At 38.4% G+C, this 288,358-nt stretch overlaps 1 protein-coding gene, 1 long non-coding RNA gene and 2 pseudogenes across 5 annotated transcripts; 3 read left to right on the top strand and 1 right to left on the bottom strand.

Moving 5' to 3' along the window:
• Positions 1-146,618: 146,618 nt before the first annotated feature.
• On the top strand, positions 146,619-147,207 carry LOC109437175 (nuclear transport factor 2 pseudogene; annotated as a pseudogene).
• Positions 147,208-166,719: 19,512 nt separating this feature from the next.
• Positions 166,720-260,676, bottom strand: CA8 (carbonic anhydrase 8 (inactive)). 3 transcript variants are annotated; one of them, XM_074318547.2, is made up of 9 exons: positions 260,175-260,676; positions 258,805-258,996; positions 246,125-246,249; positions 212,758-212,853; positions 201,118-201,180; positions 198,482-198,530; positions 197,020-197,132; positions 185,993-186,158; positions 166,720-167,150 (listed from the first exon to the last, which is right to left on the bottom strand). In XM_074318547.2, exons 1-8 carry the CDS (start codon positions 260,272-260,274, stop codon positions 186,024-186,026), a joined length of 873 nt encoding a protein of 290 aa, XP_074174648.1. In that variant the 5' UTR covers positions 260,275-260,676; the 3' UTR covers positions 166,720-167,150; positions 185,993-186,023. The 3 variants fall into 3 exon arrangements, with proteins under 3 accessions (XP_074174648.1, XP_074174649.2, XP_019571761.1); XM_074318548.2 differs by lacking the exon at positions 260,175-260,676 and adding an exon at positions 259,317-259,401; XM_019716202.3 differs by lacking the exon at positions 166,720-167,150 and adding an exon at positions 170,163-170,971.
• Positions 236,356-242,604, top strand: LOC141568643 (ubiquitin-conjugating enzyme E2 variant 2-like; annotated as a pseudogene).
• Positions 260,127-278,760, top strand: LOC109437174 (uncharacterized). Of its 2 annotated transcripts, XR_016021720.1 has the most exons (4): positions 260,127-260,265; positions 273,132-273,262; positions 275,204-275,260; positions 277,096-278,760. It is a non-coding gene; the product is annotated as an uncharacterized LOC109437174 (long non-coding RNA). The 2 variants fall into 2 exon arrangements; XR_012491602.2 differs by lacking the exon at positions 275,204-275,260.
• Positions 278,761-288,358: the final 9,598 nt, after the last annotated feature.

The following is a 288,358-nucleotide window of genomic DNA, read 5'->3' as shown; positions in this document are numbered from 1 at the left end:
CAATTTGGCAGAAGAATAAGGCGTATGGTGCAAGGATGGAAGAGGGAAGAGGGCCACCCCTGGCCTCACCACTGGACTGATGCCATTTATGGACAATGTGGAGACATCACACATTTTTACACAGAGTGTGTTATGTGTGTGGGTTTGGGAATAAAAAATTCAGGAGCAAATTGAAGGAGAACCTCAGGAGAAGGGATGAACAAGAGAGAAATCAGCGAGTCTGCTTGTATGTGCAATCCTTAGGGAACTGTGACTGATGTAAAAGTGGGGCTTCACACAAAACTTGGGCATTCTAAAATCTGCACCTCTGTAAAAAGGGACACATAAATTATGAGCCACATGTAGCACTCCTGTGTACGTTTATCAACAATACACAAACCTCCCCTTGTGCATATATGACAAGCCTTTGTTAATATAAACAGTGATATTATTTCTTAAAATTTTTATTAAAATATAGCAAACATACAAATATTATATTAGTTTCAGGTGTACATCTGAATGACCATAGCTATTCAACATTTATATACCTAAAGAAGTGATCACCATGATAAGTCCAGCAACCATCTGACACCGTACCGTGCTATCACAATATTATTGACTATATTCCCTATGCTGTACATTACATCCCCATGACTTACTTGTTTTATACCTGGAAATTTGAACCTCTTATTCCCCTTCACCTTTTCCCCCCTTTTTTGAATTTTTTCAATCACGGTTGACAATTAATATTATTTTATATTAATTTCAGGTGTACAGAAGAGTGGTTAGACATTTATATAATTAAAAGTGATCCCTCTAGTCTAGTATCCACCTGGCACTATACGTAGTTACTACCATATTATTGACTATATTTCCTATGCGTTACTTTACATCCCCATCACTATTTTGTGACTACCAATTTGTACTTTTAATCCCATCACATTTTTCACCCTGCCTCCCAACCCCCTCCCATTTATCACCCCAATACATCTAGTCTGGTTTGTGGACCATTTGCATCCTAGTCTGTGCATATTTAAAACTCAGACTTCTGGGCCCCTACTGAGGTGTAATGAACTAGGGTTTCTGGAGATGAGGCTGGGTATTTGCACTTCAGTCAGTTGCTCAAATGGTTGCTGTGCACCTCAAGTTTCAACGACTCAAAAAATATTTAGAAAGAAGGTTGATCAAGATGGCAATTATTTAGAGAAGTTCATTTCTTCTAAATATTTCTACAAAGACAGTCCTGAGGCAAACCTCTCTTGCGCCTCAACTATGAAAAATTATAGAAATTCTTTTATATACAGGCTTTCTTTCCATTTAGAGAAAATTTACACAAGGTTCTCATTTAATAGGTCATATAGTGCTCCTATTTTGCTTGAAAGTGGGTACATTGCCTATAAGAAAAGACAATGAGGAAACAAGGCTCTCTTTATTCTGCTAAAATCAATGTGCAGCTCTCGTTTGATAGTCTGACTGCATCTGTCCTTTCACAAAAATAAAAGCAAGCATGTTCACAAAGAAAGGGCAGCCCATTAGGGAAGAAATTGTATTTTCATAACCAAGAACAGTATTTCCTTTTGGAAGTGCAAGTGCAAATAAATAAGGTTGTAGTTGGTTTGAGTTTGTAGGAATTACAATTTGAAATCTCTAGAAACTTCCAAGGAGTTAGATGAAATTTATGATTTTTAAAATCAAATAGGCCAAAGCTTCTATTGTGACCTCCAGCTGACCTTCCATTGCATAGATTTTCCAGTGCAATTTTTCCCAGGTAGCTCAGCACCAACTCTAATATTCCCGAGGGACCAAATATGCTTTTCAGATTCTATAAAGTCATTTCTGTAGTTGCTTCTTGCTTATAGGGGCAGACTAACAAATCAAAGGTAAATGACTAAGAATGTATTTTATTAATATCATGTGAAAATGTGTATTTTATTTCAAGAGAGGATTTTCTCACCTGTCCCATAGTACTGTCAAGAGTAAATACCCACCCTACTCCTACATAGGCAATAAAAGTAGACTCAAAAAAACAAACAAAAATAATGTAAATGCCACCAGGTCTCAGTATGTAAAACTCACATAATGTCAACCACATACAATTAAATGCTTAATTAATGATTTAAAGTGAAATAATAAAAAATAATTAGTTATTTCTTTCCACTCCAACCTGCTCCACATCCCATAGTCTCTATCTCAAGTAATTGAATCCTCATTTTTAATTTCTCCCTTACCCCCAACATTTAAGCAGTCATTAGGTCCCGTCTATTGTGTCCTGTAGCTATTTCTCAGATCTGTCTATTTCTTTCCAACTCTTCTGTCATTTACCTAGTTTAGGCCACTACTCTGTCTTATCTAAATTACCACAAACACCCTGTCCCTGATAACCCTGCCTCTAATCTTTCTGTCGTCCTATCCATTCTCTGCTCTGCAGTTCACTTCTTATTCTGTATATCAGGACTGTATATCCATCCTGTTCTGTCAGCCCACTCTTTAGCAAACTCTGGCTTATCACTCCAGACCCAACAGAAAAAGTGACCTATCTAAACCACAAATGTGAAAATGTTCCACCCCCACTACTGCTTAAACTCTATAAGAATTTCCTCCACCTTTTGGACAAGGTCTGAGTTCTTTTTCAAGGGTTAAAAGGCCCTTTGTGAGCAAACTCTCAGTTACTTGTAAAGGCGGAGTTCTCTTGACCTCTGTAGTTCAACACCAAGTGCTCAGCTTTGCTGGATGCAGAAAGTTCTCTTTCCTCCCTGAAGATATTTGTGTATGTTGTTTCCTCTGCCTGAACCCTTAAAAATGACTTTCCCCACAAAGTTTTATCCTGAAATTTGGTTGGGTGTCTATGGTAGATTTTATTTTCCAAAGATGGCCACAACAATATCTTCCATGAAATATGATTTTTCTGCAATGCAATTTTGACACTCCTCTCAACTGACTCGCTTAGAACTGATACAACGTGGCAGAGTGAGTATGCACCACTTCTGAGGCCAGGTCAGAAAAGTCAATGCCACTTTTCTCATTGCATGTCGTTCTTGAAGCCTTGAGCTTCCAAGTAAGAAGTCCAAGTCCTCAGAGGTTTCTTTGCAGTGAGCAAGTCGAGGCACTAATGGAGGACATCCGTAGGTAGTCTTTGGGTCCTCCCAGGCCAGGGGCCAGATAGATGACTGAATAAGCTTTTGTATAATTGCAGCCCACAGCCAACGGGTCATCCACCTTTACATCTTCACGTCTTCCCAGCTGAGGGCCCTGATATCACAAAGAAGAGATCAAATTCTGAATTCCTGACTCAGAGAATCCATGAACACAATGAAACTGTTGTTGTTTCACACAGCTGCATGTAGGGTAGTTTGTTAGGCAACAATAGTAACCATAGTGTCCCTGACACTCTGTATTAACGCCTAATGCAGCACATGTCACACGGTGTTGTCATTTCCTGTGTAAACAAATACATGGCCTCACGACTGGAAACTCCACTACACCCCTACGTCTAGCATTGTACCTGGCTTAGAACAAATCCTCAATAATTATTTTCTCAATAAACACACTTCCACACTAGAAAGTTTGACATCATCTTCAACTCTTTTATTCTTACATTTCCTTTTTCTGTTTTGTTTTGTTTTTTTCTTTTTTTGCTTCCCAAATGTCTTTCAAATTTATCCATTCCCCTTCTTGTCAATCCTTCATTGAGCTCATCATCATTTCTTGATAGGAATCTTGACATTATTCTATCTGGTCTCACTGTCACAATTCTTCTTAAACTATATCCTAGAGAAAAATAAAGGAGGACTCTGTCACTTTCCATTGCTAGCTAACAGCAGGCACGTTTTCTCCCCTGACACAAGAGACCCACCCCAGTCTTGCCCTGTTCTGCATCCCTGACCTCATCTTCTGTCTTCCATCCCACATGTCCTGGGTCTGGGTACATTACATATATTCCCACCACGCCCAATATAACACTGTCTGTATTTCTCCTGCACAGTATGGCCTCTTTTAATTTCTAATCCCTTAACCTCTGCCTCAGGAATCTTTGAATCTGCCAATTCAAATAACTTCTCAACCTTCCCAAGAAAGTTAGTCACTCATCATGTATCCTCCCAATAATCCTCTGTCCGTCCCTTCACCTTTGTTATTTTCATAATGTGTCCTTATTTATTAGTGTATGTATTAGTCTTGTACTAATATGTAGTATTAGTGAGGGAAATATAATCCTACAAAGTGAGAGAAATATACTTACTCATCCTTTTATCACCCAACATCTACCAATGTGTGGGATGTAATCGATTTTCAGTTACTGTTTGTTGAATAAACAAGTAAATGAATGAAAATTTGAATATAGAAATTATCAAATAGCTTAAGCATGTAAGCCCAAAGCTGATCAATATTTTGAGGGAAGGGGTGAATGAGGGGACATATGGAAAATTCACTAGTGAGCCTCCTATAAATTCTACATTCTCCAGAGTATTGATTTATTTTTCATTAAGATGATTGACTTAGTTAACCATCTGGACTCATTAGAATAACATTTTGAAGATTTTATAGATGTGTTGAGTTTTACATAATTTGCATTTCCTTTTCAAGAAAAATAACAGGTCTCATTACTAAGACGGGACCCTTCTTATCATTAAGGAAGACTAAACAAGCTATGGGGGAATAGGGTTTGCACTGATACATGTTGGGAAGTCTTTCCCTGGCCTATCAAGTCTTTCTTCATAAAAAGTCAAATTGTAGGCTTTATTACTCTTAAGTGGTAAAATGTAGAATATTGAAGGAAATAGGTTCAAATGGAGGCAGCAGGAAATAGAAAGGTAAATGGTGAGGGGGGCAGAGAGAAAGAGCACTGTGTTTGCAGCACCTTTGAGGTGAGTGGTTATGGCTCCCTTCCTAAAGAATCATTCCAGAGTCAGTCTGTGGACCGGAAAGACTGTGAATGGGGAGACAGGGGGCACTTGATGGACTCAAGCACCAAGTGTGATGACTTTTCTGAGCTCCAAGGTCTCTCCTGCCAAATTTTTTGGGCTCCATATGAGAAAGCTTCCCCACAACATCCCAGGATACACTGGCTCCATAGGACCACTAGACCAGAGCTTTCCAGCATATAGCACAAAGGGGTTACAGGGGTACCTAAAACATGGATCCCCTCAGCCCTTGGAGAAGCTGGCGGAGGCTCAAGGTTGCTGGGCTGGTCTTCTTTGGTCCTGAGAGTTCACAGCCACAGTGAGTGTCAGGGATGCCAGCAGCCCTGGCCTTGACCATGAGCTGGCCAGTTAATGCCACTTGAGCACTGACTTCAGGATTCTGCGGGGCACACTGATGCCCATGTTGGACAACTTTCCAGAAAGACTTAGGGGCTCATAAATTATCATCTCATGTGACTTCTCAGGATTATAACCTTCACACTTATAAAGAGAGAATTACACGGTGCCTGATTTCCCAGACTCTACAGGCCTTGTAAACCCAGGCAGTCCCAATAGCCAGCTAACCAGCCAGGCTCACCCCAGGTCTCCATTAGACTCCAAATATCAGAAATCATGAGGCGATAACAATAATGACACAATTAGCATTTACTGAATGCTTACTACCTATCAGGTGGTATGTTAAGTTCTTAACATGTATTCACATCCAGTTCTTAACAAAAGCCCCTGAGATTGGTAGTATGAATACACCATTTTACAGATCAGGAAACTGAGAGACAGAGTTGTTCGGTTTTTTTGCCCAAGGTGACTCAATAAAAGGAACGCCAAGGCAACATGGCCCCAGACTCATTCTCTTAACCACATGCTGTACCTTCTTGGGATCCTCCAGTCAAATTAAAAATATGGCTCAGTGGGAAGAATTTCTCCATCTTTAGATCTCAGAGCAGGTTTTTACATCCTCTGAGAGGAGGACCGCCATTATGACCCCATTGAAAATAGCCCAGTACTGCCCCATGCCAGTCTCTCCCTGTCACATCCACCAGTTACGTTCCATCACTCTACACATCCTTGCATGAAAATATCTTATATATCAGGTACCTCTCTCTCCCATTAGCATATAAGTTCTGTGAAGACAGGAACTACCTGTGCTTGGTTTAACTCTGTAGCCAACAAGCTTAGAATAGAGGCAAGCACATATTTTATTGAAAGGAAGATGGAAGGACAGGTGGACAAGTGGATTGATAGCATTGGAGTACAACGACTGAATTTGATATTTTTCTCATTACTTACTAGTTTCACTTTGGAAAGTAATTTAGGCTCTGTGAGTACTTCACTGGGTAGATTTGAGAGATAAAAGGGATATGCAATTTTTTTCTTTTTAAAAAAGCATGTCTCAAACTGTTTTTCTCAAGAGTGCTCCTTAAGACATCAGAAGGTGGAATAAATAATTGAGAAATGCTGGGTTAAATGAAATTCAATATGGTTCTTCATTGCACTATTTCCCTGTGACTGCTATAGACCAGATATTTGTGTCCCCCCTAACTTCATAAGTTGAAACCTAACCCAGGCAGAGAGACACCGCAGGGCTGTCCTGCTGAACTATAGGGGTGACAACGCCACCCCAGTGGGCCTGGAAGGCAGAGAGTTCAGCTGAAGTGGATTATTCTTGAGCCGTTGGGTCTAACAGAATTTACCCCTTAGGGTTGGGACTTACTTGGGGCCTGGTCACTCCTTCTTTTTTTTTTTTTCTTTCTATTTCTTCCTTTTGAATTGGGAATGCTATCTTATGTCTGTCCTATGGAAGCACATAACATATTTGGTTTCACAGGTTCATAGCTGGAAAGGAATTGGTCTCAGGATGAATCAGACTTTGAGTCTCAGACCATATCTGATTTAGATGATATTTAGATGAGACATTGGACTTTAAAGTTGATGCTGAAATAAGTTAAGACTTTAGGGGCTACTGGGATGGAATGAATGTATTTTTCATGTGAGAAGGACATGACTTTTGGGGGCCGAAGGGTGGAATACTATAGACTGAATCTTTGTGTTCCCCGAGATTCGTATGTTGAAGCCTAAGCCCCAATGTGATGGTGTGAAGAAGTAGGACCTTTGGGGAAGTGATCAAGTCATGAAGATGGAGCCCTCATGAATGGGGTTAGTGTCCCTATAACAGACACCCCAGAGAGCTCCTTCACCCCTTCTATCATGTGGGGACACAACAAGAAGACCGCCATCTATGAAGTAGGAAGCAGGGCCTCACCAGACTCTGAACCCCCCAGCACCTTGATCTTGGATTTCCCAGTGTCCAGAACTATGAGAAATAAATGCATGTTGTTTATACGCACTCTCAGTCAAGAGTGTTCTGCTATAGCAGCCCTAAATGCTGAAGACAGACTCATTTGCTAAATGGACATGATGTCACTGCAACACTGTAAAATATTTCTCAAACTTTTTTGACATAAAATCTTTTTTGTCCTCCGCAGATCACTCTGTGATATATTAGATCTCCATGAGAAATGTTTTGGAGCACAAGGCATCTTAAAATTGTTAGGCATTTTTATTATTGTTCTACAATTACCTAAATGGATCATTAAGTTGGCATTGCCTAAAGCAGAACAAATGAAGCCATATTAGGCCCCCAAAATTGTACTGAACATTATGGCTGGCTTAGATTAAGGTGCAAAGCTTTCCTCTAACCTGGATAAATTTTAATAAATCTCCTATGTAGAATTCCATGATCACCAAGGAATACACTGCAACCTTTCGATAGCAAACAATTCATCATGACAAGAAACGCTTGCAGAGGAAACTCCCAGTTTACTGTCACTTATGGAGGATAGTAAATTAACGTTGTACTCTAATAAGGTGTCCCAAAAAATTCTGACTCATTAAAACATTCAAAGCATCAGGAACACGAGCAGCATAACTAGTGGCCATATCCTTCTGGTGTTTCAAACGGGAAATAGAATTGACTGTTAAAGGTAGTGATATCTTCTAAACTTTAACTATTTCAGAGTGCCTACTATGTGCAAGGTCCTCTGCTAACCAAAGTAGTTTACTCTTGGTGAACTACTGCTTGACCCAGAGGCTGGTTCCTCTCTATGCCTCCTTTCCAACTTGATGGTAGAGTTTCTCTGGGAATTACATAGTTCAATGGCAGCACCTGTTTCAGTGGGAACAGTACTGTCACCACATATATATATATGCCCCAAGATCATAGAGTTTTGTTTGTTTTAACCTGCATCTGCACAGAAACCCTCTATTTAAGGGGGGAAATCAAGCTGCAGAGGAACACCAGAAAATATTATAACATTCGCATATTTATAATTTTGTACCAAGGTACATATTTTAATGAAGAAATTAAATATGAGGCCAAGAGTCTTTGGATATTTGCATTTAAATGAATGTCTGGATTAGGTTTTTTTTTTTTCCTTCACCCAAATATTGTGCCATTATGTGGCCAAAGCCTGTAGAGAAATCCTTAGGAATCTGGACTCTGAAAATTGTAACTCAGATCCAATAGTCAATTAAATGAATGGTAACTGCAAGAAATAAACATGCAATTCTTTGTGCAAAGCTGGCCAGTTTTAATCAACAACTGACTGAAGATTATATTTCATGGGATCATGTGTTTTCATTTTTTCAGAGGTTAGTATCTATTCGTATTCATATTTTATATATGTGATAATTGACTAACTCTCAATAGGTTGCCTAATTAATATTTATGTTCTCTTCTGTGCCTTAGTACAAATTCAATTCTTCAGTCAACGTTATTGAGGTATAATTAATAGTATAATATAATAAAATACTCATATTTTATTTTAAAGGTACAGTTCAGTGAGGTTTAATAAATGTACACATCCATACAGCCACCAACCCAATCAATATATAAGTTTCTATCACTCTAGAAAGTTCTCTTGTGCCTGTTTTAGTTGTCTCCCCCTACCTCTTGCCACAGGCAATCACAGATCTGATTTTAATAGCCATAGGCTAACTTTGCCTGTTTTAACACTTCATATTAATGGAATCATTCTTTAAGTTTATCTTGCCCCACATTCCACCTCTGTGGTTAGAATAAGGATTTTTCATGACATGGAAGCTGTTAAATACAGATATATTTGATAATTCTTTCCTTTGATTTTTTACCTAAGAATCTAGTCCATTTGCTGCAAATGCCTTACTAAGAGAACATCATCTACCGAATTGAGCATGTGGCCAAGTTATTTATAGGCTTTAAATCATCTAAACATTTTTTATCTCCCTTCCTTTCTGAAATTTGATTAAAAAAAATTCCACTTCTCAGCCAGAAGAGATATTTACAGTAAGCATTTGCAATCTGTCTAAATATGTAATAATAGTGCTATGGTGGGTTTTTTTTTAATTATAATAGGTTTTTTTTAGTCTGACTTAACCCAAAAGCACATGAAAACACTCATACCATTTCCATTTTCATATTTATAATAATCCCTTATTTAAACTTTGAAATTTTTTCCCCTTTTGACTCATCCTATTAGCCTATTTTTCTCATTTAGCTGTGTTTTTTCTTTCTCAGCTTTACCAGTGGAAACAATAATGTGTTTCCCTTAAGATAGAAGATTCTGACACATCATCATCAAACCTGATACACACCTCAGTGATTTACCTACAAATATGAATAAGGAGCAAGTTGTGTTTGAAGAGGAAAGAAAAAAAAGAAAGAAAGAAAGAGAAAGATGCTTATTGCAATGTAGACAGAATCTCCCAGGCTTGAATTGTTTTAGAACTAGGGAGAAAAAGACACAAACAGCAATGTAAACACGACAGTTAACAGTACCATCCAAAATCGGTCCCATATGGCCAATGTGTGTCAACAAAGCAATCCCTGTTTAAGCAACACAACGTAAAATTACTAAGAGATCCTGCCAAAATCTTGCAGAATGCAGTCAGCCTCCACACTTCAGGAATCAGAGAGACTCCCTGAACACGTGAGAGGAAGGTTGGGCGCTGTGCCCCTGGTGACCTGCCTGGGCGCCAGACCACACTTGAGGCACAAACAAAAAGCTACTGTTCAGCAGCATACCGTTTCAAAGGTGCATCTCTGCCAGAAGGCAGAGATAAGAGTGTCAGGAAAGACAAGTGACAATATTCATTATGCCACAATGACCATATCTGCATATATTAATCATATTCTAGGCACTACCTAAGCAGCAATTCAGACAAATGAGTAGTGTTATAAAGTTAATGGATCAGCAAACTAAGGCTCAGAAAAATTAACTCACTTGCTCAGGATCAGTGGGATAGTGGACGACTAAGTTGGGATTCAACGTGTATCATCCCTTCTTTCAAACCAGTTATCATTTGTGAATGTTAATCATCTACCAAGCTCGGCACTAAGTGCTTTATATACATTAAACCACTAGCCACTCATAAGAGTAGATGCTATTGTCATTGTTCCACGTAGGAGGAAGTGGAAGCTTGGGGAAGTGAAATGATACTTGTGAAAATGGCAGAACAAGGATTCAGGTCCACGCCTATCTGGCAATAAAGCCCTTTGTTCTTTCAGAAATGTATGTTGTCACATAAAATGTGGGTCCACTCTTAAAATGGAGGATGAGTGATTATATCCCAATCTTCACCTGCATCATACCATAAATCTATAGATGAATTTACTCTACTAGTTTGTGACTACATGATTTATGTTCTACAGAAAAAGGGAAAATGATAGACGATTGTTGAGAAAGTTCTCTAACCTAGACTACAAACATCTGCTGCTACGTATTAAAAAAAAAAAAAAGGAAGTAGATAGATGTAATAATATGTCTCTAAGGAATTGCTCTTACACAACAGGAAATGCTCTCCAATTATGAACATAGTTAAGAAAACAAAGTTTTGCTTTTTCAAAATGAAGGCCTTTGAATCAAAATATTTAACTGACTTTCAAAGGAAAAATAGGAGAAAGTCATTCTCATTAGTGAACTATTCTTAAGTACTCGAGTACAGATTAGTTTGCTAATGTAACATTTTTATAACAACAATAAACAATAACCACTTTATGAAACGTTGGACTGGATTCAGGATATATTGCAATTATGTAGAGAATTTCAGAGGCCCTTAACTAATAAGAAAGGTAACTCAAGAAGTAGAACTTGAGCCTAATACCATAAATCTAAGTCCCTTGATGACATTGCTTTCATCAAAATAAAATGTTAAATATACATACAATTTCCTTAACAATATCCACTCTGGAGTGAGCTATGGAAAGAAAGCAATTGACCATGCTGAGAATTTGCAGTTGTACTGCATATCTTTGCATATGTTCAAAATCGCAGCCCTGAGCAGGGTCCATGCTCCCGTGTGATTTTCTGCAAGCCACCTTAGCTCAAGTTATCAAAAACAGATGACAAATGGCTAAAAATATTTCTAAATAATGCTAAACCAGCAACAGTCCAGCTGAAGACCAGCTGACTCATCAAATTTGGTAAATTCTGCCGAGAAATGCTAAAATAGTCTCACCTGCGGATCAACTGTCTTGTAATGCTGCTTCATCAGAAGCAACCTGTCCAAATAGGAGACAGAAGGACAACTCTTAGTATTGGAGAAGCTCAAGGACACGAGTTCATATCGACAGAGCTCAGGCTCTTTCTGTTTTCCAGGCACTAAGAAGGATGAAATGAGACCATTGAATAACCATCTCTTCATAAACAATACCATTTAAGTTTAGAATCTTAATTTTTTTTTAATTGTTCCTAGCTAAATTAGTCTCACATATTTTCAGGAAAACTAAAGAAGAGACAAAAGGGTCGTAGACTCCTGTGCATTCCTTCTGAAACTTTTGGCCTTGTTGTAAAAAGCATTAGCCCTACAATGAGCTCATTCCATCACTCCAAAATAGTGTTTAGTAGAAGATTGGAATAGGTTTTTCTTTTATTGCTCATCAGGTACTGAGAGATGGGAAGATAGTGCTGATCACAGATAGACAACAGCAAAGGACTGCAAGATATCAGACCAGATTCATAGTTGTACCAGCGGAATAGGCCGAGCAAAAGGGCTGTGTCCAAATAAACAAAGCAAAGTGAGAACTCCACTGAAAACTGGGGGAACGGAAAGGGCGAGAGAGGCAACTTCACTCCTTAATAATTTTCTCTAGCTGACAAGCCAAATTCCGTGCTGTGTGCTAGCCTTTTGTAGACTGAGGTCTCCACTTGCTGCTGCTAATATTGATACCTACAAGAAAGAAGCACAGAATCTTCCACCTTATCAAACCACAAATCTGAAACTGTCATGAAAAAGTGCTGAGCTAATAATATTTATTCTGGGTACTTTCAACAGTAATCACATGTGAATGTAGACACAACTTTACAAGGGAAAAAAAACTGCTTATATTAACATTTTAAACCAGCTGCAAATACTTGGTTTTTTAAATCAGTTTTAATCTTGTCTAAACCAACCTCTGGCCCTTCTGAGATTTACAGATTATTAATTTAATTTGGGTCACATCTAATGTTCTCTGAGAAATTTTCTTTCTGACCTTAAGCAAAGGACAATATTTTTTACTTATAGTCTCCCAATTTTTAATGATTAAATAATTCATTTTTATGTATCGATTTTACTGTTGATATCATTATTATCTTTGTAAAAATTGTCAGATTTTACTTTGTGCCACACATTTGCCAAATTTAACTATTTTTTTTCCTATTCTACAACTAACCTGTTCTATTTGAATGAAATAAATGTGATATTAGGTCTTGTGGATTCTCTCCACGTAAGACGAAATCTCCTATGAGAACAAAATGTTCTCCAATAAAATCTAACCTGAAAGATTTTTCTCATATCCAGATCACTGCTGGCTTCTATTGAGGCCTAAGCAATGATTTTCCTTTAGCTAACAAATCCAAACTTATTTAAAAAAAAAAAAAAAAGTAAAGATCCTTAAATCAAACAATAGCAGTGTCTCTTGATTCTGTCTTGTGTTGTAATGTACACTAAAGACTATGGGCTATAGGCTGGAACTTGTAGCATGTTTGTCAATAAAAAGATTATCTTGTCCAGAATAAATTAGCAACTGGGAAACAAAATCTCGCATTTATCCATTTGAACACCTCAGATTCAGTAGATACTTAAAAATAAATAGAAAGCAATTTATAAACCACATGCTAGTGTTCCTCAATAGTCAGGAGCAGTACCTGAGAAACTAAAGAAACAAAACACCATTGAGCTTAGTTTGCATGACACAGGGGTGGCACAGGGAGTACATAGTATGAATGGGTCATGGCCTCTACACCAAGATACAACGTCCAAAACTTGGCTCTCCTATTTGATTGCTGTGTGACCTTGGGTAGGCTACTTAATCTCTCTGAGTATCAACTTCTTCACTTATAAGCAGGAAGTACTTATTCCCACTCTTTGTGAGTCTATTATAAGGGACATGGTAGGTGTCTAGTAAGTGTCCTTTCTCTATCCTCCCACAAGAATCTAATGCATTTACCATGAGCTAAAATGAAGTGAACAGAACACAATCACCATGGATAAAAAACTTCATCTTCTACCACTCATTCTTCTCCCCCTACTTTAGTCACCTTGTTCTTTCCCACAGCTTTAGGCTGGGTCTTCCTCTTTCAGGAATGTGTTTTCCCCCCAGACATCCCAGACATAGCACCTCTTATAGGCCTTGGCTAAAATTCATCATCTCAGTGACGTAAACTTGTGTAAAATTGCAACCCACACTCTGATCCTCCCCTGGCATACACTCTTGATCTCTATCATCTAGCTCTGTTTTTTGTTTTTTTTGTTTTTCTATATCACTTACCATGTTCTAACTTCTTTCTTTCTCCTTTCCTTCTTTCTTTCCTTCCCTCTTTCCTTCCTTCCTCCCTCCCTCCCTTCCTTCCTTCCTTCCTTCCTTCCTTCCGTCCTTCCTTCCTTTCTTCTTACTCTTTATTGTCAAAAGGCAACATGCTACACTAATACAAGTGCCAAAAAGGCAAGGGTATTTGTGTGTTTTGTTTACTGATGTATCCCAAATACTTAGAACAGCACATTATAGGTGTTCAATAAATATTTTTCCTTGCTTTGTATTTTATAAGATTGCATAAAGCTATAAAAAAAAAAAAAACAAGGTTAAAACTAGATACCTCACTTTAACTGTGAATATTTTTATGTTTTATTAAATATTTTTAAGTTTCTTGAATAATTTTAGGCCCCCAAAAAGTTACAAAAATAATACAGTTTCCCCTAACAATAGCATTTTAAATAACCATAGTACATTGGTCAAAACTAAGAAATGATGTTCTATCAATAATTTTTTAAACAAATGAATTTTTATAAAGAACCAACACATTTATAAACTTTATGGGCTTATGTTCACGTTATTAATATAGAATAGATAGTGACAAGAACAGAGTGTCCTAAAATTATTACACTTCCTCTGTTTTCTTTCATATTTTGTCATCTTGGAAATACTTTCTATGCGAACAACATGTATAGTTAAGGACTCTGGTTACTTGATTTGCAAAAGAATTTACCACCGGAGATCTCTAGAATACCCCTAGAAATCCCTGGTAGGAAAGCCTTTAAAACACTGGTAAAAAATATACCCTGTGGTGGTCTACTAAGTTACCAGCTGCAAAGAAAAGCTCCTTCATTTCTAAAATAGCAAGATAAAAGCACACAGAGAACGTGTAACATTATTCTTAATAAGAAGCTTGTTGTGTCGCTAACATGTAAATGTTTACTCGGTGCCCTGGGAAATGGTTCTAGAATGCTGAGGTGTTGACAAACTGCTAAGGACTGTGCTAAACATCCTCATTAGGTTGAGCTTAGATAACGAATTCACAAAGCATCCCCTATGCTTCACAGTTTGTCAGCAGGGGATCTGTGTACAACAGCCATCACGTTTCCCAGGCCCTCACAAAAGCAGCTGGGGAGAAGCAAATGCATGATGGCGCTTGATCTGTAGCTAAATTAAGCTTGATGGTACAGCTGGGACTTTTACAATTGCAAGACAGTCAGCCTTTGCAATTGCTGGGACTCTTCTGTGAACCTCTCAGAATGTTTCTAATCATGCTTGGCTCTGGTCTACCTTACCGTGCCCCTCTTCACCCACCATCTTATATTGCATAGCCTCTAATCTTGTTTTGGTTCCACTCATTTTATTCACTATTTCAACAAACATTTAGACACCATTTGCCAAAGAGATTTACTCATGTTATTTCGCTTAATTCTCACCACGATCCTAGGACACATTACTATTCATTGAATAAATGAAAAACACTGAATTTCTAAGACGGGAAGAAACTTGTCCACATAAATAACATGTGATAATTAACCGTGTGGTTCCAAAGTCATTATCCTTTCTTTCTATGATGCTTTCCTGCATTTCAAGAAAAATTAAAATTATAAAGGAGTTTCTTTCTTTTGAAATGATCTCACGAAATCAAATAAATTTGATAATTGGACAAGGGAATCTTATGATTGATGTTAAGCCAAATTATTGGATTGTTGACATCATGAATTTGTCTTTATGTCATAACAAGATGTGGCGGTGAGAAGGGGGAGAGCTACAGAGAGACATTGGCTGTTTTTTCAGTGGAGAAGATACATGGAGAAAGTGGAATGAAAATATGGGCCCTGAATTTGAATTTCTACCTCACAAAGATGTTCTCTGTATCCCAGTTGCATAGAAAACCGTATGCCCACACCCACTGTGGACTTTCCCATCTCAAAGCCTTTGTACATGAGCTTCCTGCCCTTACATCTTCCCCACACCCTGGGCTTTGATTGGTGTTTCTCTGCCCTATCAGACTGTATTATTCCATGAGGGCATCTACCATGATGTCTGCATGTGCAATAAATTTTTAATTGAAAGAATGAGCTTCCCAATGGATGTCCTAAGGATAAGTTAGAAAAACATTAGATAAAGTGAGGATGTGTTGAGAGAGAAGGTAGTGCCATTTGAAAACAAAGAAGCACTTTCCTACTTTCTTGAATTATTTCTAATCACAGCAATTATTTATTCTGAATTTTAAATATTATAAAGGAGGTCATGAAATTTATACTTGCTTTATCAAACTGGGGTATGGAAATTACTTTACCTCTCTGTGCCTCAATTTTTTCACCTACAAAAAAGGAAAAATAATCTTACCTGTAAGGACTGAATAAAATTACCTATCAACACACGTGTGACATTACCCGGCCCATAGTAATCACCCAAAAGAAGTAATTATTAGCATTGTTATTAATATTGTAATATTGTTACTTTCTAAATTTTGACTACCTTGAACAGAACTCCAGATCTCAGTTTCTCACCTGTATGTAACAAGCATAACCTTTAATATGCCTTCCAGATATTAACTTTGAAGATTTTAAGCTTCTCAATATTTATATATTTCAGATTAATGTAGCATTATATAAGAATTTTAGGCCCCTAATGTTTTCTTCCATTACAACTTGTATATTTACATGGTAATTTTATGTACACGTGAGTGGTGCATAATAGAGTTTGAGCCAACTAAAACTTATATTTTTACAACATTCTTAAGCAATAATCCAAAACTGAAATATTAAAAATATTTTTGTATGGTTTTAAACTGACAGTGCATTAAGTTTGAGAGAAATTAGTTATTTCAGAGAAATTTAAGTAAGGTATGTTCTCACCAATATTTATTGCCTTCCTGAGATATTTTGAAGTTCTAACTTGTTATGATTCTTTAAAGTAAACAACACTAAATTTAACCCAAAATCCAATATTTTGATATGAAAAAGTAATTTTTGCTATACCATCACTTTTCTCTTCTTCTTAAAATAAGATATTTTCAGCTTATCTATTTTCAATAGTTCCTAAATAATAGTTTGCTTTGGATGATTGACTATAGGAATTTTGCTCATACAATACCTCCAAAGCATGACATTTTAAATCACATACTCCTTTCACTTGTAATGTTTAAAGTGAATTTCATATTGCTACACAATTTATCATTTGGAGATGGAACAAGATATTTACATGGATTCCATCTATACCTCCACAACTGAAAAAGTATGGCCACATCTTATTAAAACCGTGCATGCTTGGTTATCGCAGCTGAATAGCAATAGGGAGGAATAGTCCTGAATGTACATATTCAAGGACAAACACGTGGAAATCAAGACCCATGACACAGGGTGACATACAGAGCACTGATCTTCCTTACATATGACTCTTCAGAGATCTCTGTAAGAAAACACGCTATGAACTCCCCACTGAAACACAGCCCCACTCTCTTCTGCTTCTACCTCCCTGCCCACCTGCCTTCTCAGTCACCTTTACCGGCCCCTCTTCCTCCAGCTTCCCTAGAAACCTCTCAGTGATCCCCAACATCTAGTCCTTGTCCCTTTTTAAATTCTGAATATTCTCTGGGCCCTCTCACTGCTCTCCTGGCTTCTCCTGCTAATTCTACAGTACTGGACTCCAAAACAATATCTCTTGTCTACACATTTCTCATGAGCTTCAGATCTGTACAGAACCTATGACACATCTCAACTTAGGTTGCCCACAGTGAGCCAAGCTCCACCTGTCTGAAACCAACTCAGTGTCTTTCCTTCAAAGTTTTGCGTTGCTACTGTTTGCCTCACCTTGTTAGTGACACTAAATTCCTTGGTACTCAGTTCCTCACGTTTAAAAATTAAAAATCTGAATTTACTCTTCTGTAAATCTATTAATCTGTGAAGTAGGAATCAAAGAATAAAACGTTACTAGGAAACTCAGCAGGTCAATGAGCTGATGAATGAAGTAGAAGGTATCTAAAAACAAGCAAGCAAATCCTTGTCAGTTGAGGAATACGTGCGTGAATTAAACTCAGATGAGCAGAAGTATGTTTGGAGGACAAAGAGACAGACATCCTCAAGATGCATGCCGTGAAGGAAAAGAGCATGAAAGCTTCAGTTAGGTGTTCAGGCTCAAGGAAACAGAGGCTGCCCATTGGGAAGATTTAGGAAATAAATATTGATTATGTGGGAACAAACTGTGAAGGGTCTTAAAAATTCTGCACAGAAACTTGAACTTAATGGGATAGGCGGCCAGGTGATATTGCAACGTATCATGAGGTTTCACTGTGAATAAGGTGTAAGATGGCTGAGAAGGGAAGAAAACAGACAGGACATTTGGTAAAAGGGTTGGCTCTGCAGGCAGACGGTGCAGGCTTGAGTCCCAGGTCAGCCATTTACTACAGGTATGTCCTATGGTCCTCAATTCCTTCTCTGTGAAATGGAGCATAGTGAGGAGGGGGAGTGAAGCCTGTGGCGGTGAGTGTCAGCTCTTGTTGTGGTTTCTGATGCTATGACATGTGTGTTGTAGCCCCAAAATGGGTAGCAACGTGACTGAAAATAAATCATATCAAAGAGGTGCTTTGAAGGAGACAATATCAAGCCAGAGTGAAGGAAGAAAAATGTAAATCTCATGTTAATAGCTTGGACATTTGAAGAGTTACTGAACCTCAGAGAAAAACTGCAATAATTGGGAAGGGAGGTCTATCGAATGAAAGTTGCATGATCACTCTGTTGGTCACCCTAGTTTGCTAGGTCATTATATCATGGGTCATTTTATCATGTTTTGCAAACAGAGATATTTGGGAGAATGGAATACACCTATATAATCCTAAAATGAAGGAGAAAAGTGGAGAAAATGAATTATCTGCAAGTTTGCTAGCAATTTGGCATTTAATATTTCATTGACTACATATAACTCTAGATATGTCATGTCAAAAACTCTACACTTGACATGTATCACAAGTGAGAAACCTGAAGCTCAGATCATTTGAGTAGCATCAAAATCTTTCTTAGTAAGACAGAGGCATACTCAAGACCAGAATCCAAATCTTCTACAATCTATTATTCTATCAAAGATACCATTGTCATTTAACATGAAAACCAGTTAGAAGTCAGTCAACCCCTGACCCAAGCAACCTGTCCCCAAGGCCTCTATATTCAACCTCCAACTCCTTATACCCACCTTTTTCACATTTCCACCACTTTCACCTAATCCACCTCACCATGGTAGGTGTCTACACCACTGCCTCTTAACTGAATGTTTGTCATCTAATCTGTCCCCCCACCCACAGATAAATTTCTCTATAATGCAACCTGAGTGATCTTTCCAAAAAGAATATTCAGATTATATCACATACCCATCTCTCATTCCCATGACTAAAACAATATAACACCTGCACTGGGCTTTTAAGATAGAGACCCAACTTTTTCATACACTCAACAGGGCCTTCTGCCTCTCCTGGTCTGTCTTGTACATGCTTCCTTCCCCATTCCACAGCTGCTACGGTGACCTTCTAGCAGTTTCTCAGCATACCATTCTCACTTTCATTGAAGATTTTCGTTCTTTCGTCTCTTCCAGCAGCTCTTCTTCCATGTCTTCCTTCATTTTTGTAACTACTCCTTTGCTAGTTAGCAGCTCAAATATTACTCCCTTAGGGGACCCTTCCCTGATCTCCTAAACAAAGTCAAATCTTCTAGCATTCATTTATCATAGTTTTAATTTTATATATGTATGTGTGATTATTAATATCCATGCCCCTTGCAGGCTATGGAATGTTTGAATGTGGATATATCATGGGTAGCTAGAATGTTGCCTGGCATATAATAGAAATTCAATGATTTGAATCAAATTCAAAGGACTGTCTCTGTCTTTCCTCACTATTATGTCCCAGTGCCCCACACTCAGTACAAAATTTTTAAGTAAATAACTACATTTGACAAATACCGTTTGTAAGCATGGTAAGCAAGAAAAATATGTCTCCTGCCCGTTTCACTTGATCTTAGCCAAAGGCCGGGAAGCAATCTCTCCTGCCCATTTACATTTATAGAAATAGAAAATAACAATAGTCTATTTTATATGAAAATAAAAGCATTGTAAAAAACATATATGGCATGAAGCCATTATCTTTTAGAGCTCTGTATATGTCTGTATGAGATTAGAAACTATAGAAAGATATACTCCATCACACAGGAGACTTAGAGACATTTTGTATCTTTTCTTTTTAATTTTTTGGCATTGTTTGAAATTTTTAAAATTATAATGTATTAATTTTATATTCAGATGAAACAGTAACTATTTCTAGTTTTATAAGAAAAATAGAAATCAAATTTAAATGACAACAGAATATGAAAATACGTTCAGACATAATTATTCATTGGCAGATACTCAAAAAGAATTACTTACAGATATTCTTCAGCATAAAAGAAAAAAAATGGACTCGGAAGCACAATAAGCAAAACTATTGGTTATTTGTAAATGCAAATGTATTTGGTCTGTGAAAATATGTGAATAATTCTTGACAATTCTAACATGAAAATTGTAAGATGAAGGCAAGAAGGAGGGCTAAAGTATATTAAGTTTTTATTTGAAAAAGAAATTCTGATAGACTTTAAACTTTGAGAAGCATAAGTTTCTGTGTGTGTACTAAAAATGTTATGTGTATACTGTAACAGCAGCTCTAAAACTATGGTCTGGAGACTTGTAAGCGTCCCTGAAATCATTTCCAGAAGTCCACATTGTCCTGCCTTTTCCAGCCATAGATCTGCATGAGACTTGATTTTATCAATTGAATCAACATATTGGAACAGATTAAATGCAGAAACAGATATGAGAATCCACCTATCTTCTATTGAGTCAGATATTAAAGACATTTGTCAAAATGTAAAACAATGCTACCCTTCTCACTAAATGTTTTTGTTTGGGACAACATAGTTATTTTTTAAAAGAAATTCGTTACTTGTGTTTATGTAATAGGTTAAATTTTGTTTTTAACAAATTAATAAATATGTCTCTATGTAGTAAATGTTGAAAGATATAACCCACACAAACCAAAGCTCTTTGGAGTCTTGAATGAATATTAAGAATGTAAAGGGTTTCCAAAACCAAAATGCTTGAGAACTGCTGCACTAATATAACAGCTTTATAATGTGTAACTTCCAATAAGCTAAGAAAAAAACAGAAGAAAAAATTCAATTTTTTCGTGAAAGGATTTTCATCATCTAATTAATTAACACATCCATCACCTTACATATTTATCTTTTTTAATGAGAATATTAAATTTCTACTTTCTTAGCAAATTTTAACTATATAATACAATGTTATCAACTATAGTAATCATGTTTTCCATTAGATTCTCAAACTTTATTCATCTTATAGATGAAAGTTTGTTCAATCAACCCTTTAGAAAGCAAAAAAGGGTAAAAACCTGCCCTCTCCAAAAAACATGGTGAATAGAAAACAAAATAAAATGGCAAAAATATATCCAAATGTATTAATTAAAATATAAGTATTCGAGGGTTAAACTTTTAAAAATACAAAGTATGTTTACTAAAGTTCCACAAAAATAAAATTACCCAGAAAAGTTAAAAATAAAGGCAAAGAATGAAAGTCCAGGTTGACACAATAGAATTTAAGCCAAAAAAAAAATAACAAAAACTAAGAGGGACAATTTATGTTGAGAAAAAGGAAAAGTCCACCAAAACAATCATGAATTTTGGCTACAATTTACAAAATAAATAGAATACAAAATAACAGAATAGCATGGAAAAACCGATACCATAGTAATAGTGGGAAATTTTTGGCTTAATTCTCAAACTTATATATAAAGGAGATATAAATAACAAAGGAATTTTGAATAACAACTTTATCAAGCAAATATCAAGAAAGAGATAAATTCCAAACAGTTGGAATTAATTTTTACACTGTCTCTAACCACAAAGCAGTGAAATTAGGAATCAAACCCTAAAATATAGCTTCCTCCATCCCCATTCAAAAATATTGTATAAAAACTTTTTTTAAAAGCTTCTAAATGATTCATTAGGTACAAATAATAATAAAGAGCATATAATAATCAGAATGCTAAAATACTACATATGTAAAAGTGAATAATATGAATAAACATTTAGAAGCAAGTTTATACTTTTAAATTCCCATATTAGAATGTAATAACAATTGAAAATAAATAAGCCAAACATTGAACTCAAAAAGTAGAAAATAACAATGAGCAAACTCAAACAAAAAAAAGAAAACAAAAATTAAACCAAAATTGTGTCAAATAGAAAACACAAACATACACACATATGTACATAAATCAGAGGATATAAACAACAAAGAGCTAGATATTTGAACAAATAGAAGAGACAAACTTCTGGCAATACTCATCATGAAAAAAAATAATAACATTTGGAATGGAAAAGGGGATAACTACAGACTGATTTAATATTTTTATTCAAAGTACAATACAATGAATAAGAAGTAAATAAATATGAAGACAATTGAAAATGATAATTTCTTAGAAATTAAAAAAAAATCAAAAATTTAATCAAGAAATAATAAAACCCCCAAATACCTGAATAATCATTAAAGAAAAATATCCCTCTAAGAGAGTCACCGTGCTCAGGTGATTTTAAAATGTACTTATCTTTGAGTAACTCAAAACTTCTAACTATACAAAATATTTCAGAGAATAGAAATAGAAGGAAGGGATACAAGAAGGAAAAGAATTTTGTAAATCCCATCCAACAATTTATCAAAATATAAGATATTGCAACAAAGTAGCATATATCCCAGGAATTCAAGAATAGTTTAGCATCTGACAATTTCTTTGTGTTAACTGCCACATTGCCAGATTAAAAAAGAAAAAAACAAAAACAAAAAAGAGTCATTCAATAAAAATTAATATCCATGCATGATTAAAAAAATAAAAACTCTTAGGAAATAAGTTTTAGAAAGGAATTTCAATGGCTCCATAAAGAGGATTCACTTTACATCTAGCATCATGTTTAAAGGTAAAATTTTAGAAGCAGAAACATTAAAGTCAAGAATAGGACCAGGATACCCCCTACCATTTGTAACATTCAATGTTACACCAGAGGTACTAACCATTGTAATAAGACAAGACAAAAATAAAGAGGTAGAAAATTGAAAAGGAAAGGTCAAACTGCCATTATTTGCATATAATATGGTTGCACAAAACCCCAAAAAATTAACAGGCAACTCTTAAAACTAGTTTGAGAGTCCAGTAAGATTGCTAGACACAAGTCAATGTACAAAAATTAATAACATTTCTATATGCCAGCTGTATTCAAATAAAAAATATAATAAGATATGTCATTTAAAATAGCAATAAAATCTATAGCGCACCAAGGAAGCCATAAATTGCCTTTACATAATGATTAAAATTCATGGAGTCAGAGCAATTGGGTTTCAATGCAGCTACTTTAATTACTATCCTCATGGCATTGGTAAAGTTACTCAATCTCTCTAGACTTTGATTTTCAGATTTGAAAAATAAGAATAATAATTGGCACTTTTCTCAGAGGGTTAATGAGAAGATTAAATGAAATAATACATGCATATTACTTAAAATGATATCTAGCTCAATTTGTGTAGCAGTAGTAGTATTTGTAATACACATATGGATTTGTAATCCATATAGGCAAAACCTATACGGAAAAATTGTAAAATTTTTCCCTGGACATGGAAGAATTGACAAAATAGAAAAATATTTGGGTAGACATGGCCATTATCTTAAAGATACTGAGTTTCCCTGTTTTAGTCTATCAATTCAATACATTTCCAATCAAAATGCCAATAAGACTTCATGAAATTTGAAATACTAAACCTAAAATTGGTAAGGAAGTAAAAAGGCACAAGAATAACCAGTACAATTTTGGAATATAACAAGGAGGGCACTAGGAATTAAAATATATTCCAGAACTATAGCAATAATACACAGAGCACTGGACTGTGAAGATCAAAAGTAACTCGTTCCCGGTGTATATGTGAACTTGGAATATGATAACATTAAATAAGTGGGGATTATATCTTCAATATTAATGGTTTTCCTGTGAAACATTACAAAGGTAGATCTTTATTTCACACCAAACACATTTAAAATCTCAAGAACAAACGACAGATGAAAACATTAACATAATTAAAGGGAAAATATATCTTTATATTATCATGGTGAAGATTAAAAATATTTTGGATGAATTGATCTATTTGAAGAAAAATCTTTACAAAATAAAATTTATGCAGATTTTTGAAACACAAAAATCAATAGTACTTTCTATTTTTACATATTTGTACACAAATATGCTAAAATGAATATTAAGAGTACACATCAAATTCATAATTATGGATTCCAAACAAAAGATAGAGAGGTAGAAGTTAAAGGGAAATTTAGCTTTACATTTAGGTTATTTTTTAATAATGCCATCAGAAAAAGAATGAGAATCAAAACATATTTTTAAATGTTCACAATATTCAACAACAGAATCTCCAATGGTTGGAATCTGCCAGACAAACCTCAGATGGGAAGGGGCAGACAGACCGTGCAGCCCAGCTTTGCTCCCTAGAAATGTATTTTTCTTTTCAAGTTTACTTCAACCCCCACCCTGCTAGCCTCAGTGGAGGAGAGGAAGGATGTCATTTCTGCTTCACACTGGCTCAAACAAGCACACATGTTCTTTTCTTGACTCCCTGCGTCACAACTAATTTTTTAAATATTGGAGAAATCTTTGTTCTCAGAGATAGCAAAGAGGAAATAAGCCCAGTACGATGACTTTGAGCAAGCTGGCTCAGATTTCAGATGCCCTCGCAATCCCAACTACCAAACTGCCTACTCACTCTTTCTGCCTTCCCTCTGGTACAACAGGGAAAGAGTCACTGCCACAACAGTACCCATCCACCTGGGTTTGAATCCTACTTCCTCTCACTTTCCCAAAGATTTTCTTCTGCAGAAGAGTTAACCTTACTGTGTGGTTTGCTGTATTGGGAGGAAGGCGGTAGAGAGGGGGGACTGCTCTGTTCCTTATAGGATGACAACACATTACCTCCTTCAACATGTGCCACATGTACACAAGTAACTCCGGAGGACCAGGACCAGATTTTGTTGCTATTTCATTGTCACTAAAAAATGGAGTGAAATAATGTCTGTTTGTTTTTTAAACTTACATGATGAAAATTATTTTTCAAATCACCTCTTACTGGATAATAAAGGCAGGATCCTTCTAGAAAGCATACTTATTTCAAATTGATCTGTAAATATTGCTAACATAAACATATCCACTTGTAAGGATTAACAGCATCTTCTTTACTTGGGGGCCAGGTGCCACAAATAAAAGAATATGGATAGGCAGCAAACCTATTCTGTCTGAGCAAAGCACAAAGCATCCTTTAAACAACAAGTCACTGTACTTTAAAAAAAAGCTTTTCCTTTTTTATTCTGAAAGAGAAAACTAGTAGCATTTCTTACAGTTAATTATCCTTTTTTAAATTGGAAAGGGAATTTCAAACAATTCATAACAAAAATTCGACCTCAGTAAGAACAGAAAGCTTGGGCAATTGTTAAACAGTGAGGGTTTTTTGAACAGTTAATACTATTTTCATCCTCATAAAATTCCAATTCTGTCAAACAAGGAAGGTAGCACAAGCCAAGAAATACATATCCTACCACTTCTACATTTATGATTTTGGAAACCATTAAAAAATGGAAAAAAAATTGAAATGCAGCCAAGTAGGAAAGAAAATGGGACTCTGTGTCTTTAAGCTAGGGAGAAAAATAAAGCCCAATCATTCCAAATGTATCGCTTCAGTCATCTGGTTTCATTCTATTAATGACCTTTAACATCTGCAAAAATATTGTGAAAAGCTAATTTTGTTTGTACTGAGGTGGTGCAGAACAGTTTCTGGCTGTCACTCTAGGATATGCTATAAAATAAAATTGTCTTTCTGGGAGTCTGACAAAAACCTACTGTACAGATCCAGTTTATTTACAACATCTAAGAATGAAAAGAAAACAGAATTTTACAACATGCCAACATGTGAAAAATGAATAGTACTTATACATTTGTGTATGTGTTAGCAATACCACATACAGATATCTCCCAAGATTAAAGATTTTTTAATAATATTTTATGGCATTCAACAAAAATTCTAACCAGCAAAATTATTTTTCAATAAATGTTATGCTGCTAAAATATGAGAAAGAGTTATTCAATGGAGTATGTTTTGATTTACTGCAGGAGCTCTTTAGAAAGGCAAAATGGCCTCATTTCCTCATTTTGACAAGCTTTATGTTTCTATTAATTAAATAAGACTCTTTGGGAAAGAGGTAGGGACACTGGGGTTAATGTATTGACTTTACATCCTTAGAGGCCAAGGTTAAAAATATACCAAATAGCCATCAAAAAGAGTAAGTCTAGTCACGCTGGCCTTGTTCTTACATTCACTCATTCTCAACTGCACTATCCAGTTTTGTGAATGATTTGCGGCCCCTGCCATAGAAGTGCCTGGGCCTCAAGAACGCAGGCATTTCACAGTTCAGGAGTTTGATGAGCCCGATAGGCCCAGCTCGGAGATCATGGAATTGTGGATATCAAAGCTGGAAGAGGCCTTGCAGACAGGTAGTCAAGGTTCCCATCTGATAACTAAGTCCTCCTGACAACATACCTGCCATGAGGCCAAACACTGATGCTTGATAACTTCTAAAGAAAGGCAATTCACTACCATCTAAGGCAGCATGCTGTTCTGAGAAAGTTTTGAAGCCTTTTGAGAAAGCCTTACAGAAAGTTTTCCAAATATTGAGCTGAGACATTTCTTCCCTTGTGGGACCTCTGCATCATCATCCCTTCTATATATAAAAGCAGGTAAAATTCGTCTTATGCCATAAGCACATGGCTTATGGCATGACTTAAGATCCACTCATTATCAGGGGTTTTCAGTTATTTATACATCGATAGCAAAAATGAGGATGGACAAATAGATAGATGATCGATAAACAGGTGCATTTCTGCAAACATCCTGAAAAATGACCACTGAATCACATAAGTGATTACTTCCCTTGTCTAGATATCAAGGTTTTGGTAACAGACAGTATCATTCGGCAGTTATATCACAATGTTTACCCATACTGAGCTCACCAGCTTAGCCCAAATTGCTAAGCCTTTCACAATAGTTCCTCCTAAACTTGTTTTCTGAATCTGCAAGGAAGGTTTTAAGGCCCTAACTCAGAAATTCACATCACACGTTTGAAGTTTGATGTCACCCAATATGTTATGTCTTCAACAGACCTGCAAAGAAAAGTACCCAGCCTTTCCAGCCCACCGTCAAAATCACCAAAGGGCGGGTGAGGAAACAAAACCTTCCCATTTGTACTTACATAAGAGTTTTACCCTCTTGTCTTTAACCAGTTTCATTTTGGCCTCCTAAACTATAGTTGTAATGGAGGAAATTTCAAATTTGCATTAAAAGGTGCCAAGTAAATATTGTATGGGATAGAATCCTCTATCTGGGCGGGGAGAGACAGAGATCTATAAGCAGTCTTCAAGTCAATTGACAGGCTTTCAAGGTGGATGAAGTTTTGTTTTAACCATTCTTTTCTGGTTGCCCATTCACACCCCTCACCTGGTTATTCCCGCTCTTTTGCAAGAGCACAGTGACTGGACTTCAGAGTGATACAGTTTCTTTCCATCTCCAAATATGTAGAGTTTCATAATGAGCCATCTGTCATTTTGTGATTCCATGTAGACAACAATGCCCTAAAGTTTTGTTGTCATAGCAACCACACCAGAGTTTCCAAAGCAAACTCTGTAGTGATTCCTACTTTCAGATTCTATCCAAGATGGGCTGGGGTTGGAGGCTAGCATTTCAGAAAATTCAAGTTCCTAAGAGTTGCTATCTATTCACAATTAATGCTTAACATAGAACACCTCAAATTTCAATGAACAAGATTACAATTATAATATTATTTAAAATAAAGAGGAGTGAAAATGTCTTCGGTAAGCTGTGATTTATTTTATTTTAGATTAGTGTTATTATAGGGCAGTTATGTCTTGGTTTGAATTCTGGAGACAGACTCCAATGTAGCAATCATGACTTCCTTTTCAGTTTGCTGTAGACCAATTATAGAAGAGGCAAGAAAAAATTCAGCTCATTGTTCATATTCTTGCCTCCTATCTCATAGTATTTTAAAGCATCATGCCACATTATAGCAGAACAAAGGAACCAAGAGTGCATTCTGTGAGAAGAGGGAAAAAGCACGTGTTTTTTTTTATCTTGACATTATTTCTTTTCTCAGAGACTATCTGTTACTTATCTTTAACTTTCCTGTTCTATAGGTATGGGAATGATTTATTTTCTTTCCCTTTTATTTGCAATCTTTAAATAATAGTTTTCATAGAAAGTATGAGGTGTGATCAAAAAATATGGTGAATGTTTACATTTAAAAACATGTATTACAGTAAAAGACACATTGCCATTCATCTCCTTCAAAATACTCCCCCTCACTTCAAACACACTTATCCCATCATTCTTGCCACTTTCTGAAGCAGTTCTGGAAGTCCCCTTTCGTGAGTGTCTTTAGTTGAGCTGTCATGGCTGCCTTGATGTCCTGAATCGATTCAAAACGTTTACCTTTCTTGGTCATTTTGACTTTGGGAAAGAGCCAGAAGTCACACAGTGCCAGATCTGGTGAATAAGGTAGATGAGGATACATCGTAATGGTACCAGAGGTGATGTGTGACACAGAGCATTGTCATGATGGAGGACGAAGGGAAAGAGGAATTCCAGAACTGTTTCAGAAAGTGGCAAGAACGATGGGAAAAGTGTGTTCAAGGGTAGGGGGAGTGTTTTGAGGGGGATTAATAGCAATGTGTCTTTTTACTGTAACACTTTTTTTTATTTAAACATTCACCATGTCTTTTGACCACACCTCGTATGTACGAGTAAGCATGACCTGAGTGATATTGTTTCACAGAGAGATAGTCAAATCTCTTTGCTGTCCCTTCGACTGCCTTATGTCTTTCAAGTACCTTTATAACTTTTATGTTTTTGTTAAAAATTTTAGAAACTAACATTTGATTAATTTCAGTTACTTATTGAGGAAACAATGACAGTTGCCTGAGTAGGAGGAGGAAATAAAACAAGTTGTGAAAATATTAGTCAAGGGGCATTGCAAAAATCTGGTCAAGGAGCAGAAGTAGGTCAAGGGCAGTTGGAATGAAAAGAAAGATATTGTTTGCAGAAAACATCTTAGAGTATTCATTCATTCATTCAACAATATGGTGGGCACTGTCTAGTTTGGTGTAGGAAAAGAAATGCAAAAATTAGTGAAATATCCCTACAACTGAAGGTGTGGAAGATGGGCTCTCTCACACACATTTGGCAGGAATAAGATAGATACAACTATTTGATATGGTAATTTAGCAGCATATATTTTTGAAGTACAAATAATTTCATTGCATTTTTATTATACTTATACTACATGCTCATTATTCGCAATATTAAAAAATGCAATATTTAAAAAATATTCAGTCTTATCACCTGAAGATAATCATTCCTAAATTTTGACATATATTTTTCTAGCTCTTCTCATGCTATTTTTACACAACTGTATTTTATATATATATAAAGCATATATAGAGAGAGATTTCTCTATACGTGTATAACAGCTATGTTAAAGTATATATATTTACTTACTTATAAGTTTACATATTAATATATAATTATATACTTTACACATAATTTTATATGTAATTCTATATTAATTATATATTTATATAAATTTTATATATAAAACCAAAAATATGTAATATATACATTTTTTTAATTCTGGATTGCCTCCCTTAATATAGCAGCATAAGCACTTTGTACATTAACATAAATATTGTATGATCGTCATTTTTTAAGATTGTGTAATTGTTCATAATGTAGTTATACCCTAATTTTACTAAACCAAATGCTAAACACTAGAGAAATGGTACATGCTAGCTTTTCCATTTTTGAATTATTTTCTTAACATATATTCACCAAGTAGAGTTAATATTTCTAGGACATAAAAATTGTATCAAAAGCGGTAGGTACCAGTTGACATTTCAAACAAGCCTTTTATGATACTTTGGCATTCTTTGTTTCCATTCTCCTGTGGCCGATGTATGATTTACTGAGTATTAGAACCACGTGCCAACTAAATTCTTCTGGGGTCTTATGGGGTCTGCGTTTCCTTGTACTCTTTGTCATCAATCACATATACCTTAATTTTGTTCTTTCCTTACAATTTTCTCAATCAGCTCACTGAAAGAATGAAATTGTCTCAGTATTTCATCTTCTAGAGACTTCAGACATCCTGTGAAAGTTTCAAGCTTGGCTGAATAGGGTGGCTTTTCTGGTGAACTGATGGAGTTCCAAGTAGTATAAGTCCTATATTATTTTAGATCATTTTAATCTTCATACTTTCAACGTTCATTTCCAATCCATTTCCCTTGATGGTATGCTATATAACAATCCAATCTTAATAAAAAATATATCCTCTGCAGTAAGCCTGTGTTTAATAAAAAATAAAAATGATGTTATGGACAGAATATATCAACCCAAAATCCATATGTTGAAGCCCTAACTATATTTGTAACTATATTTGGAGATAGGATCTCTAAGGAGGTAATTAGGTTAAAGGAGGCCTTAATCCAATAGGATTGACATCCTTATAAGGAGAGGAAGATATACCAGGAGTGCACATGCATGGAGGAAAGGTCATGTGAGGACACAGTGGGAGGCACCTGTCCATAAACCAGGAATGAAGTCCTCAACAGATACCAACCCTGCCAGCACCTTGGTCTTGGACATCCAGCCTCCAGAACTGTGAAAAAATACGTTTCTACTGTTTAAACTACTAAGTCTGTGGCATTCTATTATGGGAATTCAGGTAGATTAATACAGATTTGGGTACCAAGAAGTGTTCCATGTTACTTAAAAACATGGAAGCAGCTTGGGAACTGGATAATGGGTAAGACCTGGAAGAGTTTTGAGGTGTATGTTGGAGAAAGCCTAAATTGCTTTAAAGAGACTGTTGATAGAAAAATTGACATTGAAGGTGCTTCTGGTGAGGTTTCAGAAGGAAATGAGACACCTGTTATTGGAAACTGGAGGGAAGGTGATCCTTGTCATAAACTGGTAAAGAACTTGGCTGAATTGTATGTACTTCAGTGTTTTGTGGAAAGTTGAATTTGTGACTAATACCTTGGATATTTAGCAAAGGAGATTTCTAAGCAAAGTACTGCAGCCTAGTTCCTCCTTATGGTTTATAGAAAAATGCAAGAGGAGGGAAATTAAATTGAAGAAATTGTTAAGCGAAAAGGAACCAAAAGAGAAATTTGGAAAATTCTCAGCCTATCTGTATTGCAAAAAATGAGAAAGTGTGCTCTGGAGAAAACACCAAGGGTGTAGCTAGACAATCACTACATAAAGAGATCACTCATTGATTTAATCAGCTATCTCAGCAGAAGCCAGGAATAGAGATGGAATTATCCCAGATTAGACATTGCCAGTTTGGACAAAAGGGCACAGGAAGGCTTTGGGACTTCTGGGATTCTAGAGGATGGACAATAGCGCTATCTAGCTGCAAACATGACTTATCGTTCCGAAAAGGGAATAATGACCCCAAGGGTGATTCTGAGGTTAGCAGGGCTGCTATTGCCACCACAGGCCCAGAGTACACAGGCCTAGGGGGGTCAAAACCATCTCAGTTTCAGAGGACGGGGCCACTTCTTCGCTTTCAGTGAACAGCACTACCCCCGCTCAGAGCCTCATGGGCAAAGCTGCTGCTATCCATGGCCAAAGGGGCAAGGCCACCACCCCGATGGGTCTGGAGGGCAAAGTCACCACCCTGGTGGGTCTGGAGGTAGAACATCAAGCCAAAGAAGATTATTCTTGAGCCTTAAGATATAACGAAATTTGCCTTGCTAGATTTTGGACTTGCTTGAGATTCATCCCCCCTTTCTTCTGTCCAATTTCTCCCTTTTGGAATGGGAATGTCTACCCTCTACCTGTCCCACCATGGTATTGTGGAAGCACCTAACTTGTCCACTGTCACAGGTTCATAGCTGGAGAGAAATTTTCCCTCAAGATGAATACATCTCAAGTCTCATTCAGACTTAATTTAGATGATATTTAGATAAGACTTTAAACTTTAAAATTAATGCTGGAACATGTTAAAACTTTGGGGGCTGTTGGGGTAGGTGAGTGCGTCATTAATGTGAGAAAGACATGAATTTTGGCAGACCAGAGGGCAGAATGCTATGGACTGAATTGTTACCCTCCCCCTCCCAATGTATATGTTGAAGCCCAAACCCCAAATGTGACTGTAATTGAAGATACATCCTTTAAGGTGATAATTAAGGTTAAATGAGGTCATAAGGATGGAGGCCTAATCCAATAGGACTGGCGTCCTTATAGGAAGAGAGACACGAGGAATGCATGAGCGCAGGGGAAAGGCAGTGTGAGCACACTGTGAGAAGGAGGCCATCTGCGAGCCTCAAAGAGAGATCTCACCCAAAACCAACCCTGCTGGCACCTTGCTCAGATTTCCAGCCTCCAGAACTGTGAGAAATAATCTTGTGTTTTTAAGTCATCCAACCTCCATCTGAGCAGACTCATGCAGATGGGTAAGGCTCTGCCCTCAAAGGATTTACAACCTAATTGTGAGGAAAATATTTAATTCCAGTTGTTTCACACTCATAAATTCTGGCCGTATAATAGCACCACAATAATAGTCCTTTACCAGATGAACTTTCTTCTGCAGAATATGGCAATCTTATACTACTTAAACTCATCCAACTACCTAAGGAAATCCTCAGGTTCTGCTATCATATCAAAATGTGCTAGAAAATCTATTTCTTCTGGATACCATGTGGTATGCTTCTCATTTGTACCCTATTGTGGCCATGTGAGTTCCATTCAATTCTCTAATGTTTGCTGATTCAACAGCATAAGAAGCGAGGTCCAGCACCCAGGTCCCTCGGTCCCAGAGATCACTGTGACCTTCCGCTTTTCTTATGGCTGACTATACGCCATGGCACCATATGCCACTCTTCCCTCTACTTGTGCCATGAAAAATTCAATAGTCACTTCACTAAAATAGATGGAAAAAACATTCTCACCCCAATAATATCAGAGTCTGCAGCTTAAGGCACAAAATTATGTTGACATTTGCCTTCAGTATATTTCAGAGATTGTCTTGACACACCCTTATTATTTTTATAAGCTATTCATTGGAACCCATTTATCTCAGGACTTAGATTAAACCCCTGAGGATCTGGACTGATAGATCATTTGGAAAAAGCCATACATAATATTGCCTCTTTCACCAAGTTTTCTCCCTTGACTTTCACCACCCATAGGTACATTCCTTCCCTTGAATCTGCGACGGGCCAGCCGTCACGAGTCGGTGGGTTCCCGAATGGGGGAGTGGGAATGAATAAAAGACACTCTCACATATGATGGCGATCACGGAACTTCAGTGATCCTGAAGACACTAAGTTTATTTTACTGCACCCATATAAGCAGTTTGAGCACGTGCAAGTATGTATTAACATAACAAATGTAAATTCTTTAGCTTTCACATAGAGGATACAAAATTCACCGAAACTCACAAGTAATTATCTTATCAATTGCCCTGATAGGCATCAGCCTTCTGTGTCTGGGAACCGGCTGCTCCCACCAAATTCCTCAGCAGCTTACAAGCTCAAGCTCCCCTCAGGTGCAGGCAGAGACAATTGCCTCAGGGGGAGGAAACAGGTAGCATAAACTGAGACATTCTGCAAAGCTCAGAGTTTCCTGTAACCATGGCTCCCCACAGAATCTCCTAGAATCCTCATGAAATTAAATGCTTGAGGTTTTGGCCCTACACCTTTCTAAATAATCCTGGTCATGTCTGACTCCAAAACGTCCACATTTGGGGTCCTGCTTGAGAACACCCATTATATAAAGCATATGTACATATGGAAAACTATGCAATACAGAAGTGCAATATATGTGTGGTAAAATTAAAGCTAATTTTTATGGAATACTTTCCATGTATCCTGACTTGAATGCTTCACCTGCATTTAATCACTAATCCTCACAACTTCCCTACATGAAAGATGATACGATTTCTCTGATGCAGCTTAGACGTGTTACACAACCTGTCCAAAGGGAATGGCAAAACTCAGATTCAAACTCAGGGCTGTTGACTACAGAGGCTATGCTATCAAACTCCACACTGTGCTTGACATGTGTTAAAGAATAATTACTATGAGACGCTCAAAGGAAGGAGAAATTGGTAATTCTCAGGGTAATGGTCTGTTGAGGAGGTACAAATTAAAATGGCCCTTGAAGCAGTAATAGAGTGCTAAGGTATGGAGACTTTAGTGGGTGTGGAGGCTTAGAGAGGATTCAGATTAAAATCTTGAAGAAGAAGAGGGATTCTAAGGCATTTTATAAAGGATGTTAAAGGAACTGAGAACTTTAGGTTTTGTGAACAGGAAGTTGAGGGAATCATATTGTAAAGTTCTTTCTTGACGTGTGCAAAACAACAAAAGGCATAAGCTAACACCTTACAGATTTCCAGCTTTCATAATGATGAAACAGAGTGATGAAGTAACAAAAGGTTTCATCAATGAAGATGACCATGTTGTCTTCAAAGGCTTAAGGGGAACAGACATTCTCTAATCCCTGTGGACACCTGGAAAAGTTCTTCATTATGGGGTTGTCCAGGCCCATTTTTCACCTCCGTGAGTGCAGTGCAAGTCTCCTTCTGTCCACATAGATCATGATTCCTCTCTACAGGTAGAGGTGTAAAACAGGAGAGTCTGTTCTGAAAGGGGCTGTTTGAAGTTTCCCGCAGCTGAAGTTCATGCACCTGATGATGACTCAAATGACAAAAATGGTGTGTGTTTGTGTGTATATAGTAAGTATGTCTATGTTTCTCACACAAACACATACACACACACGTATTTATGTATATGTGGGTACATGTGAACAATCATAAATGACTCTTTTTACATTCCTTTCCATTAATAGCGTGGTTTCAACATGATAGAAACCATGTAGGCATTCATCAGTCATTGGAAAATGTGTCTCTCCTTGGAAATCTATGACTGAAGTAGGGAGTGATGAGCTATAGAAGACAAGAGTTAACCTTTATACCTAGCTCTGCATTCTAAAAGAGAAAAATAGAGGTTGCTGAACACATTCATCTTACTGCCTCAATTACTTGAAGTGGATAATCAGCTTAACACTATAAGAACGACGTTGAATATGTGTTGATTTTTCTTTGGTATTGATTGCTGTGCTTTGACGTACTGTTCTCATTATTATGCACCAAGGCACCACCTGGCGTCATTGTCCAGCTTAACTACTCACACATCAGGTGATCGTCCTTTTTGCAGTTTCTCTTCCTTGTATATAGTTGCCAATGCATGCCTAGAACTGAAGACATGGGTTATTAGTTTAAGTAACATAGTTTATATTTTTAAATACTGTGTTTTGAAAACGACACACTTTTAGACAGAAATTGCCGAAATTCAATGGCAGATTTTTCTAGAGCGTATTTTTTTCTCAGATTTCTCTTAAGAAAGATGCTGTTTCTCATTTGAGGTAACACTTCAGTTCCTTAATAGATAAAGGTCCAAATGTAAGTTGCAGGCGCACCACAGCACACATCCTTTGCATAAATGTCCTAAATGTGAACAACCAAAATATGTGCCTATGTTTATTGAATAATGATTATAATGAGAATTATTATTGTCAGCTTCCACAAAGAAGCATATGCTTAAATAGGGCACTGTTTCTGCCTACCCACCTGTCTACCTGGCATCAGTCAGGCAACACGCGGCCCCCAGGTAATCAGCAAAGCTTGTTTCCTGCACTTGAGGCACCTGAGACCCAGACATCCCTTTTGTAGCTCCAGCACCTGAATCGCTAATGAAGGAAGCTGCCTACAGACTTTTGAGTTGTCCTCGTGAGCAGTGTTCATCAAGTTACAATCCTGCCAATAATCTGTGCCAACCGATTCCCTGCTTTCAGTGTGTAAGTGGGGAAAACACAACAGCCTTATGTTTCCATAGTTCTCATTTCATAAAAGGATCATCTGTGTTGACTGCTCATAGTCTATTCGTCTGAGGAAGTCCATCAGTGCACTCCACTGGGGGCCTGAAGCTTAGTATTCTTCTGACCAAGCGCCAATAAGAGTCAAGCCTCTAAGTGTCCTGAAAGCCCCTAAATCCAGACCCTCACTAAGGGCGAGGGTCTGGAGTTAGTCTGTGCCTCCTCAGCTGCTATATAACGTGCTTAGAACTGAGTTCCTGAAGACCACTATGGGCGCAGAACTTCCATCTCCCCTCTCCAACACATCCGTGCTAATGTGAAGTATCCAGGTTCCTGACCCTTGCAATTCTTTGTCATTTGCCATGTTAGCCCTCCCTGGGCAGCACCACTGCATGGCCCTGGCTTAATGCCCAGACCCCACAATGCCTTCTGTGCAAACTACTTATCCAATTGGCTAATGATAAGTCCCCAGCTGGCCCGAGAGGACCAGCCCTTCAGTTTATGGCAGATGCTCTTATATGGAAATAGGTCCTTAGAAGTTTCTCGGTCAGAAGATGTGGCAATTGCTTCTCCATAGGGAAATTTGAGCTTGCGTCTCTAGAGGGGTGAAATTTATCCGAGGATTGAAGGAATGTCCAATTTACAAACAGAATCTGCAGAGGTGAGTTACAGCTCAGGAAATAATGCTATGCCTTCTACACTAGGAGAAATACATGAGTTGTTGATATATTTTATCTAAAGTGGAGACATTTAAGAAAGGAATCTCACTAGCTGGTGTATACGGAGTACAGTGATGCTTCCTACTGTGTGCTCTCTTGCAACATGAACTGGCCTAATGACTGCTCTAAAAGAGTAAGTTTTCCATGCTAAGGAAGAAGCTAGTTTTAAAGAAAAACATTCATACTGTACATCCCTTCCCCCTAAATACACACACACACACACAAACACACACACACACACACACACACATATATATATATGTTTCAATTCTCTTAGGAATTGGCCAGGACAATAAGACTTGGAATTTCAAGTAAACTAATACTGTTGCCTCATTGCTTTATGTTTAAGACCAGTACAGTCAATGAATTGACTAATTTTTTCCTATAGAAAAAAAATATTTTGGCACCTTGGGTATTTGCACACATTTATCATTTTGGTTCTCTCAAATAACACAGAAATTGATTTTTTAGTATCTAGGCCTCTTATTTCTTCTACATAATTTATAGGCTTCCAACCAATCTATAATGACTAGACCAGCAATGAGGAGGGTGACTTGTCATTGAAGGCCCCTCTTGAGCAAAAGGACCAAGGGACATTCCAAATTATTGGTGTCCATGTGGTGCTTGCAGTGGCCCAAGAGCTAGAGACTTGGCTTGCAAGCTGCATCCCCAGAAAAAAGTATAGACTAGAGGTAGTGAAGATGGCGTTGCAATGGCCTGTCTCTCCTTTGCCTTCTCTCCTCAAAGCACATCATCGTTTTTTCTCTAACAGAAGTAGGTCTTTGGGTTTCCCTGTAGCTCTGACCTAGAATCTGCCTGGCCCTTTTCCATCCAATCACCAAGGCACAAGGGCAGAGATTCACTGAGGTCAGCTTTGGCTTTTGCCCATGGTGGGCAGTGTGTGTTATCACATCAGTACCGTTGGCTGCAGAGAAGGTGCCGGGGATGCAGGAAGCCAGACCTTGGTATTTTCTTCAGCTAGAACCTATCATCAGATATCAAGTCACTTATTATCTGGTTAATTTGTACTATTCATATTGCTGCAAACAAAAGCATCTTCAGGTTTTATCATTGTGATCTCTTACACCAACCTTGCTTCCATGCTCAAATCAGCATCAGCACACAGTCAAACCTGCCCAGCCCCAACTAAAAGCCTTCTTACACTTGGACTTGGAGCATTGATTTATTTCCCGTTTTCTCCCAATGCCACATTTTCCTCAAACAGATTCATAGACAAGTTCATTTCCTTGTTATGTCTCTCATTAGCACATGAGAAAAGTGAAGGAAAAGTGTTTGCTTCACAGAATTATTATGGGAATCAAGACATTTCTATCTTAAATCACTTCGATGAAGTATATAGACTAAGTATATGCCTCCCACAATTCGGACTGATTTCTCTGATGTGTACACTTCCTCTTTTCCCATCCTACATCAAAATGCTCATAATAAATCACATCTTTAATAGAATCCGTAGGACCTATATTTGTTTCCCAATAAATGAGCTGCCTATTAATAGGTACAAACAGGGTCCAAGTAGCTATTTTTCCTATGTTTAGATTTAAAAAAAAACACCTTTATTTATTTTCATAAAGCAAGTCTCTCTTCTAGAATCAAAATTCGAAAGCAGTCATTAGCCTTACACTTTGCTCCCGCAGTCAAAAGAGATCTGGGCTCCATCTTAACTAGCATAGGCCTTCGCTTGGATTACTAACAATTCAGTAGGAGATGTAAAAACATTCGAACCCAGGAATTTAAAGAGGAACATTGTTCTTGTGCTATATAAAATGAAAGAATGCATTTGGAGAGTAAAGAGTCAAATCCCTCCCCTGCCTGAGTTATCATGTCAGCCCATCGCTTCCTCTTGCTGCTATTAGCTTCTCATAATATAAAACATTTCTTCATTTCCAGCAGATAATACTTTCCGTGAAAAGGTAATTTTTGAAGTCTATTACTTGCATTCTTAGTGAAGAGCACAATGTAGCATTTTGTTCTAATATGCCATTGAAATTGTTTGAGTAGGTACACCATGGAATCAAATACAAAATGTCAAAATGGTTCCATTAACTATGCACATTTGCACTGCTTCCGTTAATGGCCATGTTTTTGTTCTTTTCCTTCATCTTTGCATCTATAAGATAAAATGATTCAGTTGATGTAACTGAAAAGTGCATTGAAAAGGTAGAGAGCAAATTACAAAAGCATCAAGCCACAATTCCACCCACATGCTTTATTTTATAATGAACTTTAATAATGATAGAAACTGTCACTAGATTTAAACATCTGTCATTTCAGCAATTGTAGTTAATGTGAATATCTCATACCAAGTAATGTTTTATAAAAACATGGCAGGGGTTGTGTATTATATTGAACTGAAATGTCATATTGAAATCTTAACTAGATGCTATTATTGTAATATATATTATGTTAAAAGAAATTTACTTCAACTTTAAAGGCTAAAATAAGCACTGTGTCTCCTTCGATATCATATGTTCAGATAAAATAATTTTACTTGGAAGAAAACTTTATTTTCTTTTCTAGACTTAGCATGAGCACAAATTAATACCCACTACTAATAATAAGAAATGTTGTGCTCATGTATCTTGGTCGTAAATACACAACCAAAATATAATTATTCCTTTCTCTTTGACCAAAAATTAACTCCAGAAAGAAATCTGTGGTTCTTAAACAGTAAACATTTACTAATCCCAAAGGTACTTGAGTTGTCCCTTCTATCTACCTTGCAAAAGAAAAGACATTCCCCATGGCAAAACCCCAGACTCAAACCTAAACAAGCTCAATTACAAGAGGGCAGAGCTCAGGGCAGCAAGAGGAAGCCTGGGCCAGGTGGCCTTGCTGCTGAGTCATTCAGCAGCAGCCTCCTTTGCTTTGCTTCCTGGTAGTTTGGGTTCCTGCTGATGACTGCAAAGCAGGCATGGTAATATCAAATGAAATCAGCACCTGACAACTCTCAGTTTCCACTGCCTACCCACTTTCCACACACTCACAGCAGTCTCTGCCCACATCAAAAAGGCTTAGCAAATCTCTGAGAGAGGTGAGGAACGTTTCTCAACTTCATACTCACATAATGAAGGAAGAAGTGTGAGGTATATTTTCATCTCTGAGTATCAGGTCCTCTCTCCCTTCGTCTGGCAGAGAGGATGAGAAGAAAGGTAGCCGGCTTTCCATAGCATGCTATTTCCTGGGTGTCCACAGCTGTTCACCAGTGGTTAGGAGCTTAAGAGCAACCGGGCACAGCATTCTTGTACTGTACATGTATTTGGGGCCGTTTCATCACTTTCACCTCATGAAATATTTTTCCCTGTTAGTTTTGGTTCCCTGGAGTTCTCTGTGCTTATATGTGCCTTTTTATATTTCGTAACAGTTTCACAAACGCTACTGAATAAATTTACCAATTCCACCAAAAATCTAGAACAGCTAGTCTTTGCCACCAGATGGCAGCGTAATACCATTCATGCATGCAACAAGAATAAAATGGGCTTATGGGACTTTGGATAAGTACTACTCACTAAGCTAGGCCCTGAAGTGAGATAACATTTTCTTCAATACTGATACTCGAAGATAAAGGGATCCATAGCGATGGGAAAAGAACCTTTCATTTATGTACTACTGTGCAACACACCCCAACAAAACTTACTGGTGTAAAAAGGTAATGTTTTATTATTTATCACAGTTCTATTGGTTGAATGTGTTTAGCTGGCCTGGCCCATTCTTCTGGATTTACCCTCTGCTTCACGGCATAATGCTGTCTTTCATGTAGCCACTTTCAGCTGGAACCTGGCAGGGACTGAAAAGCCTAAGATGGCCTCTCATCCTCCAGGGCCTCTCCCTACTTGGCTTATCACCAAATCTAGCACAAACTTCCCTAAAGCATGGCAGCTGACTTCCAAACAGTAGCTTTCAAAGTGAACACAACGCATTTTATAAGTGTCTATAAGGCTCTGCTCCTAACACACCTGCTACTGTTCTGTTGGCCCAAACAAGTCAAGTGGCCAAGCCCATGGTCCACACATGGGCGTAAACACAAGAAGGCAGGACCAGCAATGAGATGGTCCACCATAGATTCTTAAAAGGACCCACAGCTCAGCAAGCTCGAAGAATCAGAAAACTTTCCAATTCTGATTTACCTTAGAAATGTCATAAATCGCTATCTTCTTTTTTCAGGAAATCATAGATAAGACAAATGGGGCTGACAAGATTTTACAATGTCAGGAAGATAGACCATCTGGCTGCTCCCCACAGCACTTGACTCTATGGTAGAAGAGCCCAGTTGCAGGATATGGACTTAAGACTGCAGAACCCAAAACTCAACTTTTTGAAAACACCAATTATGGAACGATCTCAAAGGGAAAACTAGGACCAAGTCAACTTAAAGAACACAACCTCATCAACCAAATGTAAATTCCACAGTTTACAAAAACAGACCTCCCTGGCTTATCAATGCTTTGCAAAGGCTATTTGCAAACCCACTCCTTGTAGATAACCCCCTCCAGGAAAATACATTATAAAAGCAGAGGTTGCTTTATCAACACAAATTCGGAACAAGGGGAGCTGGATAATATCAAGGAATATTTCCATTAAGGCTGATGAATTGTCCTTCTCCATTCCATGAACATCTCTATTTTAAGAACTGACTCAGTTCCATTGAATTACAGCAACAGTGCATCTTAACAAGACTAGAAAAACACTGATACAACATTTTTTTCATTAGCAAAGATTACTTACAGGATTAAGAATGAAAGTCAAAACTTTTTCTCAGTATTACGTGTTGCATAAAGCCAGTGTTTTTTTTCATCTGAGATAATATTCATACTTATTATGCATGACCCAGAAAGCATTGTTGATGCATAATGTTGATTCAGTAACGAGTGCACTTTGATTTTTAATCTGATAATCCCCATGGCTAACAGGTTGCCATAGCTAAATGATGCTTTTGTAGTTTAGTTAACATCTGCCAATGACTGAACCTAAGGACAGTATCTATCCACAGTTCCAAATTAGCTTTCCAGCATCAAGATTAAAACTAAACAGCAAGGCCTTACATCTTTTAAGGCAGCCCGTTACATTTATTTACATATAAAATTTATATGCTCTGTAAATGTAACTGATATATGCTGTCATTATCTCTGAATTTTTAGTGAATTAGAAACAAAATGGGGGAAGGGGCATTTACTGAAACTCTTCAATAAGAGTTTATGTTTTTGTTTGGGCATTAAGATAACAAATACATAGTCTGACAAATGGAATATGTGAATTATAGAGATAGCGTTTCTTCATGTGAATCCTATAGGCCAAACTCTCAACATTCAGTGTTCATGAGAAAAATGCAATTTTCCTATGATGATGTTTCTTTTCCCATGGCAAAATATTCTTCATTATATTATAGCCTGGGATTAAGTGATTCATTAGGTGAGGATAGAGAAATATTCAACCCATTAACCATATCATTTGTAAAAGAGCTTTGTCTCTTTAAATATTCAGTATCTCATGTGTCACTATCAAAATGCCAGTTTCAAAAACATTACTACACAAGGCTCTCTTAAGAAATTTATTTATTTGAGCACTTGCTGAATGTTTTGTTCAATACTTAAAGAGTCAGTAAGTGGCTCTGCATCTGGAATCACATTAACTATTTCAGGCACCCAATTCTTGAATTTACAACTCACAACAAAAGAGCTCACATTGGAACAGTCTGCCATCACCTAAAACTCAACGTGTTGGTTGGAATTGATCAGTAATATTCATGATGTTTTCTGACACATGTCTGCGGTGAGGGTGGTCCTCGCAGCTAATCAAGAAACCATAAAGTCAAAAAGGAATCAGGTAGGACTAGAGATTCTGCCAACTTCTTTCAAGCAGAGAAATTCTTCTTTCATTTGCTGTATATAAAGGTTTCCCCTTCAGATCTTATCAATTTGAATAAAGGGGAGTAAGTGTTGAGTACTTGGTGAGTGTTCAATATACATTTATTCTTTGTTCCCTTCTCTCCTCACCTCACCCCAGTATCTGGTATAACTCTCCCAACTCCTACTTCTATCAACGTGAATATTTTTCTCCTAGGTTTACAGTCTTGAGACTCTGAATTCCTTCTAAGCTCATCCTTTCCCTTCATTCTCAATAGTGAATTTCACTATGTCCTATAGGTGATCTTTCACATTTCTCAAATTTATCCCTATCTCTCCATTCCCTCTAATACCATGCTTCAATGTTCTTGTGCTGGAAGTCCAGCAACAGCTTTAGATCTGAATTGCCCGCCCTCACCTCCTATTTTCATCCAGACAACGCTGCCACCTCCTGCGACATTCCTGCTGTGAAATACTTCCAGTGTTGTCCACGGTATGGGCTCCTTAGGCTGCTTAGGTGCACTCTTTTATGTAAAGTAACGTTTGTAAAAACCTAAAGCCATGCCTACTCCAATGCTGCTGTGAAACTAACCTTGGCCAGGGACCTGCTGGGGGTTATAGCTCAGGTAGGGGACCAGGGTTCTAGTTGATACTATGTGCTCAAATGGTCAATGCACACCTTAGTAGGACATGCCCTAAAGAATTTTCTAAGTGACTTCCCTCAGGAGATCTTCCTTTAAAAAGAAAGAAGGTAGAGGGAGAGAGAGAGAGAGAGAGAGAGAGAGAGAGAGAGAGAGAGAAATCTTCAACTTGTTAATAAGTTTGAGTACCCCACATAAAACATTATGCTCTCGAGTGCAAAAATGGATATTAACATATCATAGGCTCTGATAAGTACTGCCATAAAGAAACCTGCTTAACTTTTATTGACCTACTACTCAAGAAATTCATTTAAAGATTAATCTCTCCTATTATTATTTTTATTCTTATCTTTGCAAAAATTACTTAAATCCTGCAGAATTTGTGTTCTAAAACAGGTTGGGAAATGCTGCCTTGTACGCACTGTGGGTGACAGTGAAAGCCACTGGTTAGGTCTGAAGTTCAAATCCTAGGTCTGCCACTTACTAGCAATGAGGCCTTAGACAAATTGCTCACTCCTTCTACCTCAGTTTCCTCATTTGTAAAACATGAATAAAAACAGTATCTATATTCCTGAGTGGATAGATTTCTGGATTCTACATACTCGTATCTACCGACTCTAATACTCTGGAAGAACTGCCAACATTTTAATCTCCCCCAGTGAATCTCATTTAAATGAAGTTAGAGACAAACACTGATCCGGAGGGGCTAGAGGATAGTTAGTATATAAAAGAAGAACATCTCTGCTAGTATTAGTAGGGGTACTGTGCCAAATAAGAGGATATTATTTTGTCTGTGCCCAAAAGGCAGAACTAGGATCTTGGTAAAAGTGAGAAGAGGCAAATTTTAGCTCAGTATAAAGATGGACTTCACAACAACAATGGCTATGCAAAGATTATCTGGGCTTCTGTGAGAAATAGATGTCCGCCCCTTGTGCCTGGAATTATTTATTTAGTTGGAGACTTTTCCAGGATATTTTAGAGGGAATTGAGGCATCTTTTGGGGTTCTTAGACTACATGAATTCTAAGTTTACCTTCCAACGTTAGGTGTTACGATTGTGGACGTTACATCACACATGGGAGCAGACATTTACTAAGTAACATTCATGCCCAAAAGGACTTGGTTGTTCCTCACCTTCACTCTTAATACATCTGCCCCATGAAGACCCTTTTTCAAAGATTTTGGAGTGTTCTTTGGAAGACAGCTTCAGATATTCTCAGTTCAGGACACTAAATTGTGTGCTAAAAATGCTCTAAATGCATCAGTACCTGTCTTAGAAAAACACATAGGAAGCTCTCTCCCAGGGGACAAAACCTCCCAGGATACTATGGAAAAAAATTTAGCAGCTTCCACGGGAGGTCCAGGTCCACCCGCAACCATTTCTTAAACAGCTCGACCATGCTCACAGCGCTCTTGTAATTAATCTTTGAATCCTGAAGGAGCCATTATGCTACTTCTCACAGCTGCTGCCATGACTCACATTAAACATCACCTTGGTTATGAGACCAGAACTTTAATCATATATTAGGACTGAAAACACAGCCTAAAGAGGCATAAAATCCAACTTTTTTTTCCATGTCACTGTAGCAAGTATTTAAAAAAATACCTACATACCTTTATAATATAGATTTGTGAAATGATGAAACTGCTGCTATCATTTATAGTTTCCTTTCAGAATGGACACTTACTTATAAATGAATGGTTCTGTAATAACCCAATGGCACCTTCATAAATCTCCCCCATGTATGGGACTCTGTAACACATCTGATGAGAAATGTGTTTACTCTTTTAGGATTAAAAATAGAAGAACACAATAGAACAAGTTCATTGGCAGGTTCAGGTGGCCACTTAGTTTATAATAGAATCAGGAAATGAAAGTGCCCTGTGGTGTAGTAAAAAACTCCACTAAACCCTTTTTTTCAGCTAACACAAGCAAAGCACGTTAGTGAGTTTCCTCAGTTGTCAGCATGAAAAAAGAAATTAACTGTATACCTCCTTTCAATAAGCTAAATATTTATTCAAATCTTCAGCTTGTTATTTCTTCATTAACAAGGTTTCCCCTGCTGTTCAACAGAATATGGGAGGAATTTTGCAAATGTCAGAAGCACTCAAGATGAATCAACCGAGGGAAGTGAGAAAAAGGCTCGGTAATCAAGTGGAACTACAATAGTGGCACATTTCAAGCTGGGAAATAATAGATCAATACACAAGGCTCTTTCCCATGGGATAATACTGCTATTTGTTCTTATTTTGTGATTTGTTTTTACTCATCAAATCACAAGCACAATGCATTCCTGTGTTAACCTTCAATTTGTAAATGATCATTTGTATTCTAATCTTCAGAACAGTGCAACAGAGAAAAGAGGGTGCAATTTTTGAAAGAAAAGTGGAGTCTTGTGAACAAAGGAGAGCAAAATAAAATAAGCAAAACGTTTTAGGGAAAGAATTAGTGCTTTAGGAGCTCCTGGTTAGCATGTGAATATCTTCTTCTAATAGGTAAAGCAACACTAATGATGCCGAGTTTGTGAAACCCAGAGGACTACAGCAAAGGTCCTCATAGAAAAAAATGTAAAGTTCAGTTCCATCTGGCACTAGGAAAGTCAGACATGTTCATTTGCTTGTTTTGACAATGTTTATTTGTTTTGAAGTTACAGATGTTTTACATTTAATTTTGTGGTTTGGTACGGATCTGGGAGTGTGAACTCTCTCCTGCTATAATTGGTCTAACACAAAATCTTATCAACTCATTTTTTATGTAATTCTGTGTTGGTTTCAGCACCATTGTCAAATAATAAAACACGCCCTAGTCAATTTATCTTTAAACTAGGGTCCTTACATCATTTCAGGTGTATATTATAGTCTAACAGCTCTGAAGTATTAAAAACTTGGTTCATAAACATAAACTATAGATCCAACCATAGAAACACTTAATGACGATTGCTCTTTCTTCATAAAAGATAGTGATATATATCAAAACGGACCTGCAAAATATGTTTCCAAAATTACAGAGTAGAAAAAGTTTCAATGTGTAGGTAAATAGATGAATCCCAAAAATGTTACAGTGATAGCACACAACTTCCTTGGTTACAAAAACTCAGTACATATATTTCTCTTTTTCCCAATATAAACAGGCTTTTCTACAGTAGAAAGGTAACATTTAAAAAATAAGTATGTGACCCACCATGAAAAGGAGCAAGTGGCTGGTGACCCACACTCTCTTCCTTGCAAACTGATGATAGTGATTATCATGTGAGAACTTTAATAACCTTCTAATGGATCCCCAGGCAAGAGTAAGAGCTGAAGAACGGAGATGCTTAGCAGTGAACTACCTGGAAAATCCAGGACTCACCACCTCAATGTTTTAGCAGGGTTTTCAAGTTCTTTAAATACAGGAAGAAGAAAGAAGAGAGCACAGGCAAAGGTTACTTTTAATCCCTAGTGCCCATATGCATCCATAGCCCCTGCAGGAGTTGCCCACACTGGTGTGGGTGCCTTGCTCCTCTGGGAGGGGTTAGCACTCCCCAAACAGGCAAACTTTGAAGGATATAAAATGAGGGTAAGTTTTTATTGCTCCTACAACACTGCCATCTGAAGACCTTGTCTGCAAGGTTGGATACAGTCTTCACAGGCTAAGGTGACTGTTGATATGTTGTAATAAAGATTGGGAGGCCGGGTGAAGAGGGGGAGGAATGGCTTATTTAATGAAAAGAAAAAGGATAATTCAAAGAGCAGAGTTTGGTTACTCTTCCATAGTATCTGGATTGCTTTTACTGAATAAACAAATGAAATGTTAACACCATTTTTGAACAAAATGATTGCAAAGTTATCTTAGAACAAGGTCTGTGCATGAACCACTTGGGGCTTCAAGGAAAAATCAGGTAATGCTTTGTTTAAAGTCAACCTTTCCTTTCTATTCAAACTTTGCTCAGGACATTCCACAGCAAAGATCACTGGGTGTGTAGTTTTTGCCCAATATTTCCTTAGGAAAGCAAAGGTGCTTTACTGGACTCCAGCATCCAGGGAGATGTGCCTTCACGAGATGCTGTGAGTGGTTTTGTAATTGCTGAGAGTTTATTTTTTACTTTGTATGAAAACTCTACAGAGAGCCTAATAGCACAGAATGCAGTCCAGAAATCATTTGTAATACTCAACCGCAACATGGATTGTATTTTATGCCTCCATCTAAATAAGTCTTTTCTAAATATATGTTTGAGGACTGACAGCACATAAAAGGGAGCTATTAAGGAGAAGCACAGGGTGTCTGTGACAGGAAGGGCTGGTTGTGCCTGACAGCTTCCAGCTTTGGGATTCATGGAAAGGCAAACCACAAATATTTCAGTGACAGTAGCAGGCAGACAAAGTTTATGCCATATGCCCTTCTCCCCTTCTTCTCCTTTTTCTTCTCCCCTGCCTTCCCAGTTTCTTCTAAAACGGTGGGTCTGTTAGAAGGTGTACTTGGAAGCTTTATTATGTCATCCAAAGCAACATAGCATCAGACACATCTTTTTAAATGGTAAGCTTGCTTGGTCCTACAGGAACCTCTTAATTAGAATGCACTGTATTTATACACTCTGAATTGCACTGTGGAGTATTTCTACGTGATACGATGCTCTGGCTTAGAAAGCTCTGGCTTTCCAAATCCTGAATTTCAGGGAGGTCCTCAGCAAAACCTTGAAACGAATTGGAATCTCTTCTCCTTCGTTCAGGTTTCAGTCCGTGACCTCGCACCCAGATTCCATGAATAGAACATTGTCTTTACAGGGCAGAAGCTCAATAACTAGACATTTTCTGGGTCCCTGAATTTGTACAATGAGATATCAACTCTGATCTGTGAGCCCAGTGCTCCAGTGAGTGTCGGGAATGGCTGCAACATCGATGCCTTCCAGTGTGGACCACATCGTTCACCCAGCAGAGCTCAATAAAGTGATACTGTAGTTAACACGTTTTATAACACGAAGTTACTTTAAAACATGGAACTAATCAGAGGGAAGCCTGTTTATGCATGTCACCACCACATTTAATTGCCAATAAATAAACAAAGATTTGCTTCACCTATTGTCATGTATATCAAGTCATTAATCTAAACTAATGAAGCTTAAGATATATGACAGACAGTTTTTATGGAGCGCCTTCTTAATGATATGTTTGCTTTTCATTTCAATGCCAAGAGCCCATTATCAAGAAAGCAGCACATTATGGTCCAAACGCATTGAAATCCACAGCACTACTCTTTGTTCCGAGTTCACAATAAGCAGTGCTTGCACTTACATATTCATGGACTCTCCGAGATGAAAAGCATTCGTTAGAAATGAATACAGGGAGAGGGGACAATGCATCTAATGCTCCTGTTCTGGTGGGGGTTTTTCCCCCCTTAAGATTTTTAAGCTCACCTGGAAAGAAAAAGGAAACTAAATCCAGCCCGATTCATGCACACATCCATTTTGAAAAACGTGAGTGAATATGTATCATAAACACAATGAGTTCTAATCACTGAAGAACACCCTGAATCTCCCAAGAATATAAACCCAGGATGCCAAGCTGCAAACAAATGGCTACTGGATAATAAAAGCAAGCATTCCACAATTATTTCAATGTTCACATTAGTCCTAAAGCTTTGATGGCTTCCAAAGATGCAGGAATTATTTCTCATGCTGCTTCTAGTTTGGAGGAGAATAACGTGGGAAAATTAACATCTATCAAACCATAATGATTCCTATGCCCGGTGACATGACAGATTCAGAATAGTTGACCTTTCAGGCCGACGCCACCAAGAAACTGCTGCAGGCTCCAAAAACCAAATGAAAGATTTAGTCGTGTCACAGTTTGGTTTACTTAAATCTGGAGAAATATACCATAAATGGGATCAGATTATGAGAGGACACAATATGTCTGTGTGCAGGGCGGGACAAAGCACTCCTATGACATGTGGCCTTGGATCCTATCTCACTCCTTCGTGTATTTACAGCACTTCCGCAGTCGCTGGCCCATGGCAGAAACTTGCTCAATCTTTGCTAAGTCGATGAAAGCAACTGTGATACAAGGAACAGATGGATTTTTCTTAAGTTTTCCTAGAAATACCTCCTTCTTCTCTCCCATCCCATTCTACCACTTACTCTAGTAAAAAAAAAAAAAAAAACAGGAAGACTTCCATTGTCAAGTGCTTTTTCTTGTCTGTCTTCAGAGTCATGCAAGAAGGGCCTTTCTGAAGTCATGTGTTCATTCCTTCTTGAATTTTCCACTTGCTCAAACTAAAGCAAAATTCAATTCATTCCTTCAAGAAATACTCATGGAGCATACCATGAGTCATATCGGTATGTGGGACCCATGGAGCTCAGGGACACACAGCTAGAGAAAAGGAAAGTTGGTAAACAACATTTTAGAGCTTGCAAACAAAGGTTAAGTGCCGTAGGAGCACAGAGGACGTGGACTGAGTGGTTCCGCGGTGGCTTCCCAGGACACATGTCATCTGAACGAGGCCCTAGAGGGTGACTTACCCTCTAGGAGACAGACAAGAGAGTGTTCCATGCAGAAAGGTAGAATGAGCAAATTAACAGAGCATGATAAAGTACTGAGCGTTCAGGGATCAGCGTGTGGTCTCGTGTCCTGAACACTGAGTATCATGAAATGAAACTGAAAAAGGTCACCTGGGACAGATTCTGTTTGATGATCATAATCATAGCCTTTTTAGCATTTCTTTAGCATTTATTATTCCAGGCACACAGGCATTTACTTTTCACAATAAACCTCATTTTCCAAGTGAGAGAGTTGAGGCTTCCAGAGATAAGTGACTCGTTCAAGGTAGCATGGCTGAACGTAAGCCCCTGGACTCAAGCCCACGTCTCTCTGAGTTCAAAGCTCAGACTCTTACTCATCATTTTCTCCACAACTCCCTGGCCAGAGTAGCCTGAGTGATTGCAAGCCCTTTGGCCTTTTAATGAAGCTTCCATAAATTTCTACAGACCTTCTCAGGTCTGTGTGCAGAAAAAAAAATGGGGGAACGTTGAAAAGGGAGATAAAAACTAAGGAAGAGTTCATTTTTACACTCACTCTTGGGTTCTTATAAGAGAGGTGAAAATAGCAGGTGACCAAGTCAGCTATTTAAGGACAAGGCTGGTTTTAGAGAAACGCTATTTCCATGTTGTTTCCAGAACAACCATATATCTCCGAGGGTACCCAGTGCCACATCAGGTGCCCTGTATGAAACTAGAGACTGGAAGTAATAACAAAAAATAAAGATTAAAAACACGTGATAACCCCTTACTCCTAGCTTAGACTGGGGCACAGGCATTGTGGACAGAGAGAAGCAACCTCATTCATTAGAGTTCTGGAAGAAGTGTCCTTAGGCTTTCTTAATCATTTATTCCAGGACTTCTCAAACTTTGTGATCAAGAAGGTATTCCTGATGAGTAAGCCTCGATGATGTATCTTAAATTTGTTAGCCAGCAAGTTTGAAGACAGGGGTTTCTGGCTAATAAAGCACTGTGTTTGGTAAACAGTTTCTGGGTATAAAGAAAACTGGTTGTCATTACAAAAAAAAAAAATCATAATATATTAAAATACTCTAGAGCAGTCTTTCTCAACCTTAGCACTATTAACGTGTTAGGCTAGATTATTATTTGTCTTAGGGGAGTGTCCTGTGCATTGCACGATGTTTAGCAGCATCCCCAACCCCTACCGACTATAAGTCGGTAGAAATCCCCTGTTGTAACAACCTGAAGTATCTCCATATATTGTCAACTGTCCCCTGGGGTGGGAACCAGAATCACACTAGATGGAAAATCCCTCCTCTAAACATTCATATTTAATGAATGTAATGTAACCTGTTTTGAGTGATTCAGAAGTCACATTAGAATCCAGTTGTAACTTAGATAAATAAGAACGTAAAACCATGACGAAAACAGAGACAGCTACTGTTCTAATTAATGAAACATCTGACAACAGAGCTAACAGTAACACTAGATAGTATTTTGTCTATTAGATCACAATTAGATCCACCTATGAGGAATACATTCATCATTTACACCATTTTGCAAATGAGAAAACTCAAGGCTTAGACAGGTGACATGACTTGTCCATTGACATACTGTGAAGTCTTGGGCTAGTTCTGGGCTCCCCGCTGTAACCCTGATGGGTTACAGATCCTGCATCCCTATTTCAATAACACATGGCTCTTTGAACTGCATTTTCTTAGTGAGTCACTTGATGATAACCCCCCTTATATCGTCTGAAATTGTTTTTCAACTTTTCTTTTGGTATGTAGCATACAATGCCAGAATTTCATTGGATGTGAGAGAATAACTCCAATTCCCATGTATATGGATCCTTGAGTGCTTTGGGGCAGGTAAAGAAAATGAATATGTCAAGAGCCCACAAAGACAAGAAGGTCTTGACCTCCTTGGATAATGGGCAAATATGTCAGGAGTCACATGCAAACCAAAATGGAAGAAATATTTGATGAAGACTTAGCAGAGATATTGCTGCATTGTATTTGGCTTTAATATTGAAAGAGATATTCTATTATCTTCTTTTATCTCACAAGTATATGATGCAGTACAAATCTATTCTTTCTTGTCCTAACTAGTTGTCTTAAAGACAGCTATTTACAAATCTGTGTACTATCTACTACCATTCAGGCGCTCGAAGTCCAGAGTTTGTAATACTCATGGCTCTAGGATTAGCTGTGGTTCAAGAAAATGGATCAACTTCCACGACCATGAGTTGAGCGCAATGTCAGGGGTGCTTACAGGCGGACAGGTGCTGTGTTCCCTGGAAGCCTTTCCCCATGGATTCTTTTTTCCCCACAAAGAGAAGCCATTTAACCACTTAGCACTTCCAAACACCCTGATGTTCCCATTACTCAAAACCCACTTCTGAGTGATTAACATCTTAGATTAGTTTCTCCCAAGAGATCAGGGCCCAAGAAATAAAAGCTTCTTGTCTCTGCTTCTAGGAGAACTGGCAATGTCCCTCCTGCAGAACTGGCCAAAAACAGGGATGTGTCAGGGCCTTTTACTCCCGAGGAGGACCAGCATCACCAAGGTTAAAAAAATTCCTCCTTGGTTTTGAAATCTGAGGTGCTTTCACAACCATGTAAGCATTTCTCCTCCAGGTCTCCACCACCTTCACTCACACTGGGCACGGCCCTCTACTAAGATCTCCTGGCTTACAGCTTGTGGGAGGTGGGAAACGGAAGAGAAATCCCAGCCCCCACGTCCTCTCAGTACCTACCCTTTCAGGACCTCTCCCATCACAGCTATACTCAGGGGCTGGTCCCAAGTGCACCTTCTAGTTCTTTATCTGTCTTGATCAAGAGGAATGTTAAACCCTTCGCTGATAACTTCTATTATTTTGTATTAACATTTTTATATCTATTATTCTATGCTGGACACATTAAGTGCTTCATATGTATTAACTTATTAAATGCAGCAATATTACATGTAAGTTGTATTATTATTCTCACTTTACAGAGGAGAAAACTGGATCTGTGAGTTTTAACTATTCGATTACACAGCTAGCTAGTAACTGAGCTGGAAATCCAACCTACACTTTCTGGGCCCAGAGTCCACAATCACGTGACCAGTTCCCTTCTTTGTGTTCTGGACTTCTCAAAGGGAATCTCAATGCAACAGACTTCTCCTCCCCCTCGCCAGGAAGTGCATTATACACTGTCTCCGTAAGACTGCAGGAGGGAGAACATCATTACCATGGGCACATACCTGAGTCCAAAGGAGGTACAGAGGGCACACCTCAAAGGCTTCATGCTTCCTATTCCTTCCCCTTCATAGTGGATCAGGTCTGGGTTCTTGAAACTTGCCTAGGTTTCCTCCATGCATTCATCCAGTATGCACTAACTCTAAAGCATGGAATCACAAGCTTTTTCCCTGAAAAACTAATACAGTCATACTTTTTAGCCTTACATTAGTAAGTGCATCTTTGCCTCTTTCTTTTTCTGGAAAATAAAAGCACTGTCTCTGTACTGTGGCTCATGCTTGTTTCAGCTCTGAAAGCATTAGTGTACGTACCTCGTGAGCTCTGTGAGCTCCAGGCCTTCACTCAAGTCTCGGAAACACCGCTTTCTCCACTGAGTAAGTCTTAGTCCCCAGAACCAGTCAAGAGCTCTCTTCCCGGGAATCCCCATCACAGGCATGTTTTCCTAAGTCCTCACTCCAACTTACCTTTTGTCTAGTGTTTGACTTATTTGGCTGATCCCGCGGCTTGGGTTTCCAGAGGACAGGCTGTACATCTTGGCTAAGCTCTGGAACAAAAATGGGAGCTGACGTTTATGAAAAGCCTCCAGCGTGATGGACCTCCCACTCAGCGCTTTAGACAGTTTATCATACTTGATCTTCGTCATAAATCTATGAAGTTACTTTCACCATTATCTTATTTTTCCAAACAGATGGTTGAAGTTCAGAAGGGCTGAGAACTCAGCCCAAGTCCTCTTGGCTGGCAGCAGCAGATTTTGAGCACAGAGCTGTCCTCCTATTGGCTGTGCAATTCCACCCCTTTGTGGCCCCTTCTGTGTGTCCATAGGACTGTTTTCAGAGCAGTGTCTAAGGTCCTCAAAGGCTGAAAGTGCATGACAACTCTGTCATTTAGCAGAGTGACTGACTCTAAAGCAACCCCTAGATTTGAATCAGCCTCTACTCCACCTCTTACTGCGCAGCTCTAGGTGGGTCACAGAATCTCTCTATGCCTCCGGAGTTTACCTCATCTGTAAAATTTGTGTGATTATTATTATATATTAGTATTTATATTTTATAATGGCATCTATCTAATAGAGTTAATGTGAAGATTAAATGAGTTAGTTCATGCAAAGTGCTTAGAACATGGGCTAATATGGCATAGTAAAGAATAACTATTTTTCTTTAACTCTTATTCAATTTCCCAGTTATTACTCAAGTTGGCTAAATTTCCATGCATTATGTGTCTGTGAGTATGTATGAAATTAGATAATTAAAATGCCTTTTGATGGCAATGAAGGACACACAAAATCACCCACAAACAATTCAGTGAGAATTAATACACCAAGTTTTTATAGTTAATTTTATGATTCCTAGATTAAATTCAAGTTAACACACATTTTCAGAAGTTATGTTAGGCCAAGCTGCTTACACTTTTTGAAGAGCAAGAACTCCTTCTTTTGCTGCTGTTTGTCTTCAGGGTCATATGGAAATGAGTCAATTGAAATAAACAAACAAAAAAGATGACATTCTCTATTAGTCTATTAGCTTCCATGCCCCCTTTGAGCCCACATTCTCCTCACATCCCCACTCATTGACCAAACCAGAAGTTCTCTAAACCTATCCTTTTGGGTTTTTATGGAGGGATGATTGATTACATCATTGCCCATTGGTGATCAATTCAACCTCCCTCCCCTCTCCTCTCCCAGGAGATCTGGGGAGTGGGACTGAAAGTTCCAACGCTCTAATCACAAGGTTGGCTAGCCTGGCAACCAGCCCCCATTCTCAGGTTACCTAGGGGCTTTTCCAAAGTTGCCTCATTAACATAACAAAAGACACCTTTATTGTTCTCATTACTTAGGAAATTCCAAGGATTTTAAGAGCTCTGTGCCAGAAACAGACTGAAAACCAACTATATATATCTTATTATAAATCACAATATCACAGGCCTCTCATACACTATTGGTTATTTGTCAGTAAGTACCATGAAGTTCAAAGTCTCTCTATTTTTAAAACTTACAGTTCCTATTTTCAAAATAAAAAGTTGAGGAAAGAAATTGCAAAGCTATGCTTTTGCTTCTAGAAATAATCTTTTAAAATTAAATATATATATTTTTTATTATGTGTATATATATTTTTTAAATATATATATATTTTAGAAGAATTTCCAACTACATTTTAGTAGCTCTGTATAGAGAAAACATCTGGAGACTTAACTATGGTTTCCCTTAGGAAAAAACAGCACCTTAACTGTCATGAACAATACAAGAAGACATTTTTATACCTAGGCTAGGAAATAATAGAAAACCATAGGTTTATGTAAGAGGATATTCATCACAATATTTTCATAAAATAAGAAAACACCTCCTTTAATAGGTATTAAAATTTTGCTGTATTTTCTGAAGGTCTTTGTTTTATTTTTCATTTTTATAAGTAAAATATTACAGTTAGCTTTAGCTCCCAATGTTTTCCCTTTCTTGTCTCCTCAAAGCTACCACTATTCTAAAGTTGCGGATCACCACGTCCATGCATGTATGAGCCTTCTCAATATATATATGTGCTTAACGGTATTGATTCAGAGTCTACTGTTGAAGCTGGGGCTTGCTTTAAGTGTCTGAGATGCATCAGTGAACAAAGAGACCACAATCCCTGCTCTAATAGAGCTTACATTCTAGGTAGGGAGAAAACTGAAAATAAGTAATACACCTTAACAAATATATACTGCGGTATTTTAGAAGATAATGGACAAAACACAGCAGGAGGGAAGGGCTTTGATGGTTGCAGAACCGATTATAGAGAATAGTATGTTTAAAGTGGGCCTAATTGAGAGGATACTATTTGAACAAAGACTTAAAAGTGGTGAGCCTCGTGGACATAAAGGGAAAGACTGTTGTACAGAAAGAAAATAGCCCGAGCAAAGGCCCTAAGGCAGGAACATACCTGGTGTGTTCAGGAAAGCAGGGTTTAGTGCAGCTGCTGTCTAAGGAGCAATAGGTCAGAATGCAAGATGGTGACAGACTGGGGAAGGTGTTTAGCCTTTATAAGACACTTGTCTTTTATTCTTAGAGAAACAAGGAGCCATTAGGTTTTGAACTGAGGAGTGATGTGATCTTGTCTACACTTTCAAAGGATGCATCTGGCTTCTGTACTGACTCTAAAGAGGCAGCTTGCAAAGAAAGATGTTGGGTGGGAGGCCGGAGTAGTCATCCAAAGGAAAGATGGCAGTGGACAGAATAGGATGGTAAAAGTGAAGATGGGGCATATAGTCAGATACTGGATCTATTTTAAAGGTAGTGCCAAGAAGATTCTCTGTAAAAACTGAATATGGGTTATAAATAAATAACTGAGTGGAATTGTCATTAATTGGGACAGAAATACTGTGGGCAGAAGATATCTTGGGGAGAAGATAAGGAACATTTTTGACATGTTAGGTTTGAGATGTCTCTTAGACATCTGAAATGTCTAGTAGGAAGGGGGCATACAAGTCTGGAGTTCAGTAGAGATGCAGAGCTGGAAACACCCATTTGAGAGCCATCATCGCTGTAGAGATGGTATTGAAAGCCATGGAACATTGACGAGAAGGAAAGGAGCGAGGCAGACATAGCAAGGAAGAGAACCTAGGATTCAGACCTGAAGCACTCCAACATGGAGAAGCCACAGAGTGGAAGAGGAACTGCAAAGACAGAGGATGAGTAAGAGGAAAGACAAGAGAATGTGGTGTCTTGGAAGCCAAGTGAGGAAAATATACGAGGTGTGATCAAACAATATGATGAATGTTTAAATAAAAAATAAATTTATTACAGTAAAAGACACATTGCCATTCACCCCCTCAAAATACTCCCCCTTGCTTCAAACACACTTATCCCATAGTTCTTGCCATTTTCTGAAGCAGTTTTGGAAGTCCTCTTTCATGAGTGTCATTAGTTGCGCTGTCGTGGCTGCCTCCGTGTTCTGAATCATTTTGACTTTGGGGAAGAGCCAGAAGTCTCACCGTGTCAGATCTGGTGAATAAGGTGGATGATGACACACCGTAATGTTTTTATTTGACAGAAGTTGCCATATAACAGAAGTGATGTGTGACATAGAGCGTTGTCATGATGGAGGGTGACTTATGGCACATTTTAAAACACACCTTTTCTCAGCTATAGCTCACACCTGACTGACTGCATCTGAACAAGTTGAAACTTATCACACACTAAGGTTCGATGCGCCACTTCCCTGCCTTTCCATATTAAAGACCCCTGCCTTTCTGTTCGATGGTACTCAGCAGCATTCACTGTATTTTGTGATCACAACGCAAAGACTCCGTGTCACACATCACTTGTGGTATGGCAATTTCTGTCAAATAAAAACATTATGATGTGTCCTCATCCACTTTATTCACCAGATTTCCCCAAAGTCAAAATGGTTCAGCACATCGAGGCAGCCACGACAGTGCAACTAATGACACTCACGAAAGAGGACTTCCAGACCTGCTTCAGAAAGTAGCAAGAACTATGGGATAAGTGTGTTTGAAGCAAGAGGGAGTATTTTGAGGGGGATTAATAGCAAAGTGTCTTTTACTGTAACAATTTTTTTTTATTTAAACACTTACATATTTTGTGATCACACCTCATATGAAGGAGAAGGAATGATCACAAGAAGCTGATAAAACAGACCATCAGGTTTAGCAACTGGGAGGTAATCAGTTGCTGTGAAAAGAGCTGTTTAAGTGGGATGAGATGAGAAGGATGAAAACCTGATTGGAGAGAATGGGAGGAGAGAATTGGAGATGTCTGTGGACTTTTCTGACAGGGGGAACAGAGAAATGAGCTGTTAGATCACAGTGCCGGGAAAGTACAGTGAATAGATTTTTTTTTTTTTTTTTAATGATGGACGAGGTCCAGGAAAGCAGGAATAATTGATGATGCAGGGGTGGCTGGATGGCTCAGTTGGTTAGAGCGCCAGCTCTCAACAACATGGTTGCCGGTTCAATTCCCACATGGGATGGTGGGCTGCCCCCAGCTGCAACTAAAGATTGAAAATGGCAACTGGACTTGGAACTGAGCTGCACCCTTCACAGCTAGATTGAAGGACAATGACTTGGAGCTGATGGGCCCTGGAGAAACACACTGTTCCCCAATTAAAAAAAAAAAAAAAAAAAAAATATATATATATATATATATATATATATATATATATATATTTATTTATTTTTTTTTTTTTTTTTAATTGATGATGCAGAAGACAGAGGGGAGAATTACTGGAGAAAAACCCCTGAGTAGGGAAAAGGGCTAAAATTTTGTGTACAAATGGGAAGATTGACTTTAGATAAAACATGGATAGTTCATCTCTAGCATGAGTCCAGAAGGCTATTCAATGGGTAGCTGTGCTGCTACAATATTCATAAACAATATATAGTATACTCTTGGTTAAATTTTTTTTAATAAATGATATACTATGAATTCCTTTTATCCTTTCTTTTTGATCCTAACCTTAAGTTTTGGGGATTCATCCATATCGACTCTCTATAGACTTTGTTCGTTCAGTTTATATTCACTATACTGTACTACTGTGTGCTACATCCAATGTGCAAGTCTATGCATTAGTCCATGGCATAAATAATCCCCAATGTATTATACAATACCCTAGTGACAGAACAATTAGCTACTGTAAATAACACAACAATGTGCACTTCTCCTTCTACAACACATAGGAACAGCTTCTCTCAAGTATGTAAATAAATTACATTGCAAGGCTATAGGATATGCCCAGTTCCTACTCTATTAGATAGAGCCAAATTGCTACTAAAATATAAACTGGAGCATAATTGGATATAGGAAATCACTGTAAACTATTTAAGTTTTCCAAAATAACAAAATTAAATAAAGTTTTGTACATTCATAAATATGATATCATGTCACAATTATAAATCTTTTAGATAATAGTTAATTAGGAGATATGTTTATCATATAACTTTATATTTTAAAAGAAGGAAAAGAAATAACACCATAATTTACAAGTGTATATCAAAAGATAGCTTTTTAAAGGTGACTTTGCATAGAAAAATGAATGAAAGTAAACATTGAAAGTAAATATTTGACAGTCATTATTCTGGATGATGAGATAAAGAGCAGCAATTTTTTTCTTATTTTTACTTTTCTGTGTAATCTAAACTTTCTACACAAATGTGTATTCCTCAAAGTGAACTAACATATTTATATTGTTATTAGAAGAATTTCACCATAAACATTAAAATCTTTAAAAACAAAAAAATATAAAAATTAAGGCTAATGATCAGGAAAGTTTCAATAAAAGTTCTTTTCGAAAAGTCTCTTTGGTACCACCACCCAACTGCTTCCACCGCTTTAGGGCACCCTATTGTAATGTGTGGCTGTAACACAGTCTGTCAGCCTCGAAATTTTACAGTATTAGAGAATATCATCCACTTTATATCTAAGAATAAAATTCAGTTTCACTTTCAGGATATAAATACCATCTACCCAAGCCATAGTTGTACTATATTCAGCTACTAATTCTTTCTGTAGCAAATGACTCCCAACCATGACAAAATCCAGGTAATAAAAATTATGTCACCTTGTTTAACACTCCAGAACTTCACTAGAAAATGGAAACTGGTCAAAATATCCTGATCAAGTGGACTTTGTGAAAATTCTGGGTGCTAATGTCACGCCATTTAACATTATAGGGGCTCTTTCTTCAGAATCAAAGTAATGGGGTTTTTCTTTCTGTCCTTAACAAGAGAATAATACCTAAATATGAAATAATACTGGGAATAGGTATATTTCAGCTGTTTGAATATCTCTATTTGGAAGTATTCTATCTTTAGTTCTTTATGGAAATGTCATATAAACTCACCATCCATAAAAAAACAAGTATTACTACTAGTATCTCAATTCTGTTTTTGATATATAGAATTTAAACTATTTTTAAAATCACCTTTGGTTTGTCTGGCAATTTTCTCCCTTCATTTTTATTTTCCAACTTCCATGATAATCACAAAAAACCTCCCTTCTTTTATAGAAGCATTTACATATAATCTTGAAGTGAACAAGAAGGCCACAGAGTCTATTTCCATTACTGCAAGAAACAAAGAAGGGCTTTCAACCTAGAAATGTCAGGCACCATTACTTTCTGCATGGTATGAAAACGCTACATCTGTTGATGTCAAAGACAGCAATATGTCCATCTACATATGAACATTGATGATTGTGGCATGCTTCAACAGACTCCTGGCAGGCCAGAGATAGTAATTGTTTTCATAAATGACCAGCATAAAAGCCAGTGGAATATGGAGTTTTTGCAAAAAATCACCTAAACTGATTTTTAAAAATTTACCAGTGAGCTTGCATTTATCATTGGAATATTTTGCAGAAAGCCAATGATAAGTAGAGATTATCTTGATTTCAGTAATAGCAAATTGCATCATTATGGGTTCCATTGCAGGTGTGTGTGTGTGTGTGTGTGTGTGTGTGTGTGTGTGTGTGTGTGTGTGTTAAAATATATATTTTATGTTTCTACATGACAACAGATATATACAGCACAATAAAAATGGCCAGATATAAGTCTAAATCCTTGTTGGTTATCATAACAGGAATTCCCTTTTAAAAATAAAACTATACAGGATGAGAACCAGCAATATAAAAATTCACACTAAAAAATTTAAAGGTTATATTTTAAGCTCTCTTCCAAACAGCCTGTTTATTTATAATTCCAGCTTCTGCTTAAAATGTCTACTACATATGCAGCATTCTAGTTGCATGTGAATGTAGGCAAACATTAATAAGGTATTTTAAAGCACCATTAATGAACACAAATAAGCAGTTTAAGTACTGAACTCAACCTGAGAAGAGAAACTTAACTTTGCATTTTCTAAGATTTCTAAATGAGCATGAAAAAATGTTGCCCAGACTCTGTGCAAAGATACGATATGATCTTATCTCAAAGACCCAGATCTTAGGTTTTGGTCATTCCTAATCTCAGCCAAAAAGACAGTGCCATCTGCAACTACTTGAAAGAATGTGAATAGGATTGGGTCTCAAAGATAGCTGGAACCAGGATCTAGTTCAAGTTCAGGACTCTCACTCTGCTTTTTATCTCTGCTGACAATTCATTGTTTTTCATGCAGTCCTACCTCTTCTACAGAGGACACATGGCTTCCTATAACTCCTGGCCTCTAAGAGGGACTACCATTCTTTTATTAGCTTCAACTAAAAAACTGGGTGAAGACGTTGATTTGGGTCAGTTTGGGTCATACATGCCTACTCCAAAACTGATGGCTGGAGTTATGAGATTAGGTACCATGGCTGTCCCAACTTGGAACAGTCACCTACTCTTCACCTGGTCATTCGCAGGGAACAAAAAGTTCTGTATGAAGATAATGACATCCACTAAATCTCATAATAAATAATTAAGGGAAGGACACTGTCCCATGAGAGGGTGAGTGGGGTGTTGGCAAACCTAATAATACGTTTCAATAGACAAATATATTCCTGCCAACTTCAACTCATGAAAATAAGTGTCCACACAATTTGCTGAATTATATTTCCTTCCAATTAGTCAAGTTTTTACAAAAGTAAGGAAATTGATTATCTAGAGATCTAGTCAAGATGTCAGAGTAGGTAAACACTGTGCTCGCCTCCTCTCACAACCACATCAAAATTACAACTAAACTACAGAACAACCATCATTGAGAATCACATGACGTCTAGCTGAACCAAAGCCCTACAACTAAGGACATAGAGAAGAAGCCACCTTGAGACTCGTAAGAGGGGCAGAGACGTGGGACAGGCTGGTGCCACACCTGCATGTGTCCATTAAAAATCAGGAGAAATATCTCAGTTGCAGAGGTTCCTCCAAGAGGAGCAAGGGGTCCCAGCTTCACACTCAGCTCCCCAGCCCAGGGTTTCAGTACCAAGGAGAGAAGTCCCCAGAACTTCTGGCTGTGAAAACCAGCGAAGCTTGTGCTTGAGTGAGTGAGGGAGGTTGCAGTCCCAGGTGTTCCTGTTAAAGGGACCATGCACAGACTTACTTGCTGACAGAATCACTGGTTCTAAGTTCCAGCGCTGGGGCAGCTGCTTGAAAGACAACAGGGACATACAGGGACAAAGTGGATTGTCTGGCTTCACAGTGAGGGCTGGAGGGGCAGCATTCTCCCAGATGGAGGAGCTGGCAGAAGCCATTGTTTCTTTGTTGAGCCCTGTCCTCTCCTGTGTGCAGATGCAGGCAGACATCATATCTGAGTTTCCATCAACCTAGCTAACACCATTCTGATTCTCTGAAACCCGACTTTTGGGCACTTCCAAGCACCTTCCAGTGGTTTTTCTGTATAAACGACTTGTCTAGGCTCATGCTGCAGATTTTCCTAAAATCTCTCAAAGGTTTAAAAACCCCAAAGAAGCAGTATCTGTCTTTGGCATGTTGGGTACCTCAGGCTGAGCAGCTCCAAGCCTGGCACTAACGACAGCCCACCTTGGTTCGGGCTTGGCCATTTGAGGTACCTCCGAGCCCAGCGATGGCAGCAGCCATCTGCTGATTGCTTTGTGGCTCATGCCTCTGCAAGGCACAGGCTGCAGCTAAACTTGGCCTGTTGTGGGGCCTCTCTCAGGAGACTCTGGAACTGGCATGCCCAATGGCCAGTCTCAGACCCAGCTGAAGCAACACCCAGCTGCCTCTGGGGATGACATACCCCAAGGAAACACTGAGCAGGCACCAGAGCCCTGCTAAAACAAATCCTGCTTCATAGGGTCAGCTGCTGCACAACAGCTCCTCAACTGTAGTCATGTCGAGTCCTCATAAGCAATCAGCCCAAGGATCAATCTTTCCTATTGATGTGCAAGCAGCAACCAAGGCTCAACTACAACAAGAGGGCACACACAACACACACAAGGAACACACCTGCAGCATCTGGCTCAGGTGATCAGGGAGACTGTGCCACTGGGCCCCATAGGATACCAACATAAGGCCACTCTTTTAAGACCAGGAAGCATAGCAGCCCCACTGAATACATAGAAACAAACACAAGGAGGCAGCCAAAATGGGGAGATAAAAAAACATGTCAAAATAAAAGAACAGAACAAAGCTCCAGAAAAAGAACTAAACAAAATGGAGTCAAGGTTGGAAACACTAGTTATAAGGATGCTCAGTGACCTCAGGGAGAATTTCAACAAAGAGATAGGAAACATAAAAATGAGATAGAGGATATAGAAAAGAACCAGTCAGAAATAAAGACTACAATAAAACATTAGAGGGAATCAATAGTAAATTGGATGAAGCAGAGGATTGAATCAGCAATTTAGAAGATAAGGTAGCAGAAAACATCCAAACAGGAAAAGAAAAAGAAAAAAAAAAAAAAAAAATGAAGGTAGTTTAAGGGGCCTCTGGGACAAAATCAAGCATATCATTTGCATCATAGGGATGCCAGAAAGAGAAGAGAGAGAACAAGGAATTGAAAACCTATTTAAAGAAATAATGATGGAAAACTTCCCTAACCTGCTGAAGGAAGTAAATATACAAGCCTAGGAAGCACAGATTTCACAACCAAGAGGAACTCAAAGAGGCCAGCATCAAGACATATCATAATTAAAATGCCAAAGGTTAAAGACCAAGAAATAATCTTAAAAACATATAGAGAAAAACAGGTAGTTACCTAAAAGGGAGCTCCCATAAAACTGTCAGTTGATTTCTCAATAGAAACTTTGCAGGCCAGAAGGGATTGGCATAAAGTATTCAAAATTATGAAAACAAGGACTTACAACCAAGATTACTCTACCCAGCAAAGCTATCATTTAGTCAAAGGACAGATAAAGAGCTTCCCAAACAAGACAAATCTAAAGGAGTTCGTCACCACCAAACCAGAATTACAAGGAATCTTAGAGACTTCTTTAGGATGAAAAAAAAAGATCAAAAATATAAATAAAAAAATGGTGATAACTACATATCTATCAACAATTACTTTAAATGTATACGGATTAAATGCACCAAACAATAGAGTAGCTGAATGGATAAGAAAATAAGACCCTTATGTATGTTTCCTACAAGAGACTCACTTCAGATCAAAAGACACACACAAACTAACAGTAAAGGGATGGGGAAAAGATAATTCATGAAGATGGAAATGAAAAACAAAAACAAAAAACTGGGGGTTAGCAAAATTTATGCCAGACAAAATAGACTTTAAAGCAAAGGCTATAACAAGAGACAAAGAAGGATCTAGTAATCCCACTTCTGGGTGTTTATCCAAATAAACCCAAAATGCTACTTCAAGGAGACGTGTGCATCCATATGTTCATTGTATATGTTCATTGTTCATTGTTTACAATGGCCAAGATGTGGACGCAGCCTGGGTGTCCGTTGATGGATGAATGGGTAAAGAGGAGGTGTTCCATGTATACAATGGCATATTGCTCAACCACAGAAGGGAAAGGGTTCTTGGCAGAAGGAATGCCATCTTTGGCATCCTGGAGGGACCTGGAGGGTATTGTGCTGAGTGGAGTATGTCAGACAGAGAAACAGATGCAATGTGATTTTCTTACATGTAGAATCTGAAGAACAAAATAAACAAACAAAACAGAAACAAACTCATAGATATGGAGAACATTTTGGTGGTTGCTAGATGGGAGGGGGTTTAGGGGTGGGTTAAAAAGGGGGTGGGATTAAGAAATACAAATTAGTTGTTACAAAGTAGTCATGGGGATGTAGGAAACAGTATAAGGAATACAGTCCATAATAATTGTAATAACTATATATGATGTGAGATGGGTACTAGATTCTTTGGGATGATAGATGGGATGGGAGTTTGGGGGGCAGAGTAAAAAAGGTGAAGGCACTAAGAAGTACAAATTGGTAGTTACAAAATAGTCATAGGAATATAAAGTAAAGCATAGGAAATATAGTCAATAATATAGTAATAACTATGCCTAGTGCCATGTGGGTACTAGACTAGTCAGGGGGATCACTTCTTAAATTATATAAATGTCTAACCTCTATGCTGTAGACCTAAAATCAATACAAAATAATATTGAATGTCACTGTAATTGAAAAAATTTTTTAAAGGGGGGGGGAGGTGAAGGGGAATAAGAGGTTCAAATTTCCAGGTATAAAACAAATAAGTCATGGGGGTGTAATGTACAGCATGGGGAATATAGTCAATAATAATGTGATAGCACGGTACAGTGTTAGATGGTTGCTGGATTTATCATGCTGATCACTTCTTTAGGTATATAAATGTTGAATTACTAGGGTGTAAACCTGAAACTAACATAATGTTGTATGTTAGCTGTATTTTAATAAAAATCTTAGAACATAAAAAAAAATTTTTAAAGAAAAAAATATCTAAAATTCATTGAACACAAATTAGTCTTGCTAGGCAACTCATAAGACCCATTTTCATAGAGCCCAATTTAAACTGAGTCAGATCATAATTATCTGGTCTAGAAAAATATAAATCTCTTATCTTCCCTGCTCTTTAATCTTATTTACTTCAATTTTCTTCTTTGTCAATCTATTTCAACAAATCTCATTCTCACAGTTACCTTGAAAATGTAAAAATCATAGATGCATTAGATACTCTATAAGATGTTTCATAGACATTACTAATAAATGTATTTATTTTTTTAAAAATAAGCTCTCTATGAATTCGGGAATGTTTACTCCCATTTGTTGCAAACACATTTGATGAATATAATTGACACCATGACCATAAGTCATATCATAAAAAGATTGTTTATAGCTGTGAAATCCATCCTCTTCAACTAAATTGTAATTCTTCATTTTAAATATACTCTAGACTCTGAAAATCCTGTGACACAGTTGTGACTAAAAAGTCAATAGGTCTTATTGTTTTGCAGGTGAGAAAGATGGTGAGAAAAAAATAAGTGTGCTTTAAAAAAAGAAAGAAAAGAAATATGGTATTAATGGACATCGCTAAATCAAAGCGCTGACCTCAGTTTCCATTTAGGAGTTTGAACAGTCCTCAACCAGCAGACTCAGAACTAGCAAATGTTGGTAAAATAAAAGGGAAAACAAGAAAGCCACATTTTACTTTACAGCTGGTTTTGTTTGCTTACTATATCAAGGGAGTTCTTTACATTATTGTTTTCAATAGCAAATGCTCATTTGCACACATTTCTAACCTTAATTTTCTGATTTTCTTAGAGATGAGTAGAGCTAGTTAGGAACATCTGTGAACACAGAGGGAATAGTAACCTCACTTTCAACATCACGGGCCAACCTTTCTCCCATTACAATTCTATCTCAAAATCAAGGTCACACAGGAAACCCAGCAGGTGTGACTCTTCCTCCGTGATCAATTCACTTTGTTTTTCTATTTTTATGCTCTCCTGAACACTGTATAATTAACTTCCCTAATGGTTCTAAAACTGCTACGTAAATATATTTAATGATCTCCTACCCATGTTGATAGAGAGGAAATATGATGACTACCCGATTTGCTCCTAGGAAATGCACCAATACTCCCAGGTCATCGTTAAAAATATCAACCTACTGCATTGCAGATTCTAAGCCAGTTTTGACCATCCCCTCCAGTGATGAAGGAGCAGCACGCACGCTGCTGCAGGCATTCCTGAGAAGTTCAGAGGCATTTCTTATGTTGTGTGAAGTCTGTGACACACTGTGACCATGGCCCCAACCCTTCATGCCCCTACTGAAAGTGGAAGCAGACGGATGAGATCAAACCAAATCCTTGGTTCAACCAACAAGCATTTATTAAACACCTGCTATGCGCCAGAACTGGTCTAGGCATTTTCAAGGAAATTGGGAAAGTCTTCCATCTCATTCAAAGTGAAGGCCAAAATCATTACAGGGACCTAGAAGGACTTCCAGGACCTTTATTCCACCTCATTCCACTCCAGTGACAATGATGTCCTTCCTATTTGTCTGACACATTTTGCATGCTTCCTTCTTAGTATGTTGGCACCCATGGTTCTCTCTACTTGGAAAGCTCTTACCCCAGATATCTGCATGGCTTGGCCCTTCCTTCCTTCCTTCCATCCTTCCTTCCTTCCTTGCTTCCTTTCTCCCTTCCTTCCTTCCTTTTTTCCTTCCTTCCTTCCTTCCTTCCTTCCTTCCTTCCTTCCTTCCTTCCTTTCTTCCTTCCTTCCTTCTTTCTTTCTTTCCATCCCTCTTTCCTTCCAGTTTTTGCCCTAATAAAACCTCAGAGAGGACTTCCCTCACCCTATTTTCAAAGTTGCAGCACTCCTGTATACTTCCTTATTCTTTTCTACACTTTATTTTCTTCCGTACCACTGCTAAGTCATTGTCTTACATAGTGTATATTTCACCCATTATGGTCTGTTTCTGTCATTAGACAATAAGCTTTAGGCAGCTGGAGATTTTTGTTTTGTTCACTGCCAACTCCCCAATGAGTGCCTTGCAGATAATAGTCACTCAATAAATATTTTTTAGTGAATCAGCTAATTAATACATTTTATTATAATATATTTATACATTATTTATATTATAATACATTTATGTAATGCATTTATTATAATACATTTTATAATAATTCTATGAGGTTGGTATTATTTCTAAATAGCAGTGAATAAAAGAGGCTCATAGATGAATCTACCTAAGGTTCCAGAATATATCAATGGCAAAGACTCTTGTTATCTCCAGATTTCCATGCTGGGACTCATTTCTCTCAGCCACAGCTACCTGGGAAGTACAGCAAAAGTCAAGGTGGGGAGGGGGAAAGACAGATGTTCAAAATGGATACCATATGATAATATCCATATGATGGGCCCACCTACTCCATGTCCTAAGGAGTATGTGGGCCCAGGGGGGCCCACATCATATGATAAGAGGCTCTTGCACTTAAGATTCAGATACTGGGCTTACTTGCACGTGGCTAAAAAAGGCTTCAGATTGCATCTTTTAAAATATTTTGAAAATTATAACTATACCATTCTTTAATTGATTAGTAATTATCTGTGTGTAATCTAGGATCATTACCATGGAAAGGAAAACTGCATTGCCTCTCATGTTCTTGTGTAGTATGAAGTCCACTGTGGTATGAAGTGAATGAAGGCTTTTTGAGTGACACACTGGTTGCGTTAGCATTCCTCTGATTGCTGGCACATAACTCTTCTTCGAGTTTCATCCCAGTTGAATAGTTCCATGTGGCAGGATGGGGGAGAGAGAAATCTGAAATGAATAAAATATTAATCTCACACATATGGCAAGTTTTAAAATTTAATATTGTTTTCTAGATTCTACACAACAGATTCATGTAGACACTAAGCAGGTTTTAATCAGACTTTTACGGTGAATCTAACACACTTCACTCAAGCAGGTGGATCAGACCTTTTTAGTAAAGCAAGCTTATTTGGTTTAACAGAATCAACTTGCTTTTCCTCGCCCCTAAACACTTCTCCCTGGTTAATATTTTCAGGCTTCATAAGTCAAGACTCTTTTGCTTGAAAATGGCAGGAAATCTAATCAAACCTGCTTGAGCAAAAGAGGAATTTATTTATACATGTAGTATAAAAAGACCAAAGTATAGCTAGGCCATCAGTTCAACTGTAAAGAGAAATGTGTACCTTCTGAGGTTCTCCAGCTCTTGTCTGTGCTTCCCTCAACCTGGACGTGTTCTCTATAACCCACTTCTTCCATATATTGAAAACATACCTACCAGCTGCTTCTGCACCTAACATCTCACAGCTTTGCCACCATCAGGGGACTCTCTTTTTCCCTGTTTATGAAACTTCCAGGGGAGAATCCTGATTGGGCTGCGTTTGGAAGCCCACTGCTGGGTCTCAATCATCTGCGGCTAGATTGGAGTCAGTAATAAAATGACCACATCATTTAGACCCCACAATTGGGGTGTTTACACGAGCATTTCCTATAACAAGGAGTGGGGTTGTGGCCACAGACCTCAGGAGAGGGAAGAGAGCCAGGGACGCTTGCTGGGTGACAAAGCAATTGATATTACCCACACAGGCTTACCTTTCCAGGTCCCAGCATGTACTATGTACTCACTCATTAAACTTTTCCTCCAAATTTCCTGCATCCCATTTAGTTACATTTCCACTAAAGTACCAGAGAAAGGTTTTGTCAGGGTCTGAGACATAGCCTATTGCCATCAGTAAATTAAGGGAGTTACTGTGAAGATTTTCTGGTATTTAAATATGTCAATTTTACTTGAGCCCTTTAAGCCATTTTTGCCAACCTTAACAAACAAGTTGACTAGAATGTAATGTACATGACTGAGTCTAAACCTCCTACTAAAACAAGCTTTTGACAAAATCATTTCGCTGAGATGTTGAATACATGTACTCATTTATGCGCTGTGCTCCTCTACACTAAAACAGACCCAGCACATCCCCTGAAGTCTCACGGTGCAGGATGCCCGTATCTCTGGGGCATGCATTCATTTCTCTGGTGTACCTGCTGTAGGCTGTGACTCACCAAGGTGGAGCTTAATAATCATCATCTTTGGAACATCATCGACTTGTAAAGATTGGCCCTCACCATAGCATCACCTTCCTTTATGACTTATGTGGACAATATCTGATACAGGAAAATTGAAAAAGCATGCAGACTTGTATTTATTTTTCAACAGAAATAAGTCACAAAGTAAACTACATTCACACACACACACACACACATATACACCACACACACGCGCCCTTACCTCACTCTGTGCTTCACAATAACTACATAAGGAATTTCAGATTAGCTTAGAAGAAAATCATTATTTCTAAACAGAAGCTTTAAGAACTTTTCTGAGATTTAAAAAAAAAAGTCTGTGAACATTCTCAGCGTTTAATAAAGCTAGTGTTGATTCTATTCTATTCAATAACATGATTCACCTTATCCCATACATATGAGAAAAATCAGAGTCCAACAATAGCCAGAGGTTTATAGAAGATGGTATAACGCACCAACTGAAAAATTGCACTTGCTGTGCTACAAATGACTACTTTTCAGAATACAGTAACTTTCCAAATAATAGCTGCAGAACAAAGCAAGGAAAATTCCATCTGCTAATCAATATCCAAAGAATGCATTCCATTTCCATCTCAACCACAGAAATCCCTCTATTAAAAGGAAAACACAGGCACAGACAGAGTCATTGGTGAATCCATCATTATTCACCAGTATTCATTATTTGTCATTCATTAGCCTCCGGATGTGATACATTTGCTAGGAGTTGTACAAAAGAAAGTCTGACACAGTTCCCACACCGTGGATTTACAATAAAAAAGAAACGGTGAGGAGATATTCAGTGAGACAGGGGAAAAAAACAAAAAAGAGGTAAAGAAATGGTAGTGGGAGAAGAGAAATTCAAAAAGAAAATCTAAGCCATGGAGGAAAGGGACACTGAAATTTGAATTTCTATTTGGTGTTAAATTCACCATCAAATATTAGAAAATAGTTCAAATGCTTCGGGAAATATCATATTCCAGTGGACCAGAGGGAACAGGGGAAAAATAAAACGAACTATAAATCCCTTCAGTCAAAGGTAATGGTTGATTTGTATTTTTATTCTTCACAGTCCCTCACAGAAGAGGAGGAACAAAAAGCACATAGTAGGCTCACAATAATTATTAAATAAAAGAATTAATGAAATCATCCGTTGAAGCTGTGTGACTTAAAGATTTTTGTGAAGCACATTATGCCAGCCAGGTGGTCTGTACACAAAGTGTTTATTGGTCAATATGTTCACCTGGGCTGTACGGTATCACTTACAAGATGCATATGGCCCACAAGTAAAATTCCTAGAGTAAAACATCAGGAAACAGATCCTCAACATGGTATTGGCAATGATTTCCTGGGTAAGACACCAAAAGCTAAAACAAACAAATAAGACTACATCAAACTAGTGAGTTGCACAGCAAAGACAGCAATCAATAAATTGTAAAATAAATCTATTCAATGGGAAAAAGGTATTTGCAAACCATACCAAGTTGGACAATTAAATTCGTGAATTTGTTGCAACGATGTTGCTAACCTTTTTTTGATATCAGAGGGATTATTCATTATGAATTTGTACCAACTGAACAAAAAGTTAAGCAAGTTTACTATTGGGAAGTGCTGAAAAGACTGCGTGAAAAAGTTAGACAAAAATGACCTGAACGTTTTGCCAACAATTCATGGCTCTTGCATCACGACAATGCACCAGCTCACAGGGCACTGTGTGTGAGGGAGTTTTTAGCCAGTAAACAAATAACTGTATTGGAACACCCTCCCTACTCACCTGATCTGGTCCCCAGTGACTTCTTTCTTTACCCAAAGGTAACGGAAATATTGAAAGAAATTCAATTTTGATGACATCCAAGCCATCAAGGGTAATACGACAACAGCTCTGATGGCCATTCCAGAAAAAGAGTTCCAAAATTACTCTGAAGGGTGGACTAGGTGCTGGCGTCAGTGCATAACTTCCCAAGGGGGGGTACTTCAAAGGTGACGGTAATGATATTCAGCAATGTCACGTCCAGTGCAATATGGGCAGTGAGAGAACGATAAGGGGCAGCAAAGGGTTAAGAAAGAAACAGAAGTCAAGAGATTTATGCACTAGGGGCCAAAGGTCTCACAGCCTCAAAGGACTGAGAACCCTGAATCGGGCCACCTTGTGGCTTTTATTGATGTACACACAAGAAAGTAACATTGTTTTCTCCACGGTCTGTGAATGTCGTACATTATATTAGGAAACTGATTCAAACTAATCACCCTTGCCAGCAAGCAGCAGAACGGTAAGTCTCAGGATGTACCTCCCCAAGGAACAAAACCTTTATGCTAAAACTTACTGATGTGAATAGATGGAGAACTATTATCACATCATTCAATCTCTTCCCAAGCAGGTTGTGGGAAGGAATATAGCCACAGAGGCAGAAGCTCTCCTTAGCCGGGAGAAGGTAGGGGTCTATGCCTAGCTCTGTCAACCCCATGGGTTCTCCTGATGGTCCCCAAGCAACTGCACCTGGCTTAGGTTGTTCCCCCGTGGGGAATCTTACCCATCATTGGCTGACCAGCCATCCTTTGGGGCCAAACAGGGAGACATAAGGTGTAAGTGCAAAGGTGAAGCAAAGTCCCTGAAAGGATTAGTCTCACAGATTCTCCTTTCTTTAGGGGTAGGTACGAGGGGACAGGTGGGTAGGCTGCTGCGTGACAACACAGCAATGAGATATGTAGCACTTTTTCTAGGATGAGTTCGAGAACTTAACTGTCCGACTCTTTTGTGTGTGTGTGTGTGTGTGTGTGTGTGTGTGTGTGTGTGTTTATAATAGAATATTATCCAGCCATAAAAAAAGAAATACTGACAGTTGCAACAACTTGGATAGACCCTGAGGGCCTTATGCTAAGTGCAAAGAGCCAGACAGAGAAAAGACAATTACTGTATGGTATCATTTATATGTGGAATTTTCTTAAAAGTCAATATCATAGAAACAGAGAATAGAATGGCGGTGTTCAGGGGCTGGGGTAGGAACAAGTGGGTGACTTGGATTAAAACATATAAACAAGTTCTGAGGATTTGATGTACTATACTTAATGGTATTGTATATTAGAAACTTGCTGAGAGTAGATCTTAAGCATTCTCACCACCAAAAAAAAAAAAAAAAAAAAGTGAATTATGTGAGGTGATGGATGTGTTTATTATCTTGCTCTTGGTAATCATTCATATATTTATATATATATATATGTATATACATATATACACACATATATATGTCAGATCATCACATTGTACACTTTAAATGTATACAATTATATTTATCAATTATTCCTCAATAAAATTTAAAAAATAAAATAAAATATTAACAAATGTTTAGAGAAATCCAGCAATAAAGAGAACATTTAAATATTATTAATCTTATTTTTCTCAACTCCGATGAGCTCAGAATTGTCCTATTTTGTGTTGGCTTTGTTTTTATTCTTTTTATTTTTTTAATTTAATACCTATTGGTAACCCAAGATTATTCTTCTATTCTAAGGCAGACAATTTGGGAAATACTGACTTTAAAAGTCAAGAAAGAGAAATATAAGAATAGTGAAAAAAAGGCTATTAGCTCCAAGCGTTCAGGGATTGTGTCAGTTTGACTTAACAGGTGTATCTCCAGAGCTTAAGAGAATGACCTGACACAGAGAGTGCTCAGTATATATTTGATAAATGAATGAATGGAGAGAGAAGAAGATATTGAGATCATTTGTTTAACCTCATGAATCCTATTTTTGTCAGCTACGAAAAGGGAGATAGTTAAGTCCAGTATTTGACAGGTTGTAGTTGAGGCAACTGTGGGAAAATCCAGATGGAAATTTCCAGTTGGATGGATGGGATTCAATCAAACTCAAGATTTGGGATGGAGCTAATGTTTTAGGACTCATCAATGTAGGATTGGTGTCTGAAGCTTTAGGATAGGTGAGATCACCCAGGAGCAAAGAAAAATAAACCAAAGAGACATGCCTGTAGAAAACTTTTAGTTAGATGCTGAGGAATGCTTAATGTCATAGGATCCATTCACTGTCTTCCCATGTGTTGCACTCCTAGCCTCTGTATCTCCTTCTGCTCCTCATACTGTTTTCTCCAGCTCAGAAAATGACACAACCATCCTGTCCCGTAGTGCAGAAACCTGAGAATCATCCTCAGTTACAGTCTTCCTCATCAACACTCCAGACTCCAGCCAGAAATCTGCTTGACATTGAATGATTAGCATCAGTAGATAGAATAAGTAATACCAAGGACAAAATTATTCTGCCTTTACATAACACTCTATAGCACATTTTTAAAGATACTACTTCATTTAATTCTCACAACAACCCTGTAACTTACATCATTATCTCCCAAAGAAGAAAACTAGAGATAAGTAACTTTACTCAGATCACACACCAATGAGAAGATCTAGTAATGGAAACAAGACAATCTCTTTCAGAATTAATCAACAGATACCCGTTTAGCACTGACATCATAGAAAGCAAAGAAATGAAATAAATGTAATCAAATCAAAGAAATATAAATCAGACAAATGTAAGTCCTAATGTAACTTCAAATGCTGGACCCCTGAAAATATCAGCAAATCAACCTGAGATAAGACAAATAGAGATGGTCACTTACCATAATACAGCAGACCACTGCCTTGACAAAGTTTTAATAGTATCTTGGAGGGGACAGGCAAACTCAGGATGTTTATGAGGTTTTGGAATCCAGTGTAAGACAGGTCTTTCAGTGTGAGTCTAGGACCAGTGGACAAAGGAAGGAGAGGACGTTGATGCACAAGCAGAGGACTCTTGGGGAGTAAACAGTCGTTTAAGTCTATTCACTAGCCGAACAATGTGATTTTTATTTAAATGGAGATTACACAAAGGTCAGTACATAAACAATAAAATTATTTTTATCTTCCTGTGCAAGAATTTCCTAGGATATAAAGTCATGTTGCTGAAAACAGTGGAATAATAAAGTTCAGTTAGTGAAGAGAGCCAAATAGTACAATTGTGTCATATTGATGGTAAGCTGTATGAGTATAGATAGTTTGATTCTCACAACCAAAATTGTATTGTATTGTATGGCAGAAAACTAAACACTTGGGAGTGAGTCAGACTTAGGTTTGCCACCTAATAACTCTGTAGGCTCAGCCAATTTACTTAACCTCTTTGAATACCACCACACAATGAAATCTTATTTAAGATGCTGTGTAGAAAAATACAATCCATCAGAGCTTAGGAAAGGATGAAAATAGTGAAAACCAAGAGCATTTTGAGACAAAGGTGAAACACAGAAGTAGATTTAATTGTACATTTTGATGAAGAAAGCATGTTAAATGAAGATACCTTTATCAACAGGCTACAAATCTAGATATCCATGCCTTTAATTTTCATTCCCTGTGAGTACCATTTTTTGATGGAATGGGATGAGAAATAATCCTTTAACTACCATCAAAAGGAAGGAGGGAAAGGGTGAGACAATCCATCACAATTTATTGATAAACAATGTTTACTCTCCTTATCAAGAGTAATTTTAAAATCAAACATTGGAGTAATTATGATCATAATAAGCACCAGTTAAGTCCTATTAGTGTGGTGACCCTCTAAACTCTTGAAATATCAGCTAGTTCCAGGCATTAGAGAATATGCACTAACTCAGTCTTCTTTTAAGATGTTAATTTAGCTAAAGCAAAATTTCCTTATTCTTAAGTACAGATTTTCTTGTTGCTTTAAAAGGGGAAAATACATGGTAGATCAAATATAAATGTCATGATCACCAACTGAAATACAGGATGCTTAGAAATATAAAATGACCCACTCAGTGAAAAGTAGGCAAGAAAATAAATGAGAAATCATTTTCTTTTTAAGTGACAAAAACACTGTAAAGAAAAATATAAGGAAGCTAGTTGTTTGATCGTTGAAATGTATAACGTGTCATACACACACACAAAAAAAAATTTAAACAAAAATATCCTGTTATATTTGGAGAGGGGAGAAACAGCAATAAATAAAGCAGTTTTGCACTGTGTGGCAGCCTATCCCCAGATCAAAATCAGAAAGCAACTGGGAATAGGGACTTTAAAAAATAAAGGTCTACTACCATTGAGAAACCTCAAAGGTTAGACATACTCACCAGACTTACTGTGGCAAGACTCAGATACTTTCTCATGAAAATAAAGTTATTAAAGTTGAAACTGAAATTGGAATTGAAATAGTGCAGACACCAGAACCAGAAAAACACTACAGAACTAAGGAGCCAAACATTTCCCTAGAGGAATTGGAATTGAAAATCACTGTTATAATGGAACGCGAACGGATGATGTTTGGAAATATGTCAAGGAACATTTTTTATTTAGAAAAAATTTACGACCATTTAGTAGAACAAAACTATCAATTTGCTGGAAAGAGATATTCTCTGGGTAACTAAAACATGTTTTTCTTGGTAATCAAGTGTTGATTAAGCTTAAAGAGGAGAGGTGAATGTGTGAACTATCAATCTGAATAAAATGTTTTAAAATAAAAGTTTCAAGGGACCTGAGAATATGAAATCAATTCACACACTGGACTGTTTAAAAGAAAATAACAATCATTTTACCCCATAGAATTGGTGTTGTCCAGGGCCTGCTCTCTAGTAGCAGAACTACTGCCCATCCATGTGCTCTGAAACAAAAAAAGTATGAAAATCCACCTGACAAAATATAGGCCTACTAGTCTGCCATCACCTTACTCTCCCATTCTCTTTGGTCCACAATTATTTCCCTGAGGTTCACACTATAAATTCATTGATTTTATGGCTTTGGGGTGGGGGAGGGAGGGGGCCATCTGAGATCATCTTCTCTATGTAACTCCAGCAAAATCATTGAATACAGAAACTCAGGAATATTGAAAGTAAGACCAATTACCTCAATGTGTAGTTGCTTCATCTACAGTGGTTAAAAAATGAGTACTTTATGTCTTGGGATAAAATATTCTATCCTCCTCTGTCCTTCCCATGTTATTAGTCTCCCATGCTCTAGCAAGTTCTCCTCTCCTAGATGACCATGTCGCACTCTCTCCTCTTCCTCAAATCCCCAACACAGAACAGGATTCAGAGCATTTCTAGAGTTTTTAATTGGCCGTGGTCAGGTTCTAATGTAATGAAAAATATAATTCCAGACTTTTCTACCCAGGCAAATTTATGAAATTCTATTTGACTACCACCATTATGGCGTCAGACATTGGCAATGTTTTACAGTCCCCCCTGTAGGTGATTCGCAAGAACTCTGTCACTGTTATTTAGGAGGTACAGTCTTCACAGTGGTTTTTACAAAGAACCACTTTACTTACTTACGTACAAAAGGTTCAAAGGGCCAACTCCTCACAGGCTGACAGGGAACATGATGATAGTTACCTACAGTTCTCAGACATCGCTATTAACACACTTGAAAGTAATGGTCACCTCTTACGATATCATCATAACACATTTACTTCAACATAAAAGTTATCTGAGAATCCGTTGTAGTAAATCAAATCTGTAGCATCAAATTATAAGGACTCCTAATAGTAGATAAATCTCCAAACCTCTAATTAGAGCAAAGTAAGGATTAAAATTGCCATTTCTCTGGCAAGCTTTTTAAATTAAACACAGATGTAATATAATATATATTATATGTGTATATATATAATATATACATGAATATATATTATATTCATATTACATATATATATGAAATCGTAGATGGGCCAAGAGAAACTATTTTCTTGGCAATTGAACATTAAACATTCATTCTGAAAATTCTATCTGTAGAAAGTAAAAGTGTGTCTGATATACAAAGCATAAGTGAAATCTTGTGAATTGCTTCCTAAATTGTAACATAGAAAAATGAAGGAGATAGGCATAGGAATATTTCTTAGCAAGCTAAATGTACAAACATAAGGAATAAACGAGGATATGGGGAGAGACATCATCAAAATGGCAGTGTGAGGTGAGCCTCTGGAAATCTCCCCTGGAATTTACAACAAATTAAAAAATTACAACTCCACAAAGGACTCCAGAGCTGCACAGCAGACAGGCAAGAAGATTCTCACTACTGAATTCACCTAAAGGTGGGCAAATTGTGCAAGCAGAGTAGGAGGGAAGGGAGAAGTGTGGAACTACTGCAGCTATGGGAGAGGGAAGAACTTGGACTGCTAGGGCTCCACTTATGGCCCACAGGGCTGAGGGAACAGCATATAACACAGCTGAACCCAAAGCTCACGGCACAGACCTCGGAGCAAAGACTGAGGGAACAAGGCTGAAAATGGTGGTGTAAGCCCTCACTGCTGCAGAGAACAGAAGCCTTAGGCACTGAGACTAGCCACCCCAGCCCTCCCCTCCCAGAGCTTGCCCTGCCCCCACCTGCCCAGTGCTAGAAGCGGAACAGTAGCAGGGTCAGATCAAAATAACAGAATATTTGCAGTTCTGAGAACTGTGGCCAGCAGACACAGATTCACAGCCCAACTAGTTCCGGCAAAGGGGAGGGAGCTGTGGAAGCAGGACCGGCTGTGGTGGTGGTCGCCGCCATTGCTCTGGACCAATTCTGACAACTCACCCCGCCCCTGTCCCCACCTATGTGGGCGGATCCCTGCAGGAGTAAACAGAACTGCTGAAACATACGGGCTCTGAATCTGGTGCAGGAAGAGCTTTGGAACTTCAAAAGCTCTCTGTATCCCCACAGGGAAGCGGTGCCCTATGACCCAGGTGAACTGTTAACAGAGGAGAAGCCCGTCTCCCAGGGAATCCCCCCATTGTGTGAGAAGCTGGAATAGTGTAGAGAAAACATAACACAACAGTGTGAGAGAGAAAAAAAAGGCTGCAGTCAGAGAGAAAATAAAACATTCTACAAACACGTACTGGAAAACAAAAGAAAGACCTTTTTCTATCAACCTGTTGCAGAAACCACTACTCTAGATGTCTAGGAAGAGAAATAATACATCATTAATTGCCATGAATAACCAAGGCAACAAGACAGCTCAGAAACAAAGTGAAAAGTCTCCAGAAAATGAATTTAAAGATATGGAAATATGTGACTTCAATGAAAGAGATTTCAAGATTGAAGTTCTAAAAAAACTCGATGAGATGCAAGAAAACACAGAAAGGCAGCTTGATGAACTCAGAAACACAATTAAAGAACAACAAGAACATTTTACCAAAGATATTGAAAATTTTAAAAAGAACCAAATAGAATTTCTGAAAATTAAGAACTCAGTAGAAGAAATTAAGAATGAAATAGCCAGCTTAGGTAGTAGAATGAACAGATGGAGGAGAGAATCAGTGACATTGAAGATAGAAACCTGGAAATTACACAGATGGAAGAAGAAAGAGACTTGAGACTTAAAAGAAATGAAAGAACTCTACAAGAACTTTCTGACTCCATCAGAAAGAGCAATATAAGAATAATGGGCATACCAGAAGGAGAAGAAAGAGAGAAGGGAACAGAGAATATATTCAAACAAATTGTCAACGAGAACTTTCCAAACTTGTGGACAGAACTGGGTCCTCAAATCCAAGAAGCAAATAGAACACCTAATAACCTCAATCCCAACAGGCCTTCTCCAAGGCACATTGTATTGAAGCTGTCTAAAATCAACGACAAAGAAAGAATCCTCAAGGCAGCCAGGGAAAATAAGACTGTAACCTACAAAGGAAAGCCCATTAGATTATCATCCAATTTTTCAGCAGAAACTCTACAAGTCAGGAGGGAGTGGAACCAAATATTCAAACTATTGAAAGAGAGAAATTATGAGACAGGAATAATATATCCAGTAAAGATATCCTTTAGATATGAAGGAGGAATAAAGGCCTTTCCAGACATACAGAAGCTAAGGGAATTTTCTAATACACGACCTGCACTACAAGAAATATTAAAGGAGGCTATTCGACCACCATCAACAGGGACAATTAGTGACAATCAAAACATAAAAATGGGGAGAGTAAATTCCTGAACTGGAATGTGGGAATTGAGAAGGTAAGCGTGCTGAAGAAAATGGAATACTCTAAATATCAAACTTTCTTTTACATAAACTTAAGGGTAACCACTCAAAAAAAATCCAGAACTGAAATATATACTGCAATAAAGGAAGAAACAAAGGGAAACATCATAGAATACCACCACACAGAAATAATTGACAACAACAAAAAGGCAAAGAAACAATGGAGACACAGTCTTACCAGAAAACTAAAGATAGAATAACAGGAAACATATCAATAATCACCCTAAATGTAAATTGACTGAACTCACCAATAAAAAGGCACAGAGTAGCAGATTGGATCAAAAAACTAAACCCAACCATATGCTGTCTCCAAGAGACACATCTCAGCTATAAGAACAAGCATAGACTCAAAGGGAAAGGGTAGAAATTGACACTCCAAGCAAATGGTACCCAAAGAAAATCGGGTGTAGCCATAATGATATCAGAAGAAACAGACTTCAGGGTGAAAAAGGTAACAAGGGACAAAGACGGACATTTCATAATGGTAAAGGGGACTATACAACAAGAAGACATAACAGTCATCAATATTTATGCCCCTAATCAAGGAGCACCGAAATATACCAAGCAACTACTAACAGAACCAAAGGGAGAAATTGACCAAAACACAATTATACTAAGGGACCTAAATACATCATTGACAGCTATGGATAAGTCATCCAAACAGAAAATAAATAACGAAATATCAGGCCTAAATGACACATTAGATGAAATGGACATAATTGACATTTATAGAGCACTTCATTCTAAAACATCAGACTATACTTTTTTTCTAGTGTACATGGAACATTCTCTAAGATAAACCATATATTGGGGCATAAAACTAACCTCAGCAAATTTAAGAAGATTGAAATCATACCAAGCATATTCTCTGATCATAAGGCTTTGCAATATGATACCAACTGCGAAAAGAAAGCAGGAAAAGCCACAAATACATGGAGATTAAACAACATACTTTTAAAGAATGACTAGGTCAAAGAAGAAATTAGAGGAGAGATCGAAAGATACATAGAAACAAATGAGAATGAAAATACATGCTACCAAAATTTTTGGAATGCAGCGAAAGCAGTTTGAAGAGGGAAATTTATATCATTACAGGCCTATATCAAGAAACAAGAAAAATTCCAAATAAATAACCTCATGTTACACCTTAAAGAACCAGAAAAAGAAGAACAAATGAAACCCAAGGTCAGCAGAAGAAAGGAAATAATAAAAATCAGAGCAGAACTAAATGAAATAGAGAACAAAAAGACAATAGAAAAAATTAATGTGACAAAGAGCTGGTTCTTTGAAAGGATTAACAAAATTGACAAACCCTTGGCTAGGCTCACTAAGATAAAAAGAGAGAAGACACTAATAAACAAAATCAGAAATGAAAAAGGGGAAGTTATCACGGATGCCACAGAAATACAAAGGATCATCCAAGAATACTATGAAGGACTATGTGCCACTAAATTCAATACCCTAGAAGAAATGGACAAGTTCTTAGAAACATATAGCCTTCCTAGGCTGAACCATGAAGAACTGGAAAATCTAAACAGACTGATCACCAGTAAGGAAATTGAATCAGTCATTCAAAAACCTTCCCAAAAGCAAAAGTCCGGGACCAGATGGCTTCACTAGTGAATTCTACCTCTACCAAACCTTCAAAGAGGATCTAATACCAATCCTTCTCAAACTCTTCCAAAAAATTGAAGAAGAGACAGTACTCCCTAACTCATTTTATGAGGCCAACATTACCTTGATACCAAAACCTGGTAAGAACAACACAAAAAAAGAAAACTACAGACCAATATCTCTGATGAATACAGATACAAAAATCCTAAAAAAATTCTAGCAAATCGAATGCAACAATGCATTAAAAAGATTATTCATCACAACCAAGTGGGGTTCATCCGAGGGGCACAAGGATGGATCAACACACGCAAATCCATCAATATGATACATCACATAAACAAAATAAAGGACAAAAATCATATGATTATATCAATTGATGCAGAAAAAGCATTTGACAAGATACAACCTCCATTTATGATTAAAACACTTAATAAAATAGGTATACAAGAAAAATACCTTAACATAACAAAGGCCATATATGACAAGCCCTCAGCTAATCTCATAATTAATGGTGAAAAACTGAAGCCCTTTGCTTTACGTTCAGGGACACGACAGGGCTGTCCCCTATCACCTCTGCTTTTCAACATAGTGTTGGAAGTCCTCGCCAGAGCAATCAGGCAAGAGAAAGAAATAACAGACATCCAAATTGGGAATGAAGAAGTTAAATTAAAACTCTTTGCAGATGACATGATGCTATATATAGAAAACCCTAAAGACTCCACCAAAAAGTGATTAGAAACAATCAACGAATACAGTAAAATTGCTGGCTACAAAATCAACGTACAAAAGTCCATTGCATTCCTATACACTAACAATGAAATCTCAGTAATAGAAATAAAAAAAAAACAATTTTTTTTGCAATTGCAACAAAAAGAATAAAAGACCTAGGACTAAACTTAACCAAGGATGTGAAAGACCTATATGCTGAAAACTATAAGACATTTTTAAAAGAAATTGAAGAAGACACAAAGAAATGGAAGGACATTCCATGCTCATGGATTGGAAGAATCAACATAGTTAAAATGGCCATATTACCCAAAGCAATATACAGATTTAATGCAACCCCATCAAAATCCCAATGGCATTTTTTAAAAAAATAGAAGAAAAAAACTCACCAGATTTGTTTGGAACCACAAAAAAACCCGAGTAGCCAAAGCAATCCTAAGAAAAAAGAACAATGCTGGAGTTATCACACTTCCTGACTTTAGCTTGTACTACAGGGCAACAATAATCAAAACAGCATGGTTCTGGCAGATAAACAGACACATAGACCAATGGAATAGAATTGAGAACTCGGAAATAAAACCACATAAATATGGACAGATAATTTTTGACAAAGAAGCAAAATACATACAATGGAGAAAAGACAGCCTCTTCAATAAACTGTGCAGGGAGAATTGGAAAGCCACGTGAAAAGAATGAAACTGGACTGCTATCTATCACCATGTATCAAAATTAATTCAAAATGGATCAAAGACTTAAGCATAAGACCTGAAATAATAAACTGCATAGAAGGAAACATAAGTACTAAACTTATGGACCTTGGGTTCAAAGAGCATTTTATGAATTTGACTCCAAAGGCAAGGGAAGTAAAAGCTGAAATATATGAATGGGACTATATGAAATTTAAAAGCTTCTGCACAGCAAAAGAAACCATTGGCAAAATAAAGAGGCAACCAACTGAATGGGAGAAGATTTTTGCAAACAGTACCTCCGATAAGGGGCTAGTATCCAGAATATACAAGGAACTCATGCAACTCAACAACAAAAAAACAAACAGCCCAATTGAAAAATGGGCAGAGGACCTGAAGAGACATTTCTCCAAAGAGGACATACAAATGGCAAATAGACATATGAAAAAATGGTCAACATCACTAATCGTCAGAGAAATGGAAATCAAAACCACAATGAGATGTCACCTCAGCCCAGTGAGAATGGCTATCATCAACAAGACAAATAGTAACAAGTGTTGGAGAGGCTGTGGAGAAAAAGGAACCCTCATACAGTGTTGGTGGGAATGCAGACTGGTGCAGCCGTTATGGAAGGCAGTGTGGAGGTTCCTCAAAAAAATACGAATAGAATTGCCATATGACCCAGCAATCCCTCTCCTGGGTATCTACCCAAAAAATCTGAAAACATTTATCCATAAAGACACATGTGCTCCAATGTTCACTGCAGCTTTATTTACAGTGGCCAAGACATGGAGACAATCAAAATGCCCTGCGATAGATGAATGGATAAAGAAGTTGTGGTATATATACACAATGGAATACTATTCAGCGGTAAGAAAAGATGATATAGGAACATTTGTGACAACATGGATGGATCTTGAGAGTGTAATGCTGAGCGAAATAAGTCAGACAGAAAAAGCAGAGAACCATGTGATTTCACTGATATGTGGTATATAAACCAAAAACAACAAAAGAACAAGAGAAACAAATGAGAAACAAAAACTTATAGACACAGACAATAGTTTAGTGGTTACCGGAGGGTAAGGGGGTGGGGGTGGGAGATGAGGGTAAGGGGGATCAAGTATATGGTGATGGAAGGAGAACTGACTCTGGGTGATGAACACACAATGGGATTTATAGATGATGTAATACAGAATTGTACACCTGAAATGTATGTAACTTCACTAACAACTGTCATCCAAATAAAGTTTAATTTAAAAAAAAATGAGGATATGAATGGAAATATAGTATATAAATACATGAAATGAAGCCATACAAAAAATAGCTTTAGGTAGATAAAATTACATGGTTTTAAGGCAGATTTCTACTGTTAAGAAAAAGTTCTCTCCAAGATTGGCAACAACAAATTTAAGGAGAAGGAGAAGAAAGTCCTAGTAGAAGTACCTATAGCCAGGTTTTTGAGTAATGTAAGTGATCTAATTTTCAATTTAAAATATTTAATATTTATCAACTAGTCCTAATTTTTGGCACTTTGGACGAGAAAAAGGGACTTCATTTTCAAGTGCAGGTTTCCAGCCTTCCAGGACTTCACCCACATGGAAATACTTAAAAACTTAAAATCTCTGCATCAGGAGAGGGAATCAGCTTTACTTATTTTCACCTTTATTTCTAATGTATTCTCAAGCTGTTGTTTTCTCCCATATTGAGAAGAAATTTCTAAAAAGGAAAGAAAAAGAAAGAGAGAGAGAGAAGAGAGAGAGAGAGAGAGAGAGAGAGAGAGAGAGAGAGAGAGAGAGAGAGAGAGAGAAAGAAAGAAAGAAAGAAAGAAAGAAAGAAAGAAAGAAAGAAAGAAAGAAAGAAAGAAAGAAAGAAAGAAAAAAAAGAAAGAAAGATAGAAAGAAAAGAAACGACTCACAATGTTAGCAGGTCAGCATTGCAAGCATCTCCTCTCAATGCCTTTTATAGCGCATAGTCTGTCAGTGTGTACTGGCCAACAGTACTCATACCAGTACTTTTTATGTCACCATTTGAGAAACTGGGGCCATGTGCATGTTACAACAACAGAGCCAAAGTGAATGCACTTCACACTCCACAAAACCTATCACATACCTTTTCTTTAGAAATGTCAACTAATATTAGCAACTAATATGCACTAAGGGGTTTATTTACGCTGCGATGAAGGGAATGACTCTTTTTTCATTGCAAGTTTTGTGATTTTACTTATGCTTTGGTATTCTCTCCATGAGGTTGCAAGTCAGAGAAAAGTATCAAAGTTTCAGGCAAGAACAGCCGAGCTGGCACTGTGAAGCCAACAGCCCCGTTACTCTGATACTTGATGGAGGCAGGCTATTAATACAGAGCCCTCTGCACGATTGGGGTGAAAGAACAAATTAAAAGGAAAAAATAAACTGAGAAAACTTTCCATTGCTGTTCTCATTCACATCCACTAGGGTGAAAGCCTGTTAGGTACATGGACCATTTCTTCTCTCTGCTTCTGGAAACAACCTCCTGGGACTCCAAAGAGAGAAACCCAGAGAGCACCTGATGGGTGGTACGGCTCGTAGCAAGTGCCACCTCAGCCCAGACAGTGACTTCTCAGTCTTTGGGGATGAGCTTCACAGAGCAGGGAACCAATAGCAACAAACGAGAGCAACTTCAGCAAATGAGAGGGACCCAAAAGCTCAAATACCGAGCCTTAGCCCTTCATTAAAGGGATGCTGGAGCCACAACCAATGCAGATGGGAAGCAATTCATCCAACCAAGATGAAAACAAATGAGTAAACAACACACATGAAGGTCATTTTTGTAACAGATGGATAAGCACCCATGAGGCAATTTATACCTCCATGAGAAGCAGCAAAGGAATTCTTTCCATAAGCGAGTAAGAGACGTTAAAAGAAATAATACCCACAGCATTAGAAAGAGAAAACTAACATGTAACCAGATCAGATGCAATAGTGTATGAAAGCATTTGTTAATGTCACCTGGAGCCTAATAGATTATTAGCATATGTTGTTAACTCTCTCCACACCAAGATAAAAGATGCTCAGTCGTCCCCCCCAGTTCTTAGCCACAGGGATCCTTTCCAAGACCCCAGTGGATGCCTGAAACTGTGGACAGTGCTGAACTGTGTATATATATATATGTATTAATACTATGTCTTTCCCTATTAACTTATAAATTAGGCCCAGTAAGAGATTCACAACAATAACTACCTAGTAATAAAAGAAAAATTATAACAATATATTATAATAAAAGTTACGTGAATGTGCTTTCTCTCGCTGCTGCTCTTCAGTAATTTTCATATTTTTCACTCTGAACCTTTTCCTGATTCTGTGTAATCACCCCTCACTTGCAGTAATTGCCTTGGTGTGTCTTGTTTCAGAAAGTCCCTTGCTGAAGTCTTCCTACAGGCTCAACGCCTCATGGCGCAACCCATGCCATCAGTTGAAACACGTTTTCTGTTCATGTCTCCCACCCACAGATTTCATGCCTTTTCCACTTGGATTAAGCACTTAACTAACCCCTTATCATGTACTGTGGCCATAACATTTGCAGTGTGAGGTGCAACAGCAAGACTCACCCAAATTTCTTTTTCCTTCTTCACAATTTCATGGGTTGAAGGTTTGTTCTTACCATAGGCTTAGCAACTTCAGTGCACAATGTTTTTTCTTTCTTTATTAAGAAGAGAACTTTCACCTTCTCACTTAAAAGAAGCATTTTATGGTTTCTCTTTGGCATATCTGAATTACCAGCATCACTGCACTTGCATTTTGGGGCCATTATTAAGTAAAATAAGAGTGACTTGAACACAAGTACTGTGATAACACGACAATTAATCTGATACCCAAGATGGCTACTAAGTGACTAACAGGCAGGGAGAGGCTACAGGTGGAGATGCTGGGCAAAGGGAGTTTCACGACTGAGGTGGGATGAAGCTGGATGGCAGGGGATTTCATCACACTACTCAGAGCAGTGCACAATTTAAAACTTGTGATCGTTTATTTCTGGAATTGTCTATGTAATATTTTTGGACCATGATTAACCACAGGTAACTAAAACCATGGAAAATGAAGCCATGAATTAGCAGGGGACCACTGTAATTAAAAGTTGACATGCACTGCAGGACAGACAGTTTTTCAACACTTACTCATTTGTTATTACTGTGCTATCCATCGAAACCATGCTTTTTTAAACAAAATCCTGGAAGAAATACATGCTTCCCTCATAATCAGACTAAAATCCATTGTCAAGTCTGATGAAGTACTAGAAAATAAAGCAGCCCTAGACAAATACTACGGAAGATGACACAAGTCAACTGAGACTGGATTGTTGTGGATGTTTGATTATATGGGTGTATTATTATGATGACCATTCATTTGCTCACTTATTCATTTATTCAACAGCATAAAGGTATTGCAAACTCATGGCTGGCTAGGAAACTGAAAAGTAGGAACATGGAGCACATAAGGAAATAACATACGTAAAAATCCTTTGAAAAATATAAAGTGCCATAGAAATGAAAAGTTGATGACAATGACAATGTAATAATCATAGCCGGGGCGCGGGGGCAACATAGTCTCTTTAATAAAGGAAAATCATGTCTATTAAGTATAGAAAAGGGATCATTTATTCTCATTACTTATTTAAGTTTTCAAAGAGCTAGTGAAAAGTTTCTGTACAAAGTCAGTTTTTCCAGTTGAAATCAGTTAACATAGGATTATGGGGAATGCTTTGAGTGAGAACAAGGTACAAAAAAAAAAAAAGGACATTTCTTGATATAGAGGAGCATTAATTAGAGTCATCATATTTAACAGTTTTATAGATCACGCAGATGATTTCAGAATGAAGCTTTCCTGTCTGCAGACAACTCTCAACTTCCAGGCAACTAAATAACAAGCTGGCTGTCATCCATTAGATCCCTTGAGGCTGTGGCATGAACATTGACAAATCAATTTAATTATCAGGAATGAAAGGGGATATGTAAGGTGAAAATCATGGAACAATAGTTTTGAGAGAGTGGGTTCCAGTGAAAAAAAAAACAGAAAAGAACCTGTTGTGACATTATTGTCATTGCCCGTTTGTGCATGAACTTGGTCAGGGCTGTTCAGACAGTCCTTTCTTCAACTGAGTTATGGACATTGATGTTTTGACAAGTATTGTCAACATGTTTTAAAATGTTTTCAGGTTGCCATCAATATGAAAGATTATTGTGAACTCAGAAAGATATGGAAACAAAGGAGGAGTGCTGGGTTTGATATTAGTGAAGCAAATAGTTCTTGTTGGAGGGATAACTACAATGTTTTCTTTGAAAGGCAACAACTAAATGCATCTTGCAACAGAAGAAAGGGAGACGTTCACAACAGCAGAAGCTGGGATATGTTTTGTCACTGAGCAACATGCATAAAGCTGGCTTATCACCAAACCAAGATAGTAAGGGCAGCAAATATTACCCAATCCCATCAAATGCAAGAAAGAAGTTTGAATGCAAAAATAGGCTCAGGAGGCCTAATTTTGCATTCTCCAGAGTTATTAGTAAGACACTGAGTCATCTTTTAATTGCCAGCTTTTTTCCTCTCGGGAAAATCATGTGTTTCTTACAATCACTAGTGTATTAGATCTAATAAAATGCAGTCGGTAAATATTTGGGTGGGGGCAGCATGTGAAAGGTGTTGCAAATGTGCAGACAGAGGCCCCAGCAGATGGGGCAGAGGCTTCAGGGAATGAACCAGAAACGTGGGGACATATATCCAGCCATGCCAGGCCACACGGGAGTTCTGTTGTTGTTCTAAGCGCAATGGCTAACCATGAAATGTTTCCAGTGGGGATAGGGGGCAAGATAGAGAAGACTGGCTAGACCGACATTTTTGAAGCTACAATGTGTAGAACTGGCCCCAGCGGGACAGGAGTAAATGTCTCACACACGGGACAGAAGTCAGATACGAAGCTCCAAGCCAGAGATAAGAGCTGAGACATGGGAAGTGACAGTTAGCAGAGAAACAGAGATTTTCAGGAGGTATTTGAAAGTATTTTAATAAGAGTATGCAATAGAGTTTTTAAACTTCTGCCTTGAACCAGTTGTGAGGCCTTGACTAGAGGAGGGTCAGTTGTCCCTCCAGAGCAGCTGATTAAGCTGATGCATTCATAGGCCTGCCCTAATCACCCCGGGCCACGTACCAGACAACAAGGCACAGCCCCTGTGCCCCAGAGCTGGCTGAAATGACTCAAACTAGCCAACCCTCAGCCTGCTTACCCTGCCTCACCTGTTCATTCCAGCAGAAACCACAGTGAGACTCTCGCCCACATTTTTCCTCACTCTTTCTCCCTCCTGGCTGACCTCAGTCCTCCCCCTGTGTGGGCCCTGCGTGGTGTGCTATGTTCTCCCAGGTACTGTGAGTCTAACAACCTGTAAAACTCTTTCAAGGTTTTCTCCCGCAACCTGCATCTGGTCTCACCATATCTCACTCAAGGCAATATGGTTGAAACCCTGTTAAAATCGAAAATGTACATCTAAATTTAGGCAAATCTCAAATATTAGTCAAAATATTAGATACTAAGGGGGAAAGGATAATAGAAATCTACATGTTGCTTAAACATTTAGCAACTCAGAGACCAAACTTATTGAAAACTCATAAAAAGGAGAGAACCAAAAAATTTGTCCTTTTCCACCAAATTTTCAGAAAAGTAGAATTAACTTGATCTGAATTCTATTCTATTCTATTCTTCTATCCTATCCTATCCTATCCTATCCTATCCTATCCTATCCTATCCTATCCTATCCTATCCTATCCTATCCTATCCTATCCTATCCTACCCTATTGTATTCTACTCCTCCTAGCCATCATCTGGTAGAGATCCCAAAGAACAATGAACAATTACATGTTCAAAAAGCAAGTGGAGCGGCAAGGAGGAGGAATAAAAGGTCTGTGTAATCTTAAAATTACATAAGTAATATTTGAATAATTGTTCTTTACTAGAATAATAGCTTAGCTCCTGTCCATAACAGAACCTTGATAAATGTTTGCTTGAGTGAATAAAAGAACTGACAGGATTATTTAATTGCACAGTCATTAAATTAATATTAATTATAGGATGGAAAGTTCATATAAAATATATAACTCAAAAATATATTATACTGAAGAAAATAAGACCTATCCCTTTGACATTTGTTCATCTGTTAAGAGTCCTAGAGTTCTGTTCATGATTTAATCCAACTATCTTTATAGATATACATACTCATATGTTTGAATATTTTTGCACACACTCAGCCTGGGATATATTTATTCAGTCTGATCATAATGCAAAGTCTGAGTTATTTGATGAGTATAAACCCAACAACAGCACACGGAGGATAAAGCCCCTATTTCTAAATCTGTTTGCAATTCTAAGAAATTCTGGTTAGTTCAAAAGCATTACTTCTGTTGACAGGGATCCAATTGGGAATTCAGGTATTATGACATACACACTCTTAACAGATAAAAGCAGGAAGAAAGACACCAGAGCTAAACAAGAATGTCAGGATGAATTGCACACCATTCTTTAGGATAAAATTTGGTCTTGCCTCTGGGGAATCATCTCTAATATGCAAGACAAGAGAGATATAATTTAAGATTTTAAGCTAGGGTTTCTGTACATAGGAGAAAATAAAGTTAAAAGTGAAGTTCCTCCTGTTTAGAAAGGAACTCAAAAATGATACAATTAGCCAAATTTCTTTTTGCCAATTTTGGTATCAGATGGGACCCAGAGTGCTTGTGCAGCAGGCACTTGTGACCCTAGCCAGATCTGATTATAAAGCCTACTTTTCACTTTCTTGTAAAAGGTAAGATTGGGCACTCCTGTTAGCTGATATTGTAGGTGTCTGGGTAGCTCAAGTTGAATAGAATATGTGCGCTGTTAATTACCACCACATGGCAGGATCTATTCCTTGTAAGCCATTTTGCCTTGCTTTGTCCTTGGCACAAACTACAGCCACCCCATAACACCATGCCATTGGTCAGAAGCTAGACAGGCTACACAGTGGGTAACAACTCTACCAACCAATTATAAAAGCAACTCAGCATTTATCCTTACTGATAACAATGACGTCATCTAACATGTGGAAGTTCGACCTCGGCAACGTCAGCAACCTCTCTAGCCATCCATCTCCCCACCCCCATCCCCAAGAAACTTTTCAAAAGGTAATAAATCTGATCAACGTCTGCTTTAACCCTCCTAGAGATTTCCCGTTGCTCTTCAGACGAGAAGAACCAGGATTCTTCTCGCACCCCACGCGTCCTTGCACGTCGTGCCCAGGGCCTCAGTTTCTGCCATTTCGTCCTGATCCCATTGGACCCCAGTCTCCTTCCTCCCTTCCCGGCCCTGCTGGCCTCATGCCAGCCATCCCGGTCTCTCTATGCTGCTTAAACGCATGACACCCCACTCCTGGTCTTCCAATGTCCTTTCTCTTTCACGGACTTCAAGCACTGTATGATTTGGGGGTTAATGTTAGTTTTCCAGAGTGGCCTGTAACTTCATGAGCATACGGACAATGTCAATATCTGTCTCTGCTGATGCAGCACTATAATAATCTCAAAAGTATTATTAATAAAGACAGAATTATATTTATCTTGAGCGGTTGTGGGGGAAAGCTTTCATCTTGTAGGTCTCCTGGGTTATTTAGGTTAAAGTCTTTAGCATAAGAGGATTCAACATTGACAGGAGAGAGTTGTGGCATGTTGTAGAGAGTACAAATGACAGCTTAGGCCCAGTTCGTGGAAAAAACACCCTACTTCCCTGCTTAAAATTGTTCCTGTCTTAGATGTTCCCATTATTTCTGTCCTTCCTCACACTTACTAACCTGGAAAATAGAAACTTCATAACAAGTTTGAAAATATTATAAGCAATAATAATGTCTAAATAAATCTAAAGGCGATGGATGTTAACTAAACTTACTTTGGTAATCATTTTACAAGACATACATATATCAAATCATTGTGCCGTACACTTCAACCTTATACAATGTTACATATCAATGATATCTCAACAAAACTAGAGAAAAAATAAAACAATGAAGTAGTTAAAACAGTAAAATGAAAGTAAGATAAAGTAGTTCTTAAAAATAATGAAATATTTTTAAATAGTGAAACAAAATTTAAATGCTGATAAGTTTAAAATAAAGATTAATTTTTTTAAAAGTAGCATAAAATAAAACAATAAGTTGCAGATACTATTAGCTGCCGAGACCAGCATTCTTTGTCCCTTTTCTAGTCACAGAGTCCTGATTTTCACTAGGCACACTATCCGCCTAGAATATAACACTACACGTTCCAGCCAACCTTGCAGCCAGGTGCATCCAAGTAACAATGTCCTGACCAATAAAGGTAAGCGCTGGAGCTTTGTGCTTCAAATGGTTAACCTGCTTAATAAAAAAAAAGGGAGGGGGCCCTTGGAATCTTCTACTTTTATTCTTTTTCCAGGTTGGCGCTGCAGCAGCCATCTTGGACTAGCTGACCAGAAACGTGGAAAGCAAGCATTAGGATGTCCGTCAGAAAGACTGGACCCTGGTCTTCTGACAGTGGGTTACTCTGCAAGCCCTCAAATGCTGCCTGCGACCTCTTTTATGCAAGGGAGAAATCAGCGCAGCTTCTATCTTCTTTCAGTCACTATTGCTTAGGATTTCCTGTTTTGTGTCCTTGAACATAATCCTAACTAGAACAGATAGAAAGTTCACAGAAACTGTATGTAATCAGTAAAAATTAAACCTGGAAATGAGCAAAAATCTAAGCAATAAAACAATGATATGCATTAATGTAAGATTAAGAGTCATTAAGATGAAGATAATACAAAGACAAAACAAATTATGGTGTATGAACACTGTGGAATGTAAAATAAAATGTTAAAGTAAGATAAGACAAAATTTAACAAAAGGCAGTAGTTTAAAACAAATGTGCTAAGTAAACAGGATTGAAACCAACGCAGCTATCCAACAGGTATCACATTCCTACCACAAAAATTTTTTTTTAATTATTAAAGTATAATCAATATATAATATTATATTAGTTTCAGGCGCACCACATAATGATTTTACATTTATATACTTTACAATGTGATTATCACGATAAGTCTAGTAATCATCTCTCACCATACAAAGCTATGACAATATTATGACCATATTCCCTGGGCTGTACATTACATCCTTGTGTCTTACGAGGGCTGACAATTGAGTTCACGAACTTGTTGCTACGATGTTGCTAACCTTTTTTGATATCAGAGGGATTATTCATTATGAATTTGTACCAACTGGACAAACAGTTAACCAAGTTTACTATTTAGAAGTGCTGAAAAGACTGCATGAACTTTTTGCCAACGATTCATGGCTCTTGCATCACGACAATGCACCAGCTCACACGGCACTGTCTGTGAGGGGGTTTTTAGCCAGTAAACAAATAACTGTGTTGGAACACCTTCCCTTCTCACCTGATCTGGCCCCCCATGACTTCTTTCTTTACCCAAGGAAATATTGAAAGGAGACATTTTGATGACATTCAGGACATCAAAGTTACTATGACAACAGCTCTGATGGCCATTCCAGAAAGAGTTCCAAAATTTCTTTGAAGGGTGGACTAGGCGCTGGAATCAGTGTATAGCTTTCCAAGGGGAGTACTTCAAAGGTGACCATAGTGATATTGAGCAATGAGGTAGGTAGGACTTTTTCTAGGATGAGTTCACGAACTTAATTGTCATACCTTCATATTTTGTAACTAAAAGCTTGTATCTCTTATTCTACTTCACCCTTTCCACCTAAGATTGTTTTAAAGGATATCTGTTAATTGAGGTTCCCACAGATTAGCTCAAAGCAAAGGCCTGAAATATAACTCCATGCAACTGATGAGTAAGAATAGTTTTATTCCCCCTTTGGAACAAAGTCATCCCACTGTCTATGAGATAAAGGGATGTGGTCGTAAATACAACTGCTCCAACCAAGAATATATGAGTATCACAAACTGACATCTCTAGCCAACAGCCATGGGGCAAGAACAAGGAAAAACTTTCAGGCACATATTGAAAGTTATTCTCTCATATTTTCTTTCATGGATGCTAATGTTAATAGCTGTAATGTTTTAATATAACAAATAATACCTGTTAGCCTAAGAAACTCAAAATTCAATTTGTTCTTTATTTGGAAGCCAAATAATATATTTCTTAAGGGTCCCAGATAGCATAGTCTTGTTTTTTAACTTTAGTTTGTTTTGAAACTTGGGATTTAAGAAAATGCTTAAATAAAATGCATCTTTTTTTTCACGTGACTTTTTTTTAATTTTGAAGTCTATAGGCTCCAAGATTTTAGACAAAATTGCCTTTTCATGGGATAAGAACTGAATGGATTCTAAACTGTGCTTGAGATGGCAATGCTCAGAGAGAACTGATAAATGTATCTGGGGGCATCGGGCTCACAGCCCAGAAGGTCCAGCTTCCTTCCCCACCCCCATGGGATATGATGGGCAACATTTTCAAAAAATTCAAGCTCTATTAAATGATGTAATTTTTCTCCTCTAAGTGTCTCAGAGACACAATACAAAGAACAAATATATGACTAAATTTGGAAGGTTCTCTTATTTCAAATCAAGATGATCATTTGCAGAAAAATGTATAATAATTTCTGTGTAATGACTCTTTTAAGATTATCACAGCTATTTTCCCAGTAGTTCATTATTAAATGTGCATAACACCAGTGCTTGAAAAGAAAAATGTTCTTACCCGTCCTCCAACCTCTCAATTCAACCTGTACCTTACATAATATTAATAATGCTGAAGGCTTCTCCCACCTCGCATCACCAGCGTCATTTGAAGGTGACAGTGGCATGCATCTCATCCCATTGAATCAAGCCATCATAACACCGGGTCATGAATGGCTCCTTCCACTGACACATTTGTGCAGACAGCGTCCCAGGGCCCAGCAAGATGGGCTTCATGTGAGAATGGAGTAGAAAGGGCAAGGAAAGGGACTACCATAGCAAAAAGAAGTGGCAACGAGAAAAACAGAAATTCACCAGAAACCTTGTGAATTGAAAGTCAAAGTAGTTATTACCACCAAGATAAATGGAAAGATAAATGGAGCTGATCCAAATGGAATGCTAGAGTTCCAGCCATTGTATTTCAGTTGAGACCGATGTTGTACGTTGTATATGTGCAATTGCACACGCTGTGTTTTTTTTCACAGTAATCTCTCCCAAACAAGTAACTTTCCCAAATAACTCAAATACTACCTTTTAGCAGCAAATGTTTTTTTTTAAACTATGAACCACTTACAATTAAACCTTTTAAAAAAATGTATTATACTTTGTTGCCTTTTGAAAGAAAGCACATTGAAATACAACCCCATCTTTTTTGAGTATGTGGGGAAATCATTGTTAATATAATATATACACTGCCTATAATATTAATAGAACTGAGTGGCCATTGAAGTCTGCAATCTACATGCCGCACATGCAACGATCCCAGCCTGTCATGCCTCCTCCATCTCCCTGGCCTCCTGTCCACTTGGCTCTGCTCTTATTTTAGTTTGACAGCTGCTACTTGACTCTCTAATTAGATACCTGAATCTACATTCTGATTCTGAATGTGATTCCTCGCCTCATATAGAAGAAAGAATAGGGTGATTCTGACAGATTTGTCTCACTGTTGCTCAGCTTTCTCTCTTAGCTGTGGGATCACTGCTGTGTTCAAGAGACTTACCCTTTTTCCCCGAAAATAAGACCTAGCCGACAATCAGCTCTAATGCGTCTTTTGGAGCAAAAATTAATATAAGACCAGGTATTATATATTATATTATATTATATTATATTACATTATATTATATTATATTTATTATATTATATTATATTATTATTATATTATGCCTGGTCTTATACTAAAATAAAATCGGTTCTTATATTAATTTTTGCTCCAAGAGACGCATTAGAGCTGATTGTCCGGCTAGGTCTTATTTTCAGGGAAACATGGTAGAGCTAATGAAATTCCCGATGCTATAGGTAAGTGTCTGTAAGCTATGGTAGTTCTACTGTACAAAACCACTAACTTGGTTTTAATTCAGGAGAATAAAGGTAGCCTTTTGTCCAAAAATATTTTTCTAGTAGCCTAAAAATCCCATCCTTAGGGACATACATTTGGGTTAACGCATTATCTTGTGTCAGGTTATTAATTCAGAGGAATGCCCACCACCAGAGAATGAAGTTCTGAAGGAGAGGAAACAGGGTAGCTGAGTTACTTTGATGGAAGGGACAATGTGTTCTGGAAGAAAGAGGACTAAAAGGGGGAATCTGAATGGAAGCTTTTAGGGAGCCAAGGGTGAGGCTGGCAGGCACGAAGCCTCTTGGAGAAAGCTCACCAAGAGGTGAAAGACAACAACCAGTGTGGTTGCCTCTCCCAGTTTCCATGCACCCATGTGGGATTAGTCCTCGTTAGGGGCAGACACAGGGAGGGGACGTCAAAGAGAAAACTGCACCACACTTCACAGAGGCTCCAATACATGCAGAGAGATATTCTGTTGTGAAAAACAGGTAAACACACCCAAAAAGGTGTAAAATGATGAACTTGCTTAAGCCTATGCCTGTGTTATCCCTGTTGGACCACAGCGGCAGTTGCAATAACTTAATAGCTGGAAACATCACTATCTAATAGTCCTCTTTAGATAGGAATCATTGCTTAATTTCAACCACAGTTTATTATTAAAAAAAAAAAAAAAATCCAATTCACTCACAATATAAAAAGTCATAGCTTGGGCCTTGTAAACAGCCAGACTGGTGAATGGTGGGGGAGTGCTGGCAGCAAAAACCTACCTTCAATATTTTGATTAGTTCCACTTGGCTTGTGAAAAATTGCCCATGTTAAGTAGAGCAATGCCTTCACAGTGACTTAGCAATTATTCTGCCATTATATTGGGCCCCCAAACCTGCAGATTTTACCAAATAAATGTTTTAAAGAGATCATCATTAGATCTTAACAATTTTATTCCCAATAAATGCTGTGAAGGCACTCCTGTGAATATACCTCTAAGAACATCACATGGCTAGAATCCAAGAGCAATATAATTGTTCTTTGGCTTTCTGAGTAGAAATTTTCCCCTGAAGATCACATAGGAGAATTCATGCAGGCATGAAACTAATTCATTCTAGACTGAAAACTGGGGATTTATATGTTCAAAAATAAGTGCAGATATGGGAATAAACCAGTTAGAAGCAGAATACAATTAAAATCTGACAGATACACAAGTAGAATAATGATGACATTAGGGATATGAGAGAAAGCCTGTCCTCATAAAATTCAACACATAGTCTCTTATCTTTTCATGGTTTTTCGATGAAGAATATACAAACTACCTGAGTATTCTAGTATTCTAGCTCTGTAGCAAAACTCCCCAAAACTTAGAGACTTAAAACAATCAATAATGATGGAACTTGATTCTGTGGGAGGCCTGTGTTTCTTCTGCACCCTGTGATGTAGGCTGGTTTCACTACTGGGCTTGAAGGTCCGAGAAGACTGGGATCACCTCCATATGGTGTCTCTCCCTTCGTAGCTTCTTCAAGTGGCCTCTCTCCAGCAGGGTAGTCTGAGCTTCCTTACAGCGTGGCAGTGGGGTTCTTGAAGAACCAGAGCAGAAGTTTTCAGAGCTTGAACAGGCTAGGTCTGGAACTGCACAGCATCAATTTTGCCACCATATGGAATTTCCAGGTTAGAATGCAGACTCATTAACAAATCATAAAAATGCCTTATAAAACTTCCTTTTAGTATTCAAGGAAGCAGAAAATAGGAAATAAGAGTCTGTAACACCAAAAACTAAGGGCAAGCAATGAGCTTACCTCAGAAGCAAGGAATGATTGCAGAAGGTCAATGGGAAAAGATTAAAACATGTCATTAATGGCTGATGCACATTCTGCCTTCTGAGTCAAAATGATGAGAAAAGGGAAAGGAGAAATACCAACTCTAGAGACAATAAGTGCAATAACAAAAGAGACACAAAGAGAAATCTAGCAAAGTGGCATATTTAAATAATAAGAACTGAAGACTTCTCTTTGTTTTCTACTGTGTTTCTCTGTGCCAATTTTTTTATGATGTATTACTCCTTGCAAAGGGGGCATTTTCAAACTCTTTAGTATCAAATAACTCCTATAAAATATAAATTGTCCTTTTATGTTTTTAAAAGGGGTAAAAAGTTGGGGCAGACATCTTATTTGAAGAAATAATGGCTGAAATTTTCCCTACTTGGGAAAGGAAACAGACATCGAGATCCAGGAAGTCTAGAAATTTTCAAATAAGATGAACCCAAAAAGACCACACCAAGATACATTATAATTAAAATGTTAAATTTAAAGACCAGGAGAGAATATGAAAAGCAGTAAGAGAAAAACTACTCGTTATGTACAGGAACCTCCATACGACTATCAGCAGTTTTTTCAGCACAACCTTTGCAGGCCTCCAGAAGAGAAAGGCACAGCATATTCAGTGTTGAAAGAAAAATATAACTTCCAAGCAAGAATACTCTACCCAGCAAAGATATCATTCAGAATTTAAAGAGATAAAGACTTTTCCAAGCAAGCAAAAACTAAAGGAGTTTTCCACCACTGAGCTGGCCTTTCAAGAAATGGTAAAGGGACTTCTGTAGGCTGAAAAGAAAGGGTGCTGATTAGTAACAAGAACATATATGAAAGAACAAGTCTCACTGGAAATGCAAATATGTAGTAAATGTATTGGATTAATGAACTTATAAAACTAGTTTGAAAGTTAAAAGTTAAAAGTAGTAAAATAACTATGATCACAATAATTAGTTAAGGGACACACATGATAAAAAGATGTAAAATGTGACATCAAAAACATAATATATGGAAGTAAAAATGTTGAGCTTTAGAATGGGATCAAACTTAAGTTGTTATCAACTTAAAATAGACTGTTATAGGTTATTATATATAGGCCTCATGGTAACCAAAAAGCAAAAACCTATAGTAAATACACAAAACATATAGAAAAAATAATATAAGCATACCACTAAAGAAAGTTCAAATTACAAAGGAAGAGAAAAAGAGAGGAAGAGAGGAACTACAAAAACAGCTAGAAAACAATTAACAAACATCAATAAGCACCTACCTATCAAGAATTATTTTAAAGGTAAATGGACTAAATTCTCCAATCAAAAGACATAGAATGGCTGAATGGATGAAATAAAAAAGGGCCATCTGTGTGCTGCCTACAAAAGACACATTTTAGACATAATGACACACAGAGACTGAAAGTAAAAAGATGGAAAAAGATATTCCATGCAAATGGAAACCAAAAGAAAGCTGGAGTAGCTATATTTATATCAGACAAAATAAACTTTAAAACAAAAACTGTGATAAGAGACAAAGAAGGGCATTACACATTGATAAAGGAGTCAATCCAACGATAGGATTTAATGTTTGTAAATATCTATGCACCCAACATAGGAGAAACTAAATATATAAAGGAAGAATTAACAGACCTAAAGGGAGAAATAGACAGCACTGTCATCATAATAGGAACTTAAATACACCAATTATATCAATGGGTAGGCTATCCAGACAGAAAATCAATAAAGATACATTAGCCTTAAATGACATGTTATATCAGATAAACTTAACACATATTTATAGAATATGTCATCTAACAGCAACAGAACACACATTCTTCTGAAGTGCACATGGAACACTTTGCAAGATATATCATATGTTAGGCCACAAAACAAGTCTTAACCAATTTAAGAGGACTGAAATCATATCAAGCAACTTTACCAACCACAGTGGTGTGAAACTAAAAACTAATTACAAAAAGAAAACCAAAAGGTTTACAAATATGTGAAGATTAAATAACATCATACTGAACAACCAATGTGTCAAAAAAGAAATCAAAGAAGAAACCGAAAAATACCTTGAGACAAACAAAAATGGAAATATAACATACCAAAAATTATGGGATACAACAAAAGCTGTTCTAAGAGGGAATTTCAAACCAATAAATGCCTAACTCAACAAAACAAGACCAGTTTCAAATAAACAACCTAACATTACATCTTAAAGAACTAGAAAAAGGAGAACAAATCCCATGTAGGAGGATGGCACCTTCATGACCTAAGCACCATCCAAAGACCCCAACTCCTATTACTACCACATGTGGCATTAGGATTTCAACATATGAATTTTGGGAGAAGACAAATATTCAGACCATAGCAGCCACGGAATGTTAATTTTAAAATATCAAAAGTGGTGAACCACATATCTTAGACGTGAGAATGCAATGTGCCTAAATTTAGGTGGAGTTTAAAACAGAGAAAATTCCTAGATTTCTTATTATTGAAACTTCTTTAAGACAAATTGATAACACTTTATATTTTTGATCAGATACCAGTGTCATAGTATGGAAATTTTTTGTTAAAACTTGTTCATGTATTTTTTGATCCATTTCTTTGTGGCATTTGGTGCAATTAACCTTTTGAATTTATCCTGAACATTTAAAAAGAAAACCACCAGAGGGTAAAGGGGGTGGGGGGTGGTAGATGAGGATAAAGGGGATCAAATATATGGTGATGGAAGGAGAACTGACTCTGAGTGGTGAACACACAATGTGATTTATAGAGGATGTAATAAAGAATTGTATACCTGAAATTTATGAATTTATGTAACTTTACTAACAATTGTCACCCCAATAAACTTTAATTTTAAAAAAAAGAAAGAAAAGAAAACCTGAAAGTAAAGTCTTGTCATGTCAAATTATAACTTAAAATATAAAAAGCGTAGAAAGTTACCTGAGCAACATATTTTCAGCTAATATCACAGGCTCAGAAAAAATATATACACTATGTAAAGAATTCAAACAAAGGCCTGAAGTAATAGCATGGCTAGAATAGAATAAGTAAAGGCTTATACCTAACTACCACTCAAGGAAACAATCTCAAATATGGGGGGAAATTATGCATATAAAAATTAATAAAAATGTTATTTATAATACCAAAAATTGAAAAAAAGAGCCTAAATATTTAACAACAGAGTAATAGTTAAGGAAACCGTGTTATGTCCATTCAATGGACTGTTATGCTGATATAAGAAGGGATTAAAAATACATAAGCATTGAAAATTCTTACTGAGTTAAAAAAAAAAGCAACATAAAAATTCAGAGAATGTTTACAATGCACAATATAATGTATGTGTGGGAAAACACTGGAAAATGTTTACCTGAAAACCAGTAATTGTTTTAGAGTTTATTAAGGAGAATATGAATGATGTTTTTGGACTAAATTTCTCTACTATTCAAATTTATTGCATGAAACTTTCACTTTTATTAAAAGTATTTTTTAGGGCCTGCCCGGTGGCTCAGGCGGTTAGAGCTCCATGCTCCTAACTTCGAAGGCTGCCAGTTCGATTCCCACATGGGCCAGTGGGCTCTCAACGACAAGGTTGCCAGTTCAATTCCTGGAGTCCCACAAGGGATGGTGGGCTGTGCCCCCTGCAACTAGCAACGGCAACTGGACCTGGAGCTGAGCTGCGCCCTCCACAACTAAGACTGAAAGGACAACAACTTGACTTGAAAAAAAGAGTCCTGAAGTACACACTGTTCCCCAATAAAGTCCTGTTCCCCTTCCCCAATAAAATCTTAAAAAAAAAAAGTATTTTTTAAATACACATATATATACATCTTCAATGGTTTCAATTTTTATTACATTTAAGATGGGCCACAATATGTCAGAAGTCTCCTTTTCCAACCTTAGTATCAGCTATTTGCCAACAAGAATTCTCTGCTATGGAAAACCAAAACTTCCCGATTTTTCCTAAATCCAATTCTGGCTTTTCCTCTTTCCCCTTGCTCTGGTTGTTCTCCACTGTAAGAATCTTCATTGGCCTTGTCGTATCTTTGCTTATAAAAGCCTGCATGTGGTTGAAGTTTCAACTCAAAAGTCAGCCTCATTATAAAGCCTATCCTGATTTCCTGTGATCACCTTAGTTTTACTTACTTTTACCTTGGGAGAACCATTTGTGTGGTAGTGATGGCGAGACCCAAGATGAAGCTGGCCTTGAAGCAAATGGCATTCTTCAACGTCACTGGGTTTCTTGTTTGGTTGGTTGGAATTTTATTTTGAACCTCAATACGAATTCCTGCCTTTGCCATAATCTTCCCAGTCAACAATTTGTTTGCATTAGGGATAAATGTTTTGCATAATTTGCATCACTCTTTTTTCACAATTTGCTTTTTTATTGACCTCCTTTGTTTATAAGTGGCCATACCTGCTATTACTACATTCCATTACAGAGGTCATCAGAGGTCTACACCTGTAGTTCCTCATATGCATGCCAGATATCCCTCTTTGACTCTCCCTGAAATGCTTCCATGATGGATCATTGGTCATAGCATCTTGTGAAAACCTTATCACTTGTCTGCATCGTCCTCTAAACTTGGGAAATGGAATTTTCACATTCATTAAAGTATCCCCAGCATGTACACACAAGACAAATATTTGGTAAATGGAAAAATGTGTATGACAACAATGAAAGTGTAGCTGAATTCATATTATCTGAAGCAACTGGTCATCTGCTCAGTGTAACTCTTAATAATAGGTTTGCAAGAGTGCCGGTTGCAGGAGCTGCTCTTGCTGTGAAGTGATGCTCTAGCCAACTTACTTACTTCAGAATGGTTTTTAGTTTAAAAAACAAGCAAACGAAAAAAGCTAACAATGTCAATTTCAATACATTGTTTTAATAAAATGTCCCCAAGTACAAATTCTGACCCTAAAATTCATCACATGTACTGTATGGTTTTTATAAATTCCACCTGCTTAAATTAAACGCAAAGCAAGAACATGTTTATATGGAAAATCTAAGCACTCTGATTTCTCCAGTTACTCCAGGAGGGCACTGGCTCACCTTGGGAGGCCCGTGTCTTTTGTAGCACTTATGCACACAAGGAAATCCCTGAAGGCTGGTAGACCCAGCTGTATGGTGGGCAAAGCTGCCACTGTGTCTTGTGGCTTCACTCCTTCACCTACTGACCCCCTCCTCCATTTTCCCTTTTTATCCTCTCTTCATCTCTTATTACTGAGCACAGGGACTGTGTGTGAGTGTCTAGCATATGTTGCCTTACATATTCATTTTTAATCAACAAAACTGGGTCTAGCTCACTAGCGAATTCCAACTCCTAGCAAAGCAGAGCTTTTAAAATTAGGGATCTACTAAGACAGTGACTAAAATGCCTACACTGAAATTTTTAAAAGATTAATTTAAAATGTATTATTGTATATTTGCCTGAGACATCTCACAGACCTTTTTTAAAGCACACAATTCTAAATAAATACTTTTGTCAAAGATCTTTGATCAATTCCTTTAATTCTTTTTCTTTTTTTCTTTCTTTTTTTTTTTTTTTTTGCATGTTCAGTGAAATGAAAAGATTCTACAAATAATCAGGAGGCCCAGGAAAACCATCCTCTAAAAGTTGATTGGAGTAAAAGCCCCTATCTCTCTAACAGAGCCACACTGTGCAAGGGTAAAGGCTGTGTTTAAGCATCACCAAAAATCCAGCTCTCCCAACGCAATCAGTCCCTCTGCCTCATCCACATTCAGGATTTTCAAAAATGGCAGTTTTCAGTTTCTCAGTAATCTAAGTGTCTGTAATATACTTTGTGCAATAAAATAAAACATGTTTTTAATATTTGGCCAAGACTTAAATCCTCAAGAGCCAAGATTCAGAGCAAATATTTCCACATTAATTGAAAATTTTATTGTCAAATATATTTCATGGTTTATTCATGCAGAGTAGTGCTTCTTGTCTTCTACCATTCATGCCAATGATTTCACGGAGAAGCCAGAGGCTATTTTCAAAATTGGGGTGACATTTAAAATCAGGGTGACATTGTTCTTCTCACATGAAAAAATAATTATTTCTTCCTTTATGCTAAATATCTTCACAACTGAGTGATTTTGTTGGGAATAATATCTTTTCTGCCTCGCTCACAGCTTAGTTATGAGGATCCAAAAAGAAATAACATATGTGAATCTGCTACATAAACTGTAAAGTGTTTTTATAAATTTATAGATTATCATCATTGTTATTATTATTCATCCAAATAAGAATCAGGCATCAAGGACTCAAGTGGATATGGAACCCAACTGAGGAAATGAATTTTGAAATGTACACAAAATGGAGAAAGAGAAAGAGACAGTCTTCTGCTTAAGACCTCGTTCTGGGGTGAGACTCCTTATGTACAGTTCTGCCTCCACCCATTACTAGTGCTTTCATCTTGTGCAAGTTACATAACTGATCCAAGACCTGATATTTTAATTTGTAAAACAGATATGATAAGAGTATTTTCTCAGATTGCTTTATTAGTAAATTAGATAATTTATGTGAAGTGCCTACTACTTAGTAAATACTCACTTGTTAGCTATTGTTATTTCACTGGGCTATAAGCACCACAAAAGTTGAGCTGTATCTTTTTCATGCATTTGCTTATTCATTTTTTAAACAAATGTTTATTACCAAGTTCCACTCTAGGCACTGAGTATACAGCAGTGAAGACAGACAGGTCCTTGCTCACAAACAAAAAACAAGTAATTAAAGTCATTGCAGAGAGTGATAAGTACTGCAAAAGAGCTAGTACAGATTAATTACATAGGGCTACAGGAGCGCAGAGCTGGACACAGCTGCTTTAGGCTGGTGTCAAGAAGGCCATCCAAGAGCATCACATTTGACCTGACCCTTCTTCTCATTCAGGTGTTAGGTCACATGTGCCAGCTGTGCGAAGATCTGAGGGAAGAGAACTTCTGACTGAAGAGATAACACTTGCAACATGTCTGGGACAAAAAGTAGCTTGTTGTGTTCAGAAGCCAGAAGGGCCCCCAGTCTGCTGAGCTAACATGAATGAGAGGATGAGTTGATAAGAAGATGGAGAAACAGAGAGTGGCTACATCATGTGGGACACAGTCGGCCATATTTCAAAGCTGAATTGTGTTCCGCTTGCATTACAACTTGGAATCCCATAGCCCCTTGCATGTATTTCCTGAATAATGTAACTGATATATACACAAAATATTTTTTAAATAATTATACTGAAAAAGCATTTAGGCTACTAAGAGATTTTGAGACTCTTGAGAGGCCTTCTCTGGTGGAAAAATAAGAAATTAGCCATGCATTCCATTTTTAAAACAGTGATATCTATCCAATTTGGCAGTGACTCTTAATGCAGCATCTCTCCTTTGTTTATCACATTCAATAAAAATGACTATTCTGACCATACTTCATTGGGCAAAGGTGAGACTTTGTTTTTAACCTGGAGTGAAGATAGTCACATTTGAGATTATAATACAAATGGTTATATCTGTGATAATGTTCTTCTATGTCTGCACTGTCCAAAATGTGACTATTGAACCCTTAATAGGTAGCTACTGTGATTGACAAACTAAATCCTTAATTTTACTTAATTAATTCAAATTTATAGACCCTTGTGTGGCTTGTGGCAACCATATTGAGTAGTGCAGGTTGTATTTTTCTCTGCCTCTACCATTTACCTTCTTGAAGTGTTTCATCAGCCTCCAGCATCTCATCCTCACTGGCATTTCATTCCTCTGACTCCCTTCATGCACTGCGGCCCATTCATTGGTGGGGCTGTTTCAAACCCTAGTCATGGATAAAGTTCCTGTATGAGCCAGCTATACCCACTCAGCTCCTTGGTCCTGACTCTACCCCAACCCACAGCCATCTCTTGTATCTGTGGTGAGATGATGAGAAGAACCTCATGCAACACATAGATGCTGAAAACATGTCTAGCTCTGCTGTTCAATGAGTAGCCCTAAAATGATGAGCAAGAAGCATTTCCCTTGTTTGCCAAGGGCAGCTTCATACATCTTAAGTGAATTGCCTGTGCCATACCTTTGAAGGTGTAGACAGCACATCTGTTTCAGATCAAAAGATGAAAGATGTTCTAGAATCAGCCTAAACTTAGTTCTCCAACACTCAAGAAATTCTCATATTCTTTTCAATTAGTTAAAGCTTCCCAATTTATCATATTCTCCATATTGATAATAGTGATACTACTGGATAATTATTTTTTTCAAAGAAATGAAACAGCTGAATTTCACTGCAAATAAAACATTTCACTCTAAAATATAGCACTCACTGTATCTTCAGAGGGAATCCAGGAAGAGAATGCAGATTTTTTGCTTTTCTACTCAACTTTGCCTCTATCCAAGGAGTGAGTCACTCAGATATGATTACAATTAACCCGACAGCAGATTAGCAGAGCAATATTTATGGCAATTCAGACTGATTCATTCATGTTTTCTTTTGTATTGAAAACATGATTTCCAGACTTTTTTTTTTTTTAAATGCTATTTAGGTTCCTTAGACATCAAAGAACACTTTAAAAACAGATTTTGATGAGTTAGGGGTAAATAAATCAGAGACATGTAGATTAAATGTCTATGAGGGAAAAAATCTGGAAGAAACATGCTTGAGGAAATATTCATTTGAGGCCATCTTGACACTGACCATTTTTGAAAAGTTTATTTTTCAAAATTCACCTATTATAGGATCTAAATTTAAAATCTTCTTTAGGTACTCAGATAACAGATTCTATTGTTCCCTGGTATCTTAAACATAGTAACTTCAAGGCATCCTGTCAGGGCAAAGTTCTTTTGGATATGTAGAGAATCCCTAGTGACTGAGTCAATAGCACAATCTTCCAGGATTTCGGTGGCAGATGTGATCACTTCATTCAACAACACTAATGCCATCCTCATCCAGCTTATCTCAATAGCAGCATCTCACAGTATCTATGGTGGTAACAGTTTAAGTTTCTGTTCATTAATCCTTTCCCTAACAGAGTGAGGAGTGGATAGTTGTTCTCTGGACTAAGAGGATTGGAGGGTTCTTTGAAGGTTTTTCTATTCTAGAGTGATATTTTTCAAATCAGATATGTAGGATCCAGGAGTGTATGACTCTGGCTCCCCAGAAGGGCAAGGATATTTGTATGAAAAATTTGAAATTGTCTGAAAAGTAAATATAATCTCAGACACTGAAACTATATGGCTATGCTCAATCACAATGTGGTCATCTAGAATATCGAGTCTCCTTACATTGTTTTTGCTTATATTATAATTTTAGCATCTTCATAATACCAACACAATATAAGAAATATTCTTGGAGGAACAGTGGACCTTAGAAAAGAGAACCAAAATCTCCAGTTCAAGAAACAGTGATCCAGAAATCACACATTAGTCAATCACAATTTAGTGAAACTCTGCCTTATTTCAGGTGCATCCCTAGAACATAAACTCATCTCCTCCTTAGTTATCACAGAGACTGTTAAATAAATAGAAATAATTTTATGTCTACATAAACTAATAAGTTAGGGAGGGAATCAATTTTTAACTCGAGTTAGGAATAAATCCATTGAAGGTCTGTCCCTCATTCACCACCTTGCAATGCTACAATAATATCATGATCATTTATTCTTAACACTGAACATGATATACTCACTGAGTTTTCTAACATAAATGTGTCCATGATGTCTTTCTGTTGGCCAGTAAACAGAAGACAACATCAATCTATTACAAGATGTTTTGACCAAGAGTAGATCTTGTCGGAAATTGCAGGTCTTCATGGTTCAATTTAATTATCCACAATTTTCATCACTGAGATTAATACATTGACCCTGAGATCAACCAGAAAGCTGTTGACAGAATGAATAGGCTCAGATATTTGTGGAAACTTGCTTTTCAGCCAATCCTTCAAGGTAGGACAATGAATGCATTCAATAAACATTTGTAGAGTGACAATATAAATAGATACTTGAGGCATATAAATATATATGAGACAGCACATATCCACAGGAAACTTACTAAGTAATGATGGATAGATAGAATTTTAAGCTAAGAGATGGAAAAAATACCTTCAGAACATCTTCCAGATGCCTCTCAGTAAATTTGTGAACTTTGGAATAAGTAATTATATAACTATAAAGTTAATACTTGCTGAGCTCTTTCCAGAGGAAAAAAATAATTGTATCAAACACAGTCTCCAGGAAGTTTTCTTTCAACAGCATAATTTTCTTTTTGCTCGGTTCTGCAGTATACAACTCATATTAAGACAATTCAAAAGCTGCTAATACTGTACTTAATTTGGGGTAATTACTGTCAGCTTTATGCTATTGAATAATGCTGTTCCCTAATGACACAGATACTGTAAAATGATTAATAGCTATGCTGTAGTCTTGTAGAAGCTATTATACTTTATCCAGAAATATCTATTAACCAAAACCTGTATACATGTACAGTACAATAAAAATTAATGTTTACAATCATGTCCTAAAGACACCTGCACATCTCAAAATTCTTCAACAAAAGTCATCTAAAGCACAAAGCAATTAATGTCAATCAATCAGCAAACATGTATTAGTCTCTATTATTGTAGATAATGACAGTATAAAAATGTCTTGAGATGTGGTTTCTGAAGGTTACAACCATAGAGAGACTTATAACTCACCAACAAATTTTCAATAGAGATGATGTGAAATGTTGACAAGGGCAACTTTTCCTCCATCCCGATGTCCTTTACTAACCCTCCTGCCCTCAAATGAAAAGACATTACTATTGGTCAAAATATGGGACCTTTATTGGGCTTTGTTTTCCTAGTAGGAGGGGCCAGTACCCCTGCTCTGAGGCCATCCTTCACTTCCTGCTTCCACATGGTAAGCAAATTTCTCAGATCCATCTAGCCTAGAAGCAGAGGAGATTTCTCAAGTTTGAGTCATGTTCTCCTGTACAAATACAACCAAAGAAAACTGTATTAGAAGATATGGGATGACTGCCAGCTATTAATACGTTGGTATTTTATTAAGAATTGCTATAGATAAATCTTTTTGCATGAAGCCACGAAGGAAAGAAGAATGAGTAATAAGTTTACCAAAATCCCATTTTAAACTGCTGACATGGTATTTGACCAGAAAGTAAAACTAACTTTATAATTATTTGTGTTATCACAAAGTTACTGTTCAAAGATAAACTGAGGCATGTTAAAATTTTAAGAGTTTATTTGAGCAAAAAATTGATTGGAATCAGGCAGTGACAAACTGGAAGTTGTTAAAAGCATTCCACCAATAAGAGCCGGGGAAGACTTTTACAGAGAAGAGGCAGAAGCAAAGTAAAGAAGTGATTGATTGGCCATAGCGCAAAGCCTAGTTGGCTGTGATTGGTTGCCCTTAGGTTTCAATATCCTAACCTTGAGGTATTTACAGGCTTAGATTTTGGTTTGCTTAGGTAGCCCACCATGGCATTAGTGCCATCTCAGCCTAATGGCCTCCTTGTTAATTAACTTTTTTCTAACTTTATGCATTTAGCTTTTTTCTAACGTTATTGAGATATAATTGACCTATAACTTTGTATAAATTTAAGATGTACAACATTTTGATTTGGTACAACTATATACTGCAATATGATTACCACTGTAGCCTTAGCTAAGGTTTCCATGATGTTGCATAATTACCAGTTCTTTTTTGTGATGAGAACATTTAAGATTTACTCTCTTAGCAATTTTCACGTTTATAGTGCAATAGTGTTAACTATATTCACAATGCTGTGTATTAGATCCCCAGAATTTATTCACCTTGGAACTGGCTTTTGCACTTTGACCAACATCTCCCCTATATGCATTTAACTTTAACTTTATGTGAAAAATGTGTGTGCCTTCAATATGCATTGCTTTTATAAACAGTATTTACATTTGCCTCATATATGCCTTTTCTTAACTTATATGCTTAAGAGAAAATGCTAGAAAATGAAAAGAGGATTGCATGACACAACATGAATGGATGATTACATGACTAAGATTCTCAACTAACCCTGTCTCCCTCATTCTCTCTTTTGACTACAGGCACTTAAAGGGCAGACAGTGACACTTTAGAACTTAACTCAGTGGCTGGCCCTTAGTAGTGCTTAAAACTGCTTGTTGAACAAATGAATGAATTTCTAGCCAATGTTTGAAAAAAATTAGTTAAGGTGGTACCCAATATCCACTGTCTAGATAATCTAAATATCTTTCAGGACTTACCTGTGAACTAAGAAGTAACCATTGAGGAGCCTGGTCTGTGAAATCATCTGTTGTCTCTTTCCATCAATAAGTAGAAGGTGATGATACTGAATTGCAAGATGTTTCTGACTTAGAGTAGTCGTTCTGGTAGAAAGATGACCTAATACACATTCCCAATTCTATCTATCTATCTATCTATCTATCTATCTATCTATCTATCTATATCTATCTATCTATCTATCGATCGATCTATCATCTATCTAGCTCTCCCCCCATCCCACACATGTGTGTATCACAGTTATCAAAATCAAGACTTTTAGAATTGTTATTTCATTGTCAGTTGTGTTCACAGTTTACCAATCATGCTAAAAATGTCCCTTATAGATCTGTCTTCCTTGTCAATAACCACATATTACATTTAGTTGTCAGGTATCGCTGATCTACTGGAATCAGAAATAGTTCCTCAGTCTTACTTTGTGTTTCTTGTACTTGATATTTTTGAAGTGGAACAGTACATGCAGTTATTCTCTAGTATGTGTCTAAATTAGAGATATATACATATCACCAAAATCACACTAAAGATGATAGATGATAGATAGATAGATAGATAGATAGATAGATAGATAGATAGATGATAGATAGATAGATAGATTATAGATAGATAGATAGATAGATAGATAGATAGATAGATAGATAGATAGATAGATAGATGATAGATAGATAGAAAGAATTGGGGGTGTGTATTAAGTCATCTTTCTACCAGAAGGACTACTCTAAGTCAGAAACATTTTCAGTCCATGCTCAAACATCAGCCTGTAAATGCACCTCACAGGCATACCCAAATATGTGCATGCCATACATAGTCTTTCGTAAAAGATAAAAAGTGGCTTTGTTTTGCCAGCTTCTGAAACATGAGTTTATTCCACAATTATAATATTTTGACATATTTGCTTCAGGGAAAATTTGGAGCATTGGAAATAGGCCTAAAATAAAGGGTCTCATGTAAAAGCACCCAGACAAATGTTTTGCCAATAGCAACAATCTAATTGACAGCCATATTCAAATACAACTATGTGGCTACTGAGGCTATTGTTAATGGCTGAGAAAGAGAAAATTATACTCCTATCTCTTTTTCTTTGTAAGTTTTTATTTTGACAAAATTTTAAACTTACAGAAAAGTTGTTGGGATATGTATACTACCCTTTATCTCCATGACTCACCAGTTGTTTACATTGTACTCCATTTGCTTTATTATTCATTCTCTCTCTCTGTCTCTCTGTCTCTCTGTCTCTTTCTCTCTCTCTCTCTTTCTCTCTCTCTCTCTCTCTCTCTCTCTCTCTGCCCCCACTGCCCCTGTAGTGTATGTGTGTGTATGTGTATGTTTTCATATTTTTTCAGAATCATTTGAGAGTAAATTTCAGAGAATAAGTTGCAGACATCCTGACACTTTAAACTTAAATACCTCAGTGTTTATTTTCTAAGAATAAGGATATTTTCTTATATAAATACAACACAGTTATAAAAATCAAGAATTTTAGAATTGGTGGAGTGAAGGGCCTGTCCATGTTCAAAGTCTATCGATTGCTCCAACAATGCCCCTTACAGCTCTTTTTCCCTCGTCCACGACCACATATTGCACTTAGTGATCATGTCTCTTTAGTCTCCTTTAATCCAAAATAGTTCCTCAGCCTTGCTTTGTGTTTCTTGCCCTTGATATTTTTTAATGATACAGGCAGTTATTCTGTAAGATGTCCCTCAGATTGGGTTTGCTGTTTTTCAGATGTAATTTGAAAAGTACTACAGGACACCAGTCGCCTGAATGAATCGGTCCTATTAATACATCCATGTATCTGGGATGCCCAACATTGGGATAATTGTTTAAAATTGAGGCATTCTTTCTTGAACATCATATTAAGTCATTTATACTATCTTGAGTCAATGCTTTAAAACTACTCTGTAATTATATTAGTTACAAAATAGGCTACCCAGTTACAACAGAGACCCAAACATGGCTTAAACTGCATTTTATTTCCCTTTCATGTAAGAGGCTCAGGAAAAGTGTTCAAGAGCTGGTTGGGTGCCTCTGCCATGTTCGGGTTTCTATCTCTGGTCCAGAACAGCTGCTTTATGCCTTGCTATCACCCACTCAGTGTGAAGGGCAAGAGATGTACACACACATCCCTTTCTAGAGACATGAACTGGCGACATCACTTCTCCTTACACCCCACTGCGCAAAACTTAGTCACACAGAATACACCAACCTGCAAGACAGGCTGGGAAACGGGGTCTCTCACAGGTGGTCATGTAGCCTGCGATCCCATCACTGGAGACAGCGATCATAGTACTACTGGCCATCTGACAGTCTCCGCCCCACAAGCTACCCACATATTAACATGTCCTGATTAGCAGACTGGCACATAAGGAGTGCAGCATCCAAGGGTACAATGTACTGGGAAAAGGGCTTTAGTGAAAAGCTCAATTTATAGAAACCTGCCTAGGCAATATACCCCCGAATGGAAAAATGCAAAGGGAATTGATGAGACAGAAGGCATCTTGAAGATCCATTAGACGTCTGGGAAAGAGTGTTCAGTTTGTCATGCCACTCAAACTTATTTCTTACCAAGCACTGTCCCTTGTACATAATATTCCAGTGACACAGAATCATTTGTGGTTTTCCTACACACCTGTTGCTTCATATTCTTTCCAACTTAGGTCTTACTTGTACCTCGACATGGAATGTCCTTGTTCTCACTATTATCCAAGTGGAAAAACCAACTCGTCTGTTAGCAAGCATTCAGATCTCAGATCCTCTGAGAAAACTCTCTTGACTCCTGGAATATAACAGGTACTCCCAGACAGCTTAAACTTATAGCACTGAGCGTCCCTATGCATTTACATGTCTGTCTCACACTACAGGACTCTAAGCTTCTTGGGGCACAGACTGTCTTACAAGTTTTGGACCTTGCATTCTGTGGTTCTGAGATGTAGGCCCATGTTGTATACTTTTCCAATATGTTGGCAGGTGCCCTCAAGGAGAAACGTAGGCTGTCATAAGCTCAATGGAAGGCAATCAAGGACTTTGGCAGGTACGCTTGGGAATAATTGATGACTAAGGGAAAGAAGTCGGTGAAGTGGGAGAGACCACAGATGTACAAAGGAGAGAGGAGGCAGCAGAAATAAGGACGTGGGGCTTGTCAAAGAAGAATACCTAGACTTGGAATGAGAATGAAGGAAAAGACGTAAAGGGAGTTACAGAGAAATGTTGACGTAGACACAAGGCAAATTGAAGGTACTTATATAGAGACATATATAAATCAAGAAGCCATGAACTAAATTTCTTTCAAATTTATGTGTTCATGTCAAAACTTAGGTTTCAAGTTTGACTCCCTACCAAAATATACTTAAACAAAGTAATGTCTGTCCTTAATTTAAGACCCACATTCTGTCTACCGTAGCATTTTGATTGGAAGCTGGCCCGTCATATAGAGTTCTGGGAAAACCTAGCAACTCTTGGCTGCAGGGACTTTTAAGTAACTAACATAATTCTAGGAAATAAATTGAAAAGGGGTGTGAAATGAAAGACTTGATAAGTGCATTTGTTTCTAAGTAGTAACAAGGTTCCGATATTTTCCCCAGTTGGCTTTTTAAATTTTTTCTTTTTTTAAAGAAAATTGAACTGGTCAATAATAGTAAATACCAACACCACAGTCTAATTTGGATATCAGTCTCACACTGGGCAGAAGGTAAGTGTTTTTCTATTATCTCTCCCTTCCATTTGACCCCTCCCTTCACTCCATCAAGGGCTCTGTCACTTGACACGTTTTCCAGACACCCTTGCAGCTTGAATCCAGCACCTCCTAGGTGATCCCAGTGCAGGCCTATTTTGTCTTGGGCTGCCCTCACTTGCCCTACTAATCCAAGGTTTACTGCTGTTAATGTCACTTGTGATAAAGGGATAAGAGGGATGTTAATATCCCTTTGATAAAAATCAGCCTAACCTGAACCACCTGAGCGGTAACAATTAAATGATACCATCAGTGATTCTAGTGAGGTATGCTCCAGGAAGGAGAGTAGAGGGCCTCTTGTGGAACTTTCCAAATAATTCAGGTGATTCTTCAAACTTTCTGAAGATGAGAATTTCTGCTTTCCTTACGAATCCAACAGAGTTTGGCTCTACCTGTAGTCTTTTTAGGGTGCAACTATGGTTGACAAGAAATACAAATAAAGAAATAATAATAGTTGATATTTATTCAATGCCTACTATGGGCCAGCCATTGGCTACTGACATTACATCTGTTATTTCCTTTCATTCTTATAATAATCCTATGAGCCATGCTAGTCCCCTGTCGTCTAGACAGCCCTTGTTCACAGAATAGGCAGGAGGTAACTAGTGTGGGAGTGGAACTCCAGCAACTCTCTTGTTACATGTCCCCCCAGCATTTCTAGGAAGATGTTATTTGCATTCCCTTCAAGTCCTATAGGACTGCAGCCATGATCTTGACTTGCACAGGAAGTCTGCCTGCCTGCAGCAGTCCATGCCTTCAGGGGTCCAGTTGCTAATTCTTTTTTGTTACAAAAATTACAGCTGTAACTAAGATGGGAATCTTATAAAAAATAAATCTGAATCTTATAGTAATAAATACATTGTAGCTCTATTTAAAATAGCCAAGATGTGAAAATAACCTAAATGTCCATCAATAGATGAATGGATAAAGAAGATGTGGTGTATATATACACAATGGAATATTATTCAGCCACGAGAAAGAGGGAAATTCTCCTATTTGCAACAACATGGGTAGACCCTGCGGGCATTATGCTAAGTGAGATAAGGCAGACAGAGAAAGACAAATACTGTATAATCTCACATACAGGGAACCTGAAAAAATCAAACTTGTAAAAACAGAGAGTAGAATGGTGGTGACCAGGGACTGAGGGGTCGGGGGATTGGAGAGGTGTTTAGGGGTACAAACTTGCAACTAGTAGATAAATTAGTCCTGGAGATCTAATGCACAATACAGTGACCTTAGACAATAATACTGCTATTATACACTTGAAAGTTGCTAAAAGACTGGATCGTAATTGTTCCCACCACAAAAAAAAAAAAGATAATCATGTGACACCATCAAGGTGTTAGCTGACACTAGTGTGGCAATCATATTGCAATATATAAATGTATGAAATCAACATGTCGTACACCTTAAATTTACACAACGTTGTATGTCAATTGTGTAGATCTCAATTTAAAAATGCCCATAAACTTGAAAAACATTTTGTTCTTTTCAGTGTGTGTATGTACACACACACACACACACACACACACACACACACACTATTTACCTTTAACAACATATTACATTTATTCATTTTAATATGTACCACATATTCTCAAGCATTCTTGCAGCATGCAAAAAGGCTAGAATTTATATGAGGTAAACTGACGGGAAACAGGTTGCTTTTTAGCTTAACTATATATCCTTTTGAGCTGATACAAGATTCAACCTCTAAGTAGTTTTTGACATTTGACATTTGAAAGCAGGCCTTGATATAAAGTACTAGTTTTTAAAGCTCTTATCTACAACGGGCACTTTTCCTACTCTTTTCATAGTATTTTATAGCTTAGTTTTCAAGTGAATGTAAGGCATATTCCCCTGTCCTCCTTCTCTGTCAAAAGAACACTACACTAAAATTCCTCTAAAAACATTCCCTTTTCTCTTCCCTGTGTCTCTTTCTACTCAAGTCTCACCACAAGAATTACAGTAATTAAAAAAAAAAAAATCTAACAATCAAAATGGCTGCTGTCCCAAAACTCAAAAAATAATTATAATGTGGATAGCCCAGCTATTTTTCTCTATTTACCATGCAGTCAAGGACTAAATCTGACAGATTTTTCAGAAATATCTTTGCTTGTCAGTATCACGGTAATGATTCAAGAACAGTTAAGTTAAATGCCTCAGACTTTTCTAAACACATAGCCAATACCATGTTCTTTTCCATTTTATGAGCTGCTGTTGACATTGAGATTTTCCACATCCTCAGAGCAGATATCCTGTCTCTATTGGAAGGACTGGCTATTTCAGTCAACGGGAGCTGCTCTGACAAAACAACGTGCATAGAACATCCTCTGGTGGTGACAGTGAGAATCATCACTTTTGACGCAACTAAAGGTTCCTTGCCCAGCCCCATTCCTCACGACCGACACTTCCCAGGAAACATAAAAAACGATAGAGCAATGTGCTGCTTTCAAGACATTTCAACTACCCAGCCATATAGTAAGTCATTCTGCTGCCAACTTTCATAACACGTGGTGGCATCATAGGATTTACTCTCCATGTTTTTCTACCACAGGTATAAATCTGGAAGGGAAAGTAAAAGTAAAGGGACATTACAGGTCTGTTTTTAGAAAGGCAAAGTCTCATGTAATCTGTCTTTACAAATTTCCACAAAGATAAACAAATTAGTATTCCACAAAGATAAAAAATTTTAAAAATATCTCTCACACACACACAAAAGTGAAACTCATAGTAATAGAGAGTAGAACAATGGTTGTCAGGGAATAGGGAAAATGGAGAGATGCTGGAAAAGGGTACAAACTTTCAATTAAAAGATGAAAAAGTCCTACGGACCTTAATGTACAGCAATGGCAACTATAGTTAATGATATTGTATTGTCTACTTGAAATTTGCTTTTTTTTTTGCATTCTCACCACAAAAAAGGTACCTATGATAGATGTGTTAATTAATTTCATGGTGAAAATCGTTTCACAATGTATACATATAGCTCAAATGATCACATTGTACACTTTAAATACATACCATTTTGTCAATTATACCTCAATAAAACTGTAACAAATAAATTTTAAAAAATGAAAATTAAAAATTATTCCACATAAAAAGATAAGCAAAATGCACTTTTGGTATTTCTTTGTTATGAAAATGAAATTCAATAAACACTGTCCAATATGACAGTCTGAGATTCAGAAGCTGCGGTGACATCTCTCTACCTGATGGCTGTGTCTTCAGGGCTTTGTTTCAACACTGCAAACCCCACAGAGATTGTTTTGTTTTTGGTTTTTTTTCCCAACAGTAAATTATAGAAGTCAGTAAACAGTGACAGTCTTTCTTGGAATGGGAGGGCTAAGGCATCAATTATGAATTAATTAAGCTTATGTGGCAATCAAAACCTGTGAATTAGGTGAGAAGCAGCATTCATTTAAGCCAGTGAGGAAAGCTATTGAGAGCTATTGAGGCTCATACAAGCCACATGTTCTCTGTATTTTATTACACATCATAGAATGAATTAAAACTAATGAGGCTGGCTTGTGTTGCTAAGTTCATTAATGATTTTGATTAATGTAAAGTTTAAAGGATGTGGCACCTGACTACATGTTGAATGCAACAGAACTGACATTTCATAGCTCATGTGGCTCCCAGAGATGCTGCCATCTACAGGAATTACTACTTTGTAAATGTTTCCTTTGTAAATTCTTTTCTTTAGATGTAAAGAAGGTAAATATGAACGTGGTACTCTGATTCATAGGTTAGCACACTAAACTTAAGGTGATCATAGGTGGAAAACTAACAATACTATGATATTAAAGATGGAAATGTCCTTTGCCCAATTTGGAACAAAACAGATAACCAACAGTGCTTCTCAGACAATGCAACGCTCCTTACTACTTACCCGTAATTACTGGCTGGGGAGTCTTCCATTTCAAGCAACAAAAGCTGAGCTCTGGCTAGATGAAGCATAGGGTGTTTATTAGAAAAATCTAGGAAAGCTCCCAAGTCTAGAGAGAGGTCTGAAAATCTCAGTTTGAAAAAATCAAAAAAGGCGGTTCCTCAGAGCTTATAGTTTCACCTTTGCAATGTGCAAAATGATAATAGCAAGAATTGGACGAAGGAGATACAGAGATCCCTCTGGCTTCCCTGACATAAGGGCATGCACCTGAATTCATCATCCCACCCAAACCAGTTACAATGGGGGAGAAGCATTTCTCCAAAGAGAAACTGGGCAGAGAAGACGTAATGCATGCGGGGTGACCAGGGGAAAATGGCACCTACCCACCACCCAAACCATGGTCACCTGCCTTAACAAGTGCCTTACCACACATCAACTGGGCTTGGATTTGGATCATTGTGAATTATGAGCAATGTAATGTCACTTAATTTTTTTTTGGTCCACTTTAAATGTTTTGCCTTTTTTGTTGTAGATTTTCAAACTTTTAATTTTGTTTTTAATCTTAACATGGACAAGTTTTCTGAGAAATATATGCCTAAAATTATCAAACAAGGCTTGGTTCACAATCTAGGGAATCAGGCAAAAGTGGATAGGACAGAGATGACATCTCTCTTGCTTTAGAAAGACGGTCAAGTCCTCAGTCAAGTCCACAGCCAGTGTTAACCACTCCCTTGCTTAATCACTGCGATGACACACAATTTAAGTAAGGAGTTGAGCCTGGATAGTGGTAAGGCCTAGGGTCCCAACCAAGAAAGACAGCATTCATGGAAATGCTGCCAGCCCATCAGAAAGCCAAAGTATACACTCGAATGAAGTCTGGGGATTCAGAGAGCCAGGGAGAAAGGATATAACTTACACTGAAACCAAGACAGACCACTAATGCTAGAGCACCCATATTGGTGGGGATTGGATTTGAACACACTTCCCAGTGTGACCTGCACAGAACTGAGCTTGCAGAAGGCAATTCTTCAGTGACGAAACTCTTTAGTACAGGAAAAATACTAAATTTATAAAGTAATAATTGCCATGCGTGATGACAGCTCCAAAAGACAGGTGACCTGTAAAATGGTGTTCTTCTCTTGCCATTCACTAGATAGTTGTGTGGCCCAGATTAATGAAGTCAGAAAAAAACACAACCGTCATATCTCTTCAGTCTTGCTCTACCCTCCTCACCCCTCCCAAATCCAAGGAACAGGAAAAGCATTTTGAGTTCATTGAGGAATACCAGAGGGAAGGAGATCTCATCATTTTCTAGCAAGTAAGAGGTAGAAGCGGAAATCAACACCTACTCACCTGTTGTTACTAGGTTAGAATGAATTAAGTATCTTTAATATGTTTTTCTACATTATCTTTATTTTTATTACCTAAATAACCATAAATAATATTTATAAGAATCAGTCTATATTTAATCCAAACATTGGTTCTCTTATGACTAAGTAACATTACTACATGTGTCTCAGAGAAGTGTCTCTCATGGCTGGAGAGAAACTGCTGTATAAACATAAAGCAAAGTAATACGAGAGGTTTGCCCTGGAATATGCTAGGAAGATGTTAGGAAACAATCAGGAGAACTGATTGTATTAATTTCTGGTTGGGCAGAAACTAGACCTATTGTTTTCAGTGTTATTCATCATAATTTATCATTGGGCCTGACAATAATACAAATGTTGGGTAATTGCTATACTTTATCTCAGTTCAATTAGCTAATTGCTTTCCCAATTAAGATCACCAAATATTTATATGCTCCCAACAAATTAGGTGCTCTAAGAATGTAGAGATGATGTCACATGACTCCTGGCCTCAAGGAGGTTACAATATAGTACTATAGAGGTACATAATAACTACAAGGCCAAGTGTAAACAGTCAATAACCACAAAGTGTTAAAGGAACAAAGACCTGACCAACTATATGGAGTATGAAATCCTCAGAAACACAACACAGCTTGTCACAGATATTTTATTTGGTAGGAAGACCTTTCTAATCGAGAGCTTCATGTATTCATTCTTATTATCCCTCACATATTACAGATAAAACAGTACTCTTTATACCAGTGGACCTTGAACTTCTTTTTGCATAAAGATACCTTTAGAGGAGATGGTAAACTTGCAGATGCCTCCTCAACTCCTAAGCATCTGATTCAGTGGATCTACATTTGAATGTACACTCAAGGTGATTTTGATGTGGATCCTTTTCCCATAGTTTGAGAAACATTATTTAGACAGTAATATTTTGTTCAATGCCTTTCAATGTTTTTAGTCCTTTAACATTTGCTAAAGTGAGGTGAAGCTTCATAAGATACTTTATAAAGATACTGCTCTTCCTTCCAGATGACACCCATGCACTTTGGCACAACCATGTAACTTGGCCTAACCTTTGTGTTAGGTAAGAATGTGACTGCATTTTATTGGGGCTAATGAAGAATTCCAGCATGAGTTAAGCAAACTTCACACACCACAAGGTCTAGATATCGTGTCCACAAACCATTATTTGAAAACCAGTAGACATATTTGACATAATAATATTTAGGACAGACATAGACATTTTCACTTCTTTGCATTGCAAGTTTTATGTGTTACCTTGTCACTATATCAAAAAAGAAAAAGTTATGAGGTTTATATATCATTGATTTGGTCTTAATAAACCCATGTGCCTATGTCTCAATTCATTTGATTGTAGAATTGTGAATAGACTATAAAAACAAATTTCTAGAGTTAATGACCTAAAAAATTGCCATCAATTGAAGTACAAACATTTATTTCAATTAAAGAATGTCACAATATTTAGTTTACATCTCAAAGCTACCACCGTAAATCTAATCAATCGCATAATTTATACTGAAGAGCAATTTGAATAATTTAATATACTGTACTTAATGTTGGTCATTAGATGTAATTGCAAATTTATACCATTATAAATGCAATATGTGATGTACAATTCTTTATTCTGTTTATTTCCTGTCATATTACTTACTAATAATAAACAAAACATACAAAATCATCCTTTTTTACCAAATAGCCTCAAAGGAAGTTTAACCAATGTAATCCCATGGGCAAAATCCATCTTTCATAAATAAATTCATAAAAACAACAGACTTTATAAATATTTAATATGCAATTACTTGGGATTATTCAATAAACTAAATTATCTATATTGTGATTTCTCTTTTTGTATCAATTAGGTCTTATTAAGGCAATATTCAATTTCTATAGAAGAAACGTGAAAAGCAGACGTATGATTACAAGTCTATATTCACATAATACTTCCTGCTTCAAATACTCACCTCTCCAGATTAACGCCATCGGGAAGAAATTGTGAAGAGAGAGTGTAGCCTTGATATGATATGGTGAGATGACACTTCACCTCTGTGATCTTCTTCCTCAAACCACAATGCCAATTAAACCATAAAAAATATCAGACAAACCCAAGTTGAGAGACATGCTACAAAATACATGACCAATACTCCTCAAAACTGTCAAGGTCATTTGACAAAAAAGTGAATCTGAGAACACGTCACAAGCCGGAGAAGGCTAAGGAGATGGGACAGCTAATGGAACCTGGTATGCTGAATGAAATCCTGGGACAGAAAAAGGGTAGTGGAGAAAACTAATAACACATGAATTCAGTATGGATATTACTGATAGGATATTACTAATATAATATCATCTCAATATTAGTTCATCAGTTATGACAAATGTACAATAGCAATGTGAAATATTAACAATAGGGAAAACTGAGTGAGGAGTGCATATGAGCTTTCTATACTACTTATGCAACTCTGTTAAATTGAGCATTATTTTAAAATAAAAAGATTACTTAAAGTGAAAAAAACAATACTATCAGAGGACAATCTGAGAGAGAATATTTGTAACATAAAATAGACAAATGACTATTACCCAATATGTAGGCTACAGATTGATTAGAAAAAAGACAAAAAATAGAAAAGCTGAGGGAAGCACCAGAACAAGTAATTCCCTGAAAACATATGTAAATAGCCAATAAGCATGAAATTATGTTAAATGTAGGTAGTGATGAAGGAAACACAAATTAAATGACCACTTTTTATCCTTTATGTTGGCAAATGTAAATGGACTACATCTAGGTCAAAATTAGAGAAAGTGCTTTGCCATGTACTACTGGTAGAGCTGTGAACTATTACAGTCTCTTTGGAAAGCACTTTGACAGTTATTTATTAAAATAATAAAGGCTCACACCCACAAAACCCAAAATTCCAAGTGTCATTATTTATCCTAGACACCAGTAGCCAGAAAGTGAGTACAAAGACTTCCATTGCTGCAATGTTTGTGGCAGTAAAACGTCTAAAACTATGTACATATTCATAAGTAGAGCCACTGTTACATAAAATAAATATGATGGCATATGTATATGACATGTATGATACATATGTTATCGTTTAAACATAAAGCAGATCTACATGAGCACACATAGACAGACCAAGATTTTGCTGAGGGGGAGAAAAGCAAGCTACAGAACAATAAGTTTATAAACACTTTTGAAAAATAAAGAGAAAAAAATGCTCATAAAATTACACTTTTTATTTGGAAACCCAAAGATATATGTAAATACATAGAAAGTCTGGATGATGCACACTCTATTGATAGTAGTAGTCGGTCAATAGTGGGAGTGGGGGTACAGCATGCATTAAGGAAGCATTTCCAGGAGGATTCCAACAGGTGCTCTACTAATACGGGTTTAGCAACCAGCTCTCCCATTGCAGTAATCATCTGCTGGTTTCTGAGGAGTAAAACATCTACTGCAATTTCAGTGCTCACAGAATTCCTAAAATGTTAACAACTTTCTCTTCCAAGCTGGCTCCAGTGCATCCAATCAGATGTACATCTGACTCTGGCCCACCGTCTTTTTTTTTTTTTTTAACTTGTATAGTTAGGAATTATTTTTAAAGTTAAAAAGTACTCCATCTGAATTATTCAAGAACAAGGATTATGTCATAGAAATGGCGGCATGAGGTGAGCCTCTTGAAATCTCCCCTGGAATTTAAAACAAATTGAACAACTATAATTCAACAAAGAACTCCCTACACAGCAGACAGGCAAGACTAAGAGACGTGCAACTGAAATCACCTAAAGGTGGGCTAATTGGGCGAGCAGGGGAGGAGTGAAAGGAGAAATGCGGACACACGGGACACGTGTGTGCAGGACGCAGACCTAGCTCAGTGCTCCGAGCTCCCTGCATTCTGGAACTACCGCAGCTGCAGGAGAGGGAAGAACTCGGACTGCTAGGGCTCACTTATGGCCCACAGGGCTGAGGGGACAGCATATAACACGGCTAAACCCAACGCTCAGGGCAGAGACCTCAGAACAAAGACAGAGGGAAGAAGGGCAAAGACAGTGGTTTAAGTGCTCGCTGCCAAGCAGAGAATAGAAGCCTTAGGCACTGAGCCTAGCCGCCCCCTCCCCACCCTCCCAGAGCTCGTCCCACCTCCACCCTCCCAATGCTAGAAGCAGAACATTAGCAGTGTCAGATCAAAAGTACAGAATATTGACATTCATTATTGTTCAACTTCAGCTGCAGGTGTACAGTGCAATGATCAGGCATCTACATCATCCCTCAGGTGGTCTCCCTAATGAGACAATCGTCAACTACAATTATATATATATATATATATATATATATATATATATATATATATATATATATATATATATATTTTTTTTTTTTTTTTTTTTTTTTTTTTTTTTACGAGAAGTGGAGTACAGCATTAGGAATAGAGACAGTGGAAATGTAATGGCTGTGTGCGATGTCAGAGGGGTAGTGGATGGGGGGAGGGGGATTGTCACTGTGTGAGGGACATAAATGATAAATGTATAACTATTACATTGTTTTGTGCACCTGAAACTAATAAAAAAGTGTTAAAAATAAAAAAATAAGAACAGAATATTTGCAATTCTGAGAACTGCAATCTGCAGCTATGGACTTGTGGGCCAACTACTTCTAGAGAAGGGAAGTAAGCCTTGGGTGCAGGACTGGCTGTGTTGGCAGCCACCGCCAATGCTCAGAGTCATCTTTCACAACCCACACCACCCCCTCCCTCCCTATCTGGGCGGATCCCTGCAGCGGTAAATAGAGCTGCTGAAACACACAGGCCCTGAATCTGGTGCAAAGAGAGCTTTGGAACTTCAGAAGCTCTCCACATTCCCCAACAGAGGTGGTGCACTGTGACCCAGGTGACCTGCTCACAGAGGAGAAGCCTGCATTCCAGGGAATCCACCCATTGTGTGAGAAGCCCATATTAGGTGTAAAAGTAATTGCGGTTTAAAAGATTAAAAATAATTGTAAACACAGCAATTATTTGCACAAATATGAAATATTTCGCACAAATATTGACAAATAGAAACTTATTTTACGGAGAAAATGTAACACTACAGCGTGAGGGAGAATACAGGCTGAAGTTGGAGAGAAAATTAAGCATTCTACCAACATCTATTGGAAAGCAAAATAAAGACCTCTTCCTACCAACCTGTTGCAGAACCTACTCCTGTAGATGTCTAGGAAGAGACATAATAATTCATTAAGTGCCGTGAATAACCACGGTAACAAGGCAGCTCAGAAAGAAAATGAAAAGTGTCCAGAAAATGAACTTAAAGACATGGAAATATGTGATTTAAATGACAGGGAACTCGAGATTTCAGTTCTGAAAGAACTCAATGAGATGCAAGAAAACACAGACAGGCAGTTTAATAAACCCAGAAACAAAATCAAAGAACAAAATGAACATTTTACCAAAGAGATTGAAGTTGTGAAAAAGGACCAAATGGAATTTCTGGAGATTAAGGACTCAATAAAAGAAATAAAGAACAAAATATCCAGCTTAGGTAATAGAGCTGACCAGGTGGAGGAAAGAATCCGTGACATCAAAGATAGAAAACTGTAAATGACACTGATGGAAGAGAGACACTTGAGAGTTAAAAGAGATGAAAGAACTCTACAAGAACTTTCTGACTCCATCAGAAAGAGTAACATAAGAATAATGTGCATACCAGAAGGAGAAGAAAGGGAGAAGGGAACAGAGAATATATTCAAACAAATAGTCCATGAGAACTTCCCAAACTTGTGGAAAGAACTGGATCCTAGAATCCGAGAAGCAAATACAACACCTAATTATCTCAAGTCCAACAGACTTTCTCCAAAACACATTGTACTTAAGCTGTCAAAAATTAATGTCAGAGAAAGAATCCTCAAGACAGGCAGGGAAAAGAAGATGGTAACCTACAAAGGAAAGCCCATTAGATTATCATCAGATATTTCAGCAGAAATTCTACAAGCCAAGAGGGAATGGAATCAAATATTCAAAATATTGAAAGAGAGGAATTATGAGCCAAGAATAATATATCCAGCAAAGATATATTATCATATCCTTTAGATATGAAGGAGGAATAAAGACCTTTCCAGATACAGAAGCTGGGGGACTTTTCTAACACATGACCTTCACTACAAGAAATACTGAAGGAGGCTGTTCAACCTGAAACAAAAAAGCAAAAGAATATAAAACCATGAGTAGTACTACAAACAGACTGACAGAAGCAGAAAATGGCAACCCCTATACCAAATAAGACTTAAACATAACATACAGGGTAAGGAAGGAAAAAAAAAAAAACACTTAAAAAAAAAGGAAAAAGACAACTTGCTACTATAGCAGAGAAATCAACTCACAGCATACATAGGGATAATTTGCGACAATAAAATCATAAAAGGGGAGAGAGCAAAGGTCTGAACTAGCATGAGGGAAAGGAGAAAGTAAGCATGCTTAAGAAAATGGAGTACTCTAAATATGAAACTTTCTTTATGTAAACTTGATGGTAACCACTCAAAAAAATAATCCAGATCTGAAATATATAACATAAAAAAAAAGCAGAAACATGGGGAAAAATCATATAATACCACCACACTGAAATAATAGAGAGCAATAAAAATGCAAAGAAACAATGGAGACACAGTCCTACCAGAAGATAGAATGATAGGAAGTCCTCACATATCAATAATCACCCTGAATGTAAATGGACTAAAATCACCAGTAAAAAGGTACAGAGTAGTAGACTGAATCAAAACACTAAACCCAACCATATGCTGCCTCCAAGAGCTACATCTCATCTGTAAGGACAAATATAGACTCAAAGTGAAAGGGTGGAAATTAACACTCTAAGCAAATGGCATTCAGAGAAAATAATGTGTAGCTATACTGATATCAGATGAAACAGACTTCAGGATAAAAAAGGTAAAAAGAGTCAAAGATGTATATTTCATAATGATAAATGGGACTATACAACAAGAAGACATAACAGTCATTAATATTTATGCGCCCAATAAGGGAGCAACAAAATATACTGTGTTTTCCCGAAAATAAGACCTAGCCAGACAATCAGCTCTAATGCATCATTTGGAGCAAAAACTAATATAAACCCAGTCTTATTTTACTATAATATAAGACCACGTCTTATATAATATAATATAGTATAACATAATATAATATAACATAATATAATATAATATAATATAATATAATATAATATAATATAATATAATATAATGTAATATAATATCATACTGGATCTTATTTTCAGGGTAACATGGTACCAAGCAACTACTAATAGAAGTAAAGGGAGAAATTGACCAAAACACAATTATGGTAGGGGACCTAAATACATCATTGACAGCTATGGGTAGATCACTCAAACAGAAAATAAATAATGAAATAGAAGGCCGAAATGACACATTATGTGACATGATTGACATTTATTGAGCACTTCACCCTAGAACATCAGACTATACATTCTTTTCTACTGTACATTGAACATTCTCAAGGATAGACCATATATTGGGACATAAAACTAGCCTCAGCAAATTTAAGAAGATTGAAATCATAGTAAGCATATTCTCTGACCACAAGGCTTTGAAATTGGATATCAACTGCAAAAAGAAAGCAGGAAAAACCAAAAATACGTGGAGATTAAACAAATACTTTTAAAGAATGACTGGGTCAAAGAACAAATAAGGGGAGAGAGCTAAAGATACATAGAAACAAATGACAATGAAAAACCATCCTAGAAAATTTTGGGGATGCAGCAAAAGTAGTTTTAAGAGGGAAATTTGTATCATTACAGGCCTATCTCAAAAAAGAAGAAAAATCCCAGATAAATAATTTCATGTTACACCTTAAAGAACTAAAAAAGAAGAATAAATGAAAACCAAAGTTAGCAGAAGAAAGGAAATGATAAAAATCAGAGCAGAACTAAATGAAATAGACAACAAAAAGACCAAAGAAAACATTAAGCAGAAAAGAGCTTGTTCTTTGAAAAGATTAATAAAACTGACAACCCCTTGGCTAGACTCACTAAGATAAAAAGAGAAAAGCCACAAATAAACAAAATCAGAAATGAAAGCGGGGAAGTTACCATGGATGCCACAGAAATACAAAGGATCATCCAAGAATACTATGAATACTACGCCACCAAATTCAATAACCTAGAAGTAGACATGTTCTTAGAAACATATACCCTCCCTAGGTTGAATCACAAAGAATTGGAAAATCTAAATAGACTGATTAACAGCAAGGAAATTGAGTCACTCATCTGAAACCTTCCCAAAATCAAAAGTCCAGGACCAGATGGCTTCACTAGTGAATTCTACCAAACCTTCAAAGAGGATCTAATACCAATCCAGCTCAAACTCTTCCAATAAATTGAAGAAGAGAAAATACTCCCTAACTCATTTTATGAGGCCGACATTACCCTGATACCAAAACCTGGTAAGACATTACCCTGATACCAAAACCTGGTAAGGACAACAAAAAGAAAGAAAATTACTGACCAATATCTCTGATGAATACAGATGCAAAAATCCTAAACAAAACTGTAGCAAATCAAATGCAACAATGCATTAAAAAGATTATATATCATGACCAAGAGGGGTTCATCCCAGGGGCACAACGATGGTTCAGCATATGCAAATCAATCAATGTGATACATCACATAAACAGAATAAAGGACATAAGTCATATGATTATATCAATTGATGCAGAAAAAGCATTTGACAAGATACAACATCCATTTATGATTGAAACACTTAATTAATGGATATAGAAGGGAAATACCTTAACATAATAAAGGCCATACATGACAAACCTCGGCTAATATCATAATTAATGGTGAAAAACTGAGACCCTTCGCTCTAGGTTCAGAAACACAAAAGGACTGTCCCCTATCACCTCTGCTTTTCAACACAGTATTGGAAGTCCTAGCCAGAGCAATCAGGCAAGAGAAAGGAATAAAAGGCATCCAGATAGAGAATGAGGAAGTTAAATTGTCACTTTTTACAGATGACATGATGTTATATATAGAAAACCCTAAAGGCTCCACCACAAAGCTATTAGAAACAATAAACGAATACAGTAAAGTTGCCAGCTACAAAATCAACGTAGAAAAGTCCACTGTGTTTCTATATACTAACAATGAAACCTCAGAAAAAGAAATTAAATAAACAGTTCCTTTTGCCATTGCAACAAAAAAATAAAATAAAATACCCAGGAATAAACATAACCAAGGATGTGAAGGACCTATGCGCTGAAAACTATAAGACATTTTTGAAAGAAATTGAAGAAGACACAAAGAAATGGAAAGACATTCCGTGCTCATGGATTGGAAGAATCAACATAGTTAAAATGGCCATCTTACCCAAAGCAATATACAGATTTAATGCAATCCCATCAAAATCTCAATGGCATTTTTTAAAAGAAATAGAACAAAAAATCATCAGACTTGTATGGAACCACAAAAGACCCCAAATAGCCAAAGCAATTCTAAGAAAAAAGAACAATAATGGAGGTATCACACTTCCTGACTTTAGCTTGTACTACAGGGCTACAATAATCAAAACAGGATGGTATTGGGAGAAAACGTACACACAGACCAATGGAATAGAATTGAGAACCCAGAAATAAACCCACAGAAATATGGACAGATAATTTTTGACAAAGGAGTTAAAAACATACAATGGATAAAAGACAGCCTCTTCTATAAAAGGTGCTGGGAGAATTGGAAAGCCACATGCAAACAAATGAAATTAGACTGGTATCTGTCACCATGTACCAAAATTAACTCAGAATGGATCAAAGACCTAAACATAAGACCTGAAACAATAAACTGCATAGAAGAAAACATAGGTACTAAACTTATTGACTTTGGGTTCAAAGAGCATTTTATGAACTTGACTTAAAAGGCAAGGGAAGTAAAAGCTAAAATAAATGAATGGGACTATATGAAATTTTAAAATTTCTGCACAGCAAAAGAAACCATTGACAAAATAAAGAGGCAACCAAAAGAATGGGAGAAGATTTTTCCAAAATATTTAAGGAACTCATACAACTCAACAACAAAATCAAACAACCCAATTGAAAAATTGGCAGAGGACCTGAAGAGACATTTCTCCAAAGAGGACATACAAATGGCCAATAGACATATGGAAAAATGCTCAACATCACTAATCATCAGAGAAATGCAAATAAAAACCACAATGAGATATCACCTCACCCCAGTCAGAATGGCTATCATCAACAAGACAAATAGTAACAAGTGTTGGAGAGACTGTGGAGAAAAAGGAACCCTCATACACTGTTGGTGGAAATGCTGACTGGTGCAGCCACTATAGAAGGCAGTGTGGAGGTTCCTCAAAAAATTGAGAATACAATTACCATATGACCCAGCAATCCCTCTCCTGGGTATCTACCCAAAAAATCTGAACACATTTATCCATAAAGACACGTGTGCTCCAATGTTCATTGCAGCTTTATTTATGGTGGCCAAGACATGGAAACAACCAAAATGTCCTTCGATACATTATTAGATAAAAGAAGTTGTGGTATATATACACAATGGAATTCTATTCTGCCATAAGAAGAGATGAAATAGTACCATTGAGCAACATGGATGGATCTGGAGATTATTATGCTAAGTGAAATAAGTCAGACAGAAAAAGTCGAGAACCATATGATTTCACTGATATGCAGTATATAAAGCTGAAAACAACAAAGGAACAAGACAAAGAAATAAAGAAACAAAAACTCATAGACACAGACAATAGTTTAGTAGTTACCAGAGGGTAAGGGGGAGGGGGTGGTAGATGAGGGTAAAGGGGGATCAAATATATGGTGATGGAAGGAGAACTGACTCTGGGTGGTGAACACACTATGGGATTTATAGATGACGTAATACAGAATTGTACACCTGAAACCTATGCAACTTTACTAACAATTGTCATCCCAATCAACTTTAATTTTAAAAAAAGAAATATGGGGAAAAAAAGAATTATTCAGGGACATTCCAGAAGCAGAAATTTCCTGAATTATGTTAAAACCTCTAAATTCCACAAAATGCTCCTGATGTCCCTTAAATTTTCTGTATCAGCAGTAACGGTTCTAGGATGACTACATGATAGACACTGTCTCTCTGACAACAGTATAAGTGAACTTAAAATCATTCAAATAAAATGATTTATCCACTTTGTCATCATTAAGCTTCATGATCCAGCTGAAGGAATGGTGAGATAATTAAGGTTGTTGTATTAGCTTTCTATTCCTTCCATAATAAATTACCCCAAACTTAGTGACTTAAAACAACACAAATTTATCACCTGCACCTTCTATAGACTAGAAAGGGCAAGGCAGTGGATTCTTCCCTAGAGTTTCCAGAAATGAATGCAGCCCTTATGTCCCCTTGATATTAGTCCACTCCTTTGCCCTTTCTAGCTTATAGAAGCCACTCACATTCCTTAGCTTGTGACTCTTCTTCCATCTTCAAAGCCAGCCCTTCTCATGTTGCATTATGCTGACCTCCGTCCCTTCCTCATTTAAGGGTCCTTGTCATTACACTGGACCCACATAGATAATCCAGGATAATCTCCCCTTCAGGTCACCTGATTAGCAACCTTAATTCCATGTGTAACCTTAATTCCCTTTTACCATGTAGCAAACACATTCATTAATTCTAGAGAGTAGGACGTGGACATCTTTCAGGGGCCATTAATCTGCCTATTACAGAGTTAGGACGTAAACTATTGGAAAAGAATGCCACCAACAACCACTAGAACCTGCCTGCCCCAGTTCCAGCCAAGCTGTTAGTCCACAGATTTACCGCCTCCTTTCCAGTCTCAGATGAAGTGTTTGTTACAAAGGAGACCATGTGCTGGTTGCTGACAATATGTAATGAGTGTATTAGTTTTCCTGGGAATGATAAAGCTGGTCCGAACTGTGTGATTCAGGTTTTGACCAGATGAATAAGAATGGCACCACCAACTGCCAAGACTTTTCTTTCCGATGAATGCAATAATAGCAATATAATGATATTAGAATCTCTGGAGCCATTTGGTACTGACGTCTTTTTGTTACTTCACCTGATAATATGTAAGGGTCAAAAGGGAAGCAAGATTTTTCTCTGACTCCTGTAAATGCTGGAATGAGTTTGTTGGCACTTCTGTTCCCACATATACCATACAATTCAAACAGCAGTGTCCCCTTGCTACTTCCAGATCATGTTAGCAAGAGGAAAGGGTGGGAAATATGCCAGGGCAGTAACTGGATCATGGTGGACTTCTGGTCTATGTTATGGTAACTTAGACCAGGATTGGTCAATGCAGTTCTTAAAGCGATGGCTTGTGGGAACCCGTATATCCCATCTGTTAACTATTCTTAACACAATACAGATAAGAATTTGGTCCAGATTTAAGAATCAAAGGTATTAGAATGATAGTAACAACGAACTTCACAAAGCTGAAAACTAAACAACAAAATCTTTAATGGCACTAAATGGGAAATCAACGTTGTATTCATGAAAGAACTGAGGGGAACGTAATGAAGGTTTCAAGATGCAGTCATTACCGATATGACGAATACACACTGACTCATATAGACAATCGGCAGCATACAGGTTAATCAGGTAAAAAGAGAAAAGACTCATATTATTCCTTCCATAGCAAGAAGGAATTTGGTTCTTTAAAAACACCATTTTATGTTTTCAGCTAATTAATACAGACAGCATAATATAATCCAGGACTTTTGATGATTATTTTTTTAATCTAATTTAGTACTATAATAGTTTGGTTAAAGTACTCAAATTGTCTCTAGTTGATAGATCCATCCTAAAGATCAGATCACGAACACAGGAGCTGACCCTCGCGTGGTGCTGAGACTCAGATACCTGACAGGGAATTTGGTCTCTTGACCCAGGGCTGCAGGTCTGGCTCCTTCTTGAATATTCAGTGAACCTTCTGTAGTTAAAGAACCTAACCTACAAGGATAGTGAAATATAATCTTAGTCTAAGATGTTTATGTAGTTACCTTGTTCTTTTATTCTCCCCCTTTTTTGTACCCCTCTGAACTTTCCTTGTTTTTGAAGAAAAAAAATATTAAAAGGATCTTAAGAGCAAACTTCACAGAAGACAAAAAAGTATTTAAATTATTGAAAAAAAATACATAATTGGTACACCAAAATGCAGGAGTTTCTTGTATGTGAATGAAGGAAAAATCCATTTCTACATCTATTATATCATTTTTGTGTAGTTTTGTTTCAATATACAGAAGGTGCCAAAAAAATGTATACACAGTTTAAGAAAGGAAAAAGCCATTAAAATTGTAATACTCCATATACACCTATAACAAAAACTGAACACAAGTCATGTTTGACTTCTGCAATTACAAGAGGTGCTCAAAGTGGTTACCATCAGCATCCAGACACTTCTGATTATGGCGAACTACTGCTTGAGCAACGTTGACCAAAGTGTCCATTTGTATACATTTTTTTGGCACCCCGTTGGAATTTCTGAGGAGAAGGTATAATAATATAATGAAGTAAAGAGGTACGGAGCAAAAAGGAAGAAAATAGATTCAAAAAATGTTTAATTCTTTCATGTATACATATTCCTATATCTAAAGTCTGGGTATGATACTGTCACCAGTGAAAAAAGAGAAATATATCTTGTGATTCAGTTAGAAATAGACCTATATTTTTCTTGTGTTTCAAAAGAAATAAATTTTAAATAAACTGATATATGAATATATGTATACACACACACACACACACACACACACACACACACATACAAACACACACACACACACACAAAGGGGATGCCAAAATATGTAGACACATTTTAAGAAAGAAAGAAACTGTATTAAAATTGTAAACCTCAATATATACTGATATCAAAAGATGAATCCAAGTCACTTTTGATTTCTGCAATTATAGAAGGTGCTCAAAGTGGTTATCATCAGTGTAATTTTAAAACAGCTTTTTCCTTTCTTAAAATGTGTATACATACATATATATTACTTATTTGAGTAATATTATATTTCTAATCCTAGAAGCATTGGGAAAATAGTATAATTCAAAGCTTCATTTTCCCCAAAGGAACAATGTTCTAATCAGAGGGATGACTGTAAGATACTTATAGTTAGATGTAATAATGCTGAAGAAAGAGTTAAAATATAAGGATAGTCTGGTACGAAATAATGAGTGAAAAAAGAAGAGGAATTCTTATGACTTGCTGCAATTTGGTTTTTGTTTTTTATTGGAATGAATATTGAATTCAAGGAAGCACAATTACCAGCAGCTCTTAGAAAAGAGTGAGCTCCATGCTTAATGATTAATAAACTTCAGTTTTTTCAAAGTAACATTTAAATCATCTCTTTTATCTACAGCATTCTTATAATATTAGGCAGTAGCTATTGAATAGAATCTCTAGGAGATCATATCTTTGTGATCCAAAATCTCTCGGGTAAGGGGTGGTTGGATGACTCAGTTGGTTAGAGCGCAAGCTCTTAACAACAAGGTTGCCAGTTCGATTCCCACATGGGCCAGTGAACTGTGCTCTCCACAGCTAGATTGAAAACAGCTTGAGCTTGGAGCTGAGCCACTGGTGGGTGGCCGGATGGCGCAGTTGTTGGAGCACAGTGCTCATAACACTAAGTTGCCAGCTCGAGTCCCACAGGGGCCAGTGAGCTGCGCCCTCCACAACTAGATTGAAAAACAACGACTTGACATCCTGGAAAAACACACTGTTCCCCAATATTTCCCAAAAAAAAAAAAAAATTTAATCTCTCAGGTTCTGTAAGATGCCATCAATATAATCAAGATAAATTACAGTATAATATCTGCATAACTGTTCTTATGCAAAAGTGTTGTTACTGTCCTAATGGTTGCACATCCATCTTCCAACGTAGTATGAACAAAACAATATCATGTGTAGAAACGTATTTTTAAAGAGAACATGACTTTTAAACTCAGGCAATATAAATACATTTATTAATCAATTAAAACTCTAAAAATCATGTCACACAGAATGTTAAATTTAGAATAAAATTTTTTAATGTTTGCAGTATACAGCAAAAAGCTTAAATGGGAAACTAGAACATGAATCAAATCAGTTTTAATCAACTATGCAAAAAAAGGGAGGAATATAAATGCTTTGTCCAAAGTTAGCTATTAGATCAAGTTATCTTCCCCAAATTAAAGCATTTAATGATATGGACAGATTGAGGAAGATATACACATACATTTCTCAACAATATAATGGAATCTCATTAATTCGTAGCTCACTAATCAACTCAGGTAGATACTGCAGATTTTTATAATTTATAGAGACCCTAAAGATATTCAAGAGGAGATTATATCATCTGAGACCTCAAGTTATTATAATTTTAGTGTCTAACAAGGTCAGAGATAACCAAGCATCCAAAAAATAAGATCCTATGAACAAAAATCAACAGAAATAACAGAAAATTGAAATAGATCCACAGGAATTCTAGGTAGTAGAATTATCAGACATCATAATATGAAGCAACTATCATTATAAAAAGCCAAGCTTAAAATTATAAGCAGCAAAATAGTAACTATTAAATAGGGACATAGATTATTTGGAGAAGAACAAAGTAGAAAACATAAAATTGAAAAATACAGTAACTAAAATGAAGAACTTAATGGGAAGGGTTATCAGATTATATAGACCTGAAGAGAGAGTGGGTGAAACAGAAGATAGGTTAGAAGAAATTAGCAGAATGAAACATGGAAAAACAAATAGAAAATATTTTCAAAATAAATGTGTAGGAGACATAGTATATATAGTAAAAAGAAGGTCTATCATTTGCCTAATTGAAGACCCAGAAAGGAAGAAAAGAAAAAATGGAGAACAAGCAATATTTGAAGAAACAATGACTAAATGTTTTCCAGAAATAACAAAGAATATCTATTTACATATTTGTGAAACCTAATGAATACCAAGCTGGAAAGTATAAAAGAAATATATATGTACTTACAGTGAAACTGCAAAAAAAAATTAAAAGCAAATATACAACTTTAAGAGAACCTGGTGAATAAAGGATAATTTATTTAGATTATACACACAAAGAAACAAAGATAAGAATGACTGTCAGCTTTTGTTGGTCTGAAAAAGTATTTCGATTTTATTTTTGAAAAATATCTTGCTGGGTCTAAAGTTTGGGCAATGGTTCTCAAAGGGAAATGCTTCTATCAGGGACACAACAGTGGTGTCACTGAAACTCATACATGGCCATTTTGGGCTCCTGACACCACTGAACCAATAGGCAAAAGAAAAAAGCATGTTAGCCTACTGACCAGAGTGATTGTTCCCAATAACCAAAGGGAAATTGGTCTGCTGCTGTACAGTGGAGCCAAGGGAAACTATGTGGAGAACCCACAGGATCCTCAGAGATGCCTCTTGGTACTTCCATGCCCAACAGTAAAAGTTATGTAAAAACTACAACAAAACTCAGAATATTTGAGGACTTAGACCATTCGGGAAAGAATGTTTGGGTCACTCCACCAGGTAGAGAACCTAAAGCAGCTGAGATTCTGATAGAGAGCAAGGAAGACATAAGATAGGCAGTTGAAGAAGCAACACAGATAACAACTGCAATCTTGTGACCAGTTACAAAAATGAGGACAGTAGTAGCATATTTTCTCTTTGTTATTTGCTTATTTTGCTTGTATATCTTTGACACCTTCTCTTTCTTCCCATTTTTATTTCATATATAAATTATTAGAAGTTGGCTTTAAACTTCAGTTTTTAAGTAACAGAATATTCAATAGGTCTGTGGCTAAATTTGAGGAGGAATTAATATAGTCCGCAATGAATACTATGATTATTGGGAACGTGTGTTGTTCTCCTTTTGGGGAAAGGATAAGAATTTTGACTTGTCAGATGGATGGATGTATCTTGTTAGGTGCAAATATAGGGTTGTTTTGTTCACATACAGAAGATCAAGTGTGTTTAAAATACTGCATGAAGAAGCTGAGCAGTTAATAGGTGGGCTGCCAGTTACCAATTTATTGTCTTTCAGCTCCAGATTCATCCTTCACTGTCCGCTCTGCAGGAATGGATCTGAACCCTTTAACTGTTTTTTTCCTTTGCCAGGTGTCTGTAAGTTTTGTCATTAAAGGGTGCTGGAGCTACACTGCAAGAGGAAAGGGCTTTCCATCGGGCTGTGGTATACGTATTTGTCAGGAGCCTGCAGCATGCAGCCAGAAGCACTCCACAGCCAGCAACTCCTCCTGGGCACCCCCCTCAGATGGTTTTGTAGCAGAGTGTCTTCAATGAAACTCCTACCCATGAATATCTTTTCCCAGCACCCTACAGTATGGAAGATTCAAGGGCATACTTCCACATGGCACCACCGAGAATTCTCTGCCGTCAGTGAGCCACAACTGTGCCCTTTCCAGTGAAGCCTGGATCTCAGCTCTGGGAGAGGTTCCTTCCTTCAGTGTTTTATCTCAGCCATAGGGGTAGTGACTGTGCCTTATAGAGGCTACTCCTGCATTCTTTAGCCAATAATGCTTTATCTTAAACTTTCCCTTTAAATTCCTTTTACATTCAAATGGCTGTGTGATTTCTCTTCTCTAATTGGACCCTGACTAACACACTGTGGTTTTCTGTATTTTTATTTTTGCTGAGATTTGTTGATCTTCTTGGATCCTGAAATATTTTGTACCACCCACTCTTTCTCCTCTTATTCTGGGACTATAAGTGAACATATGTCAGACTGCTTGATATTGTATCATAGGTCACAGAGATTTTGTTCTGTTCAGCCTTTATTTCTCTCACACTTCATTTTGGATGATTTCTATTGTTTTGTCTTCAAGTTCACTGATCTTCTGCAGTGTCTATCTGATGTTAATTTCATTCCGTCTGGTTTTTGTTTGTTGCTTTTTTTCTGGATATTGTATTTTTCACCTCTCAAAGTTTCATGTGGTTCTTTATCAAGTCTACCATTTCTTTTCCCATCTTTTCTTTTACCTTGAGAATATTTAAGATGTATAAATGTTGTGTGAAGATCTTTAGTTCCTAATAACTTCATCTGTCATTTTTGGTTATTTTATACTGATTGATCTTTCTCCTGGACATTGGACATACTTTCCTACTTACTTGTAAGCAGAGTAATTTTTAAAAAATCATTTACTGGCCATTGTGAATTTTATGTCATTGAGTGTTGGATTGCAGTGTTTTCCTTTGGTCAGCATTAGATTTTGTTACGGCAGTTATACTTACACGTCATTTTGACCCTTTCAAGTCTTGCTGTTAAGTTATATCAGGGTTGGCCCATAACAGACTACTCTAAAGCTAATTAAGCCCTGAGACGCTGGTGTGGTCCCTCTGAGAATTCTGCCAATGCCTAGATTGTACCCAATTTCTTCACTCAGGCTGATGAGAATGCAGACTGGTCCCCAGTCCCATGTGAGCTCTGGAAATCCTTTGGCTCCCTGCTTTCTGGCGGCTCTTTTCTTGGCTTATGAAGATTCACCCTCAACATGTGCAGATCAGGTTTAGCTACAAACTCAAAGGGAACCCTCTGCAGATCTCCAGAGCTCTGTCTGTGCAGCTCCCTCTCTCTGGTACTCTGCCCACAAACTATGAGTCCTTCGGCCTTCCTAAATGACAATCTCTGTCTCAAGTCAGCAAACCACAGACTTCATTTTTGTGCTGCCCTATGCCACAGCCTGAAAACTGCCTCTAAGCAGTAAACTGGGGCAATTGTAGGACTCAGTCCACCATTTTCCTTCTCTTGGGGTCACAGTCCAGTTTTCTTGGTTGTATGGAAGAAGAGTGTTTTCCAAAGCAGTACTTAGGTTGGTGCAAAAGTAATTGCGGTTTAAAAGGTTAAAAATAATTGCAAAACCGCAATTACTTTTGCACCAACCTAATAACTTTTCATGGGCAGAAGAGGAAACTCTGCAATAGCTATTATTTTGTGCTTTCTTAGTCATTAACGGTACAAATGTCATCGATATTTAAACCTATTTAAATGGCATACACCAACAGGTATTTATTTCCAGAATTATAATAACCACAAATTATTTTTTCCATCAAGCACAGTATCTTTAAAAGAGCTATTAGCAGCACTCTATTTGTATAAATGTATTCTTTTTAATTAATACATCTGAATTTCTTTTGAAAAATCCTATATTTTTTTTTCATTCATTCACCCAACCACAGCTTTTCTAAATAGTACTAGTTTTATATCTGAAACTTCAATGAGTACAGTTGGTACTTATTGGAGTTTTAAAGGGAGAAAAGATAGAAGAAATGAAACTGATGCTTGACAGTGGTGAAATCTGAGGATTTCATAAAATAAGAGCTCCCTTTACTGATATAGACAAAGGATCACTCGCCCAAGGTCACACAGCTAATGTGAGGCCATTGTCATCCTGACTGCAAGTTCAAACTCCTTTCAAACCATTACTTGTCTACACTGAGTGCCCCCTGTTCATCACAATGATATTTAGCACTTACAACATGAGAACAAAAGTGAAGTATTTATTTTCTGACACAACTGTTTCATGGACTGAGCTGTGACCCTCATAATCGTACAATGGAGAGAGCACTGAAGTCAGAGCAGCTGATATGTATTCAGATGCCACTGCCACTACCACTGGTAGGTAGGGTCTGTGTGACCTTATCCAGGCCTACATTTCCTCTTCATGAGCCACATATAACCAGAGTAGTGAAATATAAAAGTTTTTTATATGTAAACATACAATATCTTGCCCATTTGTGTCTGAGTGTTTTAATCCAATCAAATTCTGGGGGGGGGGGGGGGTGTTAGCATCTAAGGTTTTCCTCCTTCTCCTTACCCTGTCACTTGATTGCATTATCCCCTTTTGCTTCTTTGAATATATGCTTAATCACCTGGCTATCATCATAAGATGATGATAAATTCATAAAATTCAATGATGAGCTCTGATCTATGGAGAAATGGACATCCATTGTATTGCTTAGGCTACCTGCTGCCCTCATTTAGGGAGTAACAAGGAAAACTTATCTGTGACAATCTGGATGGTCAAGGGTTAAAGATTAGCAATTTCTGTTTCAAAAATGACAATACATTACTTGTCACTTCCTGAATCTGAGTCATTCATATCAGCCTGATAGCTGGCATTTTAAAGAATAGATCTTCTCTGTGATTTTTTCCATCAGATTTATTTTTGCTATTTCTGAGGAAAATGTCACAGGAAAGCAGTATGTTTGTACATCCTCTGAGTAAGCATACCGGGTTAAGAATTAATAGAATAGGATGTTGGTGCCTGAGTATCTATGAGGTGGGGCAGGAGACACGTGCAAGGATTTCAGAACTCAAGAGAAAGATAAATTTTGAAAATTTGGCAAAGCAAAACATTACTATCAATGCTGAAAAAGTGAAGAAAATTTCAGCATCACTATAACTCTCCCACAAGAGGAATCCTAAGGTTTTAACACTTTATCATAATCTTTCTTATATTGCAAAATATGTAAGTGCTGTATGTTAGAAAAGTTCTCATGCAGGTACAAAGATGTATATTTATGACATCTTTGAACAGAAGCAATCAAAATGACCACCAAGTTAGGAACAAATAAACAAAATATAGCCTCAAAAATAGAATACAACATGGAGAGACAACAAAAACATAATGGTGGGTGAAAAAAATAAGATAAAGGGATACTTATATAATAATAAATGAATGAGTAAAAATATGCAAAAGCAATATATATATAATCATATATATAGTCATATATATATATATATATATATATATATATATATATATATATATATATATATATGCATTTAGATGAACTAGAAAGCTACACTCTATTATAGTGATTGTTTCTGAAAAATGAGTTGGGGGTGGGACTGGAAATTGTGATTAAAGGGGACTTTTGTTTAATGTCATATTTCACATCTTTAACAAACAGGATAAGCAAATATGACTTTTTTTTAATAGTTAACTCTTGATGGTAGGAAAATAGGTATTCTTAATTTTATTGTGATTTTAACTTTCTGTAAAATTTTAAATTTACAAAGTTATCATTCAAAATAAAGTCAAGTAAAAAAACACACAAAGTTTGAGAAGTTAGCAGCAATTTTCAATGGTTTGGAGTGGAAACGGAGAGAAGACATTGGGATCATGAGTGGATTTGAGCTGAGTAAACGTAACTTTATATAACATTCTTCTCAAGCTATGTCAGGAAAAATTTCAGTGTGTTGTGCACCCTGGAATCTGAAGGTGAAGCTGTTATACATCCAGTTACATATGTGTATAACAAAACTGGTATGCTGAGAAGTACACTGTGAGCCTCCAAGGAGTGACCCTGGCAGAGGGGACAAAAAAATTCTAGTAGCATGGGAGGGAAGTGCTCATACAATTTATATACTTCAGCATTCATTGAAAGAAAGGTCAAGGGAAGCAGCAACAGCCAATAATTTTTTTCTTTTGTTTTGTTTTTCAGGCTATTTTTATAGTGTTAACTAGAACACTATATGGACATAGAAATTAGGTTATGGACATAGAAATTAGTGAAACTTAGTTGGAGTAAAAAAAAAAAAAGGTGGGAGGAGGAAGTATGGAACTGGAAGCAACACAAATTAATCAGAACCAAAAGATGGGGAAACATCTTTTGAAAATATTCATAACTCTTTAGAGATCTCCTTTTTAAGTTTAAAAAATTCAATAAGTCACATATGATATTATTTATGCAGTTATCATCTACTGACTGAAAAATCACTGCAAAAAGCTTTTTTGAATTTGGTAACATTTCTAAATAAAGTTTATTTAGTCATTAATTCAAGATTATCTTTATATACTTACAAAATAGTAGCATACAAGAAATTAGATTGATATAGATAGATAGATAGATAGATAGATAGATAGATAGATAGATAGATAGATGATAGATAGAATGATTTATTTGTTTTATAGGCAATATATGAAGTATCTCTGATTCTGCAGACCGCTGATAATAATTATGTAGACCCACACTCCTTTCCGTCCCATTGTGGCAACAGTAATCTAGAGAGAACTTTTGGCTTTAGGTGGAAAGTGATTAGAATAAATGGAAATAATGACATCATAGAAATGGCGGCATGAGGTGAGCCTCTTGAAATCTCCCATGGAATTTACAACAAATTGAATAGCTATAATTCCACAAAGGACTCCCTGTACAGCAGACAGACAAGACTAAGAGACGTGCAACTGAAATCATCTAAAGGTGGGTAAATTGGGTGAGCAGGGGAGGAGTGAAAATGGAAGTGCAAACACGTGGGCCACAGGATGCAGACTGGAGCTCTGAGCTCCCTCCATTCCGGAGCTACTGCAGCAGCAGGAGAGGGAGAACTCAGACTTCGAATGCTCCTTTTATGACCCACAGTCCCGCCTGAGGGATCAGCATGTAACATGGCTGAGGACAATGCTCACTACAGCGAGAGAGAGAGAGAGAGAGAGAGAGAGAGAGAGAGAGAGAGAGAGTAAAAGGCTGCAGTCGGAGAGAAAAAAAAGCATTCTACCAACACCTACTGGAAATACTGGAAAGCAAAAGAAAGACCTCTTCCTATCAACCTGTTGTAGAACCCACTCGTGTAGATGTCTAGGAAGAGAAATAATAATTCATTAAATGCCATGAATAACCAATGTAACAAAGCAGCTCAGAAATAAAATGAAAAGTTTACAGAAAATAAACTTAAAGACATGGAAACATGTGACTTAAATGACAGAGAATTCAAGATTTCAGTTCTCAAAGAACTCAACAAGATGAAAGAAAACACAGACAGGCAGTTTAATGAACTCAGAAACACAAAGAACAAAACGAACATTTTACCAAAGAGATTGACGTTTTAAAAAAGAACCAAATACAATTTCTAGAGATTTAGAACTCAGTAACAGAAATGAAGAATGGAACAGCCAGCTTAGGTAACAGAGCTGACCAGATGGAGGAAAGAATCTGTGACATCAAAGATAGAAATCTGGATATGACACCAACGGAAGAAGAGAGACTTGAGAGTTAAAAGAAATGAAAGAACTCTACAAGAAATTTTTGACTCCATCAGAAAGAGCAATATAAAAATAATGGGCATACCAGAAGGAGAAGAAAGGGAGAAGGGAACAGAGACTATATTTAAACAAATAGTTGATGAGACCTTCCCAAACTTGTGGAAAGAACTGGATCCTAGAATCCAAGAAGCAAATATAATACCTAATTACCTCAACCCCAACAGGCCTTCTCCAAGGCACATTGTATTGAAGCTGTCAAAAACTAGCGACAAAAAAAGAATCATCAAGGCAGCCAGGGAAAAGAAGATGGTAACCTACAAAGGAAAGCCCATTATACTATTATCAGATTTTTCAGCAGAAACCCCACAAGCCAGGAGGGAGTGTAATCAAATATTCAGACTATTGAAAGAGAGAAATTATGAGTCAAGAATAATATACCCAGCAAAGATATTCTTTAGATATGAAGGAGGAATAAAGACCTTTCCAGACATACAGAAGCTGAGGGAATTTTTTAACACATGACCTGCACTATGAGAAATACTGAAGGAAGCTATTCGACCTGAAAAAAAGCAAAAGAATATAAAACCATGAGTAGTACTACAAACAGACTGACAGAAGCAGGAAGTGGCAACCTCTACACCAAATAAAACACTATACACTTAAACATGCAAGGAAGGAAGGAAAAATAACATTTATAAACAAGAGGAAAAAGACAACTTGGTACTACAGCACAGAAATCAACTCACAACAAAAATAGGGATAATTTGTGACAATAAAAACATCAAAGAGGAAAGAGTAAAGGTCTGAACTGACACAAAGGAAAGGAGAAAGTAATCATGTTAAAGAAAATGAAGTACTCTAAATATGAAAATTTCTTTTACATGCGCTTAATGGTAACCACTCAAAAAAAAATCCAGAACTCAAATAAATAACATAAAAGAAAAATCAGAGGGAAAAATCATAGAATACCACTACACTGAAATAATAGACAGCAACAAAAAACAAAGAAACAATGGACACACAGTCCTACCAGAAAACCAAAGATAGAATGGTAGGAAATCCTCATATATCAATAATCACCCTAATGTAAATGGACTGAACTCACCAACAAAAAGGCACAGAGTAGTAGATTGGATCAAAAAACTAAACCCAACCATATGCTGTCTCCAAGAGATACATCTCATCTGCAAGGACAAATATAGACTCAATGTGAAAGGTGGAAATTGACATTCCAAGCAAATGGCATTCAAAGAAAAACAGGTGTAGCTATACTGATAGCAGATGACACGGACTTCAGGATAAAAAAGGTAACAAGACATAAAGATGGACATTTCATAATGATAAAGGGGACTATAAACAAGAAGACATAACAGTCATCAATATTTATGCCCCCAATCAAGGAGCACTGAAATATACCAAGCAACTAATAATAGAACTAAAGGGAGAAATTGACCAAAACACAATTATAGTAGGGGACCTAAATACATCATTGACAGCTATGGATAGATCATCCAAACAGAAAATAAATAATGAAATAGCAGCCTGAAATGACACATTATGTGAAATGGACATGATTGACATTTATAAAGCACTTCATCCTAAAACATCAGACTATACATTCTTTTCTAGTGTACATGGAACATTCTCAGGGATAGACCATATATTGGGACATATACTAGCCTCAGGAAATTTAAGAAGATTGAAATCATACCAAGTATATTCTCTGATCACAAGGCTTTAAAATGGGATATCAACTGCAAAAAGAAAGCAGGAAAAACCACAAATACGTGGAGATTAAACAAATACTTTTAAAGAATGACTGGGTCAAAGAACAAATAAGGGGAGAGATCTAAAGATACATAGAAACAAATGACAATGAAAATACATCCTACCAAAATTTGGGGGATACAGCAAAAGCAGTTTTAAGAGGGAAATTTATATCATTACAGGCCTATCTCAAGAAAGAAGAAAAATTCCAAATAAATAATTTCACATTACACCTTAAAGAACTAGAAAAAGAAGAATAAATGAAACCCAAAGTCAGTAGAAGGAAGGAAATAATAAAAATCAGAGCAGAACTAAATGAAATAGAGAACAAAAAGACCATAGAAAATATTAATGCAACAAAGAGCTGGTTCTTTGAAAAGATTAATAAAATTGAAAACCCCTTTGCTAGACTCACTAAGATAAAAAGAGAAAAGACACAAACAAAATCCGAAATGAAAAGGGGGAAGTTAGCACAAATGCCACAGAAATGCAAAGGATCATCCAATAATATTATGAAGGACTATATGCCACCAAATTCAATAACCTAGAAGAAATGGACAAGTTCTTAGAAACATATACCCTCCCTAGGTTGAATCACTAAGAATTGGAAAATCTAAGTAGACTGATCAACCGCAAGGAAATTGAATCACTCATCTGAAACCTTCCCAAAAGCAAAAGTCCAGGACCAGATGGCTTTACTAGTGAATTCTATCACACATTCAAAGAGGATCTAATACCTGTCCTACTCAACTATTCCTAAAATTTGAAGAAGAGACAATACTCTCTAACTCATTTTATGAGGCAACATTACCCTGATACCAAAACCTGATAAGGATAACACAAAAAAAGAAAATAACAGACCAATATCTCTGATGAATACAGATGCAAAAATCCTAAACAAAATTGTAGTAAATCGAATGTAACAATGCATTAAAAAGATTATACATCACGACCAAGTGGGGTTCAACCCAGGGATACAAGAATGGTTCAACATATGAAAATAAATCAATGTGACACACCACATAAACAGAATAAAGGACAAAAATCATATGATTATATCAGTAGATGCTGAAAAAGCATTTGACAAGACACAACATCCATTTATGATTAAAACATTTAATAAAATGTGTATAGAAGGAAAATACCTTAACATAATAAAGGCCATATATAACAAACCCTCAGCTAATATCATAATTAATGGTGAAAAACCGAAGCCCTTTGCTCTAGGTTCAGGAACACGACACGGCTGTCTCCTATCACCTCTGCTTTTCAACGTAGTATTAGAAGCCCTAGCCAGAACAATCAGGCAAGAGAAAGAAATAAAAGGCATCCAAATAGGGAATGAGGAAGTTAAATTGTCACTTTTTGCAGATGACATGATGCTATATATAGAAAACCACAAAGCTATTGGAAACAATGAACAAAGTTTCAGGCTACAAAATCAACGTAGAAAAGTCCATTACATTCCTATATACTAACAATGAAACCTCAGAAAAAGAAATAAAATCAACAATTCCTCTTGCAATTGCAACAAAAAAAATAAAATACCTAGGAATAAACTTAACCAAGGATGTGAAAGACCTATACACTGAAAACCATAAGACATTTTTAAAAGAAATTGAAGAAGGCATAAAGAAGTGGAAAGACATTCCGTGTTCATGGATGGGAAGAATCAACAGAGTTAAAATAGCCATATTGCTCAAAGCAATATACAGATTTCATGCAATCCCCATCAAAATCCCAATGGCATTTTTTAAAGAAACAGAACAAAAAATCATCAGATTTGTATGGAACCACAAAAGACCCTGAATAGCCCAAGGAATCCTAAGCAAAAAGAACAATGCTGGAGGAATCACACTCCCTGACTTCAACTTGTACCACAGGGCAACAATAATCAAAACAGTAAGGTATTGGCAGAAAAACAGGCATATGGACCAATGGAATAGAATTGAGAACCCAGAAATAAACCCACAGAAATATGGACAGATAATTTTTGACAAAGGAACCAAAAACATACAATGGAGAAAAGACAGCCTCTTCAATAAATGGTGCTGGGAGAATTGGAAACTAGACTGCTATCTGTCACCATGTACCAAAATTGACTCAAAATGGATCAAAGAGCTAAACATAAGACCTGAAACAATAAACTGCACAGAAGAAAACATAGGTACTAAACTTATGGACCTTGGGTTCAAAGAGGATTTTATGAACTTGACTTCAAAGGCAAGGGAAGTAAAAGCTAAAATAAATTAATGGGACTATATTAAACTAAAAATCTTCTGCACAGCAAAAGAAACCATCAACAAAATAAAGAGGCAACCAACTGAATGGGAGATTTTTGCAAACGACGCCTCTGATAAGGGGCTAATATCCAAAATATATAAACAACTCATGCAACTCAACAACAAAAAAACAAACAATCCAATTGAAAAATGGGCAGAGGACCTGAGTAGACATTTCTCCAAAGACGACATACAAATGGCCAATAGACATATGAAAAAATGTCCAACATCACTAATCATCAGAGAAATGCAAATAAAAACCACAATGAGATATCACCTCACCCCAGTCAGAATGGCTATCATCAGCAAGACAAATAGTAACAAGTGTTGGAGAGGCTGTGGAGAAAAAGGAACCACATTGCCTTTCTGAACACTGCATTGGACACAGTGCTAGAAGGAGTAAACACACCTAAAGCCAAACTCAACGCAAGCCCTAATGTGGTTGTTTAAACTTGAGTGATCAATTGTGTATTACATTTGGTTATTTTTCATTGTTCCAAGTGAAAGCCTTCCAGGCAGTGTGAGGGTGAGCCAATAAACCTGGTACACTGAATGCGGCCTTCGGGCAGTGTGGACGGGCCAGTGCTGAACAGCCACAGTTACAGCTGCCTCACTGCCTCTGCATCAGTGAGGCCTCAGTCATGGATCCTGAGACCAACTGCAAAACCCTCCCGGTTTTGCCAATTTTAATGAAAAGAAAATGAATGCAGCTCTGCATCAAATGTACAAGTAGAAGACCAAAGAAAGGGGCCAAATAACCTGGCACTTACCCTCCAGCTGTCCCCGATCAGAAACATAAGCAGCTATGCAATGAAACCAGGTTTCTTACTTCTATTTCCAGGATCCAAATGCCGACCCAAACCCCATTTGGAGTATGTTTCTGGGTACAGACCTGCACCTGTACTGAAATGGAAGCACCGCGGGAGCAGAAGCTGATTCATCGTCTCCCCACCGCTGTCTCCCCAGCACCTAGAACAGTGCCTAGAAGTAGGGGCGCTCATTAACATGTGTTGAATTAATAACTACTAGTGGCTGTGAGGATTTATTCCTTTCCTATTAGTATGCATTATAAACATAACTCACTTGGAATATTTTGAGCAGAAGACGAAGATTCATCTTAAGAGCTGATAATCTCCCTAGAGTACATGAGAGCTTAGGCACAGTGCCCACTCTCTTACCTTCATTACTTCGATCTTAGAGGGACTGTTCAAAGTCCTTCATCCATGGCCACTGATGCATGCCATAGGTAATGCATACCATAGGTAGGCTGTGTATTTCACTTTCACCTATGCTATCTCATTCAATCATCACACCAAATCTTTAATCTAAACAGCATTATTATTCTAATTTTACCAATGAAAGACCAAAATGGTCTTGTCAGGACACAACTAGTCTAAACAAAATGAAACAAAAAAGGTAAAGGAAAAAAAAAAGTTTGATTCCTTATCATTGAAATGTCCAGAGGCAGACTCTGCCAGCCCCTTGGGTCTCAACAGGCTGGTGATGCTCCAGAATGGGAGACAAGCCAGTTTGGGAGCAGATTGGAACTAGCTTCAGTCAACATTACTACCAGTTATTTGATAATGACAGAACCCAACGAGGTGCAATTTACATTGCTGCATCATGCCACGTGGGAAGGACTGCACTTCCAGGGGAAAGCTGCCATTGTGGGGAAGTTGTCTAACCTTCCGTTCCAGAAAATCCAACACAGCATCATGGCACAGGACCATCAGCCCACACCAGACAGCTGTATCATCAGCGTGCTTGTGGGCCAGCTTCAGGCTGATGAAGACCCCCTCATGGGGTTCCATCAGATGTTCCTATTAAAGAACATCAACGGTGCGTGGGTTTGCACCAATGACGTGTTCAGGCCTGTCCTGCACAACTTCGGCTGACCTCCCCCCAGCCAGGCACTCATGCTGTTTCCTCCTCCCTCCTCTTCCCAACACTATTCACTCTCCTCCAGATGCTCCAAACTTCATACACAAACGAGCAGGGCCGCGGTGGGAGTGGGTGCAGTGTGAGGTATTGTGCAAGGTGTTTGGATGCTAGACTAGTTGCTTCTGACAGGAGAAATTTGTGTTGTACCAGCGCATGCCTTGGAAAGACTTAAGTAATGCAAAAGTTTGTCTTTTTTTTTTTTTTAATCTACTGACAAGTTGCTCTAGTAACCCAAAGAAGTGAAGAAGAAAGTAGCTGCTTCGCCACCCAGATGTTGATTTGTTCAGATGTTTTAATGCCTCATGATACAATAAAACCAGAAAGAAAGAAAGAGAGAGAGAGAGAGAGAGAGAGAGAGAGAGAGAGAGAGAGAGAGAGAGAAAGAAAGAAAGAAAGAAAGAAAGAAAGAAAGAAAGAAAGAAAGAAAGAAAGAAAGAAAGAAAGAAAGAAAGAAAGAAAGAAAGAAAGAGAAGGAGGGAGGGAGGGAGGAGGGAGGGAGGAAAGAAAGAAGAAAGAAAAGAAGAAAGAAAGAAATGGACCCAGGTAAGTTTAGATACACTGACTCAAAACTTACTATCAGAGCTCTTCTGTGTGGACTCTTTCTAGCGGACTTCATTCTCTGTTGGTTGAAATTTATTCTCAGGTAAGCTCATACCTAGAAACTAAGTTAATATCACATTTATAGCTTGTGATCCTGGAGAATAGCTCAATTACTCCCCTTTCCAGGAGGCTCCAGCAAAATTTCTAGATTGGCCCAGGTTTGGCCAATTGTCCCTCCCAGAATAATCACTGTGGCCATTAGGGTTGAGTGCCCAGCCTGAGTCATATTAGGAAGGATTTAAGGCATTGGCAACTTTGTTAGGTACACGAGAAGTAATTCTTAAAAGAAAATTGCTGTGCAGACTAAATGTGATGGATCTCTACAAGACCAAAGCTCAGAAAAAATGCAGTTCCATACCTAAAATTCCATAGCCACTGAGAGGCTGAGCACTTGAATGCATAACACCTAAGTTATTTACTGACTAAACTTGAGCCTGTGTTCTAACCCCCAAACCCATGCACATTCCACTACACACACAGCCTGGTGTTTTTGGTGTTGTTGGTTTTTTCTTTTTTTTTTTTTTTGAGCAAAATACTGAACCCCAAAATTCTCAAAGAGAATAGGGTTCACCATGTGGATTGACATAGAAAATTGAAACTTAAAATGCTAATTCTCAGAACAATGGTACCTGACACTTCCCTATTGTCAAATGCTTTCTATTACTCTTGGATGTAAGGATTTGCTAACTGATCTTGCTAATAACTTGAAAAGGAAGCATTTTCACGACATTCAGCCCAGCAACATCAGAGGTAGTTTAGCTCAGTAAGAATGACAGAATACACTCCCTTAGGAAATGAGTAACAGGACCATTACGCTACTACTGTTTCTATCTGTGTGTTTCATCTATTGTGTTTAATCTCTTCTCTTTTTCTCAGATTCTATCAGTAAGAATGCTTGATTTGAATTAGTGAGAACTTGAGTGGCTAGTATCTGCAAAATGTTTTTTAAAGCTGTTTTGTCTTTTCAAAATAAAAATAATTTTTATTTTCCATTCAAAGTGAAAAAAGAGATAAATCTGAAAAGTATCAAGCATAAATGGAGACATTTGCATTTATACTCCAACACTAAGGTATTTTTTCTGGTGTCAACAAATGGAAAGCTTTATTTTTAAAAGTTGCTAGTTTCTGCCTAAGCTTCATTATTCTGTTCTGCTCCACTATAAAAGGAAAAGAAGGACAGATATTCTTTCTTTATAATCTAGGACTCCTGGGGAAAGATTGAGGCATCTTGTCTGGCTTTGAGGTGAATGTGGGACTTTGATTAACATGAACAGGAGTGCTTTGCACTGAAAGAACAGACTCTATGTTTTTAAATGCTTGAGTGATGATTCACATGAGCTGGAAAAAGCCTTTTTGTTTTATGCCCACTGTTGCAGTTAGGATTACGAATCACAGTGGGCTGTCCTTTTAAGACAGTTCGTCCATCCACAGCTATTTCAGAATGCTTGTGCAGAAAAAGACGTCATGGCAAAGCAATGGAATGTGCCAAGCATGGCTCATCGCTCCAATATTAAGGGAGAAAGCTTTAGGGCAACAATCTCCTCAGACCATTGTAAAAAGAAAGACTAAGCTAATTGAAAAACTGCTTGGGGCTCTATCTTTTCTCTGGTAGGTTAAAGGAAAAGAAAAATAATAGTATTGCTCCTGTATTTTCAAAGGCTGAAGAAAACCCACTGAAATATGTGGACACAACAAACTAATCCTGGTATTTTGTTATCCTGTATTTACCACATAAAGAGAGTGACAGTTTTTTTATGTTCACTTCTAAATAAGAAATATGTAGCTTTATAACATTTTCAGTAAAATAATTATAGAATAGGAAGAGATAATAATGGTTTTTAAAAGATCCAATAAATCATATAAACTAGTCTTTCCAAGTAATGTTTGTGAATTGCTAAAGATATGAAGAGAAGAACAAATGACTGAAATTAATTCTGAAGACAAATCCCCATCAAAATGAGAAATAGTGCACTAGCTCACGTTAAATGAAAAATCATTCATGTGGCATAAAGCAGGTAGAATAAATTAATCTTTAAATTAATACAAATATTCAAAGGAGTGCTGTTTAAAAACAAACAAAAAAAGAACACTAGAAGACTAGACGCTGACAAGGTAAAGGATGGGCCCAGACAGAGCACCTGGGTGGGTTTGCGAACTCTCCCAGGGTCTGAGTCTCACGAGATTGAACATCCTCCAGCCTGTGGACCTCCCTATTCGACCAGACACTACACCCAACTCTCCATGGGCTGACAGAGGAACAGCCAGTGCCCACCTCCTCAACTTTCCCATCTCCAAAGTCCTTTTAGATTTGTCCCATATTGCGGCGGCCTGATTGATGAAAACAGAGACCTACATGGTTACAGGATACTGAAGAGCAGAGGGCACTGGGTGTATCACAGTTGACCCATGAATCCTCTTAAAGAACACTTTTAGAAAATAAAAACAAGATCAGAAACTGATAGGACAACCACATGTCCATTAGTTTTATCAAGAAGATACACCCATCCTGAGTGTATGACCCCAAACAACTGTGTTGTCAGCAAGTTGAAAAGGGGTGATGTGACTTTAAGATAATATTAAAGACCAAAAAGCTGCTGGGTGTTTTTCAGATTGCAAATACTTTTACTGTGAATTCAGCACTGATTGCTGAGAAAATATGGGAGTAAAATTACACACACACACACACACACACACACACACATTATATTTTATATTTTCAAAAAGATAAATTTGTATTTAGTTGTTACTGAAGTATATTTGTGTCTGCTAATAATAAGTTCAGAATTTTTTATCTCATTGGGAAATCTGTCAGACATCAAAGGTGTGTGGGGGAACACTGCGGCAGGAACCTATCAAAGAGATTGAAAACACAGTCCTTACCTCTGAGGTGCTTAAATGCTATCTGGGAAGATCAGCCATGAGCACGGTAAAGTTTGTTAAGGACAATTTATAAGCAAGGCATTTAAAGAGAGAGAGAGAGAGAGAGAGAGAGAGAGAGAGAGAGAGATCACTATTTTATACTTCTTAGAGCCTGAGGAGTAATGTAAAAAAAAATTGCAAATTTTTGCAAAATTTTTGCAAATTTATCATGCAAAATGTTTGCAAATTTATCATACATTGAAAACTCCCTCCAAAAGATAAACTGAGGGGCAGCAACTTAACTTGTGTCTGGATTCATCTGTTTGTTAGATAATGACTCGTGAAGAGAAGAACTTGGGATGAGAGGAAGGAGGCAGCCTCAGACACCAGTTCTCAAACCAGAAGGTAGAGCAGGCACCCATCCTACCTCACCTGCTTCTCCATTTTGCTTCTTGGCCCTGATTTCTCACCACCTTCCCAAAGCTCTGGGAGAAAGGCTTGCCAGCCCCTAGTTCTCCAGCATTGTAATCCACCATGAATAACATGAGGGCCATGGGGGCTAATCTCCAGCAAACATCAGTCTCATGTTCAAAACTATTCTGGGCCTTCTTGCTGCCTCTGTTTGAGGGAAATGGCTGTGGGAGTTCTTAGCAAGGTGGTGGATTAGGTAAATTCTGTGCTCAACACCTCCCATGACCACATCAAAATTACCACTAAATTATAAAACAATCAACCTGAAGAACTATCTGAAGACTAGCTGAACAAAACTACAACTAAGGCATGTTGAGACTGGTAGGAGGCACAGAGAGGAGAAACATGCTGGTCCCACACCCATATGTGACCATTAAAAATTAGAAGGGATATTTCAGCTGCAGAGGTCCCCACTGACAAGCAAGGAGGTCCCAGTCCCACACTGGGCTTCCCAGCCCAGGATTCGAGTGATGGGAAGAGGAGTCGCCATAACTTCGGACTGTGAAAATCAGCAGGGATTCCAGAATCTGGGTGAGATGGGAGGCTGCTGGAAACCCAGGTGTACTCTTAAAAGGCTGGCACACAGACTCACTTGTTCACAAACACTCACTCTAAGCTCCAGGGAAGGGACAGCAGCTAGAAAGGCACCATGGACATACAGGGAGAAACCAAATTGTGTGGCTTCAAGTCAAGGGCCGAAGGGACAGCAGCCCTTGTTTCTATGTTGCGCTCTCCTCCCACACAGCCGACAGGCAGGCGCCATTTTTCCTGTATTGAACCCTCCCCGACACAGCCTGCAGGGGCAGGCGGGTGCCAAATCTGAATCTGCATTAACCTGGTAAACACAGCTCACCCCAACCTGGTGACTCCTTGAGACCCTGCATCACTGAAATCACTCACTGCCAGAGGCTCTTTCAGCGGCAGGCAGCCAGCCTCGGCATGAGCTGTGCTGCAGTCTTTCTTAAAAACTCCCTAAGGTCCACAGGCCTCAGGCCGGTAGCAGCTGGCCTCAGTGTGCCATGTGCCTCTTGTTGAGCAGCCCAGGCCTGACACAGGTGCCAAATCTGAATCTGCATTAACCTACTGAACACCACTTACCCCACTCTGGTGACTCCCAGAGAGGGAAGTGGTTGTGTATTCTTTATCCTTTAGTATCTCCATTTCTAGTCCAGTGCCTGCTACTTAATGCTCAAAAATTAACTTGCATAACGGATCCATTTTTTCCTGTAAATAAAGGTCAAATTTCATGTTCGAGCTCTCAAAATACTCTGTCTGATCCTTTCAGCCTGCCATTTATCATAACATCTCTCCACTTTCTTGAATATATTTAGATTCAGCTGAAATGGTCTATTCACCAACTCTGTATCAAACCACCTGTTTTACCCTCACATCTTTTCTCCTGCTGGGCTACATACCTGGAGTATCATTTCTCCTCACATGCCTCTCCAATTTTCCTCTCCAACTTTCAAGTCTTATGCACACCTTCTCCATGAAACATTCCCTAATCACCTCAGGATGTTCTTTTTTCCTTTTTCTTTTTTGAACATATAATTCATGCCATCCATATAGCTTTTAGAACATGCTCTGGATTATAATTAGGTGTATTTCAGGCAAGACTTGAATGTTCCTTACCACCAGCACACTGATTGACACACAGTAAGAATTCAATAAATATTTGTTGAATAAATAAATGACCGACTTGCACCCTGTTCCCCTCACTGCCAAGAGAGAAATGTCAGACATTAGCAATCATGTTTCATTAACAGCAATAGAATAGGAAGAAGAGAAACAAGACAGAGGGAGGTGCTTAATTACTGCACTTGGCTTTGCCCACCTTTCCTATGCCATCTACAGCCATCTTCCACATACCCTTCCTACTGTCCAGTGGCTCTTGCACTTGTGGATACAGATACCTGCTCACCAAAACACAAAATTTACATCAGTACATGAATTCTATTAAAGATAACTATAGATTATAGGATAAGCATTAACTAAAATCCTCATAATGGGCTTTTGTGACTCCAACAACACGTAAACTTGATTTTTTATTCTATTTTCTGTTTCAAAGTGAGCCTGGCCATCATCCCAGGAGGCATCTCCGTGAGCAGCAACACTTACCCCCATCACATAGGGACCCCTGTCAGTTGGAATCCCCTCTAGAATCCTCTATATCTCTAAAAATAGACAATAGATTATTACATACAATCATGAAAATACTTTGCTTTGGGAATTGTTTCATAATAACATATGGGGACATTTGTTAAGTATTTCTGACGGGTGGAAAATTGAAAGGCATATTATAAATATTGCTACATAAATTTCACTGATCCTACTACAGAATGTGCATGTAAAAAATGGAATGTGTGTATTAAGAAAGCTTAATGCTGATACAATATATTGCTGTTTTGTGATGTAAATTTGTAAAGGACCAAAGTAAAGTAGTGGTTCAATAGGGTCATTAAGAATGTAGGGGGATAGAATTAAAGGTACAACTCTTGACTCACACTTATGCTCTGGATCACCTCCCACAAACTGATACCCTGTCCAAGATTTGACTTGTCTATTGTGTAAGTGAATAAGAGTTTTAGTCCCAAAGTTACCCTCAAGTCCCTTTGTCACTTAATTCTGTACTCAACGTGCTGCTGGAATGAGTTTTGCCCATTTTTTAACTATGCAATTCAGTAATTGCTGATTTTTTAGAACCCGTCTAAAATCCAGTTAAAACAAAGCTACTAAAATTTTATTGTACTAGAACTAGAACAAATTCAGTAGCTTATGATTCGTGTGAACCAAATGATCATTTATATTATCTGCTTCAGATTCTCTTGCTAGAGTGTTTCCAGGCAGAAAATTTGGAAAGTTCTGTTAGTGTTGTGTATTTTCTTGATGGCTGAAGGGCAACTGAAGATAATACCCCTGTGCACACACCAAGATGAAGCAAATAGTCCATGCATTGCATTTGTTGTCTTTGATGTTCTATCATTATGAAACAGTCTAATTTATCAATGTAGATGGGCAATTGAGGAGCTTACTTTCATTTGCCCTCTGGATCTAAAAGATGCCTCATTAATGTGGACAATGAACGGTCCACAAATGAGGTCCAAATGCTGACTCTCCATTGGAAGCAAAAGCAATGAGTGTTGATATTTGGTGGATATAGGAACTTCACCAGATAGCAACAATTCCACTTACCTTCACATTGTTTTCAACTCCTTCTTACCTAAGTGTCTCTTGCAAACTAAATATTCTTTCAATTTCCATTTGAGGTAAGAAAAGATAGGCATTCTTAACCTAATCATTCTCTAGCACACTGTCGTGCGGGGGACCCTGCTCGCTGCGCCATTTGTCGTGCAGGGAGGCCTGCAGGGTCTCTGCTCCCGCTCCCCATACAAGAACGCAGGATATGGTGAGGCCAAAAAGGAACACCCACGGAGCCATAGGTAGGGGAGTCATACCACTATATTCTCTCTGGCGGCACTATACTCTCACTGGAGGCTGGATACACACTGTCCGCAAACCGCCATCCACGCTTGCCAGCCCAGCCGCCATCTTCTTGCTAGCCCCATCCTTCTTCTCTCCTTCTCTTCTCTCTCCTAGCGTAGCCACAGCAGTTATATTAGTGGCCAATGGCTCACTGGTTACAGCTGACGGCCAACTAGCCACAGCTGATGGCCATGCAATCACAGTTGGCTATTTACTACCTGAGCCAACACCTTTCTATGTGAGGCCGAGAGCCTGGAAACTGCTTTTTGGGGCTCTGCCCCCACACTCCACCCCTACAGGCTCTCGCCTCACAATCTACGCGACAAGCGTCTTCCGCGAGGGGACCTGTGCGAGGAGCCTGGGGGTGAATGCAATATCCTGGACACAGCCAGGCTCTCTGGGCACAGCCAGGGTTTCTCAGGGCACCACCAGTGCTTCTGGGCACGGCCAGACTTCCTGGACTTCTTAGGGTACCACCTGTCTTCCCGGACACAGCCAGGGTTTCTCAGGGCACCACCAGTACTCCTGGGCACTGCCAGACTTCCTGGACTTCTTAGGGTACCACTAGTTTCCCCGGGCACAGCTAGGATTTCTCAGGGCACCACCAGTACTCCTGGGCACTGCCAGACTTCCTGGACTTCTTAGGGTACCACCTGTCTTCCCGGACACAGCCAGGGTTTCTCAGGGCACCACCAGTACTCCTGGGCACTGCCAGACTTCCTGGACTTCTTAGGGTACCACCTGTCTTCCCGGACACAGCCAGGGTTTCTCAGGGCACCACCAGTACTCCTGGGCACTGCCAGACTTCCTGGACTTCTTAGGGTGCCACCTGTCTTCCCGGACACAGCCAGGGTTTCTCAGGGCACCACCAGTACTCCTGGGCACAGCCAGACTTCCTGGACACAGCCAGGGCTCTCAGGGCACTGCCACTCTCTCTGGGAACAGCCCGACTTCCTGGGCACAGCCAGGGTACCTTCAGGGCTCAGCCAAACTTCCTGGACACAGCCAGGGTATCTTCAGGGCTCAGCCAGACCTCTCAGCTCACTGCCACTCTCTCTGTGCCTCTCAGGGTACCCTGCTGGAACAACAGCGACTCACAATCAAGGTGCTTACATATTCTCAATGGCGGCCAGTCAAGAGACAAAAGCAAATATCCCCCAGTTCCACTAACAACAGTTCCCAAACAAACAGTCAAGCAGTCCATTAAATTAGGGATGGAAGGCAATTCCCCATAGTCCATAGTCATTCACCAGGGCTGTCCTGGGGGTGAGGGACGACCTTGACCTCACCCTCATCTCCCACAGAGGACTCAGCAAGCGTTACCTCCTGGGACTATAAGTCCTGCATCCGGGCTGCCTGAGCAGGAACTTCCCTGGCCCACAGGGCCGCAACGACCTTTGCTTTCTCCGGCCTGTGCTGGTTGGGGAACCGTCCACATCTTTCCACCTCTCCACGGGGCTCCATCTCTCCAGCAGCTGCATGGCTTTTCCTGTGCTGGTGGGAGAACCGTCCACGTCCTCCCACCCCTCCACAGGGGTCCAGCTCTCCGGCAGCTGCTCCTCCTGGTCTTCCTCAGACTGGGTGTTCACACGCACAAACTGCTCCACCGTCCTTTGGAGAGCTTTGCCTGGCACCATACCCTGCTCGCTGCGCCATTTGTCGTGCGGGGGACCCTGCTCGCTGCGCCATTTGTCGTGCAGGGAGGCCTGCAGGGTCTCTGCTCCCGCTCCCCATACAAGAACGCAGGATATGGTGAGGCCAAAAAGGAACACCCACGGAGCCATAGGTAGGGGAGTCATACCACTATATTCTCTCTGGCGGCACTATACTCTCACTGGAGGCTGGATACACACTGTCCGCAAACCGCCATCCACGCTTGCCAGCCCAGCCGCCATCTTCTTGCTAGCCCCATCCTTCTTCTCTCTTTTTTCTCCTCTCCTAGCGTAGCCACAGCAGTTATATTAGTGGCCAATGGCTCACTGGTTACAGCTGACGGCCAACTAGCCACAGCTGATGGCCATGCAATCACAGTTGGCCATTTACTACCTGAGCCAACACCTTTCTATGTGAGGCCGAGAGCCTGGAAACTGCTTTTTGGGGCTCTGCCCCCACAACACACAAAACTGGGAATGAACTGATTAAAAAATAATGCCCTGTGTCACCCAGATTTCATGTTACTGCATAGGAAGCTTGGGGTGTTGTGAAGGAATGCAAGTGTTTATTCCAGTCAGGTTCCAAGCAGAAATTGACTTTTTTCCAACGAGAATGGTGATAAATGTGACATCTATCATTACATTGTAGAGAATACTGATGTCACTGAAAAGAAATAAGCTGCCATGGAGAACACAGATGCTGCCTACAGGACAGAGAGAGGCAGAGAGCTGTGGCCTCATGTGGCCATTTTCATTAACAAGTTCATGTGGCAGCCATAATCCACAGAACGTTACAGAGGAAAGGGAAGCTTCTGGAAGAATCCACTGAAAAATACTCAGGACTTCCAAGATTGCACTTTGAGCAGGCACATAAGCAAAAACCTAAGAACTAGCAGTGCAGAGGGTAAAAAATATAAGAAGAAAAAAGTAATTGGTTTAGAAGAGAACAATCTGAAACACAAGTGAAGGATCCAGAGAGAACCACATTTGTTCCCTTTGTCACACTGCTTAAGGATTCATAACACTTCCCTAGTGAGAAGTAGTTGTAGATTTGTATGTGAATCTACTTCATTTTCTTTACAATTTGTGTATAAATAATGGGTGTGACTCCCTTTACCAGCTTGGGCATCAAAAGTGGTAACACCACTCTTATTTTTTAATGAGGCACTTGTACCTCGCATATCCTTATTAGTAGAAAGTCCAAGAACCATCTTGGGGCATCTCTCACCCCGAAGGTGTCCAAGCATCCAGTGTTTTCAAAGGGAGCCAGGCTAACAGGGGCGCTCACACTCAGCATTGTTACCTGAAGTTATGAGTCGTAGAAAGATCCTGACAAGATTCCAGTCTCAGTCCTGTATAGAGCATATAAAGTGTATTATATATGTTGGATTGAGGTTTGCAAACCAAGTTGTTTACTAGTAGGGACAGGACTGTGGCCACACATGTATGAGCTTGATAAGAGTGAAGTGAAAACAATGTTTTTGTGTGAAACTGAGCATAACAGAATTCAGTGATAAACACCTTCACCAGAACAACTCCTGTTTATCACCTAAGAGGTAAAAAACTCCTGGCAAACAACTTCTGGTTATCACCTACGAGGTAAACAACTCCTGTCAAACCATTTCTGGTTATCACCTAAGAAGTAAACAAGTCCAAGGAAAAGAGGATAAAAGCAGAACTCCAGAGCAATGCCGTGAGTGGTCCGACTGGGCACTCCAGCTAAGACCCTCTGCGAGGTGCAAGCCGCGATACTCTGGGACTCTCCAAAGCTCTTCCTTGCAAGACCAGCTCACCTCAGACCTGTCATGGGCCCAGTCGCCTCACCCAGACCAGGGACCTTCTCCGTCCCGATTGACTCCAGGGCTTGGTTCATTATTAAATTCTGTTCTATTCTGTATAACCTTCTGTGCTTACCAGAGCATTGGCCTCTGGAGGGACATTGGCTGCCAAATAAAGCTGTGTTACTCACTCTATCTGAACCTGTGTGCCAGGACGTTGTTCCCCACTCGCGTCGTGAGTACCATACAGGGACGTACAGCCCCCCGGCCCAGGGGTTAATGTCTTTCAGGAAGACACGGAAAGGTAGTGACTGCCCTGACCGGCGCTCGCAACAAGCCCCCAAAATGCTGGGACAGTCCTAGTCCATAACCCTTAGGCTTGAGCTCTCGCCAGGTGTCTCCGGATTGGCCTGCCCCTCCACGTGGTGCATGGTGTTGCTGGGCTGGGGGTGCCCTTCCTAAGCAGTGAACTCCCACATGTTTCTCTCATTTTAAAACTCATGAAAACGCTTGGCTCCCTCACTCCCAGTAGGACTCTAGCTCCTTGTGAAAACAGCTTCAACTCCATGCCAGCGCTCTCCTAACCCAAGTGAGAAACGCTTCGTCAAAGTCCAAGCTTTCCTCTGTGCTCTTCCTCCAAGCAATGAGTGCCTCCTTGCCTACATTCGCATCTCTAAGAGGTGTCTCTCAGGGACTCTGAAACACCAGGAAGTTGTAGCCAAAGTACAGAAGAGGCAGGCACGGTAAACTTTTAAATTACTTGTCTTCATCAACAATAGCATAGAAGCTTACACATGATAAGCAATTATTTACTCGTTTCAAAATATAGCTTCACTCATCTTTCCCAAATTACTTCATCATCTTCCCTCAAGTATTTCGATATCCAGGCACCTACTTGAGGTTGGTCCTTCCTAAGAAATACCACTGCTTTTGGCACCTTGTTTGTGGGAAGAAAAAAAAGGGTGAGAAGCACTGAGGATATTCTTCCTCGGGGAGTGTCATTCCTCTCAGTACTGGAGCCTGTACTGACTAATACAAGCATATGCTGCAGAGAGACAAACATAGTGGTCTGTGCAGAAGACCCCTGGTGGAGCCAATGGGCACAGGAATGATTGTCCTTGAAAAAAAGGAAAAGTGAGTGAGAAAGCAGAGAAACAAGGCAACTGGTAGGCAGTCCTGCTCCAACAGCCCAGAGTTCGTGGCCACTGGCGATATGACCCCCATCAACACATGGACTTGCCAACCATCACGAAGGGAGCACAGAACCACAAGGATGGTCCATTCCATTCTCATGACAGAGCCAATATATGTCATAACAAAGTAAGGCAATGAAGTACAAAACAGTTCTAGTTCTTCAGTCTTTGTGTCTTAATGTCATGAGAGTTTTCAATGTTTGCTACTTTCTCATGTTGCTATTAAAGGTTCGATAAAACCCACCTCTCGGTTCTGACTGGGGAATGCAAAGCTATAACTGGATGTCATCATTATCAATCATCTTGGATATGAAATGAGACCTGAGGAGGAGGTCAGTGTAACCCTGGGATGGTGAGATGCTAAACACAGAAGCTTGTCCATTGCAAAGTCTCCAGGAAGAATACAGGAAGAGTTGGCAAGCTGAAGTTGCCAGACAGCCTACCCACTTAATGCCCATCAACTCCATGAGGGCAGAGGCTGCTCCTGCCCTTTCATCACTAGATCTCTATCACTGCACAGTGCCTGGAACTTCTAAAGGTGCTCAGTAAACAGTTGTTGACTGAGTGAATGCACTCTTATAAACTACTAAAATGTAAGTATATGATAAAAAGTTTTCTCCAATGTTTTAGACATTCCTAGAAGTGATGGAAGAATAATAGCACTTATTCAAATATTCCCATGAGTGCTTAACTTATAAAAATAATCACCTTAAGATTTAAGTGTTGAGATTAAAGATGAAGAAACTGTGGCCCAGTGAGATTAAGTACAATGACCAAGGTCACCCAATGCCAGCAGAACTCAGATCCAGGATTCAACTTAAAGGAGTCTGGCTTCCATCTGTGCCTTGAGGCTCCATAATTCCTGCTATCTGGCCACGTGATGTGATGTGAGCACAAGAATGTGTTACCTGGAGTGGGTCACAAAACATGGCCCAGAGAATCGTGCTTACAAACACCACTTTGAATCATCTAAGGTGTATCGACCAATTATTGCTCCCCTGTGGGTCTCACTTCATTGAAAATTTCTGCTTCTTTTGTGATGTCTTCAGGGCTTCTTTCATTTCTGCGCCTATAGGAACACTCTCTTATTATATAATAGATCACTTCCTGCTTGAAGGCTGTTTGCCCTCCACGTGGCTGACTTGTGGCTCTGTCCACATTTCAGCCAGAGATGATGTGCCATAGGTTCCTATTACTTATTTTCCTTCCTCACAAGGTGATGGTGGGAACTAATGCTGTTGAGGGAAGTATGTTTTGTTAAGAGTATTGTGCAACCTACTGGAAATATCCTAAAGGAATTCAAGATAAAAATAATTCTTCATCATCAGATACACAGGTTTGACCGCACACATATTTGACACATTTTTCTTTCTGGTCAAAAAAGGAAGAAAAAAAAAGGTTCCCCTTGGCTAAATCAGAGGACAGAATAAACAAACCCCAGAAATCAATCATGTCACCCTATCTAGCCTGTTTTTAATGGTGATTTAGAAAATAAAAGGGGGAAAAAGTTTCTTCTGGCTTAAACATTTGAGCTAATTCCTATAATAAACTGATTATGATTAAAATATATTGACTACAAATGCATGAAATGGTAAAAATATGAACCAATTGTCAGTCATTCAGATGTAAGTGAAGGACTCAAGGATAGTCTGGGAACCATGTGTCCTCTTGCCAAAGATGTGTAAGTTAGCCACAGTGGGTGCTATAGTCTTCTCTGGGAGGCCCTGAGGACAGAACGCAAGGCCAGAGCCCAAGTATCAGAATGGCATTAAGAAATACGAGGCATAATCAATGTCCATAAAAATGTTTTCAAATATGTAGTTTTGCGCAAAGACTAACAGAAGTAATGGTCCTAATCTGTGTGGGGTGCACTGTCCCCTGGAGGTAACTGCTCACCTGCTGCTTGTCTCACAACAGAATACCACTTAGGACATTTTCTCACACTTATCTAAATGAGGAAATCACCTCCTTGGTGCTCCAGAAGCATTCATTCCTCTTCCTGGGGAGACGAATTTACCCACAAGGAGAACTGTATTCACGTTTTCTTTCTGTAGACTTTGAAAATAAAAATGTGTGGAATGATTGGCTTTTCTTACCTGGTACCTGTTTTCCCCAAACTGCTTCTCATTTCCTGTTGTGTGTGAAGGCGGAGCTTAGACTACTGAGCCTAAGAGCAGCGGCAGTGTCCTGTCTGCAAAACCATCCCAAGAGGCGTCCCTGGAGTTGTATGTGAATTTCTTTGGAAAAGGGCCTCAAATATATTTATTGACTATTTGGAATTATTTCATGTAACTTCTAAATATGAGTAGAAAAAAGGGAAAAGAAATCATGTATATTACAGGGGGTTTTGTATTAATATTATTTCATTCAAATGAGATTTGTTCCAAAAGGTATTTGCAAGGAAACTTATTTAATATGACTGAAATTGCAAGGGGTCAATTTTTATTATAGTCTTGTGCTATAATAATACTGTCGATTTCCTTTATACCATAAAGAAGCATCTTTATGTTATAAAAGATACAATGTTTTTCATGTAACGTATAGGCTTTGAACTGCATTTTTTTAAAAAATACCTTTGGGCCAGATTCTAATATAATTTCACAGGAAAATTCCTATTGAGGATGACTGAATTCCAATATAATTTGAACGCAATTAAAGTTTAACAAAGGAATTGTGCAGTAGAGTTATTCTGGAAATGAATCAAGCCCAAAGGGAGTAAAACAGGCATATTCGGGTCTTTAGAGCAGCTCTAAGAAATTTCTTAAGTTCTATCGACTCACTGAAGCTGCAGAGTTCCAGCTGGGGAGTAAAAGCATTGCAAGACAGTAGTTTATGCAGATTCACTTAAGTTTCAGAAATTGAAAAGTTTCTTAAAACTCTATAGCATCATTTCCAAATGGACATTCCTGTACAATCTGAAGTAACGCAACTTCTAAGTATACTTTATTAAAACATAATCTAAGTTTGATACGATACAAGATTTCTAATTTAAAATCCTTTCTTCTCTGTTGTTTTTATCTTTCTTAAAAACGTCTGAAGAGTCATGTCTCACCACCTCATTACCTCAGTGAGTGCCTGTTAAGAGTTTCATAAAGAAGCAGCACAGGAAAGAACTCTAAACAAAGAAAAGAAATAGAAAAAAAGGAAGGACTGTTTCTCTGTGCATACCCTTAGGGGCTGCATTACATCACTTTTATAGACTGCCTCACCTTTTTCATCATACTCTATACTATGATCCAAGATAATATTCTGCATTAAATTAATATAGGATGCTTTTTAATCATGTCAATATTTGCTATATTAATATTTTCCAATAGAAGTAGATAGATTCTAAGGAAAATGAGATTTTCTTGATGTCTATTTGTGCATATTCCACCAGGATTAAGTTTGTAGAGTTAAGATATGAAAAGCATTAACCAGCACATACTAATTAATAGCTTTTAATTAGTTAAATAGAGAAATAAAATAGTGAAATAAAATTGCAGAGTAATTAGCTCAATAAGTTAATGATTGATATGTCAACTTCGTTTTCATTTTAAGAAATCCGAAACACTAATTTGAAAAGATATATGTACCCCTATGTTCATTGCAGCACTGTTAATAATAGCCAAGATATGGAAGCAACCTAAGTGCCCATCAATAGATGATTGGATAAAGAAGATAAGGTATATACAAATATATATATATATATATATATATATATATATATATATATATATATATATATATACAATGGAATATTACTCAGCCATAAGAAAAAGAATGAAATCTTGCCATTTGAGACATGGATGGACCTAGAGGGTATCATGCTAAGTGAAGTAAGTCAGACTGACAAAGACAAATACCGTATGATCTCACTTATATGTGGAATCTAAAGAACAAAATAAATGGAGAAAAAAGCAGAAACAGACTCATAGACACAAGGAACAAACTGATGATTGCCAGATGGGAGGGGAGATGGGGAGCTGGATGAACAAGGTAAATGGATGAAGAAATACAAATTGGTAGTTACAAAATAAGAACGGGTATGTAAAGTACAGCATACAGAATATAGAAATAATGTTGCAACAAATACGTATAGTGCCAGATGGGATCACTGCAAAAATTATATAAATGTCTAACCACTATGCTGTACACTTGAAACTAATATAAAATAATATTGAATGTCAACTGTAACAGAAAAATATATATTTTAAAATGAGATTTTAAAAACGAGACTTTAAATCACTAAGAAGTATGGGTCTACCCTTAATCACCATGATGATATTTGACACAAAGTTCTGAAAAATGTGCTTACTTAAGTGAAAATTCCAAAAGAGAACGGAGAGTCTGACATTTTGAGTAATGTGCTACCTTAAATGAGAGAATTACATCCAGAATGGCAACATGAAGAGCCCCGCAGACCTACTGCTTCCAGTAAAACAATCATAACTGGTGAAATTAAAAAAAAAAAAAATTTAAGTATCTGGAAATTCTCCTAAAGACATACAGCAAATGTAGAGACATTTATTCAAGAAAATCTCCTAAATCTCAGTAAGAACAGTGGAAGTATTTAGAATTTGAACCACAAACCCACTCCTTCCCGCCTCTCCCCCAGCTTGGCATGATGAAATCTCCACACTAGCTGGGTACGGCCAAAAGATGGGGCTCCCTTTTTCCTTAGCTCCTATTCGAGGGTTACTAAAAAGGCTGCACAGTCTAAACCCCTAGGGACTACAACCACAGGGTCCTGGGCCCCTTCTTCCACCTGGCCCCCACCCCCAGAGCACAGGTTCTACTAAGTGCACAAGGAACATTCTCCAGGATAAACCATACGCTAGGCCACAGAACAAGCCTCCAGAAATTTAAAAGCATTGAAATCATGCAAAGTACGTTCTCTGACCACAATGAAGGGAAATTACAAATTAATATCAGGAATTTGGGAATTCATAAATATATAGAAATTAATCAACACACACCTAAATAACCATTGGATCAAAAAAGAAGTCACAAGGAAAGTTAGAAAATACTTTGAGAGAAATAAAAACAAAATAGATATAACTTACCAAAATCTATAGGATGCAGCTAAAGCAATGCTTAGAGGAAATTTTATAACTGTAAATGACTTTATTGAAAAAGATCTCAAATCAATAAACTAACCTTTCACCTTAAGATACTGGAAAAAGGACAAACTGAACCCAAAGCCAGCAGAAGGAAGGAAATAATAAAGATTACAGCAGAACTTAATGAAATAGAGAAGAGAAACACAGAAGAGAAAGCCAACAAAATCAAATGTTGGTTTTATAAAAGGAAGAACATTATTGATTGGCAAGCCTTTAGCTAGACTGACCAACAGAAAACGAGAAGACTCAAATTATCTTAACTGGCAAACCTTCTGAGAACAGTATTACTTTACATACAGTCAGGTACATTAATTACCCTAAATCAGAGGTGCTTTTAAATGCTTTTGTTCCTTTGTAAGGTAAACAAAATCCACCCTAAATTAAATATCAAGGTCTTTAAAATTTGTCATTTATCCCTAATTAACTGCCCCCCCCCAAACACACACACACACATACACACACTCACACACACTTCTGCTTTGGGAGGCTCCATCCCGTATTTCAGGGTCCATTACATACCTTTTACTTTTACATGCCACCATCAAAACAGGATAGATTTGAGATCAGTTATATGCACTTTTGTTGATTGACAAATTACCGTCTCAAATTCATTCCTGCAAAAGCATCGTATAAACAGCATTCACAGTCTGAGTCTCCGGTACCAAGCTAAGGAATGAAGTTTTCCATATTACAGGATGCTAAGCTTCCACACACTTACCAATGGACACCACACACCGAACCATGTAGTCCATTTTAGTCTTTTGACTCAGAAAATATACCATAAATAAATGTGATTGCTTCAAATAAAAAAATAGAGATAGATGATGATGATGATGATAGATAGATAGATAGATAGATAGATGATAGATGATGATAGATAGATAGATAGATAGATAGATAGATAGATAGATAGATAGATAGATAGATGATAGATAGATAGATAGATAGATAGATAGATAGATAGATAGATAGATAGATAGGAGGGGGAAACTAGATTATCACCTTGAAAGTCATTTGAATTAGTTTTTATGTTTGCTTATTTTGTATTTCTAGGGGACAGGGTGGCGACTACTAGAAGCATCAGAGTTAGGTCCAAGAAAAGCCCCTGGCTGCTCAATACGTACCATGTGGGGAGCAGAGAGGCTGGGTGCCTGTGTACCATGTTGTTGCAGGGCCTGAATACGGGGTCAGCAAAGTGCCCCCAGCACCATATGGCCTCACATTCACGAAAGGCTTCACAGTTTGTCTTTTGATGTCAACGACAAACGAGGCAACACCTGCAGTCCCTGTTTGGCAAGCATGTGGTATCAGTTTTAATCTGTAAGATGTGTTTAAATAGGCCACAGTTTTCGTAGCCATGCTGTGCCATTTCTTCATTTCTGTTCACACAGAAGGAACCACAGGAAGGAAGAATCCAGGGCCTGCCTCTGCCGGTCAGAGGCCCCGCCTGATGCTGCCCTAGGTGGCCCAGGGCAACCACCCATCCTGACTCCGCTTTGCCTCACTCTGCTGAGCTTCTAGCCCTTTCCACACCCAAGGCTCCACCACGAATCTTCCACACTTCCATTTTCGGGGACATTTGGTGTGATTTTTATTTGAACCTAATGCTCTCATTATTACCTCTACCTAAAAACCCTAAAATCTCTCAACACATGCTTCTTCCACCTGTATTATTTATATTTCTAACTTAGATAATTTGCACTACAAAATCCCTCCAAATTGGGACTATGTTATTGAAGTTATTAGTTTTACAACAATAATTATAACAACAAACATATATTAAATACTTGCTTTGTGCCACTCTACTACTTTACATAAATTATCTCATTTTGTCACATCTAACTGGTTCTAAGCATATGCTTAAATTTGTCAGTAGCACTTAAAAAATTAAAATAAAGGTACTGTTGGTCATCTTTGAAAGACACATCTGAATATACTGAAGACATGAAATCCATAGAATAAAATACTTTAAAGTCTTAAAAAATGTACAGCACTAAATTATTATAGGATACTATTAAATTTATGTTTTCTCTCATGGAAAAAATGCTATTCAAGGTACCCATTTTCTTTTTGTCCTATTTATTTCCTATACCTTTACCAAATTCCTAGAAACCACAATTTCTATCAAATAAACATGGTTAGATTCATATATTCAAATAAATCCTATTAGTAAGAAAGTAATATAAAGTGAGTATTATGTTCTTGCATTAACTCCCAAACTGTTTTCCATAACAACAAACCAGCCTGATGTCAATTGTGGTATGAGGGCTCAAAAATGACGTGCAATATGATTTTCACTCATCCTTTACATTCCACTTGTAAGCTGTGTATTGTTCTTGATCAAAACTCTTATTTTATTATCAAGAATTACATTATTCTCCGAAGGAGTGAATTTTCTGTTGGGGACAGGAAATGAAGGACTGCTAATGCTGGAAATGCATTTTTTTGTCTCAATATTAATACATGATATATATTCATATGAATAACAACTCTGAAACTAGTTTCATTTCTTCTACACATAAGCAATAAACAGTATGTGCAAAAATATGAATACTAGCAGCAGTGATGTGGATATATAATATGGGGTTTCTTTTGAATGTATAGCCATTTCTAATACTTCATTCGAGCACGTGTGCAGGCAACTGCCACGATGTCCATCAAAGCTGGATCAGATGAAGACAAACAATGCAGGCGTCGAAGCTGCAGCTCAAAGGTTTCCATTTCTCATCCAAGGGCACTATACGACCACTGTCTTCCTCCTTTATGCAAAAAGAATGAGTCGATTGTGTTACTGACATTCCTCCACAGCCGACTGAAAAGTCTTTTTTACACTCCAACAAGAGACAGTGAAAACTGAAAACTTCATAAGGAAATGTGACATTTCAAAACTATCTTCAGGCTCAAGTCTGTCATCTCTGCAAATTTTTCACAAAGTCTACCATGATTTTATTGCTATGGCAGCAACTATTCATGCAAAATGTCACAGAAACAAATATTTTCAAGTCAAATAAATTAATTAATATTTGAACTGTGTTCTAAAGAAAAATTCACATAGCATGTTTAATAATAAAGCTTTCAGCTATTGTCATTAATCTCATGTGTAATAATTGCAGATAGTAACTGCTTCAGCACAAAAACCACTTCTTCCTGGTCCCCAAATAACTTTACAATTCTATTAAACAAATGGAGATATAATAAATGGAGAATGATACATGAAACAATAGTACTTTTTGAGATCATGAATTTCCCAATTAGGAAAATGACATCAGCTTTTAGTTTAATAACATCCCACGCCTGTTTCCAGAGAGGGGAGTGGTGAAACTGACACTTTCATACAGTTGCTACTAAATGTAAACTGGTCTAATCTTTTGGACAATAAACATCCATTAAAATGTAGAATGCATATACTTTTTGACCTGGAATTATACTACTAGGAGCTTACCATACAGATATAACCATCCAATCAGACAAAGATTTTGTATAAGGATATTCACTGCAGCAAAAATCTGGAAACAAACCAAGTGACTTCCTTCCTTAATAAATTATGATACAATGGAGTACACGTTAAAATTGGCCATATATGGTGTGTGTATGGATGTGTCTGTCTATATACACATGTATGCATATGCACACATAAATATATATATAATCTCTACAATTTATTAGAAAATATTTATAATGCTGGAGTATATACTTCCAAACTCATTTCAAATAAGATAGTTGAGTCATGACCAAATTTTTAAGATTATGCCTCTAAGATATAATTTCAAAGGTAAAATAGGACATTGTTTATGTATATATTTGACAATTACAACCCATGTGGTGAGAAATCTGCCATTCTGAGTTGCTGCCTAAGCTTTTTACAGTGTGACAGTCCTGCTCACACCCAGAGTCTGGACATTTAGATAAGGAACCAAGTTTAGAATTCCCGCTACCAGTTCCGGCCTTACTCTCCCGGGTCACCTTTTTAAATGACCACTCGGAGTTGAGCCCATGGAAAATGAGTGGCTGCCACCCGAACCACCTTAGAATAGGCGCTTACTGCCCTGTTCTGAATGTCCTGCTCGCTCAGGCCCGGGGACGGAGGACTACCTTTCCCAAGACTCATCGCGCCTCTATTCTGGGATCTGCAAGCAAGAAACCTCGTGACTTTGTTTCCTCTGTGTGACGGTATTGAACCTGTGCCTTCTATCAAAATGGGCCCAGGGTTTTCACTCCCCCAAAGTGGGGGCTCAGATGCAGAGGGACCTACCTGCCGACCCCGTGTGGGTGGTTTGTGTCTCCTTAACTAGCAAGTCATAGTATGCATATTCTTAACTAAACATAACCCAACAAATTATTAACAGGAATCAAAATGACTAACATGAAACTGACTAATAATCACCATTGTAAAGCCACAGTATTTCAGAGCTAAAAGGAGCCTAAAGTTCACGACGTGTGAATTTTCTGCAAAAGGAATATAACCTGAAGTTCCCCGTTTCCTAAAATGCATTCCATGCAACTGTAGAAGTCAATTGAAAATAATGAACCCACGTTCAAAAAAAACACAGTGGAAACTCTGGTTAAATGTAATAAAATATGGTTCTTTCATAGAAAACCATCTCAGAGTCTCTAACACGCTAATATGCACGTAAATCTCCAATAGGAGAACATTATATCCAGGATACTCCAAATTTATGTGGACAGTCACCTCTTGAGTGTTAACAAACATCTTGATGACCCAATGTGGCTCCTCAGAACACATTCAGGAAAGGCTGGCCTAGAGGCAAATACCCAAGCTTATGAAAGTAATAAAATTTCATTTTAAGAATATATCCAACCATTCTAAAAATTAAGCAACCATGGTCCAAAGCATCAAACAAAATATTACATATAGGTATGTAAATATGCAATCACTCTAATCACACAAGATCATGTCTTAATCCACAGCATTTTAACATTGAACATACATTGACATGGCAACAGATGTACATGCTCTTTGGTGATGCATTCATTTTTGAAGCTCTAAGGGTTTGATTTAGAGGTTTCTCAATAAATGCCAAATGAATTCTAATTTACCTTAGTGTGCACTCTGCTGGTGAATTTAGGTACTCACTCTGCTAAAATCTCTCACAGAAGAAACTAAAAGTAATACCCTATGTTTATTGAGCTTTTTCTCCTCAATTTTTTAAAAAGAAAATGTCACCTCCCAATGCCAAAGAACCCTGAAGATATCTTTGCATTAGCTCCACCCAAAGATGAATGCTTCACTTTGTTCACTGCAGATACCAGATCACCTGGATAATGTTTCCGTTGATCAGTCTGGGGTATGGATATTGAATGTGGGAGACCCAAGTTCAAATCCCAACTCTGCCACTAACTTGCTGTAAGAGTTTAGGCCATCTACCTCTCCCTTCTGAGCCTCAGATAACAATACCTATTTCAGAGGGTTTGTGTGAAAATGTAATATGAGAGTGGATATGTGACAACAGTGCCTCCCAGGCATATAACTGAACTACCAGTGACAATTTCAGGTGATTTTACAGACATGTCACTGCTGAAAACAGACCTATAGTACTGTATGACCTATTATTTTCCATAGCAAATGTTTGAAATTTGCTTTTCAGCATATCAGAGAAAGCTTTTGTGGGATGGAATCATACTCCATCTCATCTGCGCTGTGTTCCCAAGGTCCAGCACAATACCTGGCCTGAAGCAAACACTCCCAGAAAATGCATGTGTGTGCGCGTGTACATACATAAAAAGTATAACAAAATGACAGTAGCAGTTGCTCCTATTTGTATTTAATGTTTTTATTTGCATCAAAATTATACATGCACTTAGTTGAATGGGTTAAATAGCTCCAAAAGGTTACAAAAACGATCAGTCCCCTGTCCCATATGCCACCAATTTCCTCCTCGTCACCTCTTTCAGCCGATTATTATCATAGAGCTAAGCAGCATGACTGTATTGCTCCTTTTCAATTTTCTGTTTTAGCATTTATTGTCTGTTGCCTTTTCCTATGGAGAATGAAGATGTGACCCTCTTTTGTCATGTCAGCCCTACCCCATGCACACATCACCCATGCACACATCAACTCTTCCCTTCACCCAATTTTCCCAATATGGTTATAGAGTAATTTTGCCCAAATCAATATTCAGTTCCGATTCTTGTGATAATGTAAATATTATTCAGAGACAAACTATGTGTATTCACATTTCAATTTTCCTTTCCTGAAGCATATCTTTTTGTTTTCTCTGGAGTTAATAATTATCTTGATTTTTTCCACCTTCGTTTTCTACGTACTCAACTCAAAACTACCTATCAATTGCCTGATCTCAAGAAGTTACAACATATCATGCATTCTGTCAATTTCATCTTCCTAAACAAAACTCTTCTAAACCTTCTCATATGCTCACATCAAGACTGACACCCTGTATGCCTAGACTCTTACTTCACCATCATTCTGGCAATCTCCTTTGTCTTTCTCCTTTGTTGGATCTGTTTCCTGAATCCCACATGTTTTCTTGGCTTACTCCATTTTGGTGAAGCATATCTTCCAGTAGTTTCCTGGGAAGTAAATTTTCAATGACTTTGATATCTGAAAATGACGTGGAAAAGTTATTTCAAATTATTGAAAGTTTGACTAGCTAAGGAATTCTAGGTGGGCTGTAATTTTCCCTCAGAAATCTGAAGGTCATGCTTCACTGACGTTTAGCTTCCAGTGTTGCTGTTGACAAGTCTCATATTCAAATTGCAGGTTCTTTGATTTGTGTGTTTTTTCTCCCTGTAATTTTCTCTCAGTGTCAAGAAATTTCACAATGAAGTACCTTGGTATGGGTGTTATTTTGATCTACCGTGCTGGAAATTCAGTGGGTCTTTAAATTTGTAAATTTATGTCCATGAGTTCTGAGAAAATGTTATGAATGATTTTGTTGCTCCATTTCCTCTGTTCTCTCTCTACCTTTCCGAGTGGGATCATGGAGCTCCTAAACTCATCCTCCAATAGTCTTATTTTATCCTCTCCTGGTTTTGCTCTACTTTCTGACAAATTTCTTCAATTCTGCCTTCTGATTCTGCTATAAAATTTTTCATTTCCACTTTCATGTTTTCAATTTCAAACAGCTCCTTTTAAAAAAAGGTTCCTTTTCTTAATAACATCCTATTCCAATGCCACGGTTGCAATTTCTTTCCTTACCTCTCTGAAGATATGAATGATTTCTATTTTGAAGTTTTTCTCTTCCGAAGTATTTATTTCTCATACCTTGCATTCTTGTTTGTTTTGGACTGTTACATGTTATAGACTTTCTGCAAATATCCTTAACTGTTCATACCTAAGAAAGGGAACAACTACTACAAAGAGATCAGAGTGGAGACTCCAAGCACACAGGGGGCGCTCTCACTAGAGTGTGAACCGACTGGGCTAGTTCAGTAAAGAAGTCCCTGGGTGTCACATTCTCCAGAAGCTTCCTTCTGGACCCTTGTTTGAGTAGAGGACTTTCTGCCAACATATTGGAGGCCAAATGGGGGAGGAGGGGAACACCAGGTATGAGAATGTCATTTACTCATCCTTTTTCCAGGGAGGTATCCTGATCCTCAATTATGCCTACGTCCCCTAATAGACAGACTCTCCCTTCATCATCTCCAGAGGGTAAGTATCTCCAGGCATCCACCAAAGATTGGGAGAGGGTTTGGAGATGCAACTGCTTCTTAAACTTTTACCAGTACTGATTATTTTAGCCTCCTTTCCCTCCAGCTTCTAGAGATATCTGTTGCTACCAATTCCTGGGACTTTGATTCTCTGTCATGTAAACAGGCTTGCTCCTACATCTGCTAAATCCATTACCACACAACCACCTGTTTCCAGTTTCCAAAATATTGTTGCTGTTGTCTCCTCTTTTGTTTTCTCTATGCTTGTAGGTTTGTGCACTTATAAAAAAAAATCTCTTTCCTGTTATTTTATTGCAATTTGTGGTGGAAACAAAATTAATTGTCTATGTTTAATGGGCTGTTATTATTTGATATAAAAGTTCCTTTTTATATATTTGTGTATTTTTTAAACTTTCTATAATAACTGCATTACTTAGTAATCAGAATATAAATTTACATGGTAAAACAACCCAAAGAAATGAGACTTTGAATATACAAAAGTAATCAGGCTGACGTTCTCCCCTTTGGGACTTTCTTCAAATACCCATTTATATATATATATATATATATATATATATATATATATATATATATATATATATATTAAGAAAGCTTAACTATAAAAGGAAATGTTCCATTATATAATGATCACTGTTCGTAATGAGAACTTGAAGTATGGCCATATCCTAAGAAGTCTTCTAAATTATCAGCTATTTCGATATAATTATAACAGATGCTATCTTCCTTGTAACTATTTCTGAACCTTACATTATCTTCTACGAAGACACCCTAGGGAATGAATGCAAATCAAATCACTAGTAGAGAATTTCCTGAAAAGCTACCAAAAATAAAAAAGCACATGTGCACACATGTTCTAATTCTCAGAGGCCACTGCAGAGCTGACCTAAGTTCCAGTGAGTCTGGTTCAGGTCGTTGATAACCGTCTTAAAGCACCCCTCTTTAATTCAGATAATTCAATGTAAAATCTCCAAAATAAGAATCTTTTAAGAAATAGTGATATGCTAGATCTGAGGATTGTAAACGCCTTTGGGGAGAGTGTATGTCTGATTATGTTTATATTTTCACACAGCCCTTTGAATACTGTCATTCACAAAACAGAAGGTTAAAAATAAACGTCCTTCCATTACAAGCAAGGGCATATAGCTACCTTCTTTTTCAACATACCCACTAGTAACAGTAGGAGGTCACGAGGAAGGAAAATAAATACAGAAAGAGAGGTCAAGAGTGTTAAATGCTTTTGAAGATTCAAAAAAAGTGAGTGGGCAAAATACCACAGGATTTGGAAATAGAAATCCAAGCATATCAGAAATAAGAAAGGTATACCAGACATCACTGTTCATTATTTAACATTACTCTGAAAGTACTAGATGATTCAATAAAGTAATATTAGAAAGGAGGAGATAAAATTATCATATTTACAGATGTGATCACAGTCTATTTAGAAAACGCTAAACTATTATTGGAAACTATAGGAAAGATTAGTAAGAAAGCCAGCACAGACGTAAGCAACTATTTTTTCAATGAAATATTAACCCATATAAAAATGGAAAATGACACTAATCAAAATTGATAGTGATAATAACAATATTCGTAATAACTCACATTTATTGAATGCTAGCCCTCTGCTAAGACTGCAGTTTGCATTTTCCTGTTTCATTTAATCCTCACAACACCTGTAAGAAGTATGACTCTTAGCATCTCCACTTCATAAATGAGGAAACTGAGGCTGAAAGAACAGCAATAATTTGCTCAAGTTGTGGTACAGCAGATGCAAGAGCAGTGATCCCCAGCAAGCCACACCCCAGACAGACTCCGGAGCCCAAACGCACATCCAAGAGTAAATTTAGTGAGAAGAGAGAATATACAATGTATAAAAAACTTTAATAAACATAGACTTACGCATTGTTCCTTGATAGAAAGATTCAATATTCTAAAGATGTCAATTCTCCTCAAATTACTCTATATATTCAATGCAATCCAAATGAAAACTTCTCACAAGATTATTTTTCCTTTCTTTCTCTCTTTATCTTTTTCCCACCCTCTTTTTCTTTTATTCTTTATTTCAATCTTTCTGATAAAATGATCCTATAATTTATCTGGAAGAATTGAACATGTGAAAATAGCCAGGAAAATTCTGCCAAAAACGTTAGTAAGGGACCTTGTCTTACCAAATACTGAAATATACACTCTTGCCACAAACATTATGGTCGATGCTTATGAATAGACAGATCAGTGGAACAGAACAGGAAATGCAGGAATAAAACCAAATATTCACAAGAACGCTTGTGCTAATGTAACAGAGTCATTTTTAATCTGATTGGCAAGGATAAAAATTGAAAAATATGTCATCACTTCATTCCTCTTTTATGAATAAATAATATCCCATGAAATGGATATTTGAAAAATAGAAAATACTCAATGTTGGTAAAGAGAAATAAATGTCTAGTTAAACACATGGTAGTGGGAACATAAACTGATATAACCCCTGGGGATAGCAATTTGCATACATATATAACAATTAAGTCTCTGACCCAATAATCTCATTACTAAGAATTTTGTAAGGAAATAAATGCGTAAGTTAACCATTGTATTGTTGATTATAGCAAAATATGGGAAATGACCTAAATACAATAATAGAAGAAAAGCTCAATAAATTTGGTACATACTTAAAGGCAACTTATGTACAATCATTTAAAAGTATGCCATATAGCTCTTCAATGACATGAAAAGATATGTCATCAAGCAGATAGAAAAATAGCCTGCATGATATAATCCCATAAGGAACATTACATGTCTACATATCCATATGAGATATATATGCATAAAGAGAGATCCAATGGACAAAAAACAATGTTAAAGGTAACATTTATTGAATACTTACACTGTGGAACAAAAACATGCTAAGCCCTTTGATTCTCATCTCATCCTATCTTCACAACCACCCTATGAGGCAGACACTATTCTGGCCTTTTATGTGATGAAAAGAGACTTAGAGATATTAGTAACTTTTTCAAGGTCACACAACTAATTGGTGGTGAAGTCAGAATAGAACCTGAGCCATCCCCCACTGAGTGACAGGGCATCTATGTTCACCAGGATACCCCAGTCTGGTGACAGCTGTCACTGAGGACGGTTTGAGAGATGTTTGCTTCCTCTTCCTTTTATTCTGCATTGTTTGAATTTTCTGCCATGAACATGTATTATATTTGGAGACATGGCAACAAAGAACAAGAAGAAAAAGAAATCAAAGGTGATTCTTGCCACAGCAATTTCAACAGGTAGGAGATAAACACCTTTCAAGAGACTAAGGAGTGAAAAGGAGATGAGAGAGGTGGAAAGGATACAGAGCGATTGATTTTTAAAAATGGCAAAAATGCCTTGTATAAAATATTCAATCAATGGTATAAGTATAAATTAGCATAAGCCTTTATGGAGGGTATTTTAACAATATGTTACCAAAAACGAGAACATGCCTGTCCTTTTCCTCTAGAAATCTCATTCCCAGAAACTTATTTAAAAGAGATAAGAAGGCAGGGGCCAGCCCAGTTGGCTCAGGCAGTTGGAGCTCCATGCTCCTAACTCAGAAGGCTGCCGGTTCAATTCCCACATGGGCCAGTGGGCTCTCAACCACAAGGTTGCCAGTTCAATTCCTCAAGTCCCGCAAGGGATGGTGGGCTCTGCCCCCTGCAACTAAGATTGAACACGGCACCTTGAGCTGAGCTGCCTCCCAGATGGCTCAGTTGGTTGGAGCAAGGGCTCTCAACCACAAGGTTGCCAGTTCAATTCCTTGAGTCCCGCAAGGGATGGTGGGCAGTGCCCCCTGCAACTAACATTGAACATGGCACCTTGAGCTGAGCTGCCGCTGAGCTCCCGGATGGCTCAGTTGGTTGGAGTGGGTCCTCTCAACCACAAGGTTGCTGGTTTGACTCCCACAAGGAATGGTGGGCTGTGCCCCCTGCAACTAGCAATGGCAACTGGACCTGGAGCTGAGCTGCGCCCTCCACAACTAAGACTGAAAGGACAACAACTTGAAGCTGAATGGCACCCTCCACAACTAAGATTGAAGGACAACAACTTGACTTGGACAAAAGGCCTGGAAGTACACACTGTTCCCCAATAAAGTCCTGTTCCCCTCCCCCAATAAAATCTTTAAAAAAATAGAGAGAGAGAGAGAGATAAGAAGGCAAAACTATACAAGGACTTCATAATTTTCTGCCCTTTGTTATTTGTAATGTTGTGCAGTGAAAAGAGCTCAGAGTTTGCAGTTAAACCGACCTGGGTTTGAATCCTTGCTTTGCACTTTAATTGGTTATGACATTAAGCAAGTTACTCAACCCCTCTCAGTCTCAGTTTCTTTATCTCTAAAATGAAAATAAAAACACATGCCTCACAGAATTTTTGTGAGGATTTTATCTAATTTACCAGATAAAATACAGCAGAATGTCTGACATACAAAAAAAGCATTTGGTTTTCACCTTCCCATACTCACTAATATGTATAACTTAGAATGAATGTATAAACTTTAACCAAAATGCTAGGATAAATCATATAGCTTGGTCATGTCTACATTATTCTACATCAAAGTATCATAAAACATTGAACTTAGCTTTTAAGGCTATTCAGAAGTAAACCTATGTTATGATACTTTGACAATTTTCCAATCTCAATTAGCACAAAACTAATTAACAAAACTGTTTTATACGCTACAGTGAGTCACATTTTTCTTCCTTCTTCCCTAATCCCTGGTGTGTTGTAAGGGTGATTGAGCATCTAATTACTTCTTAATTGAATGCACATATTATATATTTTTCACTAGTTCAAGTTTAGATCTTTTAGTTCAGAAATCAAAATCAATGAAATTAAGTTGAATTGGGATTTGGGAAACTATTATAATGAGAGAAGGTTTGTATTATGCCTAATTATAAGTAAATGTGGATTTTAGCATTATTTCCTATGGAAATATTTCAAGTACAGGAATGTGCCACCAATGACTAACTTGGATGATTAATAACATTATTACTCTTATTTGCAATCTTTTATTCCTCATTACAGTGATTTTTATTGCTGAGACCCACTAACTATAATCATTCTTTAAAGAAAAGATATTAGAGAACTATTGGTTGTCCCCATAGTAAAATCAGAGCAAACATTCATATCTGAAAAATCATGAGTTTCTCTGCAGCATAAAGGTTATGGGACTTCACAAGCTGCAAAAAGGAGAAAACTATAAATCTTGGAATATAACCAGTTACATTAATAAAAAATATTTATTTATGGCAAACCATAAAAATATTACTATCAAAATGGCATTCCAATTTAGTTAATACTTTACAGACAGTATTTCATGAGGGTTGTTTTTTTTTTCCTTTTTGCATTAGGCAGGAGTAAAAAAGTCTGAAGTAGACGTTCTCAGACAAAAAGGCTTTGTTTGCCCGTGTGTTTCTAGATATGTGTAGTAATCAGTTGGGCTAATTTAGTTGAAGACCTCTTCAGGCAGAACACTAGATTAAGTAACTTTTTGAGATCCAGTTGAATTCCATGCTTCTAAGTTGTCCCTGAAAATATTTTCTGCAGATAAGGCTAACTCCCTTTGTGAGTTTCTAACCGCTAAAAGTACAACAAATTCAGAAATTTTGAAGGGGTTTAAAGAAGCACTGCAATGGAAAACAGACCCATCGAAGACCAATGGGGTTTTACTGTTTTAACAATTCACTTATTTTTAGAATGTGTTACCTAGTGGCAAATTTCTTCATTAGGAAAAGCTCCATGTTATCTAACAAATATTTCATATTTTGTCCAAAATATTGGGCATTGTCTAGATTATTGTAGCTTCATATGTTAACAAAACAAGTTTTAATGGGAATGTTTGTTTAATTAAAACTGACGTAGCCAAAAAAATAAGGCAAACCTATTTGTACTAACAGAAATACCCAAGACCTATATAATTAAATGAGCAAAAATTTTGTATGGCATATTTTTATTTAAAATATCTTAAAACACATCATTTCTCACCCTGGTGAGGGTCGTGTCAGTATCTACCTTTCCTCTTACATGGCTTCTTCTCTAACTTACCCCTTCCCTTCTTCAGGAGATGGCTTCCATCCCTAACAAAGAGGTCTGGCCAAGTTCCTGCACACCATCATGCCGTAAGCCTTTCCTCACCCTCATGCCATTTCATTTCCATGCTAAGATTTCAGATTTCCTCGGTTTTGCTATAAATAAGCAATTTGCTACGTATAATCATCAGGACCATAGCTATTACATAATGAAATGAAAATATTAAAAAGAAGCTAAATCAGGGAACTTCATCATTTCACGTTTCTGTATTTCCTTGTAATTGCTAACATCAAGCTATGTATCACTAGATCTAATGCAGATAAATTTTCCAAAGCCCATTTTCAAAAGAGTCTGCGCCTGAATCGCTGAGACATTTAAATCAGATGCCAATAACACTCCTTTTTATATGGACAGCAATAACAAACTAAAGTACCACCACCAATCCCCAATGGCAGATGGTGCCAATTAGTTATGGATTCTGAATCCATATCTGAGCACTCTTTCCCACTGTGCTCAGATGTGGATTCAGAATCCTTCTCAACACTCTCATACCAATCAATCAGAGATGAAACACACGTTTGAGTGCTCTATGTCCTCCATGTCTTTTATTTGTATTATAAATCTTTCGTTAACAATCCTATGTAGATGAGAGAGAGGATGCTCTTTGCAACAGTCCAAGTGAGAGACGATGCTCGCTTTATGGCTTGTGCTGATGGAGATGCAGACACATAGATGGATTTGGGAGCTCTCAGAAAGCAAACCTGCCGAACTGGATGATAAATGGAAATGTGAGGTGAGGCGAGGAAGACAGGTGTCAAATATGACTCGGGTGTCTAAGAAAACAGGAAGAGAGCCGGTCTGTGAAGAAGATCATAAATTCAATCTTATATGTATTGAGTTTGAGACGCCTTTGACACATCCATGAGAAAAGTCATACAGAGAATGGGGCATTCAATTCTAGAACTTAACAGAGGACCTGGTCTAGCAATATAAATGAGTGGGTCATCTGCATTCAGTGGTACCAAAAGCTGTGGCTGCAAATGAGCCACCCACAGACAGAGCAGGCCCCACAGGCTGGGCCACGAGGACACCATGAGCGAGGGCTGAGATTCCCCAGCTCTGTGGTGACTCTGCTTTCCTCACTCTTTTGCTGCGACATTCAGATATGCTTTCCTGTGGCTTGCACTATCCAGTTGATGCCACTTAGCATGTTTTGAGGGTTTTTTGCTAAAATGCAATAAATATAATGGTAAGTTTATTACCATATAACAAAGGTTTAAAATAAAAAGAATGTCATTTATGTACAAAGCAGCTCAAAATGTTATTAAATGCATAAAACAGTCAAAATATCAACTTTTTTATTTTGTGTGGCTTTTTGACACAATTTGAAAAAAAAACTTGAAATCAATTAATGCAGTGAAAGAGCTAAACTCTATAAACTTGATCACAGAAAAGAGGACTGGAGAGAATAGGCAGAAGGTAAAGGAGAAAAAAATTGAGATGAATACCTCTTTATAAGGTTTTTTAAATAAGTCTCAAAGTGGAAAATAAAGCTAAAAAATTGATTGGGGGAAATTACCAAAACAGAGCATCCATGAGGTGAAAGGCATAGCAGAATATATTTAGAGGAGATAACCTGGTGTCAGTTATCTTCTTCTAGAAAATATATCCTTTAGGTTTAAAACCTTGCAATCTACTATATTTAAAGGTATCAGCAGTATATATTAACATTCAACCTACAAGTTGGTCCTTGATGGCAAAATGTTCTCATTTCTTCTGCCCAAACACAATTTTGTTTGAATTCTTGGTGGTGGGGGGGGAAGAGAGGACAGAAAAACACTAAATCACTCCGGAATTTTTATCCACAATAAATAGTTAAGAATTCCAAAACATAAAAAGGGAAAAAGGACATAATGTGGAAGCAGGGATTAGTCTCCCTGTGTAGTAATCTGAAAGAAACACCTATACAGTTTTGATATTTTTCATTCTTAGGTTAATAACAACTTTTATATCACATAATCAAAATATAATGGATAGGTTGAGTACCCTTGGTATTGTGGCCTTTTCCTGAAATCATTTTGAAATCCTTTAGGAAATCCATTCCATTTTCGAGAAATTCTATATGATACAGTAAATAGAAAACAGCTATATCCATCGAGCTTTCATTTCTCACCCTAATGCTGTGCATCATGTTACATTGTTAGAGTGAGGAGAGTCCAAGTTGTATTGACTGAAAATGTGGCTTTGAGCTTTCCATTTATCCTGTAAGGATAATAGCTTTTACCTACTTGGTCATTCTACGTTGACATTCTCCCGCTCCCTATGTAGCCCCTCCTTTCCTCTAATGCCTTATCCTTTCCTAGTCTATAACTCTTCCAGGTTATAAAAGAAAACTGATAAGGAATGGATGCTAGCTACAGCTTCATCAAAGCTAAGAGACAACACTATTAATTGAAAAGGTACACGTGGGGAGGAGCTCAACACAGTCCAAAGTAACTTCAAAGATCCAGGAAGAAAAATGAGGGCAAGTTTTACAAAGGGATCATTCAGAGATGCTTGATTAATAACGCTGGTTTTTTCTTCTACGCTTGGGTGTTTTTTTCCTAATCCATTTGAGGCATGCTTATATTTTCCCCTTTTAACAAGGAAAAAGGAAAACTATTTAAAGAGATTTGTGGCATTGCTTTTTACAGAAAGGAAATAATTATAATTAATTATAGTTATCTTAAACATGTGTGTGGTTTAACAATACTTGAGTCACAGAAGAAATAGATGTGTCTTTGAACAGTCAGAGTAGCCTTTTAAAACGGGCTAATATTTAATGAAACAAACAGGCAAATAATCATTTCACTGATAGATTAGTGCCCATATCATGATACCGAGAGTGACAAATAAACTGGACATAACGCTTGGTCTTATTTTTTGTTTGTTGCTGTTAAAATTTGGTTCTCCCACATCATACGGAAAATGTAATGGGTAAAGAATCATTTAATGTCAGTTGGCTGCCAGAAATCTGAACTAGCTCTGCACCTGGGTGAGTTATATGCTAATTCTCTATGGAAGTACAAAATCAGAGTTCATACTTCTAAATGGTAATATAAAAAGTCACAGATTATTCATGGGAATAATAAGTCTTGGTTATCAAAGTCCTTCAGATGTCTAGACATGTCATGTAAAAAAACGTCATTTTAAGTCTAAAAACTAAAGTTATTTTAGTAAAACAGCTAAAATAAATCTAAATTATTTTAAACATTTTTTAGAGAACTACCAGAAAAAAAGTTTTTTTTCTTTTCAGTTCCAAGAGCTTAAATGAAACATTCATGCATTAAATTCAAAGTCTGACTGTCAAATCATTTCACTTTAATAAAAATTTGAATTACCTGCCTTAGGGCATTATTAAATATCAAATAAAAAGCACATATCCATAAGTCTGATTTCCCAATGTAATTTTTATGTAGAACTATAACTAGATTTGTATAACATATTTCAAGATAAAAGGATCAAAAAATGTATTCATAAAAGGTTGAAGTCAGAATTGGAGTTGCCTTTGAAAGAATTCCTACGCAATTTTTAGGAATTTTTGGAAAAATGACCCCCTTTAAGTAATCTCAGACTCCAAGACAAGGACACAAATCCATCCTCCTTTTTAAAATACCTAAACTGTAACTGATTTAAAGACTGAAAATTACACATTATCTTTCTATCAAATAATGAATATATGGGGCGGCCTGTTAGGTCAGTTGGTTAGAGCGCAGTACTCTTAACAAGGTTGCCGGTTCGATCCCCACATGGGCCACTGTGAGCTGCACCCTCCACAACTAGATTGAAACAACTACTTGACTTGGAGTTGATGGGTCCTGGAAAAACACACTTAAATAAATAAAAGTTTTAAAAAAATGACTATGAAGTATCTGAAATATACATAATCTCATTAACATTAAACTCTCAGTGTGTGCGTGTGTGTGTAAGAAAGAGATAAAACAGTGATGGTTATTCAAATATTTAGAGAGAGACAACTCTGGTCTAGGAGCAAATATGGATCAAAACTTCAAGGCAATAATCTGATTTCATTAAACAGTGTCCTTTCTAGTTACTGATATTCACAGAGGTATAATAACCTAGACTAGAGAAATTCATGTTCACCAAACCTCATCACACCTCACTACCTGCCCCTCTTACTGGGTCGCTCCTGTAAGCCCACCCTTCCACCTTTCACTCTGCTCCAATCTCCCATGTTCCTGGCTGCCTTTGCCCCTCCTACCACATTTTGCCATTCTTCCTTAAATAATGAAGACAAGGCATGGAATCACTAAGCCTGTAAAACACCACCTCTTCTTCCTTTCTGTTACAGCACATAAAGTGTCCATGCTCTTAACAAAAGTCAGTCTCCAAATTTGCTTAGGATTCCATCCCCTTTCAACTTTTCAGACTTCACGGCTAGAACTCGTCCCTTTGAGAAACAGCATCTTCAGCCCCTCCCCCATCTACTGGGTCCTTCCTGCCAGTACACAGAAAAGTTCCAGCATTTCTTTAGTTTAAAAAAAAGTCTTGTTCTCACCACGAAAGAAGAAATGACCTATCTGTGGCATGATAGAGGTGATAGCTAACAGTGGTAATCATATTGCAATATATAAATGTATCAAATCAATACATTGCACACCTTAAACTTACACAATGCTGTATGTCAATTTAACAAAAAGTCTCCTTCAATCTCATCCCCTCTCTGTAGCTGCAGCCTCCATCCCAGCTGTTCAAGAGCTGCGGCCACACGGTATCTTGGCCCCCTTCTCCCTTCACATTCCACTTCGTCCCTTGGCAATAGCATCCTTCATCATCATGCCACCCTGACCACCAGTGTGGGGACACTTTCTGACCTCTGTCATGTAGTGTTTAAGAAAAAGGGCTCTGCCAGTCAGGCTGCCTGGGTCCAATTTCTGGATCTGCTGCATAATGACTGCATTACTTTGAGGGAGTGACCTAACTTCTCTGTGCTTTGGTTAACACATTGTAAAGATTCACATAAGATTTTATGGACACTTAATGATGTAATCCCTATGTAGTACTAGAACATGACAGATAGCTGGATGGATAGATGATAGATAGATAGATAGATAGATAGATAGATAGATAGATAGATAGATAGATAATAGATAGATAGATAGATAGATAGATAGATAGATAGATAGATAGATAGATAGATAGATAGATAATAGATAGATAAAGTAGACAGAGATAGATGACAGATAGATGATGATTAGATAGATAGACAGACAGACAGACTCTCTAGGCCAAAACTCCCATATTCAGTTCAGACCGCTCCTCTGATCTCCACTCTCAAAATTCCAGCTACCTTCATGACAGACAGGTCCACTATTTGTGACTGACAGGCATCTCATTCAACATGCTCCAACTCTATCTTTCCATCCCAAAGAGTCTCCTCCAGCTTTGCTGCTGTCACTCGATGACATGCTATCCACACGGTTTCCAAAGGCCCAAACCCCAGAATTTATCTTTGATGTTTCTGTCTTCCTTCACCCTTGTCCAATTTTCACTAGCTATCACTTTCAAGGTCTGTTTCACATGCACTAACGTCTCTCCAGATCCACTTCTATTCTAGCATCTGAGCCTCTGCGTCTTTTACTCAGCAGACATCACAGTATCCTCCCACTCTTACCCTGCCCTATCATCCCATGCATTCATTCTCCAGACCCCACGATCTACTGAAAACACACATGTGATCAGGCCACTCCCCTGAGTGAAAGTCTATAAGTTCTCAGTGCATCCACAACGAAATTAAGATGCCTTAATATGGCTGACACGGCCCTCTCAGAAATGGGCCCTCCCTAGCTTTCCATTTAACTTCTTTCCCCCAGACTCACAGGGTCTTCTTTCAGGGACCTCAGTGCATCAAATTCTCACATCCTCCACAGGGAGTAGCCCCTCGGCACCTTTGCAAAACATAGTCCCTCTATCAGAAATCTCCTTCATGACATTTTTTCTTCTTCATGGAATTAATTACAATTTGCCATTGTATATTTCTGAAGTCTTTATTTGTCCATTGTCAGGTTCCCCACGTCAGACTTTGCTTTATGAGGGCAGAGACCACATCTGTTCTTCTCACCTCTATATGCCCAGAACCAATCACATGGTAGGTGCTCAATAATGATTTTTGATGGAAATTTTTTGCTTTTTAGCTCATCTACTATAAGGCTTAGCTTAAGCACTCTTGGATTTTCTCCATTGTTACCATATATGTTACTGAAAGTTTCTTCTCAGTTGTACCAAAGGCAACTTTGTCTGGCCCTCATCATCTCCAAAATTAGAAGAAGGAAAAGATGACCTGTACTGGCTAAGGTAAAAACTGAGAATGAATGAATGAATGAATGAATGAATGGCATGAGGCTGGCCCCTACAGGTCATGTATAGTTCTAAACGACTTCTAATTTGTCTAAAGACACTTAAGATACAAACTGTTATGTGTTAGACGATGGAGTCAAAGTAAAATAAACATGTTTCAACTCTTAAGAAGCTTGAAATCTACCGTGTTTCCCCCAAAATAAGACCTAACCGGAAAATAAGCCCTAGCACGATTTTTCAGGATGACATCCCCTGAACATAAGCCCTAATGCGTCTTTTGGAGCAAAAATTAACATAAGACCCGGTCTTATTTTCAGGGAAACACGGTAACAGAAAAAGTAAGAAACACACCAACAGCTAAATGGAAGAATGTGACATGAGAGGTACAGTTTAAAGGAGAAGCAGAGAATTCATGCTGAGAGCAGTATTTGAGTTGGGCCTGCAGGGTAGCTAGGATTTCAACAGGCAAAAGGTAGGGAAGGAAAGACTGTATGAGCAAAGCACAATCGCAGAAGGCAAAACAACCGTCTGGCTGGAGTTCTGGGTACCTCCTACACAGTAACAACAGAGAGGCAGGAAAATGGATTGGGAAACACATGGACAAAATGATCACCTTTTATAATTCCTGTGTTGACTGTCTAACTCATGAGACTGTGAGCTCCTTGAGGCCAGAGATTTCTATTCATGTGTGACTCCCCAGCCCCACGTACCACTCTAGTGTGTGAGTACATACTCCCAATGCTCCATTAAACAGTCAAAGCTCCGTCCTGTTACCTACAAAACTATTCCAACAGCTCCTCTCTCTTATGGGAAGCAGTGTTTTGTCAGCCATGCACACTGACCTATGTATGCACTTTTAGGTAGTTTGCAAGATAAGGAAATAATCCAGTCAATAGTCATTTATGTATATTTTATCTTTTCCATGTTTGCAATGTTTTATTATGTTAGGAATACACACATTGAATTCAATATATTAAAATGTATAGATTATATTTCAATTAATAAAGAAATATACCAAATTCAGATCATTAACAAGTGCTTCTTGCCCTATTAAATACATGCACTTCCCTAGGACACGAATCTTCATTCATGCCAGGTCTGCCTTCACCTATCTCCATAAACTAGGTGATCAACCAGACAGTGAGGGTCAGCTTTGAGGCTCACGTCCTCTAGTCCCTTCCTTTGTGTTCCTCAGCCATGAGGAAGTGACTGCTGCGGGTTCAAGGGTGCAACATAGTGAAGTACTACTGCATGTCAGTTTCTCTGCCTCGGGGTCCCTTTCCTTATGAAAGCAAAACTTGGAATGAAAGTCTGCTCTCATGAGAAAATATAAGGATTGCAGATTTTTTTTCAACATTGCATGAAAGTTTAGAAAACCACCTGACCTATAATTAATGAAGCTTGAGAATGTGTCATAAATTTTATCAAAATAAAGTACACTCAAATTGCAAAATTATCAGGACCACCATGAGAGTAACTCTGATATGACAGGTTTATGTTAATTGTGTGCACATTTCCTTACTTAATCTGCACGTACCCAAAAGGAGGACTTGTCTTGTTCTCTTTGGCTATTGAAATGCAGCTCTGATGACTCTGTCACTAAGTGGCTGAGTGGGTCTAAAATTGTCTCCCAAAATCCCATCACAGCCTTCCACAAGTTCTGCCCCCTTGACATGTGTCCTCAGCCTTCGGAATTCTTCAATCTGAAAATAAAAGCAGAAAAAAATAGATTAATCATTTACCAGATAGTAACAAGATTGGAGTTTCATAAGTGACTTAAAATATACATAAATAACCACAATTAAAAAGGAGAATATTAAAACTAAACTTCAAAAAAAGGAAAACGGACTTAATTCTGCCAGACCTGACACCTTGCAAGAGAAATAAAGACAACAGAAGTAGAGGTATCATCGTCAACCCAATAGCCATGGCAACCTGCTGGGTTAATTAATGCAAAAATGATACGCACCTCTCTCACAAATCTTTTATACCTGCCAGTAGGATAATAAGAAAGAGTGAATGAATGAATGTGTTAAGCTAATAAGCTTCCCAAGAACATTTTAATTAATGAGTTCTGATGTTGCTGTATGTTCAAATTGATTACATGCTAGATTTACTAGATGGAGGGTTCCTCCATCAAAAGATTCTGTTTGCTGCTCTTCTAGCCCTTTAGAGAGCACAGGTCCAAAAGAATACCTCTGAGTTTCCAAAAGTTTAAGCCCAACTTCCTCCCTGAGCAATAGTGGTTTTCAAGTTCATCTCCCCTTTTCTAGTGGCCTCTCCAGATCCTGTGGTTTCCCATTACCTATGAAGAGGTTCCCACAGAACCCAGGGACATTTCCCATCAGCCGCACTGCAGTTTCTTTGACTTGCTAAGTCTGCACTTCCTAAGAACCCATAGCCTGCCAGACATCACCCTCTGAGAAGTATCTAAGTAACAAGCAAACATGTGAAGAACATTTGCTAGGCTCATTCCTATCTATTAGATGATTTACCTACAGGGCTCACCATCTGTTATTTCATTTAAATACTATATTATCACATAACATAGACATTCTTCATTCCTTACACAAAAGGGGAAGCTGAGGCTAGGAAGGTTCCAAACTAACTAGATCTGACAATTCCAAGTCCACCTGCTTTTTTTCCCTGGTCCACAGCCACCTCTTCAGACATTCTAGTCCAATCAATAGACCTATATCCTGTATAGATGCCAGGATGTTGAGCAAATATGATTTGATCAGCATCAATCCACCAAAAGTTCACAGTATATCAGAAAGTTATATCTACAAAGGTTCTTCAAGCATAACAAGAGAATTCTCCCATTCATAAAGTGAAAGAAAATGCAAGAGATCAACTAATTCAGGGGCTCTCGTAAAAGTCCAGAAACCCCTACACACTTTAGGGGGCCCATAAAACACCTGAATGATATGCAAAGTTTTCATGAATGTTCCTAAGTAGAGGTTCCCTGACACCAAAATAGTTGCATCTCACAAGATTCTAATTCAATCCACTCATGTACATGTTGGGCAACAGCATTGGGGAAAAATTAAATGGCTTGTTAGATTAGAACCCAGGTTAGAAATCTGACTTCTAATGTTATTTTCCCATGTCTCCAAATACTAGTTGATTTCCCTACATGGGATAAGTTTGACCCAACTACAATTGTCCTCTTTTGTTTTGTTTTTTTTAAGTAACACCTACATGCTGTGGTTATATACAAGTGCCAGTCAAACAAGCAATTAGCTATTTAAACTACATAATGGCTTTCACTAGACCTTGTTAGGGTCAGAGTGAGAATATGGGTAGCACCTACAGCTTGCTGCATCTGGAAAGTTTCTAGAGACAAGGTTGCATGAGTATCCCCTGTAATTATTTGTGGAATGTATTTTTCCTTAGTTTCCCCTAAGTGTGGAGTGGAAATGAACCCGGTCAGTCAGAGGACCCTGTGCTTTTTCAACCAGAACGATATGAAGGTAAAGTCAGTGGGCTCTGCATCAAAAGGCTGGTTCTCATCCTGGCTCTGCCCCCTGAGACCCAAATGACCAAATTACTTCACCTCTTTAAGCCTCAGTTTCCACACGTATACAGGGGAGGCAAGATACCAGTATTTGCAAGAGTGAAGTTAGAAGTAAGTGAGATAATGCATGAAAATCATTCAGCACAGTTATAAACACACATGAAGTATTCGATAAATACTAGCACAACTTCTTTTGAAGTCAAATCTGTAGCATTTTGGATAAATATTTAACTCCAATTTCATATGCTAAAAATTGACTGTCAGTAATAAACCAATTGACTGGGAAAATAGAAAGTCATCTCTCTTTGCATTCACTTTACATGTTACCATATTTAATAGCCTCCACTGATGAGCAATGTGGGCTAGAAACATGACTATTTTAAGAAATTCTCCATTTTTATTGACTTGGAAGCTTATGTTAAAGCCAGGTTAATTTTGCATTTACATATTCTGAACTGCAGATAAATAGTTCAAGCTCCAGGCCTCAGCCTGAAGCACCTTCTGTGAAAACAGCTTCTAGAAGAGGCGATCTGAACCCACAGTGAACTGGTCTCAAATCATTGCATTCTTGGAGAGAACTATTTCACAAGAAATGTTTTTCTCTGATCATAGCAACACTTGGAATAATTCAAACATCAACAGAGATCGAGGGAAAAACACGTTCTTCTGAAATGCCAATTTTTCTGAAGTAACCACCCTTCAAACCCTTTAGTCACTTCAAATGGTTTCCAGTGCGTACTGCGTTATCCCACACTGAAATGAGAGATGGTGAGAAATGAACAGAATACAATCTCAGGATAAAAGTCTTCAACAAAATTCAAACGTCAAGGCACTATAGAGACTATCATTATCACATATATCAGTATGTCCGATTTTGCCAATTTTTAACACTACTCTACTTAAATATGGTATTTGTTTTTAACCAATTTAAAAGAGATAGAACAAAGATCCATCACTTCAGAGACAAATCCTCCTCTTCTGAAGGTAGCAGAGTTGAATAGCCACTGTTCTCTGAATCTGGGTTACATTCCAGTTGATCTAAGTAAGACATTTAGTCCAACCTTCACTGACTTATGAACCAGATCACTCGCTCAAAGTTGAGCTTTTAAAATTGCTTTCTGTATGGGTGCATTTAAAGGGTTTATGTCCGGGGTTTGAGCTTTGGCACTTACTATTTTTAGGAGTACCCAAGTTCATATGCACATCCAGTAATTGACTTATTTGGACTTATATCTCATGTGTTGTGTCATCATGTTAAAAGAGAAAAATAACACATAAAAGGTGGTATTCTCATTTTATCATCAATCAATGATGATACATGAATTAGAGTAACATCATTCCTTATGGTAACAATCAAATAAAAGAGTCAAAATCAAACTGTACTTAAATAGTCCACATATATAGTGAGATTTTATATATACATTTACATGCATACAGATATATGTCTATCCCCCCTTCATATATTGCAGCTTTGTTGTTTTCATTTGTTTCATTTTCTTGTACCCGATTTGTCTACCTTTCTTTCTAAAATCATTACTCCCTCTTTCTTACTGACCTCTTGTCTATAAACCAACACTCATTCTATCACTTACTCCTTAATCTGACTTATTTTTTTTTTTTTTTTTTTTTTTTAGAACGATCTTAGAGAAGAGACCATCCTTTCCCAGTAACATTCATGTAAACTTCCCTCTTATTCCAGTCCCCAGCCCTGGTTTCTGCCACGGTCTTCCCATCATCACTTTAGGAGAGTTACTGATGAGCCACACATATTGGAACTTACTCAAGAATTACAGATCACGGAATATCTGATCACAGAGGCAGTGGTCTCTATCTTCGAAGTCACTGAGGAAATATATACAAAATTTCCCACAAGTGCCTAGAAATAATACATGTTAAGAGAGGAAAGAGGGAGTCTCTGAGGAGAGAGAGAAAAGCCTAGGGCTGCACTGTCCAGCACAGCAGCCACCGGCCCTCTGTGGCCACTGAGCATTTGAAATGTGGCTCATCTGTGTCGAAATGTCCATAAGTGCAGAGCACACTGAAAGTCAGATGCAGGACAAAAATTAGACTGTAAAAAATCTCATCGGTGATTTTTATACTGATGACATGTTAAAATGCTATTTGGGATCTATTGTGTTAAAATATACTACTTGAATTAATTCCCCCTTTTATTTTGACTTTTTTACTGTGGGTACCAGAAATTTTAGTCTTACATATTTGGCCCACGTCGCGATTCCATGGGCCAGGGCTGGGCTGGTGCTACACTTTAGAAACTCAGCTTCTGGTGTTAGAGTGCTGAGCTAAGTTATACATGGAGATCAATGCTGTTGGATAAAAAACAGTGGTTCTCAAACTGTGCTTCCTGGTATACATTCCCGTTCTTGCCCCAGACCCCGTGAATCAGCAGCTGGAGGGGGGGGCGGGGGGGGGCGGGGGGGGCAGCAATCGGTGTTTTCACGATCTCTCCAGGGGATGGTTTGAGAATCATGGATACAGAAGTAAATTTACGACAAATGTTCCGAACTACTTGAAATCGTTTTCAAACAGGATCATGCCGTGGCCCTGCAACAACCTGGTTTTCGGGCTAACAGCCCCTCAAATCCCATAAGGAACACAAACACAAGAAAGGCCTGCCATTGAGCCCGGACATATCAGCCTCCTCAGCTCTCCAAGACCATGTGAGCTCCCAGATCCCACAGGCCAGGCACACACCATGCCTTACTGTGGCATGGCTGTGGGGAGCTAGGAAGAGCCCCACTTTCAATCCATAGGAAATACGGAATGGGAAGGATGGCGAGGAGAGGCGAGACGGAGAAGAAACAAAACTGAAAATGGTTTTCCAAGTTCTAAAAGACATATAGCCACACAGTGAAAAACAACGAACATATTCCATATTCTTTTGTTTCACTGGTGTTATTTGATGTTGAAAGAGAAAGGAAATAACAGACACATCTAATTTGAGAAAGTAGGTAAGAAATAGATTAGTTAGGGGGAAAGGGCAGAGGAGGAAGCAGGAAAAGGAGAGTAAAACTTAACGATCAATCCATTTCTATGCGTGTGTGTGCACACAACTCGTGCATATGCCATTGTATCAAAACACCACATCTTATCATTCTGAGTATTGTTCACATTTTAATGCCTCTGTGAAGTCAGAATGTGTCTTACAATTTCTATTGTCAGATTTGATGAATGATTATGTTCTTGGAATCTCATTTCCAAACATAACAATATAACTGAAAAAACATTGTTTTCATTTTGGCTTCCTAATGCTTAGACCACTGTTTATCTTAATGTAATGCTTATTGATCATTAAAGAAAAGAAAATTACACTCATTCAAATCCATCCAATTGTGTGTGTGTGTCTTCCCCAGCATATGGTATGCAAACCAAGAATAATATGAAAAATGCAAGGCTTCCAGTTCCATAATCTAGAATTCTTAGTACTCGGGAAGATATAAATGTTCCCCTATAGGCTTAATTGTGAGCACTACACTGAAGCAGAAAACTTCTCCTCCTTGAATCAAGTGGCTGTGAATCAAGCAGTAAGACAGAGCTTTTTCTGTATGTGCTAGTGCAGACACATTGTTATCCTATGGAAGACGATTGTTCAAGATACCAGTTGTTTCCATAATAATGCCCAGCAGCTTAATCACATACATGTTAGTTAACCCTATGACATAAGAGGAAACATTTTTCTTCAATACAGGTTTTTTTTTTTGTTTTCTTTTTTTTAATTTATTGGGGTGACAATTGTTAGTAAAATTACATAGATTTCAGGTGTACAATTCTGTATTACATCATCTATAAATCCCATTGTGTGTTTACCACCCAGAGTCAGTTCTCCTTCCATCACCATATATTTGATCCCCTTTACCCTCATCTCCCACCCCCCTTACCCTCTGGTAACAACTAAATTATTGTCTGTCTATGAGTTTTTGTTTCTCATTTGTTTGTCTTGTTCTTTTGTTGTTTTTGGTTTATATACCACATATCAGTGAAATCATATGGCTCTCTGCTTTTTCTGTCTGACTTATTTCGCTTAGCATTTCTCTCAAGATCCATCCATGTTGTCACAAATGTTCCTATATCATCTTTTCTTACCGCCGAATAGTAGTTTTATATTTCTCAATATAATCAGCTGTGTAGACTCCACCTGCCATTTGCTCTTCCTTTTATTTTGCATGTCAATTCTCATTCGCTGTCTCTGTATCTCCACCTTTCTCTGCTCTTCATTAAGTGCGATAATATGAGACTTTGTAATTTTTCGTGGTTTAGATTTTAGAATCACATCCTCTCCCTTTGGTCCCTCTCATTTTTACTGCCCTCTCTGAACCTTTCCTCTGTTTGCTTTGCTTTCTCTGAAATTATACGAGCAGCAACAGTGAAACATGCAAGTCAAGGACAGACTGACTTATAGTCTCTTAAGATGATAATGTTTTTCTAAATCACACCTAATTATATTTTAATATATAATATATGCACGTGTCTGAGTGTCTGTGTGTGAGAGTGTGTTTGTGTCAGTGTGTGTGTGTGCGTACATTTTAACATTGCTATCCTCTGAACAGATGCTGTAATAGAGTTTTGTGCTATTAGCACCTAAATCTTTTTTCTTGAAAAGCTACAGCTAATTGGAAAATCATCTATTTCCAGAGTAGTTGAGATTATTCCTTCCAACACACATCCCCTTTCAGAAAACCTGGCCGATGATCGAGGAGGATGACTTGGTGAGTGAGACTCTGTCACTGGCCTTACTTGGAGGGACAACACAAAGTAAGGTTTTCTCTGTAGCCAGCGAGACCCAAAGGCACAATGATTTGTCTCTGGATTGTAGCATCACATACTGGTCAGCATGGTAGTAAAATATTGTATCTCATGTTTACGGGACATCAGGTAACATTCACAACACAGCTCAACACTAATGTTCCCAATACCATGCTAGCAGGGGAATCCTTATGGAATTCTAAGTAAAACTGAGAATTTTCTTTTTTGTGGCCCAGCAAGGCTAATACTAATGGAGTTTCAAAAAATAGAAATTATTGTGGTTATTACTGTGCTCTGTGATGGAGGTCAGGCCCATGCTCCCTTCCTGCACCTCGTCTCGTGCAGTTTTAGAGGCACTATGTTTTATCTTGCCTCCATGCCTGTGCACACACTTCCCCCCTATTGGCAGTGCCCACCAACACCCATACCACATCCCTCCACCTGGTTTGAGAAAGGTCTACCAGATGGCTGCATCTCATGCAGGCACCTTTCCTGTTTGATACTAAAAGGCCATGTTCATGCTATCCCATGGCACTGTGCACATGAAATGACTGTTTTTTAAGTGTAAATCTTTGGCTTTCCCCCTAGGTGATGAATTCCTAAAGGAAGGGCCACATCTTATTGGACCTCCACTTACAGTGCCTACTATGGTGCCTGGAAAACATTGATTTCAATTACGAAATGAAGCAGTGTATGAACTAGTGATTAAATTATCCAGATCACTCTCAAAAGAGCAATTCCACATGCTAACATCAGCCTATGACAATGGTAAAGAAAAGGAAGGTAGAACTATGACATATATTACCTTATTATATCAATAAGTTGCTTGTATTAATAGCGTCAATGACATATAAAGGCTGGTGAGTGCATCCCAGTATCACAAAACACACTGTGCATTAAGCCTCAGTGCTTTGAAATTAAGCCATGTAAGCTTTTGTGCTACCTGAAGCAACAATAAGGAAATGTGTATCACTGTCCTAGAATCCAATTGTAGGGAAAGTATAATCAATGCAGACGGATGTTTGATCTTTTGCATGTGTCATTCACAGAATAATAGCAACTGCATCACCCCAGCTCTGACAACTCAGGCTGCAATCTCTTACAGTCTGACAGCAAGCACAGGGCAGCCAACAGCAAGCAAGTCCTCCACACACATACAAAGACACACGCGTGAGCACGCACACACACACACCTGTCAATCCCACAATTCCTGCCTGCTTTGGAAATATGACATCAGCTGGAGAAGGGACCTGGAGTAACCAGATGGCACAGATGGCACATGGAGAGTACTAAGATCCATGGGACCCTACCAGCTTAGAAGAGCTTTCTTATCAAAAAAAAAGGTTGCCCTCAGGAACATGTCCCAGCACAGCGTCTTCTCCCATTTTCTCGACTCTGCTCTCCTTTGTCCATACCCTTTTCTTGGGCATCTCATCTGTTTCTGTCACTCAGCTCCTCCTTGTATGCCGATGATTCCTAAATCTGTCTGTTGGGCCTCAGCCTCTGAAGGTCTTATTTTGTGTTCCTAACTGACTGAAAGAAACCAAACTTCTCCAACTGGGGGCACAAAAACATACGGATGGAGGTAGAAAGCTTCTCTAATACTATTGAGATTTTCCTGACAAGGTCTCTTACAAAAAGAGGGTCTCAAAGGAACTGTAATGTTGAAAAGGGCAAGAGTTGAAAAGGGGAAGTGATTACACACCCAGCACTGATATCACATAGAACTGAGCTGGGTCCCAAATCTACCCTTCCTACCTGTGTGGCCCAGGCAAAGTTTCCTTAATCTCCATAAGCTTCAGTCTCCTCATCTGAAACCTGAGAATAATAACATTGTGCTGTTCCATTCTCTGGCTCCTTCCACTACGCCTACAAAGCTTCTATTGTTTTACACATTGTCTCTCCTGGCTTTTTCCCATGAAACTTCTTGAAAGATAGTCTTTGGTCTGTATTTATCCTTGGTCTTCTATTTACAGCTCAACATTCTATGAAAACATCTCGCTTCAGTTAACAATTGCCTATTTGGCAATTATAGTTCCAGTTCATGCACCTTGCTTGCAATGATGAGGCAACTCTGAAAAGAAAGAAAGGCTTTCTCCATGGTAGGAGCCTCGAGAAAAACTGGTTGGATGGGTCAGGGAGTTTACCTGGAGCAACGTGAAGCAGCATGATGGAAGGGATGGTGGGGGAATGGTAATGGAGAAGGGGAGCCACAGACAAGCCACAGAGAAGTGCTAATACCAGCATCAAGCAGCATTCACATGCGGCCAAGGAAACAAGAGTGAAGGGTATGAACTGAGAAGTGACAGCTGGGCATATTTTTAGAGGGTTCGCTTATTGCCGATGGGGTGAGCAGCGGTCGCCCTATTTATATTCTCTGTAGCATTTGTTACTATTAACCTCCCTCCTCCACATTTCGGAAATACTCTCTCCAGTTCTGGATCCCAGGACACCACGCCCTATTCCTTAGTTCCTGTGTGGTGCCATCTCCTCTACCTGCAACGAGGTTTTGCACTCAGCTGGGCTGACTTTCCTCCTCAACTTGAGCTGATCTGATTCTCGAATCCATTTCTTCTTTCTCTTGGACATGAAGCTACAGTGCACTTACCAGCCTCCCCTGCAATCAGGTGTGGCCATGTGATTGAGTTCTAGCCAATAGACAGTAAGCATAAGTGGGTTCACCATTTCTAGGAGTGGCCCTTTAAAAAACTTCCCCTGAGATCCCCCAAGCTCTTCCCCTTCCTGCTGGTCCCATGCCCACACCTAGGGCAAACTTGGAAATGAGGCATTGAAGATGGCAGAGAGTCTTTCAACCTGATCTCCTGAATGACTGCACAGAGAAAAGCCTTCACTGTGAATCAAAAACACATCTGTTGAATTTTATGTAAGAAATAAATTTTTACTGTGACAAATCACTAAAATTTTGAAGTTTACACGTATCTGTGACAGCAGTTATCATCTTTGCTAAATCCCAACCTATATATCATTAGTCCAATCTTCTGCTCTTAATGTTAGACTCAGATTTCTTATTTCTTCCCTCTCCTGCACCAGACTGACCCCTAATATTTTTCAGGAGTGAGTGCCTGGACCTCCCAGTCTGGGTTGGGTTTCTTTCCTATATGTGACCACCTTACTGATCACAATTGCCTGTATGATCATCTACCTCCCAACCCTCTGGTGAACTTTTAAGGGTGAAGACTATGTTTTAATCTCTGTATCCTCTGTGCCTGGTTGGCACTCAGGAACAGTTTCTTGTAAGAACAAATAAGTGAATGAATTAATAAAGGAATCAGGAATTGTCATATTAAAAATAGAAAAGTCCAAAGGTGGTGTAGTCAAAGTTTATAAAATAATGAAAGGATGGAGACGCTGAATGAGGAACTCTTACAATTAATCTTTAGAAACAGAAGAGTTAGAAGAAATTGTTAAAGGTTGAAGAAGGGATTTTAAAGATTTAAGGACAAGCAAAAGGAGGATCTACTGAGTAGTTAGGAAATGTGAACTTCTTATAAAATGATAAGGGATATAGTAAGAGTTTGTAAAAAGTTTTATAATACTATAGGAAACTGGTTTATTTACTGCGCCATCTTTTTGAGGTAGATCATGAAGGAAAACAAAACCTTCCAGGCCCTGAGGGATAAGAGACATGGAAAGTAATAATATGAAAATCATTGTTTAAATGCATTGTTGTTATGTTGCCTCATGTTTCACCAGGTGACACCCAGGGACAATCTACCTCGGTGCCCCCACACACTGTGCATCAGCATTTAAAGCACCTATCCGGAGCCCAAGGTGGGAGGTAGATGACAAAAAGAGAAGCTACAGAACAATCCAGAGCTTTCCAAGGTATTCTTTCTAATTCCCTCACACTTCTTCATACACAATTTTCCTGTGCAAGCCAAGAAAGAAATATTACAAAGCCCATGTGTGACTTAACCAGAAATAAGCAGCAATCTCACTTTACTTCCAAGACCTTCTTCCTCTCCGTGCTTGGGAAAACCATACAAAGGCATAACGAGATGAATTGACAGTTTGACTATTTCAGTGACTTCTATTTACTCTGTAAAAACTGACTTTTAAAACACAGATATAAATGATAGCTGGGTTCTGTTCTTCCTTGACCTTTCAATTGCTTTCACTAGTTCGAGACATTTAACTTTCATCTGCAAAGATGTGACTGATCTGAAGCAAGCTAAAACATGAAACAGACATTTCCCTTTTACGGAAACAGAATTTAACCTTTAACTCAGAACTTCATTCTAAAAGAGTTAGAGAACCACACTCACCTGTAGCTGCGATATAGTGAGAGGGTATCGGAATAATATCCAGGTAACACCTTCACTGCAAGGTGGAATAGTAAGCGAGCCTTCATACACCCAATAGTCACGCAGCAGAGGGTCTGTGCAAGCCGTGGACGTGTCACAAGAAGGCAAGATAATTAATAATAATTATGAAGACTCCAGCAATAATTGTCAAAATTACAAACTGTCCAAATAACACTTCTCAGACTGATGTCATTTTTTAAACTAGAGCCTCACACATGTATTCTTAAACTAATCATCATAGAGAAAACAATCAATGGACAACATGATGAATCCTTTTTTTATTATTAATAATAAATTCTATCAATAGGTTACTATGCATGTCCATATCTGGCTCTATAAACTTGATATGCATATATCAAGTTTAGTCACTTTAGGGGAAGTGTGTCCATGTATTTTTTTAAATTGTATTGGAAGATTTACCTGACTAATATACTTAATATTTATCAAAAGCTTATTACATGTGAGGTACTGTTCTAAACATTTTTTATTAACTCACTGAACCGTTACAACAAACCAATGAGATACGTCTTGTTATGAGCCCCATTTTTCAGACGACACTGAATCACAGAGGGTTACATAATTTGCCTAAGGCCACTGGGCTAGAAACTGGCAGAGCCAGGATTTAAACCAAAGCGTTTGGGTTCAAAGTCAGTGTTCTTAACCATTCTGTTCAAACTACCTGTGTATGGCTGCTCCAACAGCAAAATATTAAAAGCATATTATGATAGGATAAAAGAAATCATTCCTATGAAATCTTTTAGCTCTGCATTAGAGGCACTCATGATTAAATAAGATGGATAAATGTTCAACATATGGCAAAAACTGGTTTGTTGTAGAGCAATTAAATATAGAAACTAAGAGGATACAAAGTATCAACCTAGTTGGTTTTGTTGGAAACACTAAGAAATTTCATATAATTTAGGCAGAGATATGTGAAGACCAAAGTTTGTTCAAGATAACCTTTAACTACAAATTACATGTTGAGTATTTTATACACAATTCTTACCTGTTCGGTGAGCCCTAAATAATTAGAATAACAGCTACGTAGCATTGCAAAGAGGTTACCTTACAAAATGAGACATACAGTTTATTTCATTCTAGAGATAATAAAAACCTCACTCATCAATTTTAGATGTATTTCTGTTACTATGCTGGTGCTTACATAGAGGTAGCAATTTTTGCAAATGAAAATCTAAAGGAAATTCTTCATGGATTAATGGGACGAGTGGCAAAGTGTCCATTATTGTAAAAGGTTTGTTCCATGTTTAGAGCACAAAAAGGGTACCTACTACAGAGAATACATATATTGTAAAGAAACTTTGTAAACTAATTATATATCGTTATATATATATATATTCTGAAACAAACAATGCACTCATATCCACAATGAAAATTCATCCTACTCAATCGGATGCACACTTACCTGGTAATAAAGTGTTAGGATTAAAGCAGGGTATGGTTTTGGACTTCCCCTAAAAAAGAAAAAAATTACCCCATGTTAACATAAAATTTCTTAATTTTAGAATAAAAATGTATTCTTGGTGGTGAACACATAATGCAATATACAGATGATGTATTATAGAATCATACACTTGAAACCTATGTAGTTTTGTTGACCACTGTCACCCCAATAAATTTTAATTAAAAAAATAATTAGCACTAAAAATCCAAGTTGATGCCTTTTCTGAATGATATCATCAGACCCCACAGATCTGTGAGCGTCTCATTCTGTCTTCTCATGGGAGCAACACTGGCTAGTTCCACAAGATAATCCTGCTCTGAGTCTGTGGCTATTTTCTTTGCTACCACAGTTCAGTTTCCCCATAATTCCTTGTATGAAACTTACAACTGGCTACCTAGTGTCTGTCTGCCTTCCGTCAGCTACTTTTCCTGCTCATAGCATGTCCAGACCAGGGACTTGAGTCTTGGTATAAAGTGCCCGAACCCTGGCTCAGGGAATTTTTTTGAAATGACGTTCCTCCTAGTACTTTGATCTCAGCTCCTAACCTTCTGGGCATTACAACCTGCCTCCCAGGTTCTCGTTTTGTCCTTTTGAGTTTGGTAACTCAGGTCTAAGATCCGTGCTAGATGCTCTCCTTCTCCAGAGAGGAAAACCTGACGCTCAAATGAAAGTATTTAATTTCAATCAACTTTTATCAAAGCTAGACTTAATTTTCAAGAAAAATATGTGTGCCCTTATTCAATAATTCACATTTATGATCCCTATTTGAAATAGTGCCATTTAAATTGCTCAGGGCTTTGAGGCAGACAAACCTGTCACAGTAGTTGGATATCTCTTATAAGATTACTCTGTGAATGCAGACATAACAGGGAACATTAATGCATAACCTCTACATCTCATCCTTACGTCTAGAGACTATTTGACATATTCAAGCATCCAGCTTACTTGCCTTCCATTCTCCTGTATTCCAGAATGACTGACGTCATATTAGCTGAAGATATAAAGGAAATTTCTCGAACTATTTCTATTGGACAAATATCAGTCAAAATGTGTCTTCACACCGTTTCCACCAGCCTCTTTGATTGGTGCGTGTTTTCCCTTGCTAGCTGGACTCATTCTGAGCTAGCTCAGGAGACCTTTGGTAGAGGTTTGTGGGGACAGAGTCCCAGAGAGCGGTTTCCAGGCTCTCGGCCTCACCTGTAAAGGTGCTGGCTCAGGTAGTAGATGGCCATCAGCTGTAACCAGTTAGCCAATCAGCCACTGATATAACTGCGGTGACTGGGTTGGTTGGTTGTTGGTTGGTTGGCAGGCAGAAAAGCGGCTGGCAGATTGTGGATCGTATGGATCCTACCTCCTAAGTCTTGCCCAGCCGCCAGCAAGACTGGGGTGCAGGAAGACCCTTTGTTGGGGTACTGGCGGATGTTTGCTTCTGTGTCTCCAACCCAGCTGCAGCGAGACTATAGTGATATGACTCCCCTAGCTATGGCTCCGTGGGTGTTCCTTTTTGGCCTCACCATGTCCTGTTCTTGTGCAGGGAGCGGGACCAGAGACCCCGCATGACAAGGTTCTTACCTGGTTCAGGATGCCCTGGGTTTGTGCTAGCATAGAGCTCATCAGACTTCATTCCCAGACTGATTTTAGAATTGGCTTTGGGTCTCTGGGTCTGTGTGCTCACGTCCATCAGCCATACAGGATTAACCACTCCTCTCCAAGGCCACTCAGATTGCACTGACTCAATGTAAGTGTAAAAGGGACTGTTGTTCATAGCAGAACTTGACTTCCTAGCAACACCAGGCTGAATCTCTACGGCGTCAAATAAACGTGCATCACCTTCTCTGCACGTATTATCTTATGGCTTATGTGTACCTGTCTTTTTGTTCTTCACATAAATACTTTGAAGTACGGTTGCCACAATTGTTATGTGTTTCATTTACACAACTTTCCTCTAACTAATGGGTGGAAAGGGTTAACTCAGCAGGTGTGGGTTGCTCAAATCCTCGCATTTCAAAAAAAGGATTGTCTTCAAGACTGGCCTTTGACTGGCTTCTGGGTGATAATCTCTGAGCCCTTGGAATATTCTGCTTTACAGAGTGTTTTGTGTGCTGGAGGCCTTGGGCCACGCTGTACCAGCTTGAAGAGATAAGTCAATTCTAGTAAGTGGTTGATGGTGTGTGCTGGATTTGCTGAGGGTGGGCGTGGAGGGCTGGGGTCGCAGCTGAGGTCAGTCACACAGGCACTGCATGCTCGCATGACTGACCCCGAATAAAATCTCTGGACTCCAAGGCTCAGGTGAGCATCTCTGGTTGGTGACAATGTGCATGTATTGTGACACACCATTGCTGGGAGAATTCGGTGCGTCTCCCCATGACTCCACTGGGAGGGGATGCTGGGAAGCTGGGCCTGGTTTCTCCTGGACTCTTCTCCTGAGCCTTTTCACTATGCTGATATTTCCCCTGTGTCCCTCTGCTGTAACCACAACCATGAAAATAATAGCTTTTCTGGGAGTCCTTTTAGTGAGTCATCGAGCCTGAGGGTGGCCTTGGGGAACTCTTACCCAACCAGTGTTTTTATTTTCTTTTAAATGATGACTTACTTACCTTGTACTGAATGTCCTGGAGGATTTCAGTCACAGCCTTCAGGCCTACATGTTCTTTTCCTATCTGAAATACATAAAGCATAAGCCATAACTACGAAATTGTTACGTTCTTAGCTTTGACTTAAAATAACTAATAGAAGTGATGCTCAGGTCCACTGAATGTCCTGCTTGGGGAATAATTAAATGACCTTTTCATCAATCATCAGGTCAACGTCTACTGAAGGTAGTTAAAGTTGTAACAGAAGCTAGCACAGTCAAATATCGGAGATGTTCTTGGATGTTTCCAAGAATCCATTCTAAATTCATCATGCTGAGTATAAAGCATCACACACTGTGCTACACATGCTCATAGAGCAAAGCAGATAATACTGCGATATAAAAGTCTCAAGGATATTTCTGAACCAAATTACTCATCGCATGCCCAAACTCTTCCATTTTTTGCTTCTAGCATCTCTAGATCGTTATTATAGATTTTATCAATGTTGAAAAATTTTTATTGACTCAAAGTGGGTATGTGATTTCATAGGTTAAAGTTACCAAAATCAGGACATGCCTTGATTACCACTGGACACAATTCTATAATCACCTTTTTATTCTCAAATAATAAGAATATGCTGTTCATGATTTTCTATTTTAAAACCTTATATATCATTACATATTTTTAGTGTATAAAATACTCCAAAGAATTTGAGACTGTAAAAAAGAATCTTACAATAAGTATTCTTTATTTTTTATTAGTGTCGGGTATACAAAGTATAAGTGCAATCTGATTTCTACTTTTCAACCAAGTTTTAATGGTCCATGCTAATGGAGGACAGTTGTAGCAGGGACAATTTATAAGCTCAGATAAACAAGCATTGTTATTGTTCATTTTTTTCTCTTCCACACATAAATTTTTAGAGAATGACCTATAAGGAGCTAGAAGAGCTGTCAACATGTTCACATTCTGTTTCTCTCCACGTGAGCCAATTGTGAAACGTGCTAGGTGAAAGGGCATGAAAGAGGAAAGAACACAGACAAGAAACTTACATAATCTAAGGCCAATCAGTTCAGAATAGTCAAGACTTTAACTATTATCCAAGGGTTTGCAATTCCTGAAATAAGCTCTAAAAACAGGAGGGAAAAAAATCCTTGAATTAAAGAAAAAATACCTAAGGCAAATGTATTCATGAGTGCAACAGCCTGGACCTTTAGGCAGAAGCCTTCACCGGATCTTCAGGGGAAATGGACTTGCTTTGCTTTCTGGGTTAACGGTGATGTACCATTAAGATGCCTATGCCTAGGGTTGGGGTCTGTTTTCATTTCGTGCACCGCCTGTCAGATTATAACTTTTTGAAAAGGCCACTTCTGAATGGTGTAAGGACACATAAAGTCATGATTCAGGAGCAAGGTCATTTGCATTGGATGCCTGGGTTTTGATTCTGACTCACTTCTTAGCCTTGAGCAAGTTTCTTAACCTCTATGCCTCATCTATTCAGTGGGGAGGATGACAGTGACAGGGTTGCAGAGAAGGCTAAATCAAACAGAGACCTTAGTACAGGACACTATGCATCATAATTCAATCCAGATCACCCATATTACTCTCACTCACAATGCCATCCAGCATCAATACAGTGTTTCCATGTAGTAGCCCCTAATAACTATCACTGACTCCTTCTAGCTATAAAGATTCTTTACTTTTGGGCAAAGCCTTATATCTAGCCACAGTCTGCATCCATTATTCCACCTCTTTCCTTTCCTCCTTTGCCAAATTTTTGTTTGCAGAGGTTACAACCACCAAAAAGCTAGTATAGATAATACTCTGCACACCTCAACCCCTAAAATCCTACAACAGTTGAGGTGACAAAACAACCTGGTGCCAAGAGTCCATCAAGAACCGTGAGACCAATTAACTTCTTACCTCTCGCCTTTGCCAACTTTCACCACCACCCACAATGCAAACCATCTGGTCAGTTCATCTCCTAGAATCTCAGCCCTGCATGGCCCTGTATTTATCCACTTCGAACTCTAACCTCTCCTCATTTTCAACTGTCCCCTCTGGAACAGGATGACTGGGCATCTTTGACAAGCTCTCCCACCACCTCCTGGTCTGTGTGAACCCCCAGGTTTGCCATGACCACCACTCTCCCAGACCTCGAATGGACACTGTGTAGTCTCCGTCACATAGAATGGGAAGCTGTGGTCATCAGTGCCCTGCTGTTCCCTTCGGATGGGTACTCTGACCCACATGCATAAGGCTGCCCACTGAGTGGACCGTCCTCCACTGATGCTATCATGCTCTCCTTGCCATTTACTACCCCACTGGTCACTCCCTCACAGCCTTCACTTCCTCCCATCACTCTGGAGGACTTCAACATCCACATGGGTGATCTGTCCCCTTCCTGTCCTATCTCTTTATCCCTCAGTCCATGGCTTTCAGCCCCATACTACTCAGCAAATCAATCCTGAGAACACACCCTGTATTTGTTTTCTGAAAACTTCTCACCCATCCAGCTCTCCTCTTTTCTCTCTCTTCCCATTAGTGGATCGCCAGGAGCCAAGGCTCTCGGGAGCTTCTGGCTTTGTCTCGTTCCCTTCCTGCCTGCCCTGAATGACATCTCTTCAGCCACTCTCGATTCTCTAATCCCTTTGTCCTCCTAAGTCATTGCTGAGCAATGGATCAATGTAACAATTTGCTAGAATTCTCCACTCCTCTACCTGGTTAGACAACAATCCACAAGCCACTGTCCTGTACAACGTGAAATATCCAACCTCAAGTGGGTCTCCCACACTGACTGTCAAGGCTACTGTATCACTCGTCTCCTGGGCTATTTCAAAACGTTTCCCAAACCTATGCTTCCTTTGCTCTATAAATGACTTTGCTTTGTATTCTCAGAAATAATAAAGGTCATCACGCATGAGCTGCTCTATTTTCCTGCCTTCACCTACAAATTCATCCCATTTGTACTCACCCTTTTCTCATGACCCTCTATTTTGAAGAAAGGGTGGGCCCCTCCTGTCCAAGTTTAGTCCGTCCACGTAAGGTCTCCATCCCATGCCCTCCTGCCATCCTCAGTACTTTGCTATGTCCACTATCCCCTTTCTTGCTGGTATTTTTAAACTCTATGTCTGCACTAGTTCTGTTTGCTCAGAATAAAAACACAGGCAGAATTCAGATCTCAAAATGAAACAAATAGGATTGTGCTGTACGTCACTAGTTATTACCCCTTCCACCTTTCTTTTCTGGAGTCAGGCTTCTTAAAAGGGAAGTCTACACTCACTGCCTCCGATCCCTCACCTCCCATTCACTCCCCTCACCTACGTGCAAGACACCCGATGCGCTTCAGTCCCTCTCCTCTCTGCTTCGCCTGACATGCCTGATCAGACCTTCTTCCCTTCATGAAATTCTGCTCTCATAGTTTCTGTAGTTTTACTCTCTCCCAAAAGGTGTTTTCACATAGATAACCTGAATTTTCCCTCCAGGCAAACGTATGGAAACTTAGAACAAGTGTGCATGCTCTCGACCTTCCCCTTGCCTCCAACAAGGAGCTTGCTCCTGGAAATACCGATGCTAGTTCCGAAAGTCTTGGCTTTCAATACAGTGCCCTAATTCTCCCCATCACCTGGTACATGCAAAGAATCAGCTAAGTGAAAATAGTAAGTAATCATATTTAATTCTATTGACAAATATTTATTGAGTACCAATTCCAAAGATGAAACTAACATTTTTCCCTTCCCTTCTACATATGACTATTTGGGTTTTTGTATTCTTATTTTTATTTCATTTCATTATTTTTTATTCTTGTTTTTTTAATAATGAGACATTGTCTTCTACTTCTGCTGCCTCAACTTCTCAAATTTAAGATGCTTTATTAACTTTTTCAGGTTACAAAAAATGGACTTTAACAGTTATTACTTCAATGTACCAGAGATTATCAAAATATATTTGTATAATTTAAAACATTTTTATCAGTATTTTGTGATTCCATTTTATTTATACAATGCAGTGGTAAAATAGAAGGAATAGAGGGCCCTGCCTGTGAAAAAGCCATAATATAACTTGTAAGAAGAGGATTCATTTAAAAAATGTAAGGATTTGTTCTTAAATTCTATGACATGTGCCATACTTTCAAGAAACTGATTTTAAAATGTTAAAAGGCTAAAATTGAATGACTATATTCAAACATCAACAAAGAAATATCTTAGAGATATTTATAATAGAAAATTTTTGTAATTAATGATATTGAAATATATGGCACACAAAAAAAAGGCAAGTTTCAAAAGGCCTGTTACCCAACTCTCTTTGGAATATTAAGTTACTAAAGACCACTGTGCTAACATTACTGCTCTAATCCCATATTGTCTGAAAGGCAGCCTGGAACCACACAGAATGGAAGAACAGTTTCTGGTACCGACTGGTGACACAAAATCGCTGTGTCACTATAAACAATGACTTTTCCTCTCTGGCCATTGGTTTCTCTTCTGTAAGACAGGGGAGAGGAAAGTCTAAAATTTCCAGGATCTCTTTTACCTGTAAATTGTTTATCACATCAAGCAGATGATAGGACAAAGCTTAAGAGAGTCACCTTAGGAACTAGGTTAAAGTTTTACCTTTGAAAGCATGTGATTTGCTTTTGTACATTTCACTAAATTTACATAACATTCTTTGCTTACCAGAGAGCTCAAATCTAAACCTTGACTATCGACTATATCTACCAAGGTCTTTGTCAGTCTTATTTTATCAATGCTTTCTATAAGGCACTTCAAATCATCTTGGAGTAAAAAATTATTACTAACAAAGAACTAAAAGAATCTACTACATGATTATATTATTGATTTTTCTTAGCTTTTTCAGTACGCCAAAGTCCAAAAACATTTCTGAAAGTCTTTTTTATTAATAAAATGAACTCTGCTTTCATCTCTGATTTCATTTCTAAATCATTTCTCCAAAGACCCTGAATGCCACTCTGAAGAAAATTTCTAATAAGTAAATGAATCAATTTCTACCAATAAATAAGGTTGCTCTCTCAAGATTGAGTTTTCTACTTTTAAATAATCAGTATTCTCTGTACATGTGTTACATGTCACCTCTAAGGGAGAACAAAAAGTATTCTAGGTTCTGGTTAAATATCATAATGTAGGAAGACCCTAAGCTCACTTCCTCCCCAAACCACAACAAATCTACAACATAGGGAACAAGTCCTTCTGAAGGGGACCTGGAAACTCAATGAACAGAGTCTCCACAAAAACGGACAGCACTGAAAAAGGTAGGGAAGGCAGAAATACGGTCCCACTAAGGGAAACCACACCTCAGCCAGTGGTCTGCAATGCTGACCGCAGCGCCAGTGGGTGCCATTTTGGAATCCTCTGGCTAGCCTATTGGAGCCAGTGGGCACAGCCCTCTGTGAGTCCTGCCGGCCCCTATGACTCAGCCAGACCTCGCAGTGGTCTGGATGATAATCCTACCCACCAGTATACTTGCAGAAGCTGTGGCCCTGCCACAACAGAAAGACACATGAAGCCCACACATGTGACACCCCCGGAGCACCTGGCTCTGGTGGCCAGAAGGGGACTGTAATGCTGAACCCCACAGGACATCTCCCACATAAAGCCACATCTTTAAGACCAGGAAACATAGATGATCTACCCAATACACACAAACACAGAGAATTAGGCAAAATGAATAGACAAAGGAATACGTTCCAAATGAAAGAACAACACGAAACCTCAGAAAAAGAACTACACAAAATGGAGTTAAGCAAACTATCTCATAAAGAGTTCAAATAGTAATAAAGAGGCTCACTGTAATCAGAGAAGAATGGATGAACACAGTGAGGACTTCAACAAAGACACAGAAAAATTAAAGTACCAATCAGAGCTGAAGAATACAATGACTACACTAGGAATCTAGTGTATGATGACTACACTAGGAAGCTACACTAGAATACAATTCTAGCTACACTAGAATAAAAGCTACTAGAATACAATGGCTACACTAGGAAGCTACACTAGGAATCAATACCAGAGAGCTGATACAGTGGAATGGATCAGCAATCTGGAAGAGAGAGCCATGGAAATCACTCAAGCTGGACAGCACAATTTTTAAAAAATGTTTTAATGAGGAAGAGATTAAGGGATGTCTGGGACAACATTGAGCATACTCACATAGCATTCTAGGGGCCCCAGAAGGAGAAGGGAGAGAGAAATGGGCAGGAAACTTACTTGAAGGAAAAATATCTAAAAACTTCTCTAATCAGGAGAAGGAAACAGGCATCCAGGTCCAGGAAACACAGAGAGTTCCAAACAAAATGAACACAAAGAGGTCCACACCAATATACTTTATAATTAAAGTGTCAAAAATTAAAGATAAAGAGAGAATCTTAAAAGCATCAAGAGAAAAGCAACTAGTTGCATACTAGGGAACCCCCATAAGACTATCAACTGATTTTTCACGAGAAATTATGCAAACCAGAAGGGAGTGTCATGATATACTCAAAGTGCCAAAAAAAAAAAAAAAGCAAATAAATGAAAAATAAAAAACCTTCCTAGAATACTCTACTAGGCAAGGTTATCATTCAGAATTGAAGGAGATAAAGTATTTCCCAGATAAGCAAAATCTAAAGGAGTTCATCACCACTAAACTGGATTTACAAGAAGTGTTAAAAAGAGAGTCTCCAGTCAATAACTCAACTACAGAACAACCATCATTGAGAATTGCCTGAAGTCTACCTGAACAGAAGTCCTACAACTAAGGATATATAGAAAAAGCCACCTCAAGACTGGTAGGTGGGGCAGAGACTCAGAATAGGCCTGTGGAGGTCCCCCCAGTGGAGCAAGAGGTCCAAGCCCCAAACCAGCCTCCACAAGCCAAGGTTCCGGTGCTAGGAAGAGAAGTCCCAATAATTTCTGACCGTGAAAACCAGCAGCTATTGTGACTGAGTGAGACAGAGGGCTACTGCAGTCCCAGGCATTCCTCTTAAAGGGCCTGCAGATGGACTTACTTGCTGATGAACTCACTTGCTCTCAGCTCCAGCACTGAGACAGCAGTTCCAAAAGCACCCAGGACATATGTGGAGGAACTGAGTTCTCTGGCTTCAGGGATAGGGCTGGAGGGGTAGCTTTCTCCCAGACAGAAGTGCTGGCAGAAGCCATTGTTTTCTTGTTGAGCTCTCCCCAGTCACCCAGTGTGCAGATGCAAGCAGGCACCGTATCTGAGTCTCCGTCAACAGCAGATTAAAGAAGTAGAGGATCGAATCAGCAATTTAGAAGATAAGGTAGCAGAAAACACCCAATCAGAACAGCAAAAAAGAATCCAAAAAATGAGTATAGTTTAAAGGGCCTTTGGGACATCAAGTGTACCAACATTCATATCACAGCGGTATCAAAAGAAGAGAGAGAAGAAAACAAGGAACTGAAAACCCATTTGAAGAAATAATGATGGAAAACTTCCCTAATTTGATGAACAAACATACAAGCCCAGGAAGCACAGAGTCCCAAACAAGATGAACCCAGAGTCCCATACCAAGACACATCATAATTAAAATGCCAAAGGTTAAAGACCAAGAGAGAATCTTAAATACAGCAAGAGAAAAACAGTTAGTTACCTACAAGGGAGCTCCCATAAGACTGTCAGCTGATTTCTCAACAAACTTTGCAGGGCAGAAGGGATTGGCACAAAACATTCAAAGTGCTGAAAAGTAAGGATCTACAACCAAGATTACTCTACCCAGCAAAGCTATCATCTAAAATTGAAGGACAGACAAAGACATTCCCAGACCAAAAAAAAGAAAAAAAAAGCTAAAGGAGTTGATAACCACCAAACTAATATTACAAGAAATGTTAAGGGGACTTCTTTAAGAAGAAGAAAAATAGATCAAAAATATGAATAATAAAATTGCAATAACTACATATCTCAACAATTAATTTTAATGTAAATGGATTAAATGCTCCAAACAAAAGACATAGGGTGGCTGAATGGAAATAAAACAAAACATTTACATATAAGGTGTGATTAAAAACTACGGTGAATGTTTAAATAAAAAAAATTATTACAATAAAAAACACATTGCCATTAATCCCCCTCAAAATACTCCCCCTCACTTGGAACACACTTATCCCATCGTTCTGGCCACTTTCTGAAGCAGTTCTGGAAGTTATCTTTTGTGAGTGTCCTTAGTTGCACTGTCATGGTTGCCTCCATGTCCTGAATCAATTCAAAATGTTTGTCTTTCATAGTCATTTTGACTTTGGGGAGAGCCAGAAGTGGCATGGTGCCAGATCAAGTGAATAAGGTGGATGAGGACACACCGTAATGATTATATTTGACAGAAATTGCTGTACCAGAAGCAGTGTGTGACACGGAGTCATTCCGTTGTGATCACAAAATATGGTGAATGCTGATGCTGAGTGCCATCCAACGAAAAGGCAGGGATCCTCAATATAGGAAGCGGATCATCAAACCTTAGTAACAGTGTGTGACAAATTTCAACTTGTTCAGTGCAGTCAGTTGGGTGTGAGCTACGGTTGAGAGGTATGTTTTAATGTCTGCCATAAACCATCCTCCATCGTGACAACGCTCCGTGTCACATATCGCTTCTGGTATATGGCAATTTCTATCAAATAAAATATTAACATGTGTCCTCATCCACTTTCTTCACTGGATCTGGCACCGTGTGACTTCTGGCTCTTCCCCAAAGTCAAAATGATTCAGGACATGAAGGCAGTCATGACAGCACAACTAAAGACACCCAGGAAAGAGAACTTTCAGAACTGCTTCAGAAAGTGGCAAGAATGATGGGATAAGTGTGTTCGAAGTAAGGGAGATTAATGGCAATGTGTCTTTTACTGTAATAAATATTTTTTATTTCAACATTCACCATATTGTTTGATCATACCTCATATGCTATCTATAAGAGACTCACTTTAGATCGAAAGACACAGATATACTGAAAGTAAAGGGATGGGGGAAAGATATTTCATGAAAATGGAAATAAACAAACAAAAACTGGGTTAGCAATACTTATACCAGACAAATAGATTTAAAAACAAAGGCTATAACAAGAGACAAAGAAGGACCCAATAATCTCACTTCTGGGTATTTATCTAAAGAAACCAAAACACTACTTCAAAGGGACATGTGCATCCATATGTTCATTGCAGCATTATTTACAAAGCCAGGACATGAGGGCAACTTGGGTGTCAATCAATGGATGAATAGTTAATGAAGTGGTGGTACATATATACAAGGGACTATTCCTTAGCCTTAAAGAAGAATGAAATCTTGCCATCTGCAATAACATGGATGGACCTAGAGAGTACAGTGCTGAGTGAAGTAAGTTAGACAGACAAAGACAAATGCCCTATGATTTCACTTATACCGTGATTCCCCGAAAATAAGACCTAACTGGAAAATAAGCCCTAGCATGATTTTTCAGGATGACATCCCCTAAACATAAGCCCTAATGTGTCCTTTGGAGCAAATCTTAATATAAGACCTGGTCTTATTTTCGGGGAAACACGGTATGTGGAATCTAAAGAAAAAAAAAACAAGCAAACAAACAAAACAGACACAGACTCATAGTTATAGAGAACAATTTTGATGGTTGCCAGATGGGAGGGGATTGGGGGGATGAGTGAAAAAGATGAAGGGATTAAGAGGTACAAATTGGTAGTTACAAAATAATCATGGGGATATAAAGTATACCATAAGGAATATAGTCAACAATATTGTGATAACTATGTATGGTGTCAGACTGGTACTAGTTTTATCAGGGTGATCACTTCGTAAGTTATGTAATTGTCTAATCACTCTGCTGTATACCTGAAACTAATATAATATTGTATATCAACTAAATTGAAAAACAGAAACATCATTAAAAAAAAAAAAACTAGGAGAAGTAATCCTAAAATTTGTATGGAACCACAAAAGACCCCAAACAGCCAAAGCAATCTTGAGAATGAAGACTAAAGCTGGAAGTATCACACTTCCTGATTTCAAACTATACTACAATGCTATAGTAATCAAAATACTATCACGCTGGTACAAAAACAAACACATAGATCAATGGAACAAAATAGCAAGCCTAGAAATAAACCCACACTTACATGGTCAATTAATCTATGACACAAGAGGCAGAAAACATAGTGGAGAAAAGAGTCTCTTCAATAAACAGCATTGGGAAAACTGGACAGTTACATGCAAAAGAATGAAACTGGATAATTTTCTTGTACCATAGACAAAAGTAAACTCAAAATGTATTAAAGACTTAAAAGTAAGATGTGAAACAATAAAACTCCTAGAAGAAAACATAGGTAATAAACTCTTTGACATCAGTCTTAGCACTAAGTTCTTTTTTTTTTTGATTTGTCTTCTCAGACAAGGGCAACAAAAGCAAAATTAACAAATGGACTCAAATCAAATTAAATTTTGAAGGAAGCCAGTGAAGGAAGCCATCAACAAAAGGAAAAGGCAACCTAGTGAATGGGAGAAGATATTTGCAAATAATATATCCAACAAGGTATTAATGTCTAAAATATATAAAGAACTCATATAACCCACTATCAAAAAACAATCTGATTAAAAAACGGGCAGAGGCTCTAAATAGACATTTTTCCAAAGAAGACATACAAATAGCCAACAGGCACATAAAACGATGCTCAACACCACTAATCATCAGGAACATGCAAATCAAAACCACAGTGAGCTATCACCTCACACCTGTCTAAATAGCTAGTATCAAAAAGACAATAAGTGCTGGCGAGAATGTGGAGCAAAAGGAACCCTTGTGCACTGTTGGGGGATTGTAAATTAGTGCAACCACTATGGAAAATAGTATGGAGCATCCTCAAAAATTTAAAAATAGGACTACCACTAATCACTATGTTGTTTTGTACACCTGAAACTAATACAAAGAAGAAGGAAAAAAAGACTACCATATGATCCAACAATTCCACTTCTGGGGATTTATCCAAAGAAAATGAAAACACTAATTCAAAAAGATATGCACCTCTATGTTCATTGCAGCATTATTTACAATAGCCAAGATATGGAAGCAAAGTAAGTGTCTATTGACAAAGGAGTGGATAAAGGGTATGTGAGATATATTTAGACACACACATACACACAATAGAATATTACTCAACCATATAAAAGAATGAAATCTTGCCATTGGTGACAACATAGATGGACCTAGAGTGTATTGTGCTAAGTGAAATAAGTCAGACAGAGAAAGACAAATGTCATATGATTTCACATGTATGTGGAATCTAAAACACAATACAAATGAACGAACGAAACAGAAACAGACTCACATATGCAGAGAACGAACTGATGGTTGCCAGAGGGGATGAGTGAACTAGTGAAGGGGATGAAGAGGTACAGTCTTCCAGTTAAAAAATAAGTAAATCACAGGGATTTAATGTACAGCACAGGGAACATAGTCAATAATAGTGTAAAAACTGTGTATGGTGATGGATGATAATGGTGATCATTTTATAAGTATACAAATATCAAATGACTATGTTATGAAGCAGAAATATAATGTATATGTCAACTATATTTCAATAAAAAATAAAATATATTGCTTTCAGAACTATATATATTCTGCAAAATAAATTAGAAATAAGCAGCTGAACAATACAACAGTCATAGGAGACCATTTACCTGAACAAACAAAGCAATGATGGCAATTCCATGCGGCTTCCCCACGGCCTCATCAATACTGCCAAACAGGGTGGCATTCCAGTGGATCAGATGGAGCTGGGTGGGCAAAAATAGACAGGTCACCTCGTGACTTAACATACATCTATTTAGAAAACCAAAGATATATCAACTTTCCTGAATTGTATTTACAGAGTATCATATGCAACAAGAGTATCGGAAATAGACACAAGCAGACTACTGCTTTAATACAGGGTCTCTGTAGGAATTCTTCCTTCTTATTTCTGAACACAAGCAATGTTTAGCGGATTGCTGCCTCTCGAGTTCTGCTTTAGTCCTAATCAGGACCACATCTAAGGGGACTGGCAGATTTCACACTGATTTAGTTGCCTTTTTGTAAATGTCACACCCTCTGGATCTCAATGGAACCAAACTCTGGGTCTGGGTACAAATATTAGAACTCATTCAAAGGATTAGTATCTGTAGTATGAATCTTTTTAATGCCATGGTAAAATAATGAATGCTGATATAGAGCTCTAAAAGAAGGCCATTTCCTGCATTGGAGATAAGATTTTATCTGTGAAGGAATGACAAACAATGCTCCAGAAGACTCCCTCACTCCTAGCTTCATAAAGCTTTGTAGCTTTCAAGTTTATCTAGAATATGCACTTGTTCCTACAGGGCTGACAAAACATTGCAAGAAGCCAAATTCAATTCCCTGGTTAAAATTAAACGGCCACTGAGGTTCTCAGTATAACAGTAGCTAGGAAAACTCTCTGCCTCGCATATTCTCTTCATCACTGTGGTTTTTAATCAAGTTATAATTACTTACCACCTTAAAACACTGCCTAATTTAAAAATCAGTCCTAATCCAAAGAGACATAGCTAAAATTCAATCACCAAGTCATTTTGGTACCCATATTAAAATACTATGGAAAATAGTCATGAGGGTTCCCACAAACTTGATTTTTCTACTGCTAAAATGTGTCCAAGAATCTGAGATTATAAAGCTGACCACTAGGGGGAGGTAATGAAGCCTTCGGCCCTACTAGAATAGAACAGGTAGCCTAGGAAAAGACTATACCCAAGGCCAGGCTAGTTCAGGCTAGGAAAAACCCACATGGACCATGACTGTCCAATAAATCTAACTGTCAAGGCACTGCCTCTATGAAAACAATGTTTTATAACCTTCCCGTTATTAAAGTAAGACAGACCAATTTTAATCTTTCCTTTTCTGGCTACAACAATAGCATAGGAGTCCCAGTGGTACAGGTAAGTATATAGTGACACAGATAAGAACTGATTGCCTTAATTAGATCAAGAAAAAAGGGCCAAGATTGAAATGTATTTTTATTAGACAAATTACATAGTTCAAATCAACATTTTTCTTACTTCTCATAGCAACATTATGGGGTATTTTTTCTGATAAAAAACAAATAAGGCAAAAAGGCATGGGTTTGTTTTGTTTTGTTTTGTTTTGTTTTGTTTTGTTTTGTTTTGCCATCCCTCACACTTCAGCAACACCATTCACACCAACTCTTCAAAAACTGCTTTACATTTTCTTTGTGTTTAAAAAATTGAGGGTACCCACCCCTTAAGTGTATCCTGTATATGGTGATTTCATTTCAAAGTGTATAGTACAGAAGAGTAACTTTACAGTGGAGAAACCTGACAAACACTACCTGAGCCAGGTGATAAAGGTCAACCTCAACAGTTGATAGTATGCACCCTTGATATGAAGTGAAGAAAATGACACTTTACCTCTGTGATCTTCCTCCCAATAACCCCAGTCTAATCACAAGACAAAAGCCATCAGACAGATCTCAGTAGAGGAAAGTCTACAAAATACCTGACCAGTATCCCTCAAAACTGTCAAGGTCATCAAAGAAGTCTGAGAAAATGTCACAGCCAAGCGGAGCCCAGGGAGCCATGAGAAGTAAATGTAATGTGGTATCATAGGGAGACGTTGGAACAGAAAAAGGACATTAGTGTAAAACTAAAGAAACTGATTTTAAAAGGGACTTAATTATGTATAGATTTTGGTCCACTAATTATAATAAAGGTAACATGCTAATGTAAGATGTTAGTAATAGGGAAACAGGGTGTAGGTTACATGGAAACTTTCTGTACTATGTACACAATTTTCACATAAATCTACAACTGCTTTAAAAATACAGTCTATTATAAAAAGAAAAGAAAAATTAAGGGAAATGCTGGCACTTTAGCCAACCCAAGCTAAAAAGTACAAAGGAAGGTTGCCACGACCCTTGTGTGAGTAGCACAATAACACAAAATGGAAACAGCAAGAGAACCTCTACCACCTGTTGTTCAGTCTACCGTCCATGCCTGAAATAATCATGTGAGACTTGGCATTTCAGTGGCAGATGAGATTCTGCCCTCACAGCCAACAAGGGACCCAAGCTTGGAAAACAAAGCTGTCCTCGTGCTTACTGAGAAACTCTTCTCTTGGAGGCTCTCTCCCATTTTAAAAGCAAATAAAACATCATTAGAGATTCCCTTTCCAAACCACTAGAGGATGGCTAATTCAAGTACCAAGCAAATTTCCAACACATTCTGGAAATCCTTTGCAAGCTGGTATGTAGCTTTAGCTCACTCTGCGCTCCGGAGCACGTCCTCACTCCACCTGTATTAGTCTCCTACGGCTACTGTAACAAAGTACTACAGATTGCATGGTGCACACAGGTATTTGTTTTCTCACAGTTCGAGGCTGTAGTCCAAAATCAAGGTGTCAGCAGGTTTGGTTTCTCCTGAGGCCTCTGTCCTTGGCTTGTAGATGGCCGCCTTCTCCTGTGTCCTCACATCATCTTTCATCTGTGCATGTCTGTGTCCACATTTCCTCTTCTTATAAGGACACCAGTCAAACTTGATTAGGGGCATACCCTAATGACCTCATTTTAATCTAATTACCTCTGTAAAGATCCTGTCTCCAAATATGGTCCTGTTTTAATGTACTAGGAGTTAAGACTTCAACATACAAATGGTGGAGGGGACACAACTCAGCCTATAAGACCATATATCTCACCCTTTCCCCACCATAATGAACTTTTTCAGATCTCAAAAGCTTGAATTAATCATATCAACTTCTGTTCTCCCGCAGCGCCTTCTTTACTTATATCATCTTGTATTTTGCCTTATATTAGTGTTGCTCTGGTCCATAAAGCAAGGCCATAGAGACAGGAAAATTATCAGTGCATCCGAAGAACTAAGAGTACTTATGGGTAGCAAGAGGGTACGTAAGTCTGGCAGCGATGGGGAAGATGAGGCTGGAAAGTTAGAGGAGTTCAGATTGCACAGAGCTTTGAATTTTATCATAATTGTGTTTTGGGAAATGCTAAAGCAATATATTACTGCAGTGAATATTATTATTACTTATGCTGCTTCGAATCTAACAAACTCCCCCCTACCAATGTCTTTCCTTCAGAGGTCTTCTCGGCAATATGGGAATGGATTGGAAATGTTAGACACGTGAGTCTGGAAGATAAGCTCGGAGGCTACCACAAAAGTTCCAGCTGAGAAATTATGATAGGGTTATGGGGTGGTTAATTCTATAACCAGGCTATGGTGCCAGTTGTTTGGTCAAACACCCATCTAGATGTCCTGTGGTATTTTTTAGATATGATAACATTTACAATAGTAGACTTTGCATAAAGCAGATTACCCTCCAAAATGTGTGTGGGCCTCATCCAATTAGTTGAAAGCCTTACAAGCAAAGAGTGACGACCCCCAAAGAAGAAGCAATTCTACCTCCAGATTATAACATAAAAATTCCAGCTGAGTTTTCAGCCTTTGGCCTGCCCTGCAGATTTGGGACTTGCCAGTTCCTACAATCACATGAGCCAATTCCTTAAATAAGTCTCAATTATCTCAGATAGATAGATACAGATATATGTTTAAACATATATGTTTCCCTGGACGAACCTGACTATTGCAGGTTGTGCAAACAAGCAAACAAACAAAAAGTATGAAGATGAAGAGGGGTTTAAATCTGAACAAGAGCACTGGCGATAGGAATAAAGAAAAAGGGCTCGAACAATTAAAGGGACAATATTTGGAATGTATTCTCCTAAGACTAAACACAGTTCTTTTGAGGAAGAGAAATGGGAGCCATAACTATCCACTGATGATCAGAAAGAACATATTAGAACTTCTACTCATATTGATTTTTATCCAATGTCTTTTTTATTTCAATTTTCCTAGGCTTCACAAAATAGATTTAATAGAGAGGTAGGTAGGTAGATAGATAGATAGATAGATAGATAGATAGATAGATAGATAGATAGATAGATAGATCGATAGATAGATGATAGATAGATAGATAGATAGATGATAGATATTAGTTGATGAATGCAATTTATTAATAAATATGCACATATTAAGGACACCGTGTTTCCCCAAAAATAAGACCTAGCCAAACAATCAGCTGTAATGTATCTTTTGGAGCAAAAATTAACATAAGACCTAGTCTTATTTTACTATACTATAAGACCCGGTATAATATAATATAGTATAGTATAGTATAATATTATAATATAATATAATATAATATAATATAATATAATACCAGGTCTTATATTGATTTTTGCTCCAAAAGATGCATGACAGCTGATTGCCCAGCTAGGTCTTATTTTGAGGGAAACACGGTATGTGCTCCAAAATTTCTTTAGAAACATGGGTTTGAATGGAAAGGCATATGATACTAAGAATATGGTTTAGAAAATAAAGAAGTGGTCCACTGAGTCCAAGGGGGCTTAGCAGAGGTCCAAGCAGACAGTTATTATCAGTCCAGGAGGTCCTAGAAGACCAACTTCCAAGCCTGGGTTCTGGGCTGCGTCTGGTCTACAGCAGAGCACAGAATGGAGAGGCAGGAACACGGTGCACTTTTACAACTCTATTCATGAATTCTTAGAGGCAACACGCTCTCAGAAAAGACCTCTGAGCTAGGATCACAAGTCTTAGAGTCCTGTTTCAGTGCCACAACTCTTGAGCGCTGTGAAATTCACATGACACTAACTTCCTTGAGCCATCAGTCTCTCTAACCTAAGGAGCGCTGTAATCTTAAAAGCTTGGCTTCTTCACACCTGTCTCTGTCCTCCCATTGTACTCTCTTTGTTTCTACATTCTTACCACATTTTGTTGTCATTAGCATTAGTTATATGCAGCCAGCAAAGGCATAGAAATAGGGTGATAAATTTCGAGAATGGAGACCGGCCTACCATTTATAGTGAAGAACACGTACAGAAATGCCCCCTACCGTGTGTCTAAGGAGCAGAAGGGTTAAATCATATTATTACTACATCTGCTGCCCAGACTCAACTCTGCTCAGTCACTTCAGTCTTTCAGGGTCCATTGGACTAAAGATGACCACAGGTGGGACTCAGCCTCACCAAGGCCTTCTAGAACCCAGACCTTCTTTGCCTTGTAAACATGCAGTACAAAGGGTGGCAGAGGCGCTGCCTGTTTTAGTTTGAACCCAAATAGCTACGATAGCTACCAACAACCTCAGTTGAAAAAACAGGGACAAGATTTCTTCCTCAACTAAAACAATGACCAATTCTACACTCTCCCTTCACTGATTCTCCCCCAAAAGGCAAAAGGTTTTGGCTTCCTCCCAACTCAGGTATGTCAGAGTAGAGGAAAGTGGTTTTCTATAACAGTTAAAGCTGGGTCTTTCCTCCCTTCTTACTGTTCTTACCCCACCCAACTACTGAGGCCTCCGTGTATGTGGACAGTGTTGCCTCGTGTGTGTTAACAATGTATGTATTACAAAGAAATAAAAGAGCAAAGGTACATCATTACCCTATCAGCATCATGACCATCATTCCTTCCTATTAAAAAAAATCTGACAACTGTAAACACCCTTGTATAGTTTGGGAGAGAATCCTTGACTGAGCTTTTGCCCAGGGCTCACAAATTCAAATTGCCTGCAAATGGATTATGCTGCTCTGCTATTAGTACCTGTGAAACGTTAATCTTAATGTACTTAACTCACAGCAATAGATAAATTTGTCCAAAGTTATGAAACTGTGACAGGCTGTAGCCTTATAATCATTTATTTGTCACTGAGAAAAATAAGTTTGAAGATTTCATGGCAACCTAACAGAAAGCTATCTTCAAGATGAATGAGGTTTATTATTAACATAAATAACATGGCAGCATTAAAGTACAAAAGAATGAATCATGAGGAATGGAAAAAGCAGTAAAGACTGAAAAGGCAATTATGACCCACAAATATCTTTCCCCAGCCCCGTGCACTCACTCACACAAGTTCTGTGAAGTCTCCCATCTTCTTTTTTTTTTTCCCTTCTTCCGCTTCTCCCACCCACTCCGGTTCAAGCCATGGTTTCTCAGTCTAGTTGTGTACGAAGGGAAGCAGTTCGTCGCCAGTTGTGGGGGAGGCAGTTGGTTGCCAGTCGTAGGTCGGCTGCTCACAGCAGCTCCCACGACAGCCCAGCTCCGGGGAGAGCCATTGTTCACAATCTTAGCTGTAGAGGGCGCAGCTCACTAGCCCATGTGGGAATCGAACCCGCGACCTCAGCATCAGGAGCACGGCGCTCCAACCACCTGAACCACCAAGCCAGCATCCCATCTTCTAATGCTTAATGGACATTTCCTTTCAGATGGCTTGATGTCACCTCAAGCTGAATATTTCCAGAACTCACATCAATTCCCTTAAAAAGAAAAAAAAAAAGGTGCCCTCCCACCATCTCCTGATGGAGTCCCCAACCTCCCAGGCTTGAGACCTTGGACCTCCACACCTTTATCTACAACTCACCAAGGCCTTTCCTGGCCCCTAATTGTTTGCATTACAAAGCCCAACTAATCTTTCTTTAATGCAGCTTCCACCACATTTTTTCTGATCGAAAATGTCTAACTTCCTTTATTTCCTACCCTATCAGGCTTAAATTTCTCTAACTCCATGCTAACTATCCCTAAAATACTCAAATCAAGTGTGTCTCCTCACCCCTTACCACACCACCACCCCTCCTCCATTCTGTTTATGTTCCACTCACTTGGAATGCATTCCCAACCCTGTCCTGCCCCTTATCCAAATTCTGCCTGTCCTCCTAGGCCTTGACAGGCATCTGACAGACAGACAGCTAGACTGGAGATGGAGCTGATGGAGAGGAGGCAGATACATCTTGAACAAATAGACATGAAGGAAAAGGGATAACTGGGGTTTCCACCGTAAATCACTTACCAAAAGTAAGAGGAGTTCGGTTTTAGATGAGTTCAAGTTACATCAAAACAGTCAAACTGGTCTCCCGTAAGTAAGCGATGCTGCACTAAAACTGCCTTAAGAAAGGGCTAAACTCACAGATTGCAGATATCCCTAGGTACCAACAGATACCTTACAGTGTCAGCTCACCAAGGGATCAAGTCACGAAAGAGACTGACTGAAGGGCAAGGACTGAGCTTTGGGAAACGGTGAGATGAGGAAAAGGGGAATGAATATCAAAAATGCAAGAGAAAACTGAGAAAACTCGAAAGTCCTGTTAGGACCAAAGGGAAAAGACTTTCCAGAAGAAAGTATGGTCAACAGTGTCAAGGCCTACAAAGAAACAAAAGAAAATGAGGACAGAAAGAGATTTTCTTTTTTTTTTTTAAACGATTATCCAGAAGGCAGTTGGAACATAACAAAAGCAGCAGAGGCAGAACCTAACTAAAGGCATTAGGATAAAATGAGCAGGCAAAGTGGGCAGTGAGGAGCAGAAACGACACCAAAAGTTAGGTGAAGGGAGTGCTAAGTGATTTTTTTTTTAATAAGGAGAATCGCTATGCTTAAGTTTAAGCAAAATTTACCGTTCACTTTTAGTATTTTTTAATCTTTTAACGGGAAAACGTAAAACCTAAAAGAATCACAGATTGCTATAAATTTTGATGTCAGAAGAACTCGGTGCACCTATGAACACAGATGTAACTGACCCTGAAAACCATTTTTCTGCCAAACTATAGTCATCAAGAACTTTCCTCTGAGCTAGGCCACTATATTACATAGATTCAGAGGAAAACGAGTCATCAAGAGCCGATCTCGGCTTCTGTGTCCTGACATGGCTTAGTTCATTGCTTTCCTCAGTCCCAAAAAAAAGTCAATTATGGAGAGTTGTAAAAAATCCAGCTAGATTTTGAGTTTTAGAAGCCAAGTATCTCACCTCACCCATGTTTTATCACTTCCAAAATATCCATTCTCAGAGCACTCACAAAGAACTGAAAAATCAGAAAAAGGAAAAACATTTAATGTCTCAACTATGCCTACGATACTGGGAGTTGAAAGAAAGAAGTTATTAAGCATTGAAATTTTTAAAAAAGAACAAGAAACTAGAAGTGGAATGTTTGAGTAACAAAACGGGAGCATTAAATAACTGAAAAACAGCAGAGAAAGCACCCTCTGTCCAGATCCACTCTTAATTATATGAAACAGCCATTCATCTGCAGATAAACTGAGATTTAGTGCATATTATTTTCAGGTGCTGCCGCATTTTAAGATGTTATTGTCAATACATTATGCAGCTATTACTCAGAGAAGGACATTCAAGGTGTAGACAGATATAATAGTGACAAAGTGCTGGAAAGCACGGGATGGAAAATAAATTATTTGAAATTCTATCTCTAACTGTCACCTACTTGTTATATTTGCCTAAACTTAATTATGTATCTTCCTATACACTTAAAAGAGAAATAGGAGGATGTGTTAGAGCATTTCAGAGCAACGTCATCCATTAATATATTAATATCGAAAGGTATTTATAGTGCTCTCAGAATTCTCAATTTAAAAGGTACTAGTTCTATTTTATGTTTAATATAAGATCAGAAACAATTAAAAATGATTCTTTCACAACGGATTCTTGGTTTTCCAAGAAATACCCTCTCTTATTTTCTAAAAAAAAATTAAAAATCTGAATTGTGCGTTATGTCTGAAACTAAATTGCCGTAACAATTTAACTCTGTATTTCATTTGTTATTCTACAAAATAAAGAAAGTAAAGAGATTGTTAAAGGGTCTTGGTGTTATAGAACGTAAGTCATGTATAGATTGCATCTGTTCACTTTGTATGGTGAATCAGAATGCCTGTATTCTCTACCTCGGACCCCCAAATGAGAACTACATTTGACAAGAGTTGTGAAATAATGTCAGCATCCATCAAAACATTTATTGAGTGCCAATAATATCTAGGGTTGTGGTGTTAACTGCTTTCAACATTGGAAATACAAAGGCCTCACATGTTTTTTAATAAAAGAATCCAGGGTGTGAATCAATAAGAATATAAAATTGGTAGTTCAAAAGATGAAGAAGATGAGTGGAAAGGGTTAGTGTGCAACATACATGACAGAAGATGCTTGGGGTATTTGTATTTATTTAAGGAGCTCTAACGCTACATCCCCCGCCCCAGGCACTGCCCTTTGCAAACATTTCCTCACTCTGTCCTCACTCTCATCTTTACCATGGCAGACGCCATGACAGTCAGCAACACCCAGTGTTAAGAAGAGGATGGAAGCACAGAAGGTGCAGTAGCCTGCCCCAGGTGGCACAGCTCACAGGTGACAGAACCAGGACGTGCACCGGGCGGTGTGGCTCCACCACCCCTACGCCAGCTCTCTCCTCCACAGAGGGACAATAGGAGACTGATCAGGGTACAGTCCACAGTGTGAATGTTCACACAAAGCGTGGAGGAATGATAAGCATCGTTCTCTGTAGAGACAAGAAAAACCAGGGGAAAGAAATGGAGTGTGAAACCCAAGAAATAAACAGCTAATGATCCAGTCAGGCTGAGCCCAGCGCCAACAACACGCACACCTGGTGTGAGTACACGCTCTTCCTACCTTCTCCTGGGAAAACTCCCTGAGTTCTTGGAGTCTCAGCATCAACGAGAGATGACACTATCTAACATGTAAGGCATGATAAGGGCAAGAGGTGTTACCCCAAAGCGTCTGGTGAATATCACGGAAGTGCTGACTAGAGCCAGTTGGAGTGGGGGAAAGCAGGAAATGCCAACGGAAGGGTAGACAGGGTCGTATTTAAAGACCACAGCCTTGGAGGAACCAGTGTAGCCATGGTCTCAGATGGTGAGGGCCACGCCGGGCGGGACCAGGACCACGGGGCTGGACCAACTAGACCCGGCCAGGCCCGGCCAAATGGGTATATGTTTTGGGCTGGATGTAACCTGTTTGGTCTTTAGAGGAGTAACAAATGTATTCATTCATACGTTCAGTAAATATTTTTGGATCAAGATAAATAAATAAAGACCACAGTCTTAAGTGAAGTAAGTGAGACAGAGAAAGACAAATACCATATGATTTCACTTTTAATGTGGAATCTAAAGAACAAAACAAATGAACAAACAAAATGAAACAGAAACAAACTCATAGATACAGAGAACAAACTGATGTTTGCCAGAAGGGAGAGGATGGTGAAATGGGCAGAAAAGGGGTGGGGGATTAAGAAATGCCAACTTCCAGTTGTAAAACAAGTCACAGGATGAAATGTACAGCACAGGGAATGGAGTCAATGATACTGTAATAACTATGTATGATGACAGATGATTATTAGACTTATTGTGGTGATCACTTCATAAGGTATATAAATGTTGAATCACTACTGAAACTCATATAATATTGTATGTCAACTATAATTTTTTTAAAAATAAATTAAAAGAATGCAGAGCATGGTCTTTAAAACTAAAATGTGTATCCACCTTCAGTTAGGTTACGAGCGCACTATGCTTCCTGAACTCGCCTGTTTATTTTCTTAAGGTTTAAAGGTTACTAACAATGCATTCCATTATAGAAAGCAGCATCACTACCATCAGAGTCACAAATTCAAACACCTCCAGGAACTAGGCTGATAAACGAGAGAGAGCATGGAATGAAGCAGGGAGGAGCAGAACTGTGAAAACCCGAAATCAGAGCCCTTGCCCAAAGGTGTTTAAATTCCAAAATTTAAAAGAGCACACAACCAGCTGGATTCATCCCTAAATCCAACCCACAGGACACAAGTTTGCAACCTCTCATGCACATCATTAATATTCTAACACCAAGATCTCCTGCCTGGAAGAGAAAATAAAAGCATCAGAAAGGAGCTGTCTGCTTCCTGCCCGGACATCCCACCGTCCTTTCCTCCTTCCTCCTGACTTGCCGATTGAGCTGTCGATCTTCCTGTGTAGGACTCACATCTGCCTCTGCTCCATTCTTCCTCTACCCTCTCAAGGGTCTCTGGTCCATCAGTTCTTCACTCTCCTGAGTCCTTGACCTGATGTCTCCTTATTAGCTCGTTTTCTCATCATAATTTAAATCTGCAGATTTCTCTCACTCTTAAAACAAACACTTCCTAGGCCTCACATATTACTTTCTCTCGGCAGCAGACTGTTTCAAAAACTTATCTACATTCCCCATCACCACTTCCTCTCTGCCCTTTTCCTCCACAATCCATTGAATTCGGCTCTCATCCCATCACCTGAGTGAAACTGCTCTCCCCAAGTCCAGCAGGAACCTTCTGCTAAATCTGTCTTTGGCTTTCTTGACTGCTCTACACACCTGAGACCCCTGCCTGCTCTTCTCAAACCGCCCCCTTCTCATGGGTTCCAGGCATCACACTCTCCAGGTTTCCTCTTCCTCAATAGCCATTTCATCTCAGGCTCCTTTACTGGTTTCTTTGCCCTGATACTCCCCACATGGTGGTTCTGTGGGAGCTCTCCGTCCTCTCACCTCTTCTCTTCTCAATCAGTATATGAAGCCTAACAACTAAGTTGTGAACTAATCTAGGAAAAGTGCTACACACCTCATTGCTGAATATCACTATGGTCACCTTCGAAGTACCCCTTTGGAAAGCTATGCACCGAGGCCAGTGCCTAGTCCACCCTTCAAAGCAACTTGGGAACTCTTTTTCTGGAATGGCCATCAGAGCCCTTGATGTCCTGAATGTCATCAAAATGCTTCCTTTCAATATTTCCTTTATCTTCGGGTAAAGAAAGAAGTCGTTGGGGGCCAGATCAGATGATTAGGAAGGGTGTTCCAATACAGTTACTTGTTTATTGGCTAAAAACTCCCTCACAGACAGTGCCCTGTGAGCTGGTGCATTGTTGTGATGCAAGAGCCATGAATTGTTGGTGAAAAGTTCAGGTCGTCTAACTTTTTCACACAGCCTTTTCAGCACTTCCAAATAGTAAACTTGGTTAACTGTTTGTCCAGTTGGTACAAATTCAAAATGAATAATCTCTCTGATATCAGAAAAGGTTAGCAACATCGTTGCAACAAGTTCGTGAACTTAATTGTCGGACTTCGTTGTCTTGTGGGGTGATCTTACCCACTCCTGTGTCTTCAATTGTCATCTATAGGCGTCTTCAATTGCCTATGATTCCAAAATCTAAATCTTTCTGTCCTAGATCCCTTTACTAAACTGAAATATTTTAAAGTTAGTATTTCGTAATTCAGTCCCTCCACCACCCCTCAGACCTATACGCCTCTCTCTTTGCTCCTACCTGTTACTGGACCCAAGCTAGAAATCTCTTCCATCACCCTTACAAACTACCAAGAGCTATGTCCTGCCATTTCTACCGCCTTAAAATCTCCCAAACCCACCCACTTGGCTTATTCCCATAAGCAACTCCTTAGTTTAGATGTCCGTTAACTCACTGCTAGAATTACAACCCAGGTCTCTTAACTAGTCTCGGTGCCTCCAAAGTTGACTTTTCAAATTCATTTTCCACCTTGAAGTTATAGAGAGCAACTCCGGTTTTGTCGCCCTCCTTGAAAAGGTCATCTGGGGCTTCTTACCGTCCATAGGGTTTAGTCCAAACTCCTTAATAGGCAAAGCACTGAAAAAATATGTCTTTCTATCATCTTTGAAAATGTGACAATTTTGGTTTATTATGCATTAACTGTTTCAGGTAACTCCATAGTAACAATTACAGTAATAAGCTCTTTTTAATAACAAGAATGAATATAAAGCAATGTTAATTGGATTTAAAATTCAGCACCATTTCATTTCTCTGTAAAATACACCACTGTCAATTTTCACACTCCCGATTTTATATATCTAGTACATTGCCTAATAACCTAATTTTCAGGAACAATATTTTTAAAAATTAAATTACAATATTCAAAATGTTACAATTTATAGTAAAATGCATTTATCTGAAAATGTTAAAGAAAAACCATTTGAATCCTCTCTGCTAACACAGCACACTCATAGGTTTTCACTTTTTGAATTGCAATTATCTATAGCAAAAATCAGAACTACTTTATTAGAAATATGAGAAAGCACATATTGTAGAGGGAAAAGAATGGTAGTTGGTCGAATCTCAGCACTACCAATGTCACTTTGGGCAACTTATTTAACACCTCTTGACTTGATTATGCAGCTGAAAAATAGACATAACATCTACCACACAGGGATATTTTAATGATTAAATAAGATTATGGCATGTGTCTGGCACATAGCTGGTCTGCATGAGCATTAACTCTGCCCCCACAATTCCCTGAGCATTGCTATAAAATGGATCTTGCATTAACTCCTTGGCCATGAGCTAATGCAAGGGACATAAAACTTTCCACCAATTTAAACATCCTGGATCTACAAAACATTGGGAACTTTGACAGGCTAAACAAATAAATGTATGCATAGAAACATATATAACAGAATTTCACCATATACATTCCTCATGGAAGGGAGGAATTTCCTCTGACTACCACTAGATCACTACAGAGGAAGGTTTTCTTATGTTACAGATAAAAGGCTTACAGTAAAAATCTACACCTATCTACACCACAAAAGTATTTCCTTATTTATGTAAGTTTTGTAATTTACTTTAAAATCATAATGGACTAATCCAAGTCACTTGTTGCTCAAGAGAATTGCACAGAGAACCATTCTTTAGCAAAGTCACCATAAACCACATCACTTCTAGTGCTAACCAAAGGGGATCCTGCTCCCCTGAGGTCTGTGGAAGACTTTCCTGCCAACACAGGAGCAACGCTATAGGGAAACAAATACAAATCATTCTAAAGGACATCCTAGAAAACTGGATTTTCACCTATTACTAACCTAAAACACCGAGTCCAATGTTCTTTTCAATGCTGTGACAAGGTAAAGTATCACTCTCATTCACTGAGGTGGAACGTGTACCAAAACAGCTCCTATAAAAAAAAAGGTCAACTAGGAACAGGAAAGGCATCAATGGGTGTGAACCAGAAACAGCACACAATTCAGATAGGAAACCTAACCTACATTTGGATGGCAATGCACTTCAATTTTTGTACGACTCATACTGACACGGGGAAAAACATTTCTAAAATGAGATGATTGCATTTTGTACATAATCCAAACATGTAATCCTCAATGATGAAAGCGCTTGAAATGTTCAGAGGGCAGTTATGGGAACACCAGTTAGGAAACTCACTTACGCCTGATCTTGCCTACCACTGGGCCTGCCTCTCCAGGACGGGCTGGAGTCTCTGCTTTACAACACTCTCCTTCCCCTGGCCTGCGTAGTCACGGCTGTCAAACTAGTACACTTACTGCATTACGCAATGCCTTTATCATTTTAGTTACCCAAACCGTTCTCCAAAACCCTATGTAAATTCAAATAATAGAAACAAAATGATTATTTTCTAAAAGTGTTTATTATAGATAGTACAGTCTGTATACAAGTGACGTATATCAATCAACAAAACTGTATTCTTAAGTGTATACTGAGATGGGCCCCTCAGAAAAGTAAGAGCCTTCCTTGCTCTAAAGTAACATAACTCAGAAGATAATTTTGCTCCCTAAAATTATTATAGACGTATACAGTTATTATCTTTGCATTTGTATAACACAGTATTAGACGTTTTTAATTAATTTGTTGTTAAGCTTCCAACAGGAATGAAAGATTAATAAAAATAGTTTGTGGGCAAATGGTAACCACTTTATAAGTGGGCACTTCACAGCACATTTCCCGTAAGGCATTGTGATGGAGTGAAAAGTGAGGCCTAGTGACACTTTACAAAGGTGGACATTCCATTTAGAATTGCAGGCCCAATGCTAATATGGTATAAAAATGTAAATTAAAATAAGAAAATATAATCACTATACAAAGTGTTTATTGAGCACTTACCGTGTTTAGCTACTCTGAAACTAAAAGGGCTGGTAAATGTTCAAAATGATTGCAGAAGAGATATCTTGTAGAGCAAAAAAGTCACTTTTCCAGATAGGCATCTGATGCGTTCAGCAGACACAACTGACTTCCACTCATCATCCACTCCCCTCCCCTTTTCTTCCATGAGAACAGAGCCTCAATTGCATTTATAAATCAGGAGACCAAGTGTTTCTAGGAAGGCTAGGCCCCTCCTCAGCCTCACAGGGTGAACCTTGATTAAGCTAAGACAATTACACCCCGTCACTGATCTCGAAATAGCTGTGTCAGGAATCTGCACGGACAGCAATTGTAGCCAATGATACATGAGGGGGATTCTGCTGGAGGGTAGGGGTTAGGAAGACTTCCGGCAAATGTTTCCTAGTTCTTTAAAAAACGAAAAAAGATTCGCAAACTGGTAACAGCATGGATTACTGCAACCACTTTGATTAACTACCTGGCAGTACCCACTAGAACTGAACTATGCCTATCCTATAAGCCGGGCCATCCATCTGTGTTCACCAAAAGGCTAGCATAGTCACAGAGACTCTGTTCTAACAGACCAGATCTGAATGCAATCCAAACGTCTATTGACAGTAGAAAAAAATATACTGTGGAAAATTCACACAATGAAATACTATACATGAAAATGAGCAAATGAAAAGTACACACCACAACGTAGACGAATTTCTAAACATAATGCTGAATAAAAAAGAGCTGGACACAAAATAACACAAATTGTACGATTCAATGCATATGAAATCCCAAGACAGGCAAAATTGATCTACGATGTTAGAGGTCAAGATCATGGCTAACCTCGGAGGAGCCATGAATGAAGGACGCTTCTGGAATACTGCTTATGTTCTGTTTATTAATCTGAATGCTTGTTTTATAGATATATTCACTTTGTGAAAAGGCAATGAATTGTACACTTGTGATGTGGGCACTTTTCTTTATGTATGTTATTTAGCTATAAAAATTTTACTTTAAAAAACAGAGATGGTAGCATAAGGACAACCAACAAGAGAAAAAAGAACTGATAAATTAGACTTCATCCAAACCAAAAACTTGTGGATGTCATGCAATACCATGAAGAAAGTAAAAAGACAACCCACAGAATGAAATAAAATATTTACAAATCATATGTTTGATAAAGCACCTGTATATAGAATACAGAGCTCGTACAACTCAATGTAAGACACATAATCCAATATTTTAAATGAGCAGAGGATTTGAATAGAAGGGTATGTGAATGGCCAATAAGCACATGAAAAGACGCTCAGTATGATTACTCTCTAGAGAAACGCAAATCAAAACCACAATGAGAAACCAATTCATACCCACTAGAATGGCTATAATCAAAAAGACATATTAACAAGTGTTGACCAGAAGGTGGAAAAATTGGAACTCTCATATACTGCTGGTAAGATTGTAAAATGGTGCAGCCACTCAGGAAAACAAATTAACAATTCCTAAAATGCTAAACAAAGGGTTACCATATGACTCAGCATCTCCACACCTAGGTATACGCCTAAGAGAAGTGAAAACATATGTACACACACAACTTGTACTATACAAATTATTAATTGCCAAAAAGTGGAAACAAACCAAATATCCATCAACTGATGAAGGGACAAACAAAATGTGATATATCCATGCAATGGAATACTCTCCAGCAGTAAAAAGTAATGAAGTACTAATATAGGTAAAACTAATATAGGTAAAACTTTATGCTAAATTAAAGAAGGCAGTCAGAACAGACCACATATTGTATGATTCCATTTATACAAAATGTCTAGAAAAGGAAAATCCATAGAGACAGAAAACAGATTAGTGGTTGCCTAGGGCTGGGGGGATGAGGCATGCAGTGTGACCTTCTTTTTAAGGTAATGAAAGTGTTTTAAAATTAGAACATGGTGATGGTTACAAAATGCTGTAAATATGCTAAAGTCATTGACTTGTACACTTTAAATGGGTAAGTTTTATGGTATGTAAATTATATCTCAATAAAGCCATTTTTAATACAAGATAATAAAGTTTCTCCTCTTACAACCTTTAACCATTAATTTGTGAGGATTTGATGCTTAGAGGTGACACAGTCATCTTGCAACCTTGAATGAAAAAAGAAAAAGCCAAAATGCTGAACCGGCTTAACAGAAGAACAGAAAAAAACTGGCCTTTGGAAATATGGCTGAGAAGCTGAATTAATCAACCCTGGGACAGCCCTTTAGGACTTCTTGTGGGAGGAGAGCTTTCTTATTATTTCTTAGTTGTGTCTTCCATTACTTGCCTGAAACCAAGGCATCCCTATGAAAAGAGATGTGGGATGCTAAGCAAAAGTACTCCATTAGTTACTTACATCAAATCTTTTAGATGTGTACATAGCATAAATACTTTAATAAATACAAGAAAAATTTTATTATGATCCAAATTTGGGCTTCCAATAGACAAAATGTTATATTTCTTGAAAATAAAGTTTTAAGAGTACACAAAAGTGGATTGAGCTTCTTGCTCTGATATAGGTCTTTTCACAGAAATAGGCTATAAGGCATTTTCTATATCACCATTTTATAATACCCTGAAAAGTAAAGACATGAAGAACATAAACTAGTTATCAATGAATATAAAATGTATCATCAGCTAACACAATTTTAGGAGCATAAATCTAATCCTAAATCTTTTATACTCACATTAATATTTTTTAATAATAAACAGTGGATTGTATTACTGGTTTATTATTGAGTGAGTAGCTTAGTAAATTTCAAGAATGGATTAATTATTGATGCAGATAAGGACAACATATGCTACTATTAGAGCTACGATTATAGTGTGTAAACTAAGGACATAAAATAGCCATTACCCAGCCTCAGGAATATAATTTCCCCTTGGTAAAGTACGACCACATTTAGGGCTTACGCAGGAACATTACATATTCCTGTGACAACAATAAACAGTGGCGATAGGATATCAAATTGAAATTGCAACTGCTATCCCATGACATTGGTTGAAGAAAAGATACTGTGGGTTCTTATATTAACTCATTTACCTAGAGTCAGATTTAAATGGATACATAAGCAAATACCAGCTGCTGCAGTAAATCCTGGTGTGGGATCTCTCTTCTGAGTTACAGATCTGCATATCCATTCCCTTCCTGGGCATTTCCACTGGATAGAATGGCAACTGTCAAATCCAAAATATATCCAAGTATACACCAGAACTTTCCACCAAAACAATTCCCCTTTGTGGCATTCCTTAAGTGCTCCATCGTTCTTCCAGTTGCCAAGGCTCAAATCTTAGAGGAATCAGACTCCTCTTTTCCCCTGGTCTCCAAACAAACTATCCAAGTCCTCAGTAAGCTCTAAATGTTCTCTAGCCACCCGTTTCTTACACTCCCTTCTTTTCCTTGTCAATGCCATCATCCCAGCTGACAGGATCTGAACATCATGCCTGGTTTTTTAAATGATTTTTCAAAGGGCATCAACTCTTCTGATCCATGAAATAGATTATATTTTACTAGAAAGAAAGTTTTAAAAGGGTAGTGATTTTTGCATATTTTGTCATTTGTGTGTTCCCAGTACCTAAACTTGCCTGGAACATACTCGTATATAGTAGGTGCTCAATAAATATTTGGTGACTGAATGAAAATTTGCAGCTGTGAAGTACAGAACAGTGATCCCACTGCTCTTAGTAAAATGCCACATAAACATTATACATCTGACAAGGAAGATATTTTCAATGAAAACCCAACATTCAAGAGCTGCCACTCTGTCCCCAACTTGCATTCTAAGCTTATCTCCCGCTACTTACCATCGCTGGAGACAAAAATGACAAAATGGAAGCTGTCCTACTTTGGAGACATCATGAGAAGGTAGTATTCTTTAGAACAGACAATGATGGTGGGGAAAATAGAAGGTAGCAACAAAAGAGGAAGACCAAATATGAGATGGATCGACTCCGTGAAAGAAGCCGCAGGCAGGAGTCTACAGGGGCTGAGCAGGGCTGTAAGGACAGGACACTGTGGACGTCACTCATTCACAGGGTCGCCAGAAGTCAGAGTCTACTCCATGACACATCACACATACACACAATTTCAAGGTCACCTAAATTGTAGCTAGAAGAGATTACTATGAAAGAGCCATGTTTATATGTTCTATATATAGTATACGAGTTATGACAATTAAGTTCGTGAACTCATCCTAGAAAAAGTGCTCCATAGCTCATTGCTGAATATCACTACGGTCACCTTCAAAGTACTCCCCTTGGGAAGCTATGCACTGATGCCAGTGCTTCGTCTACCCTTCGAAGCAATTTTGGAACTCTTTTTCTGGAATGGCCATCAGAGCTGTCATCGTATTACCCTTGATGTCCTGAATGTCATCACAATGTCTTTCTTTCAATATTTCCTTTATCTTCAGGTAAAGAAAGAAGTCATTGGAGGCCAGATCAGGTGAGTAGGGAGGATGTTTCAATACAGTTATTTGTTTACTGGCTAAACGCTCCCTCACAGACAGTGTCATGTTAGCTGGTGCATTGTCGTGATGAAAGAGCCATGAATTGTTGGCGAAAAGTTCAGGTCGTTTGGTCTAACTTCTTCACGCAGCCTTTTCAGCACTTTCAAATAGTAAACTTGGTTAACTGGGTGTCCAGTTGGTACAAATTCATAATGAATAATCTGTCTGATATCAAAAAAGGTTAGCAACATCATTGCAACAAGTTCACAAACTTAATTGTGTGACCTTGTATATGTATAAATAACTATATACTTATATATTATTAAATTACTATGAAAAGCTATGGAGAAAAACAAATTAGAGAAAGGGGACATGGGCTGCATGTTAAGGTTAGCCTAACTGACTATGTGACATTTGAATAGAGACCCACAGGTGCTGAAGGGGCAAGCCATGTGGCTACCTGAGAGGAGAACACTCCAGGTAGAGGACAGAGCAAGGGCAGAGTCCCCGAGGTGGGAGCAAGATATTTCTGTCCTATTTACATCCTCAGCACCTGGCACTATGCCTAGAACTTTCCATCTACTCTTTCACGCACCTGTTTTACTTACAGCCCACTATATGCCAGGAAGTTAAATTCTATTAGAAGTCAAACCAAACTTCCAAATGTGAAAATTCCTAGAATTTATCTTTCAGTTTAATTATGTACAAATCTCAACCAATGTCAAATTCAAATTCAGCATAACTATGGTCGACCTTAACATCTTTCCTATAATTCCCTCTCTCTCCTGGCATCCCCGTGTCATTTAACAACACACAGTGCTCCCAAGCCTTCTGCGCAAAATCTCATTCATTTTATTTTTAATTTTTGTTTTTTATTTTTTTATTTTTTTTTTTTATTGGGGAACAGTGTGTTTCTCCAGGGCCCATCAGTTCCAAGTCATTGTCCTTCAGTCTAGTTGTGGAGGGTGCAGCTCAGCTCCAAGTCCAGTCCGCTGTTTTCAATCTTAGTTGCAGGGGGCACAGCCCACCATCCCACACGGCAACCTTGTTGCTCAGAGCTCGCGCTCTAACCAACTGAGCCATCAGGCCACCCTTCCGGCAGCTCAGCAGCAGCTTGTTGTCTTCAATCTAGTTGTGAAGGGCACAGCTCACTGGCCCTTGTGGGAATCGAACTGGCAACCCTGTTGTTCAGAGCTCACACTCTAACCAACCAAGCTGTCTGGCCGCCCCAATTTTTGCTAAGCATAAAACATTATGTACATGCTTACTGAATATTATCCCAAAAAATATTATAGTAGTTGGTCAGTCTAATTTTATACCCATTATCTTCCCCAAGCCCACCCCTCACCCCCCCCCAAAAAAAATGTGTTAGCGAAAGAAAGGCAGTCACCTGCCATTCTCTCAAATCTTTGTCACCACAGGATTCAATATTTATTCAATTAAGAGATGTGATATACATATTTCTGACATTAAACTCTAGCAACCAAGGATAATTCTTCCTATAAAGAGGGCTCAAATTTAAGTAGCATCAAGAAGCAAAAAATCTACTTCTCCAGAGGCATTTAGTTCACCTAGATCAATAATGCCAATAGACAAATTCTAATAATCTTTAAAAAAATCTGTTATTTGCACAAATGTGGTTTTCACACCAAATTCAAAATAAAGCTCTATTAAAATTTAGATACATGCAAATGTAACTATCCATGTAATTTGATGCATCTTCATTTGTTGTTTTCACAGTCGAGATCTTTTTTATCTGCCACTTCCTCTAAGTTTTAAAATACAGAAACTTATAGGAGTCATCAGGCACATTGATAGGATTTGGACATCTAGGTTGAAAAGTAACATGGCCCTGGGAAAGGTGTCAGAGGAAGAGAGAGGCTCCAGGAACAGCACCTGATAACAGCAAGTTCTGGAAATTCCAAGGAGCACAGATATCAAGAAAAAGGCCGGGCCAGTCTGGTGGCTCAGGTGGTTGGAGCATCATGCTCCTAACGTCGAGGTCACAGGTTCAATTCCCACATGGGCCAGTGAGCTGCGCCCTCTACAGCTAAAATTGTGAACAACAGCTCTCCCTGGAGCTGGGCTGCTGTGAGCAGCCGGGGGTTGGCGTGAGCTGCTGTGAGCTGCTGTGAGCTGCTGTGAGCTGCTGTGAGCTGCTGTGAGCTACCATGAGCAGCCAGCATGAATGGGCAGGCGACCGACTGCCTCAGCTGGGGAGAGGAGCACAAGGCTCATAATACCAGCATGGGCCAGGGAGCTATGTCCTACACAACTAGACTGAGAAGCAACGGCTTGAATCAGAGTGGGGGGGGGGGGGAAGAAGAGGGAAGGAAAGGAAAGAAAAAGGCCCTGAAAAAAGGAGAGGTTCTGCTGGATTAGACTAAAAAGAGGGGATAAAAATTTAAAGCTGAAAAATTCCCCATAAGTAAACAAATCAACTCCAATTGACAATAAATAAAAGCTAAAATCTAGTAATCTTCCATTTAATTCACTCTTCCGTTGGGTGGGAAAAGATCAGATCTAATTACAACTCAAATTACATAAGGCTAAGTACAGCTTCACACATTTTTATCTCCTCATCCTACCTCCTACAGCTAAGGGCATCTTTACAACTTTTCAGGGAACTGTGACACCAACTACTGGTGCTCTTTACCTCATTTGAGAGTGTTCTGGGATTAAAAGCAGTATTGACAGTAACAGGGGAAAGTGACTTTTGTTAAACTAGTATCATTTATTAACTCGACTTAATCAGCTTCTCCTCACCATGGTACCTCATCTTCTGACTCCCTTTTTTCCCTATTAATTGTCTCATCACTATTCCAAGTACGCAAGTTTCATTTCTCAGCATCATACTGTACTTTCCTGATCACTCATCAAGCCCTATCTATCTGCCCTCCATTGCATCTCTCGCACCCACCTCTTCTTTTTCGATCCATGTCATTTTTATCCAGCAAACTTTTAATCTAAGGTCCAGCCCCAATATTCATTCCTTTCCAGTTTTCTTTGATATCGGCAGAAATTCCAGGATGTGTCCTCTTTTATATTTCATCCCCTAAAGCTATTTTCACATGTAATAGCCATTTTTTAACATGTCTGTCAGCCTGTTGGGAATGTAGACTTCTTCTAGACCTTGATTATTTCCCATTTATTGTCCTACATTAGCACCAACCACAGCAGCAAATGCATAGTAGTTACTTCCTAAGTGTGTTTTGGATTGTTTTTTATGTTGTAGTTTAACCCTTCAATTGCTATCTTTTCACATGTTTCTATCTTAATTCCATCTCTTCCAACCAGACTAAACAATCATTAAAAACAAATGCTGTGTTTTTACATTTTATATTTCTCTAAGGATTTGGCTTTAAATACAGACACTTAAATGTTAACTGAACCACTTCACCAGCTTGCCTTTCCAAAAGACTCAAAATTCAATAATATCTCTTTTCACTTGCTCATGGGGAAAACAGAGAAACTGCTACACAGGAAGCAGCCCTACAGGCTATACCTATACTAATGGTATAGACTTTATTCCACTATGACCCAAGCCACTGACAAACATGGTCAAGCTCTTTCATATAGTCAAGCTCTAGACTGGTTAGAAACTGGCAAGATTGGGAACACAGTTAAAGCATGTTAGGGCTGATAAGTTAATTAGGAACAATGCCCACTGATAAAAATCTGTAATATTTGTTCTTCATAACAAGGTGGATAAGTAACATTTATTTTTAAAAATTATTGCAAAATATTTCCAGTGTCGTACAACCCAAATTTGGAATAGGATTAATGATTTTAAGGCCTGAACCCAGGTCACAATTTTTGAAAAATGAAACATCCATAAACCACCCTTAGTTATGCCTTTGGTTGAAACAATGATTGGCCCAAGCTGCGATGGTGAATTGGGCAAAAACCCACTGAAGTTAGAAAGAAAAATAAATTAAATGCTACATATGCTTCAAAATTCTTGCTCACCCCACCCCCGTAGCTCCTTCTAGAATGTGGAAAACTGTGACTATCTTCGGGACAATGGAGCAGCAAGCAAAAAGGGACATGGTCCCAGATGGGTAAAATGAACAAACTTGCAATAAAGGGAAATGGGACTTCCTTCACTGATTCCCAGATGTAGTTGGTCTCTTGCTAATGTCCAATGTCATAGAATTTTAAAGTGGGAGAATTTGGAAAAGTTGGTCTTATTAACAGGAAATGCCTCATTTTCCCTAAACAAGGCTGGCCTTCCTCTCCACTCCTTCAACGCACTCCTCCCTATTTTATTTCCTCTTGAAATTTGAGTTACCAGAGAGCAGGCTAATAAACCCTATTTGGAAACATACACACACGCACACACACACCACCCTTCCTAGCCTATAACCTAGTGGGTGACCCTTTCTTTCCTCTGTCACACTAAGCTGTCTCCAATGTAGTTCTATCCACAATAGAGGTAATGTTTTATTCTCCATCTGATGACTCTAATAATGCTTTATTTCCTAATTTGTTCAGAACTCGGGCTAGGGAGAAGGGATCTCTTTATGGGATCTCTTCAGAGAACTCACTGATTTATATAATTCACCAAGGAATATTCATGGGAAATACATTAACTCTGAAGCCAAATAAATTGGTTACACTGAATGAACTCTCTCATCCAGAGCTCTAAGTGATTTCGTTAAGCTGGGTTTAGAGCATGTACTTGCCTTAGGGTCCCTCAATGAAAACATTAATTGATGAAAAAGGTCCACCTTTCATTTGTCAGGTATTACAAGCATAAATGCCTTCCTTCTATACTTAATGTTTATAGTCAACAGTTTAAATCTGTTTTTTTCTTCTCATTTCAAGGCTTCTAAAAAAACCAAACAAACAAAAAACAGAACAGCTATATTGTCCTAAGTTACAATATTTACATCCAATAAAGGTAATTATGCCTTTAACACACTTTTATTTATTTATTTATTTATTATTTATTTATTTATTTATTTATTTATTTTTAAGGTGATAACTTAGGTATTTTAAGTTAAATAAAATGTGCTCATAGTTGAAGGTTTTTTTGTTTACACTTATTGTCATAATTCATTCATAACCAAACTATTTCTACTCGGATAATGTTTCTGATAAGCAATTATTTTATCTATTATTTTCAAATGATTTTTTATAGACCATTACCTACTATTTGATGTAATTACTATTTTCTTTTTTTTTTAATTTTATTAGTTTCAGGTGCACAAGACAAAGCAAAACTTAGACGTTTATCATTTATATCCCTCACACTGTGTGAACCCCCCTCCCCCCATCCACTATCCCTCTGACCTCGCACAGAGCCAATACATTTCCACTGTCTCTATTCCTAATGCTGTACTCCGCTTCCTGTAACAATATACATACAAATATATAAATATACATGCATATATATATATATATATATATATATATATAAAATTATAGTTGTCATTCAGTATTATTCAGCTTCAGGTGTACTGTGCAGAGATCAGGCATCTACATGCCCTTAACACACTTTTAAAAAGTGAATATCAGATTGTGTTTATAACAACATTTTCCACCACTCTATGAGATATTTGGTGTATGGTGCTTCTAACACTATACAATTAGTTTTTACAGCCTCTCCCTCAGTTTCCTAAATGTAGGTACAATTGTGTTATCCTCTTGTACCAGTGAAGGAATTGAGGTTAAACAGCTACACCGACGTCCAATAGGAAACACCATGGTGAGCTGGACTCAGAGTGGCGCTCTCCCTGACTCAGACTTTACATCACCAGAGCAAGCTGCCTCCTAGGGAACCATGGCACCAAAGAGCCCAGTTTCCCCTAGGATTCGTGGTATGTTGTGCTAGGACTCCATAGTGAGTTTCTGTTGTGTGCAGCCTTAAGAAGATAAAAAATGTATTCAAGCATAGCAAAGCAGTGACGAAAGCCTAATTATCTTACTAACAGCACTACGCCATTTTAAGCTGGCATTCGTAAATAAAACAGAAAGACATACATAGTTTTTATACTGGTTAAGATCTTATGGAGTTAAAAAAAAATCTCCTTTTATTCAATTAGAAGTTTTATCATCCTGTTATCCAACTATTATACACAGGAAAATTTTATTTCATTTTCACTATAAAATAATCTGATAATATAAATTTTATTGGATATGCTTGTATAATCATCATAAAAAGATATGTCAGGAAAAATGACCAGGAAATGTCCTATTGACTAGACTTGTAGAATATAATATATTCAACTAAAGGGGGGAGTAAGGTTTTAAAGGAAAAAATACTTCAAACTTTTTTTTTTCATCTTATACTCGGCAGTTCTTATTTGTAGTACCAAAAAAGTGTTTGGTTTCCCCCTCAGATTATTTCATAAGATTTTTATCATCACAACCACATTAGTCCCTTTGATGTCCCCTCATCTCTTCCTGATAACAGAAAATACATACTGAAAGGTTTACTCTTTGGCAACCTCTGGGCTAGTTTCCAGCCCTTTTTCTAGACAGGAACATCAAGGCTGGAAGAGGTTTACTAGCTTGCCCAAGGTTGCAGAGCTTGGATTTAAATCCTGGTTTTTCTGACTTCTGAGCCTAAATTCTTACCATCCTGACTCCCACATGGTTATACAAGACTCTCCACTGTTAATACAGGAAGAAGCACCGCTGCCCTGTTCTCTAGCAGCTTTCCAGAACCTAAACCCTTCCTGACTTGTCCTGGTCATCAAACCTTTCCTATCCTGTATCTCATTGATTCTAATTGTGTTCAGTTGTCGTAGTTAATCTAGCCTACAACTGCCTGTAACAGGGTTATACCTAGCATAGTGCTTTTCACATACTAGTTGATAAATATTTTGTTTGGTTTACAACTATTTACATCTCAAATAACATATTTGCTTCCTAATAAAAGCCTTCGAAAAATCTTCCTCTAATTAGCTTCTAGTGGCTGGAATTTGCATACTACATAGATAAGGTAGAGGGTACGAGACCCTTTAAATGCCATGGAAATACTCAGTATCTTCTAAACACTCATCAAGTTAAGTGAAAGGGGGAGGAGACAAACCACATACATGCATTTGGACACCCCCAGTGCAATAAACACTCCATGAGTTGTCTATTGCACTCATGCCTGTACCCCTATCACTCATCCAAGGGCCTGAAGAGCAGGTTCCCAAGAAACACTTGATCAAATGGATGGATGGATGGATGGATGGATGGATGGACGGACAAACAGACAAATGGACAAAAAAATGGAAAGGAGTTACTAAGTTGGTCACTTGGTTATGCACTATATATTTAAATGGCAATTTTTTTTAATCAAAGGCATGTTAAGAGATCTATTTTACTATAAAATTTAGATCTGTTAGACCCCAATTTAAAATATTTTCTACCTGTAGCAAGTCTATAACCACCTATAAATTAATTATATATCATATTCATTTATTGGAACTAATTTTGTCATTTTCTACAAATCTGCCTTACATCATAAACTCAGCTACAATGTCAATGCTTCTTTCAAATTTACTTCGCTAAGAAACCCTTTGCACATCTTCAAACAATGAGAAAGAACAATCTGCTAAAAGAAATACAAATACAAAAAATCAAAGGTAGGTTCACAGTGACCACTCAAAGGTCAAAGTGGCATTATACACTACCATTTCTAAGTGGGAAAGGCAGAGTGCCACAGCATGTGGCACAGCTAAAAGAACACTTCTGTTTGCTCAGCATTAACATTTATTTTCCATTTAGTAAACTGTGAGGTTTCTGCACTAAATGCATTTTAATAAATGAAAAAAATTAACATGCTGAATCAAAGCAGGAACCATGCTTTTTATGGAGTTAAAAGGCAAGTGTTTATAAGAATTCAGGAAACATAAAATTTGTTATTAATATTATTTTTTTTTACTAAGATGTGAGAGGGAGTTTCAAAATTATGACCACTGAAGAGGCCATCACACAAGGTTCTAATTCCAATATCTGTTTATCTAGGAGGCTCAATCTACTAGCCCTGTGGAAGATTTTAGAATATCAACTAATAATAATCATAATAGTCACTACACTTAGAGACAAAATGTTCCTTTTTCTGCTCAAAATAATAAAACTTTCCAGAGAGGCCGAACATTCAAATTTCAAATTGTTTCCTTTAGTATCAGTCGTAACTCCTGTTCATGTCAAGCTTTCTTTTTTCCCCATAAAGCAATCTCAATCCAAAGTATTAACAACCGTTGCAAATAAAATCTCAAACGAGAGTGGACTTGCCTAGTAAGAATAGCTTTGGAAGGTGAAAAAAAGCACTCCTTGGAGCAGAAGTCAATTCACAGGTCTCACGGGCCCCTGCCATCTCCTAGGTGTGTGACCTGAGCTACACCTAACCCTCTGACCTCAGGTGTGCACTCAGCAATGTGGGGGGAATAGATGGTCCATTAAATGCACCCCAGTTCTCAGTGGGGCTGCAAGGATTCCACCTTCCCAATACCACACTCCGCTACCTTCACAAAACCACTCTGGTTTTTGTCTGCATAGCCTATAGGCCAGGGGGCGATGGCACAGCTTCACCTAGGCGAGGCTAAAACAGCCGACCGGAAGTGGGGTGCAAGTAAATGTAAAAGTTCCCCACAGGGGTGGAGGTGAGGATGAAGGCTGCCGTGTTGTCTCTTTCAAGCTAAAGCATTAGAGAAAAGATGATAATCGAGGAAATATTTCATCAACCAAAATCGACTCTTCACCGGACCATACATTATGGTTTCCTCGAAGGCACCCTGTGACCCTTAACCTTTTGGAGCCTCAGATTTCTCCTATGCTAAACAAGAGTTTGGAGCAGGTGATCTCTAAAGTTCTTTCTAGAAAGAAACTCTTTAATTATTTATCTTACATGTCTAATCCTCAGCGGGTCCTGTCTCACTACAGTCATCCTCTTACATTTCTTCGGAAAGTCAATGGAAGTCTCTATTTTGGAAAAGATTCACAAGCATGAAGCTCTACTTGAGGTGCCCATGGAAGTGAAACAACTTGAAAAGATCATCATTTCACTGTTAACCAAGCAAACTCTTCCTTGTATCTCCTCATAATAGTAAAATAAATGTGAATATGTAAATGTCTGAAAGACAGCACCCCAAAAGGCCATTTTTACTAAAAGAACACTTAAATGGTAGACACTATTATTTGCCTGAAAAGAGAAGAAGAAATACAGGTTATCTGGAGACCTGGAACACTGAGGGGGGAGAGGAGGAGCCGTTGGGAGGGCCGGGGTTGGCGGGATGTGATATTCAGAACTGGCAATGTATTATGAGATATAGTCTTCATGTTCTATTGGCTTATTTTGCAACCAAGACTTGGACGCTTCACAATTAAAGAACCCTGCTCTGCACAATGAAACTCACTTTTTCTTTCTATTTCCTAATGCACTCAACTTTTCATAAATAGCTCATTTGGGCCTTTCCAGAATACACAAAGCAATAGCTGCTCTTTTAATACAATATAAATAAAGATAAGAGTCTGCCCTACAATATGCTGTGCCTCCTTCTTGGTAATTCACTCTGAAATAATAAACTTTTATTTAGGTCCAAAGGGCAAGAAAGTCAGCCCACCACACATGACCTCCTGCCGGTCTGTGGGCAGGACCAGTGCCCATCCTGATAAAACTATCATTCATCTGTAGTGAATTGAAAAAAACAGGAATAACGCAGTGAGTTTTTTAAAAGCTCAAGCTATTCAATTTATAGATCTGTGTTTATTCTCAGATCATATCTTTCCTACATTCAGCTCTTAAAGATCCTCTCTTTATAGAATGATGGGGCAGCAAAGTTAGTAACATTTATTTGGAAAAGAAAAAATAAAACTTGGCCACTCTGTTGATCTCTCATCTCCTTTGTTTTTTTAATTTTACTCATCCAGCATAAAATCTAAATGCCTGCAAAGTACTCTCCCACAGAAGTATGAAAATCGCTATTCATGTATAAAGATTAATGATAATTTACCAACAGTTATACAGACCACAGAGTTAGGCTTACTTAAAGAAGATGACAGTCTCCACAGACAAATGATGAAAACAGAATGTACAGCCTGAAAGTTGAACATGAACTTAAGTACCTAGAAGTTCTTCCATCCATTATATTTGTAACACAAATCAATATGAATGGAATAAATAATTCTAGCAGATGCACAGAGCACACCAGTGTTAGCAAAATGGCAAAATTCATATAACTTTGAAAGTTGGGCTTCAAGAGGTGACGTCTAATGGTGTACAAAGGAAATATGCTTCCACAGCCACCAGAAGGGCAAACACACAGAAATTAATGTGCCTGGATCTCAAACTTGACTTAAACCAACAGCCTTCTACTCAGGTTGTTGTCTTGATTAAATATCACAAAGCAAAATATCCACACATTAAGTAAAATTATGTTTCCAGGTAACAGGAAGAAAAATGGAGAACAGTTTACTTTTCTTGTTAAGGAATTGTCATTTACGCATAAACCTGGAGTATTCATAATAGAACTCAGGTTTACAGGATGAAAGCATGGTGAGAAATGTGTGTTTCTGAAAACTGAAAATCTCAAGAAGGAAAAACAGAAATGGCATGCTTTATCCATCTCGTTTAACGGAAGAGCTAGAATTTAAATGGTTTAAAGGCACAAATTGTGTTAATTTTTGAAGCAATGTTGGTTCTGGCTACTAGCAGTATGCAAACACATTCAGGATTGTTTTTATGCCTGTATTTATAATTTTAAAAAGCCAAGAAGGGAAGTTGATGAATTTCTGTTAAAAGCCACTCCTGTGTTAGATGTAATGACATAGCAAATATTTATTTACAGTGTTCATTTAATAAACCATCCATTTAAGTTTAAGTGAAATCAACAAAAAGAATGTATAGATGTGTGATTTAGAGACTGAAGTTAATCTTAAAACATAAATAAAATATGGAGAGTACCCTAAAAATATATTTTTAATACTTTTAAATATTTAAAAATATAATTTTAAAACATAATATTTTTAATATAAAATTTTATATATTTTATAATATATTTTATATATTATCTTTTATTTTATAATATAATACATTATATTTTTAATATACAAATTTTAATATATTTTAAAATATTTTTAATTATTTTAAATATAAATAAAGGGTACCTGGTCCCTTCACACTCCACTGTCCCGCTGGCTCTGCCCTTGTGTTCAAGGTGGCCCTTGATGGCAGCTGAGGACCAGGGCACCAGTGACAAGCTGTCTTCGTACCTCTCTCACTAGCCACCTCATTCCCTCCTGGGCTATTCTACGTGGAGCCCCTCTCACCTCTCTTTGAGCACACCATGCGAGCCCTCCCCTCCTTGAATCCCAGATCAGTAGTCACAGCTTCCATTAAACAAACAAGCAAGCAACCCAAAAAACAGAAAACACCTGGCTTGCAGATACCTTTCTCTAATTCTGCACACCCACAGCATTTACCGGCTCCGTAGGGTATAGCACTGAGCAAACATCAGATGACTGATACAAGTACTTTCTCTAGGATTGGCTCAGGGATAACCCGGGATAACACAAGATATAAATATCATTCATCACCAATTTTGGAAAAATTACAGTCAGTAATTCCGTGATGTTAAATATTTCTACAGAAATAAAGCCTTACTACTAAAATTTAACCTTCACTCGAAACAAACCATTACCTGTGGTTAATGGCCCAGAGCAGTGACAACGCCACCAAGGAGCCAGACCAGTCTGGACACTAGGTCCGGAAATACTATTCACCTGCAGAGCAATGAGCACACACCACTGACTCGCCGAATCTAATAAAACATTCTCAAGGCTGTAAATTCGGTGTGTCACAAGCAAAGCACTGAATACCCATCCAGAAGTTGTTACCTACCCAATTACTCCCATTTCCCCTAAAGTTTTTATTATTAGAGTGTGTCTTTGAGGACTGGTGGAGACAAAATGATGAAGTGGCCTTTCCAACTCAAAGGGCAGGGCTGAAACCCTGACAGTCCAGGGTGTTTCTTACCCCCCACTTTGCCCCCCACTACCCAGTGGGTATTATTGTTTCGGATTGTTTTGTGTCCTCCCTCCTCTTTGATGCATGTGATGTGAACTTTTCATCCTCACACAGGGCAACAGCCAAAGGGACACAGACACAAGGAGGAATTGTTTGAAGGCAGTTAGAAGTGAGAGGATGTCTGCAGGCTTTGAGACAAAACCCCTAGAAAGGTAACATTTGAAGACCCAACCTTCCCCATCAAGGCCTTCAAAAGCGATCTCTTACAGTCCTCACTTTCACATACCTCATATACTCTTCAACATACGGCAGTTGTCTTTCCCTTCCATTGTCAAAACATTTAATATTCCACTTTTAAGATTTGTCTTTTTTAATGGAAGGGATATCCTGAGCTTCCAAAGAGATGTTTTTTATTATTATAATTAAAGTCATATTGAGAAATACTTCCTCTAACTTCATTCTTTGAAGTATACATATCATTTATATATACAGTAGTGATTTCCAGATACAGTTAAGTACATGTGCAGTTGAGAGTGACAGAGACCAAACACTGGTATCCCAGCATCCCCAAAAATATACTGTTCACTGCCACTGAAACGCTATTTCCTGGAAAGAATTGTAGGTCCTTCTAGAACAAAATATAAACAAGGCCGGGAGCAACAGAGACATCTCCTCAATTTCACCTGCATGGATTGTCTCTGATGTTTCTAGCACTGGACTAAATGATGCGAGTAAAAAAGAGAAGGAGAGGGAGACTTTTTCTTCAAGAGCTGTCTTGGTCAGCGTGGGCTGTATGACAAGTTATCACAGACTGGATGGCTTAAACAACAAAAATTAATTTCTCAATTCTGGAGGCTGAGAAGTCCAAGGTCAAGGTGCTGGAAGACCTGGTATCTGACGAGAGCCCACTTTCTGGTTTATAGAGGGCTATCTGCTCATTGTGTCCTCACATAGCAGAAGCAAAGAAACAAGCTCTCTCTGGACTCTCATAAGGGCACTAATTCCATTCATGAAGGCTCCACCCTCATCTAACTCTTATCACTGCCCAAAGGCCCCACCCCCAATACCATCTCCCTGGGGTGGGGTAGAGCTTCAACATGAATTTGGGGGAGACACAAATATTCAGTCCATAACAGAAGCCCACAGTCAATGAGAAAGACATGTTAGACATTAAGCTTACAATCCGTAAGATCAGGGCCATGGCAGCCATCTACCAAGTACACTGGGAGCACAGGAGAGGGAGAAATTAATTCTGCTTAGGGAAGGAACACAGAAAAACTCCCAAGGAAGAAATGATACTTCAACTAGATACTGAAAAAAGAGCAGGAGTTGACCAAGAAGATAATGGGGGAGGGACTTCTTTAAACAAAAGAATGACTCTCCAAAATATCTCTCTCCTCTCTCTAATTGCTTGGAGAGAATAGAACCAACCTACCAATTTTAATCAGAGCTAAACTAGACTTTTAATTACTGTTGAGGTTTCTCCACAAGTTATTTGTTTTCAGTTTATCATTGACTCAGCGCACCTACAAAAGTGATCTACTGAATTTGCAGAGGCAGCAGAATTTTTATAACAGTAATGCTACTAGGATGAAACTTAATGGCTATACTTAATGGATTACCTTTATGGCCAAGAGCCCACTAAAGGTCCTGGGCAGCTCTATTTGCTGCCCCAAGCTTACATTTCATTAAGCACTTTTTATTTTAATGTAAATTGATAAAAATTCAAAAGCTATGCATCTACTTTTAAAGTAAACCATTTTCAATAAGTCACTAAATACTTTACATGAACAATAAGAATTTTATGAGATGATTTGTTATTCTTACCTCCATGGGAAAAGCTTTGAAATTAACTGTGTGCTCAGAACCACGCTGGTTTTCTCTTCCCCAATGAAATCTAACTTCATACAGTTCAAATTCATGCCCTTGAGGCAATGGACCTCCCGATAGAACTGAAAAAGAAAATAAACTCTATTTAATTACCTCTCAAACATATTTATCAACACAGCAATATAAACACTGGGGACGTGTTTTGCCAAAAAAACTCTCATTAGTTCTATAGAGTAAATTCATATAGCAAAATAGAAATATATCACAATTGTGAGATGAATTCACAAACCCATGTGGGTTTGGCTGAAATTCTTATACTGGCCAGATACAGTAGAAGTTCCCAGAATCTGAAATACTTGATAATGATATGTATATCATTTAACGTTAACTTTGTTAACTTTAGACAAAGAAAACAAACACAATAGCTATACTCCAGAGACATAAATTTAGAACAGATCAGAAGACAAGAATATGGTTTGAGTCTCAATAATTTACTATAGGCCTTATCGATAAATTAAACCTTTACAGATCATCTGTTTGCACTAGTAGGCTTTCAATTTAGAGAACAGGTATAAGCTAACAAAATTTTCCATGAAGAGAATTATTATTAAGCCAATCTGATTTTTCTACAATGAAATCACACTTAAAAAGCAAATCATTCAGGGTCACATACAATGCAAACAAAACAAAATTGTGATAAAATATTAACAATACTTAAAATAGTAACATTAGTTCTTGAGGGCCCTGTGTCTATTTCTCACTTTTGGATATGACCCAGAACTTTGTTCCAAACTAGGGCACTCTAAATGATAATGAAAAATAAATTTGTACAAGAACCTGTCTTGAAGCAATAAAATACTTTCTTTAGTTAAACATTCCCCCATATCATATGGAGAAGCTTGAAATAAAGTTTATTACAATGGCCAATTTCAACACAAATAAAGGTTGTTTGCATTTTCCCTGTAAAACCATTCTAAATAAGATCAGGTAAGAATTATGGGTTCTTTTTCAGTCAAAGGGCTGACAAAATTCACCCCATTCCCACAGTAGGGATCTCTCTCCAACAGATGAGCGTTCACACTTGACTTGCTGTTGTGGAGGAAGGAACAGTGTCCACATTGTTCTCTTGAGGAACAGTTTTATTGTCCATTCTTACTCAAAAACTCAAAGGAGAAGAGAATTGGTGCTGCAATATTTGGTTGATTCTTCATCCAATAACTTGCTCCGAGAATTTAAGTCTGCTTATATCAAGGTACATATCATACAGCCAGAAAGCATAAATTAGAAAGAAGAGCAAAGGCGGGTGGGGAAAGACAGGAAGAAAAGAGATGGAGAAATGAGGCTATCACAAAAACAAATGTCCCAAAGTCCTTGAGAACAGTGCCCTACCAATTGGCTTCTAAGCATTCTACCAACTCAAAGAAGACAAACTGCATCAGTAGCAAAAAGTAATTTTAGTTTTTCAAGTGCATAAACCTCACCTTAAGGGGAAGGGGGTGCCGATGCATGGCATTTAAGAGACTATCTCTCATGGTTTTAATGTGCTTCCTCAGACTTGGTCTTAGTTAAGTCTCACAACAACTCTGAAGGGTCAGCATTACCATCATCCCCATTGACAGGGACCAGAACTAGGGCTGAAAGGGGCTCAGAGTGGCCAGCCCTGGTCACCCAGCTGGCAAGCTCCAGGAGCCTGGAACTCGACTCTTCTGACCCACATCCCAGAAAGAGAGACAGGGATGGGGAAAACCACATTTCAGTATCTGTGAGCATGAACTGGAAAAAAAAAAAAAAAAAAACAGAAAGAAAGAAACAGAGTACTTTAAGCCTAGATTTCGAAACCGCAGTCCCTCCTTTGAGTATTACACCTCATCCTATTTCCCAGAACAGTCCAAAAAAAAAAAAAAAGTAAATAAACACAGGGTTCACAAAGGGCTGCAGATATCCAGAGCTGCAGTGTGCAGGCTCACTGAGTATCTTCTTCAATAACCATCCACGCTGCGGATGGAAGAAGGTATGAAATGTTCTTATGTTAACCAGAACACCACAGTGTCTGAATAACTTCAAAATGCACTCCTTTCCTTTGGCTGTTCACATTTGGTCTTAAAGAAAACCAAGAAGGAGGCCTGGCGTCTACCCACCGTGCACCACACCTCCCAAACCAAAAAGAGGAAAAAGCTTCTCGGAAGTCTCGTTCTGCACCCCTGCCTCATCAGAACCAGAAAACATACCCTACCCCAAGTGCGGGCACAACCTGACCTGACACTTCACAGGGATGGGCCCTATAACACTTTACTTTTAAAAGAAAGTGAAAATTTGTGTTGGAGGAGGCTTAGCTCCACATTGCCAATGAAAGAGAAAGAGGAGTACCGCTAAATAAAGTTCATATGAAACGGGAAGATTAGGAAAAAACCTTTCCCCCAAATGTACTGCGATGTTCATTGCAGCTTTACTTTCGGTGGCCAAGACATGGGAACCACCAAAGTGCTCTTCGATAGATGACTGGATAAGGAAGATGTGGTGTATATACGCAATGGAATATTACTCAGCCACAGGAAAAGATGAAATACTGCCATTTGCGACAACATGGATGGACCTTGAGATAATTATGCTAAGCGAAATAAGTCCGACAGAAAAACTCGAGAACCCTATGACTTCACTGATATGTGGGATACAAAACTGAAGGCAACAAAGGAATAAGGCAAATAAAGAAACAAAAACCCATAGACATAGACAATAGTTTAGTGATTACCAGAGGGTAAGGGGGGAGGGGAATGGTAGATGAGGGTAAAAGGGATCAAATGTGTAGTGATGGAAGAACTGACTCTGGGTGGGGAACACACATGTGATATATAGATGATGTATTACAGAATCTTACACTTGAAACCTACGTAATTTTACTAACCACTGTCACCCCAATAAATTTAATTTAAAAAGCTCTTTCCCCAAAGCCTCTTCATTGTGTATACTCAGTACACACACACACACACACACACACACACACACACACACACAACACCAATTTCTGAAACTGCTACAGTGTAGTCTACTGGTATTTTTTTATAAATACGGATGTTACAACTGATGAGGACAGTGATTTCAGGGGACCAAAGAGAGATCCATGATTCAAAAATATATCCCCCATCTTATCAATGCCTAGTATTTCTTTAACAGGAATAAAGCCTTTAGTTTAAAACTTGGGAATAACGTTTACATTTTAAATAACTGGAAATTCAAACTCCACAGATCAATGTGTTGATAGGGAGAAGTTCAAGGCCCACAGGAGTCCATTTAATCATCCCTTCAACAAATATTTTTTTATCACCTACATTGCAGCCGGCACTGTATTCAGTGCTTAAGACACATCGATTTGGGCAAAACAGACAAAACTCCATGGTCTCGCGGATCTTACATTCTATTAGGCTGAAAATGAGCACAAAGCCTGGTCCCCAGGGAGAGGTGACAAACAGGCAGTTTTCAGCCAGGAATCAGCCACTGGGTACCTTGCACTTTTTCTGCTGAGGAATAATCCCAGGTTAAACCACACTAAAATCACATGGCCGTACAAAGCCATCAAAAATGACAAAATACTGAATTCAGAATTTTATGAGGTGCCAGGTAAAAGCATTACCTGTTCATCCCCCAAGAATGACTGTTTATAGATTAAAAATAAAGAGTAGCTCTGTTTTACCCATTTTGCAACATCCTCTTACGGCATTATTCTGACTTTTTATAGCTTTCTTTATAAACAAGGAAACCAGTCATACCAAAAGGTACACACTTTCCCTACATTTATGATTATCATATTTTGCTGAGTGATATTTTGTCACTATATGGCAGGTTTATTAGTCGTGATGTCATTAAGCTCAATAAAATTACAATGAAACAATATGAAACTCGTACTGATGACATGCTGTTTCTTTAGAATCACAAACTTGTGAAAAGAATACAAAATCAACTGATGTCATTGCTACTGCATCCATTTTCTTTAATGCTCTTTAACAGAAATGCCCATTATGCTTATGAGATGTAAAAAGAGATCCTTCTGCAAAATTTGGAACCCCATAAAGACATGATATATGTATATTTACCTAAATCTACCTAAGCTTCTACAATCCTTTGCTGAAGACAAATTTGCCAGATAGTTCACAGGCTGTTTTTAATCAAGGCTTATTCCCCCTCACTTCTTTTCATTTGAGTTCAACACACAGGTTTTAACATGGCCTCCATGCCCAGCGCTGTGCTGACACCGAGTGTATAAAAACAACGTTAGTCTCGGTGCTGGCTAGGCATTCGCAGTGCTTACGGAACTGAATTTAATGGTTGAAATAAATTGCATCAGGAGAGTAAGGGGAAGTACAGAAGGTACTAGGAGGGCACCCAGCAAGGGTCAAGCCAAAACCAAGGGGCATCAGAAAGTCAGGGAACCTTCCAAAGGAGACGACAGCTAAGCAGAGCCTTGAAGAGTAAGCTTAGAGAAGTGAGAAAGTACATTCCAGCAGAGAGAAGAGGCTGAGGAAGGCTCAGAGACAGGAAACAGCTTGAGTGTGTTCCAAGAGAATAAAGGCACAGGTTACCAATGGCCAAAGGCAGGCCCCAAAGTGTTAGCATCTGGAGGGGACCTGAGCCCATGCTCAGGGGCTGGAGTTTAGCAGGCAGGCAATCATCGATGGCTGTTAAACAGGGGGCTAATACTTTTGCATTTGGAGATATTACTTACATGTCTGCATGGACAGTGGACCAGCAAACGGCAAGCTTCACTGGTTAGAGAGCTGCTGTCAAACCCCAGACAAAGTCGGTGAGGCCAGTGACAGAGCCTGCCAGAGCCAAGTCTCCAACGGGGAGGGAGACCAGCGCCAATGGCCCCCCATGGACCCCCAAAGGATCCAAAGGCCCAAACAGGTCATTCTCGGTACGTTTAAAGATTTTATATCCTGTTTAACTTAAGGAATCTGAAACGTATTCATAAAACATTCCAAACATAGTACTAAGTAGTTCTTTTTTGACATTTGACATCTCAAAAGCAAAACTCAATTATTTTTATTGTCTCCAGCTTTTAACCTACAGCTTTATTTCATATTAAAGAATAAATATCATCAACAATATGGAGAGAAGGCCAGTTAAGCTGAGTCTACACAAGCAAAATGAAGCAGATTAAGGCAGGCTGGACAATAGTCCAGATCATTGAAATCCCCAAAAAGTTAACTAATAATAAATATAATCATAAAAAAATTAAAGCCCGACATTTCGTATAAATAAATAATACATAGCCTCTTCTTAAGTAAAAATAATTTTAAGGTACTTTTGACAACTTCATCTTTAAATCAGCAAGGTTGCCAAGAAACACTATAAAAAGTTGTCATTTTCTAAAAGGATGATTAATAATAATAATCTAGCCTAAAATTAATATTGAGAACTCTAAAAGACCCAGAAATAAAATTTTCTAATTAAGGTTGCTATAATAAGTTACAGTGAAGGGCACAAATGACCTATCTTGATTAGCAATTTCTCCCATACCGATGGCCCATTAAAAATGTCATTACTCTCAACACTGCTGGTCATCAGATGGAATGACATTCTATTGCACAAGCTTAGGCAGTCTTACACTTTTTCACAACTTAAGTGTGAAACCACTCAGGTGGGTATCTATAATTCTATTTTTATACTTAAGCTACTTTTTATAAGCATGTCCCATTTTACTTTGTATACACTAAACTTAAGATTCCTGCAGTGCAGCAATTCACGCATCCCACAGAGAAATTCATGATATATGTGGCGGCCTTAATAAAACTCTCCATACTCAGGGAGATAACAGGACTGACCGCCTGGTCAGGTCACACCTGGGATGCGAATCTTGGCTCAAGTCCACGTTGGGAGGCACTCTGCCACCTTGAAATGTGCTCAGAGCAGAGGGAGAATGGTGACAGGATCCAAACCATGGACCAGTCATAGGGGCTCCACCCCAGCCCAGCCCTCCTCTCCCCTGCTCCACATAACCAGTCATTGAAATTCTGCGGGTGGCATCTCAGACAGCTCTCTGTCATCCCTTCCTCTCCACTGGCACTGCCCACACAATAGCTGCAGTCTTGGTTAACTGAGTCTCATACAATAACCTGACTCCCAGTTTCTCCAGATCCCCTCTTATTCAGTGCTGCCAGGTTGATTTTCCTACAGCAACATGCTGATTACGACTTTATCCTACAGAAAAGAAGTTTCTTATAGTCTTTATAGTTGGTTCAAGGTCCTCATGAACTTGCTCCAACATAACCTCTCCGTTGTATTTTCCATTAACTTCATTTAATATGAATGAAGCTTTCCTTCCAAATGTCCTTAACGATGTGCCTTTCCCTGACGCTCTCTAGACCTTCCCATAGCCACAGTCATGTCTTTTGATCGATAACCATAGCATCGTGTTCTCTCTTCCACACATCCCAGTCCCCTGGATCCAAATGCTATTCACCCTGCAAGGACCACTGCAAATGTCACTTCCTCCACAAATCCTTTCTGAATAATCTCAGGCAAAATTACCTCCTCCTAGATACCTACCTTTCACAACCTACCGCTGTAACCTCCTTGAGAGCCGGCATTGCGTGTGGTCCTTACTTGCCTTAGCAAAGGCATGGAATACCTTGCACGAGGTAAAACAAAGATTGCCAACTGTACCTTGTAGGCCAGATGAAGCCAGTGAATGTGTGTGTTTGGTTCACAGGTCCACGTCTCTCTCCAGCTTTTCCTGACACTTTAAACATCTGCCAAACTGGGCATGCTCTCTGCAGTTTGCTGGTTTCCCACAGTCCCCACCAGTCCCTACTGCTTCCCAACATACAGATAAAGCAGAGGGTCAATAGCTAGTTACAAGTTTTGCTCTCCTGGCTGCTCTCATTTGTAATGCCTGTCTAGCTCTCAAGGACAAGTGAGTTTGTAATTCCTGTAGTCAATGACCAATAAATAAGTATTAATGAATGAAGGACTATCATACGAGGAACAGTTGAAGGAACTAATATGTCTGAAAAGAAAAAATGGCAACTTCACAATATGACGATGGTAATCAATATATTAAAAGATGTCATGTGAAAGCACAATTATATTTGTTCTGGTAGGTCCAGAATCTCAAACTAGAAACAATGAAGGAGATCACAACACTTTTTTATCTTTGAAATTACTCAAAAGCAAAATGGATTTCCTCAGTGAGGAATGAATTTCCTTTTCTGAGCTGATCGAGCTGAGGACGCCCCGCCACTTACCAGAGGATCTGAAACGAGACACTGGACAGGCTGCCCTCCCTCCAAGGGCTCATTCCACTCAGGGAATCGGTGACTGCAGCCTCTGTCCTAAACTCATTTGCTGTCTTATTGGAAAACAGCACACTGAAGAAAGTACCAAACTGTATGAGTGCACTGATTATGGGGTGCCTGTTGTACAAGAGAAGCAGGTCGAGGAGGAAACCTTGAGAAATCCCGTGACTTTAGAATAATGGAGAATGAAGACCTGGCAGAAAAAAGTCCATCAAAATTAAGAACAAATATCAGGAGGTCATGTGTCAGAGACCAACAGGAGCCAAGAGTTTTCAAAAATTCCATTGCAAATGCAGCAGAATTAATGTATTTTAAGAATTTTAAAATGTCCATTTGATTGTGGAATGAGAAGATCGTCAATGACCTTGTTTGGAAATTTCGGGGTGGGGGGGAGGGTAGAGGTTTCATGCTCAGGACATGCCTCAAATTTAAATTAAGGTAATATATCCCGATGGGATTATATATAAGAATTATATCATTAGGATTATGTTAAAAGCTTTAATAGGTGTTAGCATCTAAATTATGCTACAACTTTTGTAACTCTTCTTGGTAATTCTTTATTATTGTTTAATATAAACAAAGCAAAAAAAAAAAGAACCATGAAGAAAAAGACGAAGTAGCCCAGGCCACTGACAACCTCTGTGAGGCCTGATGGTTCAGTGGAGTGGTGTGTATAAAGTGAGTTTAATTTCTAAAAAAAAATAAAAAATTGTGCTTATTCTATAAATTTTTTTTAATGACAGCATCCAAGAAAACTTCAATGAGGTCTGACAATTAAGTTCACAAACTTGTTGCAACAATTTGCTAAGCTTTTTTGATATCAGACAGATTATTCATTATGAATTTGTACCAACTGGACAGTTAACCAAGTTTACTATTTGGAAGTGCTGAAAAGGCTGTGTGAAAGTTAGACGACCTGAACGTTTTGCCAACAATTCACGGCTCTTACATCACGACAATGCACCAGCTCACACAGCACTGTCTGTGAGGGAGTTGTTAGCCAGTAAACAAAGAAATGTATTGGAACACCCTCCCTTCTCACCCGATCTGGCCCCCAATGACTTCTTTCTTTACCCAAAGGTAAAGGCAATATTGAAAGGAAGGCATTTTGATGACATTCAGGACATCAGGGTAATATGACAACAGCTCTGATTGACATTCCAGAAGAGTTCCAAAATTGCTTTAAAGGGTAGACTAGGCGCTGACGTCAGTGCATAGCTTCCTAAGGGAAGTACTTCGAAGGTGACCGTAGTGATATTCAGCAAAGAGGTATGCAGCACTTTTTCTAGAATGAGTTCACGAACTTAATTGTCTGACCTCGTATATTATTACATGAAAAAAGCCAATCTGAAAAGGCTACTTAATATATGATTCCAATACATGACATTCTGGAAAAGGCAAAACTATGGAGACAGTGGTTGGGAGGAAGGAGGGATGAACAGGCAGAGCACAGAGGATTCATAGGGCAGTGGAACTACTCCATATGATGCTATAATAGTGGATACATTTGTCCAAACCCATAGAATGCACGACACCAAGAGTGAACCCTAAGGTAAACTATGGACGTTAGCTGACGATGATGTATCAATGCAGGTTCATCAACCGTAAGAAACATAACACTCTGGTCACACTCTCTTGCCTGTGGTCAATAACCAGTGCCGATGGCCAGCTGTGAGGCCCCACACGCCCTCCCCCAAAGAAACTGATAAAACTTATGAAGCCTCCACCAACAACATGGCCAGGGCCTCACCTAATCACATTACTGTGACAGCCACCAGACCCCAATTCCTGCTCAGGTGCACAGAGCTTCTAATCCACTTTTTAGACCCATTCCTAAAGATGAACAAAGAGCCAAAGATCACTAGACATTTGAGGGAAACCTCCAATAATAAAAGAAAGAAGCCAAAACAAATAGAAGGAACCCAGAATAAACAGAGACATGCAGTGAAAAGAAAAAAAGCAATACGTAAAAGAATGGAGAAAGAGTCTTCATTCATGAAACAAATACTACGTAGAAGTTGTATTTTTAAAAAAATTTTAATTAAAACAAAAATTTTTTAAATTCACAGAATAAGCACAACTTTTTAGAAATTAAAAATATAACAGCAGAGGTTAAAAGTCCAATAGAAAGTCTGAAAGATATAAGTTGAGGAAATCTACAGAAAGTAGAAGAAAAAGACAAAGAAAAAAGGTTACTGAAAGAAGAAAAGAACAGAAAACTTATCAGTGAAATCACATAAGAAAATTTCTGAGAAATATAAGAGCATTTCTGAGAAATTTCTAAGAAATCCTGATTCAGAAGGTCCACCTAGTCCTCAGCACACGTGTAAAAAAAAAAAAAAAGAACCACACCAAGGCATATGGTTGTAAAATTTCAAAGCAATAGCAATAAAGAGGAAATTATAAAAGCTTCCAGAGAGGAACAAAGGTCACATCAAAGGCCTGAAAAGCAGGGCGGCACTAGATCTTTCAACCACGCACTGGAGGCCCGAGGTGATGTAGCAATGAAATCAAGCATCTGAGGAACAATACTTCCAGTCCAGACTGCTTTGCGCAGGCAAACTCTAGTCAAGTGTGAGGTATAGTAAGACACTTGCAGACACACAAGGTATCCAAACATTTACCCTCACATGCCCCTTTTCTCAGAAGTTACTGGGAGATGAATAAACCTAGAAACTCTAAGACACTGACTATTAATTTAAATAAAAATTATAATTTAAGTATACAGGCACAATAAGGGAGCAAAACCACGATGGGGGAGCATAACAAGAAAATCAGCCTCATCTTCCATCTTCCATAGTAGGGAGTTTATAGGTATCTTAAATAACAAAGCATGAGAGTACAAACATGTTATTAAGAAGTATTCAAGTGATAGCAGGAGAAACAGCTGAGTTGAAAGTGCTTGTCACCAGAGCAAAATGTTTTAGGTGGGAGGGTGGGGTATAACCCAGAGGCAGAAAGAAACATAGTACTACTCAACTGTTTAGATTATGTTTATATTCTATTTTGATAAAGATTAAATGTGAATTAAATTAATGAATGACAGGGTGTTCAGATCTTGCAAAGTATTCCTTTGAGAAGCTTAAATATCCTAGAAAAAAAGATAAACTGGTCCAGACATGGTATTTTTTTTGTTGTTGTTACTTTTTTTTAAGTTTGAAGAAACAACGAAGAAAGGAGACAGTGGCAGAAAGGAGACTGGGCACCTGAAGGAGCAAGTTCTCCCCCAAAAACACAGGAGTAAGGGGTCTGTCTGAAGCATGTGTATCCAAATCAGGCCTAGACAGATAGACAGAGAGACAGTGAGCTCTTCCTCCGTAACTGGGGTGGCGGATGTGAAAGAATCAACCGGCAAAAAAAAGCCACGGGGTGCGGCAGGAGGCCAAGGGAAATTGTGAGTGTCTGAGAAGGTACCAGAAGAAAATGTTAACTTCAATTTGATTAAGTAAACTTGATCTCAGAGCAGGAATGGACACACATTGTCTTAACTGATAGTATTGGTACTCAGTCATTCCTCTATGTTCCCATAAAACTCTCTAATATTTGCCATACCATATTTACACTAATACTTTAAAAAGGATTGGGTTTTCCCTAAACTATGAATCCTCAAGAACCTTCTTATCCATTTGTACTCAGACAACCCTGACTCACCATGGTGACTGACGTGAAATGCATTTTTGTTGTATAGATATACAAATGTTTTATTTCCAGATATACAAAATCATGTCAACATGCTAACACACATGTATTACCTTAAAATGTTTTTTATATGCCAGAAGTCAGCATTCAATAACTTTACTGTATATTTAAAAAATGATACATGATATCCCATTATAGATGACCCCCAAAAAAAATTCTTATTTAAACTCAAATTTAACATCTGAAGCTATCTTTTCAACTAAGTACATATAAAACCTAGACTCTGTTTGTGTGACGCCCATACTTTGATTAAACTCAGAACAGCAGGGAAGGCTACATGAATCTACAACTATTTTAAATTAAAGCTCAGGAACATTCACAATGAATAAAAAAATCCACAGCTGGTAATTAATATCTGCCCTGCCTACTAAAAAAAACTGAAAATTTTATGGTTTGAAACATCAATCTAATTGATTCAGAATTAATTTGAGCACAGTTGGTTCTGTTCATTAAGCACTTCCTAATATTTCAACATATTCTAATTTTACATTCTTTCTAAGAGGAAAATAATAGTTATTACTCACTCTGAAAAGCATAATATTAATGCTAATTTTTTAAATTCTGCTTTCCTCTTCATTACATTTAAGCCAAAAATAAATTTTCTTAGTAATGACCCAACACCGTTTCCATAAGACATTTCAAATCCATCTCAAATAGGTTCAGAGGGAGATGGTGAGTTAAATTTTTTTTTTTTCATTAAAGCAAGAGCTTTGTTTGCCATTTCAGTCTTGTGCTGAGTTTAGAGGATGTTTTTGATTGCTATTAGTTAAAATTCTTCTCATATTAATATAGTAGAGAAAATGAACTTGAAAAGTCTATCTTGAATGCCAGATAATGTCAATAAATCCTAATCTTAGTTTTACAATGCAGTAAAACAGAGAAGTATAATTATCTACATGATTTAAGCTGATCAACAATTTAGGACAAAATGCAGATTGGTACACCTGCATATACCTTTCCACAAATTCCACAAAGTGTATGTTGACCAACTAACTGATTGTTAGAGTATCATCTAACAAAGAACAACCAAACTGACATCTTCATAATTTCATCCTTTTATCCTTTCAAAAATGTTTCAGAAAATAATTTCCAAAATGCACTTTATAGGGCAACCGGATGGCTCAGCTGGTTAGAGCAGGAGCTCTTAACAACAAGGTTGCCGGTTCTATTGCTACAAGGGCCAGTGAACTCCGCAGTCCACAACTAGATTGAAAGCAACAGCTTGAGGTTGGAGCCCTAAGCCTCTGGTGGGCAGCGGGTTGGCTCAGTGGTTAGAGTGCGGGCTCCTAACACCAAGGTCACAGGTTCGAGTCCCACATGGGCCAGTGAGCTGCGCTCTCCACAATGAGGTTAAAAACAATGACTTGAGTTGGAGCTGAGCTATGCCCCACCTCAACTAGATTGAAAAAAAAAAACAACTTCACATCCTAGAAAAACACACTGTTCCCAACATTCCCCAATTTTTAAAAAAATGTGTTTTATAATATATTAGGCTGGTGGAAAAGTAATTATGGTTTTTGCAATTAACCTTTTAAACCACAATTACTTATGCACCAACCTAATATAAAGGTATCCTGACAATGGAGCTGTTAGGTCTACTTTTAAGGTCATATAAGCTAAATGAGTTCAGTGGCTCCCAGGTGACTTTGAATCTACAAGAACACACAAAAGCATCTCGTGAAATACCTGATTTTGACTTCAGGATAACCTGAATGGTATGTCCATCGTTGGTGACTTCACAGTCCCGGCAGACCACATAATTTGGTGAGAGGCGGACATCCAGCAATGAGGGGTCATATCTAGCTTCTCTTGAATTCAGGTTAATGGGAGACTGGTATTCCCCATTAGCATCAGGAAACACCAAGCCCCACTCAACACCTAAGGACAACATGAAACACATTTATCACAGGTTAAAAAAAAAGTTACAGTAAAATTTATCATGTAAAAACTAGTTTAAACACTGTTTATGACCCCGTACATTATTAAGAGGGTTATGACTACTCTCTCTATGTATATAGGTGAAATGTGGTCAGTGTGTGAATTTTTGCATTCATATTTTGAATGACATAATGTTATCAAATACCACATACAAAACCCTGGACTAACAAAATACTGTTTCTATTGGTCCACATAGATGTAGCAATTTATGATGCTAGGAAATTCAGGTAATCTTTAAATGATTAGGGAAAAGATAATACCACAAAAATGTCCTCTGCTCATCAGTTCAATTATGTGCAGTACTTGGCAAACACCTGTAACTCCCCACATGCTCGGTGAGAGCCCAAAACCACAGACCTGAAGCAAGGGAGTAAACACCTCGTATCAGAAATGCAAGTACAGTGTTTTGAAGTGTGCATATGCTATATACACATATCTGTATTCCTACATGTATACTATTTCCATATTTTTAAGTTAAAACTACAAATTCTACATTTTTTTTCAATAAATATAGTCAATATCAGCACCTGTGGTCAACTCTGTTAAGAGATCTACATCTTCAGGGATAAATTTAGAAAACTAAACTTCTTAAAAAGTCAAGCCCACTGATTGAGCCTGAAATTTAGGACATGTCTGGAAAGAGTCTTGTTAGTATCCTTCGGGGGGGGAAAAGTAGAGGCAGAAACACTTTCTTCTATCAAAGTCTTCATAGCAAACAAGAACGTAATACTTTCGCTAACACAGTATTCTCAAGGTGGTGAGTACAATGTAACATTGCTCCTTGTAGCTACTCAGAACAGAAATGTCACCGCCACAGCTCTCAGGCTCGCCCTCCGGAGGGAGGCAGGTGCCAACTGCTGCTGGACAAGAAAGCCCGGCTCCCCAGCGCTGAAGCAGGCAGCAGGCCCGCCCGCCGTCCCTGGAGCGCCTTCTGTCCCGAAACCGGCCCGGGGACTGGGAAAGCGACAGAGAGCCACGTGGGAAAGCGGGGACGCGGCGGTGCTCGGAGCGCGCGAGATCAGCGGCGTGCAGAGCCCTGCGCTGCGCCGGACATACGCGGCGCGTCGCCTCGGACGCGCTGTCCCGGGACCCCGGCCACCCAGCACGCTGCGGGTTACCTTCTTCGTAGCCCCACTCCACACCCTCCTCCTCCTCCTCCTCATCCTCTTCCTTCTCCGGGAAGGCGACGGAATCTTCGATGAAGCTCAGGTCAGCCATGGAAAGGTCGTGGGTCCTCTCGGCGCCCTCGCCGGCGGTGCCTGCGCCCCTGCGGGGTAAACGGGCCGGAGTGAGAGTGTGAGCGCTTGTGCGTGTGGCGCGCGTGGGGGAGTCTGAGCGCGTGAAAGTGCGCTTGTGAGTGCGAGCACACGTGTGCACGTGGGAGCACGCGAGTGTGAGTGTGAGCGCGTGTGCAAAGTGGGAGAGCACGAGTTTGAGTGTGAGCGCGCGTGGTGAAAGACAATGTGAGTGTGAGCGCGCGCGTGTGAGCGCGCGTGCGAGTGCGAGTGCGAGCGGGCGCGAGGCGGGCGGGCTTCGAGCCGGGAGTCGTCCGGCGGCGGGCGCGGCGGGCGCGTCGGGAGTCCCAGCGGAGCGCGGGAGAAGCCGCAGCTCCGGGAGCGAGAGCCGGCGAATTATAAACCCGGCCGGGGCGTGTCTGGCACGTGAGGATCCGCCCCCTTGGTTCGGTGGCCGGGGGACCCAGGGGGAGGACACCAGGAAAAGGCCCTGGGGCTACAGCGCCGAAACGAGAGAAAGAGCGGACACCGCTTACCCTTCCCGCTGGGGGGGCTCCCCACCCCCGTGTCCTGCGCTGATTGCGGGTGATCGGCCTCCGGCGCCCGCCGTCCCGAACCCCGCGAGTCACCCAGGGTCTGTCCACAGGACGCTGGTGTGCGGGGCCCAGGCCGGGCCTGTCTGTCTTCATCCTTTCTCCAGGAAATAGCAAAAGGGGCCTGGGAGGAGAGAGACGGATTGCCTTGGGTAGGAGAAGAGACGGCTGGGGGACACACAGAGAGGGTTTCCCCACTCTGAATCCTTATTTCTGAGGTTTTGTTGTTTTATTAGCCCTTGGAACACAGTAGAATCGAGTATGGAAAACCTTCCAAGAAACTTATAGTTCCTAAAAACATTGAAGAAAAAAAAATTGTTTTCATCTAGAGAAGTAAATATAATTTAGGGAAATTTTTCCATGAAAAAGTGTAGAGTAGTGAAAGGCAATAAAGCAAGCGTGTTTTGGTTTTAGTTTCAGACTGTGGGTGCTGCTGCAGACGCAGCTAGCTGTGTACACAGCTCTGATGCCTAATGAAATCGTGTAAATAATGAAATGCACACATTGCATAACAAACAGGAACTTTCCTGATCCAAAAAGCTCTCATAGTTACCTCACATACGAGCCGCCCAATCCAGTGTTAATGACTTCAGCCCCCTGTTCTAACGCCTTTTCTTTAAAAACTTAAGCTAATATCCCTTGAGCGGGTTAACACTGTTTTTAGAAGGTCTGTGAGCATAATCTCAGACTTGGATCTTCTGTAAAATTTATTTCTATATGCTCTATGCACTCACTGAAATGTCTGTTAGCAGTTTGAATAGTGGATTTCTAAATCATACCATCCTTATCAATGCTTAATTCCTCATATAAGGACGGAGGTACTCAGTTTGAGGATCTGGGGTTCTGTGCTCCACTGCCTGCTCAGCCCCTTTTTTTCTTAAAGCCACTTCACAGGCTATTAGAAATTTCTCCAGAAAATGGATTGGGACTGAAAGTGGGTGGGGGATCAATCTGCCCCTTTCTAGAATGTTCAGCATAATAAGTGAAAACTGTTGGTTAACTTTAGCTTTGAGGATAACCTGTGGATTTCATGTAATTCAAGTAATTTCTCTTTCCTCTTAACACAGACACCAGAAAGTCCACCCTTGAGCAGACTGAGCCACAGTCTGAGAAAAACTAAATGCATTCTTTACTCACTGCTTTCTGGGCGTTCTTTAGTGACTAGCCTCTCTCCCCTGCCCCTTAGTGAGCCTGGGCTTGACAGAAGCAGAAGTCTGTCCTAAAGCGATAGCTGTAAAAATAATAAACACTACCACAAACATTAACCATTTTTCACTGAAGTTCTTCCAAAAGGAATATTTCATTGCTTTCTCCTTTCCTGAAAACTTTTTCACAACGTTGAAATTTTTTTTAAGCTTTCTTTTAAGAAGTTCACACCTTAATCAAATGCTGCAGCTTATGGACCCCATGGATGGTTCCGTAATAAAATCATTTTGCCACCCTGAGCTCAGCAGTAATGCTCAGTTCCCTCTGGCCCCAACATGTACATAGATGCTACCTCATACCCATGTGTGACGACCAACTGCTCTTAAAGGATGACATGAATTACAGAGATGTTTCTTGAACCTTGAACCAGAGGACAGCAAAATCGCCATGGCAAAAAAATTCCATTTCCCATGAGTAAATAGTGTGCCATGTTTACAGCAGATTGGCTGAAAGGCTGAATTGTTAATAATGAATTTTGCAGCTAACAGACAATTTTGCATGTAGCCAACAATGAATCACCGTTCATAAATGCAGTTAACTACTAGACAAACATGTTTACCCATATCTGATCCTTCTAAATTTTTCAACATCGTGTGTATAATGTAACTCTTCCTTGCAAGCCTAGGGTACCCTGTCCAGCAACATATGAGCCATTCCACTGTGCATCCAAATAGTCAATTAACAACCTTAATTGCTTTGAGACTGTGTGCTTCAGAATTCTGCTAATTAACAGCACCTTAAGACCTTCTCCTCTCAGGTCCCTGTACTATATTATCACTAAAGATGGAATTTCTATTTCTAGCTGTTACAGGGTATCTGTCACCATAAAACCTAAACACACAGATCAAAGATATAGGCCAATTCTTTGATTTATGAAATAGAACAAGCACACCTAAATCTAATATCAGAGAATCTAAAAATATTCACCCTCTGTATTTGAACATAAGTACTCCATACACCCCTCTATATAATTTTAATGCATTTCGGCCTAATACCATATTTGATTCCTAAGTTAACTTTACATTACTCACTTTTAGTGTTTGCATAACTGAGGTCAAATCACATCAGTATAACAATTCATTAAAAATAACACCTATATAACTAATTGCTATGTGGTACTAAGAGAACATAAATAGAAATACCTCAAAGGGACAAGCTAAGCTAGATGTCAAAGGAACAAAGAGATATTAAGATTGGTCCTAGCACCCCGTACCTTCACAACATGCATGGGATTTGCATGGGCAGTGATTGAGCGAATAGCAATCTAGGCATGAGCAATGATGCTGAATAATGGCAGTCATCATTGTAGATCCATTTTCTCCTCCAAGTACCTTCTGTGACCTGCCAACACCAATCCAGATTACTCAAAAAATGTGAGCTTCCGTGGGCTCCTGTCTGAAGTAAGACACTGCTCTGGTCGTTTAGTTAGCTAGTCTGATTTTTGTTTTGTCAGTAAAGGCATCAAAATTTTCCTCATTATACACATTTTGATTGCTGAAAGTTTCAATCATCATTTATAAGGCAAGACATTCTGATTCTTTCATATTTGTTTCTTCATCTGATTAGTCTTATATTTTGTCTGCTTAAAGTAGTGTTTATACGCCTACTTTTGTTTCAAGTCTTCTTGGTCTTCTGTCTTCAGAACCATCAGCTTTTAGTGTTGAGTTGAGTGGGCGGTGGCAAATTATACTCTTGTCATTCACTGCTCTGCTCTGTGAGGTGATAGCTCACAGCGTTGAGTAGGAGTGCGTGTACCACTTCCTCATAGAAGCTTTAGTAATTACCATGTGGTTCCACCATCATTGTTGTCCCTCTGCGCCCAAATTACCGAGTCCAAGAGAGGTACTGCTCCTTCAGTCTAGATCCTGGAATGAAGAAGACCCACAGAGGAGAGCGCAGACAACCAGAAGTCGACAAGTTATTCAGTGAGAAATAAACCTTTGTTTTACAAGCGACTGAGATCTGGGGGTTGTTTGTTATAGTGGCATAACCCAACGCTGACTGTTACAGTAGCCCATCAGGTAAAGGCGAGCTCAAGAGTAATCTTTATTTGCTGAACTGCTTTTTTGCATGTCTTTTTACCTCTCTGGCCTGCAAGGAGACTAAACAGTCTAAAACAGTGCCCTTATCAACACCTTGCAAACTTCTTAGAAGCCCTGGTGCTAACCAGGATCCTCACAACCTCACCACTCAGTGAGAAAGCCCATTCCCATAGAAAATCCCAGTCTCCTTTAAGTAGGCATGGGCCATCGCTCTCTTCCCTTCCCTCCAATCACACCAGTTATGCCTGGAGCCCTACACCTACTGCAGCACGAAAACAACAGCAGCTGAAGTTGGGATGTTGCAGATGACTATTGATGACTCCCAAAACGCCCTTCTCTAGGGAGCCTTCCCAGCATTTGCCAAATGAAATCCCTACTCGAGTGGTTTAAAGCTTCCGTAACACTCCGTACAGATCTCTAGCCCTGAAATTAAGATTGTGTTTTAAATATGTCTTGATGACCTTGTCCAATAGCCAGTGAGCTCCCTGGGAGCCAGGGGTGCATCTCATCCTCTTTGTAGCCCCCACAGAGCACATGGGAGGCACTTAGGAATTAGTTTCCCTGTGCCACCAGCCATACGGTAATCTGGTTAGCCTTTATAAATACTAGCGCAATAAAACTTCTGATTACTAAGGCAGAGGCTTTCAGGATACAGGGGCCACAACACACATAAAGGGAGTGGTCAAGTTTACTTGGTGGCAGGTGTGTCAATAGGGGCTTCATAAAGGAAGTGACATGTGAGCTGGGTCCTGCAAGATAACCAAGTGCTCTTTTGCCCACAGAAGAGAGGAGGAAAGGAAGTAAGAAGACATGCCAATCAAAGTGAAAAACAAACAACAAAAACGCAAATCTAGAAGCCAGTGTGGGTTCACTTTTTGATCAAGATTATTTTTTTCTATGATGTTAATAGAAGATTTTCTATGGTGTAAATAAAAGTGCAAAATGACACATTTAAATAGTATGTCTATGTTTTAAAGATTTTTATTTATTTATTGTGTACTTTTTTATTTTATTTTATTGGGGAAGGGGAACAGGACTTTATTGGGGAACAGGGTGTACTTCCAGGACTTTTTTCCAAGTCAAGTTGTTGTCCTTTCAATCTTAGTTGTGGAGGGTGCTGTTCAGCTTCAAGTTGTTGTCCTTTCAGTCTTAGTTGTGGAGGGCACAGCTCAGCTCCAGGTCCAGTTGCCGTTGCTAGTTGCAGGGGGTGCAGCCCACCATCCCTTGCGAGAGTCATTGTAGTTGAGAGGACGCGCTCCAACCAACTGAGCCATCCGGGAGCTCAGCGGCAGCTCAGCTCAAGGTGCCATGTTCAATCTTAGTTGCAGGGGGCGCTGCCCACCTTCCCTTGTGGGACTCGAGGAATTGAACTGGCAACCTTGTGGTTGAGAGCCCACTGGCCCATGTGGGAATCGAACCGGCAGCCTTCGGAGTTAGGAGCATGGAGCTCCAACCACCTAAGCCACTGGGCTGGCCCTAAAGATCTTTTTAAACATAATTCAAAATAATCTCATGACATGAAATAAAATACAAAGTAAATGATATGCTTAGATGAGCACATTGTGTTGACAGAACAATTCTAGAAATGTACTGAGCCCTTTTTGACATGAAGAGAAGCTGCAGTGGCCCAATTAGGATCACCCCTTGGCCACACTCATACTGCAGTTCCCACAGCAACTGGGACACCTCACTCTGCCCACAGCATGCGGTTGGGTGCAGGAGATGCAGGGATGCCTGCTGTGCAAGACGGCAAACCAATTCACAGAATAATGTGAGCACCGTGGTTTTCTCCAAAGCTGGCTGCCATAATTTCTGTCCTCCTGTAGACACGTGCTACCTTTCCTTTGAAGGGGGCGGCTATTTTATCTCCCCCTTGAATCAGAGCTGGTTTTGTGAGTTGCTTTGTCCTACTGACTGTGGTAGAGTGACCCTGTGCGAGTTACAGGCTTAGCTTTTAAGAGGGCTGGCCAATCCCTCTTTTGCTCTTGGAAACCAATCTTCATGTAAGAAACCCTACTCCCCTGAGCCCACCATGCTGTAAGGAAGCCCACGTTAGCCCATGATGACACATGGAGGAGCGCAGAGGCACAGATGTAGGAGTAAAGCCCTCTGGGACCTTCCAGCCCACCTTAGCCACCAGCTGAATGCAGCCAAGTGAGGGACCCCAGCTGACAGTATATGGAGCAGGAAAATGGCCCATCTGACTCCTGCTTGAATTCCTGTCCCACAGAATCATGAGAAATTATAAATCATTGTTTTAAGCCACTAAGGTTTGGAGTGGTTTATTACAAAGTGTAGATACTGAAAGCACACACTTACTATATTCCAGGTGCTACGCAAGCACTTCCCATACATTGTTTCCCTTAATTCTAGAAGAGCCTCAATACTATCATCCCATCTTCAGATGAGAAACCAAGGGTCAGACTCGTCCACGGCCACAGAGGTGGTGAGTAATCTGAGGTCTGTCTCTCTCCAGCCTCTGTGCTGGGAACCACCACACCTTCTGCCTTCAGAGTTGGTGAACTCAGCAAATGGGATTCACCTCCGCCAATGGAGGCAGGTGGGTCGTAGGAACACGATTAGCAACCAAACACCAAGTCCAATGCACACTTCAGCCCTCCTGCATCCTGCCAATGGGCAAATTGGGAGATACGCTGGACTAGTCTTGGCAGCTGGGGTCAGAAGGCCTAAAAGAGAAGGGTAAAGGAAACTAAGTTGGAAAACGAGACATATAATAACGAAACTCTTTTTTAATTAATAGACTTTATTTTGAGCAGGTTTCAGTTGCAGAAAAATTGAGCAGAAAGTAGACACAGCTGCCATATACCCCTCACCTCAGCCCAGTTTCCCCTTTCATCAGTACCTTGCATTGGAGTGGTACATTTGTTACAACTGATGAGCCAATAACAATGATCCATTATTATTAACTGAAGTCCATAGTTTACATTCGGGTTCACTCTTTGTGTTGCACATTCTATGTATAATTTTAAGACTCCACCTGGGTATGGAAAATGGAATCAGAGTCTGGAATCCCATGCTGACAAAATTTGCTCCTAAACCATCCCTACTCTGCAGCCATGCCTTGGTCCATCTCTGTTTGCTCTAGGTCCAAGCCCCGCATCCCATCCATACCCCACCTGCACCACGTCCTTCTGTCCCGGTTGTTGTAGCCCATTCTCTAGCTTTGATGCCTTGCGTCGTGCCATTCCCAGGCCCTTATCTTCAACCTCAGCCTCGCCCAGCTAAAACTACCCAGGATTTGATGTCTTGATAGACGGCAGAGTCCTCTCTCAGTGGCTGGTGATGTACAAATCACCTATTATGTGTGTAATGTGATTTAAGTCATTATTTCATTATAATGTGAAAAAGGTATATTTTTTATAGATGAAGCAACTGAAACTCAGAGAATTCAGTGCTTTGCCCACAATCACACAGCTAAAAATGGAATAGTTGAGCTCAGAACCAGGTCTGACCAGCTCTACAGCCAACATTCATTTCATAACCTTTTCCCACCTACAAGTCTGGTTTTTGCAACCGTTGTACCAAAAAGCCCATTCAAAGTGTCATTAGTTACTCATCCACTCACATTTGCAACCAACTCTCAATGGGATATGAATTGAGTGGCTACTTAGCCATCTAAAATGCTACTCCTCAAAAACAGAAAGCATTCAAGATGTTTTGTATTAAATATTTCTGTTCCATAAAGAGTTTGTGTAATGAGGAGGAACCAGGGACACTAATGAAAGACATAAAGCAATAAACATTTTTAATACTAATGGAGCACAGCATGATTACATTGTGACTGGAACCCCATTGAGTAGCCTTCACTGAATATTACGTTTAGCATAATTACTATCAGTGATGGAAGAGAAAGTCTAGCTTGGTGCTGAGTACATACTAAGTGCTCAGACGGACTGTACAAGTTCCGACTGGGCCTTAATTACTTAAGGGACAGGAACACTCAGCATTATAGTTTGATGCTCCCCACCTTGACAAGGTGGTAACAGAAAAATAGACCAAAACTCCAACAGGAGAGACTGAGGTGAGTGACACACACAATATTCATCAGATATTAAGGATTATTTCAAGTGGTCCTCTTTAAAAGCCTTGATGGAAACACTTATCTCGTTAAATGTATTGTTATCATTAGCATAATATAATGTTGAAAGGCAGTGTGGTATCATGGTGTTGTTGCTCAATAAATTTTTATCTTGAGGAAGTTAATTGATCCTTTCTTTGCCTCGATTTCCTCATCAAAAGAAGGAGGACAATAATGGGACCAAACCAGAAGTGGTGTTGGGAGGATGAAATAAGACAGATAATGCACTAAGCTAGAACAGTCAGTTTTACGAGAATGCTTGTTTTAAAAATGCACACTTTTTCCAATGCAGTTGATACATTAGGGAACAATTTGAGCACAAGATTTCTCTGTTTGCTCATGCCACCTTTCTCTGTGAAAAACACGAGATGAACCCAGCAAACGGCACCCAGTTGAACAGTGTCATGTGTGGAATACACAGAATGCACACGTGCACGTCTCAAACATCTAGCAGCTACCTCAGTTCACTGGGTGTTAGGAGCCAAGCCATCATCATCTGATGTTACAAGTGTCTGTCAGATTGTGGGTAATCTTCCTTCTAGCCCTTCAAAAGCTGTCATCTTTCTAACATCAACTTCTACAAACAAACGTCAGGTCTTTTCCAAGGTAAAATGATATTATTTTAGCATTCAACCATTTCTTAACCTTTGAGCATCTGTTAAAAAAAAATACTGTTCCATCTTATTAGGTTCCTTTTTGTTTCTTTTTAATGTCACTGATGAAGTTTTGAGTGTTGTGCCCCTAAATCCATTTTCCCTATATACCCTGTGGTTGTTATTGCCAGGTATGCATAGCACAGTGGTTTTTAAGAACACATTTGTCATATTATAGCAAAATTGAGTATATGTGGCAGGTAATAAGCTCTCAATGGAATTATAAGAAACTGGCATTTGGCATATATGTCTTGCATATTTTCTTAGATCACTTCATGTGTGAGTTAATTTGATTGATTATTATCACTGAGTTTGAATATTATCCCTGTTGTTATTAGTAGTAGTTGTAGTAATACTGTATTCATGTTCAGGAATCTCTTTATAATAATTAGTGCATTTGTGAGATTGCTCAAAGTGTGCTAAACAATACAGGAAGAGCCATCTTAAGGATGTCAGACGTATTGCACATGTAAGTAACTTGACCCCTTTGAGACCTCAGAATAAAATAGGACGTGATGGTCATCAGCAGGTAACTCTAGGTATTTGACTATAAGATAGTTGGGGTTTGGACAACCACATGTGTTCAGGACCAGTTATCCATGCGCCTCTTTAACCAGTGCTCACACAGATGGGGCATATTTACATCTTGGGTATAAAGGAAGTAATCATGTCCACCGAAGGAGATGAGGTCACTAGAAGAAGGCAAGAAAATCATTTGAGATGAGAGCTTTATGCACACTTTCTGTCCTACTTTTTATGTTCTTTCAAAATCCCAAGTCACGTGTGAACTACTTTGAAGGCACAAGGAGAATACAAACACAAGTCTTCAGGTTGTTTCAGGCAGTCAGTCCGTCAGCACTGCAATCCTCCTGTTCTACCGAAGCTTTCATGACCTGAACTTGCTATCACCCATCCGTCCATTCACCCAGGTAACATTTGTTGATTAAGTACTCGGTGATAGATACTGTCCTAACAACTTGGGACACCATGCTGACTAGAACTGGTCTTTGTCCCTAAGGAGCTTACAACATTGAAAATGGTATACCCACACTCAGAATGCCTCAAGTAATGACCTTGAGAAGCAGGCTTTACAAATCATGGTGGGACCATTGGAAAAGTCCCAGAGCTGACAAGCTTTAGGGTTTCCCGCAGAGTCCTCCATAGGGAAAGCTCCGACCCTAAATCAAAGGACAACCTTGTGTAGCTTCACTGTGAAAGAACTGTGCACACGAGTTGCTTCCTTCACAGTCACGCATTATGACATTGACAAGAATAGCATTCTCTTCTACATGAAAGGTGCAAATATACTACAAAAACATCAACCTATGCTTGTAAAAAAGAAAAAGTCAATACATATGAAAGTTCTTGAAAATTGTAAATAATTATACAAATGTAAATTAGCTTCATAATCATTACTGTTGCATTGCTTCTCAAATCATATCTAAAATAAAATTCATTCCCAACTCACCCCAGCTACCCTCACCACCTCACTTTTCTTATGTTCCTTATTGCAACGAAGAAAGCCACCATTCATCCCATGTTGAAGCTTGGAATCAACTTTCACTGCTTTCCTTCTCACAATTCCAATATTCCTCTCTAGTTCAGTCCTGTTCATTCCATTTCAAAACATGTCTTTCAACCCCTGCCTGCCTTCTCATGCCACTGCTACTATCATAGTTCAAAAATCTGTCGACTGTCATCTGGACAACTCTCTCTCTCTATTAACAGCCTGTCTCTTTCCTGCTTAAAAATCCCTACTGACTTCCTGCTGCATGCAGTATATAAGATCTACTTTCTTTAAGATGGAACAGAAGGCCCTGAAAAAGCTGGCCAAATCCAACCACCTAGCCTCATGCAATTTATAATTAAACCGAACTTTAACCACACAAAACTTATCATTAACTGCAAAATACTCAAGGTTGTTTTCATGCCCTCCGTGCCTTTTTGCATAACATTTTTTCTTTGACTCATTCTCTGTTTCTGGGTGGATTTGAGGATGAGGGAGATGACAGGAACACAGGTGAAGGAAGACTCAGAATGGGTGAGTGTATGTGCCTCTTGTGGGCTGGGAACTGATTGAAAATGTATCTCATCTGTCTCTGTATTGTTAGGATCTAGTTGGTTCCCAACCTAGAATAGAAGCATAATAAATCTACAAACTAACAACTTTAAGACACTATTTCTATCTCTACAATGTTGCAAAATAGATCCGCCAAAGGCAATCAAAGATTCAGCCTCAAAGAATCAGACTACCCTAGGTGGGTCCCTTGGACAACATCCAGATTTCCACTGAAAGGATACCCAGGAATCTTTTGCCCGTTTCAAATGTCTTCCATGACTTTTCCTGACAGAAGAGATCTTGAAGATTCCTTAATTTTATTATTTCCTTTTTTTTTTTTTTTTTTTTTTTTTTGAATTTTTGTAAGAGTTTATTTGAGCCAAACTGACGACATATGCCAGGGAGGAAGATCTCAAATGCTCCAGAGAATAACAGTTTTGTAGCTTTTTTTATGCATTTGAAATTACGCAGGGCTCGCAAGGAAGATGACATTACGTGAGGGTGGGAGAAAGCAAGGCGGGGATTTGATTACAGATGATTAAGATTATGTGCTCTCTTGAGGGTTGGTACCCCCTTCAGGAGTATTACTTCTGACATCTCAGAGGTGTGTTAACCTAAATGCACAAGAACAATGGACAGAGCTGGCTTAAAACCTTTCACTAAAGAAGTTATAAGGCTGGGGTGTGACTACCCACCACCATCTGCCAGTTAGGAATTTATGATCAGGTAGGTGATCCTGCGAGGTTACTTTCCATAGAGCCCCTTTTTTCCATCCTCAGTTCCCCCTTTTGGTCATAAATCAGTCTGAAGGATGCACCAATCACCACCCTTTGGTCGATCGTGTGTTCGCAGCGCTAGGAAGGAAAGCCATTCCTAGGAAGTCTCAGTATCGATGTTGTCTTGGGGACCATTGGGGGTGGGGCAGTACTGTAACTATGGGATCTGAGTTGATGCAGAATGTTCCCCAAAAAGAAAACGGGCAGATAAATGGAAGGCAGTCAGGTCTTATGGCCTTCATTGAACAAACAAGCAAGCAAACACTGGATCATTTCTAGCCTATAAACTATCATAGAAGATCCTTAATTTTAAAGACAAATTTCAGAGAGGTCATGTGATTCCCCCAAGTTTACACGTCGAGTCTCTTTTTGATGCTTGACATTCTTTCCACTCTCCACAGTCTTTCAGCATTTCTCTTCAGCTAGAAATTTCCAACCTAGAACTCTAGCAAGCTTCTCTTACCTCCTCTAATTGATGCTCTTTGGGTTTCCAAGTTTCTCTCTGACAATACACTTCCTTGGAGTCTATTAGTAGGGACTCCATAACAGTTCTTTTGCAATTGGTGGAATTATCCTAAATGTTCATAACACAGTGAAAAATGCAAACACTTCCAGCAATGACTCTAATAGCTTCACCATCTGTTTTTCTAACAGCCTCATGTTTTACTAACATCTACAGAGTTGAGTCTTGTTCTGCTATAGAGAAGTCTTCCTTTCTAGACTAATTTTTACAGTCATCCCAAGTGAACAAAATTAAATAATGTCAGTGTGTAATTTCTGTGAGAAAAAAAAAATCCTAGCTCATTTTGTGACCCAGAAAAGGAATCTCTCACAGTGAAATAAACGGACACGAAAGGTATTGAGGCACAGTCATATGACAACTGAACTGCTGTTCTAAATTATCAACATGATTCTGCAGATTCTGAAAGAGTCTCCTTGTGGACCGTGTTCAGAATATCTGAGAGCAATGATTACACTCCTTGTGAAAAACTAAAATGGCTCCAAATCAGTTTGACCCTCAGAAGAATTCTTTCCAATGAATTAACAGCAGTGGTTCTAAGGTGTGGGAGAGAGTGAGAGCCAAGAATCATAATTTTTAAAATCCTGTAAGAAACTTGATGAGAACCCGGTGTCCCTGACTAGTAAGCACTTCCAAGTCCATTTACATTTGCAGTTGATAGAAACCGTGTGCGTTTGTAAGGACTGTGAGAAAATGGCCCCAGCTGTATTCTGGAACTCCCTAAGAAGGAAAGAAACTTTTGTTTCTTGGTTACACGAAAATAAAGATCTGTGTTTCATTGTATCTACTGAGAAAAAACTTTTGTCTTCCTGGCTACCAAGAATATCCAGGCCGGTCTCCTTTTCCAATACACTAAAATGCAATTCCTCCCTTTTTTCCTTTCTCTTTTCAGAACTGCTCCGGTACTAACTGAAGAATTTTAAGGGGTCAAGCCAAAAAACTTGTGATCGAAATGTGGGTTTTGATAGCATACATTGAAAAAGGAATTCCTTATGGATATGGCTAATGGATAAGCACCGACAGGTAAGACCCTAACTAAAAAAGTTCCCAAACAGATAGCTAGACACATTTCGGTTGGGAAATGATGTGACGTCAGTAAAATAGATATGGATGTGTTCGCCAAATTCTGCAATAATAAAATTAAGAAAGCTCCTCTTGGAGATTAAAAAATGTAATTTTAGGAAAACTAGAAAGGCCCACTTTGTACAATTAATACGCTTCAAAAAATTATGTAACTTAACAAATTCATAGTTTCAACAAAGATTTAGATAGATTCATGGGCTCAGTAGCAAAAGGATGTTACAAAAGAAAATCACAAAGATACTTATGCCTCTGGGGTCTAACACATTGGGAAATTGTGTCCCATTGCTGAACGCCTTTTATACGACTGCACAATCTGAAACTCCACCTTTTCCTTATTCTTATGTTAATGTTTATATATTCTCAGTGAAATCTGTGAAAAGTACCACTGTTGAAAGCCAAGTGCAAATAAAACATTAGGAGCTCAAGAATGAGATAATGATGGAATAGAGGAAACTTTGAATAAAGACTGGAAAAGGCAGAATCATTTGGAGTCAACACAGAAAGTCTCAATTTCACTGAATAAAAAAAAGTCATCCTACAAAAATAAGAGACAAATGTCCATTGTCAAGAGAAACATTTCTCACCTTATGTGAAAAAATCTGAGGTCTAAAGCAGTGGTTTTTAAAGTACGGTCCCTAGAATAGCAGCATCAGCTTCACCCGAAAAATTGTTAGAAAAGCAAATTCCTGGGCTCCATTCCAGACTCACTGAATCAGAAATTTGGGAGGTAGGGCCCAGCAATCATGTCTCCACAAATCCTCCAAGCTAAAGTTTGGGAACAATGGAACTCTACTATCTAGACCTCTACTATCCATTAAGATAATTACTAGGTACATGTTGCTGTTGGGCGCTGGAAATGTGGCTAGTCCAAACTGAGTCGTGCCAGGAAGTATAAAATACACGTTGGATTTCAGAAACTCAGTACAAAAAAAATAAATAGAAGATTTCACTAATGTTTTTATATTGATTAGATGTTGAAATAATAACGATTTGGAAATAGGTTAAATAATATATATTATTAAAATCAATTTTTTTAAAATCTTGCTGCAAGAAAAATTTTAATTACATATGAATTGCATCATATGTCTATAACACTGCTCTAGAGCAAACTTCTGAAAAATAAAAAAATTAGCTCCACAAAATTCATATAAAAAATTATGTAACTTCTACTTGAATACTTTCAATGGCAACGAATGCACAAATTAGCTCTTCCATTTCTGGAGAGGTCTTTCATGTATTGAATTAAGATCTACTTTGCTGTAACTTCCTGTTTTGTTTTTGTTTCCTTTTTTCTGGTTCTGACCTCCAGAACTATACAGAATAAGGACAACCCTTTGCTTTATGATGATTCTTCCGTGTTTTATAACTTGAACCACGATCACCAATGTGTCTTGTCTTTGCCAGGTCGAAAATATTCCTGGTACTATCATTTGTCTATGTAATGCAGGATTTCAAGAGCTTCTGCTTTCATGGTTACTCTCTGCTGGCCATTCTCCTCTCAGTAATATTCCTCATGTAGGAAAAATGGGCCAAGTATTGGAAATGGGCCAAAGTGATTTCTGGTGTCTCTTCAGTGGAGCTGAGGGCATTGTTACCAGACACTCTGAGATTATGTAATGCCATAGCAGTGTACTTTCAATTGCCTTTGATTGGTTAGGTTATTTCACAAACTTGTAGAGACAGAGTTTAAGTTATAGAAAATGGGTAGCAATGCAAACGTCGAATAACCATAGGAATGCAAATGATTCCTGTTCATGGCGATGCAACTGAATTTTATCGGGCAGAGAATATAAATCTCTGTAAGTCACAATCTCATTTTACGTGGATTTTAATTAATGAGTTAAATAAAACATTTGACACATATTCATTTTATTTTTGCAGTTTTACCTTTTTGAAAGCTATGCTTTAACACCGTTGACACAGGATTCCCAGAATACAGTAAGATACACTAGACGTCGTCCGAGCACCATGGTCTCCGCTATGCTTGCCTGCTTACTACACAGCTCCTAACTCCAGAGCTTTCTAATGACCTCATTAGCACTACTGACACACTGAGTTGACGAATTGGTTGAAGAAACCAAACAATTCTTTTCTTCACAGTTGATACTCCAGCCAAGCTTCCCCTAACCTATACTTTTATTTTATAACTCAAATGCTAGAGGTTTTTTTTCTTACCTTTATGCCTTTGAGATTTAATGTTGAGCATTTGAGCACATTATTTCAAGCCTGAGGAAACCACTGTCGTATTGTTTGTCTTTATCAAAGTACAAACCAAATACCAAAACCACTCAGAACACAAGAGAGGCTTTGGTAAGCGGGGTCTGCTTCCAGGGTTGGGATGGGAGAGAGGAAGGAGGGAAAGGAATTTTTTCCCCAGAAACAAGGTCAAGCAGAGCCTGGTGCAGGTGTTGTGGGGCCTAAAGCTTAGATAATCTGAGGGTGGAGCATCCTTTTCAGGAAGAATAATGCAAAATTGTCCATTCTCTTTACATAATGTTATATGTCAATAAAATGAGTCTCCTCAAAAGAATAGAAAATTGAAAGAAAAAAGTTGCTAGACCCCCTCCAAGGTCCTGGCAGGGGGACCCATGAGAGTGAGGGACCCTGAACCCAAGCTTCTTTGGCTTTCTCCTAAGTCGGCTCTGAAGTCGGCTAACTTGCTGACAGAGAGTTGTCTGTACCTGGTAGTGCCGGCTTTGTACCTATGTCAGAATGCTTATGTCATTCATGTCTGTGACTCCCTCTTAGGAAAGATACATACAGTGGAACCTCCATATCTGTGTTCTGCACCCACAGATTCAACCAACCGCAGAGCAAAACTACGCTGTTGCTGACGTGTGCTGTGCAGTTAGGCCTATGGTAATTGCGTCTGTACTGAAGTGCAGACAAATACAGTAGAACAACTATTTGCATAGTATTTACATTAGGTATTATAAGTAATCCAGAGATGGTTCTAACTGTACGGGAGGATGTGTGTGGATTACATGCAAATACTGCACAATTTTATGATTTGGTATCCCTGATTTTGGTATCTGAGGGGGTCCTGAAACCAATCCCCCACGGATACCGAGGGACAACCACACAAGACTCTATGCATCTATTTTTTTAAAATCATTTAAACATTATTCTCAACTTATTCTGTTTTCCCTTGTAGATGTATCATAGCTAGCTATTTCAAATGCCTGAAGTTTACTTAGGTTTTTCCTAGAGTAAAACAATGGGGCAATCACTCTGAAATCAACAGTGAGGTGAAACTGAGGATCAAATTTATAAAAAACAAGATAACTTAATTTTGTAATTAAAAAGCACTAATAGAAATTTTCAAAAGAAACCAGTTCAGGGCCCTGAGGGCAGCAGTAACATCCTAGCTCCCGTGGAGGTCACGCTCCCCTGCAGCCCTTATGGGTGGTGATGAGCTCAGCAAACTCAGATTTCTTACCCTGTCCTACCCACTTTCACCTTCCAATTCAGTATCTTTAAACACATTAAAAGAAATGTCCAAGGGCCCTGAAAGTAAAGACAGGTCACCAGAGGGAAGCAAGAGAGAGTCGGTGAGGGAGAAAGACGTCCCCTTTGCCCCAGTGGAAGAAGGGAACAGACCTACTGTGAGTCAGTGCTCATCTTTGTAGTAACACAAGGGAAACCTCCCAGAGTCCCTTTCACCTGCTCTGGTCCCACCCCTTCCTCACGAATACTCACTCTCCATGGGCAAGGTTGCCTTGTTAAGAGGTAGAACATGATGCTACAAATCCATCTCCGTGCTGTTTTCCCAGGAGCTGAAAGAAGAGGATGGTCTCACTGTTAGGCGTCTGTGTATGAATGACCATCTGGGGAAGAGATTGTCATCACTGCTGTAGGTGAAGGCCAGGGTGCATGTGCTCACCGGGCCTGAACCCACGTGTCCAGCTCAGCCCACTTCTGGAACGTTTTGTGACGCAGATGAGCCCCCTCTTCCAGGTCAAGTCCCCCACTTCATACCAAGAGAAGTGGCCTATGTAAGTCCACAGACTTGTAATGGTACAAATGTTGAATCATCAGAGCATGTGCTCAATGACAGTAGAATTTGGAAGGTCCTTCCCTTTACGCTCACTCTACTTTGCAGCCTGGTATTATTTAGGACCAAATTCCAGCTTCACCGCTTGCCAGCATGTATCCTTAGCAGATCACTTGAACTTCCTAAGCCTCAGTTTCCCCTTCTGCAAAACACTATAAAATATGATAGCAACATTTACCTTATATGTGATTATGGAGATAATGTATTCAAAGAGTTTCCCACACTGCTCAGCACACCTTCAGTGCTTAAAAAACGGTTAGCTGCTATTATAACATTTGTCATTTGGCATTATAATGACTTTTTAACAGTTATTTTAAACATAATTTACATAACATAAATTTATCTCTTGAAAGCGTACAAGTCAATGGTTTTTAGTATGTTTACAGAGTTGTGCAGCCATCACCATAATCTAAGTTGAGAACACTTTTATCGTCTCCAAAAGAAACCTGCCCCCATTAGCAGCCACTCCCACTCCCCCACCGGGAAGAACCTCCAGGACGATGCTGAACAGAACTGGTGAGATTGGACACCCCTGCCTTGGTGAGGGGCACTCAGTGATGCAGTCAGACTCTCACCATTCAACAGGACCTGTGCTGGGGGTGTTTCGCAGATTCTCTTTATCGGTTTGAGAAGCTCCCTTCTATTCTTAGTTTGTTGAGTGTCTTTATCATAAAAGAGTGGTAGATTCTGTCAAATATTTTCCTGTGTCTATTGAGATTATCATGTAGTTTTTGTCTTTTATTCTATTAACACTGGGCATTCCGTGAATTGATTTTCTGATGAGCAGCCGGCTGACAATGCTCCCTGGTTTGTACCCCAGGTTGCTCTTCACTCTCCTAGGCACCTTTTCCAGCAGCTGCCTTGAAAGATGAGGGAGCAGCACACAGAATGGTCCTGTACTAACTGGCTTTCCAAGCCCACTCCGTCCTTCCACTATTTGCCTGACACTTCTGCCACTGCAAGGTGTGTCCTCATTTCCCACTGTCAACAGTTTAAGGGGTGTGTGTGTGTGTGTGTGTGTGTGTGTGTGTGGTGTGTGTGTGTGTGGTGTGTGTAGGAGCGGTGCATCCACATGTGTGGTGAATGATCACATCTGTGTGTCTTTGTATGTGTACATGTAGTGTGTGCGTGTGTGTGTGTGTGTGTTTGTGTGCGTGCGTGTGTGTGTGTGTGTGTGTGTGTGTGTGTGTATGTGTTTATGGAGTATCCTGGTCAGGGTATCAGAAATTGGAACGCATTAAGAGTATCGTCAGGATGGTAACTAGACTTCCCATGGTGATCACATTGTAAGGTACATAAATGTCGAATGACTGTGTTGTACACCTGAAACTAGTATAATATTGTATGTCAACTGTACTTTAATAATAAATACATGTTCAAAAGAGTAATGTTGTCAGTATTGATGGGTTAATTTTTGTTTTTATAAAGCATTTCTTAAGCATCTTTGTGTACAGATTATCTATTGGTTAATAAACTATCATCTTGAGGTATTTTTCAAATTATGCATTTAGAAGTTAACATGTCATCAAAAATATATACTCTGGTATTTGCCCCTAACCCAGGAGTAGGAACTTTGTTACTGCAATTGAATATAAAGATGCGGAACCATTAACATTACATGCCCAATAGGTCTAAGTCTTGTCTCTCTCTAAGGACACAAATTTTTGCAATCTCTTTATTATCACCAATGGATACACATTAGCCAGATTATTGTTAGAGAGATGAAATTTAAGAAACTACATCCATAAACTGAGTTCTTTATTAAAATAATACTTCTCCCATTAATTCAGTTAACTCTCTTGTCTTTCTTAGTAAACATCCGTTAACTCATTCTAAGAAAGCATGTATGTAAACAGAAGAATATTTTCTTAAAACTAAACAAAAAATTTCTTATGATCGTAATAGCAATCATTTCTGGGTCATAAACACAAGAGCAATCCACATTGAAAACAACAGTTATGGTTTCTAATGATCTAGAGAAACCATATGTCTTTTTAACTGTTCAGTCGTTGAGGAGAGATGAGCACAACAGTGAATTTTTTCCTTTTTCTCAACACATCCAAATTGCACTGGCAATGAATATGAAATCCTTTTTTCAGAGCTATTACAGAGTACATGTACAATACAGTACAAGCCAGACTGCTATTAGTTTTGCAGCAAAGAAATGTTTCTATCATATGGTCCTTATCAAGAGAATTAAATAGAAGGATTGATAACTGGTGCATAATATTCTCTCATGAGCTAGCTTTTAAATGGATCACATTGTTCTCCATTTTATTGGAAACTGAAAATAGATGCTGTACTAGCAATGTTTGCGAAATATAGCACATTATCTGGAACTGACGGGTGGGGTGGGGGACAGTATTTTCCTTTATAAATCAAGCCTCTAGCAGAACCGTAAAGTTTTTTAATCTGACAGGAGCTTTATCTAGTCCAAGCCCGTCATTTTCTGTCTGAGGAAACAGACATCCAGAAATATTAATGGACCAAAGTAAAACAACTATTTAGTATCAGAATTATAATTCCAGCTGTAAGAATTCCTGTTTCAACGTAAGCACATTGTACGTATTTTTCCCTGAATAGAAAATTCAATGGTATCCGCCACACCCTGTCCCCTGAGCACTGACAGAGAAGTCCCGAGACCCACAGACTACACAGCAATTGTCCTTACTGCGTGGACCCAACAGGAACCTTAGCCTCAGCTCTGGCTGCTTCAGTCTAAGATACAGAGAAAGGAATCAGGAAAGGCTTTTCCCTCCCTGATCCAGAGGGGCCAACATTAATTAAGGTTCCTGCCTTCCCAGAACCAAGGTGACAGTTAGGCACATTCAGTCTAAAGCCAGCCTGCAAGAGCAACTTGGGAACAAGATCGGATTTCCCCTAGTACCAGATTGCCTTTGACCTCTAGGCCACTCACCACTTACTAAATACATTACAGACTGTATTTCATGTATTTCAGGCCTGATTGGGGGAGGGGGGGAGGAACGGGGCAGCAGAAAGTAAAAGATTTGTGTCCAGGACACATTAAATCAAGTTCCAGTTTAGAACAACCTTTTTCCTGTCTCCTGCTTGCTGCTAAGAGCCATTTTGAAAAACAAGAAAATGAACAGCTGGAAGGCTAAGCAATTAGTGGGTTTTGTTTTTTTTTCCTATGCGTTTGATTTCCTACCTCGCAGCTCAAGGACAGGCAGGGAGACTCTGGGCTCTGCTAAATTAGTAGCTAGTGGAAGTCCCTTGATAAATTAACAAGAACCGAATTAATATCGGCGCTCTGTAAGGTGAGGCCTGAAGCACGTCTCTGGCAGAGATAACTTAGGGTGACCCAATTATGATTCTAATGAAGGGGTGATGGGATGATATTTCCACCAGAGTTTTAAAACAAGAAGATTGTGCAGTAAGGATAACCCACATACAACGAGTAACTGACATTTATTGAGCAGTAACTGGCAAACACTGTGCTATCTACAGACATATCTTCGTTATTCTCCTAACAACCCTAAGAGAGAGGTTCCATTATTATCTCCATATTAGAGACGGTGGAACAGAAGCTTAGAGAGGCTCAGTAACATGCCTTGGGTCACACAGCCAGGAAATAGTGGAAACAGGCTTCGAATCTATGCAGTCTGCCTCCGGAACCCACACTTTTAACTGCTCTTCTATAACTACGTAAAGAAGACGTTTATCGAATCATGATGTCTTCAAACATTTCCAATATGCACAAAATTATTGAAAGACAAGAGTCAGAGTTATAATGGCTCCAAAGTTGAAAAGGACGTTTGCAAAAATGGGCCAAGACGTAAAAACAGAGAGAAAGGAGGAAAGTCTGTGCAAGGCCAGAGAGGACAGTGTTGTTAGATGGTTGAGGAGAGAAGAAAGGAAGTACAACACTGTGTTTTAATGTTATCAGTGATAGCCTAGAGTGGGTTTTTCCTTTCCCCAAATGGTCCCAATTCCGAATAAGTAAGTAAATCCAAATAAATTCATACAACAAGCTCTCATTGCAATTCAACCCGATTGTTTTTGTTTTGGAAAATGTAAGAATTAAGAAGGAATTGGAAAGGGAAAGTCTGTGGGGCTCCCCCTCCAGAATTCAAAAATACATGCTCAGACGTGGAAAATCTCCACTCGGCGTTTGTATCTTTTCAGTAGAACGAAGTCCGGATTTGGGGTTTCTAAGAATGTTCCAAAGATGTTATGCAGCTGGGAAAATGGTGAACAAATATTAGGAACAAATAGCAACCTTAAGTTAAAATGAACCAAATTTTTACTTCAGGGGGGAAAAAAATCATCTATTTTATTTCCATGAAAAGGCCTATTTAAGAGAGGTAACAGCCTTTTCCCCCAGCATGTGTTATTTATGTTGTTGTTTAATCTTGGGTTTGCACATCTGAGATGTTCTAAGATTTAGTGCTATTTTATGTAAATAATTTCTAAACTTGGGTAATAGAGTTTCACTGTGGCTGAGAAGATGGAACTCCCCACACTCATGCCGTTCAGCTGAAGTGTTCCCAAATTCCGTTTTCCTCTGAACAGCTGTTCAGTTCATGCAGCAGTGTTTGGGCTAAAACGTTTTGCCAACTCTTGTACCAAATGCTGACAGTTTTATTACAAATTACAAAATTAGAAAACCACAGGTATAAATTTTGCACGTTTCCAATATACTTAGTTTAGCATATGATAGTTTTCAGTTTGCTACTGTTCCTTATTTTCACATGTTGAGAAGTTACAGGAATATACACTGGATTACAAGTTGCTTTCCAATAATCCCTTTGTTAAAGGAACAGCTACAGCACTGGAAATGTACCCTGTGCTCCTTTGTGTACCTTCTCTTTAATCATACATTGTGGCTTTTGCTGAGTTGAGAGAGGCCAAGTGCCTACAGAAGTCCAGTCTCCACTATGTAAACAGTCTGCTGCTCTTCCAGAGCTTTTCTTAAGTCATTAATAACAGAGCGTGAACTATGCTTTAGAGAAACTGAGCTGGGTTTTGACAACAATAATATTATTTCATTTCCAAAAGCATTTGACAGATTGGGAAAGTTTATTAATAAATACAGTTGACCCAAATGAAATATATATATATATATATATATATATATATATATATATATATATATATATATATATATATATATTAATTTCAATGCACTATGAAAGAAATGGCAGAGGGATAAAGCAACAAAAATGTGTTAAATGCCTTCTGTGGGTCTGGGTGGCTCCTCAAATGATTTAGAGGCTAGAAACAATGGCTCTCAGGATACTTCTAGAACAACCACCCCTCCCAGAGTTTATGGACAGGGGGGCAATTAAGCCCTCAGGAGGCAGGGGTGTGTGTTAAGTGTTGCCATCTGGGAATACAGGCCTCCACGGGCTGTGTACACAGCAGGGAAGGGAAGGGGAGGGACGCGGGAGGCGGAGGCAGTCCCTGCCTCCTCTTAGGAGGAGGAGGAGATACACGTTCTAAATGGATTTTCTAACACAGACGGATGTGGTGAGTTCTGTGTGCTATGAGTGATCTTAGCAAGGAGAGACTGTTCCCAGTTGTGCGAATCAAAGGTTTCTTCAAGGAAATGATATTTGAATTAGACCTTAAAGAATGGATGGGTAGGGTCTCAGGAGGCTGAGATGACTGAGGAGGATTTCCCGCAGAACAAAGACTTGGAAGCAGTAAGACACAGGGAGAATTTAGGGCACAGCAGGTAGCAGAGAGCAAGCTGAGAAGTGGAACTGGCAGGCAGGTGTACACTGTTTTCAGAAGGGTAGTGGAACTCCAGGAAATGTAAAGCTACATTTTCCCTAAAGCAAAGACAGGTTCCTATGATGCCTTAGCTCAGTGTTAACCCATTAATTCAATAGGAGAAAAACTGATCATTTTGCTTCCGAAATCCCTATAATCAGAGGTCTCCCAAAGGCACAATTAGTATTTGGAAAACGCTTGAGGCAGTTTCTGTTCTCTTTAAAGTTCCATTTGCCCGTTGGATTATTTATTAGGTATTCAGAGACTTCAGTTGTTCTCTTCTAGTTGCCTGGGGTAAAACAGTGTAGACACCACTTCTGCCATTAGCTTATAACATTACAGGATGATCGTTTCTACTATAGAAAACATGAGAAGCCTTTGTCATGCGTTACAGTTACGCCACAACCCAGTGGTCAATAAAAGATGGTGTTTCTTTAGGGAAATCTTATAGAGACTTTTTCTGGCTGTAGGTCACTTTAATAAAGTTCAAAATACAAGGCAGGGCAGAGTTTTACTAATCTTGAAACCCCAGAGCAAATTTATCCCAAATAAGCAGGCTTTATCTGGACACTGAAACTCCAGATAACTCCTTAACTGGTTCAAGGGTTTCTTTTCCCAGTTGAAATTATTTTGCTGCCAAGAATAGTATTCTCAAAAGCTAAATTTTATATATTCACCATCTTGAGAGATTACAGACATTACCAATGCATGTTCTTATATTTTCCCAGCTATGGAATTGGTCTTTAGGTGAACAATGGCTTCTGTGAAAGATCACTTTTTTTCTCTTAAACACAGTGGTCTTTTAAAGCACATTTTATAAGATTTTAACCCATTATTATAAGATACTGTGAGTTGATAAAAGGTAATATTAATGCTTTTGAGTTTTCCTATAGTAAGTGGGATACATTTGATTTAAAAGATGGGGGGGAAGTGGAATTTTAAAGAAAATCAACTTAACATCCACAGCACTTGGCATGAGCCCTCCACCTATTCTAATGTGATTTCTGTGATGCTGTTTTAGTGCTATTAAAACCGAGCTCTTCAATAAATGTCAATTTATTGACTGTCTAAAGACAACCAAAAGAATTTTAAGTCAAATCATGTTACTAGCACTAAAACCGGATTTGCCCAATTTAGCAGCTCAGCAATTGAAAAGTTTTAAGAATTCTAAGTATTGTGGTAATATTTCCAAAGTGAACGATCTCTCAGATTTTTCAAGAAGCTATTCTTTTTTTTTTTTTAATTAAAGTTTATCGGGGTGACAACTGTTAGTAAAGTTACATAGATTTCAGGTGTACAATTCTGTAATACGTTATCTATATATCACATTGTGTGTTCACCACCCAGAGTCAGTTCTCTTGCCATCACCATATATTGTATCCCCTTTACCCTCATCTCCCACCCCCTACCCCTCACCCTCTGGTAACCACTATACTATTGTCTGTGTCTATGAGTTTTGTTTCTTTAGTTGTTTGTCTTGTCCTTTTGTTGTTTTCAGTTTTATATACCACATATCAGTGAAATGATATGGTTCTCGTATTTTTCTGTCTGACTTATTTTGTTTAGCATTATAATCTCAAGATCCATCTAGGTTGTCGCAAACTATTTCATGTTTTCTTATGGCAGAAAAGTATTCTGTTGTGTACATATACCATAACTTCTTTATCCATTCATCTATCGAAGGACACTTTGGTGGTTTCAAGAAACTATTCTAACAGTGACTCTGAGACCGCTTTAGTACAGACTGAAGCCAGCATGGCGGAGGGGACTGGAAGTGCACCAAGGCAGGGCTCTGGAGAAGATGGAAGTTCTCACAGTGATCCTCTCTGAGCTGGCAGTCAGACATTCTATATGGCAATGGATTTTGGTGAACGGGGCTCCATGCTATTGGGCTCATCTATGTGAGGTCATCGTGGTCACTGAATTCATGGGCTCATCCTATCAGCACCTGGGTGATTGATGGCTGTCTGATATCAACTGGCTGGGTCATTCTGACTGCTCAGTTGTTTAGTGGTCCTTCTGTGGACACTCTCTGGTGGGTGTTAACATGTGATCCAAAGGTCTTTACCTTCAGGCCACTCTGTCTCCAGAGGTTCACGGCAATGTCCAAGAGAGGACTCAACCCAGGGCAGCAGTGACTGGGTTCTTGTCTCCACGCAAGAAAGAATTCAAGAGTGAGACAGACCCAGGAAAGCGTAAGTGATTTACTGAAAGTGAAAGTATAGTGGTTACCAGAGGGTAAGGGGGAGGGGAGTGGTAGATGAGGGTAAATGGGATCAAATATATGGTGATGGAAGGAGAACTGACTGGGTGGTGAACACACATTGTGATATATACATGATGTATTACAGAATTGTACACTTGAAACCTATGTAATTTTACTAACCATTGTCACCCCCAATAAACTTTAATTTAAAAAAAAAAAGGAAGAAAAAAAGAAATTTTTTTTTATAAAGAAAGTGAAAGTAAACACTTGAGAGGAAAATGTGGGCACATTCAGAGAACAAGTTGCTCCCAAGGAAGTCCTGATCATGGGTAAGTACCTCCCGGGGAGGGAATTGGTGACATCCCATTGATGAGGTTCATTCATCTCCTCCCCCTGCTTTTGCTTTCTTATTTGGTTCTCTGGAACTGTCATGGCACCGATGCACCATGGGCGTTGCAGTAACCACAATGCAAATGACATCATAATTAGTTAAAGTCAGGCCCTGGTCATAGGGATTAGCCTAACTGGATGAAACTGGTTCTTGTTTTTCTCCAGCTACAAGTGCTGGTTACAGCCACTTGTTGCTTGTGTAATCGGTGAGGCCCCTTCCATCGTCCCCTGGAGGGGTTGTCAACTTCCTGGGCTACCTCTCCCGCCTCAGCTCCACATGCCCATCCACATGTGTCCAGTGTTTTTCCTTCTAGACCCCTGGTCAGCTGGCCAAACCATTCACTGTTTCCCATGATTCTCATTATTTTCTAACCACGGGCCACTGCTCTGTCATTATAAAGTGGGTCACCAGGTGCACTGCCCATTGGGAGGATGTTCTCTCACCACCTTCTATCAAAGCAACCTGAGTGAGCCTGCAGACAGACAGCTGCCATCCGTTTGCAGTTTGCACCCACAGATTAAGCTCAAGCTCACCCTCTACAAAGAAAGCTCAGGCTTTTTCTTCCCCTTGTCCTGTAGGATCCCCTATACAGCCATAGGTGGAAGCAGAGAGAGGACAATAAAACAGCTGGGAGGCCATGGGATTTGGACTGGCCATTTGTGTCCTTTGCATATGCCTGCGACTGCTGCCTGTGCTCAATCCCGGATGTCCCCATTTCATCTTACGATGACAGTTACTGGGCCAGCCTGACCTTATGAACTAACAGATCTTCCCAGCTCCTGATGGACAGATCCAGCTGAATGGTCACTTGGTGTCCCATGTGTATCATTCTGTCTCTGCCAGAGCCCAGTAATGCACCAGAAGATGTTTTTCAAAGGCATATAATTCTGTACTACTGTTTGAATGGTTTTACTCCAGGGACCTGATTTGTGATTCTGCCACCGAGGCTTGCCACAAATTCCACACAGCATCTTTCCCACCACTGATACATATGTCCCATACCTACTACTGAGACCTTTGCAATTCTGCTCACATTCAAGGCTGCTAAGTAGGCTTTTGCTCCGCTCAGGGTTAGAGCTGGAGCAGTATTCCCAGCTGTGGAATATGCTGCCTTATAAATTCTCAGACCCCAGCTCTAGAGATTTCTATTCACATATATCTGTGAGAGCCCAGGAATCTGCATTGAGAAAGCACCCCAGGCACTTCCGCTGGACTTGAAGAAGCTCTGCTTCATGCCTTTGCACACGCCGTTCACGCTGCCTGTAATGCTTCCTGCCTTTCCACCTGGCCAAATCCTACTCCTTCTTCAAGCTCCAACAAATGCCACCTCTTTTGCAAAGTTCTCCCCAACTCTCCACAGGCTGGAGTTAGTCCTTGGTCTAGTTAGCCCCTCCTGATACAGCAATTCTAATGCCTCTTTCAATTTCCATAGTTATTTATGTGAAGACTTGTCTTCACACAAGGCCAGAAGCTCCTTCAGCACAGAGATTTTCATTCACCTTTTATCTATAATGGTTACTCCAATGGCGGGCACATGAGAAGCATCCCCATACACTTCTTACTTAGACTGATGAAAACATAGATCGTGGGCTATAAGCATGAAAATGGTAACTGTGAATTGGTTGAGCTCCACATTATAAGAAGTTCACATGTCAACATTCATTTCTTTCATGTTCTTGATAAATGACTAGTATAAGCTTTCTCCAGAAATCTCATCATATGCTATTCTTAATCCCTTTATGGAGTTACAAGATAAGGCCCTAATACCTCAAGGACTGACATTCAATCAGCACTTAAATTCTTTCTCTAAGCAGAGCATTGCTTTTTACCTGGACAGTTCCAGGAAGAATGTCCTGTGAGTTTCCCATCCATTTCAATGGTGTACTTCTTATGCTAAGTAATTATTAATTTGCTTGACCTGACCTATTTCTGAAGTGCTGCAAATTCAGTCCTCTGTGGATCCACGTCTTTAATAAACCACAGCATGACTGGGAGATACAGCTTCACTCCACCTTGGCTCTGTGACATCCCACAAAGATGAATTCACTTCAACCCAAGCCAGAAGCAAGTTGTTGCTGTTGGTGAAGATGGTGGTGGTGGTGGTGTTTATGCCCTTTCTCAATGCTATGGTCCATTTTAGAAAACAGCAGAATGCCAACATGTTAATGGAGCTTCCCAGGGTGAATGCTATTGGTATTTGGAGAAAATAAATCAAAGAAATTACAACACCAGAACAACATTTGATGCAATATGAGGAATTAAATGAATTCTTCAAAAACAGCCTAAGAAACTAAGAACCTCTGACCACAGCCTTGGTCTGGTTGTGCGATATTTATTACCTTACTTGTATTTTAGCTACTGAATAATACTAGGTAAACTCAACAAAAACTACAAGACACATTTTCTTCACATTGATAAAGAACCATTTTCTCATATTGATAAAGAACCTTCTTGTGGCACTGAACCATTTTCTCATATTGAGAAAGAACCTTCTTAGCTCGATTCACCCAAAGAGAAGCTCCTGGTACATTGTAATAAAATAAAGTCATTAAAAATCGAGTAAAAAAAATAAAAATATATGTGGAGCTTTTTCTGTAAAATACGTACTAGCAACTGTCCTAAAAGAACAAAAAATATTTTAATTATTTT

The sequence above is a fragment of the Rhinolophus sinicus genome, chromosome 7, assembly GCF_057876585.1.
Source record: "Rhinolophus sinicus isolate RSI-liver-muscle chromosome 7, RSI-T2T, whole genome shotgun sequence".
In the NCBI taxonomy this organism is placed as follows: domain Eukaryota; kingdom Metazoa; phylum Chordata; class Mammalia; order Chiroptera; family Rhinolophidae; genus Rhinolophus; species Rhinolophus sinicus.
Note: the sequence above shows the minus strand (reverse complement) of the source record. Positions and strands in the feature narration are given on the sequence as shown.

Excerpts from the sequence above, each read along its gene's own strand:
- CA8 (XM_074318547.2), bottom strand. The coding sequence starts at position 260,274 with ATGGCTGACCTGAGCTTCATCGAAGATTCCGTCGCCTTCCCGGAGAAG. Across the intron at positions 201,181-212,757 it reads TCATTGCTTTGTTTGTTCAG|ATAGGAAAAGAACATGTAGG; the intron begins GTAAATGGTCTC and ends TATGTATTTCAG. Across the intron at positions 197,133-198,481 it reads TCCTAACACTTTATTACCAG|ACCCTCTGCTGCGTGACTAT; the intron begins GTAAGTGTGCAT and ends CGGCTTGCACAG.